Source organism: Pseudophryne corroboree, chromosome 1 (genome assembly GCF_028390025.1).
Source record: "Pseudophryne corroboree isolate aPseCor3 chromosome 1, aPseCor3.hap2, whole genome shotgun sequence".
Taxonomy (NCBI): domain Eukaryota; kingdom Metazoa; phylum Chordata; class Amphibia; order Anura; family Myobatrachidae; genus Pseudophryne; species Pseudophryne corroboree.
The window spans coordinates 302,224,385-302,512,742 of NC_086444.1; the positions used below are offsets into that span (position 1 = coordinate 302,224,385).

The 288,358-nt window shown below is 47.6% G+C and overlaps 1 protein-coding gene and 1 non-coding gene across 3 annotated transcripts; one reads left to right on the forward strand and one right to left on the reverse strand.

Moving 5' to 3' along the window:
- Nucleotides 1-24,459: 24,459 nt before the first annotated feature.
- On the forward strand, nucleotides 24,460-24,613 carry LOC134954851 (5.8S ribosomal RNA). The gene has a single exon (XR_010185877.1). It is a non-coding gene; the product is annotated as a 5.8S ribosomal RNA (ribosomal RNA).
- Nucleotides 24,614-53,254: 28,641 nt separating this feature from the next.
- On the reverse strand, nucleotides 53,255-170,743 carry ATP2A2 (ATPase sarcoplasmic/endoplasmic reticulum Ca2+ transporting 2). 2 transcript variants are annotated; one of them, XR_010252496.1, is made up of 21 exons: nucleotides 170,132-170,743; nucleotides 168,355-168,372; nucleotides 168,185-168,267; nucleotides 162,526-162,630; nucleotides 127,522-127,660; nucleotides 105,291-105,371; nucleotides 104,736-104,821; nucleotides 104,067-104,531; nucleotides 100,246-100,334; nucleotides 98,640-98,742; nucleotides 96,922-97,053; nucleotides 96,599-96,721; nucleotides 95,931-96,149; nucleotides 95,233-95,568; nucleotides 94,685-94,905; nucleotides 94,138-94,340; nucleotides 93,767-93,852; nucleotides 93,431-93,564; nucleotides 86,725-86,842; nucleotides 84,996-86,643; nucleotides 53,255-54,050 (listed from the first exon to the last, which is right to left on the reverse strand). XR_010252496.1 is itself a non-coding variant. In XM_063964419.1 (21 exons), exons 1-21 carry the CDS (start codon nucleotides 170,247-170,249, stop codon nucleotides 54,040-54,042), a joined length of 2,991 nt encoding a protein of 996 aa, XP_063820489.1. In that variant the 5' UTR covers nucleotides 170,250-170,743; the 3' UTR covers nucleotides 53,255-54,039. The 2 variants fall into 2 exon arrangements, 1 of the variants encoding a protein (XP_063820489.1); XM_063964419.1 differs by having other exon boundaries at nucleotides 86,523-86,643.
- Between the last annotated feature and the right edge of the window lie 117,615 nt (nucleotides 170,744-288,358).

The window sequence follows — 288,358 nt, forward strand, 5'->3', positions numbered from 1 at the left end:
CTGGTTCTACATGTGACCTCCCAGATAAGTGCCCTTACATCAGCTTCAAGATCCAATCCTAGATACTTGTTACAAAGCATGTGGTATTGATTGGGAATAGGATATATCAAACTAATAGTTTCAAAGTTTCAAGAGGTTTTTTTTGTAAGCGGGGGTTGTTAGCTCTTTAACAGGGAAGAGGTTAACATACTACTGCATGGGATCTTGCCGATCACAATGCCGACACCGGAATCCCGGTGAGGTAAGTGATTCTCCCTCTATGGGTATCCACGACACACATAGAAGAAGAATATAACCTGCAGCAAGGCGAACACAATGAGCCCATAAGGGCCTTACTATAGCTCGCCCTGCTGCTGGCATACTGGTGGCCAGGATGCTGCTGTAGGTATACTGATGGACCTACGCAGGGTGACAGAGTGACATATACAGGATAACTTACACAATATGACAGGGGTACATACACAGGGATACAGTGTCACACAGGGCTTAAAGTGGTCCTGGAGAGGTGGTGGAAACCGATTTCCCTCACCACTTACCACTCCCTTCCATTGGGTGGAGCCAGGGCAAGGGTTTATGCACACTGCTGGTTGCAAAAAAAATGGGTGTGGCCTCACAAAGAAGGGCATGACCACACAATAGTACCCCCAATTCAAATTATGCCACACAGTACTACAATCCTATTCACAGTACACTGTATGTAGTGCCCCTGATATATATTACACCACATAGTAGTGCCCCTTATTTACATTACAACACACAGTAGTGCCTCTTATTCACATGACATCACTCAGTAGTGTCCCTCATATACAATGTCCACAGTAGTAGTGCTCCTTACACATAATGCCCACAATAATAGTGTCCCTTACATATAATGCCCACAGTAGTGCAACTTACACACATAATGCCCACAGAAGTGCCGCTTATACACATAATGCACACAGTAGTGCCACTTATACACATAATGCACACAGTAGTAGTGCTCCTTACACATAATGCCCACAATAATAGTGTCCCTTACATATAATGCCCACAGTAGTGCAACTTACACACATAATGCCCACAGAAGTGACGCTTATACACATAATGCACACAGTAGTGACACTTATACACATAATGCACACAGTAGTAGTGCCGTTTATGCAAATAATGCCCACAGCAGTGCACCTTATACACATCTTTGCCTCTGTCACTCTAGCAGCTCACTGCCAATGTCTCTCCAGCAGCTCCATGCTCTGTGTCCCTCCAGCCCCCATGACATCACATATGCCGAGCCAGAAAAGGAAGCCACTGGGACCTGAGGCGGGTATGAATGCCAGCGTGTGTGAGTACCAGGAGGGGTGGGCTGCAGGCAGAGAACAATAAAGGCTGACAGGACCTCAGGAAGAGGGAGGTAGCTGCAGCTCATCAGTGACACTAGCGGTGCCTGCATCATCCATTGACAAGGGTGGTGGGTCTGGCTTTTCTGTTGGACTTACTATGCAGGGACATGGAGGAGGTGGTGGAACTAGTTTCACCTGCCATTACAGGTAGTGGAACTCAGTTCCACCCCGTTCCCCCTCACTTTAACCCCTGGTGTCACATATACATGGGATGATAGAGGGACATACACAGAGTGGCCGTGGCACATATACACGGTGTGATAGAGGAGCATACACAGGTTGACAGTGGCACATATACATGGGGTGACAGAGGAGCATACACAGGGTGTCATAGATGCATATACACGGTGACAGAGGGACATACTTAGGGTGTAGTGGCACATATACACAGGGTGACAGAGGGACATATACAGGGAGACATACAAGCATATAATCTTCAGTCAGTGCCGAAAGGGGAGGTGGGTACTCTTTACCTGGGTCCCACTGCCCAATCCACCCCCTTCCCTGTTGTAGACAGCACTTGGAGTGGGGAGAGATAGGAGTGACTGCTGCATCAGCAGCCACTCTTCCCAGCACTATGCTGCTGTGTGCTGCGCTGGGGAGAGAGGCAGCTGCAGAAGCAATCGCAACTCTCTCCCTGCATCACTGCATGATGTTCAGTCGGCAGGATGGTGATCGATCACCTGCCTGCCGCCGGTGCTCGTCTGCCCCCATGCCGTCACTCCCAATGCTGTTGCGTGCAGCTGCACAATACCTAAGATTTTTTCATATTTCCTAATGGTGGTGGCCACACCTCCCTGCATTGGCCACACCCCCTCCCAGTACCTGGGCCTGGCACAGCTGTTGGCGCCCCTGACTGTACATGGGGTGACAGAGGGACATACACAGTGTGACAGTGTTCACAAACTAATAGGCAGATGCCTAGAAAACATTTTTTATGTTTTTATTATATTAAAACATAATTTCTGCAGTGGGAAACACTGGATTCCACAGGGAATAACATCGAGGTGTAGAGTTGGATATTGATCTGAGGCACCAACAGGCTAAAGCTTTGACTGTTCCCAGGATGTATTGCACCGCCTCCTCTATAACCCCGCCTCCAGGCACTGAAGCTCAGTTTGTAAGTTGGTCCCTGCAGTGCAGGTCACTAACAGGTGGGGCTGCGCTAGGCAGCCCTGAAAAGAGCTTTAATAGAAGAATTCAAGGGCCGCAGCACTATATATGTCAGTCTGACATTCTGTGCTGCGGCTCCATCAACTCCCCCAGCAGCTCTGCATACTCCCGCGGCCTGGTTCCCGGGTACTTGCACCGGAGGCGCACCGAACTTCAGGCACACACCACTGACGCTCTCCTGGATCACATGGCTGCACATCAGGGAGGAGGTAAGAGGGGATGCGGTCGAGATGCCGCCGGCCGGAATCCCGGCGGTCGAAATACCGACGCCGGAATCCCGACCGCCACAATCCCGACATATTCTCCCTCCGTGGGTGTCCACGACACCCATAGAGGGAGAATATAATAGTGTGCCGAGCGTAGCGAGGCACCGTGCCCGCAGCGTGGCGAGTGAAGCGAGCCCGCAAGGGGCTGCGTTCCGCTCGCCACCCCTGTCGGGATTGTGTGGTCGGGATTCCGGCGTCGGTATTTCGACCGCCGGGATTCCGACCGGCGGCATTTAGTACTGATCCCGGTAAGAGGGTCCCTGTGGCGTGGACACTGTATTGCACAGGGACCCCACTATATCCACCAGGGCAGGGAGCACAGGTCGGATTTACTAAAATCCATTTACGATAGGCTCCATAGTACCCGGTGGTGAAGTCCAGCAAAGGGAATAAGGCGCTGACCTGTAGCCCCTCCCCCAGCTCCGGGCGCCATCTACTGCTGGTGCTCCTGCCCTGGAGCTGCATCTCTCTCTCCCTCACTCCCTGACAGAGATTTTGGCGCCATCTTCACTACTAGCTGTTCTGATCTCCGGGACTGCTGGGCTAAGTCTCCTCTGTAAAGCCACCTGTCTCATCAGTGCTGTGCATTTACAGAAACTTAAGTATTCTACATGTCATTTTAGACCGTGTTAGTTAAGAACAAGTCTACTGCTAGCTGAATATTTGGTACAAGTATTCTGTGATATACATCCCGTATCTACTGTGCATTGTTATATCTATATTCATACATAGTTATATGTAAATTACTAGTCCAGTGCAGTTTTATTGTTTATATGTAATAACTTCTGCATTGTACATGTGACTGAGTGTGCCTGTAGCTGTTGTGTGGGATTCCATTCTACTATATCACATATTGCTATCACTATACTCTGTACCCTGAGGGGCTAGGTAAAATTTCCCAGGTAACGGTTAATAATAACATGTGGAAAATCAATGAATTCATCATATGTCACACAAAGAATGTGATTTACAATATTGAATGTACCTGTGGATTATCATACATAGGTAGGACCTCGAGACCCCTCAAAGTCCGCATAGGGGAGCATATCAGAAATATCAGAAATGGCATGGAGAATCATGCATTATCTGATTATTTCCGCAGGTGTCATGATTGCTCCCCCACAGCTATAAAACATTTTATTGGGATACAATGGATAAAAGGACATTGGAGGAAGCGAAACACAAATGCACAATTAGCAAGGGCAGAGATGAAGAGAATTTATGGTCTAGGAACCCTAAAACCGGACGGTTTAAATACCGACTTTGAGGTTAAGTGGTGTTAGGGTCTCCTGCCCTGTGCTGCCACGTCGTCATGGCAACCGGGAGACAAGTGCTAGTGGAGTAACCTGAGCGCAGCTGATACTCCGGTTCGGGTCTTTTGCTGTGCAGTGGTTATAGGCTCTGTGCACGGCAGGGGATCCGGTGCTGGTTTTTGTGCTCACAGTCTGTGAGGTCTGAGTGGGGCGTGGACAGCACCTGCTTTATAAGGCCTCTTTTCAGGGTAAGCAGATGCTGCTGAATCTCTGTTGGTTAGTCAGTTCATGAAAGTTAGCCAGTACTGTGTAGCTTTGTATTTGTTTGTTGCTTACTGCAAATAGGCCTGGGGATTTGGTATTACACTCTGCCAATCCAGACCTAGCAGTAAGACTGGAGTCAGTCGTTTAGCTTGCTGGGGTTCTGTTATTACTCTGTGAACTTAGCAAGTTTGCGGCTGTATTCTAACACTTGCCTGTCTAATCCTGTCTCACTGTGCTAGGTGTCAGGGGTCAGTTTAGTGGCAGTAAGCTTAAACCTGTGCACTGCAAGTGAGAATCAGGATTGTGGAGGCTCTCCTTGTGTCTATCATTCCATCTCTGACCAAGGAGTTTACTGCCACACCCGTTGGTAACCCTTTAGGGTTTTGCTGTTGCCCTTAGCAACAGCATTTCGGGTTCTCTACGTATTAAAACACAACATCTTGCTTTTTACATCTGAGCAGTTCTAATACAAGGGAGATACCCAGTTCCTTAGCCTCTGGGCTTCTCTGTTCACTGTGTGTGTATTTTGTTACCCTATCACCTTCTGTGTACGTTATGTCATATTCCCCAGTTTGTCTGTGAGTCCATTTGTTTTGCATAACAGTTCAAACACCAGTACATTCCTGCAGACACTGGAGTGCATAACAGTTCTGACACTAGTACTTTCCTGCAGGCACTGGTGTGCATAACATATTCAGCAGCCTAATACTCCTGTTGAAATTTTGTGGGAATATGGAGCATACCCCTCAAAATACGTTGCAACAGGTGGTCGATCAGGTGCAGGTCCTGACTCGGCAATTTAATGATTTGTCCATTAAAATGCACACCTCCCAGGCTGCTGGCGGAGCTCCCGCAGCAGCAGCACCTGCAGGGGTTAAGGAGCCGAAAGTAAATCTCCCGGATCGTTTTTCTGGAGATCGCTCGCAGTTCTTTTGTTTCAAGGAGAGCTGCAAGCTATACTTCCGGCTTAGGCCTCAGTCTTCTGGGTCGGAGATTCAGCGGGTGGGCATAGTGATTTCCTTGCTACAAGGAGACCCACAGGTCTGGGCATATGGGTTGCAGCCTGACTGTCCGTCGCTTAAAAGTGTTGATGCTTTTTTTACGGCACTGGGCATGTTGTATGATGACCCTGACAAGACGGCCTCAGCCGAGGCTCAGATTTTGATCCTTAAGCAAGGGCGAAGGCCAGTTGAGGTTTACTGTACGGAGTTTCGGAGGTTGGCCCATGATACCCAGTGGAATGACCCAGCCCTGAGACACCAGTACCGAAGAGGTCTTTCTAACCAGATAAAGGACCAACTGGTACAATATCCCTTGCCTGATAGCTTGGATCAGCTCATGCAGTTATCCATCCGGGTGGATAGACGGCTGAGAGAGCGTAGGCTTGAAAGGGAGACTGAGATTTCCTTCCTTCCCAAGGGAACCTCAGACTCTGAGGAATTTTCTGAGGAGCCTATGCAGATTGGGGCTACCCGCCTCTCCTCGCGTGAGAAGACGCGGAGGAGACAGCAGGGGTTGTGTTTGTACTGTGGGAATAAAGGTCATGTGGTAGTATCATGCCCAGAAAAGCCGGAAAACTTCAGGGCCTGAGGGTGATGGGAAATATCCTGTCAGGCCAGAAGTCAGAATTTCCCAAGAAGACTTTTATCATTCCGGTGACCTTGAAGATCCTCGGTCAAACTGTCAAGACTGAGGCCTTTGTGGACAGTGGGGCCGACGGGGTTTTTATGGACCGCCAATTCGCCCTAAAACACTCTGTTCCCTTAGTACCCTTGGCATCGGAAATTGAGATTTGTGGGTTAAACGGGGAACCATTATCCCAAGGTAAAATTACCTCTTGCACTAGCCAGATTTCTTTGTTTATTGGAGCCACACACTCTGAAAAATTGTCCTTTTATGTGACTGTCTGTACTTTTGCCCCATTGGTGTTGGGGTTACCCTGGTTAAGGGCCCACAATCCTCAATTTGACTGGGTCTCTGGGGAGATTCTTAGTTGGGGTACTGATTGTTTCAGGAGTTGCTTGAGCCTTCCAGTCAGGCTCTCGCAGCTAAGTTTGCCAGGATTGCCAGGGTGTTATGCAGATTTTGCGGACGTGTTCTCCAAAAAAGTTGCAGAGGTACTACCTCCCCATCGCCCCTATGACTGTGCCATTGATTTGTTGCCAAATGCTAAGCTTCCCAAGAGCAGGTTGTACTCCCTGTCACGTCCTGAGACTCAGGCTATGGCAGAGTACATTCAGGAGAACTTGGCTAAGGGATTTATCAGACCTTCACAGTCTCCAGTTGGGTCGGGGTTCTTCTTCGTGGGTAAAAAGGACGGTTCGTTGCGACCCTGCATCGACTTCAGGGAATTGAACCGTATCACGATTAAAAACTCATACCCACTGCCTCTCATTTCGGTCTTGTTTGACCAGCTTCGTACTGCCACCATTTTTTCTAAGATTGACCTACGCGGTGCGTACAATCTAATCCGAATAAGAGAGGGGGATGAATGGAAGACTGCCTTTAATACCCACTCAGGGCATTATGAATATTTGGTGATGCCTTTTGGGCTCTGTAATGCCCCGGCAGTCTTCCAGGATTTCATGAATGATGTGCTCAGGGAATATTTGGATAGATTCTTAGTTGTATACTTAGATGACATCCTAATCTTCTCCCAATCCCTGGAGGAACATCGGAAGCATGTACGCTTAGTCCTCCAGAAACTCAGAGACCACCGGCTTGGGGCGAAGCTGGAGAAGTGCGAATTTGAAGTTCAGCAAATCGCATTTCTAGGATATATTATCTCCCCAGAAGGTTTCCAAATGGAGGGTTCCAAGGTACAGGCAGTCCTGGATTGGGTGCAGCCCACTAGTTTGAAGGCGCTTCAGCGTTTCCTGGGCTTTGCGAATTTTTATAGACGATTTATCGCTGGATTTTCGTCTATAGTGGCGCCCTTGGTGGCACTCACTAAGAAAGGGGCGGATGTTGCTCACTGGTCTTGTGAGGCTAAAGCGGCTTTTGCCCGTCTCAAAAGGGCATTTGTTTCGGCCAAGGTGCTGCGACACCCAGATCCAGAGCGTCCTTTTGTGGTGGAGGTGGATGCCTCTGAGATGGGTATTGGGGCAGTGCTTTCTCAGATGGGAGTGTCTGATAATCGCCTTCATCCCTGTGCTTACTTTTCCCGTAAATTTTCACCTGCCGAGATGAATTATGACGTGGGTAACCGGGAATTGTTGGCTATTAAGGATGCACTCGAGGAGTGGAGACACTGGCTTGAGGGGGCTAAGTTTGTGGTCTCAATTCTCACTGACCATAAGAATCTGGCATATTTAGAGTCAGCGAAGCATCTCAATGCCAGGCAGGCACGATGGGCTTTGTTTTTTGCTCGCTTTAATTTTTTGATAACATATCGCCCTGGGTCAAAAAACATCAAGGCTGATGCGCTCTCGCTGAGTTTTGCTCCAATCCAGGAGACCACCGAGGAGCCGTTGCCCATTGTTTCCCCATCATGTATTAAAGTGGGCATTACCCAGGACCTCTTATCATTAGTCCTTAGAGCACAGGAGCAGGCTCCTCCAGACCTTCCGGTAGGTCTTTTGTTTGTGCCTCCTAGGTTAAGACAGCGAGTGTTCCTGGAATTCCATGCCAAGAAGTCGGCAGGTCACCCGGGTATTGCCAGAACTCGGGAGTTGCTATCTAGGGCGGTGTGGTGGCCCTCGGTGGCTAAGGATGTGGATCAGTGGGTTCGGGCATGTGACATCTGTGCCCGAAATAAGACTCCTAGAGGGGTTCCTGTTGGCCCATTACATCCACTCTCTATCCCATCTAAGCCATGGACCCACATTTCAATGGATTTTGTGGTGGACTTGCCCAAATCCTCGGGGATGACAGCCATCTGGGTTGTCGTTGACAGGTTTTCGAAGATGGCGCACTTCGTTCCACTGGTTGGGCTGCCATCAGCCAGACGCCTGTCTGAATTATTTATGCTGCATGTTGTGCGTCTCCACGGGTTGCCACTTGATGTGGTCTCTGACCGCGGATCCCAGTTTGTGGCCAAATTCTGGAGGGCATTTTGTTCCGATCTCCAGATTTCTGTCAGCTTGTCGTCAGGCTACCATCCGCAGTCTAATGGGCAGACTGAAAGGGTGAACCAGTCCTTGGAGCAGTTCCTCAGGTGTTATGTCTCCAAGTGTCAGACTGACTGGGTTGCTCATCTGTCCATGGCGGAGTTTGCCTATAACAACGCGGCTCACTCTGCTACAGGGATCTCTCCCTTCCTTTGTGTGTATGGGCATCATCCTAAGGCCAATTCTTTTGACCCCCTGGACTCCACGCCTGGTGGTTCCTCTGTGGTTTCGGTCCTTAGAGGTATTTGGCGGAAAGTGAAGAAAGCCCTTGTATCTGTGTCATTAGTGACCAAAAGGGTTTTTGATAAGCGGAAAAGACCCTGCAGCTTCAAATTAGGAGACTTCGTCTGGTTGTCTACCAAGAATTTGAAGTTGAGACAGCCATCTCATAAGTTAGGGCCCCGGTTCATCGGCCCTTATAAGATCACCAGGGTTATCAATCCGGTGGCATTTCAGTTAGATCTGCCCCGTTCTTTGGGTATCAATAAAACATTTCATTGTTCCCTTTTAAAACGGGCGATTAGTAATCCTTCTTCCAGTGGAAGACCTTCCCCTCTTCTGATACGTGGCCAGAGGGAGTTTGTTGTTGAAAGGATTCTTGACTCCAAGGTGGTTCGGGGTCGGCTGTCATTTTTGGTGCACTGGAAGGGGTATGGCCCGGAGGAGCGGTCGTGGGTGCGCAGTTGTGATCTTCATGCCCCCAGACTGATACGCTCTTTCTTCTCGCAGTTCCCCGATAAACCCGGTGGTAGGGGTTCTTTGACCCCTCGTCAGAGGGGGGGTACTGTTAGGGTCTCCTGCCCTGTGCTGCCACGTCGTCATGGCAACCGGGAGACAAGTGCTAGTGGAGTAACCTGAGCGCAGCTGATACTCCGGTTCGGGTCTTTTGCTGTGCAGTGGTTATAGGCTCTGTGCACGGCAGGGGATCCGGTGCTGGTTTTTGTGCTCACAGTCTGTGAGGTCTGAGTGGGGCGTGGACAGCACCTGCTTTATAAGGCCTCTTTTCAGGGTAAGCAGATGCTGCTGAATCTCTGTTGGTTAGTCAGTTCATGAAAGTTAGCCAGTACTGTGTAGCTTTGTATTTGTTTGTTGCTTACTGCAAATAGGCCTGGGGATTTGGTATTACACTCTGCCAATCCAGACCTAGCAGTAAGACTGGAGTCAGTCGTTTAGCTTGCTGGGGTTCTGTTATTACTCTGTGAACTTAGCAAGTTTGCGGCTGTATTCTAACACTTGCCTGTCTAATCCTGTCTCACTGTGCTAGGTGTCAGGGGTCAGTTTAGTGGCAGTAAGCTTAAACCTGTGCACTGCAAGTGAGAATCAGGATTGTGGAGGCTCTCCTTGTGTCTATCATTCCATCTCTGACCAAGGAGTTTACTGCCACACCCGTTGGTAACCCTTTAGGGTTTTGCTGTTGCCCTTAGCAACAGCATTTCGGGTTCTCTACGTATTTAAACACAACATCTTGCTTTTTACATCTGAGCAGTTCTAATACAAGGGAGATACCCAGTTCCTTAGCCTCTGGGCTTCTCTGTTCACTGTGTGTGTATTTTGTTACCCTATCACCTTCTGTGTACGTTATGTCATATTCCCCAGTTTGTCTGTGAGTCCATTTGTTTTGCATAACAGTTCAAACACCAGTACATTCCTGCAGACACTGGAGTGCATAACAGTTCTGACACTAGTACTTTCCTGCAGGCACTGGTGTGCATAACAAGTGGTTCCTTTGAATTCCTCCGTTTTCCCCTGTCTTAACCATTTTTCCTCAGATTGCCTCTGCTATTCTATGCACGATCCTTATTTTCGCTAAAGGTGCGGTGATGGGATATAGATATCACTTTAAATATATGAGAGTGTAGATATTCCCCCCTTTATTGTGTCTCTTTAAGATCTGAAGACATTTTAGTAATGTTACTTTGATTCTTTGAGACGGACAGTTGATTCCACAAGACACTTATCACTATGACAACAGGACGCTCAATGAGAGAGGAATCAGAAATGACGGTCCCCGCGCAAAGAGTCACTGGACTTGTAGTTTTTTGCATGTATAGAGACGAATGCGCTGGGACCAATCAAAGCACGGCGGGAGGTTTTTAAACACCTCGAGGAGGACATGTAATCACTCATTCACTAAGGCTTACCTTGAGAAATCCCCGGCGAGGGTAAGAACACGTGGGTGCTACAAGCGGGGGACATGGATGACCGTGGAGGTGGATGCATACGGGACACTTGGAGCTGCAGCCCAGGACTTTTCCCAGTTTTATGCCTATAAGAACTGTCCGTTGCCAATTCTTTTCTACTAACTGGTAATTATTTACCCCATCAGTAGGTCCAGGACACCCCCTGAGATATTATCGTGTATGCTGTTGCTATTTAAGGATCATTCCCTCTATATGCGTGTTTGAGAACTTTTGAATCAGTTCTCATATTTTATTGGTAATTACATTTAATAACCAGTCTATATGGAAGTTCCTTTTGGACTTATCTTTTTTATCTTTTTATGTACCATACACACGTTGTTTTTAATTTGATCATTTTATACTTGCCGATTAAAAAAATTACAATATAAAAAGCGGTATTATACTATGATATTTTATCTTTCTCTCGATCTACATGCCATTTGATTGAGGAAAGAAGATAAGAATTTCATATTTGGATTAAGTATTCATTATATTTCTATGCACTGGTGTATCTGTTTCTCTACTCTTTGCATCACGGTGTAGCTCTTGAAGCTTCACTCCTGAGGGCCAAGGGATTCTCTGAGGCAGTTATTCAAACTATGTTGAAAGCCCGTAAACCGGCTTCTGCACGGATTTATCATAGGGTCTGGAGTTCTTACTTCACCTGGTGTGCTGGTAAGCATTATGATGCATAGCGGGCGTGGCTTAGCTGTCTGTGAGGAAGGACGCATTACCGGTGAGCTCCTGCTGCCTTGCCCTCTCCACCTCTCACCAGGAGGTCTCTGCTCCCTCTCTCAGCTCCCGGCCCTGACACTGCGCCTGGGTGACCCCCGCGCTCTTCTCCCGGCTGCCCGCAGTGCTCCCCGCTGTCTCCCGTGGTCGCGGCCTAGTCCGCCGCTTGTGGCCTTGGCCTTGCCTGAGCTGCGGTGCCCGGCTGCGGGCTCCGGATTGCCACGACTATCGTGGTGACTGTTTTGTGCCCCTGCTGAGTGGCACAGGGTCCTACTGTCCACAATACCTGACCCCTGGCAGGTGTCCCCGCTGGTGTCTTGCTGCTGGAGGCTGCAGCAGCTTAGCTCCCCTTCTACTCTGGAGCAGTGAGTGTGCTGGCAGCCATCTTTGAAATCCTGCTGTACCTGGATCTGACTGCCCTGGACCACACTTCCTGCGCTTAACACCAGGTGAGGGCACCAGTACAATACACTACTGCCTCTAGCGGAGCCAGGTGCCATCTCAGCCTTCACAGCAGAGATTTTTGAGAGTGTTATTACCTGCAGTGGAATACCGGCATACTCCCTTCCTTACTATATGTGTACACTGTGCCCACTCTCATGCCTTTGGCCCTCCTGCTGCAGGAATCCGTCTGGCTGATTGTGTGTACCACACCTGTGTCCTCCGTGAGGCTGCTATCCCCAAGATTCCCTACTCCATCATGCTGTTTATGTAACTCTCCTTCCATGCACCCATGAGACCTCAGCTACTACTTCCTGCCTGATTTGGCCTGGTCTGTATATCTACCATTGATTCTCCAGCTGCTGCCGGCTATTTTCTCTCCTGATTGGCCATCATGCCCGTCAAACGAGGCAAGCTCTCCACACTGGCTCCTCCCATTAGATTTACTGCTCAGAAATCTCCTGATGCGGCACCCGTCAGAAAATCTCCTGCTGCATCTGTTTCCATTGCTGCGTCATCGCCTGCCTCGGACTCTGGTTCCAACCCACTGGCTGATGCTCCGCTAACGGTCCATACGCTACATGTGATGCTCCAAGTGCTCCGGTCCGATATTACATCTGACTTCCAGGCCTCTGTCACGCAACTTCATAGTGAGGTGGCGGACATTGGAGATCGCACCAATCATTTGGAGAATACGATACAGGACCTGGTCTCCTCTCATAATAATCTTCTCACCTCACACAATTCGGTACTAGCCAAGCTTTCAGCAGTTAAAGATAAGCTTGCCAACATGGAAGACAGGTCCAGGAGAAATAACATCAAGATCAGGGGTGTTTCAGAGTCCGTGACTAATGACACACTCCGGGACTTTGCACTGACTTTATTCAAGAAATTGTTGCCTTCTGTGGAGGATCGTGACCTCTTGATTGATCGGATCCATCATCTCCCGAAGCCTTGCCCCGCTCCTGCAAGGTCTCCCCGGGATACTCTTTTACGTCTTCACTTTTTTCATATTAAAGAAGATATTCTTTGAGCTGCTCGTTCGGCGGAAGACTCAGACGTCCTGGATGGATTACAATTGTTCCCAGACTTCTCGATGCACACTATCACCAAACGCAAGTCTTTCCAGAACATTGAGAAAGCACTCCGGGACTCTGACGTACAGTATATCTGGGTGTTCCCGGTCAAACTTCTGGTGCATAAAGATGGCTCCACTCACATCATTTCAACCATTGAAACAGGAGTTAAGCTATTGACGGAATGGAACATTCCAGTTTCCTCTGCTCCGACTCCTCAGAGCCTCTCTATTCAACCTGAATGGTCCAAAATAGGATGAATACAATCCGACATCCCGACATCCACCATGCTGCTCCCTCAGGCTCTCTTGACTGTACTTTGGCCGATGCCAGTTTTGCTTTGCGGTGGATCACCGCTGACTGCTTTACTCTGCCGACCTCATGTACTGATGAGCTGAATGTTATCCTGGACGCTGTCTCTCCCTGACTGGCCACCCTGTGTACTCTGGTCCTCCCTTTTATTGTACGAATTCAGCTGTCTCTGGCCACAAGTATTTCTTGATATTTTATATTTGTTCTCCACTGTATTTCTGTATACTTTATTTAGTTCGACTCATTGCTTGTGTTATGTTAATATACTGTTTTGTTTGGTTTCTTTTTTGCACATGTGCTCTGCTTTGCACAACCAAGATTTTTCTGATTTGCTTTAGATCTGAGACTTTCTGTCTTGTTCTGTGGCCTAGTTTTTGTTTTTGTGTTTGTAGCCACATTATATTACTACGGTATGTTTTGTATATCAATGTGTTACCTGCAATTACATGCTTTATTCTCTGCTAGGTCTCATGGGTGGGGTATGTGTTTGCCCGCCCACACCAATTTACCATGTTGCCGTTTTTTCCCTTACAGCGACTACTGAAACCCGATATTCTGTTTTTTTTTTGTTTTTTTGCCTCCCCTTGGTTTGTTCTCCCTATCCCCGGCCCATCCTGTACCCCTCTCCTGTTCTGTGTGAGAGGTATATCTCAGACATCCTCCCTATCTTCTTGTTTTATATTGCCTAATGGTTAAACAGGTTTTTTTTTTAATGTTTAAGGGCTTAACTCTCCGCATAAGAGACGGCTGGCCCTCTCCACCTTCCATCAACACAGGGCCAATATTGTGGCTTTACAGGAGACTCATTTCTCCACAAAAGCTCCCCCTATTTTCAGAGACCACGGGTACCCCTTGTGCTACACCGCTAATGGCCCCGTCAAGCGTAATGGAATGGCCATATTGTTTCATAAAGATACCCCTTTTACTCCCCATGAGAAAATTGAGGACAAGAATGGTAGATATCTTATCCTCACTGGTCTTGTAGACATTACCCCAGTTACCCTAGTTTCTTTGTACGCACCTAATACTCACCAAGTTCCTTTCCTTCGGAACACATTTGAGGAAATTATAAAGGTTCGTCAGGGTGCCCTTATTTTATTGGGAGACCTTAACTTAGTCATTGACCCTAAAATGGACAGATCCTCTCCTCGCGGTCCTACTCCTTCACCCCGGAACTTAGGGCCCTCATTGGCCTTTAAAAAATTGCTAGCCGAGTTTGACTTGTATGATGCTTGGTGACCGTTCTCCCCCCGAGGTAAAAGATTTCACTTATTATTCCCCATTGCATAATAGCTACTCTAGGATCGAGATAAATTAATCCTTCAGTTTACCAAGAGGGTTGAGATTCTTCCTATCACGTGGTCTGACCACGCCCCGATCCTTTGAGTTTGGGATTCGAAACGTCGCACCCCGTTTACACGCCCTTGGCGACTGCCTATCAACTGTCTGATCCTAAGACTCTGAAGGCTCTTACTGATACTCTTGATATGTACCTACAGACTAATTCTCCAGCCGATACTTCTGTCTTTACGTATTGGTGTGCATTGAAGGCGGTGAGGTAAGGCACCAATTACAGCAGCTTTTTATGCAGCATATGCAATTGGCCCTCACTCGTCTCCGATATAGATTTTACACAGCGGGTAATAAAGCCTCCCGCCTGTTGGCCCGTAAGCTCAGTGTCCAACGAGCTCGCAATTGGATTAAGTGTCTCCTGACCCCTACTGGTTCAAAATGTCTCAACCCTCTTGATATCGCTAATCTGTTTGCCGAGTATTATGCTGGTCTTTATAACTTACATGGTGACCCTTCCACTCCCCAGCCATCGTCAGCGACTATCTCCATGATCCTAGACAGTCTCCACTGCCCCTCCCTAGATAATGACAGCCTGGCATCCCTGAATGCCCCCTGGTCTTTGGAGGAGATACAGACAGTGATTCACCAGTTACCGAAAGGGAAAGCTCCTGGTCCTGATGGTTTTATTAACTCCTTTTATTCTACATTTAGGCCCTCATTCAGAGTTGATCGCTTGCTAGTTGCTTTTAGCAGCAGTGCAAATGCTAAGCCGCCACCCTCTGGGAGTATATCTTAGCTTAGCAGAAGTGCGAATGAAAGGATCGCAGCGCTGCTACAAAAAAAATTGTGCAGTTTCAGAGTAGCTGCGGACCTACTCCTACCTTGCAATCACTTCAGGCTATTTAGTTCCTGTTTTGACGTCACAAACACGCCCTTTGTTAGGCCAGCCACTCCTCCGTTTCCCCAGCCACTCCTGCGTTTTTATCTGGTACGCCTGCGTTTTTTCACACACTCCCCGAAAACGGTCAGTTACCACCCAGAAACACCCACTTCCTGCCAATCACTCAACGATCAGCAGTGCGACTGAAAAGCGTCGCTAAAGCTTGTGTAAAACTGCATCAGCTTTTGTGAAAGTATGTTGCGCATGCGCAGTGCGCACCATACGCATGCGCAGAAGTGCCGATTTTCAGCCTGATCGCTGCGCTGAAAACAACGGCAGCTAGCGATCAACTCGGAATGACCCCCTTAGTGAGGTCCATTCCCCTATTCTTTTGCAGTTTTATTCCGAGGCTTCTAAAACTGGTGCATTTCCAGCAGAAATGGTGGAAGCTCAGATTATTACTATTCCGAAGCCTGGTAAAGACCCCTCTGACTGCAAAAATTATCATCCAATAGCACTCCTTAACACTGGTATAAAAATGTATGACCGCTACGGCAGTAGAGGGGGTCCACACACAGTCACCGATGGACACCGGGAAGGTAAGTATAGAAGAAATGGGTGCAGTGTGTGCGGTGTGGGCCCCCTCTGGACCCAGGAGCCCGTGAGCACCGCACACACTGCACCCATTATAGATACGCCAGTGGTTCTCGACTTAGTTGAATGGGTGTCTTACACCAAATCGCCATTTCTCCTCCTCTCCCTCGACGCTGAAAAGGCATTTGATCGACTCCATTGGGGATACATGTATCAGGTCTTATCCAAGTTTGGATTTCAAGGTGATATATTGCGCTCCATTTCCCCATTTCCACTCTTTATGTTGGGCCGTCAGCCCGCGTCTTTAGCAATGGTTTTCTTTCCTCCCCTTTCCCCATTTCCAATGGAACTAGGCAGGGGTGTCCCCTTTCCCCACTGATTTTTGTATTGGCCATCGAGCCCCTTGCCCAAAAGATTCGCTCATCCTCACAATTCCCTGGGCTTTTTGTGTATGACACGTCACAAATTATGCCTTTTGCTGATGATGTTTTATGGTTTGTAACTAACCCGGAGACCTCGCTGCCTTGCCTTCATGACATTCTCGATTTATACAGCGCTGCCTCCTACTATAAATTGAATGCTACCAAAACAGAAGCCCTTCCTATAAATATTCCCCATGTGAGTCTGCAGTTCCAGAAGACTCGTTTTCCCTTCATTTGGAAAGATACTTCTCTCTCTTATTTGGGTATTCACATTCCTGCTGCTGTTTCTGATGTTCATAAAGTTAACTATGCTCCGCTGTTGACCCAGCTGACATCACTGGCGGCAGCCTGGATGACTCCCGGGGTCTCCTGGTTGGGCCGACTATCGGCATTCAAAATGATGTTATTACCAAAACTGATGTATCTCTTTCGTGCAATTCCTTATGCCATTCCTTATAATTTATTGCAACAAATGCGGAGGTTAATGCTCTCATATATTTGGAAACGTAAGCCCCCTAGAATGGCGTACTCTCGTATGATCCGCACTAAACCGCAAGGGGGTCTCACCCTTCCTGACTTGACTAGGTACCATGAGGCCACCCTATTATCTCAACTATCTGACTGGTTTCTCCCACCTGGCATTAAGCCTTGTGTAGACCTGGAACGTGCTCTCCTTCAAGGCTTTCCTCCCCTCTGGTTGCCCGACAGTTTCGTCCTCAACTCCAATTGTTCCTTCTGTCTGTGACGTCTTAAAGTGTGGGACCTTCGACATCAGTCTAATTTTGAATATTCTCTCCCCACTAGAAATGTCTCTCTCCAAGCACTGACTAAATCCCTGTCCCACCTTCATATCTCCTATTGGGTGCATTTGGGTGTTGTTACTCTGGGAGATCTGCTTTCACCATCCTCCGTTCTCTCCTTTCTTGCCCTCTGCTCCAAATTTAATTTAGGACCCTCAGCGTGGTTTTACTATTTACAACTTAAACACTGGATTGATAGCCTATCTAAAGATACTGCATTACCGGGCCTGCCCTCGGATAATATACTGAGTAGATTGTCCAACCCTTCCTCCCGAGGTGCCATATCATACTGGTACCATTTATTATCTCCCCCTGATTTAAATGAAAAGTCCTCTGTCCACCTTACCTGGGAAAGGGATCTCCATCGGACATTTACCATGAAACAATGGCAGACTATTCATCTCTCCTCCTTCTCCCTCTCCAAATGCACTAACCACACAGATATGCACATTAAACTGCTTAATAGGTTATATCTGACTCCCACCAAATTACACAAAATGTTTCCTGCAACCTCCAAATTTTGCTGGCGTCTCTGCCATGCAGAAGGTACCCTTTACCATATCTTCTGGGATTGCCCAGTTATACAGCCCTTCTGGACAGATGTGTTTTCCCTTATTTATGATGTTTCGACATCCGCTTGACTCCAGACCCTTCTCTCGCTCTTTTGGTTTGGTACCCCATCATTGTCCCTAAATCTGCTCGCTATGTTTTAGGTCATATATTATTATCAGCTAGGGCCACCATTGCGCAGCACTGGAAGTCCTCCTCCGCTCCCCCATTCCAGAAAGTTACGTCCAAAACCCAGTTCCATTTTGAAATAGAGACTAGAGATGTTCCATACTCTACTGCTCCCTCTTCTCCCCTCATGAAATGGCTGCCATGGCACCTGTATGTCTCAGATGGTAAGGGTGCCCGCCCGGCCTACCCTGTGTCACATGGCTCACCTCTTCCCTTCCCTTTGACGGAAATCCCTCTTGATGACCCTGATGCCTAAATCTGGTTTTTTTTTATTTTTGATGTGTGAATAATGTCTGTGGATGACCTGACCTCCTTATCCCCCTGTATTTCCCTTCCTCCCCTTGTCACCCCCTCCCTGTTTTTCCCTTATTTCTCTGACGTCCTAGTGGATGCTGGGAACTCCGTAAGGACCATGGGGAATAGACGGGCTCCGCAGGAGACTGGGCACTCTTAAAAGAAAGATTAGGTACTATATCTGGTGTGCACTGGCTCCTCCCTCTATGCCCCTCCTCCAGACCTCAGTTAGAATCTGTGCCCGGCCAGAGCTGGATGCACCTAGTGGGCTCTCCTGAGCTCACTAGAAAAGAAAGTATTTGTTAGGTTTTTTATTTTCAGTGAGATCTGCTGGCAACAGACTCACTGCTACGAGGGACTGAGGGGAGAGAAGCAAACCTACCTGCTTGCAGCTAGCTTGTGCTTCTAAGGCTACTGGACACCATTAGCTCCAGAGGGATCGAACACAGGGCCAGACCTCGATCGTCCGTTCCCGGAGCCGCGCCGCCGTCCCCCTTGCAGAGCCAGAAGACGGAAGATAAAGATGAAAAACGGCGGCTGAAGACTCCTGTCTTCATTAAGGTAGCGCACAGCACTGCAGCTGTGCGCCATTGCTCCCATAGCACACCACACGCTCCGGTCACTGTTGGGTGCAGGGCGCTGGGGGGGGGGGGGGCACCCTGGGCAGCAATTAGTTTACCTTTTAGCACAAATAGCACATAATACAGTGTATAACACTGTATATGTGCAAAACCCCCCGCCATTAACATCATAAAAAGCGGGAGAAGCCCGCCGCTGAGGGGGCGGGGCTATCTTCCTCAGCACAGCCAGCGCCATTTTCTCTTCACAGCTCCGCTGGAAGGACGCTCCCCAGGCTCTCCCCTGCAGTATACAGTACAACAAGGGTAAAAAAGAGAGGGGGGCACATAAATTTGGGCGCAATTGGTGTAATAAGCAGCTATTGGGAAAAATCACTCAGTATAGTGAAAATCCCTGTGTTATATAGCGCTGTGGTGTGTGCTGGCATACTCTCTCTCTGTCTCCCCAAAGGACTTTGTGGGGTCCTGTCCTCAGTCAGAGCATTCCCTGTGTGTGTGCGGTGTGTCGGTACGGCTGTGTCTACATGTTTGATGTGGAGGGCTACGTGGAGGCGGAGCAGGAGCCGATAAGTGTGATGTCGCCCCCTACGGGGCCGACACCAGAGTGGATGGATATGTGGAAGGTATTAACCGACAGTGTCAACTCTTTACATAAAAGGTTTGATGACGTGACAGCCTTGGGACAGCCGGCATCTCAGCCCGCGCCTGCCCAGGCGTCTCAGAGGCCATCAGGGGCTCAAAAACGCCCGCTAGCTCAGATGGCAGACACAGATGTCGACACGGAGTCTGACTCCAGTGTAGACGAGGATGAGACAAATGCACAGTCCACAAGGGCCATCCGATGCATGATTACGGCAATGAAAAATGTGTTGCACATTTCTGACATTAACCCGGTTACCACTAAAAAGGGTATTATGTTTGGGGAGAAAAAACAGCCAGTGACTTTTCCCCCATCTGATGAATTAAATGAATTGTGTGAAGAAGCGTGGTGTTCCCCTGATAAGAAACTAGTGATTTCTAAGAGGTTACTGATGGCGTACCCTTTCCCGCCAACGGATAGGTTACGCTGGGAGACATCCCCTAGGGTGGACAAGGCGCTCACACGATTATCTAAAAGGGTGGCACTGCCGTCTCAGGATACGGCCGCCCTAAAGGAGCCTGCAGATAGAAAGCAGGAGGCTATCCTGAAGTCTGTATATACACACTCAGGTACTATACTGAGACCTGCTATTGCTTCAGCATGGATGTGTAGTGCTGTGGCAGCATGGTCTGATACCCTGTCAGACAACATTGATACCCTCGACAGGGATGCTATTTTGCTAACCATAGAGCATATAAAGGACGTTGTCTTGTATATGAGAGATGCACAGAGGGACATTTGCCGGCTGGCATCTAGAATTAATGCAATGTCCATTTCTGCCAGGAGAGTATTATGGACTCGGCAGTGGACAGGTGATGCTGATTCTAAAAGGCACATGGAGGTTTTGCCTTATAAGGGTGAGGAATTGTTTGGGGATGGTCTCTCGGACCTCGTATCCACAGCAACAGCTGGGAAGTCGACTTTTTTACCTCAGGTTCCCTCACAGCCTAAGAAAGCACCGTATTATCAAGTACAGTCCTTTCGGCCTCAGAAAGGCAAGCGGGTCAGAGGCGCATCCTTTCTGCCCAGAGGCAGGGGTAGAGGAAAAAAGCTGCACCAGACAGCCAGTTCCCAGGAACAAAAATCCTCCCCTGCTTCCACTAAGTCCACCGCATGACACTGGGGCTCCACAGGTGGAGCCAGGTGCGGTGAGGGCACGTCTCCGAAACTTCAGCGACCAGTGGGTTCGCTCACAGGTGGATCTCTGGGTTCTACAAGTGGTATCTCAGGGATACATGCTGGAGTTCGAGGCGACTCCCCCTCGCCGTTACCTCAAATCAGCCTTGCCAGCGGCTCCCAGGGAAAGGGAGGTAGTGCTGGCGGCTATTCACAAGCTGTACCTTCAGAAGGTGATAATCAAGGTTCCCCTCCTTCACGGGGTTACTATTCCACAATGTTTGTGGTACCGAAACCAGACGGTTCGGTGAGACCCATTCTAAATTTAAAATCCTTGAACACTTATGTAAGGAAGTTCAAGTTCAAAATGGAATCGCTCAGGGCGGTTATTGCAAGCCTGGAAGAGGGGGATTTTATGGTGTCGCTGGACATCAAGGACGCTTATCTGCATGTCCCCATTTACCCACCTCACCAGGAGTACCTCAGATTTGTGGTACAGGACTGTCATTACCAATTCCAGATGTTGCCGTTTGGTCTGTCCACGGCACCGAGGGTATTTACCAAGGTAATGGCCGAAATGATGATACTCCTTCGGAAGAAGGGAGTTATAATTATCCCGTACTTGGACGATCTCATTATAAAGGCGAGGTCCAGAGAGCAGTTGTTAGTCAGCGTAGCACTTTCTCGGGAAGTGTTGCTACAGCACGGCTGGATTCTGAATATCCCAAAGTCGCAGCTGATTCCTGCGATGCGTCTGCTCTTCCTGGGCATGATTCTGGACACAGAACAGAAGAAGGTGTTTCTCCCGGTGGAGAAGGCCCAGGAATTGTCATCTCTGGTCAGGGACCTCCTGAAACCAAAACAGGTGTCGGTGCATCAGTGCACGCGAGTTCTGGGAAAGATGGTGGCTTCTTACGAAGCAATTCCCTTCGGCAGGTTCCATGCAAGGATCTTTCAGTGGGATCTGTTAGACAAATGGTCCGGATCGCATCTTCAGATGCATCGGTTGATCACCCTGTCCCCAAGGGCCAGGGTGTCTCTGCTGTGGTGGCTGCAGAGTGCTCATCTTCTCGAGGGCCGCAGATTCGGCATACAGGACTGGGTCCTGGTGACCACGGACGCAAGCCTCCGAGGATGGGGGGCAGTCACTCAGGGAAGGAACTTCCAAGGACAGTGGTCAAGTCAGGAGACTTCCCTTCACATAAATATTCTGGAACTAAGGGCAATTTACAACGCCCTGAGTCAAGCAGAACCCCTGCTTCAAAACCAACTGGTGCTGATTCAGTCAGACAACATCACGGCGGTCGCCCATGTAAACAGACAGGGCGGCACAAGAAGCAGGATGGCGATGGCAGAAGCCACAAGGATTCTTCGATGGGCGGAGAATCACGTGCTAGCATTGTCAGCAGTGTTCATTCCGGGTGTGGACAACTGGGAAGCAGACTTCCTCAGCAGGCACGACCTCCACCCGGGAGAGTGGGGACTTCATCCAGAAGTCTTCACGCTGATTGTAAATCGTTGGGAACGGCCACAGGTAGACATGATGGCGTCCCGGCTCAACAAAAGGCTAAAAAAATATTGCGCCAGATCAAGGGATCCTCAGGCGATAGCTGTGGACGCACTAGTGACACCGTGGGTGTACCAGTCGGTTTATGTGTTCCCTCCTCTTCCTCTCATACCCAAGGTACTGAGGATTGTAAGAAAGAGAGGAGTAAGAACTATACTCATCGTTCCGGATTGGCCAAGAAGAACATGGTACCCAGAACTACAAGAAATGATCTCAGAGGACCCATGGCCTCTGCCTCTCAGACAGGACCTGTTACAGCAGGGGCCCTGTCTGTTCCAAGACTTACCGCGGCTGCATTTGACGGCATGGCGGTTGAACGCCGGTTCCTAACGGAAAAGGGCATCCCGGATGAAGTGATTCCTACGCTGATAAAGGCTAGGAAAGACGTGACAGCACAACATTATCACCGTATATGGCGAAAATATGTTGCTTGGTGTGAGGCCAGGAAGGCCCCTACAGAGGAATTCCAGCTGGGTCGATTCCTGCACTTCCTACAGTCAGGAGTGACTATGGGCCTAAAATTAGGATCTATAAAGGTCCAGATTTCGGCCCTATCTATTTTCTTTCAAAAAGAACTGGCTTCACTGCCTGAAGTTCAGACGTTTGTTAAGGGAGTGCTGCATATTCAGCCCCCTTTTGTGCCTCCAGTGGCACCTTGGGATCTTAATGTTGTGTTGGATTTCCTGAAATCCCACTGGTTTGAGCCACTTAAGACCGTGGAGCTAAAATATCTCACGTGGAAAGTGGTCATGCTATTGGCCTTAGCTTCGGCTAGGCGTGTGTCAGAATTGGCGGCTTTGTCGTGTAAAAGCCCTTATCTGATCTTCCATATGGACAGGGCAGAATTGAGGACTCGACCCCAATTTCTCCCTAAGGTGGTATCAGCGTTTCATTTGAACCAACCTATTGTGGTGCCTGCGGCTACTAGGGACTTGGAGGACTCCAAGTTACTAGATGTAGTCAGGGCTTTGAAAATCTATGTAGCCAGGACGGCTGGAGTCAGGAAAACTGACTCGCTGTTTATCCTGCATGCGCCCAACAAGCTGGGTGCTCCTGCTTCAAAGCAAACTATTGCGCGCTGGATCTGTAACACGATTCAGCAAGCTCATTCTGCGGCAGGATGGCCGCATCCTAAATCAGTAAAAGCCAATTCCACAAGGAAGGTGGGCTCTTCTTGGGCGGCTGCCCGAGGGGTCTCGGCTTTACAGCTTTGCCGAGCTGCTACTTGGTCGGGTTCAAACACATTTGCTAAGTTCTACAAGTTTGATACCCTGGCTGAGGAGGACCTTGCCTTTGCTCATTCGGTGCTGCAGAGTCATCCGCACTCTCCCGCCTGTTTGGGAGCTTTGGTATAATCCCCATGGTTTTTACGGAGTTCCCAGCATCCACTAGGACGTCAGAGAAAATAAGAATTTACTCACCGGTAATTCTATTTCTCGTAGTCCGTAGTGGATGCTGGGCGCCCGTCCCAAGTGCGGACTCTCTGCAATACATGTATATAGTTATTGCTTAACTAAAGGGTTATTGTTATGAGCCATCTGTTACTGAGGCTCAGTTGTTGTTCATACTGTTAACTGGGTATGGTTATCACAAGTTGTACAATGTGATTGGTGTGGCTGGTATGAGTCTTACCCTGGATTCCAAATCCTTTCCTTGTAGTGTCAGCTCTTCCGGGCACAGTTTCCCTAACTGAGGTCTGGAGGAGGGGCATAGAGGGAGGAGCCAGTGCACACCAGATATAGTACCTAATCTTTCTTTTAAGAGTGCCCAGTCTCCTGCGGAGCCCGTCGATTCCCCATGGTCCTTACGGAGTTCCCAGCATCCACTACGGACTACGAGAAATAGAATTACCGGTGAGTAAATTCTTATTTTTTCTGATTTCTGTACTCTATAATTGTTTTGCTCACGTTCAATAAAAATGTAATGTTGAAAAAAAAAAAAAAAAAAAAAAAGAATGCATATACTTTCAAAACTTCCAGACTTTTGGCCTTTCTGAAACAGGGCCTGGACTTAGGCCTTCGTCTGGCCTCCCTCAAGGTTCATATATCTGCCTTGTCGGTATGGTTTCAAAAGAAAATTACGTCTGTTCCTGACGTTCATACATTCACTCAGGGTGTTTTAAGGATTCAGCCTCCCTATGTCCTTTCTGTGGCTCCATGGGATCTGTCTGTTGTCTTAAATGCCCTACAAGAGTCTCCATTTGAACCTCTTGAGTCTGTGGCTCTTAAATGTCTTACATTTCAGGTCACACAGAGATCTAATAAAGGTGGATCGGGAACAGAATCCAATAGTGTCCAGGGGTGCAGCTGGCCTGACGCGTTTCACTGGGGGAGGGTTCCCAGCTTTTTCATAGACTCTCAGCGGTGGATCACTCGGCTCGCGCGTTGATGAAGAACACAGCTAGCTGCGAGAATTAGTGTGAATTGCAGGACATATTGATCATCGTCACTTTGAACGCACCTTGCGGCCCCCGGTTCCTCCTGGGGCTACGCCTGTCTGAGGGTCGCTGACCTTTGAAAAAGCTGGGAACCCCCCCAGTGAAACATGTCAGGCCAGCTGCACCCCTGGACACTGTTGGATTCTGTTCCCAATCCACCTTTATTAGACCTCTGTGTGACCTGAACCTTTATCATCACGCTACATATACGGATGTATATCTTTTGGGCCATCTCTAATTGAGCTGTAGATCCAGCTACAGGGGACTCCTGCTGCCACAGCAGTGCCATCTGCCAACTATAGGACTCTTTTTCTTCAGCCTGGATAGCATCATACAGCCAGGACCCATTATACCAAGACTATCACCGAACTTTCATCTAAAGGTCACATCTAAGGAACAGGACACAATAACTTCATATCACCATCCTATTATTTCAACCGGTAGGGTGGACACCTTGACAAAGACCCTACCGGTTGAAATGCGTTGGTGTTTACTGCTGCCCAGGACTCGGTGAAGGTACAACTTAATAGAGGAAGCTTCATAATTACCCCTATATGCCATATACTGTGCCTTCCTCTGAAGGTCACGTAGGGTACGCATGCTAATTCTTTTAATTGTAAACGTGTTAAAAATAAACTTGTATAAGTCTGCACTATGATTCCCCATTATTTGTCTTACATGTACCTTAACTGAGGACATCGACAGAGACTTGAAAACGGTGGGGACGACTGACTACAAGTTTTATTATCGTTTGCCATTTCCACTGGTTGGAGGACTCGGGAGGAAACCAGTTAAGAGATTTTTTAAATTTGACTGTTAATTTGACTGGGACATTTTTCTGATTCTCGGATTTCTTACGATTGAGAGAATTTGCTTTTAAATCTTTGAAACTGACTGTTACCATAATTGACCTGATTGGGACATTTTGAACTTGTTCGAATTAAGAGATATCTACAGATGGGCTTTATGCACATAGACATCTAATATAAAGTGTCTTATACCCTCTTTTTCAGTGTGCAGGAACATTTTCTTTGTACAATATGCACTTGGGTTAGAAATTGGTTAGAAAATAGGAAGCAGCGCGTTGTGGTAAATGGATCTTTTTCAAGTTGGACTGAAGTACTAAGTGGTATGCCACAAGGGTCTGTACTTGGACCACTATTGTTCAACATTTTCATGCACCGCAATGCGCAGGTGCATCGAACGTGTACAATGAGCATCGTGGGTTTGCACAGAGTCTAACGAATATTCCAGTTGAACGTCCGATCACATGGCATGAAGTGGGCATTTCTGGGTTTCAATTGACCGTTTTCAGGGAGTGCTTAGAAAAACGCAGGCATGCCTGGAAAAACGCAGGCGTGGCTGGGCGAACGCTGGGCGGGTGTGTGATGTCAAAAGCCGTCCCTCCATCGTTAGAGTAACTACAGGGCTGGTCTTGTTTTGCACAAAATGATTTTGCAGGCGCTCTGCTGCACAAGCGTTCGCACTTCTGCAAAGCAAAAATACACTCCCCAGTGGGCGGCGACAATGCGTTTGCTCGGCTGCTAAAAGTAGCCAGTGAGCGATCAACTCGGAATGACCCCCTATGTAAGGTTATAAATTCGGAGGGAGATGCTGAGTCTCTCTAGAGCGATTTATTCAGACTTGGTAGCAAGAACAAAAATAACACCTATATACTAAATGGGATGGTGCTAGGGTACTCCGTACTTGAAAAAGACTTAGGTGTTCACATAGATAACAAACTTAGCAGCAGTACCCAATGCAGGATCGCAGCAAAAAAGGCAAACAAGGTATTAGCATGCATAAAGAGGGGTATTGATGCAAGGGGTGAGCGTGTTATACTCCCACTATATAAAGCTCTAGTGAGGCCCCATCTGGAATACTGCGCACAATTTTGGGCACCTTATTAAAAAAAAGATATCCTGGAACTAGAAAAGGTTCAGAAATGGGCGACCAAACTAATAAAGGGGATGGAGACGCTGGAATACCAGGAAAGACTTGACATGTTCACAATGGAAAAGAGGAGATTAGGAGGAGACATGATCAATATTTATAAATATTTAAGGAGACAATACACAGAGCTTGCGGGAGATCTGTGTTTGGTAAGATCAACACTTAGGTTAGAGGAGAGGAGATTCCGCACACAGAGGCGAAAAGTTTTTTTCACAGTAAGGACAATACGAGTTTGGAATTCCCTGCCTGAGAGAGTAGTGATGGCAGACTCGGTCAATACTTTTAAGAATGGGCTAGATAAATTCCTAATGGATAAGGATATACAGGGTTATGGTGAATACATCACGTACTATAGTTATAATAAAATGAAGAAATACAACACAACGACCGACATTATCAAACAGATAAAACTAGTCATGAAAATAATACAGAGTAGGAGAACACTAATAGGTTGAACTCGATGGACAAATAGTCTTTTTTAAACCTCATAAACTATGTTTCTATGGAGGCAGTCTGTGAAATTACTGTGGCGGCAGTGGGAGGCAGTGTGTGGAATTACTGTGGCGGCAGTGGGAGGCAGTGTGTGGAATTACTGTGGGGCAGTGTAAAATTACTGTGCGGGCAGTGGGAGGCAGTGTGTGGAATTACTGTGAGGGCAGTGGGAGGCAGCATGTGGAATTACTGGGGGGTAGGGGCAGTGTGAGGAATTACCTGAGGGGTAGGGGGGGGGGGCAGTGTGTGGAATTACTAAGGGGGTGGGGGCAGTGTGCATTTTGTGGAATTACTGAGGGGGACAGTGTGTGGGAAAAATTTGGGGACCAATGTGTTTGATTACTGTGGGTCAAATTTGTATTACTACGGGGGCCACACTGCACATCGCACAACCTTGGTGCATATACTGCTTCTCAGCACTACACAGTCACACACACACACAGTGCTCCCCGCTTACTCCCAGCACTGCACACCGCATGCTCCTGACTACATTTTCCGGAGTCTGCGCTCATCGGGTGAGAATTGCCCATGCACCTATTGTGATCTGTATTACCAGATAGTCATAGATATTTATTAACCCCACTTGTCTGTATCCCACAGCCCAGGAGGGATATGGACAGGTAACTAGGGCAAACACAGCAGTGTGCATGGGATCACTGTCATGTTTGGGATGCTACTGTCTATGGCTTGCTTGTGCAGCCTTTATCTCTTTCCATGTATTGTAGAAAAACCGGTTCCTGTCTGACCTGCCCTCTACATACTATTTACATAACACGTTTAGTTTATATGTACAGTATACCTTGCACACACTATACAGTATATGAACGGATCAGTGGCATATACTGTGCGATATGTGGCGTGCCATATACTATTGTATATAATTACTTATTATCTCTGTCCCTGCTGCCCCAATCAGCCTCAGGTCTGTATGACTGGGTGCATGAGTGCAGCATGTGGGGACTTCTAATACAGTATATACTGTAGCAATAGGTTATTTCCTGATCTCACTGAGCTGATATTTATACTGTACAATTATATTCATTTTCATCTCAGGTTGCAGAACAGTTTCCAATGTTCCCCCATCATGGGGTTAAGTTACATAAATTGCTTTGGTTAAGTGAAGATTTTTAGATTTAACAGCAAAAGGATGCTACATATACAGAAGTGTTCTCTTACAACCTTGCTAAAAGTCATGTTAAACAGCCCTGCTAGTTGTGCATGATCGTGAGTGCATTTACTAATTCCCTGCATCTTTTTGTGCATTTTTCCCCAAAATGTGTTATATTCTCATCAGTATATGACTAGGATGCACAAGCAGACTCTGCTGATTAAAATTATATGCAGCATACCTATATTCTGTGTGCTACTGTGGCTGTATCTGCATACGAAATGCTATGTTACAGTGGTTGACCAAAAATATATAATGCACACTTGTAGGTAACGGGTTTGGTATGGGAGACTGGGAGTCAGGATGCCGGCGATCAGAATACCGACCCTAGTATCCCGACAGGCAGTGGCGTCAAAAGGCGGGTGCGGCCCGCACCCAAGTATGACACCTAGAGGGGGTGACACCAAAATGTTGGCTCCTCTGCAGTGACAGGAGCTTGGTGCTGCAGTGAGAAAGTCTTCAACAGCACAAGGCTCCTGTCATAGAAGAGGAGTCGACAGAGCAAGGAGACTGTCTCTGGGGGTAGCCCAGCATCTCCGGAGATGCTGGGCATGGCCCTGCAGTGACGATTTTTGGGAACACAGTGAGGCCATGCCCTCTATACATGGCCAGGCCCCCTTTGCTACGAGCACGCCCCCAGCGTGCTGGGAGATCAAGGGTGCGCTCCGGGTGTCACTACACCTGGTGACGCCTCTGCCAACAGGTCAGAATCCCGACAGAGGCGCCGCACTAAAGGAACCCTCACATACAAGGCCATCTCTAATTCCACTGCTCCCTACATCTCCAACCTCCTTTCCCTTCATACTCCCTCCCGCCCCCTACGGTCGACTAATGACCGTCGCCTCTCCACCGCCCTGGTCACTGCTTCCCATGCACGAGTTCAGGATTTTGCCCGTGCTGCACCCCTTCAGTGGAACGCACTCCCCGGCTCCATTAGACTCTCCCCAACCTTGCAAAGCTTCAAACGGGCACTAAAAACCCACCTATTCATCAAAGCATACCCTCCCGATGCATAACGCAGTGCTGAAGCCGCGCCTCCACACCCCTGCCTCATGCCGTGAACATCTCAGCTTTGCTTGCATACTGCCATCAGGCTACCTCCCACTTGCCTGCACCTCTTGTCATCTGTCTGTCGCCCCTCTCCACTAGATTGTTAGCTCTTCAGAGCAGGGCCCTCTTTCCTCTTGTTATCTAAGCCCTCGTCTCAACACATTTCACTCGCAGCTCTCCCCTACTCAACGACCATCTTTATCCTGCTAGTAAAGGCTCATCTCCATCTATGGCCACCAGCCTCTAGTAGTACGATGATCACTCCCTCGATACTTACATCTTAGCTGTATTATGTCTTGAGAATGTGTGGTGCTCTGTTACCTGTACTCTATTTCTGTAATTTATTTACTGTAATGCAATATTTTGTCCCCTGTACTGTCCTTTGTACGGCGCTGCGAAACACATGTGGCGCCTTATAAATAAAATGTAATAATAATAATAACAACCCTAATCCTAACCCTCCACAGCATATTTATGTTCAGGATTCCGGCACTGGCATTCTAACAGGTGTTGGGATCCCGAATGCCGGCATGCCAACTAATGCAGCTGGTGTTGCAAAAGTGCCAAATATAAGCTATAAGCCTAGTGCACCCACCTGGATATATATGAATGTGGACATCTTACTGAAGGGCATATTTATTAAAGCGATTTTGTGGGAACTTTCCCCAAGACAGACATTTTTGAGGAATTCCTGCAAACTGTAAGCATTCACTAGATGTAACAAGGAGACCCGAGGCAGATATCACTGATACAGTATCTGCTGCTGACGCTCCATTTTCTCCAAATACCGCACCGTCAAACCCACTGACGCATGTGCCAGCCAACAGTCACACGTGTGCCAAAGCCGATTCAGGAAAAAAGGAACAGTGGTAGTTATCAGTCTGCATCTAGGCATTCACCAAGACAAAGCTTTTTCAGAGCCTGACCAGTTATTGGTAAATATACTCCTGCGTGTTGTTATGTAAGTAAGAGGAATGTTTGTCAGCCATAGTTAGCCTAAAGCAGTGGTTCCCAAACTTTCTTGAGCAACCTTGGAGTATAAGCTTTTTTCATGGCACTCCTAGGATGAAAGAAATTGTATTGATACATTTGGAATGTTTTTTTGTTATTAAGTAAATTGTGCCTACTTGTCATCCTTAGGGTCAGTTACTGTATGTTGTAGTGGACAGTTGTGCCTCTGATTGTCCACGTGTTTTATGATAGGCAAAGGCAGTTCTAGTGGCTGCCAATCACTTTGACCATAAATATTTAAAAATGGTCTTGGACCACCAACCCACACACACACAGTTTGGGAACCACTGGCCTAAAGTATTTTATGATTTAAAAACGTATTCATTGCGGAGGTACGTTGTTGGTATATGAAGTGATATGCCTCACGGATGGTGTAATAGTTAGCATTACTGCCACACAGCACTGAGGTCATGAGTTCGATACCCACCATGATCCTAATTGTGTGGCGTTTGTATATTCTCCCTGTACTTGCTGTACGTGGGTTTCTTCTGGGTACTCCGGTTTCCTACCACAATCCAAAAATATACTGGTAGGTTAATTGGCTACCTACCTTAGCATGAATGTGTGTGGTGTACGTATGGTAGGGAATGTAAATTGTAAGCTCCACTGGGGCAGGGACTGATGTGACTGGCCAAATATTCTCTGTAAAGCGCTGCGGAATATGTGTGTGCTATAAATGACTGGTAATAAATTAGTACTAATTTATTTACATTTCAAAGTTTCAGAAATGCTCAGCAGTGCTTCTTTTATGATATTTAACAACTTTCTAAAGATAGACGTGGAGGTAATAGAAAATATTACAGAAACTATCCCTGTGGTTTTACACTCTAGCCACTGCTGGCCTTAATAATTTATTCAAATTATAGGTCTTGTTAATTGTCTTTTTGGTTTGAATCAGAACTGCAGTAAATCTAAAATTCATTTTGTTTAAAGTTAAAAAGATTATACTGAAGCTAAAATGATAATCTAACATTAGTGTTAGATCTCATTGTCTAAAGCTCTTCTTTCAAGGCATTTGAAGGACACTTATATTGTCAATAAGGAATGTAGGGCAACATATTATAACCCTCAGTAAAAAAAAAATAAGTAACCTGTGTATTGATGGATCCTCATGGTTGCGTTTTGCCAGCTAATTAGCTGGTGGATCTATATTGCCACAGGTATCTACTCACTTCATCAGCCCTGGTGAACCTCAGTGATGTTGAATGACGTAGGTTGTAAAGTTCTTGATTGGAAGTGATAGAACTTCCTGATAGGAGTCTGCACCAGCCACTGGTCATCAGGACCCCTGTCCTTTGAGCCTTCCACCCCCAGTAGGGACCAGTATGTTTTTTAGATCATAGGTTACATAAAGAAAAATAAATTGTGAATGGATTGAAATAGGTGGGTTTCTTTTTCAATTCCTGAGACCTTACATTACCCAGACTTGGGTGTGTTATAGTTCCTACCTCTGTCTGGAGTCATAATTCTACTCATACATGCACAGTAGATGGGAAGCCAATTCTCTCCTCGTGATAATGCATACTGGCAATTCAGATTACTAATATTAAAATATTAATGGGAACTTATTTGATAGAACAGGTCACAGTTGGATTAATTTTTGTGTATACATACGTTGAATATTGCATTATAGGAAAATTATCCTTATTTCGATTGGATAATACATTTGTGCAATTTTTTTTTTTTTTTTTTTAACACATTTTATTGGATGGATCATGAAATAAGTACAATGATAACGTAACAGAACACCCGAACATCTTGGGTGCTTAAAGAGCAGATATAATTACAGTGAATTGTTACAACAACAGAGTAGATCCGATTTTTGTTTTTGGTGTTTTCCCATGTTTAGAGATTCAAGTCAAAGCATAAGAGATGGGAAACTCTCGGCAACGGGGTGGCCTTCCGTCATAGAGAGTCAGCAGAGGAAGATAGTGCTCAGATAGCGAGCAGGAGGGAACCGGAGAGCATAGGAGGCTGGGCACCTCCGGTTGGAGAGAAGAGAGGGGGGAGTAGAGAGAGGGTGGTGGGGTGGAGGGGTGGCCCTCGGGGGCAGGGGGTGAGTGCGGCTTTGGCGTGCTGTGTCAGGTTATAAATGGGGAGGGGGCCTGTTGTAAAGTTAGCCACGGGGACCATACTTTATCGAATCGCTTCGACGTGTTACGAATGACTGCAGTCATGTATTCCATTTTGTGGATATACCATATCCGGGAAATTATCACCGGCATTGGTGAAGGGGTCGGGTTCTTCCAGTCTGTGGCAATTTGGCAAGTCATTGCCGAAACTATATGTCGGAATAGTTTGTTTTGGTGTCTATTGAGGGTGGGAAGAGTCATGGGGAGCAAGAAGTATTGGGGATCGGAGGAGATGGAGGTGTCAAATAGGCGCGAAAGCAAAGTGATGAGTTCACCCCATATTTTATGAATTTTGGGGCAAGCCCACCAAATGTGTAAGAATGAACCAGTGTCCGTACAACCCCTCCAGCATCCATCTGGGGTGCCGGGGAACATAGTATGCAGACGGGCAGGGACATAGTACCATCGGTAGAGTAATTTATAGATATTTTCTTTAATTCTTACACATATGGAGCTGGAAGCCGCATTGTCCCATATATCTACCCAGTCCTCATTGTCTATAGTAAATCCCAGTTCCTTTTCCCATGCTGACTCGTGAGGGGCCCGGGATGTTGTGGGGAGGTCGTCCAGGAGGGCGTATATATCTGATATGAGGCCTTTAGTGTTGGTGCGTTTCTAGCTAATGTATTCGAAGGGGGATAGGTGTCTGTGGAGAAGGGTAGTGGTAATGGTGGAGTGGAAATGTCTAATTTGCAGATAGCGAAAGAAGTCTGATGAGGGGATTACTGTTCTTTCACGGATATCTGTGAATTGTGGGAAAGTAGCTGTGGAGGTGATATCCTTAACATATAGTATACCACTCGAGCGCCAAGATGTATGCGTGGCTCCACTCATGCCTGGCGGAAAGGCTGGGTTGTGAAATAACGGAATTAGCGGGGACGGGTATGGGGCCAAGCTGAACCGTCTGTTTGTCACGTCCCAAGTCGCTAAGGAGCGACTTACTACAGGGTGCGATAAGGCCGCACGGGGACGCCGGTTCCGGTGTAGCCACAATAGAGAGGATAGCGTGGCTAGGCCTGTCTCCTCCGCCTCTATCCCCACCCAGACCTTCCGTGTCCCGCCCTCGTTGCACCATTGTGCACATTGAGCGAGTTGCGCGGCATAATAGTATTTCTTAAAGTCCAGGATACCCAGTCCGCCTCCTCTGGAGGGGCGTTGGAGCAGTTTAAGTCTGACTCAGGGACGTTTATGGTTCCAAATAAAAAGGGAGGATTGGCGTTGTAGGGTCTTGAAGACGTAGGTAGGGACGTAAATCGGGAGGGTCTGAAATAAGTACAGGAGTCGGGGGAGCACGCTCATCTTAACGGAGTTAATTCTGCCTATCCATGATATAAAATAACTGGACCAATCCACCAAGTCCTCCTTAATTGTCTGTAATAAACGGGGATAATTTGCTTGGAAAAGTTGGTGGTGATGGTGGGTCAAGAATACACCAAGGTATTTAATTTTCTTGGTGTGCCAGTTACAGGGGAGGGTAACTTGAAGGTCCTGTTTAAGAGCTGCCGGGATATAAAAGTTGAGGATCTCTGTTTTGTTCACGTTTATTTTATAGCCAGAGAGTTGTGAGTATAAATTGGTCTCGGAAAGAAGAGCGGGGAGAGATTGGGCTGGGTCAGTGAGGGAAATCAGGACGTCGCCAGCATAACGCTATCTTGTGTTCGGAAAGGCCTGTGGATATTCCATGGATAGCACTGTTATTACGGATCCTTGCTGCTAGGGGCTCCATGACTAGTGCGAAGATTAAAGGGGAAAGGGGGCATCCCTGCCTGGTACCATTCGGGATTCCAAAACTGGAGGAGGAGACACCGTTAACCATAACCTGGGCTGACGGGGAACGGTAGAGTGCTTTGATTCCCTCTAGAAAGTTTCCGGAGAATCCCATTTTGTCAAGGACTGCAAAGGCAAAAGACCACGATATGCGGTCGAAGGCCTTCTCCGCGTCGAGAGCCAAAATGAGAGAGGGAAGTTTCCGTTTTTGGATTGAATATATTAGATCTATTGCCCTTCTGGTGTTGTCAGACGCCTGGCGTCCAGGGATGAAGCCAACCTGGTCCGGGTGGACCAGGCCGGGCATCAAGGGACCCAGACGGTTAGCTAGTATTTTCGCGTATATCTTCAAATCAACATTCAGTAATGAGATTGGTCTGTAGTTTAAGCAACTAGTCGGGTCTTTGTCAGGCTTTGGGATTACCACTATGTCTGCCCGGGTCGTCTCCGGTAGGAAGGAGGCTCCCTCGAGGATACCGTTAAATAGGGAGGTCAGGTGTGGTGCCAGTTCCTTCGCGAAGAGTTTATAATATTTGGCTGTGAAACCGTCCGGCCCTGGAGCAGCCGACGAGCGCATAGAACGTATGGCGGCTATTGTCTCCTCCTCCGAGATTCGACTATTAAGGGCTTCCAATTGATTGTCAGATAGGGTTGGGAGGGGGGTGTCAGATAAGTATGAGCGCACTCCCCCAGATCCGTCAGGAGAAAGCAGGGGCGCGTCAGGTAGGTTATAAAGGGAGCTATAAAACAGGCGAAAATCTTCGGCCATCAGTTCAGGGTCATATGTATAGGTTCCCCTTTGTGACGAGTACAATTTATCTATTGCGCCCAGTGCCTGCTTACGACGAAGTTTGTTGGCTAGTAGGGTATCTATTTTATCCATTTTGTCGTAAAACCGTTGTTGCAGTTTCCGAAGAATTAGTGCCGCACGGTTGGATAGGAGGGTGTTTAGTTGTCCCCGGAGGGAGTCTATCTGAGTGAGTAAAGAGGGATCGGGGGATACTTTGTGTTTGGATAGTAAGGTGACTATTTCTGATTCAAGGGAGGCTATCTCCTGTGCGGCTTTTTTCTTAATTGCCGATGATTTTGCTAACAGGGTGCCGCGGATCGTAGCTTTGTGGGCTTCCCAAAGGGTATTAAATGGGATGTCAGGAGACATATTTTCGGTGAAATAGTGTGTGATCGCTAATCTAGTTTCCTCTAGTGCAGAGGGGTGTTGTAGAAGCGAGTCGTTAAGACGCCATTTGTATTTCCTATGAGGCGCTCGGTGTATATCTATGAGGAGGTAGACCCCAGCGTGGTCCGTCCAAGTCAGTGGTGTAATGCCCGTATCCGAGATCAGTGGCACTAGGGCAGAGGAGATGTGGATCATGTCAATCCTGGAGTAGTGTTGATGTGGAGCTGAGAAGTGCGTAAAATCTTTGATGTGGGGGTGTTGGGAACGCCAAGTGTCACAGAGGCCGTGGAGTTTCATGATGGCGGTAAGTGTGCGGGAAGCCCGGGGGAGAGTCGTCATAGAAGCGTGGGGCGGAGGGCTGGATCTATCTAGCAAGGGGTCAATTATGGTATTAAAGTCGCCACCCATGATAATGCTTCCCTGTGCTTCTCGTGATAGGCGTTTGGAGAGAGAATCAAAGAACAGAGATTGGTCTTGATTGGGGGCGTAGACGGAGACCAAAGTGAGAGCCTTAGAACGGAGGGTACCCATTACCATAAGGAACCGTCCATCTGGGTCTATCACTGTCCTGGAATGGATAAACGGGATATTACGATGAACTAAGATGGCCACACCCCGTTTTTTACAGTCTGCTGAGGCAAAATAGGACTGGGAGAACCATTTGCCCATCAGCCGGGTGTGGGGACCGGTGAGGTGTGTTTCCTGTAGGAATGCTATGTCGACTTTCTCGCGTCTGCAAGCACTCAGGAACACGGTACGCTTCCTAGGGGAGTTCAGGCCATTTACATTGACCGAGACATGATTATTTACGTGGAGGAGTATGGCGCGTTGCCGGGTATGGTCCAGCAAGGTACAATTTGTGCCAGGCGAAGGCCACCCCTCCAGGCCAAGCGAGAGAGGGAGCGGGGGGGTCGAGTAGAGGCCACCAGAAAAGAGAGAAAAGGAAGAACATAGAGAAGAAGAAGAAGAAGAAATACCCCAAATGGGGAAACATCCCTGTGTTTGTGGGTCCCATTCAGGGGCCGCACAGGGAAAGCATCGAATATTAACAACAGTAAGGGATTATGGGGGGGTAACTGAGCTACCACGTGAGAGGGTGTGAGTCTCCCGGGCCACAAGGACTGAGGATGGCTATAACCATTTTACATTTATGGCAGACATAATAGAATATAGGACTCTGAGAACTGTGTCCAGACAACAAAAACGCTAACATAAAAACAAAAATAGGGAGGGGGAGGGGAGGGGGGGAGGGAATTTGGAAAGAGGGAAGAGGGGAGAGAGAGAGGAAGAGAGAAGAGAGAAAAAAAAAAAGGGGGGGGGGTTACGGAGAGGGAGGGGGGGGGGGGGGGAAATACCACAGGGGTGTAAACAATCATAACTTGATTATAACAGCATTAACCGAGGATAGTTACGATACTGGTCTTTGAGCTGAGGCAGAATTCTCCACTGCTCTCAATCATTTCGAGTTGTGGAAGCACGGCATCGTCAGTTCATGCACTATGCACGTCGGGGGGGATTTCCCCTGTTCAGGGGGGATCCTTGTCCACATTGCGATGTCGGGTCACCCGCGTCCAATCAGGAAGAGGGGGCTGAGGGTGTGGCGGTTTAGATGATGAGGCCGCCATGTCGTCTTCAGCTGATGTTGGGAGGAGATCTAGCTTTGCCAACAGTTCCTGTCCTTGGGTTAGGGTCTTGACCGAGTGGATAGTGTTATTAACCGAAACGTGTAAATGGAAGGGGAATCCCCATCTGTATCTGATCTGGTGTTGTCGCAGGATCCGGGTGACCGGCTGGAGGTCTCGCCGTTTTTGGATGGTGGAGGGTGCCAGGTCCTGAAAGATCTGCAACTGCGTGCCTTTGAACAGGATCTCCGATGAGTCTCGAACGGAGGACAAAATTTTCTCCTTTGAGCGGAAGTAATGGAAACGGACGATAACATCCCTGGGCGGTTGGGCGAGAGATGGTTTTGCACGGAGTGCTCTATGTGCCCCGTCGCAGAGGCATTCTTCGACCGTAAGGTCCGGTACCAAGTGTGTGAAGAATTCTCTCAAGAATGTTGGTAGCGATGGGCCGAGGACCGATTCTGGAACGCCGCGTATGCGCAGATTATTTCTACGCGAGCGATTTTCTTGGTCCTCTTGTCGCTCCTTGAGGGTCTCCATTTCCTCGTGCAATCTAGCGAGTTCACTGTCAATGCGATGTTGGGAGCGGCAGAGATCGTCTGTCTTTGTTTCCAATGCGTCCGTCCGGTTACCGAGATCTGTAAGGTCCGATTTAAATTCAGCTATAGCGTTCGAGAGTTCCTGCTTGAACGCGGACTGCACTCCCTCCAGTAGGCTCGACATGACCGCCTGTATCTGGGGATCGATACCAGCTTCCGAGAAACACGGGGAGGGGGGGAGGGGGGGGGAGCTTGCGGCCATGGCGGGGTTCTGTGGGCCCTTGGTCTTTGAGCCAAAGAAGTTGGTCGGAGCTTGTGTTGCTTTTTTGTTTTTGGACATAGTGGTATGTATCAAACAAGGAGGATAGGAGTGGGGGTAAAAAAGATAAGGGGAATAAAAATTATTGATGGGAGGACACAGGCGAGAGCCCGTTTAATGAGCAAGTAATCTGGTCAGGTCAGGTCCGATCCTCCAACCGCGGGGCTGGGGTGCCAGAGTGTTATATATGGAGTCCGACCATTTAGCTATGGCACATGTAGTATATTATTATTTTTGCGTTAAATCATCTTGCGAGTCGTCTTAAGGATAGGACTGGGATGTATGGATCCGAATGTCATAACGCTGAGACCGCGTCTTTTCCAGGAGCCAGCTCCGCTGTCGGGGCAGATCGCAGTCCAACCCCCTAATCAGTGGCCCGGTCACTCATGGTTGGTATTAAAGCATTTCCATAGCCGTCGCCGGCTGCGGTGTAAACAGAATCTGGACTCCTGCCGAGGTGAGGAGTGTGTGGTATAGTGCGGCTTTTCTTTACTCTGACTGGGTGCCAGAAAGTAAAATGGTGACTCTGGGTTCCTGTCGTGGGATTTTTAAGGAGCAGGAGTGCGGATAAGAAATAGGTGGTAACAGCAGGTACTCACAATATTCCAGGATGGCTGGGTGCTGAAGGCAATGCAGCCTTTTTTGGCTGTGCTGTAGAGACTTCTATGGTTGTAGGTGTGCACAGCTTTTCCCAGTTAAAGCTCCAGGATTCCAAGATGGCCGCCGCAGCATTTATGGAGCAGCTTCCCTCCTCACTTTCACCCCTTATAGGGCTGCCTGTGGCACAGAAGCTCCCTGAGGGTGTTGTGGGGTGTCCAGCCACGCTTATGGGGAAGATCCGAGGTCACTGGGAGCCCGTTGTGGCCGCGTTTCGCTCCCGGCCGGGTCGTCCCCGAACTCTAGGCCCCGGCTGCAGGGTGCGTGATAGGCCGCGGCGGCCGGAGGTAGCGGGGGGGCCGCAGGCCCGTTTCAACAGTCGCACAGCTCCGCTGGAAGGATCCACAGAGGGGATAAGGCCACTGTAGGCCGTTACCAACATTTCGGAAGGGGGGAGATGTGAATCCCGGGTCCCGCGGACGGCCCCGGAGCCCCGCGACGTACAGAAATTGAGGCCACGGCTTCACGGGAGGGGGAAGGCCGCAATCCGCAAGGGCAGCCAAGGCCACCCTCCGACTCCGCAGCACGTTTCCCCTGGCCGGGTTGATATGAACAGAGGCAGGGGGGGTAAGTGCAGGGGGCACCAGGGCACCAAAAGGGGTGATTTTAGAGCTTATATCGGCCCATTAACAGGAGCCCATAGAGAATGCCTCCTCTCCCATTGCCAGCCAGGCCACGCCCCCAGCCGCAATTTATTTTCTTTTATTCAGAATTACAAATACCATGTGAAACATATTTTTACATTTCAATTTTCTTTTAATCATATTGTTACCAGTATTAATAATTTTTTTTCCTTTTTACACCAACCATACTTTTACAATAAAAATTCCCAAAGCAAATATCGCAGATTATACTTAATGATAATGCCATTTCTTTTAAGTACTCCATGGCAGCCATTACTGTCCCTGGGTTAGTACCCATTCTCAGCATAAAGACAGGAACTGCAAAAATGAGCAGCCAGCCTGGTGCATATGGTCTAGCTCCTCTTTTTCCCCCTGTGACTTTTTTGAGTGTCTCTTCTTATATGCTACTCTGGAAAAACACAACTTGGGGGAGGAATCTTTAGGCCGCCGTGGAGTACTTTAAAGATACTGACTTAGTGATTATAATCTATGTTCTCCTTCACTGTTCCATGACAGAAGAACTCGACTTGCAAAGTAGGCGTTCCAAATATCTAGAGCAGTGGTTCCCAAAGTCAGTATAGATGTATCGTGTGGGTATAATGCTTCCTGCTTTGTCTCTTATACCCCTTTTACACTCGCAGGAAAATCCCGGGATATTGCACGTGAACGCGCATCATCCCGGGATTCTTCTCAGTGTAAATGGGTACATGGACAATTTCCCGGGACGAGCATCCCGGGATTTCATCCCAGGTCAAAAGCAGGGTTGAACCCGGGACCGTCCCGGGAAGCTGTGTAGTGTGAAAGGGTCCGTCCCGGGATTCACTATCCCGGGACTGTTAAAAGGACTTGGATTGGAGCTTTCTTGGGCTCAGAAAAGCTGATGTCATCTTTTCTGAGCCCAAGGCCATTTCTAATGACATCTAATGCATTTGCAGGGATATCCCGGGATCAGTGTAAATGGGGCTGTCCCGGGTCGATCCCAGGTCTTAATGCAGTGTGAAAGGGGTCAGTCCCGGGAATGCATCCCGGGAAGCATCCCGGGAGTGACCCGGGAGTGCGAGTGTAAAAGTGGTATTACTGAGGTGAAGCAGGAGTGCCGAGATGTATTAACATCTCAGATGCCGAAGCGGGGTAGTGAAAACTCTCCCCCCCAGCAATCACTGCCAGACCCCATACAGCGCATCAGCCTAGTGCGCGGTGTCTCACCCCCGGCCAGCTCATTGGACATGTGCGAGATCTCGCTACTTTCGCGTGATCTCCTATGCAGCCCGGAACCGGATGCCGCCACAGCCAAGGACAGAGCTGTCAGTACTGGGGTGTATGGGCAGTGACACCTGCAGCTGTCGAAATCAATAGCTGGAGTAGTTGGAAAGGTCAATGCACTATCTTACAGATAGCAGCGCAGAAGACATACATAGGGAAAAGCGGTATCAGCGCACAAAACATGTGCTGATACCACTTTCCCCCCATAACAGAGGATTATACATCGGGGCCTTGGCCCTTAAGGAGCACTAACAGTTCACGTTTTCCAGGTCACCTACCAGGAGCACTGAGTATCACTAACTGTCACATTTTAAACATCCACAGGTGACCTGGAAAACAGGACTGGTTAGTGCTCCTTGAGGACTGAGGGAGGAATGTATTATAGTGGAATGGGTTATGTCACTGTAGCACTTCCTACTTCACCTCATTACTGAGGCGAAGCATGGAGAGAGAGATAAAGTGGAGAGAGACAGCACCCGAGCCAATCAGCTGTTTGAAGAATGAGTTAGGAGCTGATTGATAAAGTGGAGAGAGAAAAACTACCAGCCAATCTCCAAGGCTTCGTACATCAGCCCCCTTGTCTGCAGAAATGGGGACGTGAAAACTCTCCCCTCTGGCGAGCCCTGTCTGAGCACACAGTGCATCAGCTCATTGCCAATGCACTGTGTCTACCTGCCCGTGCGGTACCTTGGTGTTATGTATTGGCAAAGACATCTGCAGCTGTCGAAATCTATAGCTGCAGGTGTTGGAATGGTCAGTGCAACTGACCGTTCTCACATTGCCCAGCATATCGGCATGCAACCTCATAGGTAGCAGCGCCAACGTAGACAGGGGTGCCCCTGTCATGTACCGCACACCGCTGCAGCCATACCTGGGGGGAGAGGTGGGATCAGCACACATAACATGCGCTAATGCCACTTTTTTCGCCTAACAACCATTAATACATCTACCCCTGAGTGTGGGAACCACTGATCTAGAGTACAGTAATTTGGTAAATGTATGTATCGTGAATCCTGCAGTTTCCCCATAGATATCGTTCACCAATTACTTTTTAGCCCACCATTCTTGTCAAATGTGCCTTAAGAATTTGAGGTGCTTTACACCCCTCCTTGAAAAAGCTGCTAGCTGAACGCAGCGAAACGCGTCAGATGCACAAATACCCACACCAGGAACCTAACAGAGGAGAACCGGACCATCCCCTGACTTGGTCCAGATTTGAACTTTCCAACCGGAGGACTGCAAATAGCAAGCTGTATCAAGGAATTTCATCTACCGTATTGCATGAGGAGCTCACCACTAAAGACTCTGGAGCCTACTTCCCTCTAACGGTAATACAGCAACCTAATTGGACATGCTTAAATCCTGAAATTAATACCTTTTTGGACTATACCACACGGGGGAATTATTTGGAACGGACTCCCATAAAATTCTTTTCCAACAAGTTCCTGGTTGATTGGGTAATCAAAGCTTTATTTTATTGTATGAATATACATTTTTATAATTTTTTCTGATATGCATGCATTTTATGGTGTATCTAATTTTTAAAGTGAACATATTTTTAATATTTCATAATAAATTGTGATTTACTAGATACACTACTAAGATTATTGTTGTTGTACACACATATATATATATATATATATATATATATAGCGCAGCCTCACACCAATCTTTTTTTCGTATATCCTGTGGGAGTGACTTCCCTTCTTTGGAGGCCGCTGCTTGATGAAACATCCCATACCCATAGGCGCCCGAGTACCCCTGGGTAATATATATTTTTTCAAATAAACACTCTGATCCATGTTGAGATGGAGCTACAAATAATTTAATTTAATCTGGGGACGAATCTTCTTTTCTTTTTTTATTAACACTTGCCCGTTTTTTTGAAATTTTTCATAATTATTTTATTTTGAAGCCAGGAGGACATTAGAGCAAAATTTCAAGACCCTACAATATGCTTGTGAGGAAACTTTTATTTTCTGCTTGTAAGACCAGAATTACTTAGAAAGTCAAGGCTTGTCCAGTCTAGATAAAGTCAAATTCAGGCTTACTCGATCTAGATAAAGAAGTGGCCACTGATACAACAGATACGAACAATTGGCATTACCCAATGTTCCTCTATAGCCGTCTCAATAGCAGTTGTGAACCATGCTCTCTTCGGCCACTAGGGTTGAATACCACACCTTTGCCTGCTCAACCCTGCTTTTCTTCAAGGTGCTAGCTATTAGAGGGAAGGAGGTAAACACATTGCCTTGGTTTCCGTTCCACTTGAGAGACAGCATCCATGTCCAATTTTCGGGAAAGTAATTTCATGAGGCAGCTTTGTATTCAGACTTTATCTGTGAACAAGACCCACTACTCTTTTGGCTAAGAAAACCACTGCTATGTTTTTTAGTCTGATACATGAAGTACCGAGAGAGAACATAGGTTTCTTCTCTAACCAAATCAATCTATGTTACCTCACCCATCAGGGCCTTACTTTTGGCACCATCTTGGTGATTCAGGTAGGATCCTACTGCCACATTTTTGGTAAACAGAGGAGTCCCTAAAAATTGATCTTGGAAATGATTGATTGCATTCCATATTCCTGCCATGTCTGGTCGATCTGAAGAGAATAGTCTTGCTTACTGGGGCCACAATCCTTGTGCTATGTGCTGCAGTAGACATGGTCTCCATCATACTGCACTTGGCACGTCATTAGAATCAGATACTGTGGTTGTGATAGAGAGTGACTATTTTCTCAGATGTACCTTTCTCCACCATGACCCTTTGTCAGTCCGCTTTAGCCGTACGTAGGAAACACAGAAGTAGGCTGAATTTTCTTGCATCATTCCTCTGCAAGTTGAATTCTATAGGGTAGAGTGTACACCTATAAACAATAGGTTTATTTCCAAATTTATGACCCAACCCTTGCAGAAACAGTATAATCTGAGGGATCTTGTACAACCTCTCTGTATGTCCCTGCAATCAGGAGATTGTTGGGATATAGCCACACTCGGAGACTCCACAACATTTTCATGTTGGTGGACCAAGATATAATTTCATTTTAGTGCCCCTAAATTGCTGAAGGTTGCTCTCTCAGGGGCAGCTGGATTTGCCAACCATACCACCAACCTGACAGATATGTATGTATATGTATACATATATATATAGCTATGAAGTGAGAGGTGCGAAGGGCAGAGGGCAAGTCCCAGAGGGGCCAGCCCACAGTAAATAGTACATTGACTGGCGCCTCTCAGATTTCTTTTTTTTCTGGGGGGGGGGGGGGGGGGGATAGACAAGCCACCCTTGTTCAGACACCTATGGCCACACTAATGTATTTCATTTCTTTAGTTGGACTACAATGGTCACAAGAATTTTGTGACCTTCCCTGGTGATGTTGCTAGTCAGAACAGCAGACATGTCAACTGGTAATAGGTGCCTGAGATACAAAATCTGAGATTGAATTTGAAGTTTGCAACTGGATTGTGGAAATATTCATCTTTAGATATATAGGGGCATATTCATTAGTATGGGGAGTGTAAAAATTGTGACAAAGGATAAAGTATAGGGATGTAGAAAGTGTGACATTATCAAACTCTGAAAATGCTTTATTGTGTAGAAGACACAATCCTGTGCAGGAGGTAGGGCACAGGAAGCACATGTATCACTGCCTGAATGTTAAGCAGTTTACCAAACTCTCCTTTAGAATAGTGATTTCTAGTTTTGTTGTAAGGGTGCTTAACACCACAAACATGTTGAAAAGAACCAATCATTATCATTGTGGCTTGCAGTCAAATCTCCTGTGGAACCCACAAAAGGTCTTGATATCCCAGAATAATATTGTCTGCCTTACTGATGCCTGGTCAAACTTATAGTTTTCTTAAATTGCTGTTTTGATACAGGCAGTCTCTTTATCTCAGGGTAGTCTGCTAGATTTTCCACCAGTCATTTACTGTATCATATACATGTACCACAGGCAAACTAGCTGGTCTATTATGAGTGTGCATCTGCAGTCCGGGAGCACAGCAAAGAGCTCTTCCAGCCACCACTAGTGTTTCCACCTCTCCCGGGATGCTCCAGGATTTGGTGGCAACCCTCCAGGAGGCTTTCCCCCTCACTCGAATTCCGTGATTCTCCCAGAATAAGGGGGACCTGGGAGCGGAGGCGAGCACAGGCGCAGCCGGCAACACACCACACAGACCTGTCAGTCTTAGCAGAGCTCCGCCTCCACCAGCACACAAACCAGTGCTTGCAGAGGGACTGCTGGGGGCGGCACTGGCGGCACGCATATATGGATGGCTGTGGGTGAGGGGTACAGCTGGCAGTGTCTGCCACACTGAGCGTTGAAAAAGTTATTTCTGAAGGTCACTAACGTGACAGCCAGGGCAGCAGTCCGGATGTAATTGCTGGTGGGCTACCAGCAATTACATCTGCTGCCCTGTCAGGGCCCACATGCAGCGTATTGATCCGCGATCAACAAGTGGAGACAAGAATAGATCAGTTTGCAATCAACATATGAGTCGCAGACAGAATTATTGGAAGGCTGACAACCATCAGGTGAAAAATGAAACCTGCACAGAATCACAAAGCCCCATGCCATGCATAAGCATCACATTTATAAGCAACATGGCTGGGATGGGGACAAAGTTTAGGGTGCAACAGAGCAAGCAACAATTGTCAAGGGAAAAAAGTTATTTTTGAAGCAGGTCACGGATGGTATAGTATGCCTCCATTACTCAAACACCAATGTAGAAAGACCATAAAAAATTCCAAGGTGCGTACGAAACTGTTCTGGACTTTGTCTATATTAAAGTTTTTTTTTTTCAAAGTTTGGTGTATTTCTAATAAAATATATAATTACTAATTTATAAATATGGTACACCATTTTAGTTACATGAACATTGCTTGGTGTGGGGTGGGGGGGGATAGGGATTGGGGGGTGGATCTCAAGGAATTGATGATGCATGTGTTGCCAACCCTAGCCACCACACCCAAGCCTATCTATATCATTATTAATTTTTATTTGTAAAGGCACCACAAAGTGCCCTACAGGGTAAGCATAAAATAGCAACAAGAATTTTGGCAACTGCTCTTATCCAATTAGTAATGTCATCCAGGTACATAACACATAAAACAGTACTGGAATAAGAAATCATAAAACATATTACCAATTATATCAATATCACACCACAGACTGGATTAGACAGCTTTACAGGGGCTGGTGGAGGTGAACTTGCTGAAGGTATTTGTCACAAATTGTGGTCTTAGCTGCCCTTACAGGGTTAAACATACATTCATTCATTGCTGTATCCAAACCTCCCTGCAGACTTTTTACTCAGTGATTACCTTTTATCTGGCTGCTTACCTGGTCAGCCAGACCAATGAGCAGACACCTCTCCCTATGTCAACCTGACTCAGAGAACAGCTCATTGCCTGAACAACACTGTTCCTTCCAGTGTATCCTGTGATGCTTCTCCAGTGACTCTGCTTCTCCATATCCTGCTCCCATGACCTGCATTGGCACCTACTGCTCTTATTCCATCTATCAGCGCATACTGCCAGCATTCAGTGAACTCCACAATACCGCTGAGTTACTATTCTACGCTGCATACAGACTTGCTTCCAGACCTCATCATTAGCACGGCCTGTGTACCTGTGGCTCATTCCATCTGCTGCATACTCACCGCATACCTGAGGCACCCGATGCATAATTTGCGATAAGAGCTGGCATCGGAGAGGAGGAACCCACTGCATCGAGGCCAATAGGATAGCCCCCAGCAATACAATAACCCACAGTCAGTGCCTGCGGGTAATCGGATAAGCCACCCCCCGCATAGGGTTGCAGACCAAGATGTACTGTATGAGCAGTAGTGGGAAAGTTTTGTAGCTTCCAAGGGAAATTGATATACAAATAAGCAATACCAGTACAACTTAAACTGAGATTTAAATGGTAAAGGGGTGTGGTAGAGCAGATCCACAGTAGCTAGGTAGATAGTCATTATGTTAACCCTATATGGTCAACATACACTAGGTCACAAGATATAATATAGACAGCGGGTAAGGTGGACATGAAAATGGTCGACAAAAGAATATAGTCAACAAATGTTTGTGTGTATCATTTTGTATGTATCATGTGACCACAAACAGTGTAAATGTGTGCATTCCCCACAGGTTATTAATCACGATCATAATCCACGTGAATGTTAAATCAAGCAAAAGTTTGGAAACGTTTAAACCCAACCATTTAAACTTGTCGACCATAAATACTGGTCTTTTACTTTCACCTGTTGACTTTTTGACCCTGTCAACCTATTGCTTGTCTACCTAGACACCATCGACCTGTCCATTGAAAGCACAGCCTCGTCATCTGTGCTCAATGATATTCAAATTAGGGGAGAGGCACTATAAAGCGACAGTTTCTAGTATGACGTATAGGAGATATGCATTGTGCACAAATGTAATGTGCTATGGCCAACTTTAAAATGCAGTCACAGCACAGCAGCCAGAGTGGGGAGTGACCAAGTTCACCAGGAGCTTCTGGCACAGTGAGGGCCAGTGGGAGGTCTGCGTGACACAACCAAAAGAGCAGGGTGTGGCAGCTTGCGGGAACGCGATGGCATGGGCCTGGTCCAGAAATGTGCTCTACAGTCAACACTTGTCTCTGCTTTTAATTTTGCTCAATTCTACAGCTAAAAATAGGATTTTGGTACTTACCAGGTAAATCCTTTTCTTTGAATCCATAGGGGGCACTGGAGTACTCTTGGGATATGGACGGCTTAGCAGAAACAAAGGCACTGAATATTTAAATTTAGAACTCTCCACCCCTCCATATCCCAGAGTACCTCAGTGTACGACCTCAGTGTTTTTTACTGAGCGAACAGGAACTATAGAGGTTGACAATGGAGAATTCCTATAACATAACGGACAACAACAAAGTTGACACATAACGTTACTGTCAACTAAACAGTTGACACCATAACCGATAGACCTTTATAATTTGAACCAATCGGTGAAAATGTGTTACCATAAGCTCCTCTGAGCTTAATACAACCCAGGTAAAACTGCTCTAGGTGGGCGTCCAGTGCCCCCTATGAATTCAAAGAAAAGGATTTACCTGGTAAGTACCAAAATCCTATTTTCTTTTTCATCCACTAGGGGTCACTGGAGTACTCTTGGGACGTACCAAAGCTTCCCTCGTGGGCGGGAGAGCTGTTTGACACCTGTAACAGTAGGCGGCCAAAGCTAGATGCTGATGCCGCAAACGTTTCAAAACGTGTAAACGCGCACAAACGTGTGCACTGAAGACTATGTAGCCGCGTCGTAGAAGCTCCACGACCAGCTGGTCATGACATTCCCACAGAACCTGTGGGATGAGCTATTACTGACGTAGGCGACTGTAACTTAGCCTTAAGGTAAGCCTGACTTGTAGTCAGTTTTATCCAACTGGATAATGTCTGCTGAGAAACTGGCTAACCCCAGTTGGCAGCCTCATAGAGAACAAACAACGTATCCGTATTACGAACTGTAGACGTTCGGGACATATAAACGCGTAATGCACGTACCACATTCAGAATTCTAGAATGTGCTGTCAACACAGGAAACACTATTGGTTTATTGATGTGAAAAATAAGAAATCGGAATTCGTCCGAAGTTCCGCTCTGTCATGAGGAAACCCAAATACGGTGGCTTGGAATACAAGGCACCCAAATGTGAAAACAAAACCCTTGCCGAAGCTAAGGCTAGAAGAAAAAACGTTTTCCAAGTGAGAAACTTAATCCCCATTTGTTGTAAGGGTTCAAAATATGAAAACTGTAAGAAATCTGAACCCAGCTTCAAGTCGCATGGCGCTGTAGGTGGGATAAATGGAGGCTGCATTCTGATGACACCTTGTAGAAAGGTGTGTACCGACGCAATAGTCAAACGTCTTTGAAAATAAATTGACCACACAGATACCTGCACCCTTAGTGTAGATAAACGCAGTTCTCCATCCCACCCCGTCTGTAAAAGAACAGAATACGGGTAACTTGAAAGATGATGTCGGAAACTTCCGAGCTTCACACCCACCTATATAGGCACACCAAATCTTGTAATAATGAGCTGCCGTAAGCGGCTTTCTAGCTCGTAACATGGTTGGTATAACCGATACTGTAATGCCCTATGTCTTTTCTTAAGAGGGAGGTCTGAACCACCACCCCGTCAACCGCAGCCACGGTACCTAGGTAAAATAGGGGTAAAAGAACGGTCCCTGTTGTAACAGGTTGGACGTATTATGAGCGGGCAAAGATCGTGTGCGAGTATTCCTTGGAGATTCGAGAAGCAAGCTCTCCGAAACCCATGAGATATCACTAGTATGACTGTGACGAACTGTCTTATGATCCGTTTTAGCAACGGAGAGAGCAGCGGAAAACGGTGGAGCCAGATACACGAGGCTGTATGACCACACGAATGTGAGCCTCCACCGCCACTGCCCTTGTGATCTGTCGTTCTGTACACATACTGAGCGTTTGTAATTGTGGTGAGATGCCATCATGTACACCTAAGGGTAACCCCACCTGTGGATCCACATGTGAAACACCTCTGGATTTAATGCCCAGTTTTCTGGATGAAAATCCCGACGGGTGAGATCATCTGTCTAACAGATGTCCACTCCCGGAATGAACCCCGTCGACAACATCACCTAATGGTGTTCTGGGCAATTGAGGATTCGAGCTACCTCCCGCATTGCCATGCGGCTTCTCGGTCCTCCCTGTTGTTGTGTATGCAACTCCCGTTGCGTTGTCTGACTGCACTTGGACAGACTGAAAGCGAAGCATGTAGTGCATTGTAAATTGCACGGAGTTCCAGGACATTTATAGACAGCAATCTGTCGTGATCCGTTTTAGAACCCGTCGCTGACCTTTTTAACTACAACTCCTCAACCTCTGAGACTCTCGTCCAGAGTATATACACCCTCGCCCCCCTGTGGGAAACGCGAGTGAAACCCGGCGAACTAAAGCGCTTTGAAAACACATCATTGTTCCTAATAGGCGAATACACCAATGTACCGCTAGTGTGCGTGGCTTTTGCACTAATTGTACTAGATGGTACATTTGTTCTTTCTGGTGTAGTAGGTAAATCTCTTTGATTTACCGTATGTATAATCATACCTAGGAATTGAAGTCGTTCAGACGGAATTAGATGCGATTGTTTTTGAACTTGACCTGCCACCGTGGTGTACGTTAGTAGCGCAAGTAAGAGGAACCTCTGATGAGACAGAGTTCTTATGAGCAGATCGTCTAAGTATGGAACGATTATCACCGCCAGGGCTCTGAGATGAGCTATCATCACCAACATCACTTTGGTGAATACCCGAGGCGTTGACAAGAGGCCAAACGGTAGAACCTGAAATGGTTAATGGTTGTGGCGTATTGCAAAACGCAAGAACCTGTGATGCGGTGACCAAACCGGAATGGGTAAATACGCATTGTGAAGATCAAGCGCAATCATGCAATCTTGTGGCTCCAAATCTGCAAATACTAACCGCAGAAAATCCATTTTCAAACTGTAGTAAGTGACTTGCTGATTGAGACTGCGACGGAGCCCTCCGGCTTCGTTACCCCAAACAGAGGGGAATAAGTAACCCTGACTCTGTTGGTGTACCAGGCCTGGAAATAAGAACATCTGAAACCAGCAGAGACTGAATGGCAACCTGCCAAAACGCCTAATTTCGTCCGACAGAGGCAGTCTTGTCTTTTATGTAAATAGCGGATACATCCATGAGTGGATGTCTGGAAACCCGGCCAATGTAACGTGTAAAGGCGCACTTCCACAATTGGAAAATCGAAATGGCCTAAGAGGCCGTCAAGCCACTGGCTTGTTGACTTTAGCACCCTGGCGTTACAAGTCGTGACTGTTTTTGTACCACAGCCTTGAAAAGACTGAAGTTTAAAGGGATTAAACGTCGGACCAAAGTATTTCCGTTTTGATACCGGAGGCGGCAACCTGAATATCAAATTTAGGACAAAACAACTTCTGGCCTTGTTGTGCTGAAACTAGCGACGATGAAAAGCGAGAATCGAGGTAACAGGCGTCAGCAGAAGCTTTACAGAGATACTCTGCAGCTTCTCATTAACAGTGATCGTCATTGTTTCCATACATAGAGCGTCTAGTGACCCAAATGTATCTTGGGTCTTTATAATGTTTGTCACAGACGAATTCACCAATGGCGGATTGTCCCATTTAGATGTGGAAACGGGTAAATAGAGTTAAATGTTAGTCAGATATTCTAAATAATAACTCATTGAAGATCTGTTGTTTATTAAATTCGACGGATTAGATGTTAGAGTCTACTTAGTCTCTGTAAAAATTGAGACACTGACTCACTGGTTATTAGCAATGTATGGTTGTCAAAACCCCGCACTATCTGACTGCTGGTCTAATGTACCCTTCTCGTAGGTATCGCTGTGAGGTTTGACATATAATTGTCAGACTGCATTAAATTATAAGACCAGTTAAATTAACACCCTGGTACCCAAAGGGAAATTGGACCTTTGGAAAGACAGACTCCTTCGTTAGAGCTGGCGGAGTAACTTCCGAGACTCCGATCTTACCGCTCCTGTCGAGCGGAGACAATTTGAATTGCCAATGCTTAACATAGGATCTGGGACTGACCCGGCTTCCGGAGTGGAAACCTACAAACCAACTGAATCTGTGGTAGATTTATGTACAGACCTTGTAGTAAACCTTATATTTAGTCTGTGTTGGAGCCTTACCCCTTATACAGACAGACACCACAATAGCCAAAGGACAGACACTTGCACGACTCAGTAAAATGTGTACTTAAGGTGCGTATATATATATATATATATATATATATATTTATATATATTTATGGCTAAATACAGTTTACATAGGCCCATGTGAAACCTGAACCAAAATTCCCACTAACACCCCTGCGCCTCCGGTGGCGTAAAGATGTAGGGCAGGAATGTTCTGGAATTACCACTGGAAGAAACAGAAAACATGATTAAAATGGCCCCCATGCCATGCTTACACTGAGACTCACAGGAGAAGTTACAATACCTGCTGCCACTGATAATCACAGTCTAGTATACACTGATAATCACAGTCTAGTATACACACATGCAGGTTACAATACAATCACAGGCAGGTCACATTTAATATAAGCTCTGCCTGCAGTTAATTATGTATTAATATCTTCTATAGATATGGCAGCCTGTTAATATTAATATCTTCTATAGATATGGCAGCCAGTTAATATATATATATATATATATATATATATATATATATATATATATAGGCTCAACAGCCTATTACACCGTGATTGCAGCATCTGGCAGCTGCAGCCACGCAGTAATCAGCCAGGTCCCCCACTCCCCCCCCCTTCCCTGTACTCCCTGTAGCGCTGTGTCTCAGCGGGGAGCCGGGAAGCTCATTGCAGGGAGGCGAGGGACCATAGTCCAGAGCAGCAGAGGTCGGCTGGCCGGAGCGCGGCGTCGCTAGGCAAGCTGCGCGGGCTCTGTGAGCACTGCTGACGGAGCGAAGCTGCGGCGGGTCTCCCTCTGTGCGGCGGGTCTCCCTGTGTGAGCACCGCTGACGGTTGTGGCGGGCGGAGCGCCTGGCGGGAGGACGGAGCGCCTGGCAGGAGGACGGAGCGCCTGGCAGGAGGACGGAGCGTGGGGCGTCGGAGCGGCAGACGGGGCACTGGAGCGGCTGGGGCGGCTATCACGGTAGTGAGCGTCGGCTTTACCCACGGACCCCACACAGCGGGGCGGCAGCCTGCGCTGACCGCCCCGTTCCCCAGCATACCTTTTGTAGGAAGGTCTGCGACGCTTTCCGGTCATGGCTGCGACGGGGCTTCTATCTGTAAGCTCCGTCCAGCTCCTCAGGTCATGGCTGCGACAGGGCTTCTATGTGTAAGCTCCGTCCAGCTCCTCAGGTCATGGCTGCGACGGGGCTTCTATGTGTAAGCTCCGTCCAGCTGTTGCAGGAGACAGTGGCTGCCTGTGGCTGTGAGGGTGCTCTTTGTGAGGACCGACACGCCATGCGCTGCCTTGCAGAGGCACCATCCCGGACCCATGTTTTTCCAGAAACTGGGAAGGGATGTGCTAAGTGTAAAAATTAAAAAGTAAAAATGAAAAATTAATAAAATCTTCCACCAAGTGTGGGAAGTCCCCACAAGCCTTGTTATTGCTGTGAGCACGGAAAAAACACTGAGGTCGTACACTGAGGTACTCTGGGATATGGAGGGGTGGAGAGTTCTAAATTTAAATATTCAGTGCCTTTGTTTCTGCTAAGCCGTCCATATCCCAAGAGTACTCCAGTGACCCCTAGTGGATGAAAAAGAAATTAGTTCTGGTGTGTACCACATCCATTACCAATGCTTGTGAACAAAGGCGAAGGGCGATTAGTCCACCACAACACTTACGCTAGCACAAAAATGCATCAAACATTAACCATACCTACCAACTTTAGAGTGGCAGTAAAAGGGACTACTGCACGTCGAAGCAGCGCCCACCAGAGGAAAGGGGCATGGCCAAAGAAAAGGGGGTGTGACAGACAGATGGCGTGGCCTTGCAGCAGTGTCAGGATCGCAAGCCACAGCCCCCGTTTCTCACCACTATGAAGCATGCCTCCAGTCCCCCTGCCTCCGTGAAGACGCTGTGTGTGCATGCGCACAGCGTCTATTCACCACGGGTGGGACAGCAGGACAGTCCCCCAAAAAAACAGGATTGTCCCGCAAAAAAATCGGGACAGTTGGGAGGTATGCATTAACAACTCAATACGGTACATGAACTTGTGGGTACACATTAGCATTGGGATCAGCAACCAGTGCTTACTGATTGCAATGGTAACCAGATGTAATGTATTAGGTGACCAGATTGTTAATGTTAAACATAAGCACTATAGATAAACATATACTGGGAGAAAGAAACAAGTCAGTCAGTCATAGTAGTGTATAGAAGAACAAACTTTTATTTACCTGAAACCATGGTGTCTGTAGGATGCTTATGTCAGCAAAAACTGAACTTATTTACAATTGTCTAAAGGCCAAACATGCGTTTGTAGTAACCGACATTGTTTTCTTGTAACATAAGCATCACAATATATCATATTGCACCAAACGGTCATCTGCTTTAGAATTTAATAAGTTACATTATTACAGTGCAAAAGTACATTTGCACACTTAAAACAAGTTTTTTAAAAAAACCTAAAAGTTCTGAAATGGTGACATGGCGAATTACATTTTAAAACAGTCAACATCTGTACCTTTTGAATGACTTTATAAATAGAACAAGTGCATATTGTACATAGCTGTTTATAAAGGAAATTATATAATACAGACATTTGGCTACTTACAACTGAAAGCATGCACTACGATGATACTGTACATGAACTAATGACATCTTACATGGCAAAACACAAACTTGGCTGCTTAGATTTTTATCCCAGACATTAGAGGGGCCAAATATTACATAGGCTTTAGGGTTTCCCTTAAAACAGCAACAGGACTAACATTTAAATCTATTTCATCTTCGCTGAGCACTGAACAATCAAATCCTCCACGGGATCTTCCAACGCAATTGTTCTGCTGGCGGGTTTTGAGGTTTTTTAGGACTTTTCTGAAGCTAAACATGTCTTTTCTCACCCCCCCTCATTTATTTTGATCACTGCCTCTAAACGCACACATGCACACAACAAAGCAACCTTACATCTTTGCACAATTGTTTAAGGGGATTACTCCAGTTCTGAAAAGGAAAGAAGAAATAGGACATCAGCTGGTGGTAGGATGCACAGGGTTGCAGTAATAATACACAGCACCTGAACAATTCTTGCTCAGCCTAGCCTAAAGCATGATATACACTATTTGTCTAATCTAGACTGTGAAAGGATCGATCATACCAAGAATGTTTGTCATAATAGGCCCAATATACGGGTATCGGACTCAGGGCCGACAGTGGCTAGGTCGACACTAGAAATAGGTCGACACTGCCATTAGGTCGACATGAACAAGGTCGACATGAGTTTTTCAGGTTTTTTGGTGTTGTTTTCTTCGGAAAGTGACAGGGAACCCCAATTAGTGCACCGTGTCCGTTCGCCATGCTTTGGGCAAGGTGCCTCGCTGCGCTCAGCACAGGTTACCGTTCCCAATCATAGTCCACGTGGATTGTAAAGTATGATTTTTTATTTTTTTTTAAAGTACAAATAATGTGAAAAACTCATGTCAACCTTGGTCATGTCAACCTATTTCTAGTGTCGACCAAATAGGGGTTGACCTAGTGGTATCGACCCAGAGTTCAGATACCCAATATACACATTGGGTTACTAGATACATTACAGGTAAAGGGGGCATTTCTCCTTTAAAGGGAGAATAGACTTCTGTTTTGAGAACTGATGACTAATTATCCAAATCCAGGTACAAGAAGAATGTATCATACAACTAGCTATTGTTGGTCCCACCTGTTATATGATCAAAATACAAATTGGGAGAATGTGGGCATTAGGATATTAAGGTGAGATGGGTTTATCAAAGTTCAGAGAGATAAAATTGCGAGAGAAAATACTAGTCAATCAGCTTCTGCCTTACATTTTACAGGTTGCGTTTGCAAAAAGAGTTAGGAGCAGATTGGCTGGTGCTCTCACAATTACAGCTCTTTAAACCTTGAAAAATGTCCCGCCTAAGTACAAAACGTCTTTATATAATAGATCTGCACTTTATCCTTATTAACAGTAATTGCATAAAAAAAATAAAAAAATAACTCAACTAGTACTTTCCTTTGGTAACCTGAGGTCTGCATTTTAACCCTATACATTGCAGGTGTGTCTAGTCACACTACTTTTGCAATATGGACATAAAAGGTCAATTCACGTATCTATACATCTTTCCAGATCGGTTATCAAGCCGAATCTGAAGCCATATGGATTGCTCCATGCTAAAGACAGCAATGTTGTGATGAACATGTGTCAACAGAAAAAATCCATTTGACATTTTACTGTAGCTAAGATGTTAATCAGGCTGAAGGACAACCAAGTCCAGGATTTAGGGAAAACACAATTGCAATCATATAGGCACAACTAGAACCTTTGACACTGGCAATGTAGAGTACCTTATACCCCTTTCAGACATGTGACAAGAGAATGTGCGGGGTCTAGCAGCCAGCAAATTGCCAGGTCTCAGCTCCTGGGTTGTGTCCTTTCACATATGCAGAAATCCTGGGATGATGTGCGTTCACGTGCATAAACCCAGCATTTACCTTCATGTCTGAAAGGGGTATTATTTGGAACTACTCATTGTAATAATTATACTACTGCATCATGATATCCTAAAAATACAATTCTGTATCACAAGGGTTAACATTCAGGTGAATAGTGAATTTAAAAACGGCAAACATTCATTAGTGTGTGGATGAAAAGTGTGTTAATTTTCCCCAGTACCAGTAGAAGAGGTGAAGTGTTAGGAGTGAATAGGTCATTTGTCACACATTTCATCATTAGGTTATAATGTACCAGCTAGGTTTTAGCGACCTGTCAATTAACCTAATTACTGTGATACCTTCAACATGAATAGTGCTAGGTCCGAATAGATCATGTATTGTTTACAGTGATTCTAGCCTAAATAAATTTACAAATTTAAAACAAAAGAAGGCCTCATTTTGATTGGGGGAGAGTAAATTATGGGCGATGTTTTCGCTCCCGTATGTGCAGTTCCATACTGCACTTCTGGTACTGCCAGCTCACAGATTTAGGTTCGTAGCCCCTAAAGGCTGAAAGCAAAAATATGCAAGTCCCTGCTGCCGCTGCAGGCATTTGCGCCCCATGGCAACAGCAACTCGCGCCCTTCACCGCTTCCAGGAATGAGTTAATTGAACTCCATCCAATGTGTTGAATTGGATGGTGAAACACTGGACATAGGTTAGACTAAGTTTCAATTGGCAAGAGTGGCAGGAGAACAGAGGCATGCCTCTGTTGTGAAACAGATGGCATTACTTAATACACAATAAGAAGCCTAATTTAAAAAAAAAGAAAAAGGAATACTTTAAAGCATACTACTTTATTAAACCACAATATGGCAAACACTATATTCAGCATCAGCTCCATGCTGGCATTGTCCTTTCACCAGAGAGGAAATACAATAACTCGTTTCAGTTATGGTATAAACACAGCCATATAAAAAACAGGGGGTACACTAGTGTGGCATATCTTAGGAAATAGTACTAAAGTTCATTTATCTAAATAGGTACAAGCTTACAGCACATAACTGATTCGACATGAGTTTTATTGGTTTATTGCAAAACAGACTAATAAGCAACTGACTAGTTCTGTGTTATTCCAATGAGTATTTGTAACGGAATGCACACGATTTGCAGGCGGACGGGATGCCGGTTGTCAATACACAGACAGCGGCATCCCATCCGCCAGAATGCCGGCTACGTGGCACGCACTTAAAGTCCCATTGCGGGCTCGTGTCGTGGACACCCACGAGTAGAAATAGCCCTGTTGCGCTGGTATTCCGGCTGTCGGGATTTCAGCATCAGTATGCTGAACGCTGGGATCCCGATAGCTGCCATGTTAACCGCAACCCTTTGTAACCACTAGTGCACAGGTTCTCAAACTCGGTCCTCAGGACCCCACACAGTGCATGTTTTGCAGGTCTCCGCACAAAATCGCAAGTGAAATAATTAGCTCCACCTGTGGACCTTTTAAAATGTGTCAGTGAGCAATTAATACACCTGTGCACCTGCTGGGTTACCTGCAAAACATGCAGTGTGTGGGGTCCTGAGGACAGAGTTTGAGAACCTATGCACTAGTGCATAGGTTCTCAAACTCAGTCCTCAAACAGTTCTCGTTTTCCAGGTCTCCTTACAAAATCACATGCGAAATTAGCTCCATCTGTATATTTTTTTAAATGGGTCAGTGAGTGATTGCTACACCTGCTGGGTGATCTGGAAAACATGAGCTGTATGGGGTCCTGGGGACAGAGTTTCAGAACCACTGCACTAGTGAATAAACCCCAGCATGCTCTGGAAGATAAGACTTCAGGAGTATTTCATTTATTTTTAATTATAGCACATCACTTTAAGTGATGTAAACTTTTGTCAGTTTCTAGTGATCTTTAAAAAGTATTTGCATAAAACAAAAAATAGGATTTTAATTACCTACCGGTAAATCCTTTTCTCGTAGTCCGTAGAGAATACTGGGGTTCCATTTCGTACCATGGGGTATAGACAGGTCCACTAGGAGCCATGGGCACTTTAAGAATTTGATAGTGTGGGTTGGCTCCTCCCTCTATGCCCCTCCTACCAGACTCAGTCTAGGAAACTGTGCACGAGGAGACGGGCATACTTTGAGAGAAGAATATAAAGGATCGTGGCGAGATTCCCGAACCAGCACACACAAACAAGAGGAAAGCCATGCTAACCCAAATTTAAACAGAAACAGCAACAGGTGAACCAAGAATACTTAACCAAGTAACAGTGCAGGAAGAAAGAAGCACCGGGCGGGCGCCCAGTATCCTCTACGGACCACGAGAAAAGGATTTACCGGTAGGTAATGAAAATCCTATTTTCTCTTACATCATAGAGGATACTGGGGTTCCATTTAGTACCATGGGGATGTTCCAAAGCTCCCAAACCGGGTGGGAGAGTTCTGAGGTTCCTGCAGAACTTTTTGGCCTCTGAGGACCTTCAGTTGGTCTAAGTATCGAACTCGTAAAACTTAGCAAACGAGTTTGAACCAGACCAAGTAGTTGCTCAGCAGAGCTGTAAAGTTGAGAGACTGTGGGCAGCCACCCAAGAAGAACCCACCGACCTAGTAGAGTGGGCCTGTACAAATTTCGGAATCCGCAATCCTGCCGTAGAATAAGCATGCTGGACAGTGAGCCTGATCCAGCACACAATAGACTGCTTTGAATCAAAATTAAATAGGGGTTCTTGTGAGACAACGCCCCCAGCTTTGACACGCCTCGCCGAAGCCAAGGCCAACAGTGTGACAGTCTGCCACCTAAGATATTTTACGTCAACCTCCTGTAACGGGTCAAACCGTGGGAGGCACAAAGGGAGGTAGGATGTGCAGAACACCTTTCAAGAACGTCTGGATCTCAGGGAGAGAAGCTAATTGTTTTTGAAAGAAAATGGACAAGGCCGAAATCTGGACTTTTATGGAGCCCAGACGTAGGCCCACATCCACGCCTGATTGCAGAAAAAGCAGGAAATGCCCCAGATGAAATTCCACCACAGAATAATTTCTGCTCACACACCACGAGACGAATTTCTTCCAAATACGGTGGTAATGTTTAGACGTTACCCCCTTACTGGCATGGATCATAGTCGGGATGACCCTGTCAGGGATCCCTCCGCAGCTAGAATCCGCCGTTCAACTTCCATGCCGTTAAACGTAGCAAGTTTTGATAGATGAACAGGCCCTGTTGCAGAAGATCCTCGCGAAGAGGTAGAGGCATCACCAGAATGTCTGCGTACCAGGCCCTTCTTGGCCAGTCCGGAGCAATGAGTTTTGCTTGAACCTTTCCCCTTTTTATTCTTTTGAGAATACTTGGGATCAGAGGAAGTGGAGGAAACACGTACACCATCTGATAGACCCATTGAGTCGTCAGAGCATCTACCGCCACTGCCTGTGGGTCTCTCGATCTGGAACAATACCGCTTGAGCTTCTTGTTGAGACGAGAGGCCATCATGTCGATCTGTGGATATCCCCACCGACGTGTCAAACACCTGAACACTTCGGGCGAAGGCCCCACTCTCGCAGGTTCAGGTCGTGTCTGCTGAGGAAGTCTGCTTCCCAGTTGTCTACTCCAGAGATGAAGACAGCTGAAAACGCCACAGCATTTTTTTCTGCCCAGAGGAAAATTCTTGACACCTCTGACATTGCTGCTCTGCTTTTTGTTCCGCTCCCTGTCTGTTTATGTACGTCACTGCCATCACATTGTCCGACTGGACTTGAATGGCCTGATCCTGAAAAGATATGAGGCCTGCAGAAGGGCGTTGTATATGGCCCCGAGTTCCAGAATGTTGATTGGAAGGACGACTTCCTGACTTGACCATCTTCCTTGAAACTGCTCCCCCTGGGTGACTGCTCTCCAACCTCTGAGACTTGCGTCTGTGGTTAGCAGAATCCAATTCTGAATTCCGAACCTCCGACCCTCAACGAGATGAGAAGTCTGTAGCCACCACAGATTGGAGATCCTGGATTTGGCGACAGACTGATCCATGTGAAGATGCGATCCAGACCATTTGTCCAACAGATCGAGCTGGAAGGGTCTTGCGTGAAAACTTCTGTATTGAAGTGCCTCATAAGAGGCCACCATTTTCCCCAGAAGGCAAATGCATAGATGCACCGATATCCGGGTTGGCTTCAGGACATCCCGAACCATCGACTGGATTACCAATGCCTTTTCCGATGGAAGGATCACCTTCTGCAATGCCGTGTCCAGTATCATTCCCATGAATGGAAGCCCCAGTGTTGGCTCTAGGTGAGATTTCGGAAGGTTCAGAATCCACCCATGATCCTAGAGAAGTCTGGTTGAGAGACCAATGCTGTCCAGCAACCTCTCCCTGGACGGCGCCTTTATCAGAAGATCGTCCAGGTACGGAATTATATTCACTCCCTTTACGGAGTAGAAACATCATCTCTGCCATCACTTTGGTGAACACCCTCGTTGCCGTGGAGAGACCAAATAGCAGGGCCTGGAACGGGTAGTGACAGTCCTGCAGTGCAAACCGTAGATAAGGCTGATGAGACGGCCAGATCGGAATGTGAAGGTACGCATCCTTGATGTCCAGAGACACTAAGAATACCCCCTACTCCAGACCTGAGAACACCGCTCTCAGAGACTCCATCTTGAACACTCTTAAGTACAGGTTCATATCGGCCTTACCGAACCGTCCGGATTCAGTACTACAAAGAAGTTGGAGTAGTACACCTTGTTTAGCAGGTGAGGTGGAACTGGAACAATGACTTGAGTAAAGTTATACCCCTTTCACATCGCACAAATAACCCGGTATCGACACGGCATATTGCCGCGTCGAAACGGATCAGTGTGCAATGTGAAAGCATCTTTGCCGAATTAGCGGGTCGCCTGACCCAGTAATTCAACCCGGTTAAAAAGAAGGGTTATTACCGGGTTGAATATCGGGTCAGGTGCAGTGTGAATGGGAGCCGTTTCTATGCGACACGGCTCCCATTCACAGCATAGGGAGAGGCGGCGCAGGAGATGAGCTCATCTCCCAGCGCCGCCTCCACCCCCGCTGCGCCCCCCGCTGTTATGGCAACCGACCCAGTATATTGCCGGGTCGGAAAGCCAGCAGAGGAGAGCAAATGCCGGATCCCACCCGGTAAGGACACGTTTCTCTTACCGGGTAGGATCCGGCATTTGCGATCTGAAAGCAGCATTATACTTGCCTCTTGTGAAACTGGTAAGCCTGATTTGAAGAATCTGAGGTGGGAGCTCTTTGAACTCTAGTCTGTATTCCTGGGAAATAAGATCTATGACCCAGGGATCATGGCCCGAAGTTGACCAGATGTGACTGAAGAATTTTAGTCGGGCTCCCACCTGACAGTCTTCCAGGCATCGCGGTCCACCATCATGCTGAAGGCTTTGAGGAAGCAGAGCCTGAGCTCTATTCCTGGGCACCTGCAGTTGCTGGTTTGCGTGGATTACCTCTTGCTCCTCTGGAGGCCGTAGAAGCACCTCTGGATTTGCCCTCAAACTTGGCCGTCCGAAAGGACTGTAAATTTGAAGCTGAATAAGCTTTCCTGGTTGGGGGAGCTGCGGAAGATAGATATGTAGCCTTACCTGCAGTAGCTTTGGAGATTCATTTGTCTAGTTCGTCTCCAAATAAGGCCTCTCCTGTGAATGGTAGACCTTCCACGCCTTTCCTGGAGTCTGCATCAGCAGTCCACTGGTGTAGCCATAAGCCCCTGCATGCGGACACTGCCATAGCGGTGGAGCGTGCATTAAGCAAGCCTCTCTCTTTTATGGCTTCCACCATAAGGTTCGCAGAGTCCTGTATATGTTGCAGGAGTAAAACAATCTCCACCCTAGATAAGGAATCCAACCCCTCAGTTAGATTACCTGACCATCTAGCACAGGATATAGTGAGTCTCTGGGCAACCCCCACAGCTGTGTACAAGGATTTGAGTGTAGTCTCAATTTTACGATCAGCCGTGTCATTCAGGTAGGCTGCACCGGGGACAGGTAATACAATTTTCCGTGACAACCTGGACACTGAGGCATCCACTATCTGTGGATTTTCCCATTTTTCCCTATCCTCAAGAGGAAAAGAGGAGAGTAACCTTTTAGGGATCTGAAATATCTTATCAGGAGTAACCCACGTTTCTTCAAACAGGGTATTCATTTCCTTTGACACAGGAAAAGTGACTGAGGATTTCTTTTTTTACATTAAAATAAGATTCCTCACACTCCTCTGCCACTTTATCAGGTATTGGCAGAACATCTCTGCTAGCTTCTATAAGAGCCTCTATTCCCTGTGACAGAGCAGCGTCCCCCCCCTCCTTCTGAATCCACCTCCCCCTCCTCCAGGTGTGACTCCTCAGCGTCAGACTGCAGGATATGGGCTAAAGTTTGTTTTTGCAGACAAATGGCAGGGGACTGAGACTCTGGTTTGGGGACTGAGTCTCTATTCATAATCTCAGCCATAGACTGTTTTAAGTATTGCATCTCTTTCTCATGGCGGGACAATATAATAAGAATTTACTTACCGATAATTCTATTTCTCGTAGTCCGTAGTGGATGCTGGGGACTCCGTAAGGACCATGGGGAACAGCGGCTCCGCAGGAGACTGGGCACAAAAGTAAAGCTTTAGAACTACCTGGTGTGCACTGGCTCCTCCCCCTATGACCCTCCTCCAAGCCTCAGTTAGGATACTGTGCCCGGACGAGCGTACACAATAAGGAAGGATTTTGAATCCCGGGTAAGATTCATACCAGCCACACCAAATAACTTGTGATCTAAACCCAGTTAACAGCATGATAACAGAGGAGCCTCTAGAAAAGATGGCACACTACAGCAATAACCCGATTTTTTGGTAACAATAACTATGTACCAGTATTGCAGACAATCCGCACTTGGGATGGGCGCCCAGCATCCACTACGGACTACGAGAAATAGAATTATCGGTAAGTAAATTCTTATTTTCTCTAACGTCCTAAGTGGATGCTGGGGACTCCGTAAGGACCATGGGGATTATACCAAAGCTCCCAAACGGGCGGGAGAGTGCGGATGACTCTGCAGCACCAAATGAGAGAACTCCCGGTCCTCCTCAGCCAGGGTATCAAATTTGTAGAATTTTACAAACGTATTTGCTCCTGACCAAGTAGCTGCTCGGCAAAGTTGTAAAGCCGAGACCCCTCGGGCAGCCGCCCAAGATGAGCCCACCTTCCTTGTGGAATGGGCTTTTACAGATTTTGGCTGTGGCAGGCCTGTCACAGAATGTGCAAGCTGAATTGTACTACAAATCCAATGAGCAATAGTCTGCTTAGAAGCAGGAGCACCCAGCTTGTTGGGTGCATACAGAATAAACAACGAGTCAGATTTTCTGACTCCAGCCGTCCTGGAAACCTATATTTCCAGGGCTCTGACAACGTCTAGCAACTTGGAGTCCTCCAAGTCCCTAGTAGCCGCAGGCACCACAATAGGTTGATTCAGGTGAAACGCTGAAAACCACCTTAGGGAGAAACTGAGGACAAGTCCTCAATTCCGCCCTGTCCGAATGGAAAATCAGATGAGGGCTTTTACAGGATAAAGCCGCCAATTCTGACACGCACCTGGCCCAGGCCAGGGCCAACAGCATGACCACTTTCCATGTGAGATATTTTAACTCCACATATTTAAGTGGTTCAAACCAATGTGACTTTTGGAACCCAAAAACTACATTTAGATCCCAAGGTGCCACTGGAGGCACAAAAGGAGGCTGTATATACAGTACCCCTTTCACAAACGTCTGAACTTCAGGAACTGAAGCTAGTTCTTTTTGGAAGAAAATTGACAGGGCCGAAATTTGAACCTTAATGGACCCCCATTTCAGGCCCATAGACACTCCTGTTTGCAGGAAATGTAGGAATCGACCTAGTTGAAAATTCCTCCGTCGGGGCCTTACTGGCCTCGCACCACGCAACATATTTTCGCCAAATGCGGTGATAATGTTTTGCGGTTATATCTTTCCTGGCTTTGATCAGGATAGGGATGACTTCATCCGGAATGCCTTTTTCCTTCAGGATCCGGCGTTCAACCGCCCTGCCGTTAAACGCAGCCGCGGTAAGTCTTAGAACAGACAGGGTCCTTGCTGGAGCAGGTCCCTTCTTAGAGGTAGAGGCCACGGATCCTCCGTGAGCATCTCTTGAAGTTCCGGTTACCAAGTCCTTCTTGGCCAATCCGGAGCCACGAATATAGTGCTTACTCCTCTCCATCTTATAATTCTCAGTACCTTGGTTATGAGAGGCAGAGGAGGGAACACATACACTGACTGGTACACCCACTGTGTTACCAGAGCGTCTACAGCTATTGCCTGAGGGTCCCTTGACCTGGCGCAATACTTGTCGAGTTTTATAAACATGTGGAAGACTTCTGGGTGAAGTCCCCACTCTCCCGGGTGGAGGTCGTGTCTGCTGAGGAAGTCTGCTTCCCAGTTGTCCACTCCCGGAATGAATACTGCTGACAGTGCTATCACATGATTTTCCGCCCAGCGAAGAATCCTTGCAGCTTCTGCCATTGCCCTTCTGCTTCTTGTGTCACCCTGTCTGTTTACGTGGGTGACTGCCGTGATGTTGTCCGAATGGATCAACTCCGGGTGACCTTGAAGCAGAGGTCTTGCTGAGCTTAGAGCATTGTAAATGGCCCTTAGCTTAAGGATATTTATGTGAAGTGATGTCTCCAGGCTTGACCATAAGCTCTGGAAATTCCTTCCCTGTGTGACTGCTCCCCAGCCTCGCAGGCTGGCATCCGTGGTCACCAGGACCCAGTCCTGAATGTGCGGCCCTCTAGAAGATGAGCACTCTGCAACCACCACAGGAGAGACACCCTTGTGCTTGGTGACAGGGTTATCCGCTGATGCATCTGAAGATGCGACCCAGACCATTTGTCCAGCAGGTCCCACTGGAAAGTTCTTGCGTGGAATCTGCCGCATGGGATTGCTTCATAGGAAGCCACCATTTTTCCCAGAACCATCTCATTGATGTACTGAGACTTGGCTCGGTTATAGGAGGTTCCCGACTAGCTCGGATAACTCCCTGACTTTCTCCTCCGGGAGAAACACCTTTTTCTGAACTGTGTCCAGGATCATCCCTAAGAACAGAAGACGAGTCGTCGGAATCAGCTGCGATTTTGGAATATTGAGAATCCAATCGTGCTGCCGCAACACTACCTGAGATAGTGCTACACCGACCTCCAACTGTTCCCTGGATCTTACCCTTATCAGGGAATCGTCCAAGTAAGGGATAACTAAAATTCCCTTCCTTCGAAGGAGTATCATCATTTCGGCCATTACCTTGGTAAAGACCCGGGGTGCCGTGGACCATCCATACGGCAGCGTCTGAAACTGATAGTGACAGTTCTGTACCATAAACCTGAGGTACCCTTGGTGAGAAGGGTAAATTGGGACATGAAGGTAAGCATCCTTGATGTCCCGAGACATCATGTAGTCTTCTTCCAGGTTCGCAATCACTGCTCTGAGTGACTCAATCTTGAATTTGAACCTCTGTATGTAAGTGTTCAAAGATTTTAGATTTAGAATCGGTCTCACCGAGCCGTCCGGCTTCGGTACCACAACAGTGTGGAATAATACCCCGTTCCCTGTTGCAGGAGGGGTACCTTGATTATCACCTGCTGGGAATACAGCTTGTGAATGGCTTCCAAAACTGTCTCCCTGTCAGAAGGAGACATCGGTAAAGCTGACTTTAGGAAACGGCGAGGGGGAGACGTCTCGAATTCCAATTTGTACCCCTGAGATATCACCTGAAGGATCCAGGGGTCTACTTGCGAGTGAGCCCACTGCGCGCTGAAATTCATTGAGACGGGCCCCCACCGTGCCTGATTCTGCTTGTAAAGCCCCAGCGTCATACTGAGGGCTTGGCAGAGGCGGGAGAGGGTTTCTGTTCCTGGGAACTGGCTGATTTCTGCAGCCTTTTTCCTCTCCCTCTGTCACGGGGCAGAAATGAGGAACCTTTTGCCCGCTTGCCCACGAAAAGACTGCGCCTGATAATACGGCGTCTTCTCATGTTGAGAGGCGACCTGGGGTACAAACGTGGATTTCCCAGCTGTTGCCGTGGCCACCAGGTCTGAAAGACCGACCCCAAATAACTCCTCCCCTTAATAAGGCAATACTTCCAAATGCCGTTTGGAATCCGCATCACCTGACCACTGTCGTGTCCATAACCCTCTACTGGTAGAAATGGACAACGCACTTAGACTTGATGCCAGTCGGCAAATATTCCGCTGTGCATCACGCATATATAGAAATGCATCTTTTAAATGCTCTATAGGCAATAATATACTGTCCCTATCTAGGGTATCAATATTTTCAGTCAGGGAATCCGACCACGCCAACCCAGCACTGCACATCCAGGCTGAGGCGATTGCTGGTCGCAGTATAACACCAGTATGTGTGTAAATACCTTTTAGGATGCCCTCCTGCTTTCTATCAGCAGGATCCTTAAGGGCGGCCATCTCAGGAGAGGGTAGAGCCCTTGTTCTTACAAGCGTGTGAGCGCTTTATCCACCCTAGGGGGTGTTTCCCAACGCACCCTAACCTCTGGCGGGAAAGGATATAATGCAATAACATTTTAGAAATTATCAGTTGTTATCGGGGGAAAACCACGCATCATCAAACACCTCATTTAATTTCTCAGATTCAGGAAAACTACAGGTAGTTTTTCCTCACCGAACATAATACCCCTTTTTGGTGGTACTCGTATTATCAGAAATGTGTAAAACATTTTTCATTGCCTCAATCATGTAACGTGTGGCCCTACTGGAAGTCACATTTGTCTCTTCACAGTCGACACTGGAGTCAGTATCCGTGTCGGCGTCTATATCTGCCATCTGAGGTAACGGGCGCTTTAGAGCCCCTGACGGCCTATGAGACGTCTGGACAGGCACAAGCTGAGTAGCCGGCTGTCCCATGTCAACCACTGTCTTTTATACAGAGCTGACACTGTTACGTAATTCCTTCCAACAGTTCATCCACTCAGGTGTCGACCCCCTAGGGGGTGACATCACTATTACAGGCAATCTGCTCCGTCTCCACATCATTTTTCTCCTCATACATGTCGACACAAACGTACCGACATACAGCACACACACAGGGAATGCTCTGATAGAGGACAGGACCCCACTAGCCCTTTGGGGAGACAGAGGGAGAGTTTGCCAGCACACACCAGAGCGATATATATATATATATATATATATATATATATACACACAGGGATAACCTTATATAAGTGTTTTTCCCCTTATAGCTGCTGTATCTTTAATACTGCGCGTAATTAGTGCCCCCCCTCTCTTTTTTAACCCTTTCTGTAGTGTAGTGACTGTAGGGGAGAGCCAGGGAGCTTCCCTCCAACGGAGCTGTGAGGGAAAATGGCGCCAGTGTGCTGAGGAGATAAGGCCGCCGATAAGGGGGCGGAGCCTATCTCCCATTTTTCTATGTATTCTGGCAGGGGTTAAATTCATCCATATAGCCCAGGAGCTATATGTGATGCATTTTTTGCCATCCAAGGTGTTTTTATTGCGTCTCAGGGCGCCCCCCCCCCCCCCCCCCCCAGCGCCCTGCACCCTCAGTGACCGGAGTGTGAAGTGTGCTGAGAGCAATGGCGCACAGCTGCAGTGCTGTGCGCTACCTTGTTGAAGACAGGACGTCTTCAGCCGCCGATTTTCCGGACCTCTTCTGTCTTCTGGCTCTATAAGGGGGCCGGCGGCGCGGCTCTGGGACCCATCCATGGCTGGGCCTGTGATCGTCCCTCTGGAGCTAATGTCCAGTAGCCTAAGAAGCCCAATCCACTCTGCACGCAGGTGAGTTCGCTTCTTCTCCCCTTAGTCCCTCGATGCAGTGAGCCTGTTGCCAGCAGGTCTCACTGAAAATAAAAAACCTAAAACTAAACTTTTCACTAAGCAGCTCAGGAGAGCCACCTAGTGTGCACCCTTCTCGTTCGGGCACAAAAATCTAACAGGCTTGGAGGAGGGTCATAGGGGGAGGAGCCAGTGCACACCAGGTAGTTCTAAAGCTTTACTTTTGTGCCCAGTCTCCTGCGGAGCCGCTGTTCCCCATGGTCCTTACGGAGTCCCCAGCATCCACTTAGGACGTTAGAGAAATTAGATATATTGGAAATCTTTGTTTTTATAGAATCCAGCCACGCTGGTTCAACCCCGCTAGTGAGACGGTACACTACACTGAGTACATAGTAGTGAGCTCCCTGGGGAAGAGGAACACTGCCTACATGAAACACTCTTTGCCTGACATATTGTAAATGTGACAGCACACACACAGGGAAGGTTAAAAGCACAATTAGCCCACAAAGAGCCCTTCCAGGGAGACACAGAGCTTGGAGCCAGCACACCGCACCCTTATTGCTAATGCCAAGCTTAGCCAGGTCGCAGACTAAGTACCCAGATTGGGGACCTAGTACACTAATAATTGCTCCCCCCTTGCTATGACACCCTGGTACCGCTGAGGCAATCTGGCGTCACACCGGAGGTGCTGCGTGTCCCTGTCAGTGTCTGTGTCCACTGCAGAGGGAAAATGGGGCTGGTGAGCTGCTGACAGTGCCGTAACTAGGCATTTTAGCGCTGTGTGCAAGAAACGGCATTGGCGCCCCCACCCCTTATGTAAAATATGGGCAGTGCGCGCCGAAGACGTGTGCAAAAAAATTAGGGCGTGGCCACAAAATAATACCGATTCATACTACGATGCACAGTAGTCTCCATTATTCAAATTACACCGCACAGTAGCACCACTACACCAGGTAGAGCCCCTTTTAGACATTACGGCAGACAGCGTCCCCCTTTTCACACATTACGGGAGACAGCGTCCCCTTTTTACACATTACAATAACATAGTCCCCTTTTTTACACATTACAGTAACAGAGTCCTCCTTTTTACACATTAAGCAGGCAGAGGTGATTTTGTGTGTGCGTGTGTGTCTCTGTCTACTCGCCTGGGGGGAGGCCACGATCCACCATCCACAGAATGCTCCTCGGGTCCGGCAGCTGCAGCCACGCTACGGAGTCCTCAGCAGAAGACAGCCGACACAAGCAGGGCTCAGGGATGGGTGGGTGGGGGAGCGGCGACGCTCCGCAACCCTTACCAGCGGGAGACAGCTGCCAGCGCGACTCAGCCACAGAGTGGGGGCATGGTGGCTGCGGCACACCACCCTGTCCCTTGCAGACACAGCAGGACTTAGAGATGGCGGCAGCGGTACAGGGGGAAGGTGTACTGCCAGATAGTGCCTACAACAGCACTCAAACTCCTTTTGGAGGCGGGACACAAGCGGTGGCGGCGGCAGGACTTCAAGTGGTAGTGAGTGACTGCCTGGCAAAAATGCCTGTGCGGGGAGGGGGGGTGGGGGGTGGGGGGGTGGGGGGGAGGAGTGCTACTGATGGTGCACCTTTAGTGCATTTGTGCTGTGGGCAAGGCACCGATCGGCACACACCTAGTTACGGCACTGCCGTCTGCAGACCCACCTGGCTATTTGCAGAAACAGGGTTCCGATAACGGGGAAAAAAATAAATAAAATAAAAATCATCTGTCCATGGGGGGTTTCTGCCTCTCAAAGTAGCGCACTATAGTCCCATTACACCGCACAGTAGGGCGCGTTAGTCCCATTACACCGCACAGTAGGGCGCGTTAGTCCCATTACACCGCACAGTAGGGCGCGTTAGTCCCATTACACCGCACAGTAGGGCGCGTTAGTCCCATTACACCGCACAGTAGTGTCCGTTAGTCCCATTACACCGCACAGTAGTGTCCGTTAGTCACATTACACAGCACAGTAGGATGCGTTACTCACATTACACCACACAGTAGCGCGTGTTACTCACATTACATCACACAGTAGCACGAGTTAGTCACATTACACAGTACAGTGTTACCTGTTCCACACATTACACCAGGAAGAGAGCGAGTGTGTGCAAAGCAACTATTACACCACTCACATACCTACATCCCACCTGCACTGACACTCAGCTGCCAGCCTCTGTTCCTCGGAACTGTCCCTCTCCACACAGTACTGGAGGTGCGGTGGGGTGGGGGGGGGGGGGGTAGTGCACTCCTCATTGCTGCAGCTTCAGGCATGGATGCGGGGCAAGAGGGTGAGCAGAGGTACGGCTGGAGAGGGAGACCAGAGGCAGGGGAGCCTGCGGACACTCCATACTGCAGGCATGGAGGCAGGACATTAGCGAGTGGACGGGGCTTCGTTTGCCCACTCACTGTGACAAGAGGAGCAGCGGCCAGTGAGGGGGACCAAGAACGGGACAGAGCCTGCAGACGGGAAGGGGGGGGGGGGGGGGGAAGAGATATCGGGGAGTGCACTCCTCAATGCAGCAGTTTCAGGCATGGATGCAGGCAATGAGGGAGTAAGTGGGTGGGGCTTTGTTCACCCACTCAGCAGAGGTACGACTGGAGACGGGGACCAGAGAGGCAGGGGAGCGTGCGGACACTCCATAATGCAGGCATGGAGGCAGGACATGAGTGGGCGGGGCTTAGTTTGCCAACTCACTGTGACAAGCGGAGCAGCGGCCAGTGAGAGGGACCAGGAAGGGGACAGAGCCTGCAGACGCTAGATGCGGGGCATGAGGAAGTGAGTGGGTGGGGCTTTGGCTGCCCACTCACTGGGACAAACGGAGCGGCGGCAGGATAGGGGGGACAATGGGGGGGGGCGGAGCCTGCGGACGGCCATCTGCAGCGTTGCCCGGTGTAATGTAGTTAATAACTATGTGAGGTGCATGAATGAGCTGGATGCACCTCACCTCGGGCAGCGCTGCAGCCAGCGGCAGTGTTGTTGAAGCTGCCTTAAATGATAGTATCCTCCCTGCGGGTGTTACCGGCGGGTCCTGCGCCCACAGTGCAAATGCGCTGTGTGCTAGGCACCGCTAGCACACACCTAGTTACGGCCCTGGCTTCTGGATCCTCTCATAGTGAAGCCCCGCCCCTTCAATGGCACACGGTCTTCCCACTTTTTTATACTGGCTGAGGTAAGTTTTGTGCTTTAACTGGAGCAGAACAGTTTTAAGGCCGTTTGCCAGTTTGGGTACAGTGTACTGAGACGCAGTTATGTACCGAGTCTCCGTACCCTCATGCCGCCATAATGGCCGGCGACTCGCTAGTCGGGACGCCGGCTTAGTACTCACCACTCTTCTTTCTTCTGCCTCTGTTAGGGGTAGCGGCGTGCTGCAGAAATGTACGCTCGCTGTGGTGGGGCTTGCGAATAGTTCCCTCAGGAGCTCGTGTCCTGTCAGCGGGGAATGGGACCATTAACCCTTCAAGAGGTTCAGCCGTCATCCCCCCCTCTAAGTCCCACGAGGCAGGCAGGCTGGTGCCATCCAGACCTGCCTGAAAATAACAAACAGAAAAATAAATGCAGAAAACGCTTCAGGAGCTTCCATAAGCATGGCCGGCTCCTCCGGGCACATTTTCTAAACTTAGTCTGGTAAGAGGGGCATAGAGGGAGGAGCCAGCCGACACTATCAAATTCTTAAAGTGCCCATGACGCCTAGTGGACACATCTATACCCAATGATACTAAATAGAACCCCAGTATCCTCTAGGACGTAAGAGAAAAGCATCTAATTTTGCCTTCGTAGTACAAGTGGGGATTTATATTATTCTGTTTCAATGTAGTTTTGCTGCCTAGGCTGTTACAGTAAGTCATCTCTATATTGCAAGCAAATAACCATTGTATTCTAATATTAGCAAGTCCGCTTTGGACAGCATACACATGCTGCAGGGAATTTCTGGCAACATATAAAATGTACTGCACTATATATATATATATTCATAAAAAAGTAATTTCTCCATGTGTTGCTTTATTTGCACCTCAGACATTCAATAGGACGGCATAGGACTGTGCAACATTTCCCAAGGTCTTTTATTGTTGTTAAAATAGATTTCCGTTGCAACACTTCATACATTGGGGCAGATGTATTAACCTGGAGAAGGCATAAGGAAGTGATAAACCAGTGATATGTGCAAGGTGATAAAGGGACCAGCCAATCAAATCCTTACTGTTAATTTGCATATTGGAGCGGATTGGCTGGTGCCTTTATCACCTTGCACATATCACTGGTTAATCATTTCCTTATGCCTTCTCCAGGTTAATACATCTACCCCATTATTTCCAGGGAATGCTGGGCCATCTGCTGCTGTGAATGTGAGGAAAGTAGTACAGCCACAAACACAGCGAGTGATTGTACATACAGAGTGTTCAAAGGGTTTCATGAACCCTTGTTTTCTGAGCATTCACACCCCAAACACACGGACATCAGTGAGGAGTTGTTAGGCGGGATGCAATATCTGTAGTCCCCATCCAATTACAGATCATATTGTGCCTGATAAAATACTACACACACACACTACGTAGACATAATGGACTGGACACTGCCAACAAATAGAGCAATGAGATTTTACGGACATCAGTAAGTCTAGCACACGCAGCATTACGGCAGATGATCTTCTGTGCCCAAGTTCCTGGATAAAAGCAGGCAGTATGTTTTGCCATTCTGCCTTAAGTGACAGTGACCAAATGCAACACCGAAGACTGTCAAGGCACCTGTCACTATGTCACTACAATTCATCCCAGAGGTTCTCAATTGGGTTGAGATCTGGACTCTGAGCTGGCCAGTGCATCAAGGTTACCTAATTTTCTGTATACCAGGCCGGCGTCACCCTGGAAATATGACATTGCACAATCTACAAGAACCCCTTTTCAAACTCCGTTAGCTCTTTCCAGCAAGCCATTTCATTAGCAAATGATCTAATCAATGCCCCTCAACCCGTTTTATACCTTCACAAACATGTGTTTGCTGCAGTGGTGTACCATTTTACTTGTGCGGTATGGTGTGTGTAGTGGTGGAGGGAGAGGGGGGGGGGAGATGGGGTTATGTCCAATCACTTATCTACATAGTGTATAGTCTTTAGAAATAAATTTTTTTTTAAATAAATAAAGCTTGAAAAGCTCCAACACAAGGCAAGGTATTTTGAGTATTATTTCTGCTTAAATGTGGATAATTTGGTAATATACTATGAAAGATTGATGATATGCAATGGAAAAAAACCCCAGTCATATGAGATGCTGCTGGCAGCGTGGATGTTCCAGGCTGCACAGTTAAACAGCTTGGTCACTAGGAATGCTTCGTGCTGTATCCATTTATGGACACAGTAGGCTTGAACCTCTTTCTAACAAAAATGCTTGTGGTCTCTCTGCTAAAAGGTAGCTCTATTTAGCAGCTATGACAGAAAACATTAATTAAACAACAAAACTGTAGTTAGAAGCTCCACAACAGCTCTAACATTACACAACTAAAAGGTCTAAAATTAAAGTACTCCTTAGAACAGAACACCTATCTTTTAGCAGGTAGTGCAACAGCATTCTGCACATTTCTCATTTGGCCTGGTGCTACTTTTGCATCTTCAAATTTATCTAGACTGACAAAATACCATTTCAAAGAACTAAAGCCGGACACAAGCAATGCTATAGCAGTGCATGACAAATGACATGATCTCTTCAGATTTGGTCACACAGCCAAACTGGAAAAGTCCTTCGCCCAGTGGTCCTGGGTCAGATAAGCACCCTGGCTATATTCATGGGCAGAATGGCAGGAATCAAGTCTAATTTAACAGGTTTGAAGTTTTGTGAGTGGAGAACCAAATGTACCATAAACAAAAAAACACAAAAAAAGACAAACTTCCTCCCCCACATGCAGAGGAGTGTGGGGCAGGGGAAACCGATAATCAGTTCCCCCTGCTGCAGCTAATCGCTGCGCAATGTGCTGGGAGAGAAAATAGGATTTTAATTACCTACCGGTAAATCCTATTCTCGTAGTCCGTAGAGAATGCTGGGGTCCACATTAGTACCATGGGGTATAGACAGGTCCACTAGGAGCCACTTGCACTTTAAGAGTTTGAGAGTGTGGGCGGGCTCCTCCCTCTATGCCCCTCCTTCCAGACTCCGTTTAGAAACTGTGCCCGAGGAGGCGGACAACTTAGAGAGAAGGATATTACACAGATAGTGGCGAGATTCACACCAACTCACACATACAAAGCAAACCAAGCTAACCAGCTTGAAAAATCAGCAATGCCTGAACAATATTACTTAACCAAATAACAAAACAGTACTTAACCAAGAACTAAGCAGAACTGAACTAAGTAACAACTGCAGGATCACGAAGCACTGGGCGGGTGCCAAGCATCCTCTACGAACTACGAGAAAAGGATTTACCGGTAGGTAATGAAAATCCTATTTTCTCTTATGTCCTAGAGGATGCTGGGGTCCAGATTAGTACCATGGGGATGTACCAAAGCTCCCAGAACGGGAGGGAGAGCGCGGAGGCAGAACCGATTGACCAAACTTCAGGTCCTCAGAGGCCAAAAGTATCGAACCTGTAGAACTTAGCAAATGTGTTCGACCCAGACCAAGTAGCCGCTCGGCAAAGCTGTAAAGCCAAGACACCCCGGGCAGCCGCCCAGGAAGAACCCACCTTACGAGTCGAGTGGACCTTAACAGACGGAGGACATGGCAATCCTGCCGTAGAATATGCATGCTGGATAGTGCACCTGATCCAGCGAGAGATCGTCTGCTTAGAAGCAGGACACCCAAGTTTCTTGGGATCATACAGGAGAAACAGAGTCCGATTTTCTGTGACGAGCAGTCCTCTTCACAGATTTTCAGAGCCCTTACAACATCCAAGGACTTATGAAACTGAGGAGGCAGTATCAACTGGCGCCACAATAGGTTGGTTGATATGAAATGCCGAAACAACCTTCGGAAGGAACTGCTGATGTGTCCGGAGCTCAGCTCTATCTTCATGGAAGATCAAGTAGGGGCTCTTACAAGACAAAACCCCCACCTCCGGCACACGTCAAGCAGAAGCTAAGGCTAACAAAGTGACAGCCTTCCACGTGAGAAACTTAAGCTCAACCTCCGGTAGAATTTCGAACCAATCCGATTAGAGAAACTAACACCACGTTAAGATCCCAGGGCGCCGTAGGCAGCACAAAGGGAGGCTGGATGTGCAGAACCCTTATCAAGAAAGTCTGAACCTCAGGGAGGGAAGCCAATTGTTTCTGGAAGAAAACGGATAGGGCCGAAACATGGACCTTTACGGATCCCAACCTCAGGCCCATATCCACACCTGCTTGCATGGAGAGGAGAAACCATCCCAGTTGAAACTGCACTATAGGAAGCTTCTTGGACTCACACCAAGATACATATTTTTTCCAAATACGATGGTAATGTTCAGACGTTACTCCTTTCCTAGCCTGTAACACGGTGGGAATAACCTTGTTCGGAATGCCCTTCCGAGCTAATATCCGGCGTTCAACCTCCATGCAGTCAAACGTAGTCGTGGTAAGTTTTGATAAGCGAACGGCCCCTGCTGCAGCATGTCCTCCTGAAGAGGAAGAGGCCTCGGCTCTTACAGCAGTAGGTACGAAAAGTTCAGCGTACCAAGCCCTTCTTGGCCAGTCCGGAGCAATGAGGATTGCCTGAACTCTTGTTCTCCTTATGAGTTTTAGAACGCTTGGAATGAGTGGAAGTGGAGGAAACACATACACCGACTGAAACACCCATGGAGTCACTAGGGCGTCCACCGCCACGGCTTGCGGGTCCCTCGACCTGGAACAATACCTCCAAAGCTTCTTGTTGAGATGAGAGGCCATCATGTCTATTTGAGGTACACCGCAAAGATCCGTTACCACCTGCGTATGGAGTCCCCACTCTCCAGGATGGAGATCGTGTCTGCCGAGGAAGTCCGCTTCCCAGTTATCTACTCCCGGAATGAAGATTGCAGACAGTGCCACCGCGTGCTTTTCTGCCCAGAGGATGATTGTTACCTCTGACATTGCAGCCCTGCTCTTCGTTCCGCCCCGTCGGTTTATGTAGGCCACCATTACATTGTCCGAATGCACTTGAATAGCTCGATCTCACAGAAGATGAGCCACTTGGAGAACACCGTTGTAGACGGCTCTTCGTTCCAGAAGGTTTATTTGAAGACTTGATTCCAGGCTTGACCACCTTCCTTGGAAGGTTTCCCCTGACTGACTGCGCCCCAGCCCCGGAGACTTGCATCCGTGGTAAGGACCCAGTCCTAAATCTCGTACCTGCGGCCCTTCAGAAGGTGAGGCATTTACAGCCACCAGAGGAGTGAAATCCTGGCTTTCGGTGACAGACGTATCCTCTGGTGCATGTGTAGGCGAGAACCCGACCATTTGTCTAGGAGATCCAGTTAGAAGGCCCGAGCATGAAACCTTCCATACTGTAGAGCCTCGTAGGAGGCAACCATCTTCCCCAGAAGGTGAATGCACTGATGAACCGATACCCGGGCTGGCTTCAGGACATCCCGGACCATTGTTTGAATCACCGACGCTTTCTCCTCCGGCAGAAACACCCTCTGCACTTCCGTGTCGAGGATCATCCCCAGAAAAGACAATCTCCTTGTCGGTTCCAAATGTGACTTTGGAAGGTTAAGGATCCAACCGTGTTCCCGGAGCAGATGAGTCGTGAGAACAATGGATTGCAACGCCATCTCCTGGGCCGATGCATTTATCAGCAGATCGTCCAGATATGGGATTATGTTCACCCCCTGTCTGCAGAGGAGGAGAACCATCATCTCGGCCATCACCTTGGTGAACACCCTCGGTGCTGTGGAGAGGCCGAATGGCAGTGCCTGAAATGGATAGTGACTGTCTAACAGTGCAAATCTGAGATAAGCCTGGTGTGGCGCCCAAATCGGAATGTGGAGGTACGCATCCTTGATATCCAGGGATGCCAGGAATTCTCCCTCCTCTAGACCTGAAATCACTGCTCTGAGAGATTCCATTTGAATTTGAACACCCTCAGGTAAGGGTTCAACGATTTCAAGTGCAAAATTGGTCTAAACGAACCATCCGGTTTCGGTACCATGAAAAGGTTTGAATAACCCTTGATTTGCATATGAGGTGGAACTGGGACAATGACCTGTGACTTTTCCAATTTTAGGATGGCCTCCCGTAGGATAGCCCTGTCTGTCAGCAAAGCTGGCAAGCCCGATTTGAAATGGAGTTTCTGAAACTCCAGTCTGTACCCCTGGGACACAATATCCTGTACCCCGGTCTCCAGGCCGGACGACACCCAGACATGTCTGAAACGGCCGAGTCTCACACAGACCAGCCCATCCTCCAGGCTGTACGGTCCACCGTCATGCTGAGGATTTTGAGGACCCAGAAGCAGGTTTCTGATCCTGGGAGCCTGCGGGTGCAGGCTTTTTGGATTTTGCACGACCACCTCTAATGAAAGTGTTAGGAGGCTTGGACTTTATTGCCTTAGCGGTCCAAAAGGACTGCGACACACTGAAGAAAATGTTTTTTTCGTAGAAGGTGTAGCAGAGGGAAGGAAATGTGACTTACCCACGGTTGCCATGGAAATCCATGCATCCCCAAAAAGAGCCTGACCTGTGTAGGGTAGGTTCTTCACACTTCTCCTGGATTCCGCGTCTGCAGACCATTGGCGTAGCCAAAGTCCCCTGCGAGCTGAGACAGACATGGAAGATATCCGTGCAGTCAGCGTCCCCAGGCCCTTCATGGATTCCACCAAGAACCCCCTGCAGAATCCTGTATGTTACGAAGAAACAATTTAATGTCACTTGTATCCATTGTATCCAAATCCTCTAGTAATATGCCTGACCACTTTACTATGGCTTTAGAAATCCATCAACAGGCAATAGTGGGCCTTAACGCCACTCCTGAAGCAGTGTATATGGATTTGAGCGTAGTGTCAATCTTACGATCAGCCGGTTCTTTTAATGCGGTAGATCCAGGAACAGGTAAAACCACCTTTTTTGACAGTCTGGAGATAGATGCGTCAACTATGGGTGGGTTTTTTCATTTTTTCCTATCCTCCTCAGGGAAGGGAAAAGCAAACAGAACCCTTCTTGAAATCTGGAATTTTTTTCTCCGGGTTTTCCCAGGATTTTTCAAATATAGCGTTTAATTCTTTTGACGCAGGGAAGGTTAGCGAGGCTCTTATTGTCCGTGAAGTAAGATTCCTCAGGTGGTGTGTAATTAATGTTTAACACATCTCTAATGGCCTCAATCATGAGTTGCACCCCCTTTGCAAGGGATGCCGCCCCCCTCAGCACGTCCCCATCACCTTCTGCTATATCAGTCAGTATCTTGCATAATGTGGACAAGTGCACGTTTCTGTGGGAACATACTAGGGGATTTTGCAGGATTAGGAACAGAACCTGACCAAACTGCCATAGAATTCTTCAACACCTGAGTTTCAGTCTCAGTATGAGCTACCCTGGTAGAGATCTGAGAGATCATCCCCTTAATAGATGACAACCACTCAGGCTCATTAATTGGGATCTGAGACAAAACATTACAACCCTGTATACATGGAATGGATCCCTCCTGAGAGGAAACATCCTCTGCAGCATATGACACAGTGTCCCTAGACATGGCTATGTGAGACAACAAACACCCACACAGGGAAATGTCAGACACAGTGTACCCCCCCAAAGTATGCTACAGAGAGACACAGAGATTGGAGCCTTCTCACACACAGCGATTACTGAGGTAGATATAGTACAACTACCTAGTGCTTACCGTGTACCTTAATAGACTACACAGTACATACACAGCCTCCCCCACCTTCTACAACCCCCTGGTACTGCACAGGATAGCTGGAGATGCTTGGAGGGACAGCTCTCCTGTCAGCGTCACTGTAGAGGATCTGCAGGCAGGAAAATGGCGCTGAACGCTGCTGGGTCCGCTCTGAGGAGCTCCGCCCCCTGAACATGGCACCGCTTCCCACTCTTCAATTCTTTATACTGGCCTGAGGATTTCCATTGGCAGTGTAATCGAGGTCCCTGACAGACTTGCCGACTAGTGTAGGGCATCGGCGCTGGCTCAGGGTGCCCCTCACAGCACCGCACTATGTACCGCTGGGCCTCCGAAGCGCAGCTAATACTGCGCTCCCACCTTGTTGCCGCCATCTTCACAACAGCTACCCGCTTGTTGAGGTGGCCGGTGACTCACCGGAATTCTTCTGGCTCTGTTAGGGGGTGGTGGCATACTACGGGAGTGAGCGGTCGCCTGGGGCGGCTAACGATCATCACCCTCAGGAGCTAATGTCCTGTCAGCGGAGATAGTGGCTCAAACCCCCTCAGGGCAGACACTACTACTACCCCCCCCCCCCCCCCCCCCAAAGTCCCACGAAGCAGGGAGGCTGTTTTCAGCAGCCTCCCTGTGCCTAACTTGACTCTTAGAAAAATAATAAAACTAAAGCACTCCAGAAGCTCCCCTAGCTGTGACCGGCTCCTCCGGGCACATTTTCTAAACCAAGTGTGGTAGGAGGGGCATAGAGGGAGGAGTCAGCCCACACTCTCAAACTCTTAAAGTGCTAGTGGCTCCTAGTGGACCTGTTTATACCCCATGGTACTAATGTGGACCCCAGCATCCTCTAGGACGTAAGAGAAACAAAGTTGTTCCCCTCCCCTGCACGCCGCTTCCTGGAGCATACTGACTGTATGAGATTCTGGGGCGCGACTCCATGAGTGATGTCGCCGGACATAGACATTTGCATCACTCCGGGGAGCCAGGAGACCTGGTCTACACGTGCAGAAGGGATCTCCTCTTCTGCATAATGGGGAGCACAGCAGGCAGCACGTCACATGTTATGCAGCCTGGCCAGGTAACGTACACCTGACACTGGGCACATCACATGCAACAGTGCCAAACAAGCAGTTAAAAATACTTATCAGCAAATCAGGAATTAACATGGTTAACTTCCCAGACAAACCACTAATCATCGATGGCCTCCGGAACAACAGAACGGCGGCGCCAGCAGTGCCAGGAAATCGCCTCAGATGTACTGTGGCCTTAAAGCTTCCATACTATTTAGCACACTGAGAAGTGCAACAGTCACAGGAAGAAAAGCTACATAGTTACCTCTTTAACAGGGCTGGGTATGTGTGACTGGCAGTTAGGAGACTGCCAGTCACCATACAGACTCCGGGATCCTGGTGGGGGGATTGAGCGCAATGAAGCCACTTGCGGGCTCTGCAGCGATTTTTCCCACTATGGGTGTCTTGGACATGAACAAGTGGGAATAGGCCCTGTTAATCGGCATACAGACTGTTGGGATTGTTGAGGGCGGGATCCCGGCGTCTTTATTGCACGCGGCGGTCACACAACTACATCCCTTCTAACAGGTGACAACTTCAGAGAACGCATTTAGGATGGTTAAAAAGGTTTTTGAAATGAAAGCAAAATCTTCCAATGCAGACCTTCACTTACCACCAACAGCAAAACTGTCTACTGATCAAAGTCTGTAACGCTGTCCATTAATGTAGCTTAAAAGGGGTCTGTTTGGCAAACTGCATTTATCCTGTCAGTGTGTTTACATATTGGAGCATAACCTATATACAGCCCAGTGTCCAATGAAATCAGATTTTTCTTGTTTTAAAAAAAATAAATAAAAATCCAGAGTTTTGGTTAAAATAATGGCAAATCAAACATAAGGAAGCCATGTGTGAAAGAGTAGTCTGCCAATCAGTGTACATCATGTGACCAGCAGGTTACCACCTCTACAGAAAGGCAGACTCATTGTCTGGAGCAGTCAGGTTTGTTATAACTCCAGGCCCAGATGAAAACAGCTGCAAAGATCTCCAAAACTACAGTGCTGCTTATTTATCTGTAAACAGTAGTCCGTAGTATTCAACAAGTGATTCTCAGAGAGAACACTTAAGAAAATAAGCCAGGGAACCAGTCTACAAGGGAAGCCAGACTATCCCATGCCAACCTGCACTTTCCTGTTCCAGCAACCTTTCACTGTGGAGTGTCAGTCCGTGGGGAGACAGCCCGGCAGTGGTTCAGGCGCACTCTGATGTGCTGCAAGACAACATACTGCTGAACTGTGAGAGTCTTGCAAGATAAATACAAAGTTCAATCTTATCAGGCAAAGCTGAACAATGCAGCAGCTAGTTATGGTTGCCTGGACAGCTGGGATGCCATGTCACATGCACATGGGGAGGGGGTCTTTTTATTGTTTTGTTTCCTAAATGGTTTGCCTTAAGTTTGGACCCTGGATCATAACAGTTTGAGAAATGAAACAAGCCTAACCATAAAACAAAAAAACAAAACAAAAAGACCTAAATATGGACATTATTGTTCGTGCTATTTGGAGAAATCACTCTTTAAAAATAAATAAAAAAATAAATACATAAATAAAAAGAAAAAATGCAACATTCATATGAGCGAAACATGACCTCTGGAACAATGCACCTAGAGGGTCATTCCGAGTTGATCGCTCGCTGATGCTTTTCGCAGCACAGCGATCAGGTGGAAAAAAAACGGCATTTCTGCGCATGTGTCTACCCCGCAATGCGGACGCGCAACATACAGGTACAAAAGCTCTTTGTGGTTGTGCTCAGGTTGTAGCAAAGTTTTCCTTCGCACTGGCAGCCGCAAGAAGATCGACAGGAAGGGGGCATTTCTGGGTGTCAACTGACAGTTTTCAGGGAGTGTTTGCAAAACGCAGGCGTGGCTGAAAAAAAACGCAGGCGTGGCTGAAAAAAAACGCAGGCGTGGCTGGGCGGGTGTAGGACGTCAAATCCGTACAGAAATAGGCTGAAGTGATCGCAAGCGCTGAGTAGGTTCAGAACCTACTCTGAAACTGCACAAACTGGTTTTGCAGAGCTCGGCTGCACATGCGTTCGCACTTCTGCTAAGCTAAAATACACTCCCCAGTGGGCGGCAGCACAGCATTTACACGGCTGCTAAAACTAGCTAGCGAGCAACTCAGAATGATCCCCCTAATTCGAAGTCAGAAGCAAGTGGGTTTGTGAATGATCTCATGGACTGCACATACACCAAAGAAATCAGTGATTGTGTCAGTAGATGGACTACACTTTCTGTGAAATGGGCATTTCTGGGTGGTAGCATGCAAGGGCACAGAACAGTTCTGTTTCATTGGCTCCCAGGCAGTCCGTTATATTGAAGTACACAGAGGAGTGTATGTCTGTTTCAGATTGATCTTCAGCACCCAGCATGGTATGGGTGCAAGTCCAGATACTATAAGGGAAAATTTCTAAGATGCCGCTTTGATTCGAGATGGCATTATTGGCCAAAAATACAACTTGAAATTTACTAAACACAAACCTTGGCAGTGTTGGGACGATTCATATTGAGATTCACTGCTGTCCACACAAATACGAATCAATACACCATCGGACAAACACGGGTGTTTTCACATACACCTCATACAACACGGGAACTAATTAAATAAGGATTTTTATCCTCAATCACTGCCGACAATAGCCAAACACTGCAAGAAAAGCATGGAATTCGTACAGATAATAGAAATTTCAAATAGGCCTGCTTTTGGCTGGTGTGTTTGGCGAATCATACATGGATCAGTGATATCTGTGCATGCTTCTCTGTGTAAATGTGTGTGTAATAGTAAAAAAGACTAACTGCATGAGGTCCCCCACCCTAAGCATAACCAGCCCCAGGCTCTTTGAGCCGGTTCTGGTTGATAAAATATCGGGAAAAATTTGCATAGGGGTTCCCAGTATTTTAATAACCAGCACTGGGCTCTTGGACCGGTCCCGGTTCCAAAAATGTAGGCGGAAAAAAATAATAAAAATAAATAAAATAAAAAAGGGATGTAGGGGGTCCCTGTTTTTTTTTTTTTTTTTTTTGATACCAGCACCAGGCTTCACTAGCTAGCTAGGCAATGTCACCGTCGAGGGACACATTTATATAGTGTGAGACCTCAATTAACCCTGCGGTAGATCACAGGTTCCCACCATAGACAATGGAGATTCTTTATTCCCATTATTGCCTATGCGTTCCGCTTGATTGGCAGGCCGGGAGCATACAGCCAATCAGGAGCGCGCTATTTTCACGGTGTGTAGAACTACAGATACCAGTGGCCCTTTAATGCCCTGCATGCTGGTACTTGTAGTTCTCCAAGTACTAGCATGCGTGGGGAGGCTTGCTGGGACTTGTAGTTCAACAGCAAAAGACAATATTTAATTCTATTTTCTACACAAAAGCTATGAAGTCACCACCCACAGCCCAGGGGTGGCAGACATGGCCCTGGAGTGCCTGGAACTCCAGCCAGGGGTGACTAGTTGTGTGTGTGTGTGTGTGTGTGTTGGGGGGGGGGGGGGGGGGGGGGTGTAAAGGCAGAGCCGCAGGGACCTATATAAATGTGTCCCCCGGCTGTGGCATTACCTTGCCTGGCTAGTTGAGCCCGGCGCTGGTTTCAAAAATACCAGGGGATACCCCACTTCCTCCCCTCCCCATATTTTTGGAACCGGAACTGGTCCAAGAGCCTGTTGCTTGTTTTTTTAAAATATACTGGGAACCCCTACATAAATTTTTTCCTGTATTTTAACAACTAGCACTAGCTCAAAGATCCCAGAGCTGGTTATGCTTAGGAGGGAGGACCCCACACATTTTTTTTTTTTTAAAATACTTAAAAATCAGGTGCACAATGACACCGTGCACGGATCTCTCCGATGCGGCCGGGCTTCATTGTGTCATGTCTGGCAGTGTTCTACTAAACTCCCTGTAAAACACTGCCAGACAATACAAATGACAGACATCGGGAGACTCGAATTGAAAAAACATGGTAGTTTACTAAAATTACAGTGGGTTTTTTTTCTCAAAAAGCTGCAATCTGCTTGATCTCGGCAGAACACACAAATCTTAGTAAATTTACCCCTTTGACCGCTGCAGATGGAAACACAGTGGGGAGGATAGCCTACATAGTGACACATTATCAGAATAGATAGGCGACCTCATTAGCAAAGGAAGAAAGTAGGCAGACTTAAGGTGCATACACACTGGGCGTTTTTGCCCAGCGTGTATGCACAGTAATGATGGCTGACATCGCTGGGCTGAAAAGCGCTCAGTGCATACACACTGAACGCTTTTCCCCTCTGCCCAGCGATGTCAGTGGGAGTGAACGGCTTTCCATAGCAGGACGCTATGGAAAGCCGTTCATCTACTGGTAATACCAGCAGATGACCGGTGGCCGCCGGCGACGAAGCGGGAGCGTGCATAGGCGCTCATCGCCGGGGTATACACACTGGGCGGCTTTGAGCTGAAAGCAGCTCAACACACCAAAAGTGAGCTGCTTTCAGCTCAAACTCGCCCAGTGTGTATGGGCCTTTAGAATAAGGCCCAATGTCTGCTGGACAGATGAAACCAAAGGGGAGGTTTGGGATCTTAAATCCAGAATGCCATGCTTAAACTCACCAAGTTTAAGACCAAATACCTTAAACTCACACAGACAAGTACGGTGGTGGAAGGGTAACTGATAGGGCCCATATATTCAACAACTGAAACTGACAGATATAACAGAACAAGGATTTTTGTTTCATGTTCAAACATTTGGTTTAGATTTGCCAGTGTGCTTCGGGTTAAGGTGTGGCATTCCCAAGAACAGATTGTCAGCTCCACTGAGGTGCTACGCATAAATTAATACACTGAAATATACCTCTGCAAACCGATGTCTTAGGTCTAAGAACTAATTTCTTAAATACAACATAACACTGAAATGGAAACAGAAAACACATCTGCTGGGGGGGGGGGGGGGGGGGGGGGGAAAGGGTTCTACAGGTTACTGAATATTTTGGGTGTACTTTTCCAGACATGGCTTCATTGTGTTGGCTTTTTTGATTGAAAAAAATAAACGTAAAATGAGATATCAGAGGAGATTACATGTATCAAAATTGGCAAGGACTAGAGGACTGTAAATAATGAGCTATATGTTAAAACAACTGAAGGAGCTTTTTTCAACGTAAAATGTCCAAACACTAATAAATTTTATTGAGAGCCACCTAGCGTCCTGCCATATTTGAGGATGCTAGATGGCTGTATCGCATCATGGCCGATAGCCAGCCACCTCTTCTACATCAACTCGCAGACGTCATTGGGTATGAACCTAAAGAGCTTATGGAGATTTACATTACTTACTTGGAAAACCGAAATATCAGATTCCCACAAGGCATAGGAGGCTGTTTGTAGATAGGGTACTTTGAAGCAGGGACCACAGAACATGCAAGCATGTGTTATATACCTTCTACTAGCATGTATATATAAAGCACAAAGTATATAGCAAAAGCTTACTGCTTTTAAAACAGACTCCAGGGCTAATCCTGCACAACCCCAAAACAAAACGCCACAACAGACCAATTAGATTTCCATGACAGAATTTTCATTCTGGTGAGTGGATCTCTGTTCTCTAGATTGTTTTTACAGCTTGCAAAATGATTGCAAGTACTGTATAGAGACAAACAATACCATAAATCTGGTAAATAGAATATAAATGTAGAACAGACTCCATGCAAAGTAATGGCAAAACTTAACCACTTTATTCTTTTGCAATAATACAGACTGTAATTTCTTGCAGCATTACATGAACTGGCTACGATGGAGTGTTTCAAAGGCAATGAATACTCACTTTAGTTGATGAGTGTTGGAAGGCATTTGGAGAAAAACACCACAATTAGGACGGTTAATGACCTAAACATTGGAGGCTGAGGGAAGTCATCCTGAAAACATGCTCTAACAGTTAAATGATGGTCATTAGTGTCACTTTAAAATAAAAATAGATCTATACATTATGTTCATTTGGTCATGTGCTATTTACAGGTTTTACAAAAAAAAAAGGTAAAAAAAATAAGAGACAAATAGCTATACAGTTAATTCCCCAACTCTGCTTAATACAGATTGGCGGAAGAACTCGCAGTAACAGATGAATGGTTGTGTGCCAACATCTGTGAAATATCATCCAGCTTCATCTTTGTAGTGCTTTCCCCCCCCCCCGCTTTTTTTATTTTTTATTTTTTTAAACACGTGCACACACAACATTTTAACAAAAAAAATATGGAGAGAAGGAGAGAAATAAGGAACTTGGGTGATAAAGCAGTTGTAAGACCAGACATTGATTTCTCTGTCCATGAAAAAAGGTTTTATTTTTGACTAGGTTGTGAAGTATAACCCACAAAATGGGCAACACTGGGGAGGAGAAAAGAAGGAGGGATAGGGGTGAAAGGAAAAAAAAAAAAAAGTCTGCTACAATAAAATACATTAGACCGTTAAATAAATAACCTTAAAATCTATGGGAGTAGAAACACAATTTTAACTTATGGGGGTGATCTGCACTAGCAACAATAGGCATACCTCTTACAGAGAATGGTGTAAAACAGAAAACAAAAATGAAATGAGAGACTAAAAAACAAAAAATACTGACTGAGGTAGCAATTATCTGCTTAGTGCAGAAAAAAAATGGCTTATGGGATATATAGTTCGAAAAACAAAACAAAAACACACTAGACAGCTTTATGATATCAAATCAAATCCAAAATGACCATGCAGAAACAGATCATGCGTTATAGTTTTAGGCAATTAATCACGCTATCCCTAAATCTGCTAATTTTCTGCAAATAATGTCCGTTGGATCAAATGATAGTTCCTTTTTGCTTCCCTGTGTAGGTTTATTTTTCTTTAAACGAGAATAATATTATGAAACAGAACACTGTACATGCTTTATTCCCCCATCTACAAAAAATAATTGCATAAAATAGTGTTATCTGTACATGTCAATGAACACTAAGGGTACATAAAAAAAAAAAAAAAAAAAATTTGGATGCCTCTTATCCATACTGGCTTACAGAAGCGTGGGTGGAGGAGGGGGGAGCAAAATAAGACCTAGCAGGAGAACAAACATGCCTTCACCAGCGCTACGTTCATGTGAAAATTCAGCAGATATAGACAGTTGCGTTAAACAATAATTAAAAAAAAAAAATGGTTAAGTTTCCACTCTGTAAAAATGTCAGTCAAGACCAAAACATCTCAGTAATGTTAGTGTCTGTGCTGTAAAGCCAGATAATCAAAGGAAAACTAATGAACACAAACGGCCAAGAAATCCCCTCAGTGCATGCGGCAAAAGTGCACGGTTTGGCGGCAGGCTTTTCACACTCTTTACCAGGTTCCAAGTAGTTACGGGCAATATATTTAAGTGTCTCATCCAGAAGTATAACCGGTAGAGAAAACTTCAGCACCATCAACCACTGAATCAAGTTCAAGGGAGTGATCTGGAAGATGAGCTATAGAGAAGGATTAAGCAGTTAAAACATTGTAACAAATTATGTAATACCCAAGTTATTGCCAGAAGGAACAGAACGTACCGGTAATGGTTCCACATAAAGAATTAAGAAATGAAGAGACATGGATAAGCATATAGAACCTAGAAGCCACACATTTTCCCAAGGAGGCATTCTCAGTAGTGACTGGTTTTCAGACAAGCTACAAGGGGAGACAAGAAAACATGGTATAAAATAAAACGCATTCAATACAGTGCATATTCACGCCTGAAGCATAGTACTCAGTCTGTATTCAGCACGTTATGCTACAGTGGCCGACATTACATTAATCTATCCCATTTGTAACCTAATTATTTGAATTCTTATTTGGAAAGGATAGATTTTAAAAGTAAAATGTAGAACTAGTCGCATAGCAGTTTTCAACCAGTAACTGTAGGCAGCCTGTAGTGCACAGGACTTGTTACGCTAGTTGGCATGACAGAGTTCACTACTGCATAACCACACTCATCACCATTCTCTTTTACACTGTCTTCAAAGTATACTTCTATTTGCAACCACTAATACTTATGCATCTTAAATAAAAAGGCAGGCCCTCAAAGCATTTCTGCCTGACTACTACGCTATCCTGGAATAAAAAAAAAAAAAGACAACCTAGCCGAGCAAGTACACCAGTAAGAGCTCAGCTTATCTATAAATTTATTGCATCTGTTGCCCAAATATGCTTTTAGAGGAACTTTTTGAATATTGTTGGTTTTTACAAAGATGTTCATATACTGTGGGTCACTTCCTCAAAGACAAAAAAAAAGGGAGGGGTGTTGGGATTAAGAAAGAAATGCAAGATTTCAATACATTAGTTCATGATCGCAACAAACTGCTTTAGTAATGCACTTCAGAAGAGGAAACCTAAAAGGTGCATATACACTGGGCGTTTTTGCCCAGTGTATATGCACAGCGATGATGTGAACATCGCTGGCAGGAAAATAGCTCAGTGCATACATACTAAGCAATGTTCACGGCACCCAAACAATGAACTTTACACATTTCTTCTCGTAGTCCGTAGTGGATGCTGGGAACTCCGTAAGGACCATGGGAATAGACGGGCTCCGCAGGAGACTGGGCACTCTAAAGAAAAGATTAGGTACTATCTGGTGTGCACTGGCTCCTCCCTCTATGCCCCTCCTCTAGACCTCAGTTAGGGAAACTGTGCCCGGACGAGCTGACATTACAAGGAAAGGAAATTTGAATCCAGGGTAAGACTCATACCAGCCACACCAATCACACCGTACAACTTGTGATAACCTTACCCAGTTAACAGTATGAACAACAACTGAGCCTCACTCAACGGATGGCTCATAACAATAACCCTTATTTAAGCAATAACTATATACACGTATTGCAGAAAGTCCGCACTTGGGACGGGCGCCCAGCATCCACTACGGACTACGAGAAATAGAATTACCGGTCAGTAAATTCTTATTTTCTCTGACATCCTAGTGGATGCTGGGAACTCCGTAAGGACCATGGGGATTATACCAAAGCTCCCAAACGGGCGGGAGAGTGCGGATGACTCTGCAGCACCGAATGAGCAAACACAAGGTCCTCCTCAGCCAGGGTATCAAACTTGTAGAACTTTGCAAACATGTTTGAACCCGACCAAGTAGCCGCTCGGCAAAGCTGTAAAGCCGAGACCTCTCGGGCAGCCGCCCAAGAAGAGCCCACCTTCCTTGTGGAATGGGCTTTTACTGATTTTGGATGCGGCAATCCAGCCGCAGAATGGAGCTAGCTGAATCGTGCTACAGATCCAGCGCGCAATAGTTTGCTTTGAAGCAGGAGCACCAAGCTTGTTGGGTGCATGCAGGATAAACAGCGAGTCAGTCTTCCTGACTCCAGCCGTTCTGGAAACATATTTTCAAAGCCCTGACTACGTCCAGTAACTTGGAGTCCTCCAAGTCCCGAGTAGCCGCAGGCACCACAATAGGTTGGCTCAAATGAAACGATGATACCACCTTTGGGAGAAATTGGGGACGAGTCCTCAATTCTGCCCTGTCCATATGGAAGATCAGATATGGGCTTTTACATGACAAAGCCGCCAATTCCGACACACGCCTAGCCGATGCTAAGGCCAACAGCATGACCACTTTCCACGTGAGATACTTTAGTTCCACGGTCCTAAGTGGCTCAAACCAGTGGGATTTCAGGAAATCCAACACAACGTTAAGATCCCAGGGTGCCACTGGTGGCACAAAAGGGGGCTGAATATGCAGCACTCCCTTAACAAACGTCTGAACCTCAGGCAGTGAAGCCAGTTCTTTTTGAAAGAAAATGGATAGGGCCGAAATCTGGACCTTTATGGACTCCAATTTTAGGCCCATAGTCACCACTGACTGTAGGAAGTGCAGGAAATGACACAGCTGGAATTTCTCTGTAGGGGCCTTCCTGGCCTCACACCAAGCAACATATTTTCGCCATATACGGTGATAATGCTTTGCTGTCACGTCTTTCCTAGCCTTTATCAGCGTAGGAATAACTTCATACGGAATGCCTTTTTCAGCTAGGATCCGGCGTTCAACCGCCATGCCGTCAAACGCAGCCGCGGTAAGTCTTGGAACAGACAGGGCCCTTGTTGCAGCAGGTCCTGTCTGAGAGGCAGAGGCCATGGGTCCTCTGTGCGCATTTCTTGCAGTTCCGGGTAACAAGTCCTTCTTGGCCAATCCGGAACAATGAGTATTGTTCTTATTCCTCTCTTTCTTACTATTCTCAGTACCTTGGGTATGAGAGGAAGAGGAGGAAACACATATACCGACTGGTACACCCACGGTGTCACTAGGGCGTCCACAGCTATCGCCTGAGGGTCCCTTGACCTGGCGCAATATCTTTTTAGCTTTTTGTTGAGGCGGGACGCCATCATGTCCACCTGTGGCAGTTCCCATCGCTTTGCGATCTGTGTGAAGACTTCTTGATGAAGTCCCCACTCTCCCGGGTGGAGGTCTTGTCTGCTGAGGAAGTCTGCTTCCCAGTTGTCCACTCCCGGAATGAACACTGCTGACAGTGCTTGCACGTGATTCTCCGCCCACCGAAGAATCTTTGTGGCTTCCGCCATTGCCATCCTGCTTCTTATGCCGCCCTGGCGGTTTACATGGGCGACCGCCGTGATGTTGTCTGACTGAATCAGCACTGGCCGGTTTCGAAGCAGGGGCTCTGCTTGACTCAGGGCGTTGTAAATGGCCCTTAGTTCCAGTATATTTATGTGTAGAGAAGTATCCAGACTTGACCACAGCCCTTGGAAGTTTCTTCCCTGAGTGACTGCCCCCCCATCCTCGGAGGCTTGCATCCGTGGTCACCAGGACCCAGTCCTGTATGCCGAACCTGCGGCCCTCGAGAAGGTGAGCACTCTGCAGCCACCACAGAAGAGACACCCTGGCCCTTGGGGACAGGGTGATCAGCCGATGCATCTGAAGATGCGATCCGGACCACTTGTCCAACAGATCCCACTGAAAGATCCTCGCATGGAACCTGCTGAAGGGAATGGCTTCGTATGAAGCCACCACCTTTCCCAGGACTCGCGTGCAGTGATGCACCGATACCTGTTCTGGTTTCAGGAGGTCCCTGACCAGAGATGCTAATTGCTGGGCCTTCTCCACTGTGTCCAGAATCCTGCCCAGGAAAAGCAGACGCGTCGTAGGAATCAGCTGCGACTTTGGAACATTCAGAATCCAGCCGTGCTGTTGCAACACTTCCTGAGAGAGTGCTACGCTGATCAACAACTGCTCCCTGGACCTCGCCTTTATGAGGAGATCGTCCAAGTACGGGATAATTATAACTCCCTTCTGCCGAAGGAGTATCATCATTTCGGCCATTACCTTGGTAAATATTCTCGGTGCCGTGGACAGGCCAAACGGCAACGTCTGGAACTGGTAATGACAGTCCTGTACCACAAACCTGAGGTACTCCTGGTGAGGTGGGTAAATGGTGACATGCAAGTAAGCATCTTTGATGTCCAGCGACACCATAAAATCCCCCTCTTCCAGGCTTGCAATAACCGCTCTGAGCGATTCCATTTTGAACTTGAATTTCTTTATATAAGTGTTCAAGGATTTTAAATTCAGAATGGGTCTCACCGAACCGTCCGGTTTCAGTACCACAAACATTGTGGAATAGTAACCCCTTCCCTGTTGAAGGAGGGGGACCCTGATAATCACTTGCTGGAGGTACAGCTTGTGAATTGCCGCCAGTACTACCTCCCTTTCCATGGGGGAAGCTGGCAAGGCTGATTTGAGGTAACGGCGGGGGGGGGGGGGGGGGGGGGGGGGGGGAGTCGCTTCGAATTCCAGCTTGTGTCCCTGAGATACAATTTGTATAGCCCAGAGATCCACCTGTGAGCGAACCCACTGGTTGCTGAAGTTTCGGAGACGCGCCCCCACCGCACCTGGTTCCGCCTGTGGAGCCCCAACGTCATGCGGTGGACTTAGTGGAAGCAGGGGAGGACTTTTGTTCCTGGGAACTGGCTGCATGGTGCAGCTTCTTACCTCTACCCCTGCCTCTGGCAAGAAAGGATGCGCCCCTGACCCTCTTGCCTTTTTGGGAACGAAAGGACTGCATTTGATAATCCGGTGCTTTCTTAGGCTGTGAGGAAACCTGAGGCAAGAAAGTCGACTTTGCAGCTGTCGCTGTAGACACGAGGTCCGACAGACCGTCCACAAACAATTCCTCACCCTTATAAGGCAAAACCTCCATGTGTTTTTTAGAATCAGCATCTCCTGTCCATTGCCGAGTCCATAAGACCCTCCTAGCAGAAATGGACATTGCATTAATTCTAGAGCCCAGCAGGCAAATGTCCCTCTGAGCATCCCGCATATATAAGACGACGTCTTTTATATGGCCCAGGGTTAGCAAAACAGTATCTCTGTCGAGGGAATCTATGTCGTCTGACAGATTATCTGTCCACGCTGCTACAGCACAACACATCCAGGCTGAAGCAATAGCAGGTCTCAGTAGAGTACCAGAGTGTGTATACACTGACTTCAGGATAGCTTCCTGCTTTCTATCCGCAGGCTCCTTTAGGGCGGCCGTATCCTGAGACGGCAGGACCACCTTTTTAGATAAGCGTGTCAGCGCCTTGTCCACCCTAGGGGATGTTTCCCAACGTAACCTGTCCGTTGGCGGGAAAGGATACGCCATCAGTAACCTCTTAGAAATCACTAGTTTCTTATCGGGGGAACCCCACGCTTCCTCACACAATTCATTTAATTCATCAGATGGGGGAAAAGTCACTGGCTGCTTTTTCTCCCCAAACATATAAACCCTTTTGGTATTAACAGGGTTAATCTCAGAAATGTGTAATACATCTTTCATTGCAATAATCATGTATCGGATGGCCTTGGTCATTTTAGACTGTAAATGTGCCTCATCATCGTCGACACTGGAGTCGGTCTCCGTGTCGACATCTGTGTCAACCATCTGAGATAGAGGGCGTTTATGAGCCCCTGATGGTTTCTGAGTCGCCTGGGCAGGCGCGGGCTGAGACCCCGGCTGTCCCAAGGCTGCAGCGTCAAACCTTTTATGTAAGGAGTTTACATTGTCATTTAAGACCTTCCACATATCCATCCAATCAGGTGTCGGCCCCGACACCACACTTATCTGCCCTTGCTCCGCCTCCACGTAACCTTCCTCATCCCACATGTCGACACAGCCGTACCGACACACAGCACACACACAGGGAATGCTCTGACTGAGGACAGGACCCCACAAAGTCCTTTGGGGAGACAGAGAGAGAGTATGCCAGCACACACCACAGCGCTATATAACACAGGGATTCTCACTGATAATAAGTGATTTACCCAATAGCTGCTTTTTAGGTCTTATTTGCGCCTAAATTTATGTGCCCCCCTTCTCTTTTTAACCCGTCTTGTACCTGGATACTGCAGGGGAGAGCCTGGGGAGCTGCTTCCAGCGGAGCTGTGAAGAGAAAATGGCTCTGGTGTGCTGAGGAAGAAGGCCCCGCCCCCTCAGCGGCGGGCTTCTGTCCCGATTTCTGTGTTAAAAAATGGCGGGGTTTTTTACATATATACAGTGCCAGACTGTATATATGTATTTTTATGCCAAAAGGCATCAATTGCAGCCCAGGCCCCCCCCCCCCCCCCCCCCCAGCACCCTACAGTGACCGGAGTGTGCAAGTGTGCTGGGAGCAATGGCGCACAGCTGCGGTGCTGTGCGCTACCTTAATGAAGACAGGAGTCTTCAGCCGCCGATTTCGTCGTCTTCAGTTCTTCTGGCTCTGCGAGGGGGACGGCGGCGCGGCTCCGGGAACGGACGATCGAGGACAGGTGCCTGTGTTCAAACCCTCTGGAGCTAATGGTGTCCAGTAGCCTAAGAAGCACAAGCTAGCTGCAAGCAGGTAGGTTTGCTTCTCTCCCCTTAGTCCCACGTAGCAGTGAGTCTGTTGCCAGCAGAAGCTCACTGAAAATAAAAAACCTAATAAATACTTTCTTTACTAGTAAGCTCAGGAGATCCCACTAGGAGCACCCAGCTCTGGCTGGGCACAGATTCTAACGGAGGTCTGGAGGAGGGGCATAGAGGGAGGAGCCAGTGTACACCAACTAGTACCTAATCTTTTCTTTAGAGTGCCCAGTCTCCTGCGGAGCCCGTCTATTCCCATGGTCCTTACGGAGTTCCCAGCATCCACTAGGACGTCAGAGAAAGGAACCTGTAATTCTAAAAAGGTTATTTTCCAATTCAAAACTACCAACACCAAAACATGCTGCACATGATCATATGAAAAGTAAAGAATTACCTGTTTAAAGCATTGCACATTTCTATAGTGACCAGAACAGACAGCGCCATGGTCATTGGATAAGGAGATTCAAAGACTTCACATGGCACATTTTCAAACTCTGGGTTTTCATCATTGCATTGAAGAAAATGACTCTAAAATGAGAAATTATTGTTTTAAAAGGATTGTTAAATGCTACAAGAACATTTCTACATTATAGTTTACATTATTCCTTATTTCACATATGCAAGTTTTTTTTCATAATGTTTATATGCTAAACTGGAGTGCATCATCAGGCAACATAATCCATTATAATACATACACTGTAAATTAAGAGGAAAAAAAATGTGGATATACCAATTGATAGAAAGTAATTCTTGGTCCACCTTCAGCTGCAATGAACCACCAGGCTGCTGCACCAACTGTAGCTGCACCAACATAACCTGTAAAATAAATAGAGTAAACACAATATGTACACAGTTTTTGTCGTCATACCAGGTCATTAACTACACCTGCAACCAATATATGGATAGCACACCATGAAGTTAGATTTGTGCATTCTGCTATAAGGTTACCAAAAAACAAACCCCAATTTGTCTGGAGTCCTAATGTATTAAATCCCATCGTTAAAATGGCACAAAAGATGCCAGCTCTTTAATAATCAATTAGCAGAGTCTGACAAATTTATTCTGTGCTAGGAGATTAAAATAAATAAAAATCACACTCACATCCAATTGTTAGGTAACGAAAGAATAGCCAGCCACTGATCAGCGGTTCCTTGGGATTGCGTGGAGGCTTGCTCATGATGTCCAGATCTGGCGGATTGAAGCCCAAGGCAGTGGCAGGAAGACCGTCAGTCACTAGATTAACCCACAGCAGTTGAACCGGTATTAATGCCTCAGGGAACCCCAGGGCAGCAGTCAAGAAAATACTATTAGCGGGGAAGGAAATACATTCTGTCATTACACAAATTACATACATATAAAGCACAGGGCTTAGAGAGGGCTATGGATCTTTAAAACAAGAATACCTAAAAGGCAATATTGTGGACAGCTAAACTTATCATTGGAGTACCCATGCTATACACAGAAACAAGAAGGCTTGATATACATATCTAAACATCTAGATTGTAAGCAGGGCCTTCCTACCTCTGTGTGTTTTTGCCCAGTTTTGTTCTATTACTTTTGTTCTAACTGTAAAGCGTAACGGAATATGCTGTGCTATATAAGAAACGGTTAATTAATAATCTGTGGCATTGATGTTCTCAATACATACCAAACCACTTCTCCAACATTAGAGGAGATCAGGTAACGAATGAACTGCTTCATGTTGTTGTAGATGGCGCGCCCTTCTTCCACAGCAGCTACAATTGTAGAGAAGTTATCATCGGCCAGGACCATTTCAGAAGCTGTTTTCGCCACAGCAGTTCCAGATCCCATAGCGATCCCAATCTCAGCTTTTTTAAGTGCAGGAGCATCATTTACACCATCACCAGTCTAAAGAGGTGGAAAGAAAAAAAAAAATTAATTGTTATTAAGTTAGTGGTGCTCGAAAAATGCGAGAGAAGTAGCTATGAGTTCTGCAGTGAGGAGCTGGATAAAAGAAATAGGCCATGAAAGCAAAACATTAATAACCTGCTAGAAGGACATAATGCTTGCAATCGAATGGTTTATAAACAGATACTTGATCTCTTAGTAAAGATCAATACACATTACCATCATCACTCAATATGTATTTCACAGAAATAAAGTACATCAGTTTTAATTGCAGTTCAAGTAGAATAAATTTTGGGCCATTTTCAAGTCATTTTCTCAGTAGCTTACCATGGCTGTGATCTCGTCAAAAGACTGCAGAAATTCAACAATTTTTGACTTATGTGAAGGCTCCACCCGAGCAAAGCAGCGTGCATTCATACAAGCATCCCTCTGTGCAGCTAGGGACAGCTCGTCGAACTCGCGCCCAGTGAAAGCTTTTTCTGAAACGTCTTCATCTTCACGGAAGATGCCAACGCGTCGGCAAATTGCCACTGCAGTTCCTTTATTATCTCCGGTAATCATGATCACTCTGATGCCAGCCTGCCTACACATTTTTACCGAGTCAGCCACTTCTGTTCTTGGAGGGTCCAGCATGCCAACACAGCCAACAAACGTTAGATTGGTCTAAACGTGAAGACATGTGATAGTCAGAGCATTACACTATACTAACACATGAATAAGTATCAACATGTAAACACATTTAATTAAGAATGTAGAGTCTTTCATTAGCTGGGATATTAAAATGCAATTTCTTATAGCCAGTTGGGTGCTTTAACCTTTCATACTGAAGATCTGCATGTTCGCCCACCGTGTCTACAGTTACATTTCTTAAATTTAATCATTTCATAGTATGTACAGTAGTACAAAAAACCCCCCACACCTCTGAAGGGGTGACAGCAGCCAACATATACAAATGCTGTGTTTCACGCAGTCTATGGTTAACAGGACCTCTCAGAGAGATATTATAAGGGTGTCTTAAATATTACCTCATAGGTGATGAAATTGGAAGACTCCACAAGATTCATGTCCTCTTTCCGTAGTGGGTTATCATGGGTTGCCAGCGCCAGGCAGCGCAGAGTATCTCTGCCTGAGCCCCACTCTCTAATAACACTCAAAATCTTTTGTTTAATTCCTGGAGTCAAAGGCACTTTTGCGCTTCCAACACGAATATGGGTACAACGTTCTATCAAGCCTTCAGGAGCACCCTATGGAAGAAAAAATAAAATAAAAAAAGTTTCCCTACACTCTATACATAAAGATATTTCTCCATTGTGAACTAATGGATGACAGGAGAAAGATTAAGAGCGATAATTGTTTTGTGCCCCCGACTTATCTGCCCTGATCTCGCCAATAAAGGTTGGGTTTAGTCACATAATGCAGTTAAACCTATCCAGAGTGCTGGGTGTGATCACGAAAAGTGCCATTTGGGCGTCCAAACGGGTCACTTTGGACGCATTTTAGGTTGCCACCACCAGGGGGTGAAAACTGAAATGCAGACGTCAGCAGCCTTTCATTGGGTGCCGTCGGCGGGCGGGACAATAGAATTCAACCCTAAGTATGTTAGTAGGTGAGACTATTTGTCATGTTCAAGTGCCCAATACAGACGCTATCCTAGAACTTTTATCTGAAAGTAATGAGTGGAGTATGAATTTACCTTTACAAACATTTTATTCATGTTGGTACGACTTGGCTTATTTGGTGTACAGTAAACAGACATGGATTTTCTATCTCTCGAAAACTCCAAGGTGAATTCCTTCTTCATTAGTTGTTTTATAACCTGGAAATAAAACATTGTTCTGTTATAGTACAGCTGCAACAGAGGAATTTCCTTATTTCATATAAAGCTTAAGACAGCAAGTGCAATAGAATCCCTGTCAGACCCTAAAACAGTACATGCTCTTCTCAGACCCTCCTGATATTTTGCCAACATTGCGGGGTGATCATATCATACATTAAAAAAAATAAAGTAGAACTAACCGAATTGCAGGCATTAGCACGTTCTATTCTAGATAGTCCCTTAAGATCCGTGTCAAATACATTTATTTTTTCAACCAGGCAGGTAAGAGCAGTCTCCGTAGCTTCTCCAACCTTCTCATAAACTCCCTTTGCCTAAAATGAGAGAAAGTAATATCAGACATGGATTATTATTTTTTTTTAAATCAGGTAATCTTATTGAAGGGTTTTACATTTTAGCAGAAAAGGAAGACAAACCGTAAACAAATGAATGTTAGGTGTATATATATATATTTTGTAAGGCTCAGAATTGACTAGGCCACACCAACATCCAGGGGCTATAAAATTTGGTAAAATTAAACATGCATAATAGATACAAAAACAGAGTAGAGGCGTTAAAGCAACATGAAAAGTAAGCATGTGGAATCAATTATAGACTGTAGACTGGCAGAGGGATTCTTGTGTAAACCAAACATAGAATTGCACCAACTATCCCAGATCTTATGATATTTGATTAGAGCACCTACGGTGGGTTTACAGGTATCTTTCATTATTAAAGCAAAAACACCAGGACAAGCCCAAAGCAGAAGCCAAGACCGAGAGTGAAATGCCACACCGCTAGTATCAGAGCGGACTTCCATATGGACTTCCGATACATGGGTACAGTATAGTCTATTTTAGTCATAATAATGAATCTACTGATACCTTACACAGGGACGAACATCCTTAATGAAACCTAGGATATGTCCCCAGTACTCATCAGTACAGGGACCTACACCCACTTTCCATCTTAATTTCCATGTAAGGAGAACATCTGGCAGATAGCGGGTATTGAGGTCAGAATATACACAAGAAACTAGTTTCTGAGAGCCCAGATGGAGGAGCATGATCTAAAAAGGGGAATGGGAAAGGGGCATGTGTCCACTTCCAAACTCAGCATTCACGGCGTGATGTGGATGAGAACTCAGGCCATGTTAGGGTGGCCGTAGTCTCCTTGTAGTTGTGCAAAATACCATCTACATACAGTTGTCCCACAAATAACTAAATGTCAGTACTTGGCATGCTGAGCTCAGGATAGGCACTGTTAAACCAAAGAGGGGAATCACGATCAATAGCCCGGCTGTCAGAATACTTCAGACATGACTTATAATAAATCTGTGCTCACATTATGTCAACATATGCTTTCCATAGGGTCTGTATTGTAAAGCAACACACTTAAAGGGGCTACCCTATTAGCCCAGATACCGGCGACCTGATCCCACGATGTTGGCACTTATCAAGTATTTTCATTTGCGTGCCTGATTAATCCCTGATAAACAGCCCTTCATACCCACAATATCACATGGTTCTGGGAACTAATCACGGCACATTTTTCAGACAAAGAAGATGGGCTGTAAGAGGATAGCCCAATACTCACCATCAGGCTAAAATCAGACTGTTTATGATTCGTCCAAAAATGATCGGGATAATAGGTCATTGAATAATTCTAAAACCATTACCTATTAACTCAAGTTTACATTAACTGACTGCACTTATTCAGTGCTACATTCAGCTTTATGGTAGGTTATTTCTATTGGACAAAACCAAAACTTACCATTAATTCTTCATATTAATATTCAAAGCTTCAGCCATAAACATTGTTCTACGTACACAGTATGTAATCAGAACTGCACCTTTTTTCCCCCCCCTTTAATTCAATTTAGTGTGTAATCTATGAATATAGCTATGGCAGTCTCACAAACCTCATTAAAATCCAAAGAAGAATCATTGCAAAGGGCACATATTGAAGCAAGCTCTACCAGTCCATCGTATTGGTGGCATTTCACAACCTTACCATCTTTCAACCTTAGAAGAATGAATGAAAAAAAAAAAAAAAAAAAATAGAAAAAAAGGGAAAAAAAATAAAAACAAAAATACAAAGTCAGTACATTCATATTAAAAGCTAAGAAAATATTATTATAATTTTTTTTTTTTTTTTTTTTTTTTTTTTTTTAAGTACTGCTTTTGCTTCTCCGTGCTGTGGGAAAGCGTATTGCGTCACACCCTTGGTTCTAGTTTGGTGTAAATTGCTCAAAATTAGAAAATGCGTATTTTTGCATACGTGAAGCGTTATCCGTATTGAGACATGCAGAATATTCTACAACTAGATGCAAGCAGTTATAGTACCAAGGCTGAATACTAGCACACATCAGCAACAACCTCCTGTGGTCACTAACATGATTGAGTGCTACCATAAACCCCCTAGTCTCCTATGAATGCTCTAACTCAGAGCGTCTCAGTCCTCAGAAACCCACACAGGTCACATTTCCATGTCACCTAGCTGGTCACAGGTGTGTCACCAACTGTCACATTTCACAGATCCACAGGTGACCTGGAAAACAGATCTGTGCGGTGTCCTGAGGACAGAGTAACTGTAAAGTGTTTCTCCAACACATTCCACTGATAAATAATCAATCTCTGGCTCCAGTTGTCAGACGCTGGTATATACTGGCTTGCAAGATATGAAAGTTACCTGAAAGTATGTCCAGTATATAAGAAACTGACAGGGCAACTGTATTCAGATTCAGCTGGGTTATTACACAAACCTTTATAACAAGTTAAACAGAGCAGAGTCTGAGAACAAAAGGCCACCAAAATACAGCAGGCCAGAGAGATTGTATATACTATATATTGAAAACAAAAGAAATCTCTGCCACACCTGTAGGTAATATTTTGAGAAGGTTCAGCACCTAGTGAAGACAACGATACTGCAGGGAGAGACACATACTGCCATTTGTACAAAAACATGTTAAAATATTCTAAGCTAACCTCTAACTACATGTGGCATTTCTTCTAGGCCCTACACACTTAAAGATCTGACTGAACGATATGAACGTTCAAGTTCATTAATGACAGAGAACTCGTTCATATTGTTCAGTGTGTAGGCACCAACGATAAACGATGCGCGGCACCGCGCTCGTTCATCGTTGGTGCCACGTCGCTTATACATGCCAATATGGACAATCTCGTCCATATTAGCATGCAGGGCTATGGGGCCGGGTGACGGGGGGAGTGAAGAAACTTCACCCCACCCTCGCCGGGGCACCCCCCGGTCGTAGAGCACTTCGGCGGCACATCGCCGGGTGTGTAGGGCCCATTAGCCAACGTCAGAAAAACAGATAATACAATGTATCTAACATTCATTACTGCCAGGCTGTTGCTTAATAGAGAGTAAATGACATATACAGAAGCACAGAGAAACTAGATATTTACAGACTAAGTACAACTGAAGAGGATAACAAGAAAGCATATTGAAACACGCAACCAATATGAAAAGAAATTAAGATAAATATATGTAAAGAAACTTACACTTCTCCTATAGGTGCATATGTAGAGCCAGTTACAGAAAACTCATTCAAAAAGCAATTATCGCCTTCAACTCTATCAATAATAAACATCTGTAGAAGAGAGAAGAGCACACAATCAGTAGAGTTCATCTTTAGAAATTAAGTTTCCTTTTTAGAACATAATGAAACAATTCCTCAAAAGTGGTTTACACTACTTTGGTGAGGGACCACTTCATTCCATCTATGGTTCTGCAATGCTTCCAAAGAAGCGATACTGCAAAGCTGAAGGATCAGCAGAGTTTTCACTATATGCAAATGCTTGGACCCTGCTAAATACAGTGAATGGTGGGGTTCTTCGTACCATTAATTGAAAAGGTCATAGAAATTCACATTTAAAAAAAAAAAAATCCCTTGAAACATTTTCAACAATTCATGTTGCAAGGTTCCAATCAAGAAATAAAAGCTCTGCTCTTTGGGGGCAACTCAATTCAGAGACAGATTGGAGAGCTGGGATAGGCACACAGATATTTAATTAGCCACCTGCAACTAGAGGATTACTGCTTGCACTCTCCCGAGCTGCAAGCACAAATCCAACTAATATAGTTGCAGGCTTACCGTATGAGCCAACAGTAGCGTGCCGGGCACTTAAGTCGGAAAATGACCTTTAATGACTAAACCCCTGGCTATAGGTGCAGAAATTGCATCTCCCAACTTAACTGCCAGATGTGACGCGGACCACTGAATAGTTCATTCCCAGTGCTATTCAGCACTGCACCAAACTGAATTGCCCAGCTTTATTCTTTGCGCTAAACAAAATGGACGCCAACTCTAAGGGCGAGATTCAAATATATTTTAAGCCAGCAGCTACTAGATAGCGCCCAACGGAGCTATTCAAATTGTAGCTCCGTTCTGGTGTGATCGGATGACTGTCTACATTTCAGTTTGCACCTACTGGGGGGGTGGAGAGCTGAAATAGGTGAAAAAGTGACCAGCACTTTTCCTGATTACGCCCATTAGTTTAGTCGGGTTTTTGCTTTACACGGCTGAACTCAACACTAACAGGCGCTATAGTGGACATCAATTGAATATCGACCCCTCCGATTACCCATAACTTTAGACAGGAGTTCAGGGGCGATAACATCCCCCTAATAGTACAACCCATTTCTTTCTACTAGCCTTTAAAAACACTACTGAAGTGTCCAATTCACCCAAGCGTCAATACATCATTTCATTTGGTGGTGGACAGAAACCTGGCAACCAGATATTTGATCTGGTGCACCCTCTGCTCTGAGGGTAGCAAAGCCTTAGGATGATCGCTTTTATGCAGAACGTGATCTTAAAACGTAAATAAATTAGTGTTTGTTTTTTTAGAACCTGCAGGCATTACGATCTTGCTCGCAAACCTCTTCCGCAATAATTACAGTGTGGATTTTCCCCCCAAAATCAAAAGTCCCTCGCACATAGCTGTGACTTCTGCCTATAAGAAGTATGGTAAGTTTAAATAAAGAGTTAAATCCCATAAGAAAATCATTGAAGGATCAAGTCCATAGGATGAGTTTGTGACTTTCATGGTCAGTCACTAAACAGATGTATCCACTTACATCTAGCCTTCCTGCACGTTAAACAGCCCTACCAGCCACACCATACAGTGGAGTTACTCTGTAGCGCCGAGTGTCTTTATGTGCAATTAAAATTTGAGTGAGTCTTATTCGCAAAATGATGCAAAGAGGATGCACAAGTAGCTTATGCTGATTAAAATGATATGCGGCATGCCTATATTCTGTGTGCGACCACATCTGTATCTGCATATGAAATAGTAGTTACAGTGTTTTCCTGGAAAACACTAACGTACCGTTTTGTATGTAGTTACAGCTGCAGAACACAGAGTATAGATAGGAATGCCACTTATTTTGATTAGCAGTCTGCTTGTGCGCCCTATTCGCAAAGCGATACGAATAACACATTTTCGGAAAGGGAAAAAAAAAAAAAAAAAGCCCAACGCTAACAGAGTTGCACGGGACCTAACAGCTCACTCACGCCAGCCATCATCCGCTACGTGGTAATTGAGGCAAAATGTATGAGAACACATCTAACCAAAGCCCTGTGCACGGGTGTAGTACTGCTGACCGGCGGTCAGGAGTCCGCCGGTCAGCTTACAGACGCCGGGATCCCGGCAGCATACCGATGCCGGGATTCCGGCGGGGAGGGGCGAGTGCAGCAAGCCCCTTGCGGGCTCGGTGGCGATCTGCGGTCGCCACGAGTTCTATTCCCACTCTATGGGTGTCGTGGACACCCACGAGTGGAAATAGTCTCTGTTGGTCGGCATGCCGACCATCGGGATAGTGAGCCGTCGGGCTGGTGGAGGAGGTCATGTGACTGTCGGTCTGCTGACCGGCGGTCACATGAATACCACCCCTGTGCACATCGTACTCCAATTTGCATTGGGATCAGAAGATGGAAAGAGCACTTGTAACAGAAAGGTAAGTGATTAATAGTGCCGGTATGTGCAAGGATCTGCCACAGACAATAAATGTGCCTGCAGCTTCGAGGAAGTGCAAGTTATTTCTGAGAAAGTCAGTTCTGTTTTGACATCTTCAATCTTTTGAAACAGGCCACATCCACTAATCTCACAGCAGTCATTATGGCTCTGCATGTGTGCCAGAACTTGGCAATTATAGCACAGGCTGTAATCCTTCATCTGCATCACTCATACCAGAAGCATTTTAAAGGGAGTTCAAATATTCCGTATTTCCCAAAAAGGTTCCATTTCTACTTTAACAATAACATAGGCAACAGAACAGGCTTCATAATTCTTCTGGTTTGCGTCGTTATTTGAAGACACAATAGAACCCTGTGACTACAGTAGTTATGTAACGACACTGCAACTAGTCTCCTCTAGAATACTGATCAGGATGCGCTCTCCTGTGAGCAGAGCCGTTACTGTGCTACTTAGCAAGGATTAGGTCAGCAATCTGACATCAAATTATTCATGTCTAAATAAGCACAGCAGAAAGTCTAAAAGGTTTTTTAAGATTGGAAATTTTGGTCTGTCACTAGAACACAGCACTTTACACAAACACTAAATACATACACATCTGAAAATGCATGTATTTCTTTTCTATGACACTGTTCAATAAAGGTTTGCTTGCAGTCAAAAAACAAAAAAAAAACAATAAAAACTGTTATATATATTTATTTTATTTCTCCCCACGACAGCTGAATCTCCTCTATTTAGGATGCGCTGATGGATGGAACCATAAATTATCTACACATCACTGACTTACTCAATGCACCACAGGCTCGACTGACTACAACAAGAAGTCTGTATTTAATATTTTGCCAGAAAAAAAACAAAACGCTCACAGTGTCAAGGTGACACTGATAATGAAGTGAAAATTATGTCGTCATGCACTAGTCACAGGATGATGAGCAGCTCATTTAGTTATTGGGCGTAATGCCAACTAGATGGTACTGTGCAATACCTGGTCATCGCTGGTTTAGCTGAAGGGCTGGGGAAGCTAAAATCTATACACACACTGCTGAGAAGGGCAGGAGTGGGGGAGGCGCATCCAAGCTCAACATTAAATCCGTGCATAAATAGTAATAATGCATTGGGCCATATTAAATGGAGTATATGGGAAATAAGGGCTACCAGCACTCTCCATATGCAGAAAAATAAGGGACATTACATGGACGGTTCTACAGGTAAATCCACAAACCGACAGGCTTCATATAGGAGAAAGAAGTATTCTGTAACCTCACCACAACCCATACACCGCTATACTTCCTGACGTGCCGGTGTGTGCTAGAATCTCACTGTTAAGAATAAGGCCAGTTGCTTACCCTACAAACAGACATCTGGTTAGTGGTTAGAGTGCCAGTCTTGTCCGAGCAGATAACCGAAGTACAACCCAACGTTTCCACTGATGGCAAGCTCCTGACAATTGCATTTTTCTTGGCCATTCTTCTAGTGCCTAGAGCCAAACACGTGGTGATTACAGCCGGCAGACCCTCTGGAATAGCAGCCACAGCAAGGGCGACAGCAATTTTGAAGTAGTAAATGGCTCCTCTTATCCAAGAGCCTCCATGGACAGGATCATTAAAGTGGCCGATATTGATGATCCAAACAGCAATACAAATTAAGGAGATGACTTTGGAAAGCTGTTCCCCAAACTCATCCAATTTCTGCTGCAAAGGAGTCCTCTCCTGCTCAGTGGCTACCATCTCATCACGAATCTTCCCGATCTCCGTGTTGACACCAGTTGCCACCACTACCCCTATAGCTTTACCAGCAGCAATGTTTGTACCCTGAAGGAAAAAAAACCATAAGAAACGTCATAATGCATGGCAGTGTAAAACGTATTCATTCAGTGGCGGCTAAGTGTATGTGCCCAGATATGGAAGATTCAGCAAAGTGCTCAAAAACAGAACCACTTCATATCGCAATGGCTTAATTAAATATTTTTAGTAAATGTAAGTGAACCTCAAAATGTAAGTGACAAGTGTACTTACAGAAAAAAGCATGTTCTTTTTGTCCTGATTCACAGCTCGTGGATCGGGGACGGGGTCAGTATGCTTGATGACAGATACAGACTCTCCTATAAAATAAACCACACATTGTATATATATAGTAAAACAATTAATTCTTTCCCCCCCCCCCCCCCCCCCCAAGTATAATGAAAGCAAAAGAAAGTAACTACGTATCATATGAGAAAAGATAAAAGGGAAAAAAATTGCATGGTTACAAATATCCAATCTCTTCATTTCTAGTCATGTCTGCAACCTTGTTATCAAATGCCATTACCGTTAATAAGATCAAGTGAGAGTTTCATATTAGAAATGCTCTAAATACGGTTTGAGAGATTCATTTGAGACGGACATTGGAAAACAAAAGCAGCCACTTCGGATAGCTCTCTTGTCTGGGACATCCTGCTTATACACGTGTGTATAGCTGCAGCACCTATCTAGTCAGCCTCAATAGCTGCCATGTTAAGGTCACCACCTTCCAAGTTTTTTTTTTTTTATACATACATACATACATACATACATACATACATACATACATACCAGTGAGTATTGATTGGTCTACTCTTAGAGTTGTAGATTTGATAGAAGTTAGCCTTATATCTGCTGGCACTTTGTCACCAACTAAAAATAAAAAGTAACCAGTGTTAGAACACAATCATTATTACAGACTCAAGTAAGATGCAGCTTTTTTTTGGTTCAGAATACTGTAAACCCAAACAAGAGCAATATAAAAAATTTTTAATACAGATACTGTGTGCGCGTCAAAAAATGGGTGTGGCCAAATGCCACATGGGGCGTGGTCAATGAAATGGGGGCGTGATACACATGGGGGGAGGGGCAGATAATAAGATTTTACTCACCGGTAAATCTATTTCTCGTAGTCCGTAGTGGATGCTGGGAACTCTGTAAGGACCATGGGGAATAGACGGGCTCCGCAGGAGACTGGGCACTCTAAAAGAAAGATTAGGTACTATCTGGTGTGCACTGGCTCCTCCCACTATGACCCTCCTCCAGACCTCAGTTAGGATACTGTGCCCGGAAGAGCTGACACAATAAGGAAGTATTTTGAATCCCGGGTAAGACTCACACCAGCCACACCGTATAACTCGTGATACTACACCCAGTTAACAGTATGAAATATAACTGAGCCTCTCAACAGATGGCTCAACAATAACCCTTAGTTAGGCAATAACTACATACAAGTATTGCAGACAATCCGCACTTGGGATGGGCGCCCAGCATCCACTACGGACTACGAGAAATAGATTTACCGGTGAGTAAAATCTTATTTTCTCTGACGTCCTAGTGGATGCTGGGAACTCCGTAAGGACCATGGGGATTATACCAAAGCTCCCAAACGGGCGGGAGAGTGCGGATGACTCTGCAGCACCGAATGAGAGAACTCAAGGTCCTCCTCAGCCAGGGTATCAATTTTGTAGAATTTAGCAAACGTGTTTGCCCCTGACCAAGTTGCAGCTCGGCAAAATTGTAAAGCCGAGACCCCCTCGGGCAGCCGCCCAAGATGAGCCCACTTTCCTCGTGGAATGGGCTTTTACCGATTTAGGATGCGGCAATCCAGCCGCAGAATGCTCCAGCTGAATTGTGCTACAAATTCAGCGAGCAATAGTCTGCTTAGAAGCAGAAGCACCTATTTTGTTGGGTGCCTACAGGATAAAAAGCGAGTCAGTTTTCCTGACTCCAGCCGTCCTGGAAATATAAATTTTTAAGGCCCTGACTACGTCCAGTAACTTGGAATCTTCCAAGTCCCTAGTAGCCGCAGGCACTACAATAGGTTGGTTCAAGTGAAAAGCTGATGATACCACCTTAGGGAGAAACTGGGGACGAGTCCTCAATTGTGCCCTATCCATATGGAAAATCAGATAAGGGCTTTTACATGACAAAGCCGCCAATTCTGACACACGCCTGGCCGAAGCCAAGGTCAATAACATGACCACTTTCCACGTGAGATTTCAAATCCACAGTTTTAAGTGGCTCAAACCAATGTGATTTTAAGAAACTCAACACCACTTTGAGATCCCAAGGTGCCACAGGAGGCACAAAAGGGGGCTGAATATGTAGCACTCCCTTTACAAATGTCTGAACTCCAGGCAGTGAAGCCAGTTCTTTCTGGAAAAAAATCGACAGAGCCGAAATCTGGACCTTAATGGAACCCAATTTTAGGCCCATAGTCACCCCTGACTGTAGGAAGTGCAGAAAACGACCCAGCTGAAATTCCTCTGTTGGGGCCTTCCTGGCCTCACACCACGCAACATATTTTCGCCAAATACGGTGATAATGGTTTGCGGTTACTTCTTTCCTGGCTTTTATCAGCGTAGGAATGACTTCTTCCGGAATGCCCTTTTCCTTTAGGATCTGGAATTCAACCGCCATGCCGTCAAACGCAGCCACGGTAAGTCTTGGAACAGACAGGGCCCCTGCTGTAGCAGATCCTGTCTGAGCGGTAGAGGCCATGGGTCCTCTGATATCATTTCTTGAAGTTCTGGGTACCAAGCTCTTCTTGGCCCATCCGGAACCACGAGTATCGTTCTTACTCCTCGTTTTCTTATTATTCTCAGTACCTTTGGTATGAGAGGCAGAGGAGGGAATACATAAACCGACTGGTACACCCACGGTGTCACTAGAGCGTCCACAGCTATTGCCTGAGGGTCCCTTGACCTGGCGCAATATCTAGTTTTTTGTTTAGGCGGGACGCCATCATGTCCACCTGTGGCCTTTCCCAACGGTTTACCAACAGTTGGAAGACTTCTGGATGAAGTCCCCACTCTCCCGGGTGTAGGTCGTGTCTGCTGAGGAAGTCTGCTTCCCAGTTGTCCACTCCCGGAATGAACACTGCTGACAGTGCTAAGACGTGATTTTCCGCCCACCGGAGAATCCTTGTGGCTTCTGCCATCACCATCTTGCTTCTTGTGCCGCCCTGTCGGTTTAAATGGGCGACTGCCGTGATGTTGTCTGATTGGATCAGTACCGGCTGGTTTTGAAGCAGAGGCCTTGCCAGACTTAGGGCATTGTAAATGGCCCTCAGTTCCAGAATATTTATGTGTAGGGACGACTCCTGACTTGACCAAAGTCCTTGGAAATTTCTTCCCTGTGTGACTGCCCCCCAGCCTCGAAGGCTGGCATCCGTGGTTACCAGGACCCAGTCCTGTATGCCGAATCTGCGGCCCTCTTGAAGATGAGCACTCTGCAGCCACCACAGTAGAGATAACCCTGTCTCCAAGGACCAGGGTATCAGCCGATGCATCTGAAGATGCGATCCCGACCACTTGTCCAAGAGGTCCCACTGAAAGGTTCTTGCATGGAACCTGCCGTATGGAATTTTGCTTCGTAAGAAGCTACCATTTTTCCCAGGACTCGTGTGCAGTGATGCACAGATACCTGTTTTGGTTTCAGGAGGTCTCTGACTAGAGATGACAGCTCCATGGCTTTCTCCTGCAGGAGAAACACTTTTCTGTTCTGTGTCCAGAACCATCCCCAGGAACAGTAGGCGTGTGGTAGGAACCAGCTGTGACTTTGGAATGTATAGAACCCATCCGTGCTGTTGTAGCACTTCCCGAGATAGTGCTACTCCGACCAACAACTGCTCCTTGGACCTCGCCTTTATAAGGAGATCGTCCAAGTACGGGATAATTAAAACTCCCTTTTTTCGGAGTATCATCATTTCTGCCATTACCTTGGTAAAGACCCTCGGTGCCGTGGACAGTCCAAACGGCAGTGTTTGGAATTGGTAATGGCAATCCTGTACCACAAATCTGAGGTACTCCTGGTGAGGATGGTAAATGGGGACATGTAGGTAAGCATCCTTGATGTCCAGGGATACCATGTAATCCCCCTCCTCCAGACTTGCAATAACCGCCCTGAGCGATTCCATCTTGAACTTGAATTTTTTTATGTATGTGTTCAAGGATTTCAAATTTAAAATGGGTCTCACCGAACCGTCCGGTTTCGGTACCACAAACAGTGTGGAATAGTAACCCCGTCCTTGTTGAAGTAGGGGCACCTTGACTATCACCTGCTGGGAATACAGCTTGTGAATTGCCTCTAGCACAGCCTCCCTGCCTGAGGGAGTTGTCGGCAAGGCAGATTTGAGGAAACGGCGGGGGAGAGACGCCTCGAATTCCAGCTTGTACCCCTGAGATACTACTTGAAGGATCCAGGGATCCACCTGTGAGCGAGCCCACTGATCGCTGAAATTTTTGAGGCGGCCCCCCACCGTACCTGGCTACGCCTGTGGAGCCCCCGCGTCATGCGGTGGACTCAGAGGAAGCGGGGGAAGAATTTTGATTCTGGGAACTGGCTGACTGGTGCAGCTTTTTCCCTCTTCCCTCGTCTCTGTGCAGAAAGGAAGCGCCTTTGACCCGCTTGCTTTTCTGAAGCCGAAAGGACTGTACCTGATAATACAGTGCTTTCTTAGGCTGTGAGGAAACCAGGAGGTAAAAATTTTTCTTCCCAGCTGTTGCTGTGGATACGAGGTCCCAGAGACCATCCCCAAACAATTCCTCACCCTTATAAGGCTCTATGTGCCTTTTAAAGTCAGCATCACCTGTCCAGTGTCGGGTCTCTAATACCCTCCTGACAGAATGGACATTGCATTAATTCTGGATGCCAGCCGGCAAAATATCCCTCTGTGCATCCCTCATATATAAGACGACGTCTTATGTTCGCAAAATAGTATCCCTGTTTGACAGGGTTACAGACCACGCTGCAGCAGCACTATCTGCAGGTCTCAGTCTAGTACCTGATTGTGTAAATACAGACTTCAGGATAGCCTCCTGCTTTTTATCAGCAGGTACCTTCAAAGTGGCCGTATCCTAAGACGGCAGTGCCACCTTTTTTGACAAACGTGTGAGCGCCTTATCCACCCTAGGGGATATCTCCCAACATGACCTATCCTCTGGCGGGAAAGGGTACGCCATCAGTAACTTTTTAGAAATTACCAGTTTATCGGGGGAACCCACGCTTTTTCACACTTCATTCACTCATTTGATGGGGGAACAAAACACTGCCTGCTTTTTCTCCCCAAACATAAAACCCTTTTTTAGTGGTACTTGGGTTAATGTCAGAAATGTGTAACACATTTTTTATTGCCGGGATCATGTAACGGATGTTCCTAGTGGATTGTGTATATGTCTCAACCTCGTCGACACTGGAGTCAGACTCCGTGTCGACATCTGTGTCTGCCATCTGAGGGAGCGGGCGTTTTTGAGCCCCTGATGGCCTTTGAGACGCCTGGGCAGGCGCGGGCTGAGAAGCCGGCTGTCCCATAGCTGTTACGTCATCCAGCCTTTTATGTAAGGAGTTGACACGGTCGGTTTATACCTTCCACCTATCCATCCACTCTGGTGTCGGCCCCACAGGGGGCGACATCACATTTATCGGCATCTGCTCTGCCATCACATAAGCCTCCTAATCAAACGTGTCGACACATCCGTACCGACACACCGCACACACACACACACACACACACACACACACACACACACACACACACAGGGAATGCTCTGACTGAGGACAGGACCCCACACAGCCCTTTGGGGAGACAGAGTATGCCAGCACACACCAGAGCGCTATATAATTTTGGGATTAACACTATATTGAGTGAATTTTTCCCAATAGCTGCTTGTATATACAATATTGCGCCTAAATTTTGTGCCCCCCCCTCTCTTTTTAACCCTTTGAGCCTGAAAACTACAGGGGAGAGCCTGGGGAGCTGTCTTCCAGCTGCACTGTGAAGAGAAAATGGCGCCAGTGTGCTGAGGGAGAAGCCCCGCCCCTTTTTCAACTGACTTTCTCCCGCTTTTTCTGGAATACTGGCAGGGGTAATTTTACATCTATATAGCCTCTAGGACTATATATGATGTAGATTTGCCAGCCAAGGTGTCATATTGCCCTCAGGGCGCCCCCCCCCAGCGCCCTGCACCCTCAGTGACCGGAGTGTGAAGTGTGCATGAGGAGCAATGGCGCACAGCTGCAGTGCTGTGCGCTACCTTGGTGAAGACCGAAGTCTTCTGCCGCCGATTTTCCGGACCTCTTCTTGCTTCTGGCTCTGTAAGGGGGGACGGCGGCGCGGCTCCGGGAACGAACACCAAGGCCAGTTCCATGCGGTCGATCCCTCTGGAGCTAATGGTGTCCAGTAGCCTAAGAAGCCCAAGCTAGCTGGAAGCAGGTAGGTTCGCTTCTTCTCCCCTTAGTCCCTCGATGCAGTGAGCCTGTTGCCAGCAGGTCTCACTGTAAAATAAAAAACCTAAAATAAACCTTTCTTTCTAGGAGCTCAGGAGAGCCCCTAGTGTGCATCCAGCTCGGCTGGGCACAGAAATCTAACTGAGGTCTGGAGGAGGGTCATAGTGGGAGGAGCCAGTGCACACCAGATAGTACCTAATCTTTCTTTTAGAGTGCCCAGTCTCCTGCGGAGCCCGTCTATTCCCCATGGTCCTTACGGAGTTCCCAGCATCCACTAGGACGTCAGAGAAACACTATGCCCCCCCAGGGGCAGATACACTATGCCCCCCAGGGGCAGATACACTATGCCCCCGCAGGGGCAGATATACCTCCAGTGCCAGATACACATGTTCCCACAGTGCCAGATAATAGGATTTTGGTACTTACCAGGTAAATCCTTTTCTTTGAATCCATAGGGGGCACTGGAGTACTCTTGGGATATGGACGGCTTCCGCAGGAAACAGGGCACTGAATATTTAAATTTAGAACTCTCCACCCCTCCATATCCCAGAGTACCTCAGTGTTTTTTACTGAGCCGAACAGGAACTATAGAGAGGTTGACAATGGAGAATTACATATAACATAACGGACAACAACAAAGTTGACACATAACGTTACTGACAACTAAACAGTTGACACCATAACCGATAGAACTTTATAATTTGAACCAGTCGGTGAAAATAAGATTTTACTTACCGATAAATCTATTTCTCGTAGTCCGTAGTGGATGCTGGGAACTCCGTAAGGACCATGGGGAATAGCGGCTCCGCAGGAGACTGGGCACATCTAAAGAAAGCTTTAGGACTAGCTGGTGTGCACTGGCTCCTCCCCCTATGACCCTCCTCCAAGCCTCAGTTAGGATACTGTGCCCGGACGAGCGTACATAATAAGGAAGGATATTGAATCCCGGGTAAGACTCATACCAGCCACACCAATCACACCGTACAACTCGTGATCTGAACCCAGTTAACAGTATGATAACAACGAAGGAGCCTCTGAAAAGATGGCTCACAACAACAATAACCCGATTTAGTTAACAATAACTATGTACAAGTATTGCAGACAATCCGCACTTGGGATGGGCGCCCAGCATCCACTACGGACTACGAGAAATAGATTTATCGGTAAGTAAAATCTTATTTTCTCTGACGTCCTAGTGGATGCTGGGAACTCCGTAAGGACCATGGGGATTATACCAAAGCTCCCAAACGGGCGGGAGAGTGCGGATGACTCTGCAGCACCGAATGAGAGAACTCCAGGTCCTCCTCAGCCAGGGTATCAAATTTGTAGAATTTAGCAAACGTGTTTGCCCCTGACCAAGTAGCTGCTCGGCAAAGTTGTAAAGCCGAGACCCCTCGGGCAGCCGCCCAAGATGAGCCCACTTTCCTTGTGGAATGGGCTTTCACAGATTTTGGCTGTGGCAGGCCTGCCACAGAATGTGCAAGCTGAATTGTACTACAAATCCAACGAGCAATAGTCTGCTTAGAAGCAGGAGCACCCAGCTTGTTGGGTGCATACAGGATAAACAGCGAGTCAGATTTTCTGACTCCAGCCGTCCTGGAAACATATATTTTCAGGGCCCTGACAACGTCAAGTAACTTGGAGTCCTCCAAGTCCCTAGTAGCCGCAGGCACCACAATAGGTTGGTTCATGTGAAAAGCAGAAACCACCTTAGGGAGAAATTGAGGACGAGTCCTCAATTCTGCCCTGTCAGAATGAAAAATTAAGTAAGGGCTTTTATATGATAAAAGCCGCCAATTCTGACACACGCCTGGTTGAAGCCAGGGCTAACAGCATCGTCACCTTCCATGTGAGATGATATTTTAAGTCCACAGTGGTGAGTGGTTCAACCAATGTGACTTAAGGAACCTCAAAACAACATTGAGATCCCAAGGTGCCACTGGAGGCACAAAAGGAGGTTGTATATGCAGTACCCCTTTTACAAACGTCTGAACTTCAGGTACTGAAGCCAGTTCTTTCTGGAAGAAAATCGACAGGGCCGAAATTTGAACCTTAATGGACCCTAATTTTAGGCCCATAGACAGTCCTGTCTGCAGGAAATGGAGGAAACGACCTAGTTGAAATTCCTCTGTAGGGGCCTTCTTGGCCTCACATCACGCAACATATTTTCGCCAAATGCGGTGATAATGTTTTGCGCTTACATCCTTCCTGGCTTTGACCAGGGTAGGGATGACTTCATCTGGAATGCCTTTTTCCTTCAGGATCCGGCGTTCAACCGCCATGCCGTCAAACGCAGCCGCGGTAAGTCTTGGAACAGACAAGGCCCCTGCTGGAGCAGGTCCTTTCTTAGAGGTAGAGGCCACGGGTCTTCCGTGAGCATCTCTTGAAGTTCCGGGTACCAAGTCCTTCTTGGCCAATCCGGAACCACGAGTATCGTTCTTACTCCTCTCCTTCTTATGATTCTCAGTACTTTTGGTATGAGAGGCAGAGGAGGGAACACATACACTGACTGGTACACCCACGGTGTCACCAGAGCGTCCACCGCTATTGCCTGAGGGTCCCTTGACCTTGCGCAATATCTGTCCAGTTTCTTGTTAAGACGGGACGCCATCATGTCCACCTTTGGTTTTTCCCAACGGTTTACAATCAGTTGGAAGACATCTGGGTGAAGTCCCCACTCCCCCGGGTGGAGGTCGTGTCTGCTGAGGAAGTCTGCTTCCCAGTTGTCCACTCCCGGAATGAACACTGCTGACAGTGCTATCACATGATTTTCCGCCCAGCAGAGAATCCTTGCAGCTTCTGCCATTGCCCTCCTGCTTCTTGTGCCGCCCTGTCTGTTTACGTGGGCGACAGCCGTGATGTTGTCCGACTGGATCAATACCGGTTGACCCTGAAGCAGAGGCTTTGCTTGACTTAGGGCATTGTAAATGGCCCTTAGTTCCAGGATATTTTTTGTCTCCAGGCTTGACCATAAGCTCTGGATATTTCTTCCCTGTGTGACTGCTCCCCAGCCTCGCAGGCTGGCATCCGTGGTCACCAGGACCCGGTCCTGAATGCCGAATCTGCGGCCCTCTAGAAGATGAGCACTCTGCAACCACCACAGGAGGGACACCCTTGTCCTTGGTGACAGGGTTATCCGCTGATGCATCTGAAGATGCGACCCGGACCTTTGTCCAGTAGGTTCCACTGGAAAGTTCTTGTGTGGAATCTGCCGAATGGGATTGCTTCGTAGGAAGCCACCATTTTTACCCAGAACCCTTGTGCATTGATGCACTGAGACTTGGTTCGGTTTTAGGAGGTTCCTGACTAGCTCGGATAACTCCCTGGCTTTCTCCTCCGGGAGAAACACCTTCTTTCTGGACTGTGTCCAGGATCATCCCTAGGAACAGAAGACAAGTCGTCGGAACCAGCTGCGATTTTGGAATATTGAGAATCCACTCGTGCTGCCGCAACACTAACTGAGATAGTGCTACACCGACCTACAACTGTTCTCTGGATCTTACCCTTATCAGGGAATCGTCCAAGTAAAGGATAACTAAAATTCCCTTCCTTCGAAGGAATATCATCATTTCGGTCATTACTTCAGTAAAGACCCGGGGTGCCGTGGACCATCCCTACGGCAGCGTCTGAACTGATAGTGACAGTTCTGTACCATAACCTGAGATACCTTTGGTGAGAAGGGTAAATTTTGACATGAAGGTAAGCATCCTTGATGTCCCGAGACATCATGTAGTCCCCTTCTTCCAGGTTTGCAATCACTGCTCTGAGTGACTCAATTTTGAATTTGAACCTCTGTATGTAAGTGTTCAAAGATTTTAGATTTTAAAATCGGTCTCACCGAGCCGTCTGGCTTCGGTACCACAATAGTGTGGAATAATACCCCGTTCCCTGTTGCAGGAGGGGTACCTTAATTATCACCTGCTGGGAATACAGCTTGTGAATGGCTTCCAAAACTGCCTCCCTGACAGCGGGAGACGTCGGTAAAACAGACTTTTTGGAAACGGCGAGGGGAATACGTCTCGAATTCCAATTTGTACCCCTGAAATATTACCTGAAGGATCCAGGGGTCTACTTGCGAGTGAGCCCACTGCGCACTGAAATTCACTGAGAACGGGCCCCCACCGTGCCTGAACTTGTAAAGCCCTAGCGTCATACTGAGGGCTTGGCAGCGGCGGAAAAGGGTTTCTGTTCCTGGGAACTGGCTGATCTCTGCAGCCATTTTCCTCTCCCTCTGTCACGAGCAGAAAAGAGGAACCCTTTTGTCCGCTTGCCAACCAGGACTGCGCCTGATAATACGGCGTCTTATTTTGAGAGGCGACCTAGGTTACATCCCCTTTTTTAAGGCAATACTTCCAAATGCCGTTTGGAATCCCTGACCACTTTACTGGTAGAATACAAAGCACTTATACTTGATGCCAGTCGGCAAATATTCCGCTGTGCATCATGCATATATAGAAAAGCATCTTTTAATTGCTCTATAGGCAATAATATACTGTCCTTTTCTAGGATATCAATATTTCCAGTCAGGGAATCCGACCACGCCACCCAGCACTGCACATCCAGGCTGAGGCGATTGCTGGTCACAGTATAACACCAGTATGTGTGTAAATACATTTTAGGATACCCTCCTGCTTTTTATCAGCAGGATCCTTAAGGGCGGCCATCTCAAGAGAGGGTAGAGCCCTTGTTCTTACAATCGTGTGAGCGCCTTATCCCCTGTAGGGGGTGTTTCCCAATGCACCCTAACCTCTGGCGGGAAAGGATATAATGCCAATAACATTTTAGAAATTATCAGTTGTTATCGGAGGAAAACCCACGCATCATCACACACACACACCTCATTTTATTTTTCAGATTCAGGAAAACTATAGGAAGTTTTTCCTCACCAAACATAATACCCCTTTTTTGGTGGTATTCATATTATCAGAAAAGTGTAAACATTTTCCATTGCCTCAATCATGCAATGTGTGGCCCTATTGGAAATCACGGTTGTCTCTTCACGTCGACACAGGAGCCAGTATCCGTGTCGGCGTCTGTAACAGGCGCTTTAGAGCCCCTGTATGAGACATCTGGACATGCACAAGCTGAGTAGCCGGCTGTTTCATGTCAACCACTGTCTTTTATACAAAGCTGACACTGTCACGCAATTTCAACAGTACATCCACTCAGGTGTCGACCCCCTAGGGGGTGACCACACTATTACAGACACTCTACTCCGTCTCCACATCATTTTTCTCCTCATACATGTCGACACAAAAGTACCGACACACAGCACACACACAGGGAATGCTCTGATAGAGGACAGGACCCACTAGCCCTTTGGGGAGACAGAGGGAGAGTTTGCCAGCACACACCAGAGCGCTATATATATATATATATATATATATATATATATATATATATATATATATATATATACACACACACACATACATACATACATACACACATACATACACACACACATACATACAGGGATAACCTTATATAAGTGTTTTTCCCTTTATAGCTGCTGTATTGTTTATACTGCGCCTAATTTGTGCCCCCCTCTCTTTTTTAACCCCTTTCTGTAGTGTAGTGACTGCAGGGGAGAGCCAGGGAGCTTCCCTCCAACTGAGCTGTGAGGGAAAATGGCGCCAGTGTGCTGAGGAGATAGGCTCCGCCCCTTTCTCGGCGTCCTTATCCGTTTTTCTATATGTTTTGGCAGGGGTTAAATGCATCCATATAGCCCAGGAGTTATATGTGATGCATTTATTTTAGCCATATAAGGTTTTATCGATTTATTGCGTCTCAGGGCGCTGCCCCCCCAGCGCCCTGCACCCTCAGTGACCGGAGTGTGAAGTGTGCTGAGAGCAATGGCGCACAGCTGCGGTGCTGTGCGCTACCTTATCTGAAGACAGGATCGTCTTCTGCCGCCGATTTCACCGGACCTCTTCGCTCTTCTGGCTCTGTAAGGGGGCCGGCGGCGCGGCTCCGGGACCCATCCAGGCTGAACCTGTGATCGTCCCTCTGGAGCTAATGTCTGGTAGCCTAAGAAACCCGATCCACTCTGCACGCAGGTGAGTCCGTTTCTTCTCCCCTTAGTCCCACGATGCAGTGAGCCTGTTGCCAGCAGGTCTCACTGAAAATAATAAACCTAAACTAAAACTTTCACAAAGAGCTCAGGAGAGCCCCTAGTGTGCACCCTTCTCGTCGGGCACAGAAATCTAACCGAGGCTTGGAGGAGGGTCATAGGGGGAGGAGCCAGTGCACACCAGCTAGTCCTAAAGCTTTCTTTAGATGTGCCCAGTCTCCTGCGGAGCCGCTATTCCCCATGGTCCTTACGGAGTTCCCAGCATCCACTAGGACGTCAGAGAAAATGTGTTACCATAAGATCCCCTGAGCTTACCACAATCAGGTAAAACTGCTCTGGGTGGGCATCCAGTGCCCCCTATGGATTCAAAGAAAAGGATTTACCTGGTAAGTACCAAAATCCTATTTTCTTTTTTATCCACTAGGGGTCACTGGAGTACTCTTGGGACGTACCAAAGTTTCCCGTGTGGGCGGGAGAGCTGTTTGGCACCTGTAACACTATGCGGCCAAAGCTAGATGCCGATGCCGCCAACATATCAAACTTGTAACAGCGCACAACCGTGTGCACTGATGACCATGTAGCCGCACGGCAAAGCTGCGTCGTAAAAACTCCACGACCAGATGCCCATGAAGCTCCCACAGAACATGTTGAATGAGCTGTTAGTGATGTAGGCGGCTGTAACCTAGCATGAAGGTAAGCCTGACGTATAGTCAGTTTTATCCATCTGGACAAGGTCTGCTTAGAAGCTGGCCAACCTATCTTGGCAGCATCATAGAGAACAAACAACGTATCAGTCTTTCGAACTGTAGACGTTCGGGATACATAAACGCGGAATGCGCGTACTACATCTAGAGTTCCAGAATGTCCGGTTAACACAGGAACTACTATTGGTTGATTTATGTGAAAAGATGACACTACCCTTTGGTAAGAAAGCGGGATTCGGTCGAAGTTCCGCTCTGTCATCATGAAACACCAAATACGGTGGCTTGCGTGACAAGACACCCAAATCTGAAACATGCCTTGCCGTAGCTAAGGCCAGTAGAAAAATCATTTTCCAAGTAATATCCACTTTCAAAATGTGAAGACTGTAATAAATCTAAAACCAGATTCAAGTCCCATGGCGCTGTAGGTGGAATGAATGGAGGCTGTACTCTGAGGACACCTTGCAGAAAAGTGTGTACCGACGGCAATAGAACCAATCATCTTTGAAAATAAAGTAACAGCGCAGATACCGGCACCTTTAGTGTAGATAAACGCAGTCCTCCATCTAACCCCGTCTGTAGACATAACAAAAGACGGGATAACTTGAAAGATGATGTCGGAAACTTCAGAGTTTCACACCAACCAATATAGGCACGCCAAATTCTGTAATAATGAGCTGCCGTAACTGGCTTCCTAGCTCGTAACAAGGTTGGTATAACCGATTCTGGAATGCCCTCTCTCCTTACGAGTGCGTTCTCAATAGCCACCCTGTCAAACGCAGCCGCGCTAAATGTAACAAGTCCGGACGTAGTGGGAGCGGCCAAGGATAGTCTGCGAGTAGTCCGCGGAGATCCGAGAACCAAGCTCTCCGAGGCCAATGAGGCGCCACTAGTATGACTGTGATGGACTCTCTTTTGATCCGTTTTAGCAACAGAGGGAGCAGCGGAAACGGTGGAAACAGATACACGAGGCTGTACAGCCACGCGATCGTGAGAGCATCCACCGCCACTGCCTTTGGATCTCTCGTTCTGGACACATACTGGGGCATTTGGTGATTGTGGCGAGATGCCATCAGGTCCACTTGAGGGTAACCCCACCTCTGGACCAACATGTGAAACACTTCTGGATTAAATGCCCATTCTCATGGATGAAAATCCCGACGGCTGAGATAATCCGTGTCCCAGTTTTCCACTCCCAGAATGAACACTGCCGACAATATCACCTGGTGGTATTCTGGCCAATTGAGGATTCGAGCTACTTCCCGCATTGCCATGCGGCTTCTCGTTCCACCTTGTTTGTTGATGTATGCGACTGCCGTCGCGTTGTCTGACTGCACTTGGACAGTCTGAGAGCGAAGCATGTGTACTGCTTGTCGTCGTGCATTGTAAATTGCGCGGAGTTCCTGGACATTTATAGACCGCAATCTTTCGTGATCTTCCCAGAGACCCTGGCGCTGACAATTTTGAATTACAGCTCCCCAACCTCTGAGACTCGCGTTCGCCGTTAGAATTATCCAATTCCCGCCGCCGCCTGCGGTTAAATTGTGTACCTTGAGCCACCAGAGTAGAGACACCCTTGGCGACAACCTCACCCTGTGGTGAATCTGCAGATGCGAGGCCGACCACTGTGCGAGCACATGCTGTTGAAATGGACGTGAGTGAAATCTTCCGAACCAAAGCGCTTCGAAAGCCGCCACCATTGTTCCTAATAGGCGAATACACAAATGTACCGAGACTGTGCGTGGCTTGAGCACTAATTGTACCAGATGGCAAATCTGTACTTTCTGTTGTGGTAGGTAAATTCTTTGATTTACCGTATCGAGAATCATACCTAGGAATTGAAGTCGTTGAGACGGAATAAGATGTGAATTCTTGAAGTTGACACTCCAACCGTGGTGAACCAGTACATTGTACGTTAGCAGCGCATGTTGGAGGAGCACCTGTTGAGACGGAGCTTTTATGAGCAGATCGTCTAAGTACGGAACGATTGTCACTCCCAGGGATCTGAGATGAGCTATCATCACAGACATCACTTTGGTGAATACCCGAGGCGCTGACGAGAGGCCAAACGGTAGAGCCTTAAACTGTTAATAGTTGTGGCGTATTGCAAAACGCAAGAACCTCTGATGAGGTGACCAAATCGGAATGTGTAAGTACGCATCCTTGAGATCTAGCGCAATCATGCAATCTTGTGGCTCCAAATCTGCAATTACGGACCGCAGAAATTCCATCTTTAATCTGTAGTAAGTGACTTACTGATTGAGACTGTGACGGAGCCATCCGGCTTCGGTACCACAAACAGACTGGAATAATAACCCTGACCTTGTTGGTGTACCAGGCCTGGAATTAAAACTGCTGAATCCAGCAGAGACTGAATGGCAATTTGCCAAAACGCCTTCTTGTCATCCGACAGAGGCCGTCCTGTCTTGAAAAAGCGCAGTGGCGGGAGACAGCTTTCTTTTAACACTAAATTGCGGATACATCCATCAGTGGATGTCTGGAATCCCGGAAAATATAACGTCTGAAGGCGCACTCCCACAATTGGAAATCCGAGATGGCCTGGGAGCCCGTCAAGCCACTGGCTTGTCGGTGACTTTAGCTCCCTGCCGTTACAAGGCGTGACTGTTTCTCTACCACAGCCTTGAAATGACTGAAGTCTAAAGGATTTGAACGCCGGACCAGAGTATTTCCGTCTCGGTACCGGTGGAGGCAATGACAGGAAACTAGACTCTCCTCCCCTCCCCCCCCCCTCTCCCCCTCTTGGCCTGAGAAATGCATTTGTCCAATTTAGGACCAAACAACTTCTGGCCACCGTATTCTTTTGACCTCTGACTCCGCTTGCCAAGAACGCAGCCAGAGTACTTGTCGTGCTGTAACTAGCGACGATGAAAAGCGAGAAGCGAGTTGACAGCCGACAGCAGAAGCTGTACATAGATACTAAGCAGCTTCTCAGATTTGATTAACGATAAGTATAACGTGATCATCATGTTCTGTTATCCATACAAATAGCGCCTTAGTGACCCAAATGCCCTTCTATCTTACGTCTGAAGGGTCTTTATAAGGTTTGACACAGACGAATCCACCAATGGCGGATTCTCCAATGTAGAGGTCACTGTGTGGAAACGGGTAAGTAGACTTAAATCTGTGAGGTATAGAACCGGTTATTCGGTTCTTTCGTGTTTCTACTAACATCTTATTAAGATATTCCTAAATAAGAACCCCATTGGAGATCTCTGTCGTTTAGTAAATACGACTTATTATATGTTAGAGGCTCCTTAGTCTCTGTAAACTTCAGAGACTGACGCACTGGTCATTATCAATGTCTGGGCTGTCAAAAGCTGCACTGACTGCTGGTCTAATTTGCCCTCCTCACCCTTATTTAGCGCCGTGAGGTTTGGCATAGAGTTGTCAGACTGCAACATAGCAGAAACGGTTAAATTATAAGACCAATTAAATTAATACCTTGTACCCAAAGTGAAGTTGGACCTTTGCAAAGGCTGAGACTCCTCCGTTAGAACTGGCGGTCTCACCCGAGACTCCGATCTTGCCGCTCGTGTCGAGCGGCGGCCAATTCTAATTGCAACCCAGCCATTACATTTACGTAACATAGGATCTGGGAATGAAACCGGGTTCCGGAGTGGAAACCTACAAAACATACTGTACATGTGGTAGATTCATGTACAGACATTGCAGTAAAACTTTTTTAGTCTTTGCTGGTGCCGTACTCATTATGCCGACAGACAACACAATAGACAAAGACAGACACTTGCACGACTCAGTAAAATTGTTACTTATACATACATACATACATATACAGAAAGTCCACACTCACTGCTCCAATTTGCAACCTGGGCGGTGCTCCATAAGAGATTCACAAGAAATCCAAAAATATATCCGAAAAAAGATACAGGCACTCACCACTTCCTTGATGATGAAAACTTTATTGGTGTGTCTCACATAGAGACAGTTAACAGCATGTCAGCAAAAGGTGTCGACGTTTCGGCTCCATCTGAGCCTTTTTCAAGACTAACAAGATTACAGCAGGTTCTCACCCAGCAGCTTCCGGCGGCGCTAGTGTGAGCGCTGAGCTGCGGCGGTTCTCCCACTCTTAGCGCTGGTACTTTAATGTACGTACAGCAAGGACGGAGCGGCTGGGGCGGGCGGGCTGTATTAGCGGCTGGGTACTTTAATGTACGTACAGCAAGGACGGAGCGGCTGGGGCGGGCGGGCTGTATTAGCGGCTGGGGCGGGCGGCGGTGATGAACACGGACCCCACACAGCGGGGCGGCAGCACGCGCTGACCGCCCCGTCCCCCCCAGCAGAGGGCTGCGACGGGGCTTCTTTCTGTAAGCTCCGTCCAGCTCTTGCAGCAGTCAGTGAGCTGCGTGTGGCTGTGAGGGTGCTCTTTGTGAGGACCGACACGCCATGCGCTGCTCCGTGCAGCGGCACTATCCCAGACCCATGTTTTTAGTAGAAACTGGGAAGGGATGTGCTGAAGTAGTATAAAAAAGTAAAAATTAAAATCAAAAAATATTCAAAGAAAAGTGTGGGAACCCACACAAGCCTCTGTTAGTGCATGAGCACAGAAAAAACACTGAGGTACTCTGGGATATGGAGGGGTGGAGAGTTCTAAATTTAAATATTCAGTGCCCTGTTTCCTGCGGAAGCAGTCTATATCCCAAGAGTACTCCAGTGACCCCTAGTGGATGAAAAAGAAATACCTCCAGTGCCAGATACACATGTCCCCCAGTGTCCGATATGCTCCCAGTGCCAGATATACATGCCCCCCCCGCTCACTGACGCTGATGTGAGGGGAGGAGAGCGTAGCCTGCGCCATTCCTTTCCCTCAGTCTCCGGCGGGTGCGGGTGCCTTAGTTCAATTCAGCACCGATCCGTGAGCCAATCAGAGCTCGCGGTGCGAGCTCCGATTGGGTCACGGGCGGCGCTGAATTGAACGAAGACACCCGCCGGAGACGGAGGGGAAGGCGAGGCGCAGGTTGCGCTCTCCTCCCCTCACATCAGCGGCGGGGAGCAGCAGCGGGGAGGGAGAGACAAGGAGCGGCCGCCCATCGGTGTGGGTACGGCGTACCCACGGCTAAATTCTTAAGGGTATGCTGTACCCACCCGTACACTTGCACCGCTGCACACGACCAATACAGAACAAATCAAAAACAAAATTAGCTTAGAAAAATTGCTGGGAAAAAGAAAATAGATTTTGGTTGCAGAAGGCTTGGATGTTTGCCAGCTGGACCATCATGTACTGAAGCCTACCACAATTTTGCATAATCTAAACTCATAGGACTGTTAAATAGTATCTATGAAGTTTCTATAGATACTATGCAGTCAGACAATATTCCATTTACTTGCTGGAATCATTAGTCTGACAATCCAAACCCCACAAATAATTACAACGTGAAAGTCTTGTCCTGTGCCAATAATAATGCTGAACTGCTAACAGAAGACCATCATGGAAAAGCTTTCTAGTAGTATAGTAAATTCAAATAAGGCTATGCCGTGGTCACTAACCCACTAAAACCCAAGGGTACAGGAGCACTGTAATGAGTAGCAGTTTACAGTGACAGACTCTCCTGACAACCGAGAAACTAAACAAGAAATTAAAATTCTAATTTTAAAAGGTGCATACACACAGAGCGCTTTCCCCCCCTGCCCAGCGATGTCAGCAGGGGTGAACGGCTTTCCATAGTAGGACGCTATGGAAAGCTGCTCACCCCGCCGTTCATGAAGCGGAAGCGCGGATCAGCGCTCATCGCCGGGCCATACACACTGGGCGGTTTTGAGCTGAAAGCAGCGCAACACACCAAAAGTGAGCTGCTTTCAGCTCAAAATCACCCAGTGTGTATGGGCCTTTAATCTTAACTTTTGTTTACAGCATGTACATCTCACGTAAATTTTAAATGTCGGCATTTAGTGATCTTATCACTGTATGCAGGTAGGAGAGGACACCACAATAAAACTTCACTTCTCTATACTGCAGGGACCAACGTGTGCGAGCAAGTCCCTAGTGAGAGCCCTTATGCAATTACAAGTAATAGCTTGTTTTGAGGTTTACGTCTTTAAACACCTGCAGGAAATATTCCTAGGTTAAATAAAACGCCTATGGAGGCACCTATAATGTAATGGCTTTTCTGTATCACTATTCAGGGTGAAAAGCAGTTAATTGTGCTTTACTAGCATCACATTTGCAGTGGTTCAACAATGAATAAAACCAAAATGCACACTTAGAAACTGGTAGGCTTACATTTATGGCTGCAACACTAAATGTGTGTACTGCATAGGATACAATAACATACAAATGCGAAATCTATACATAATGAGTAGCAAATGACCAAACTTGGACTGTTGCTAGAACAAACACCATCACCAATAAGGGCCTTATTAAGAGATGGCAGTAAGCCCGATTCTTACACAGTTGAGCGATTATCGGCCAACTGCCCACGTGTATAAGTCACACTGCACATGTGCCACAATGGTCTTACTGCGGCAGTCGCAGGGAGGATTTATCGTAAAATGATTGACAGTCAGGGACAGTTTGGGGGCAGTTACAGGGAGTGGTGGGAAAAATGCAGACATAGGGGGATATTCAATTGAAGTCTGATCCATTCCGACATTCATTTGTCAGAATGGATCCGACCTGTGCTATTCAATGCCATCTCAGACGGGGAGAGCGGGGGTCTCACTTGCTGGAGCCGGGTGGACGCTGCTGTGAGCGGCAGCTGTGACACATCCTCTGGCTACGCTGCTGTAGCGCTGCTCACCCCCGTCCCTGCTTCCGCATCTCAATTTGACTTTTTCTAAAGTCAAATTGAGATGGTCGAAAAGGGGGCCAAAACCGTTTGACAGAAGCACGAGGTTCGGCAGCTATTCCGCCGATCCACGTGCTTTTCGACAAGTCGAATTCCTCGACTTGTCGAATAATTTGGGGTTAGAGTGAATAGGTCTGAACCCCTTCAGACCTAAAACAAAGTCAAAAACTGCCGTCTTTTTGACAGACGGCAGCTTTCGACTTCAAATGAATATACCCCATAGTCTCATGTCTCAGCCTGTCAACTACTATCCCACAAGCAACTGCAAAGGCTCCGGCATCTTGCGCGACCATCGAGCACTCAGAAGTTTGATAATAGACCGATCTGCATAAAGTCTTTGAACGGGTCTCTCAGAGTTTGAATGAATGAATGAATGAATGAATGAATGAATGAATGTATATACATATACAGGCAGCAGCAACATTTGCATATTTAGGCATAGCTGCTGCGCACAAACTTGCAGCTGCAAATGCATTTGGGTACATCTATGAATCAGGCCCTTAGCTAGAGTACATGATTAGGATATGGCTTAAAAATGGTCACTTCAGTCAAAGCAAACAGAGTGCCATGAAATGATATCAAGGCTATAAAGGAAGAAACCTCAAGAAAAGGGGGTAAGCTAGAAGTTTGGTGGTACCCTTGTAAATGTACACAGTCTTCTGGTTTATCTTTCCAGCCACCTCAGCACTTTCTGCTCGGCTAGAAAGGGAACCTTAAGGTTACTTTCTCCCTTGAATACAGCTTTGGGAGACCTAGAATAGAGACACGTCTGCTGCAGGAGTACCTCCCCTGAATGCTGTCCATGTATCACTCACATACAAAGTTAAAAAAAAACTTACGAATAAATGACCCAGTGGTCAGGGAATGAATTTCAGCAGAGTTAAAATCAGAAGCAACCTGCTATACAGTTAAACCAATGTTCCATGCAGCATTCTTTTATACATTTCAAATATAGCCACTGTGCAGATGCTACTATGATACGGACACTAGAATAAATGTCTCTTTATGAAGGCATCCTAGCATTCTGGGAGGGAATATTTTTTCCAGTGAACTGTAGTATGGACTGGAGCTTGTGGTAAATACGCTAGAGGTTTTTGAAAGGTTCAGTAGCCAGTTTGTTTTTTTGAATGGTTTTAAACCACAAAAATAATGCTACAAAACACTAATCCCACTTATCAAACCCTCTACAGCACCAGGTAAGCAGTTTACAGATGTGTCCTCTTACATCCTTGCTGCATTCACGCTAAACAGCCCTACAAGTCGCCCCATGCTGTGGCGGGACTCTGTAGCACAGAGTGTCTTCTGCCACAGAAATGAGGCTTAGATGCAATGTAATACAATAGGACACACAAGCAGCTTCTGCCGATTAATATAAGATGCGGCATGCCTATATTGTGTGTGTAAAAGCATCTCTATCTGCATCCAAAATGTCATGTTAGTGTTTTCCAGGAAAACACTAACATAGCATTTCTAATGCAAATACAGTCACACACACAAAATATAAGCATGCCGCATACCATATTAATTAGCAGAAGCTGCTAGTGTGTCCTATTGCATTACATTGCATCTAAGACGTATTTTTGCGGCAAGACACGCTTGGTACTAGAGTTACACGGCATTCAAGCGCTGTGTGTAATGCAACTTGTGGCGCAAAGTTGTATGAGTACACTTCTGTATGCTCTACTAGACAAACCATTTTTTTTTTACTGACCAAGCCAGATATGTTACACAGGCTATATGTACAATAATACACATACAGACGACTTCAAGGGTGGTCAGTCAGTCAGTCATAAGGCTACCTTATGCGTATTTGCACGTTGTGACAGGTAACACTTGACAGACAAACCTACTAACCACCACCGTGGAAACAAAATGAAATACAACCGAATATTGCAGAGATGGGAGTTTGCATTTGCATTTCCAAAAGCCAGTTACTATTTGTTGCCAAGGGTGCTCAGGACCGCAAAGTAAAACATTTATAAAACCTCATTATAAAAAGGAACATGACACTAAGAGCTTTCAGCAATGGACATCATAAAACAGATCTATGACAGACAGCCATTTTCACTACTGTCACAGAAGGCAAACTGATTTCCACATACAAATGTCACTGGCATATGGCCTAGAATTCCATCTGGAGATATGCATCCCTGTGTGAAGTACTCCATTTCCCTACATGGACATCTCTCGACAAATTCTATGGCAAAGCCCATACAATACTAAACATAAAAAAAAGGTATTAGGAACGTGCTCTACATTTATCACCTACTCAACACGAGCGCTGTAGACCTTCAATAAACTGCAGTGATGTCTGGTCTTAATAGCAATCTGACATTTATAGACATGAAAGCTTAGAACTTGAATAGTAAGCTGCTCAGTTTATTAATGGAAAATGTACACAGATAACACATCACCAATTCTTACATGTACATATTAAAGGAGTATGGGGTAAAACCACATGAAAACGAATACATACTTCAGTGATATGTTAAGGCCTTTTCCACTCATTTCTTTCAATAAAATGTATTATACAGCCAGCATGCATCAACATGGGAATTCCGTTGTTTTTAGTGCGCACTGCGACCAAGGGAGCAATTCAATGGTTGTTCTGTTGGTGCAAATACCACAGGTACCCATCATTTCTTTTCGTCCAGTCTTTTCCACAATAGTTTACACGGGTTTATCGGCTTTACGTAGATAAACCCGGTCTACTTGGCGCGATCAGAGCAAAAAAAAAAAAAAGAAGTGGACCTGGGACAAATAAAATATCACCCCATCTAAAGTTATAGGTCATCAGGCGTGATGGGGTGCACTACAACTGAATGCCCCCCACAGAATGCAATGGTGGGATACGTTTATCCTGTTCTGAACATGCTTTTTAGAATTAGTTTTACTTCTGTTAGCCAACGATAAGCATGTGAAATAGTGTCCTCAACTAAACAATGATTGGAAGGGAGACATGAATAAAAACTCACCAGCAACTTCAACAATGTCACCAGGGAGAATATCCCTCGCCTTTATCCTCTGGACACTCTTTCTGTCCTGTCGATACACTTTGCCCATTTCAGGTTCATACTCCTTGAGTGCCTCAATGGCATTTTCAGCATTTCTTTCCTGGTTAAAAATTAGAGAGCCTTATAACTGAACTCCTATAAAAGGTATAGGTAGATTTACACATACAATTATTTTATTTCACATTTTTAATCAAAACAAAATCAGGGATATTGAAATGAAAAAGAAAAATCACATCTGATTAGCATTCTATGGAAACTAACCACAACGGTAGGGATGTCTGACACCTTAATGCCAGTTTCCTCATATCTGGGTTACATGTAACCAACTGAAACAAAACGAATACCTCAATAGAAATAGATCCTATAAGTAGTAGGTTGTTCATTGCAGACCATTACCAGTTAAAAATGATCAAATAAAAGTTCTATTCAAATAGCATTAGTGCACTATACAGCATGCAAGTTATGATAAGCATGGAAGCATTTCTATACTTTATAGTATGCAAGATAATGAACATACAGTAAACATGGAAATTACAGAATGCACACAGTCTGTGCAGAGGTTCATTCTTACCATTTTTAGATCCGAATCTAAAAAATAAATTGTATCTGGTCTCTAGGTCGACCACTATTAGTCAACAGTAACTAGGTTGACAGGGTCTCTAGGTCGACATGAGTTTCACATTTTTCTATTTTTTTTTTTTTTAAAACTTTCATACTTTACGATCCATATGGACTACGACTGGGAATGGTAACCTGTGAGGAGCGCAGCGGAGCGAGGCACCTTGCCCGAAGCAAGGCAAGCAAACACAGTGCACTAATTGGAGTTCCCGGTCATTGTACGGCGAAAACTACACCAACATTTTTTAAAAAAACTCAGGTCGACCTTTTGACCTAGAATCCCTGTTGACCTAGTTACTGTCGACCTAAGTGTGGTCAACCTTCAATACTACACCCTCCAAAAATGTGGGTAAAAATGCATTCTACACTTATACAAAATGATTGCCCATGTATAGGAGGACTTAGTGACCAAAACAAGACTGATAGGAGTTAATTTTTTTTAAACTAAAAATGTTGAATACAAGTGTAATCATTATGATTAACCAATATAGCCTACTAAATAATAAATGTGGCAGGACAGTTTAAGATAACCACTTGTACTTCAGGCAATGATATGGATCCTAGAATACAACAGGTCATATAACACAATCAGGTTTAGTGGTGAATATATTTTTACTGTGGACGCAGCTATTCAATTTTGTGCCGTTGGGTGCGAGTGCAGTGGACTCCAATCACTTATCGCGGATGTCGCATCCAAAATGCAGGGCATAAGCCATGTAAAGCGGCTTCTCTCATCTGAAGAGACAGTCAAGGTGCGTGGCGGTTAAGGTTTCCAAAAGACCTTCTGCTCACACCTCAGGAGAGTGAAGGCAGAAATCTGCTAACAGTGATGGGCACCCATAACACAAACCATTGAATAGCTCCCATCAATTCAGATGGGAGCTGTGGCCACAATAAAGCAACTTAAATTCCACCAATCCCAATGTTGCACATGTCCAACCGCATCAAGGCCATTCTTTGCAAATTAATAAGGAACCTTTTGTGCAAGCCGAATAAAAATCACAGCGCAAAAGCAGGCAGATATTCTGATCAAACACAATGAGTTTGCTCCATGCTAAGTTTCCAGGCATGCAAAGTCACTGTAGGCCAATATTATCCAGCAATATTTGTCTCCATACACACTAGAGACCTATTATTGGAATTCACTAGTTTGGTAGACATAACTATTTGTAAATTAATTTTGAATGTTCATTCACAACAAAGCTGTGTTTTTTCTTAACTGCACCATTGTGTTCATTATGCACTAAGAAATTATAATTCTCTCCCACAATGCACGTAGTGTTAAGACAAGCTTGGCATGTGAATACAAAGAGCTACTATTTCCCTCCCTTCACCGTCTGGGAGATGACCTGCTTTAACTTGTCCTGTAGGTAAAGATATAAAAGGTTTTCAACCAGGATACCTGGCTGCCTGCTGTAGGAAGTCAACACTAATTTAGGACGGCCTCAAAACATTACCCAAGGTACAGCACAACTAAAAGCAAACCGTCAGGTCTGACTGCTTAAACCGCTTCCTGAAGTCCTGCGAGTGCAGCTGCCCTTTCTGTTACTACCAATATCCTGGATGGCACCCAGACAAGTGGAATAATTACCTTTTGTGTGCCGGTCACCCACAGAAGTCACATATACACATAATAGGATTTTATATATCTACCGGTAAATCCTTTTCTCATAGTCCATAATGGATATTGGGGGAAACTAGTACGATAGGGTATAGACGGGGTCCAAATTTCTTCAACTGGGTGTGCTAGCTCCTCCCCTCTATGCCCCCTCCCACAGGTAGTTATAGGTAAAAACGTGCCCGAAGGAGAAAGGACATATATGAGAGAAGGAACATGATAAAGGGTGGTGAGATTTACACACCACAAAACAACCATCAATGGCTGGTGGTAACAACAAGAACAACAACACAGGTAACTATAGAACAAGAACCTGCAGAAAAGTCAACGCACTGAGGCGGGCGGCCAATATCCCTGATTGACTACAAGAAAAGGGATTTACCAGTATGTGTGATATTGGGGGAAACTAGTACGATGGGGACGTCCCAACGCTTCCGGAATGGGCGGAGACTTCTGCAGCACCGCCTGCCCAACTGGGTATCCTCTTTGGTCGGGGTATCAAACTTGTAGAACTTCACAAAGGTGTTCTTCCACCGACCAGGTAGCAGCTCGGCATAGCTGCAAGGCCGAGATTCCACAGGCAGCTGCCCAGGAAGAGCCCACTGATCTTGTAGAGTGGTCCTTCAGAGACTTTAGGTAAGGCTGCCGACACATAGGCCTGTTGGATAGTAAGCCTAATCCAACGAGGAATGGACTGCTTTGAAGCAGGGCAATCCTTTTTCTGCGCATCATCGAGCACGAACAAGGAATCTGTTTTTTCTGACCCGAGCTGTGCGCTTGACATAGATCTTCATAGCACGCACAGCATCTAAAGTAGGGGTGGGCAAAATACGGCCCGCGGGCCGGATGCGGCCCGCAAACCGATCCTGCCCGGCCCACTGCCTCCCACCAGCGAGCAATGACAATCGGCCCGGCCGGCTGAGCTGCTTGTCATTGCTCTGCACTGCAGTACCTCCAAGCTGCCAGCGGCGCCTCTCTCCCCTGCTGCTGCGTTGTAGTAGCCTCCTCCAGAGTCCCCAGTGACAACGGCTGTGTTCAGCCGAGAAGGGGGCGGGGCTACGTGCCGATGAAGGGGCAGGGCTACACGGGACCTCAGGGGGCGGGGCTACACGGGACAAGAGCCAGACTGCTGCAGATCCATCCTTCCTGCCACTGCCAGCCAGATCAGTAAGTTAATGGGAAAAGTGAAAGAAAGTGTGTGTGTGTGGGCAGTGGCGTCAGACTGTTTTTAGGTTTGGGGAAGAGATCTTTAGCTCTCGCTGTACCAACCCCTCCCGTGTTCTGTCACCATGTCACCCCCCCCCCCCCCCCGTGTTCTGTCACTGTCACCCCCCCCCCCGTGTTCTGTCACTGTCACCCCCCCCCGTGTTCTGTCACTGTCACACCCCCCCCCCCGTGTTCTGTCACTGGGTCACACCCCCCGTGTTCTGTCACTGTGTCACACCCCCCGTGTTCTGTCACTGTGTCACACCCCCCGTGTTCTGTCACTGTGTCACACCCCCCGTGTTCTGTCACTGTGTCACACCCACCGTGTTCTGTCACTGTGTCACACCCACCGTGTTCTGTCACTGTGTCACACCCCCCGTGTTCTGTCACTGTGTCACACCCCCCGTGTTCTGTCACTGTGTCACACCCCCCGTGTTCTGTCACTGTGTCACCTCCCCGTGTTCTGTCACTGTCAACCCCACCATGTCACACCCCCCGTGTTCTGTCACTGTCACCCCCACCGTGTTCTGTCACCCCCCCTCCCCGTGTTCTTTCACGGTGTCACACCCCCCCATGTTCTGTCACCGTGTCACACATCCGTGTTCTGTCACTGTCACCCCCACCGTGTTCTGTCACTGTGTCACATCCCCCATGTTCTGTCACTGTCACCCCCCTCCCCGTGTTCTGTCACCGTGTCACCCCCACCATGTTCTGTCACTGTCACCCCCCTCCCCGTGTTCTTTCACTGTGTCACCCCCCCGTGTTCTGTCACCGTGTCACACATCCGTGTTCTGTCACCCCCCCCCTCCCAGTATTCTGTCACTGTGCCACCCCCGTTCTGTCACCGTGTCACACACCCGTGTTCTGTCACAGTGTCACACCCCCCATGTTCTGTCACTGTGTCACACCCCCCGTGTTCTGTCACCCCCACCGTGTTCCGTCACTGTGTCACACCCCCCGTGTTCTGTCACTGTGTCACCCCCACCGTGTTCTTTCACCGTGTCACCCCCACCGTGTTCTGTCACCCCCACCGTGTTCTGTCACCGTGTCACACCTTTCCCCAGGGGCCATAAGACACTGGATGATTTGCTTGCTGCACAATAATTATCCTAAATAAAATGTTAATGTGTAAAAAGGCTCTCTACCTGCCGTAATGTGTGTAAAAGGGGCTCTACCTGGTGTAATGTGTGTAAGTGGCGCTGTGTGGCACAATTTGAATAATGGAGACTATTGTGCAGCCTAATATGAATCTGTATAATTTTTGGCCCACATTCCTTCCATATGAAGCCACGTCCCTATATTTTTGGCAAGTGGGGCGAGCTGCTATTTTGTATGTGGCCCTCGGATACTGACAGGAAATGTCAAGTGGCCCCTCAGCTGAAATAATTGCCCACCCCTGATCTAAAGCCTCCGGAGGAGAAGCGTCGGAACCACAACAGCTTGATTCAGATTAAAACGCGGAGACAACCTTCGGCATGTACTGCTAACTAGTCCGTAGCTCCGCTCTGTCCTCATAAAAGACCACGTACGGACTTCTACATGATAAAGGCCTCCAAATCTGAGACACGTCGAACAGAAGCCAGGGCCAGTAAAATCACAGTCTTCCACGTGAGGTACTTGTCTTCCACCGTCATCGGAAAGTTCAGACCAAGAGGACTGTAGAAATGCCAACATTACATCCAAATCCCAGGGTGCCGTAGGCGGCACAAAAGGAGGTTGTATGTGGTGTACTCCTTCCAAGAAGGTCCGAACTTCTGGCAACACAGCCAATTTCTTCTGGAAGAAAATGGAGTGGGATGAACTATGGACCTTAATAGAACCCAGACGCAAGCCCTTATCCACACCGGCATACAGGAAACGTCTCAAGTGAAACTATGCAGGCGGATACTTTCGTTCCTCGCACCAAGATACATATCTCCTACAGATATGATGGTAGTGTTTTGACGTCACAGGTTTCCTGGCCTGAACCATGGTAGCAATAACCTTCTTGGAAATGCCCTTGTGAGCTAGGATGTTCCGCTCAACCTCAATGCCATCAAACAAAGATGCCGTAAGTCCGGGTAGACAAACAGTCCTTGCAGAAGATGATCTTAGTGGTAGAGGCCAAGGGTCTTCGACGGACATGTCCAGAAGATCCGCGTACCACGCCCTCCGAGGCCAATCCGGGCAATCAGAATTGCCTGAACACCCTGATTTCCGATTCGCTGTAGCACCCTTGGGAGCAATGGAATCAGCGGAAACGGGTAGACCAGACGGTACGGCCAAGGCGACGCCAGTGCATCCACTGTCCTCGCCTGAGGGTCCCTGGTGCGTGAGCAATACCAGGGAAGTTTCTTGTTGAGACGAGAAGCCATCATATCTGTTTGTGCGCAACCACACCGGTCAATGATCTGCTGGAACACCAGATGGTGGAGCCCCCACTCCCCCGGATGGAGATTGTGACGACTCAGGAAGTCCGCCTCCCAGTTGGCCACACCCGGAATGAAGATTGCCAACATTGCTCTTGCATTTCTTTCCGCCCAGAGGAGTATCCATGACCCCTCTGGCATGCAGGCTCTGTTTTTTTTGTCCCTCCTTGTCGATTGATATACGCCACTGCCGTGGCATTGTCTGACTGTACCTGGATTGCATGATCCTTGAGCAGAGGAGAGGCTTGAAGCAGAGCATTGTAGATCGCCCAAAGTTCCAGAATGTTGATCGGAAGGAGGCCCCGTGGGCTGACCACCGGCCCTAGAACTGTGCCCCCTGGGTGACCGCTCCCCGAAGACTGGCATCCGTCGTGACGAGGGTCCAATCCTGAAACTCCGGCCTTCCAAGAGATTGGATACTGTAGCCACCACTGGAGGGAAATCATGGCCTGAGGTGACAGCTGAATCATCTGGTGCATCTGGAGATGTGATCCGGACCACTTGCTCAGGAGATCCAAATGAAACGTACTGGCATGGAACCTCCCATACTGGATCGCCTCATATGAGGCAACCATCTTTCCTAACAATCTTATACAAAGATGTACGGACACTCAAGTAGGTCGGAGCACCATGCGGACCATTTCCTGAAGAGTTTCGCCTTGTCCTCTGGTAGAAACACCTTCTGGGCGACAGTATCCAGCTACATCCCCAGGAACAGGAGCCTCTGAGTCAGCTTCAGGTGGGACTTTTGTAAATTGAGGATCCATCCATGGTCTGACAGAAGATGGATGGTGCAATTTATATGAAGCAATAAAAGCTCCCTGGATCTTGCCTTTATCAGAAGATCGTCCAGTTAAGTGACCACATTGACCCACTGGACCCGGAGTTCAAACATCATCTCCACCATCACCTTCGTGAATACCCTCAGGGCTGTAGACAGGCTGAAGAGTAGAGCCTGGAACTGGAAGTAATTATCCAGCAGGGCAAACCGCAGGTACGCCCGATGAGGCGGCCAAATCGGAATATGGAGATAGGAGTCTTTGATATCCAAGGAAACCACAAATTCCTGATCCTCCAGGCCTGCAATCACTGCTTACAGGGATTCCATTTTGAACTTGAACACCCTCCAATAAGGATTGAAGGATTTCAGATTCAAAATGGGTCTGACCGAACAGTCCGGCTTCGGCACCACAAGCAGGTTTGAGCAAAAACCTTGCCGTGCTGCAGTAGTGGTACTGGAACAATGATGTGGGACTGGACCAACTTTCGGATAGCCAGTTGCAATGTAACTTGCTGTGACAGGACGATACCGTACGGAAGCACTCGCAGCTTCCGCGTCCCGTTGACTGCGCACAGAATGGAAGGTCAAGCCGCACGAGGCCTGACCACATAGGGGATTCCCGCTTACCGTCAGTAACCGCCTGTTACTGACTCCACCCACTGCGCTGTGGGCGGGTTCTCGCTGCCACCACCAAACTCCTAACCTGCCGTGGCGTTTGGAACCACGGTTCTGCTCTGTATGTGCCGACGCACTGCTTTACCACACCTGTGTGGTGTCGACGAATCCCCACTAGCCACTTGCTAGGCCTCTACCGGTAGCTGGCGGAAGGCGGAGCTTGGAGACGTCAGGTGCTTCCCTGGACAGCCGGAGAACGGGGCTAGGTTTGGCCTAACCCTGTTGGTCACAAGATGAAGCAGTCTTCTTGAGGCAAAGGTGTTTATTGCTCAAATAACCTTTAAAAAGGCTCCTCCCTATTGCTAGGGGCAACAGCATACAATCAAGATCTTTTCAGCAGAAGAAGATGTTACAATACACAATCCTATGGGCCAACTGCCCTTCTTTTATCCCTCTCCAAGACCCCTTACCACAGGGGGTAAGCCCGCCCTGTGGTGTACAACCAATCAATGTTTACCCATGAGCTGTGCATGCTCTGGTCTCATGCACACCTAACATTGTTCCCTATGGACAGTGGGGAGTGGTCGGTCTCCTGTGACTCTCCCATCTGGGAGAGCAGGATACTCCCACGGTGCCGTTCAGTCTGGCTGGGGGGAAGTTTTCCCTCCTAAATCTGACTTCCAGAAACCTGCCCGGGACCCCTCTCACTGCCTGCAGCCTGGATTTGGGCTCCAGAGCTGGGCAGCCTGGCTCCCCGGTCCAGGTTTCCTGGCCACTACGGCTGATCTCCATGGAGCTCCAAGAAACCACTCAGCTTGTTTCATAGCTAAGCTGCTTCTCTTTCTCCCTGTGCCCATTGGAACTGTGAGGCTGGATGGGAAAGCATTCCGTTTTTAGGGAAAAGGTCTGGGAGAATCCATCAGCCTGCACAGCTATGGATTCCCCCCTCCTGGGACACACAATCAAGTAAGTGCATTTTACCTTTACATACATTACATTTAAATACACTCTGAGCCTGCACAGGCTCCACATACCTAGGCACTGCATGTTTTACACAATGTCCTAACTACTGTGCCTTCCCTAGCCCTGCAGCCTGGCTGCTAGGGCTCTCCCTCTGTGCTGGAGGTATGGGGCTGGCTTCCCCCATCCTCCAGCCTGCCTTCCTGCCTATGGGGTTCCAGGGAGCTGGCTCTCCCTGTCCCCCCAGTGTGGCACTACTTTTGTGGCCCCGCCGCACGCAGCGGCGCACCCCCCTGTACCGAAGTCCGGCGGCCCGGGACACTTGTCCCGGCCGCCGTGACCCTGGCTCGTTTCAGCGCTGAGGCGCCGGGAGCGTAGCTCCCGGACCCCAGCGCTCACCATCCTGCTGGGCAGCCTACCTTCACCCACGCCGCTAGGGAGCCGGCTAGCCCGGTCCCCCATGAGCGGCGCCTGTCTGGTAGCCTCGCTGCAGCGTCCGGCGGGGAGCCGAGCTGCAGCGCACCCCCCTCGCCGGCTAGCAGCCCGGGACGTCCGTCCCGGCTGCTGCGGCTGGCCACCCGTGCTGGGCTGAGGCGCTGGGAGCAGAGCTCCCGGCCCCCAGCGGCGGCTCTCACATAGAGCACTGCAGCGGGAGCCGAGCTCCCAGCCGCAGCGCTCACCCTTCTCCCCGGCGCGCACACTCCAGTGCGCCCGGGGCTACACTGACCGCTGCCGGGAGCGGAGCTCCCGGACTCCGGCGGTCAGCGGCTGCCTCCTCTCCCCCGGCGCGCACACTCTGCTGAGCGCGCCGGGGGCTGTCCTCCCTGCCGTGGTCTCCGGAGAGGTCCGGGACCACGGCACAACCATAAAATACATTTTTTATATTAATAAAACACGGCGCCTAGCGCCCACAATACATTTTTAAATCTGGCGCCAAGCGCCCATTGTCTTTAAGAAATGGCGCCGGGCACTAGGGATTAACCCCTTCAGTGCCAAGGCGGCCATTTGCCTCGTGGCTGGGGCTCTCCGGCCACACTCCTCCTCCTTCCCCCCCCCCCCCCCCCATTCAAGCGGGTCAACCAGGGACCCATGTCCCAACGATTTGGGTCCTGGTTCCGCAGTCCTTAATGGGGTTACCGGGAGTTCTTTGGGGGTTCAGGCTCCTCCTGCTGTGACAGTCCGTCTGCGTTGCTATGAGCCTTGCCTTGCTTGTGGATAATATGGAAGTCATAAACCTGAAGAGCAAGGCTCCACCGCAACAGTCTGCCGTTTTCCCCCGTGGTGTGTTGGAGCCACCGTAATGGATTGTGGTCCGTTACCACCGTAAAATGGCGGCCATACAAATAGGGCTGAAGCTTCTTCACAGCCCAAACAATAGCCAAACACTCCTTTTCAATTGTGGCATACCCCACCTCCCGCGGTAGCAGCTTTCTGCTCAAATAGGCCACAGGGTGCTCCTGTCCATCCGGCCCCTCCTGGCTCAGTACTGCCCCGAGTCCGTACTGTGACGCATCAGTTTGTACAACAAAGTTTTTACTATAGTCCGGCGCCATCAGTACTGGGGCTTGTACTAGAGCAGTTTTCAACGACTGGAATGCCAACTCACATGCGGTCGTCCAGTCAACTATCTTGGGGAGTTTCTTCTTAGTCAGATCAGTCAGGGGTTTGGCCACAGAACTAAAGTCAGGGACAAAACGTCTGTAGTATCCTGCGATCCCTAAGAAAGCCAGGACCTGTCTCTGGGTTGTGGGCCGGGGCCAGTCGCGGATCGCCTCCACCTTCGCTGGTTCAGGCTTCACCTTACCTCCCCCCACACGGTGCCCCAGGTACTGTACCTCTGTCATCCCCATTTGGCACTTGTCTGCCCTGATGGTCAGACCTGCCCACCGAATCCTCTCTAACACCAACCCCACCTGGCCCAGGTGCTCTTCCCAGGTTCGGCTGAAGACAGCAATGTCATCCAAGTAGGCCTGGGCGAACTCTCGGAACCCCTTCAGTAGGTCATCGACCACACTCTGGAAGGTGGCTGGCGCATTCTTCATCCCAAGTGGCATCGTTTTGAACTCAAACAAGCCAAAGGAGGTGATGAAAGCGGACCGTTCCTGAGCCTCGGGAGTCATTGGTATCTGCCAATACCCCTTGCTCAGGTCGAACGTAGAGATGTACTTCGCCCCAGCCAGCTCGTCTAACAGTGCGTCAATGCGGGGTAGGGGATAGGCGTCGGATTTGGTTACTTCGTTCAACCGGCGGTAGTCTACGCAGAACCTGGTTGTCCGGTCCTTCTTGGGAACCAGTACAACGGAGGCGGCCCAGGGACTGTTGGAGCGCGTGATTACGCCTAGCGCTAACATCTCCTGCACCTCTTGGTAGATACTCGCCTGTGCCTCTGGCGAGACCCGATACGCGGCTTGCCGAATTGGCCTATGCTCACCAGTGTCTACATGATGGGCACGTAGGGAAGTCAGGCCGGGCTTCCTGCTGAACTGGGCCTCAAAGGACTGCAGCACGGACTCCAGCTGCTCCCTCTTGTGGTTACCAAGCTCACTGCTCCAGCTAACTTCCTCTACACCACCCTCACCCTTGGCATCCGCGAGGTGGTCAGGAATGGGATCTTTTCCTGGTTCCTCCATCGGCAGGCAGCACACAGCGGCTACCGACTCCACACGCTCGTGGTATGCCTTCAACATGTTTATATGGTAGGTACGCTGCCTCCTACCATCGCTGTCAAATGACACCACGTAGGTGATGTCGCTTAGGCGTTTTGCGACCGTGTATGGTCCCGCCCAGGCAGCCTGGAGCTTGTTCTGACGTGTGGGCACCAGAACCAGCACCTTCTGCCCTACTCCAAAGACCCGAGCACGCGCGCCCTGGTCATACCAAGTCTTCTGCTTGGTCTGTGCTTCCGCAAGATTCGCTTGCGCTAGCCCCATGAGATTCTCTAACCGATCTCTGAGCTTCAACACATACTCCACCACGGACTCATCCTGGTGGATCAGCTCCCCCTCCCAAGACTCCCGGAACAGGTCAAGAGGTCCACGGACTCTGCGGCCATATAGTAACTCGAAGGGTGAGAATCCGGTTGACTCCTGGGGCACTTCCCGATATGCAAACAGGAGGTGCGGCAGGTATCGCTCCCAGTCTCCTCCCTCCGAAGTCACAAATGCCCGTAGCATCTGCTTCAGAGTGCCATTGAATCTCTCGCAAAGTCCGTTAGTCTGGGGATGATAGGGGGCAGTGCGGAGTTGGCGCACTCCGCACTTCGCCCAGAGACACTGGACCAGATCACTCATGAACTGCGTCCCTTGATCGGTTAGGACCTCACTGGGAAACCCTACTCTACTAAATATGCCTAGCAGAGCGTCCGCTACCTTTTCCGCAGTGATGGCGGACAGAGCCACAGCCTCTGGATACCGGGTAGCATAATCCACCACGGTGAGGATGTAACTCTTCCCCGATCTACTGGGCACAGGTAGGGGACCGACTATGTCCACGGCCACTCGTTGGAAAGGTTCCCCGACTATTGGCAAAGACCTCAGGGGAGCCCGAGCACTGGGGCGACCAAGCCGTTGGCACACATCACAGGACTTACAGTAGGTCCGGACGTCATCCGACACTCCGGGCCAAAAAAAGTTCTGCGTCAGGCGCCTCAGTGTTCGGTCCCTCCCCTGGTGTCCCGCCAAAGGAATTTCATGGGCAACTGACATCAGTTGCTCCCGAAAGCTCCTGGGAACCACCAGTTGAACTTGCTCCCGCACTGGCCTATCCCCTTCTACCTTTGCTACCCGGTACAGTAACCGTTTCCACCAGGTCACGCTCCCTGCCCCCATCCCAGCAAGGCCGCGGCCAGCTTGGCGCCTCATACCTTCCAGGGATGGGTCAGAGAGCTGAGCTTCCCTAAACTCCTGCCTGCGACCCTCACTTTCTCCTAAGTTTGGACACTCTACAGGGGGAATATTGGGATCAGTCAAGTTGGGGTTAGTCATGGTAGGGTCGGTGTAGTCACTCATACTCACCGCCGGAGTTGGCAAACCACTAGGGACAGGAGCATCACTGGGCACCCGCACAGGATTCAACAAACTGGAACAGACATCCTCTGCGTTGCTAGGGGACGTAGGCCCACCAGAGGCAAGGGGCGGATGTGCTGATCTGGCCGCTGTGGTCTTTTCCTCTGGGATGGCTGACGCTGTGGTTGGCGGTTGTTCAGCCGCTGGGGTCTTTTCCTCTGGGCTGGGCGGTGCTGGCAGAGACGATGAAGACTGTAGTCTGGCCGCTTGACTCCGGGTGATGGCGTTCGCGAAGGCAGTAACGATCCCTCCACCGAGATCATTCCCCAAGACGACATCAGTTGGGAGGCCATCCATTACGGCAACATCTCTTAGCTCTTGTCCAGCTCCCCAGTCGAGGTAGACTCTGGCCATGGGCACTTCTCGCTCTAGCCCATCGGCCACTGTAACTTTTGCAGTGCAACCCTGCAGTACGGCAGCAGGGTCGACCAGGTGGGGGCTTACAACGGTTATGGAGGCCCCAGAGTCTCTTAAGCCTTCGCCCTGCAGGGAGCCCACTTGGACCGGCTGCAGGTGTCGCCACATATTTGGTGGGGGCTTCTTAGCCATACAGGTGACTCTTTCCGTGGAGTCCACCTGTTTCGTGCCACACTCCATCGGACTGACTGGAGGGGGTACAGTCTCTGGAAGCTCATCTTCACGGGTTAAGCAAGCAATCCGGGCTCCAGCACTCGGATTTGGGGCACGAGTCTGGGGTGCTTGGGATGCAGGACAGTTCATCCTCAGATGTCCGATCTTCCCACAGCCATAGCACTTTTTGTCCAGGCGTGGCTCCGATGGCCTCTGATTACTGGCAGGGGCACTGCGGGGCGGTTGCTGGCCAAAAGCACCCGGGTTGGAAGATGCTTGCTTTGGGGGGCGATGAGCTGAAGAGGGGTGTCCCCCTGGTGGTACAGTCTTTTGGGGCTGGCTGCTGGTTGGGCGCTTCTGCCCCTGCGGCCGAATTGCCACATATTTGTCTGCTAACTGGGCAGCCATCTTTAAGCTGGGTGGCTCCCGATCTAGCACCCACTCCTTCACTTCTGGGGCGCACCTGCGGTAGAACTGCTCCCTGCAGATCAGGTCGATCAGTGCGTCCCACGTAGTGGCTTCCGAATCCTTCACCCACTTCACCACGTACTGCCGCAGCTGGGTGGCGAACTGCTCATGGGTGCTGCTAGGATTCTTGGGCAAGTCTCTGAATTTCTTCCTGTAAGACTCGGGAGTGATGAAGAATCGCTGGAGGAGGGCCTTCGCGACTTCGTCGTAGTTCCCACAGTCCTCCGTCGCCACTCCTCGATAGGCCTCCAAGGCCTCTCCATGCAGAGTGGGCACAAGGTGCCTCACCCACTCCGACTTGGGTAGATCGTGTAGTTTGCAAGTCCTTTCAAAAACTTGTAAATGTCCATCAATGTCCCCATCACTGTCTGCAAACTTGGTAAACTGAACTCGTCCTGATCTGTGCACAACAGCTGACAACGGCTCCCGGGGTACCACGGCCTGTGATGCCCGCTCCGCATGCCACATCCGAATGACAAGCATGCGTTCTTGCTCCGTGGCCCTTTCCCCCAATTCCGCTAGCCGATCTGCTAGGGTATCCGGGTCGCCCCCCCTGGGACGTTGGGATCCTGGCCCTGCTAGGGATTGCTGGGAAACATGGCTGTTGTGAGAGAGGGCGGGGCTTGTGGGTCTCACCGGTCCTGTGCGAAGGTCCCCTGTTGGGTCGTCCTCTGCGATGCTGACGCCGTCAGTGTTTTCCACCTCCACCTGAGACTCCTCCCAGCTCTTGAGCGCCGCCTGCATGACGCTCTTGGACGCGTTGAAAGGGATATCCACACCCTTCTCCTGGCATACGATCTCCAGATCATCCTTGGACATTCCGCTGAATTCCGCCATCTTGTGCGTTCTCCTGCGCTGCAGTTACTCCTCTCCTGAGTAACTCGGCTTCTCCAATCGGGTGATGAAAAGCCGCCTGGGATTATCCCACCACTATGCCACCAATTTCTGTGACAGGACGATACCGTACGGAAGCACTCGCAGCTTCCGCGTCCCGTTGACTGCGCACAGAATGGAAGGTCAAGCCGCACGAGGCCTGACCACATAGGGGATTCCCGCTTACCGTCAGTAACCGCCTGTTACTGACTCCACCCACTGCGCTGTGGGCGGGTTCTCGCTGCCACCACCAAACTCCTAACCTGCCGTGGCGTTTGGAACCACGGTTCTGCTCTGTATGTGCCGACGCACTGCTTTACCACACCTGTGTGGTGTCGACGAATCCCCACTAGCCACTTGCTAGGCCTCTACCGGTAGCTGGCGGAAGGCGGAGCTTGGAGACGTCAGGTGCTTCCCTGGACAGCCGGAGAACGGGGCTAGGTTTGGCCTAACCCTGTTGGTCACAAGATGAAGCAGTCTTCTTGAGGCAAAGGTGTTTATTGCTCAAATAACCTTTAAAAAGGCTCCTCCCTATTGCTAGGGGCAACAGCATACAATCAAGATCTTTTCAGCAGAAGAAGATGTTACAATACACAATCCTATGGGCCAACTGCCCTTCTTTTATCCCTCTCCAAGACCCCTTACCACAGGGGGTAAGCCCGCCCTGTGGTGTACAACCAATCAATGTTTACCCATGAGCTGTGCATGCTCTGGTCTCATGCACACCTAACATTGTTCCCTATGGACAGTGGGGAGTGGTCGGTCTCCTGTGACTCTCCCATCTGGGAGAGCAGGATACTCCCACGGTGCCGTTCAGTCTGGCTGGGGGGAAGTTTTCCCTCCTAAATCTGACTTCCAGAAACCTGCCCGGGACCCCTCTCACTGCCTGCAGCCTGGATTTGGGCTCCAGAGCTGGGCAGCCTGGCTCCCCGGTCCAGGTTTCCTGGCCACTACGGCTGATCTCCATGGAGCTCCAAGAAACCACTCAGCTTGTTTCATAGCTAAGCTGCTTCTCTTTCTCCCTGTGCCCATTGGAACTGTGAGGCTGGATGGGAAAGCATTCCGTTTTTAGGGAAAAGGTCTGGGAGAATCCATCAGCCTGCACAGCTATGGATTCCCCCCTCCTGGGACACACAATCAAGTAAGTGCATTTTACCTTTACATACATTACATTTAAATACACTCTGAGCCTGCACAGGCTCCACATACCTAGGCACTGCATGTTTTACACAATGTCCTAACTACTGTGCCTTCCCTAGCCCTGCAGCCTGGCTGCTAGGGCTCTCCCTCTGTGCTGGAGGTATGGGGCTGGCGTCCCCCATCCTCCAGCCTGCCTTCCTGCCTCTGGGGTTCCAGGGAGCTGGCTCTCCCTGTCCCCCCAGTGTGGCACTACTTTTGTGGCCCCGCCGCACGCAGCGGCGCACCCCCCTGTACCGAAGTCCGGCGGCCCGGGACACTTGTCCCGGCCGCCGTGACCCTGGCTCGTTTCAGCGCTGAGGCGCCAGGAGCGTAGCTCCCGGACCCCAGCGCTCACCATCCTGCTGGGCAGCCTACCTTCACCCACACCGCTAGGGAGCCGGCTAGCCCGGTCCCCCATGAGCGGCGCCTGTCTGGTAGCCTCGCTGCAGCGTCCGGCGGGGAGCCGAGCTGCAGCGCACCCCCCTCGCCGGCTAGCAGCCCGGGACGTCCGTCCCGGCTGCTGCGGCTGGCCACCCGTGCTGGGCTGAGGCGCTGGGAGCAGAGCTCCCGGCCCCCAGCGGCGGCTCTCACATAGAGCACTGCAGCGGGAGCCGAGCTCCCAGCCGCAGCGCTCACCCTTCTCCCCGGCGCGCACACTCCAGTGCGCCCGGGGCTACACTGACCGCTGCCGGGAGCGGAGCTCCCGGACTCCGGCGGTCAGCGGCTGCCTCCTCTCCCCCGGCGCGCACACTCTGCTGAGCGCGCCGGGGGCTGTCCTCCCTGCCGTGGTCTCCGGAGAGGTCCGGGACCACGGCACAACCATAAAATACATTTTTTATATTAATAAAACACGGCGCCTAGCGCCCACAATACATTTTTAAATCTGGCGCCAAGCGCCCATTGTCTTTAACAAATGGCGCCGGGCACTAGGGATTAACCCCTTCAGTGCCAAGGCGGCCATTTGCCTCGTGGCTGGGGCTCTCCGGCCACACTTGCATATCCTCCAAAGCTGGATTTGAAAAATCGTCGGGGATGGGGGCCTTAGTGAAAGTAGAACCGGTGGACTGTTCCCGAGAATTGGCACTTGCAGGTTTTCTGGACTTACTTTTGGTGCCTCTAGCCGCTTGGAGGCACCAGTGGCCTTTGATTGAAATGTGCGAGACTGAAAGGACTGGACAGATGGCCCCGAATAGGAGCGTCTCGCCAGAGGGGAGAAACGTGGATTTCCCAGCCGTAACTTTGGAAATCCAGGTTTCCAGTTCAGTCCCAAAAAGCCATTCCCCACAAAAGGGGAGGGATTACACATTAAGTTTGGATTCTGCGTCCGCACTCCACGGACGCAACCACAAGGCCCTGCGCGCCGACACTGCCATGACAGACGTCCAAGCATTCATGTTCCCCATATACTTGAGGGATTCACACGGGTAGTGTCCTGAATGTGTTTCAGGAGGGTTACCATAGTAACTAAGGGCATATCTGCCGAGAGGCCCTCCGGAATTTGAGTGGCCCAAGAATAAATAGCATGGGTCATACAGCAACCCGCAATGTCCGGTCTTTGTGAAAGGCCAGCTGCAGTGTACATAGATTTTAGGGTAGTCTCTATCTTCCGATCCCCAGGACCCTTCATGGTAAAGGAGCCCATGGCAGGCAGCACCGCCTTCTTAGACAAGCGAGAGACTGTGACATCCACCCCAGGGTGTTCCTCCCAAAATGTTCTACCTTCAGGAGTAAATGGGAAACTGTACAAAAACCTTTTTGGACACTTGGAATTTTTTGTATGGATTTTTCCAGGCCTGTATGAGAAAGTCATCTAACTCTGGAGAATCAGGAAAAGTGACATTGGGCTTGTTTTGGACAAAGAAAAACGACTGCTGTGACACAGCGTCCTCTAGAGGGAGCTTTAACACATCCCTTATAGCCAAATCAAAGGTTCAATACCCGGAGTAGGAGCGGGATCCAGGTCATCCCCTTCATCTTGTATATCATCATCTGTATCAGATAGCAGAGCAGGTAAACCACGCTTCTGTGGACCTGCAAGAGAGAAGGGGGGGCTGTGCATCTGCCCTAGCAGCTAAATCTGCAACAGCTTGTTGTAGTAGCCAAGTCTTCTTCACATTAGCAGTGAGCTGGGAAGACATATTTGACATCATAGTTTTAAGAGACCCTAACCAGTGGGGCTCTGGACCCTCTCCCCTAGCCCTTTCACCGATTTGTGAAGATTGACTGCATTGTTCACAGGAAACAGAATCAGTATATAATGGAGAATCTGGTGTGACATACACTGCACAGCTTGTGTTTACCCATATTTCACAGTAAGCATAATAACATACACAAAGACAGTTATAATGCAGGCCTGCCCTACTGTATGTGAGGAGACACAGATAGTGAGAGGACACACCAGCACACCCCGAGCTGCACAGCCCCAGTGAGGCTGTCAGTGTTTAGTGTGTTTTTAGAAAGCTAACAATTTTTGTCCTAAAGAGGATCAGGATAGTGTACACAAGCTGCTCTCCGCCTTTGCTACCCCCCTTAACAGTTTTCCAGCGTGTCTTCTGAGGTAGGAAGTGCTGTAGATGGCTACAGTAAGCAGAGGAAGGCACCAAAACGCCTCAGGTCCTGCTCTGAGTTAGCTCCACCCCCTCTAATGGCCCCAGAGCTATAATGAATATTCATAATGGAAAAGTCTCCTACATAGCTTAAAACATCACACAAGTGCTAGTCTAGCTCTTTGGTGGATCTTATTACACATACATATTAAGGCCCATACACACTGGGGTCAATTCAATTCGATGACTAGTTGCCAATTCCACTAGTTTACTTAAGTTTTGTCGACAATTGGAATGCCCACTAATTCAATTCTCGCCAATGTGACTGTTTAGTCGGTGATGTATATACAATTCCTGCCAATTTGTTCTCCCTATAGGTTATAATGGTCAGACCAATTCAATGAACTCGCGGGTGGGGGAGAGAGAGTTCGAATTCCCGACAATTTTAGACTTAAACTCTCCCTTTTTTCTCTCATCCCCCAAGGGGTGAGAGTTTACAATTTTTTGTTTTGAATTTAATACTAAGCTATTAGAAATGCTGTAAATAGGTCTAATTTTTCAATCCAACACATTTATATTCCCACTGGCTAGTTTAGCAAGTGGTTTGTCCCTCTCTCTTCTTAGTTGTTTCAACTAACATATCTTGCTGCAGTAGAGGATTTCATCTGAAGGAGGACAGCACGCACCTGACTGGAGTTTTAAGAGGACGCCGATCAACTCTTATCGTACAGTACATAATTACACAACTAGGACAGCAATGTGTTTTGTGCCGCAGCGCAAACAACATTGCAGCGGGGCAGTTATGTCAGAGAATGCTGGTTCTCCCTACAAAAAAGCAGGTTTAAGTTGCGAGAACCGCCATTCTCTGATTTACGGAGCGCTAAATTGATTAGCTGCGGGAGACCCCTACTGACACTATTCAATCCGTGCTGAAACTGAATTTATCCCTTCGAAAAACATTTTACTTAATTTAATATTATTTTCAGAATTTTTAAATAAAAAACTTTTGGACTTCTGGTGCCGTGAAAAAAATTCTGATACTCAGGTGGTGATACAAAAAAAGTTTGGAAAACCACTGCACTACACTAATAAAATAAAAAAACACTTTACTACAGCTGCTACTCTACACTGCTCACCTTGCACACACTACAGTACTGCTGCTAATCTCTACTCCCGGCCCCACCTACAGCCCCATACACACAGGGAGATTTCCCCAGAGATGTGTGCTGAGTGAGGAGGGGGGGGGGGGGGGGGGGGGGATCGCTCATGTCACCCAGTGGTAAAATGAGTGATGTGCACCAGCGATAGTGAAGCGCGGGGCCGCGCATTGCTATCGCTGTGGGGGTACACACGGAGATATCCGTGCTTAACTTCTGACTAGATTGCTTAGAGTTTAAGCACTGATCTGTGTGTACCCCCCATACCTCTCACCCAATACACTACTTCACTCCCTTCCCTGCATAATCCATCACTACCCTGCACCCCCCTCCCCGCACACACTATCTTGCACCCCCATCCCCACAAACACTATACTACAGCCACTACCCTGCACCCCACACCTAGTACACTAGGCCGGACAATCGGTTGATCGGCAGTTCATGCTACCATAATAGTAACCTACTCTTAAGGGGGGGTACTCAAGGAACGATATTCTAAGCAATCTGACTAGATTGCTTAGAATATTAGCATGATCGCTCCGTGTGTAGCCCCCTCAGCGATAGCGATGCGCGGCCCCGCACATCGCTATCGCTGCTGCTAGATTGGCCTGCATGCAGGCCAATCTAGAAGGTCGCTCACTTCACCCGCTGGGTGAAGTGAGCGGCCCCCCCGTCTGCCCCCACACAGATCGCGCGGTGCTGAGCGGTTCGCTCAGCACACATCTCTCCTGCATCGGCCCGTCTATATGGCCCTTTAGTGTACATAGACCCACGAGTATTTACTATATGAGAACATAAGACATTTGCACAGGAGCAATTCCCAAAGTGAAAAGGGCAAACACATGTGCATGGACAAATGTACTGCAGGTCAGTATTTCTGTAACTTTGGAAGTAATTTGGAGTTGGGTACATACCCACTTGCATAGTGAAAATAAGATTTTACTTACCGATAAATCTATTTCTCATAGTCCGTAGTGGATGCTGGGACTCCGTAAGGACCATGGGGATTAGCGGCTCCGCAGGAGACAGGGCACAAAATAAAAGCTTAAGGATCAGGTGGTGTGCACTGGCTCCTCCCCCTATGACCCTCCTCCAAGCCTCATTTAGGATACTGTGCCCGGACGAGCGTACATAATAAGGAAGGATCTTGAATCCCGGGTAAGACTCATACCAGCCCCACCAATCACACCGTACAACTCGTGATCTGAACCCAGTATGATAAATGCAAAGGAGCCTCTGAAAAGATGGCTCAAACAATAACCCGAATTTTTGTAACAATAACTATATACAAGTATTGCAGACAATCCGCACTAGGGATGGGCGCCCAGCATCCACTACGGACTACGAGAAATAGATTTATCGGTAAGTAAAATCTTATTTTCTCTGACGTCCTAGTGGATGCTGGGACTCCGTAAGGACCATGGGGATTATACCAAAGCTCCCAAACGGGCGGGAGAGTGTGGATGACTCTGCAGCACCGAATGAGAGAACTCAGGTCCTCCTCAGCCAGGGTATCAAATTTGTAGAATTTAGCAAACGTGTTTGCCCCTGACCAAGTAGCTGCTCGGCAAAGTTGTAAAGCCGAGACCCCTCGGGCAGCCGCCCAAGATGAGCCCACTTTCCTTGTGGAATGGGCTTTTACTGATTTTGGCTGTGGCAATCCTGCCACGGAATGTGCAAGCTGAATTGTACTACAAATCCAACGAGCAATCGTCTGCTTTGAAGCAGGAGCACCCAGCTTGTTGGGTGCATACAGGATAAACAGCGAGTCAGTTTTCCTGACTCCAGCCGTCCTGGAAACATTTTCAGGGCCCTGACAACGTCTAGCAACTTGGAGTCCTCCAAGTCCCTAGTAGCCGCAGGCACCACAATAGGTTGGTTCCTGTGAAATGCAGAAACCACCTTAGGTAGAAATTGAGGACGAGTCCTCAATTCCGCCCTGTCAGAATGAAAAATTAAGTAAGGGCTTTTATATGATAAAGCCGCCAATTCTGACACACGCCTGGCTGAAGCCAAGGCTAACAGCATCGACACCTTCCATGTGAGATATTTTAAGTCCACAGTGGAAAGTGGTTCAAACCAATGTGATTTTAGAAAACTCAATACAACATTGAGATCCCAAGGTGCCACTGGAGGCACAAAAGGAGGCTGTATGTGCAGCACCCCTTTCACAAATGTCTGAACTTCAGGTACTGAAGCCAGTTCTTTCTGGAAGAAAATCGACAAGGCCGAAATTTGAACCTTAATGGACCCTAATTTTAGGCCCATAGACAGTCCTGTTTGCCGGAAATGCAGGAAACGACCCAGTTGAAATTCCTCTGTAGGGGCCTTCTTGGCCTCACACCACGCAACATATTTACGCCAAATGCGGTGATAATGTTTTGCGGTTACTTCCTTCCTGGCTTTGACCAGAGTAGGGATGACTTCTTCTGGAATGCCCTTTTCCTTTAGGATCCGGCGTTCAACCGCCATGCCGTCAAACGCAGCCGCGGTAAGTCTTGGAACAGACAAGGCCCCTGCAGTAGCAGGTCCTTTCTTAGAGGTAGAGGCCACGGTTCGTCCGTGAGCATCTCTTGAAGTTCCGGGTACCAAGTCCTTCTTGGCCAATCCGGAACCACGAGTATAGTTCTTACTCCTCTCCTTCTTATGATTCTCAGTACTTTTGGTATGAGAGGCAGAGGAGGGAACACATACACTGACTGGTACACCCACGGCGTTACCAGAGCGTCCACTGCTATTGCCTGAGGGTCCCTTGACCTGGCGCAATATCTGTCCAGTTTTTTGTTTAGACGTGACGCCATCATGTCCACCTTTGGTTTTTCCCAACGGTTTACAATCAGGTGGAAGACTTCTGGGTGAAGTCCCCACTCTCCCGGGTGAAGGTCGTGTCTGCTGAGGAAGTCTGCTTCCCAGTTGTCCACTCCCGGAATGAATACTGCTGACAGTGCTATCACATGATTTTCCGCCCAGCGAAGAATCCTTGCAGCTTCTGCCATTGCCCTCCTGCTTCTCGTGCCGCCCTGTCTGTTTACGTGGGCGACTGACGTGATGTTGTCCGATTGGATCAACACCGCCTGACCCTGAAGCAGAGGTTTTGCTTGACTTAGGGCATTGTAAATGGCCCTTAGTTCCAGAATGTTTATATGAAGAGACGTTTCCAAGCTTGACCACAGGCCCTGGAAATTCCTTCCCTGTGTGACTGCTCCCCAGCCTCTCAGGCTGGCATCCGTGGTTACCAGGATCCAATCCTGAATGCCAAATCTGCGGCCCTCTAGTAGATGAGCACTCTGCAGCCACCACAGGAGAGACACCCTTGTCCTTGGTGACAGGGTTATCCGCTGATGCATCTGCAGATGCGATCCGGACCATTTGTCCAGTAGATCCCACTGAAATGTTCTTGCATGGAATCTTCCGAATGGAATCGCTTCGTAAGAAGCCACCATTTTCCCCAGGACCCTCGTGCACTGATGCACTGAGACCTGTCCTGGTTTTAGGAGGTTCCCGACTAGCTCGGATAACTCCCTGGCCTTCTCCTCCGGGAGAAACACCTTCTTCTGGACTGTGTCCAGAATCATTCCTAGAAACCGTAGACGTGTCGTTGGAATCAGCTGCGATTTTGGAATATTTAGAATCCACCCGTGCTGACGTAACACTACCTGAGATAGTGCTACTCCGACTTCTAACTGTTCCCTGGATCTTGCCCTTATCAGGAGATCGTCCAAGTAAGGGATAATTAAAATGCCTTTTCTTCGTAGAAGAATCATCATTTCGGCCATTACCTTGGTAAAGACCCGAGGTGCCGTGGACAATCCAAACGGCAGCGTCTGAAACTGATAATGACAGTTTTGTACTACAAACCTGAGGTACCCTTGGTGAGAAGGGTATATCGGGACGTGGAGATAAGCATCTTTGATGTCCAGAGACACCATATAGTCCCCTTCTTCCAGGTTTGCTATCACTGCTCTGAGTGACTCCATCTTGAATTTGAACCTTTTTATGTAAGTGTTCAAGGATTTCAGATTTAAAATTGGTCTCACCGAGCCGTCCGGCTTCGGTACCACAAACAGCGTGGAATAATACCCCTTTCCTTGTTGCAGGAGGGGTACCTTGATTATCACCTGCTGGGAATACAGCTTGTGAATGGCTTCCAAAACTGCCTCCCTGTCGGAGGGAGACTTTGGTAAAGCAGACTTCAGGAACCGACGAGGGGGAAACGCCTCGAATTCCAGTTTGTACCCCTGCGATACTACCTGTAGAATCCAGGGATCCACTTGCGAGTGAGCCCACTGCGCGTTGAAATTCTTGAGACGGGCCCCCACCATATCTGAGTCTGCTTGTAAAGCCCTAGCGTCATGCTGAAGACTTGGCAGAAGCAGGGGAGGGCTTCTGCTCCTGTGAAGCGGCTGCATGGTGCAGTCTTTTTCCTCTTCCTCTGCCCCGGGGCAGAAAAGAATGGCCTTTTGCTCGCTTGTACTTATGGGAACGAAAGGACTGAGTTTGAAAAGACGGTGTCTTTTTCTGCTGATGTGGAGTGCCCTGGGGTAAAAAGGTGGATTTTCCAGCCGTTGCCGTGGCCACCAGGTCCGATAGACCAGCCCCAAATAACTCCTCCCCTTTATACGGCAAAACTTCCATGTGCCGTTTGGAATCCGCATCCCCTGACCACTGTCGCGTCCATAACGCTCTTCTGGCAGAGATGGACATAGCACTTACTCTTGATGCCAGGGTGCAAATATCCCTCTGTGCATCACGCATATATAGTAATGCATCCTTTAAATGTTCTATAGTTAACAAAATATTGTCCCTATCCAGGGTATCAATATTCTCGGTCAGGGAATCCGACCATGCGACTCCAGCACTGCACATCCAGGCTGAGGCGATTGCTGGTCGCAGTATAACACCAGTATGTGTGTATATACTTTTTAGGATATTTTCCAGCCTTCTATCAGCTGGTTCTTTGAGGGTAGCCGTATCAGGAGACGGTAACGCTACTTGTTTTGATAAACGTGTGAGCGCCTTATCCACCCTAGGGGGTGTTTCCCAACGCGCCCTAACCTCTGGCGGGAAAGGATATAATGCTAATAATTTTTTAGAAATTAGCTGTTTTTTATCGGGGGAAACCCACGCTTTTTCACACACCTCATTTATTTCCTCCGACTCAGGAAAAAATATTGGTAGTTTTTTCTCACCCCACATAATACCCTTCTTTGTGGTACTTGTAGTGTCAGAAAGGTTCAATGCCTCTTTCATTGCCGTGATCATGTAACGTGTGGCCCTACTGGACATTACGTTTGTCTCGTCACCGTCGACACTAGACTCAGTATCTGTGTCAGGGTCTGTGTCGACCCACTGAGGTAACGGGCGTTTTAGCGCCCCTGACGGTGTCTGAGACGCCTGGACAGGCACTAATCGATTTGCCGGCTGTCTCATATCGTCAACAGTTTTTTGCAAATTGCTGACATTATCACTTAATTGTTTAAATACAATCATCCAGTCAGGTGTCGACTCCCTAGGGGGTGACATCACCAACACAGGCAACTGCTCCGCCTCCACATAATTTTCCTCCTCATACATGTCGACACACGCGTACCGACACACAGCACACACACCGGGAATGCTCTGATAGAGGACAGGACCCCACTTAGCCCTTTGGAGAGACAGAGGGAGAGTCTGCCAGCACACACCCAGCGCGCTATATATATATATATATATATATATATATATATATATATATATATATATATATATATATATATATATATATATATATACATACATACATACATACATACATACATACATACAGGGATAACCTTATATAAGTGTTACTCCCTTATAGCTGCTGTTAATATATTTATTTGCTGCCAAACGTGCCCCCCCCTTCTCTTTTTTACCCTGATTCTGAAGCAGGACAGCAGGGGAGAGTCAGGGAGCCGTCCTTCCAGCGGAGCTGTGAGGGAAAATGGCGCTTGTGTGCTGAGGAGATAGGCTCCGCCCCTTCACGACGTCCTTATCTCCCGCTTTTTTGTGTAAAATGGCAGGGGATTAAAATACATCCATATAGCCCAGGAGCTATATGTGATGTATTCTGTTTTGCCACCTAAGGTATTCTGTTATATTGCGTCTCAGGGCGCTCCCCCCCCAGCGCCCTGCACCCTCAGTGACCGGAGTGTGAAGTGTGCTGAGAGCAATGGCGCACAGCTGCGGTGCTGTGCGCTACCTTAGTTTGAAGACAGGATGTCTTCTGCCGCCGATTTCACCGGACCTCTTCGTCTCTTCTGGCTCTGTAAGGGGGACGGCGGCGCGTCTCCGGTGACCCATCCAGGCTGAACCTGTGATCGTCCCTCTGGAGCTAGTGTCCAGTAGCCTAAGAAACCCGATCCACTCTGCACTCAGGTGAGTCCGTTTCTTCTCCCCTTAGTCCCACGATGCAGTGAGCCTGTTGCCAGCAGGACTCACTGAAAATAAAAAAAACCTAACTAAACTTTTATTCTAAGCAGCTCAGGAGAGCCACCTAGATTGCACCCTTCTCGGCCGGGCACAAAAATCTAACTGAGGCTTGGAGGAGGGTCATAGGGGGAGGAGCCAGTGCACACCACCTGATCCTTAAGCTTTTATTTTGTGCCCTGTCTCCTGCGGAGCCGCTAATCCCCATGGTCCTTACGGAGTCCCAGCATCCACTAGGACGTCAGAGAAATATCCATATTTGACCTGTGCATGCCTACCTCTCAACCACCACTCGGGTATGGAATGGCTGACCGGTGGTAAGCATACCGGCAGCGGAATCCCGGCGGCGGGGGGGGGGGGGGGGGGGGGGGGGGGGGTTCAGAATAATGGCAATACTTAAAAACGACCTAACAAAGCTGGAATGTTTCCAAATGAGGTGCTTACGAAATATACTTCAAGAAAAACGAATGGACCGGAGAAAGTAAAACATTCGAAAACTATGCAAAGACCAACCCACAGTTGAATCCTATATTAAAAGACAGCATTTAAAGTGGTTTGGACATGTCTGCAGAATGGAGCCTAAAAGAATACCATACCAGTGCCTAAATACTGTAACACATTCCGGAGGAATGGAAGATAGTAAGTGATACGCTAAAGAAAACATGGCTAAAGTCGATTGCCCAAGATCTTCAACCATTACACTTCCATATTGATGATGCCAAGCAAGCTGGCCTAAACCAATCACAGTAACGTGTAATTATTAGAGATTCCCTGCCATTGGCTGTCACAGTGCCAGCAAGCTTAGCCTACTGGTGCCAACGACAATTAAGTCACATTATAAAGCGATGATTGATGTTTTTCCACAGAACAATACACTGCTTCCCACTGCTGCTACCATTCCTTTCATGTCAGTACCAAAATGGTTGTGGCTTCTACTCCAAAGTCTTGCCTTAACATTGCATTCCTGGGAGTAAAAGAAGGGAAAATAAGTCTCCTCCCTGTCCCTTCCCCCGACTTGCATATTTAAGTCAGACTAATTACAATATCCCTCCCTGAAGTGAATTGCAGACTAAAAAAAAAAAAACAAAAAAAAAAAACCCCCAAATTCCTGACAATTGAATTCCCGGGAGTTTGCAAATTCCCGACAATTAGATTTTTTTTTTTTTTTATTCAATACTTTTTTTATTAGTTTTCTGTTTAACATTAAACATAGTACAAAAAAAAAGAAAAAGAAAAAAAAACAACACAACCCACATTGGATCCCCAGCCCAGGGAATGCGTAGATTCCCCTGTCCATTAGGGACCAATTATCATAGTTATCATAGGAAACCGGTGCAGGCCTAAATTCCGAAACATAAGTTGTAAGTTAGAATCAATATTGCATGCTAACAAGGCGCGTATAGATCAATGAAAGCTGTACACAGATATCTATGGCAGCGCAACATATATTTGAGCTAATTTCATAGCTAAAGCAATGGCATGGGAACGGGAATGGCTGACCGTGGGCGCAGGGGATAACAGAGAAAAAAAGAGACAGTGTACCCAATGCAGATCAAAAGTCACACACCCATTCTAATCCCCCGCAGCATATCTAGACGCCCCGAGTTCCAGAGAGCGGGGACTCAAGCCATCGACCCCACAAGTCCTGATATTTTTTCTCCGCTTTTCTAGCTAGGTATACATATTTCTCGTGAGAGGCCGTATCATTTACAAGGGAGACCCAGGATCGCAGTGTGGGTGCATCCTTGTCTAGCCAAAGCCTGGCGATACACACCTTGGCCAGGCCACACAAATTAATTACATATCGTTTGGCAGGGGGGTCCAGGGCATCCTCCTCCACAGCAGATAACACACATGTCGTCGGGGAGCATACAGACGAGGGAATACCCGTTGACACCAGGGCATCAATAACACCTGACCAGAATACGGCAACCTTGGGGCATAGCCAGATAATGTGCCAAAAGTCCGCATCCAGACTATCGCACTTAGGACATCCAGAGGAGTGGGTACCCCCTATATGTCGCAAGCGCACCGGCGTCATATATACTCTGTGTATTATAAACAGTTGAATTTGCTGATATCTAGTGGTGGTAGTGGATAATCGTGGGGAACACAGAGCACCCTCCCAGATCTCATCAGAGATTGCACCCAAGTCAGATTCCCACTTGTTCCTGAGAATGGACAACGGGTGAGAGTAGTGAGAGCGGAGCATGCTTGCATAAATGTTGGACACCAGATGTCCGCTTCCCAGGGACCGCAGGAGAGACTTGACCGGGGAGTCGGCAATCATTGGAGGTGATTCGGGAAATTGTGCGTTAAGCGCATGTCTCAGCTGCAGGTAGCGGTAGAAGTGAGAAGAGGGTATATTGTAATCCTGTTGAAGCTGCAGGAAGGACCTCAGTATACCATCGTTATATACGTGGCCCAGGGACGTCACAGCCCACCTCCCCCACACCGCCCCAGTCCGCAGCGAGGCCAACTCTGGGAAGCCGAGGGCATTGTCCAGAGGAGTATCCGGGTCAATACCCTGGCCCAATAGGATAACATGTACCTGTTTCCATATGAGGACGGCCTGTCTTATTATAGGGATCTTGGACAAGTTAGGGTTCCCACAAAGAAGCATCTGTAATGGAGATCCGGCAGGGTATATCTGGAAAAGCAATTGGGACTGCAAAGTGAGAGCATCCGGGGCGTTCACCCACTCCCATATATGTGCCAACTGCGCGGCATAGTAGTAAAATCGAAATATAGGGAGAGCTAAGCCTCCCAACACTTTCGGCCTAGACAGAACGTCTAGTCTCAGCCTCGCTCTCCTGCTGGCCCATATTAAAGAAGAAAGCAAACTGTCAATCTGTCGAAATGTCTTCAGGTTAATATATATAGGGGATTGCTGGAGAACATAAAGGAGTTTGGGCAAGTATACCATCTTTACCAAATTGACCCTGCCAGTAACAGTCAGGGGCAGAGACCCCCAAACCCTAACCTTCGAGCGGAGATACCCCATCAGCGGCCTGACATTAAGGGAAACATAGGTACAAGGGTTATTCGATACCCATACCCCCAGGTATTTGAAGGAGTCTACCCATTTAAGGGGGGTTTGAATCACCGGGGCCTCAGAAACCGGGCCGCTAAGTGGAGTGATGGTGGATTTATCCCAGTTAATTTTGAGCCCGGAGAAACGTCCATAGTCAGTTATCAAATCAAGGAGTTTAGGTAAGGAGGAAACAGAATCGTCCACAAAGAGCAACAGGTCATCAGCGTATAACGCTATCCTGTCTTCCCTGGCGCCAACCCTAATACCCACAATATCCTGAGTTGCCCTAATCAAACATGCCAGTGGCTCAATAGCGATAGCAAACAGAGTCGGGGACAGAGGGCAGCCCTGCCTCGTTCCCCTGGATAGGGGGAAGGAGTCCGAAACAAACCCGTTCACCGAGACTCTGGCCATGGGCTGAAAATATAACAATTTAACATAATTGATAAAGTTGGGGCCCACACCAAACCTACTCATAGCCTCCCAGAGGAAGGCCCACTCCACCGAATCAAAGGCCTTTGCGGCATCTAAGGAGGCTATAACGGCAGAGCAGTCCTCCTCCCGAGAAGCCTGAAAATGAGTAAACAGGCGCCTCAAATTCACAGCAGTGGACTTGCCAGGCATGAAGCCCGTTTGGTCAGGGTGAATAATTTGGGAGACGACCCGGCCAAGTCTGGAAGCCAGAACCTTGGCCAGGATTTTAATATCCGTGGGCAACAGGGAAATAGGACGGTAGGATTCAACCTTCCTGGGGTCTTTATCCGGCTTGGGAATCACTATAATCAAAGCCTCCGCCATAGACGGGGGAAGCGCACTTTGGGCAAGAATTTCGCTGAACAACTCAAGCAACTGAGGGGCAAAGAATTTTATATATTTCTTATACAGTTCCGACGGGATGCCATCAAGGCCAGGGGCCTTACCATCGGGGGAGGCAGAGATCGCAGTCTCAATCTCCTCCACCGACAAAGGGGCATCTAGAAGGGCCCTGGCCTCACTGGAGATGGAAGGCAAGTGGACCCCATCCAAGTAGTCACATAGCTCTAGTGGGGAACAGGTCAACTGAGAACTATATAATGCCTGATAATAAGAGACAAAATTCCGCCACGATCTGGGGGGTGCGGTCCAGCACCGACCCAGCTGAATCCAAAATCTCCACCACAGTACGAGAGGAACGGTCACCCCTTGCAAGATTGGCCAAATAAGAACCTGGTCTATCCCCCGTAGCATACTGGACATGCGAGGAGAAGAGAAGTCTGTGCTGGGTTTTCCCCCACAGATAGTCATTCCATTCACCCTGCGCATGAAGCCACACCAATTTAGAAGCATCCAAGCCATCTCGCGCATACGTCACTTCTGAAGCGGCCACCCGAGCCTCCAATTCAGACTCGTGTTTTCTATAGGAGGATTTAAGACTCCCTACCCGTTTGATCAATGTACCTCTCAAGAAAGCCTTGAAAGTGTCCCACAGCAGAGACACATCCGTGGTGTCATCATGCATAACAAAAAATTCTGACCAGCTAGCCTCCAAATCGGATCCCTCACCCACATGCGTCAGCCAAAAGGGATTAAATTTCCACACTGCTTGGCCTCGCTGACAGTTTAAGTCGATATGTAACGATATAGGGGAGTGATCCGAGATACCCCTAGTCTCATACTTGACAGTCTGCACTTTGGGCAAAAGTTCCCGGGACAGAAGAGCCAAATCTATCCTAGAGAAGGAAGAGTGAGAGCGTGAAAAACACGAGTATTGCCTCAAATCAGGATTTTTCAATCTCCAGGGGTCTATCAGACCCAACTCTGACACAGTGTCTGCAAACGGGGAGTGCCCAGGCCGCGGGTTGGAGGACGCCCTAGACAACCTATCCAGCTCGTGATTTAAAACATTGTTAAAGTCCCCCATACAGATAACTGGTATATCAGGGGAAGCAGCCATAAAGACAGACGCCTTTTTAAGGACATCGTGCGAATATGGAGGGGGTACATACACAGCCAGCAATAACAAGGGGACGGAGTTAATTCTGCACTTGAGAAATACATATCTACCCCATTGATCCGTTTGCACAGAATCAAGCACAAAGGGAACAGATTTCCTAATTAGAATCGACACTCCCCGGGACGCTGCAGTATGCATAGAATGGTAAGCCCATCCCACCCAAGATTTTTTAAGGGACATAATCTTAGTACCCAGTAGGTGGGTTTCCATCAAGCAAATTATATCAGACGCATAAGATTTAATCTGTCTAAGGATCAAGGAGCGCTTAATCTGGTCATTGATCCCCCGCACATTCCACGACAGAAACTTAACCGACGCCATAACAGGGCATTGTTGTGATTTTGCATAGCACCCGCGGCCAGCCACCGCCAGTGAATACCAAAGAGGATACGCCTGCAGTCAGCTGCAACATAAACATAGCAAAAATAAGCACATTGCACAGCAAAAAATGAAAACACCTCAATGTTAACAATCTAAAATAACCCCCATCTCCACCCCGTATACCACCTAAAACTAGCAGCATACCTGATTCCCTAACAGAACAGAACACCCTAAGTACTAACAATCCCAACTAAGGCAGAGAGCCCGGTAACATACGCCAATACCAATTAAGGTCAAATTCCTATATCCACTAAGGGGGCCAAGAATTTAATGACCATAAGACAGGAGAATCTCCCAGCTAAACTCAAAACAAAACCAATCCCCCCCTAGACCAATACCCCCACCCCAACTGAGTAACCGTTTACCCCTTTAAAGACTATATGGCAGGGCAAACACCGAGTTTCTAAGGCCCAAAATCAGCGTAAAGGCAGCATCTACCAATCACCCGTCTCCACAGAGCTACCCCCTCCCAATAAAGGCCCGTAAGGGCCGCAGATAGCCCCTCCGTAAATCACATAGCAGCACATCACAAAAAGTAGTATATTGACTTAGCTGAGAAATCAGAGACAGGAGTGCAATCAGCAGCCATCGCTCCCCTATTTGAAAAGCGTCCATCTAGCCAAACTGACATCATGCAGGGAATCATAAGGAACATAACCACAAACAACTATACATCCCTCCCAAGACAATATAACAATAACATATCAAGCATAAACGAAGCAGTATACTTGCAAGTAGGGAAATCAAACACATAAGTTCAATCAGCAGCTAGCGCTCGCCGCGCCGGAAAGCGTCCGTCCAGCCACATTGATGCTTCACGAGGGGTCGTGAAGAATTTTGTTTCCCCATCCGAGACCACCCGCAGTTTAGACGGAAAGAGCATGGCATAGGGGATATTCAATTCTCGCAGCCTGCGTTTCACAGGGACAAACTGAGCTCTATCCTTCTGGACATCGACAGCAAAATCCGGAAAGACTGAAACTGGGGAACCTTTCCACGTAAGGGGGCCCTTGGTGCGGGCCAGTCTCAGAATCACGTCTCTATCCCGGTAATGGAGGAGTTTGGCAATAAACGTACGGGGAGGTGCCCCTGGAGGTAATGGGCGCATCGGGACCCTATGGGCGCGTTCCACTGCGAAGTGTGAAGTGAACTCCTCCGCTCCAAATACATCCAACGTTCAAGAAATTTTTCAGGGGAGGCACCCTCTTCTTTCTCCGGGAGTCCGACGAAACGGACATTGTTCCGCCGCAACCTCCCCTTCATATCCGTCATCTTTCTATGTACATCCAGCATCTGAGACTCCAGAGCAGAAGTGCGTCTACCAAGAGGCGTAACCGTGTCTTCCAGCGTGGAGGTGCGCGTCTCAACCTCACCGACCCTCTCTCGCACCCGTTGAAGGTCCTGGTGTATAATGGATAAATCCGACTGGACCTGACCGATCCTGTCGGCCAAGAGGGCTTCACTGGCCGTGACCGCATCCAGCACCTTTTGCAGAGCAGCATCGGTGGCATCCGCAGATGAGGAGCCAGCTGACGGAGAAGGCGGCGCAGAGGTCGGCTGCATCTCCCCACTCTGTTGGGACCGCGTCGGCGGATTTCTGACATACTTCTCCAACTTCGCCGCGGCAGACTGATGCGGTTTGACCATTATAACCGAGCGGGCGGCAGGAGGCAAGAAGTATATTAAATAGTATATCAAGAACTGTCCAGGGACGGCCAATAATGACTGAATGTAGTATATCAGAATTATCCAGTCGCTGCTTGCGGGTAAGTACAGTATACCAAAACTGATCAGTGACCGTGTAGAATATCAGGAACCTCTGTTAGCACAGAAGAAATAATTGCAGCAGGATAAAGAAATCTTTCCTCCCCTCCCAGCATAGGAGGGACAATAAGTTGAAATGGAGTGTGTGCTAGGAAGCTGAGGTTGACCAGCGTATCACAGGATCTGCAGGGGTTAATATCACTGCTCCTTATCCTAATGGAGCAGAGTTCAGCAAGGCAGCAGTAGTATGGGGAGGGCACAGGTACTTATAGAATCCAGCCGTGCCGTGCACCTCCTCCCCAGCGGCATAGCACAGTGCAGGAGCCGGAGGTACGGGCTGGGGCCGCCGGAGCGAGCAGGGAGAGCGGCGGCGGGTCACGTGGTGATGCGGCGGCTGGGGGAGCGCTCGTCGGCCGGAGCACGAGAGGAGAGGCGCCCGCCACAGCGTCCCCAGCAACAACAGAGGGGAAGCCGCGGACCTGGTGAGCAGCGCTCAGGACGGGAGCCGGATGCAGGTCTCGGTGCGGGCAGCAGGATGGTGGCGTCCCACGTGCAGTAGCAGGCCCAGGGTCCCCGCACACTATATTCACTCCACTGCAGCGGATAGCTTGCTGACGAGTCTCAGAGCGGCCCAGGGGCACCCCCACATTATAGTGCTGGTATTGGGGCGGATTGCAGGCCCAGGGGGGGGGGGACACAGGATGTTGGGCAGGATATAATAGCTGGAGAGACACACAGTCTGTGTGCTACTCCATGTCCGTCGAAGCCACGCCCCCCCGACAATTAGATTTAAGTCAGACTAATTACAATATCCCTCTCTGAATTGAATTGCCGACTAAAAAACACATTCCTGACAATCAAATTCCCGTGATGCATGGGAGTTTGTAAAGTCAGGAATTTGAAGACAAACTCTCACTGAATTGAATTGACCCCACTGGGCGATTTTGAGCTGAAAGCAGCTCACTTTTGGTGTTCTGAGCTGCTTTCAGCTCAAAGACGCCCTGTGTGTATGAGCAAGCGATGAGCGCTGATGCGCGCTCCCGCTTCGTCGCTGCCGCCCACCGTTCATCTACTGGTATTACCAGTCGAACGGCGGGGTAAGCGGCACTCCATAGCGTCCTGCTATGGAAAGCCGCTCACCCCCGCTGACATCGCTGGGCAGGGGGGAAAAGCGCTCAGTGTGTATGCACTGACCAATTTTCAGACCAGCGATGATCGCTGTTCATACACGCTGGGCAAAAACGCCCAGTGTGTATGGACCTTTAGATTAATCTAACAGAATGGAAAGAAAGGCCAGTGTAAGCAGAACATTAAAGGATTTTGCAACAGGGCTTATTGCAAAACTAGAACTTATGCAACAGGAAGTTGCAACACTTGCTGCTAGGTATATGACAAACTGTAAAGGGGTGGTAAATAGACATCACTGCATGTTACATGGGACACATTCTGGAACAGCCGGCAAAATAAACACATTCTTTACATGAAACAATGCTTTACTAAGCACATGTCTCTTACTCTATAAATACATTATGGCGCACACAACCAGGCATAGGAAGATTAAGCAGATACATGCTTTTTATGGCGGTCATTTGAGACTATGCTTAACCATCGGTTCAGTTAATAACAAACTATTATAGGCAAAGTTTCTTATTGCCACTTTTTTTTTTTTTTAATAACTTCCTATGTCTAAACATTGTGTGTCTTAAGTCCGATTGTTTTATGCTTAAATAGACAATCTTGGAATACTTTATGACCAAGTATATTTAACCCTTTCTTACGGTTTGATACTTTACAAAATACTATTCTGAAGATAGAAGGTCCAGTTTTAGGCACAAGAATCATTGTTCACTTGCACAAAGCACTGGAACTAGGATATCCCCTTAGGGACAGGCAAGTAAGGGACAAAGCAGAGACCACCTGACTCCAGTCACATGTAGTAACCTTTTGTGCTCTGCAAGCCTCCTGTCAGCAGGCAAATGCACATACTGCCATAGGGTGAGAGAATAAGGACGGGGATGAGCCATCTGTTGTAGCTAGAACAAATATCCCAGCAAGTTTCAGGTGAATAAGAAACTTGCATTGTTAGGAATCTCAGCAGCAACAAGGACTGATTACCAAAATGGTAATTATATGTAATTAAAATGAAAAGTTTTGCCTTATTGAAACCTGAAAACTACATCCTGAAACAAACATGTGGCACAACATGTCCATGTAACTATGACTGCAAGAGACGTGCTTTGGAAAGTAATACAAGTCAGTGCCATACCACAAACATTTTCTTACCTGCCACACCCCCACAATCGCGTTTGCTACCAATATAAGTAAAATTACAAAAGGTTCTACAAAGGCTGTGATTGTTTCTTCACCTTCTTCAAACCATGCCAATACCTGAAATAAACAAAAAGGTAGAACACAAATTACTATATATTTTTTTTGTTTTATACATAAATGAAGCCAAGAGCTGAATGTCCTCTTAAGCATTAATACTGTGGAAACTGCTGGCACGTTAGACCTTAGCACATTCACACCAGCCCCAGTTCTGTACCTTACGGCTGCATCTTGCACAACTGAAGTCTAAAATTAGCATGAGACAGTCATTTACATTAGTCCGATACACAAAGCAGATCTTTACATAAAACTATTAAGATTTTAATCAAGTTGAACCTGACTCTTAGAATGCTGGATAGGGTGCCAAATTCCCAATGTAAAATTTTCATTAAAAAAAACCCAATTGGTTATAAAATGTTCTTATCTTCAAGCAAGATTGTAACCAAGTTCTTAAAGTACATTAATCTAGGCCAGGGGTGTCAAACACAAGGCCCGCGGGCCAAATCCGGCCCGCCAGACCTCGTATGATGGCCCGCGGTGCCGCCGCCAGCCTTGCAGCCTCCCCTGCACGGAGTAAATTCATTTTAAAAATGGCTCAAGTTAAAAAAAAAAAAAAAAATTTTACTTACCTTCCGGGACCTGGCCCGATTTCTTCCTGCCCCGCACTGCTCCCTGGGTGTCGGACGTGACATCATCACGTGACGTCCGCCCGACATCTCCAGGGATCAGAGGAGCGCGCGGACGCCGCGGAGAGGAGCAAGAAGAAAGAAGTAAAAGAAAGAAAGAAGTAAAAGGTAAGTAAAGTAAATGGAGGGGGCAGATGGCTGGGCACTATAAGAGGGGGCACATGGCTGGGCACTATAAAAGGGGGCACATGGCTGGGCACTATAAAAGGGGGCACATGGCTGGGCACTATAAAAGGGGGCACATGGCTGGGCACTATAAAAGGGGGCACATGGCTGGGCACTATAAAAGGGGGCACATGGCTGGGCACTATAAAAGGGGGCACATGGCTGGGCACTATAAAAGGGGGCACATGGCTGGGCACTATAAAAGGGGGCACATAATTGAATGCAGTGACATTAATTTATGATAATAAAGAGTGGACACATAGACCTACAGATACAACCGGCCCTTTGATGGGGACCAAACTGCTGATGCGGCCCCCGATGAATTTGAGTTTGACACCCCTGATCTAGGCTATAAAACAATGTTTAACTAAAGCGAATGTTACCAGAAAAAAAAAAAACAATAAATAAAAATGTATCCAGAGCGGTGTTTATGGAAATTGAACAAGCCACAAATGAATGTCAACCCAACACAGTCTGAACACATTGGTCTACATCAGAGGTTCTCAAACGCGGTCCTCAAGGCACCCCAAACGGTCCAGGTATTATCCATACATGGCTAAAGCAAATTGACTGAGGTGCTAATTAAGTCACCTGTGACCAAGCATGGATAAACTTAAAACCTGGACTGTTAGGGTGCCTTGAGGACTGCGTTTGAGAACCTCAGGTCTACATGATATGACAACAGGGGGCGCACTAAATAGAAATTACTAATAAAATTTATTCCAGCCACACGTGTGGGTTATCCTTCTGAAGCATATATAAAAACAGCAGGTAAATTAATTTTTCTTGTCTGCTACTTTAAATTTATAAAACTGGAGGGTCCATGTGATACTCTATAAATGTCTACCCAGCATTTGTGATTGGATGAAAACCCACAGCCTGGCAGGCCCTGCCTGCTTGGGATTTACAATCAATGGCACTCATTTGTTAGCTTATTCTGTTGTGCATGCCAAATATTCAGATGGGGTGGGGGTTTGGACACACACAAAGCAAATGTTACTGTTCTAGTTTATATTCAGTTAACAATAGATTATCAATGTCATATGGGAGGTTTAGATTGAGCATATTGATACAAACACTAAATATTTTTCCTCGTTTTAAACAAAAATACATTTTTATAGATCAAAAGGGATGGATTAAGTAAGGTTTTAACCCACTTTAGATGGCGAGAGACATTATTTCTACAGGTAACCAAGAATAACCAGTGGTATTGCCCAAATCAACCTGGAGAAATGGCAGAATGATGGGATGTTATAAAAGCAACACCAGTGACACATTTATAGTTGTACAATTAAAACACTGTTAGGCCCATGTAGAAGAATATGAAAACATGTATATTTTATTTTTTATTGGTCTCCCCCCCCCCCCCCCCCCCCTCTCAATTGCTGTCTTGCCCCCACTTTATAGTACCAAATGTTTTACACTTTATTCTTACAAGTTGGGTTTCTCAGAAGCTACTCTTATGGTAACAGAAACTGGCTTTCAGCCATGCATAGATAACACTCTGCTTTGCGCTGCATGGCTAACATAGTTTTGTCAACTGAAACTAGAGTTGCTGATCCCCACTGTAAATCTGTCTTCACATAGCTTTCCCAAATGGTTCATGGAACAAGAACTCCAAGCGTTACAGAAAGGATCAGTGCGTTACATCAACATAAGCTACATTTATATGGTTTAAAGAGGTCAACATACTAATTAATGTCTGGCCATAATGGCTTTCCAGCGTGTATGTAGACTGCCAGTAAAGGAGACTCAAGGTTCTTTTTAAAAATAAAACCATTTGACACACCGGAGTTTCATAAGCTAGGCCTACCAACAACGTTTACATATAATGAAAGGCTATTGTATTGCTTTGCTTTTTTCTGGTGCCCCCATCAAATGCGAAACTTGAGGCCCATACACATGGTGAGATTCGAGCTATGCCCGATTCTCACTATGCGACAGGGGCTAGATCGGGACATAGTCAGTATCGCAAGCACATAATGAGTGCGCTTGCGATACTGACTATGTGCGATTTTGACTAAGTGTCAATTTTGACAATCTCTTCTATAGAGATAGACTGCGCAGGCAAGTCAATTTTGACTATCTATTCTTGCGATGCCGACCGCGTGGGACCGCGCATCGGCATCGAATCAGGATCACAAGGTGACTTTCACTTTGCGATCTGCACTAACTTTTCTTACAATTTTGACTATATGGTCAAAATTGTAAGAAAAAAATCTCACCGTGTGTACACACCATTACACCTAGGACTCCTAACCATTGTAAGTGAATATCAGAAACAGCTATGGTTTTTACAATCATTCCTTTGTAAAACACCACAACACAATGCAACAGTAGAGTCATAAGAATACCTTCTTCAAACTGTTTCTACGCATCACTACATACTCCTCTCTAATCCTTAACAAATCCTGAAATTTGATCTAATCTCATGTGACAAATATGTAACAATGTTTTGCTTACTGTTGAATAAATGACAAAGTAAGTACTACTGCCATATATGTAAAGGTGGCAATTTGATCCAGGTTCTAAGACATAATTTGGTTGGGTATGAAATGCCGGCAGTCAGATGAGCGACCACATCATCCAGACGGTGAGAATCATGATACCAGATGGTGGTATGTATTTTACCCCTCTTTCCTAACCCTCCGGGGTGTCTGATAGGGCTAACTACCCCCTAACCTTAGCCACCACACCAATAAGAACCTTCGGTATGTAGCCAGGTCAATGTCCCAGCACCGGTCTCCTAAGGGGTGTCAAGATAATGGTGTCATAACAGCCAGCACCCCGACCGCCGGTATGCCAAATGCATCACCACTGAAACATCAGGAAATGCTACCATCTCTATAAAAAGTAACATTTTTTGCAATTTGGCCTGGATACTCAGGTTTACGTCAAAGTCAGGTCAAGTATGGAAAGAGACCCAAGTCAAGTTGTACAATATCAAGGCTCAACTCCATGGGGTCGATTCAATTTGGCAACTTATGAACAGCGACGGGAATTAGCTCCCGACGCTATTCAATTCAGCTCCACTTAGGTCGGCGATGGCCCATTCTTGCCGACTAAACAGGTTGAATTGTCGGGAGAACGAGCATTCTCCGACTTAACTCCCCGGCGCGAGGCTGGTTCCCGACAGAATCAGCCTCGCGCCAGCCGCGAGGCAGCACTTTTGTCGGGTTTCTTCTCTCATTCCCCGGGGATGAGAGAAGAATTCCCGACAATTGCGGGTAACTAGCAGCTGAATTGAATAGCGTCGGGAGCCAATTCCCAGCGCTATTCATAAGTTGCCAAATTGAATCGACCCCCATGTTTGGTGCCAACCAAGCCATAGCACATCACTTCAAGGAGGGGTAATGATTAGGGGTGTTTTGCAGCCAAAGGACCTGTATACATCAATCATTGAATCCAACATGAAACAGTTTTTATTCCAGAGAACAAGTGGAGTCTCTCATATCCAAAATGTTTGAGACCAGAAGTATTTTTGATTTAGGTTTCCGTATTTTGGAATTTTTGCTGACCATATTGAGATGTTAGGGGTGGGACCAAAGTATAAACACAAAGCATTTATGTTTCATATACACAGCCAAAAGTTAATTGTTCACAATATTTGTAACATTTTTGGGCGTTAAACAAAGTTTGTTTACATTGCACCATCAGAAAACAAAAATGTCACTGTTGCGCTCAAAAAAAAAAAAAAAAAAAATCTGTATTTTGGATATGGAAGACTCAACCTATATTCTTAAGTATAGTAGTATTCCGGAGAAATGTACAACTGAATGGCCAGGTCAAAGGAAGACCTCACACTCAATTCGATGCCGAGCTGGGACTTTATTAAAGGCATTCGATTATGTACAAAACATCAACAAAATGAGACAACCATTACTACTTATTGCTATCACTCCTAAAGATGACACTACAAGCTTCTGAATCATGGGGTGTACTTTTTTCCTTTTTTAATACATAGCTTTCTTATAAAAAAATGTAATGAATAAATGAAATTATAATTGAGGATTATTGGTCATATGATAAGAATAAGTTTAGGACTGTGAGAATTAGATTCTGATATATAAAGATACAGTTATGAAATATCAAAAGAAAGAATAGCAAGTGAGTGATTTACTACAACTGGGAAATAACAGAACGCATGTGTTAGGGAATTTAAGGTTTGTACTACCACAAAATAACAAAGGGGCCTACGTCTTAAGCCGTGGACAGAGATAAAGTGGATGGAGAGAAAGTACTAATCATCTCCTAACTGCCATGTTACAGGCTGGGTTTGAAAAAGGAGTTAAGAGCCGATTGGCTGGTACTTTATCTCTCTCCAAAGCTTAGAACATATATCCCATTGTCTTGTGAGAGATGTAAAATGATATATAACCCAGCAAAAAAAATAATAAAAAAAAATAAAAATTAGCAAAACTATTTTAAAGGTTATAAAATAAACTCACTGGGAGCGATTCAACTGCTTTTTGGGCGTCAGCAATTAATGGGAACCTGACTGTGCAATTCAATTGATTTGGGCACCTATCACTTATCATGCTTGTTGTGCACAAAAGCACCGGATTTAGTGCCATAAAGCTGCTAAACTACTGGTTAGTTGTTAGGGTGCCCAAAGAATTCTCACACATTTCTGCTCGCCACCACAAAACATCTAGAACATTCTAGACTCAAGTTGCCTAAAAATTTGTCTAGTCATGCAAGCACACCCACACATCTGGTTTTCATGCGTCTCTTATTCCCTTGTAAACTACCTAAATACTTACAAAGGATATACAGGCAGCTAGCAGCAATATTCTAACTAATAAGTCTTCAAACTGTTCAAACACCAACTCCAATAATGTTTTCCCTGTGGAGAGAGAAAGATGAGCATTTGTCACACTGACTTAGACAAGCAAATGTAAAATCTAATTTATAATACATATAGTAAGCCTACCTTCTTCTGCTGGTAGTTCTGTTCAAGTGGTTGTTCAGAGAGCACAGGGGTATAAAAGAAAGGGAAATATTAATAGCAGGTTCACATCAGACACAGCAGTCCTGTAAATTGCCTAACCAGTGTCACTCCTTTACCAGGTGACTATTAAGCAAATTCATATGCATGAACAGAACTTTCCTGACTAAAACGTCTCAGGTTGTCATTTTTTTTTAAATAAATGAATTGCGTGCTATTATATAAAGCTATACAGGAATCAAATCAAGCCAAATTGTATTTATTTACATTTTTCAACGTGGCTATTGCTATCAACTATACAAGCCAGTCATGCAATCTACTGAACAAGGCCCTAATCACATTAGTATAAAGCTGGGTACACGCATAAAGATTTAGTGGTCACATCTGTCTGGTGGGAACTAAAATCTGTTATTATATGGCAGCAAATGACAATTGCTGCCATACAATAAAAGATTTAATAATATGCTTTCACATCGCCAATATGTCCTGGGTTATAGCTGGGTTGATCCAGGTCGAGATGAGGTGCAGTGTGAAAGCATCACATTTCACTGGTCAACTGATCCAGCATTTCAACCGGAAATAAAGCAGGGTTATACACGGGTACAACCCTGGTTGAAGTGCTGTGTGAACAGGTGCAGAGTTGATGCAATCCGGGACCCATCCACGTTATAGGCAAGCTGGCGTTTGGAGATTCTCTCATCTCCAAGCATCACCGGTGGCACATGACCGTTGACGCAGGTGACCCGACAATAAGCGCAGTCTGGAAGTGGCCAAAGCACCATGTTGTACCTATGTACAAAGTACCAGCTCCAGCAATGTGAAAGGGGTTTAATTGTACCCAATAGGTTATGCTAGTTTTCCAAGATTTGGAAGCAATTGGTGTATTGTCATTGGCTCCCATACAATCACAGATTTTTGTTCCCACCAGACAGATGAGACAGCCAAGTCTTTAGGTTTATACCAAGCTTCATATTCCACAGCCGTCACTGCACCTGCAGTCTCTGCAACATGATAGGACATCTTGAAGGGCCTATACACACATATATGCTGGGCAAATAAGCAAAATGTGTGCGCTTTTGCCAATACAATGAATTGTGCTTGGGACGCACACATGAAAGCGTGATAAATAGATTGTCACATTCTAAGATATCAAAAGTGGCATTAAAAATTATGGAAAAAAAGGTGAGAAATAGCCACGAACAGCCATTAATTAGGTTTTTATGCATTAGTAACCAGCAGTTGAATGAACCCTCAAACGCAGGAACTGCAGCATTGTATGACCTGGGCAAATGTAAATGAACTGCATGTAAAACCTAAAGCCATACTGCCACCATAATACAGTGTAATGACTTGCCGCAGCAAACCACCATCACTGATGAGTGCAGAGTACATCCACAGATGACAGATCACACTAATGTATGGGACATTCTGGGAAAAAAACAAATGTAATAAAATGTAAGCACCAGCCTTTACACAAGCCAAGGCTGCATGTGGGCACCGAGCGAGAGCCACAGTGCGGGCAGGGCAGCGGCGAGACCGGCCCCGGGATGACAGGAGCACACACACGAGGTTGCACCCAGGCAGCCATCTTCTGTGCGCTCCCATCCTCCTCAGTGAGATGCCGGTGAGACAAGGGATAGGCCCTTACAGGAAGTGAGCGCACTGCTGCATGCACTGCTGTGCCGCTCTCCCACCTCTCAGGGGCGCCGCTCCGTGCCCGGCGCTACCGGCATCACCCTCGCCGGCCGGCCGGCTTACATACCATTGGGCCCCCATCTCTCCTTCTGCTTCTTGACCTGCTCCAAGCCCAGTCCCGTGCTCTCATTGACGCTGAAGTGCGCCAGCACCTCCTCCACCGTCTTGGTGTGCGCGTTCTCCATGGCCGCTGCTCCGTCCCCCGCTCCTCTCAGCCCCCACCGCGGTGTTCTCTAGCGATCAGCTGCGTCCTCACAGCGCTCTGCCCATACGAGCCTCCCAGCCCCGGGTACGGTGTCTGAAATCCGCGGAGGTGCCCGGCTGGGATGAGTGCCGGCGGCCGGCTGAGAGCTGCCGGCGCCTGGGGCTGTGTGTCCGCGTTCAGACCGGTCCGCAGTGGCTGCAGTAAGATCACCTCCGCATCCAGGCAGCAGCTCGGCGGGGAACCGGGGTCAGTGTGTGCAGAAAGGGTCCGAGCACTGCCTCCTAGCGATCTCCGGACTTGGTTCCCTTAGTGTTACCTGCGGCCTCCCCTCGTCTATTCTCCCAGTGATGAGGCCCTGCCTATCCGTGCGCAGCTCCTGCTGCTCTAGCTGCTTCTACTGGCAGCGGTACAGAGCCGCTATAGCATGTTTTTCCGAGGCTGCTCCGAGATCACGATCGCGGCATGTGGACGACTCTGATTGGTCAGGGTTAGCGTCATGAAACCCCGCCTCTTTTTCTCCTGTAGGATCCCGGATTACGATGACGTCGCGCGACCTGCACTCTACTGAGGATGTTCCAGGGGGCGGGGCGGGGCGGGGCGGGGCCGCGCGGTGCTGCTGCGGCTGCCGCCGCCGCCGCCTGCTCTCCTCGCACTGACCACTGCAGCCGCTTCCTTCTACGTACAGTTGGGCTATTTCCCTGAGACTGATACATATGAATTGCACAAGTATTTGAAACCAGTTGAAATACAGATTTGTAGTCAACCAGCCACAGAACCTGTGTAATTCATTTATGTCCATGATTAAAGGGATATTGTAGCAGCCCTACTTGTACAGTCTGCTAAGGTTCTCTTCTGCCTGGTCAGACCGAAATCTTATCTACAGTACCTGAATCGTGATTCAGCAGGATGGAACATTCTATCCTTCTATTCTGGTTCCATCAATGGTTCCCACACACTTCATTTAGGAGAAAAGTGTCATCCTGCTGCAATTAATTTTATGTAAATGGGTTTATGCATCCACCTCCTGCATACTGGTGCATAGACGTGTTTACATCATATGGCACGCCAACTAGAAAATTAGGAAGCGTCTACGTTTTGTGGAATTGTTGGTATGGCTGGATGACCTTTAAAATTGTCACTTCCAGGTCCTGCCTATTATAAATTTAGGGTCACTCTGCTCAGTACCTGTCACCTTTATACAACAAAACATTAAACTTTTCCATAAAGACAGCACATAACTAAATACTGTATGTTTAGATTATGTTCTACAGCTATATAGGATCTTACACCTTTTCTCTGACGTCCTAGTGGATGCTGGGTACTCCGTAAGGACCATGGGGAATAGACAGGCTCCGCAGGAGACTGGGCACTCTTTAAAGAAAGATTAGGTACTACATCTGGTGTGCACTGGCTCCTCCCTCTATGCCCCTCCTCCAGACCTCAGTTAGAATCTGTGCCGGCCAGAGCTGGGTGCTCCTAGTGGGCTCTCCTGAGCTTACTAGAAAGAAAGTATTAGGTTTTTTATTTTCAGTGAGATCTGCTGGCAACAGACTCACTGCTACGTGGGACTGAGGGGAGAGAAGCGAACCTACCTGCTTGCAGCTTGCTTGTGCTTCTTAGGCTACTGGACACCATTAGCTCCAGAGGGATCGAACACAGGCCCAGTCCTCGGTCGTCCGGTCCCGGAGCCGCGCCGCCGTCCCCCTTGCAGAGCCAGAAGAACCGAAGAGAAGTTGAAAATCGGCGGCTGAAGACTCCGGTCTTCATTAAGGTAGCGCACAGCACTGCAGCTGTGCGCCATTGCTCCCTCTGCACACCACACACTCCGGTCACTGATGGGTGCAGGGCGCTGGGGGGGGGGGGGCGCCCTGGGCAGCAATTAGAGTACCTTACATGTCTAAATAGTACATAATACAGCTAATAAACTGTATATGTGCATAATCCCCCGCCATAAAGCATATAAAAAAGCGGGAGAAGTCCGCCGAGAAAGGGGCGGGGCTATCTTCCTCAGCAAACGGGCGCCATTTTCTCTTCACAGCTCCGCTGGAAGGACGCTCCCCAGGCTCTCCCCTGCAGTTTCCAGGCTTCAAGGGTAAAAAAGAGAGGGGGGGGGGGGGGGGGCACTAAATTTAGGCGCATACTGTGTATCATAAGCTGCTATAGGGAAAAATCACTCACTTTAGTGTAAATCCCTGGTTATATAGCGCTGTGGTGTGTGCTGGCATACTCTCTCTCTGTCTCCCCGAAGGACTTTGTGGGGTCCTGTCCTCAGTCAGAGCATTCCCTGTGTGTGTGTGCGGTGTGTCGGTACGGCTGTGTCGACATGTTTGATGAGGACGCTTACGTGGAGGCGGAGCAGGAGCCGATAAGTGTGATGTCGCCCCCTGCGGGGCCGACACCAGAGTGGATGGATATGTGGAAGGTATTAACCGACAGTGTCAACTCCTTGCATAAAAGGTTTGATGACGTAACAGCTTTGGGACAGCCGGCATCTCAGCCCGCGCCTGCCCAAGCGTCTCAGAGGCCATCAGGAGCTCAAAAACGCCCGCTACCTCAGATGGCAGACACAGATGTCGACACGGAGTCTGATTCCAGTGTAGACGAGGATGAGACAAATGTACAATCCACAAGGGCCATCCGATGCATGATTACGGCAATGAAAAATGTGTTACACATTTCTGACATTAACCCGGTTACCACAAAAAAGGGTATTATGTTTGGGGAGAAAAAGCAGCCAGTGACTTTTCCCCCATCTGATGAGTTAAATGAATTGTGTGAAGAAGCGTGGGATTCCCCAGATAAGAAACTAGTAATTTCTAAGCGGTTACTAATGGCGTACCCTTTCCCGCCAACGGATAGGTTACGCTGGGAGACATCCCCTAAGGTGGACAAGGCGCTCACACGCTTATCAAAAAAGGTGGCACTGCCTTCTCAGGTTACGGCCGCCTTAAAGGAGCCTGCAGATAGAAAGCAGGAGGCTATCCTGAAGTCTGTGTATACACACTCAGGTACTATACTGAGACCTGCTATTGCTTCAGCATGGATGTGTAGTGCTGCAGCAGCGTGGTCTGATTCCCTGTCTGATAACATTGATTCCCTGGACAGGGACACTATATTGCTAACCATAGAGCATATTGAAGACGTAGTCTTATATATGAGAGATGCACAGAGGGACATTTGCCGGCTGACATCTAGAATTAATGCGATGTCCATTTCTGCCCGGAGAGTATTATGGACTCGGCAGTGGACAGGTGATGCTGACTCTAAAAGGCACATGGAAATTTTGACTTATAAGGGTGAGGAATTGTTTGGGGACGGTCTTTCGGACCTCGTATCCACAGCAACAGCTGGGAAGTCGACTTTTTTACCTCAGGTTCCCTCACAGCCTAAGAAAGCACCGTATTATCAAGTACAGTCCTTTCGGCCTCAGAAAGGCAAGCGGGTTAGAGGCGCGTCCTTTCTGCCCAGAGGCAGGGGTAGAGGGAAAAAGCTGCACCATACAGCCAGTTCCCAAGAACAAAAATCCTCCCCTGCTTCCACTAAGTCCACCGCATGACGCTGGGGCTCCACATGTGGAGCCAGGTGCGGTGGGGGCCCGTCTCCGGAACTTCAGCGACCAGTGGGTTCGCTCACAGGTGGATCTCTGGGTTCTACAAGTGGTATCTCAGGGATACAAGCTGGAGTTCGAGACGTCTCCCCCTCGCCGTTACCTCAAATCAGCCTTGCCAGCTACTCCCCAGGACAGGGAGGTAGTACTGGTGGCAATTCACAAGCTGTACCTCCAGCAGATGATAATCAAAGTTCCCCTCCTTCAACAGGGACGGGGTTACTATTCCACAATGTTTGTGGTACCGAAACCAGACGGTTCGGTGAGACCCATTCTAAATTTGAAATCCTTGAACACTTATATAAGGAAGTTCAAGTTCAAAATGGAATCGCTCAGGGCGGTTATTGCAAGCCTGGAAGAGGGGGATTACATGGTATCACTGGACATCAAGGATGCTTACCTACATGTCCCCATTTACCCACCTCACCAGGTGTACCTCCGTTTTGTGGTACAGGACTGCCATTACCAATTCCAGACGTTGCCGTTTGGTCTGTCCACGGCACCGAGGGTATTTACCAAAGTAATGGCCGAAATGATGATACTCCTTCGAAAGAAGGGAGTTATAATTATCCCGTACTTGGACGATATCCTTATAAAGGCGAGGTCCAGGGAGCAGTTGTTGGTCGGAGTAGCACTATCTCAGGAAGTGCTACAACAGCACGGCTGGATTCTGAATATCCCAAAGTCGCAGCTGGTTCCTACGACGCGTCTGCTGTTCCTGGGTATGATTCTGGACACAGAACAGAAGAAGGTTTTTCTCCCGGAGGAGAAGGCCAAGGAGTTGTCATCTCTGGTCAGAGACCTCCTGAAACCAAAACAGGTGTCGGTGCATCACTGCACGCGAGTCCTGGGAAAGATGGTAGCTTCTTACGAAGCAATTCCATTCGGCAGGTTCCATGCCAGAATTTTTCAGTGGGATCTGTTAGACAAGTGGTCCGGATCGCATCTTCAGGTGCATCGGCTGATCACCCTGTCCCCGAGGGCCAGGGTGTCTCTGCTGTGGTGGCTGCAGAGTGCTCATCTTCTCGAGGGCCGCAGATTCGGCATACAGGACTGGGTCCTGGTGACCACGGATGCAAGCCTCCGAGGTTGGGGACAGTCACTCAGGGAAGAAACTTCCAAGGACAATGGTCGAGTCAGGAGGCTTCCCTACACATAAATATTCTGGAACTAAGGGCCATTTACAATGCCCTAAGTCAGGCAAAACCCCTGCTTCAAAACCAGCCGGTGCTGATTCAGTCAGACAACATCAAGGCGGTCGCCCATGTAAACCGACAGGGCGGCACAAGAAGCAGGATGGCGATGGCAGAAGCCACAAGGATTCTCCGATGGGCGGAAAATCACGTGATAGCACTGTCAGCAGTGTTCATTCCGGGAGTGGACAACTGGGAAGCAGACTTCCTCAGCAGACACGACCTCCACCCGGGAGAGTGGGGACTTCATCCAGAAGTCTTCCAGCTGATTGTAAATCGTTGGGAAAGGCCACAGGTGGACATGATGGCGTCCCGCCTCAACAAAAAGCTAAAAAGATATTGCGCCAGGTCAAGGGACCCTCAGGCGATAGCTGTGGACGCTCTAGTGACACCGTGGGTGTACCAGTCGGTTTATGTGTTCCCTCCTCTTCCTCTCATACCAAAGGTTCTGAGGATAATAAGAAAGAGAGGAGTAAGAACCATACTCATCGTTCCGGATTGGCCAAGAAGGACTTGGTACCCGGAACTACAAGAAATTATCTCAGAGGAACCTTGGCCTCTGCCTCTCAGACAGGACCTGCTACAGCAGGGGCCCTGTCTGTTCCAAGACTTACCGCGGCTGCGTTTGACGGCATGGCGGTTGAACGCCAGATCCTGATGGAAAAGGGCATTCCGGTTGAAGTCATTCCTACGCTGATAAAAGCTAGGAAGGATGTGACAGCAAAACATTATCACCGCATATGGCGAAAATATGTTGCTTGGTGTGAGGCTATGAAGGCCCCAACAGAAGAATTTCAGCTGGGTCGATTTCTGCACTTCCTACAGTCAGGAGTGACTATGGGCCTAAAATTGGGATCCATTAAAGTTCAGATTTCGGCCCTGTCTATTTTCTTTCAAAAAGAACTGGCTTCACTGCCTGAATTTCAGACGTTTGTTAAGGGAGTGCTGCATATTCAGCCCCCTTTTGTGCCTCCAGTGGCACCTTGGGATCTCAACGTTGTGTTGGATTTCCTAAAATCACATTGGTTTGAGCCACTTCAGACCGTGGAGTTGAAATATCTCACGTGGAAAGTGGTCATGCTTTTGGCCTTGGCTTCGGCTAGGCGTGTGTCAGAATTGGCGGCTTTGTCCTGTAAAAACCCCTATCTGATCTTCCATATGGACAGGGCAGAATTGAGGACTCGTCCCCAATTTCTCCCTAAGGTGGTATCAGCGTTTCATTTGAACCAACCTATTGTGGTGCCTGCGGCTACTCGGGACTTGGAGGCTTCCAAGTTGCTGGATGTAGTCCGGGCCCTGAAAATCTATGTTTCCAGGACGGCTAGAGTCAGAAAAACTGACTCGCTGTTTATCCTGCATGCACCCAACAAGCTGGGTGCTCCTGCTTCTAACCAGACTATTGCTCGCTGGATCTGTAGCACGATTCAACTTGCACATTCTGCGGCTGGACTGCCGCATCCTAAATCAGTCAAAGCCCATTCCACGAGGAAGGTGGGCTCTTCTTGGGCGGCTGCCCGAGGGGTCTCGGCTTTACAACTTTGCCGAGCTGCTACCTGGTCGGGATCAAACACGTTTGCAAAATTCTACAAGTTTGATACCCTGGCTGAGGAGGACCTTGAGTTTGCTCATTCGGTGCTGCAGAGTCATCCGCACTCTCCCGCCCGTTTGGGAGCTTTGGTATAATCCCCATGGTCCTTACGGAGTACCCAGCATCCACTAGGACGTCAGAGAAAATAAGATTTTACTCACCGGTAAATCTATTTCTCGTAGTCCGTAGTGGATGCTGGGAGCCCGTCCCAAGTGCGGACTTCTGCAATACTTGTATATAGTTATTGCTTAACTATAGGGTTATTGTTCTGAGCCATCTGTTTAATGAGGCTCAGCTGTTGTTCATACTGTTAACTGGGTATAATTATCACAAGTTGTACGGTGTGATTGGTGTGGCTGGTATGAGTCTTACCCTGGATTCCAAATCCTTTCCTAGTAATGTCAGCTCTTCCGGGCACAGTTTCCCTAACTGAGGTCTGGAGGAGGGGCATAGAGGGAGGAGCCAGTGCACACCAGATGTAGTACCTAATCTTTCTTTAAAGAGTGCCCAGTCTCCTGCGGAGCCCGTCTATTCCCCATGGTCCTTACGGAGTACCCAGCATCCACTACGGACTACGAGAAATAGATTTACCGGTGAGTAAAATCTTATTTTTACATTCTAGTCTGAATTTAGGGGGTCATTCCGAGTTGTTCGCTCGTTATTTTTTTGTCGCAACGGAGCGATTAGTCGCTAATGCACATGCACAATGTCCGCAGTGCGACTGTGCCAAGTAAATTTGCTATGAAGTTAGGTATTTTACTCACGGCATTACAAGGTTTTTTCTACGTTCTGGTGATCGTTATGTGATTGACAGGAAGTGGGTGTTTCTGGGCGGAAACTGGCCGTTTTATGGGTGTGTGCGAAAAAACGCTACAGTTTTTTGGAAAAACGCGGGAGTGGCTGGAGAAACGGAGGAGTGTCTGGGCGAACGCTGGGTGTGTTTGTGACGTCAAACCAGGAACGAAACTGACTGAACTGATCGCAGATGCCGAGTAAGTGAGGAGCTACTCAGAAACTGCTAAGAAGTGTCTATTCGCAATTCTGCTAATCTTTCGTTCGCAATTTTGATAAGCTAAGATTCACTCCCAGTAGGCAGCGGCTTAGCGTGTGCAAAGCTGCTAAAAGCAGCTTGCGAGCGAACAACTCGGAATGACCCCCTTAGTAATCTTGGACCTTATTCAGCTTCAGTTGCAGTTTTGCTAAAATAGAAAACTGCAACTGGCTGCGATCACATACTGGGGGCTGACCAGCATGTCAATGACCGCCAGCAATGTGACCGCAATGCAATTGTGCCAAGCTGCAAAGGCAGGTGCAAGGCAGCCATTTTCTGGGTTGCGGCAGCCGCATGTGATGTCACGCGGCAACCCCAAACCCACTCTCGTTTGCCACCCCCACAATGCCACGTCACCACCCCCACAATGCCGGGTGCAGTATGTTATGCCGGCGGTCGGGCTCCCGGCGACCAGCATACCGGCACCAGAATCCCGACCGCCGGCATACTGACAACTGGGCGAGCGCAACTGAGCCCCTTACGGGCTCACTGCGCTCGCCACACTGTGGGCACGGTGGTGCGCTACGTGCGCCACGCTTTCTTTTCTCCCTCCAGGGGGGTCATGGACCCCCAAGAGGGAGAAGAACTGTCGGTATGCCGGCGGTCGGGATTCCGGCGCCGGTATGCTGGTCGTCGGGAGCCCGACAGCCGGCAAAGTGAAGACCACCCTACAATGCCATGTCATCACCCGTACCATCCAGCGAACACGTCTGGCAGGTCGTGCGCATGCACGCTGCTGGGAGATGTGATCAGATATCAGTAAAGATTGCTACTGAATAAGCCCTCCTTATGCGTAGCTGTGAGTATTAATGTTCTTACTGGCAGGAGGATGCTCGCTTATAGTCTCCTTACTGGCAGGAGCAGCTCACTGTCTCCTTACTGGCAGGAGGATGCTCACTGTCTCCTTACTGGCAGGAGGATGCTCGCTGTCTCCTTACTGGCAGGAAGATGCTCACTGTCTCCTTACTGGCAGGAAGATGCTCGCTGTCTCCTTACTGGCAGGAGGATGCTCGCTGTCTCCTTACTGGCAGGAGGATGCTCGCTGTCTCCTTGCCGGCAGGAGGATGTTCGCTGTCTGGCTGTCTCCTTAATGGCAAAAGGATGCTCGCTGTCTCCTTACCGGCAGGAGGATGCTCGCTGTCTCCTTACCGGCAGGATGATGCTCGCTGTCTCCTTACCGGCAGGAGGATGCTCGCTGTCTCCTTAACGGCAGGAGGATGCTCGCTGTCTCCTTAACGGCAGGAGGATGCTCGCTGTCTCCTTACTGGCAGGAGGATGCTCGCTTACTGGCAGGAGGATGCTCGCTTACTGGCAGGAGGATGCTCACTGTCTACTTACTGGCAGGAGGATGCTCGCTGTCTCCTTACCGGTAGGAGAATGTTCGCTGTCTGGCTGCTCCTTACTGGCAGGAGGATGCTCACTGTTTCCTTACTGGCAGGAGGATGCTCGCTGCCTCCTTACTGGGAGGAGGATGTTTGCTGTCTCCTTACTGGCAGGAGGATGCTCATGGTCTCCTTACTGGCAGGAGGATGCTCGCTGTCTCCTTACTGGCAGGAGGATGTTTGCTGTCTCCTTACTGGCAGGAGGATGTTCGTTGTCTCGCTGTCTGCTAACTGGCAGGAGGATGCTCGCTGTCTCCTTACTGGCAGGAGGATATTCGTTGTCTTGCTGTCTGCTTACTGGCAGGAGGATGCTCACTGTCTCCTTACTGGCAGAAGGATGCTCGCTGTCTCCTTACTGGCAGGAAGATGCTTGCTGTCTCCTTACTGGCCGGAAGATGCTTGCTGTCTCCTTACTGGCAGGAGGATGCTCCCTGTCTCTTTACTGGCAGGAGGATGCTCGCTGTCTCCTTACTGGTAGGAGGATGTTCGCTGTCTCGTTGTCTCCTTACTGGCAGGAGGATGCTCGCTGTCTCCTTACTGGCAGGAAGATGCTCGCTGTCTCCTTACTGGCAGGAAGATGCTCGCAGTCTCCGTACTGGCTGGAAGATGCTCGCTGTCTCCTTTCTGGCAGGAAGATGCTCGCTATCTCCTTACTGGCAGGAGGATGCTCCCTGTCTCCTTACTGGCAGGAGGATGCTCCCTGTCGCCTTACTGGCAGGAGGATGCTCCCTGTCTCCTTTCTGGCAGGAAGATGCTCGCTGTCTCCTTACTGGCAGGAGGATGCTCGCTGTCTCCTTACTGGCAGGAGGATGCTCGCTGTCTCCTTACTGGCAGGAGGATGCTCGCTGTCTCCTTACTGGCAGGAAGATGCTCATTGTCTCCTTACTGGCAGGAAGATGCTCGCTGTCTCCTTACTGGCAGGAGGATGCTCGCTGCCTCCTTACTGGGAGGAGGATGCGTAGCTGTGAGTATTAATGTTCTTACTGGCAGGAGGATGCTCGCTTATAGTCTCCTTACTGGCAGGAGCAGCTCACTGTTTTCTTACTGGCAGGAGGATGCTCACTGTATCCTTACTGGCAGGAGGATGCTCGCTGTCTCCTTACTGGCAGGAGGATGCTCGCTGTCTCCTTACTGGCAGGAGGATGCTCGCTGTCTCCTTGCCGGCAGGAGGATGTTCGCTGTCTGGCTGTCTCCTTACTGGCAGGAGGATGCTCGCTGTCTCCTTACCGGCAGGAGGATGCTCGCTGTCTCCTTACCGGCAGGAGGATGCTCGCTGTCTCCTTACCGGCAGGAGGATGCTCGCTGTCTCCTTACCGGCAGGAGGATGCTCGCTGTCTCCTTACTGGCAGGAGGATGCTCGCTGTCTCCTTACTGGCAGGAGGATGCTCGCTTACTGGCAGGAGGATGCTCACTGTCTACTTACTGGCAGGAGGATGCTCGCTGTCTCCTTACCGGTAGGAGAATGTTCGCTGTCTGGCTGCTCCTTACTGGTAGGAGGATGCTCACTGTTTCCTTACTGGCAGGAGGATGCTCACTGTCTCCTTACTGGCAGGAGGATGCTCGCTGCCTCCTTACTGGCAGGAGGATGCTCGCTGCCTCCTTACTGGGAGGAGGATGTTTGCTGTCTCCTTACTGGCAGGAGGATGCTCATGGTCTCCTTACTGGCAGGAGGATGTTTGCTGTCTCCTTACTGGCAGGAGGATGTTCATTGTCTCGCTGTCTGCTTACTGGCAGGAGGATGCTCGCTGTCTCCTTACTGGCAGGAGGATATTCGTTGTCTCGCTGTCTGCTTACTGGCAGGAGGATGCTCACTGTCTCCTTACTGGCAGAAGGATGCTCGCTGTCTCCTTACTGGCAGGAAGATGCTTGCTGTCTCCTTACTAGCCGGAAGATGCTTGCTGTCTCCTTACTGGCAGGAGAATGCTCGCTCTCTCCTTACTAGCAGGAGGATGCTCCCTGTCTCCTTACTGGCAGGAGGATGCTCGCTGTCTCCTTACTGGTAGGAGGATGTTCGCTGCCTCGTTGTCTCCTTACTGGCAGGAGGATGCTCGCTGTCTCCTTACTGGCAGGAAGATGCTCGCCGTCTCTTTACTGGCAGGAAGATGCTCGCCGTCTCCTTACTGGCAGGAAGATGCTCGCTGTCTCCGTGCTGGCAGGAAGATGCTCGCTGTCTCCTTTCTGGCAGGAAGATGCTCGCTATCTCCTTACTGGCAGGAGGATGCTCCCTGTCTGCTTACTGGCAGTAGGATGCTCCCTGTCGCCTTACTGGCAGGAGGATGCTCCCTGTCTCCTTACTGGCAGGAGGATGCTCGCTGTCTCCTTACTGGCAGGAGGATGCTCGCTGTCTCCTTACTGGCAGGAGGATGCTCGCTGTCTCCTTACTGGCAGGAGGATGCTCGCTGTCTCCTTACTGGCAGGAGGATGCTCGCTGTCTCCTTACTGGCTGGAGGATGCTCGCTGTCTCCTTAGTGGCAGGAAGATGCTCGCTGTCTCCTTACTGGCAGGAAGATGCTCGCTGTCTCCTTACTGGCAGGAGGATGCTCACTGTCTCCTTACTGGCAGGAGGATGCTTGCTGTCTCCTTACTGGCAGAGGATGCTCGCTGTCTCCTTACTGGCAGGGGGATGTTCGCTGTCTCGCTGTCTCCTTACTGGCAGGAAGATGCTCGCTGTCTCCTTACAGGCAGGAAGATGCTCGCTGTTTCCTTACTGGCAGTAGGATGCTCGCTGTCTCCTTACTGGCAGGAGGATGCTCGCTGTCTCCTTACTGGCAGGAGGATGCTTGCTGTCTCCTTACTGGCAGGAGGATGCTCGCTGTCTCCTTACTGGCAGGAAGATGCTCGCTGTCTCCTTACTGGCAGGAGGATGCTCGCTGTCTCCTTACTGCCAGTAAGGATGCTCACTGTCTCCTTACTGGCAGGAGGATGCTCGCTGTCTCCTTACTGGCAGGAGGATGCTTGCTGTCTCCTTACTGACAGGAGGATGTTCACTGTCTGGCTGTCTCCTTACTAGCAGGAGGATGCTCACTGTCTCCTTACTGGCAGGAAGATGCTCGCTGTCTCCTTACTAGCAGGAGGATGCTCGCTGTCTCCTTACTAGCAGGAGGATGCTCGCTGTCTCCTTACTGACAGGAGGTTGCTCGCTGTCTCCTTACTGGCAGGAAGATGCTCGCTGTCTCCTTACTGGCAGGAGGATGCTCGCTGTCTCCTTACTGCCAGTAAGGATGCTCGCTGTCTCCTTACTGGCAGGAGGATGTTCGCTGTCTCCTTACTGGCAGGAGGATGCTCTCTGTCTCCTTACTGGCAGGAGGATGCTCGATATCTCCTTACTGGCAGGAGGATGTTCGCTGCCTGTCTCCTTACTGGCAGGAGGATGCTCGCTGTCTCCTTACTGGCAGGAGGATGCTCGCTGTCTCCTTACTGGCAGGAGGATGTTCGCTGATTCCTTACTGGCAGAAGGATGTTCGCTGTCTCGCTGTCTCCTTACTGGCAGGAAGATGCTCGCTGTCTCCATACTGGCAGGAGGATGTTCACTGTCTCGCTGTATCCTTACTGGCAGGAAGATGCTCGCTGTCTCCTTACTGGCAGGAAGATGCTCGCTGTCTCCTTTCTGGCAGGAAGATGCTCGCTGTCTCCTTACTGGCAGGAAGATGCTCATTGTCTCCTTTCTGGCAGGAAGATGCTCGCTGTCTCCTTTCTGGCAGGAGGATGCTCGCTGTCTCATTGTCTCCTTACTGGCAGAGGATGCTCGCTGTCTCTTTACTGGCAGGAAGATGCTCGCTGTGTCCTTACTGGCAGAAGGATGTTGGCTTTCTAGCTGTCTCCTTACTGGCAGGAGAATGCTCGCTGTCTCCTAACTGGCAGGAGGATGTTCGCTGTCTCGTTGTCTCCTAACTGGCAGGAGGATGCTCCCGGTCTCCTTACTGGCAGGAGGATGTTCACTGTCTCGCTGTATCCTTACTGGCAGGAAGATGCTCGCTGTCTCCTTACTGGCAGGAAGATGCTCGCTGTCTCCTTTCTGGCAGGAAGATGCTCGCTGTCTCCTTACTGGCAGGAAGATGCTCGCTGTCTCCGTTCTGGCAGAAAGATGCTCGCTGTCTCCTTTCTGGCAGGAAGATGCTCGCTGTCTCCTTTCTGGCAGAAAGATGCTCGCTGTCTCCTTACTGGCAGGAGGATGCTTGTTGTCTCCTTACTGGCAGGAGGATGCTCGCTGTCTCGTTACTGGCAGGAGGATGTTCACTGTATCGCTGTATCCTTACTGGCAGGAAGATGCTCGCTGTCTCCTTACTGGCAGGAAGATGCTCGCTGTCTCCTTACTGGCAGGAAGATGCTTGCTGTCTCCTTTCTGGCAGGAAGATGCTCGCTGTCTTCTTTCTGGCAGAAAGATGCTCGCTGTCTCCTTACTGGCAGGAGGATGCTTGTTGTCTCCTTACTGGCAGGAGGATACTCGCTGTCTCCTTACTGGCAGGAGGATGTTCACTTACAGTCTCCTTACTGGCAGGAGGATGCTCGCTTACAGTCTCCTTACTGGCAGGAGGATGCTCGCTGTCTCCTTACTGGCAGGAGGATGCTCGCTGTCTCCTTACTGGCAGGAGGATGCTCGCTGTCTCCTTACTGGCAGGAAGATGCTCACTGTCTCCTTACTGGCAGGAAGATGCTCGCTGTCTCCTTACTGGCAGGAGGATGCTCGCTGTCTCCTTACTGGCAGGAGGATGCTTGCTGTCTCCTTACTGGCAGGAGGATGCTTGCTGTCTCCTTACTGGCAGAGGATGCTCGCTGTCTCCTTACTGGCAGGAGGATGTTCGCTGTCTCGCTGTGTTTTTACTGGCAGGAAGATGCTCGCTGTCTCCTTACTGGCAGGAAGATGCTCGCTGTCTCCTTACTGGCAGGAGGATGCTCGCTGTCTCCTTACTGGAAGGAGGATGCTCGCTGTCTCCTTACTGGCAGGAGGATGCTCGCTGTCTCCTTACTGGCAGGAAGATGCTCGCTGTCTCCTTACTGGCAGGAGGATGCTCGCTGTCTCCTTACTGCCAGTAAGGATGCTCACTGTCTCCTTACTGGCAGGAGGATGCTCGCTGTCTCCTTACTGGCAGAAGGATGCTTGCTGTCTCCTTACTGACAGGAGGATGTTCACTGTCTGGCTGTCTCCTTACTAGCAGGAGGATGCTCGCTGTCTCCTTACTGACAGGAGGATGCTCGCTGTCTCCTTACTGGCAGGAGGATGCTCGCTGTCTCCTTACTGGCAGGAGGATGCTCGCTGTCTCCTTACTGCCAGTAAGGATGCTCACTGTCTCCTTACTGGCAGGAGGATGCTCGCTGTCTCCTTATTGGCAGGAAGATGCTCACTGTCTCCTTACTGGCAGGAAGATGCTCGCTGTCTCCTTACTGGCAGGAGGATGCTCGCTGTCTCCTTACTGGCAGGAGGATGCTCGCTGTCTCCTTGCCGGCAGGAGGATGTTCGCTGTCTGGCTGTCTCCTTAATGGCAGAAGGATGCTCGCTGTCTCCTTACCGGCAGGAGGATGCTCGCTGTCTCCTTACCGGCAGGATGATGCTCGCTGTCTCCTTACCGGCAGGAGGATGCTCGCTGTCTCCTTAACGGCAGGAGGATGCTCGCTGTCTCCTTAACGGCAGGAGGATGCTCGCTGTCTCCTTACTGGCAGGAGGATGCTCGCTTAATGGCAGGAGGATGCTCACTGTCTACTTACTGGCAGGAGGATGCTCGCTGTCTCCTTACCGGTAGGAGAATGTTCGCTGTCTGGCTGCTCCTTACTGGCAGGAGGATGCTCACTGTTTCCTTACTGGCAGGAGGATGCTCGCTGCCTCCTTACTGGGAGGAGGATGTTTGCTGTCTCCTTACTGGCAGGAGGATGCTCATGGTCTCCTTACTGGCAGGAGGATGCTCGTTGTCTCCTTACTGGCAGGAGGATGTTTGCTGTCTCCTTACTGGCAGGAGGATGTTTGTTGTCTCGCTGTCTGCTAACTGGCAGGAGGATGCTCGCTGTCTCCTTACTGGCAGGAGGATATTCATTGTCTTGCTGTCTGCTTACTGGCAGGAGGATGCTCACTGTCTCCTTACTGGCAGAAGGATGCTCGCTGTCTCCTTACTAGCAGGAAGATGCTTGCTGTCTCCTTACTGGCCGGAAGATGCTTGCTGTCTCCTTACTGGCAGGAGGATGCTCCCTGTCTCCTTACTGGCAGGAGGATGCTCGCTGTCTCCTTACTGGTAGGAGGATGTTCGCTGTCTCGTTGTCTCCTTACTGGCAGGAGGATGCTCGCTGTCTCCTTACTGGCAGGAAGATGCTCGCTGTCTCCTTACTGGCAGGAAGATGCTCGCCGTCTCCGTACTGGCAGGAAGATGCTCGCTGTCTCCTTTCTGGCAGGAAGATGCTCGCTATCTCCTTACTGGCAGGAGGATGCTCCCTGTCTCCTTACTGGCAGGAGGATGCTCCCTGTCGCCTTACTGGCAGGAGGATGCTCCCTGTCTCCTTTCTGGCAGGAAGATGCTCGCTGTCTCCTTACTGGCAGGAGGATGCTCGCTGTCTCCTTACTGGCAGGAGGATGCTCGCTGTCTCCTTACTGGCAGGAGGATGCTCGCTGTCTCCTTACTGGCAGGAAGATGCTCACTGTCTCCTTACTGGCAGGAAGATGCTCGCTGTCTCCTTACTGGCAGGAGGATGCTCGCTGCATCCTTACTGGGAGGAGGATGCGTAGCTGTGAGTATTAATGTTCTTACTGGCAGGAGGATGCTCGCTTATAGTCTCCTTACTGGCAGGAGCAGCTCACTGTCTCCTTACTGGCAGGAGGATGCTCACTGTATCCTTACTGGCAGGAGGATGCTCGCTGTCTCCTTACTGGCAGGAGGATGCTCGCTGTCTCCTTACTGGCAGGAGGATGCTCGCTGTCTCCTTGCCGGCAGGAGGATGTTCGCTGTCTGGCTGTCTCCTTACTGGCAGGAGGATGCTCGCTGTCTCCTTACCGGCAGGAGGATGCTCGCTGTCTCCTTACCGGCAGGAGGATGCTCGCTGACTCCTTACCGGCAGGAGGATGCTCGCTGTCTCCTTACCGGCAGGAGGATGCTCGCTGTCTCCTTACTGGCAGGAGGATGCTCGCTGTCTCCTTACTGGCAGGAGGATGCTCGCTTACTGGCAGGAGGATGCTCACTGTCTACTTACTGGCAGGAGGATGCTCGCTGTCTCCTTACCGGTAGGAGAATGTTCGCTGTCTGGCTGCTCCTTACTGGTAGGAGGATGCTCACTGTTTCCTTACTGGCAGGAGGATGCTCACTGTGTTAGGCGCCGGGGTCCGCTCGGCCGTGCGGCCCGGCGCCTAGCAACCAGGGACGCCGTGCGCGTTCAGCCGCTCTGACCTTAGCAACGGGGACGCCACGTTCAGCCGCGTTCCCCGTTGCTGGGTCTATTCTCATTACCCTGATTATGTGCTGGCCGTGCAGCATGCAAGCTGCACGGCATTTCTATTTGATTGTCCTGTCTGGATCCTGATTGGAGGGTGCCTGAATAAAGGCACCCTCAGGACTTCTTACAGACGCCGGTGATAGCTTCCTGTTTGCCTGTGTCTGCTGCAGAGAGTTCCCAGTCCCGGTCTTTTCGGTTGTTCCTGTCCTCAGAGATCCTGTACTCGGAAGTTACCATCTGTTCCTGGAGTCTGACCGAGCACCTTTAACATCTGGTGGTGTTCGTGAGTCGCGGCGCAGCCGTGTGTTGCGGCTTGTCCGCTTCTGTTTATTATTTTGTTTAATTGTGTTCTGGAGCTTTGCGGAGGATTCCGCTTCCACAGATCCACTCTGGTGTCCGGCGGTGCCGGATAGGAGTGTCGGATCAGTGGATCCTTGGTTGTCCTTTTTCCTGGCGGCTAGTCCGCACATACCTTTTGATTTAGTTAGTTAGCTTGTAACCCCTGGCCTGGTTGCTTAGTCAGAGGGCCCCTTGTTATCACCCTGTCTCGGACTTCCCCTTGTCTCCCATTAAGACCTGCGGGGGCATCGGGGTTGGGCAGACATAATCCGCCCTTCGAACGCGGCTGCCATGGGCTCAAGCAACCATAGTCTCGCAGGGGATTTCTGATAACACGGGCGAGACAACGGAGTTAGGGCGCCAGGGGTTACTAGGCTATCCAGCTCCCACAACCAGCTTATTTTCCTGTACTCAGATCCCTGCCATAAGATCTCCTCCGGTCTGGAGTACAGGAATCATAACATTATCACCGGCCTACAAAAGAAAAGATTTAACTTACAGTAAATTTTTTCACTTTTTAGTTGGGAGATTTTTGTCGGCCTTATGAATCCCACCGGTGTTGGGCCAAACCCTGGCCAGCTTCTTGTTAGTCAGATTCAGGAACTTACTCAGATGGTTCAGGATCTGTCCCTCCGGGTGAGGTCACAGGAAGATCTGTTACGGACTTCCCCGAGGGTCATCCCTGAACCAAAAATGCATCTGCCTGACCGTTTTTCTGGGGATAGAAAACAGTTTTTTAATTTTAAAGAATCTTGCAAACTGTATTTTCGTTTAAGACCAGTTACCTCAGGTACAGAGGCTCAGCGGGTTGGGATTATTATTTCTCTACTTCAGGGGGATCCTCAGACCTGGGCTTTTGGTTTAAAAACAGACGATCCGGCCTTATCGTCTGTAGACGCCTTTTTAAAATCTTTAGGGCTATTGTATGACGACCCTGATAGAGAGGCGTCCGCAGAAAGTCAGTTGCGTGCTCTTAGACAGGGTAGGAATCCCGCAGAGAATTATTGTACGGAGTTTCGCCGTTGGTCGAACGACTGTGGCTGGAATGACCCAGCCCTGCGCAGTCAGTTTCGCCTCGGCTTATCGGAATCTATAAAAGACAGTCTCCTCCAGTATCCCGCTCCTGAGACCCTCGATAACCTCATGGAGCTATCTATTAAAATAGATCGTCGGCTCAGAGAGCGGAGGGCTGAAAAAGGGGCATCTGTCGGGTCCTCTCCCTGGGTTCCTTCCATTCCTGTAGACATAGAGGAGCCTATGCAGATTGGTCTCTCCAAATTGTCTCCGGAAGAAAGAACCAGGAGGCAAAATTATGGTCTGTGTTTATACTGCGGAGGTAAGGGACATTTTGCCCGTAGTTGTCCAAACAAGTTGGGAAACTTCCTGACCAAGTGAATTGTGAGGGGGTTCACTTTGGTCTGCAGCTCATCTCCTCAAATAATTCACTGTTGGTTCCTGCTAAAGTTTCCTATGGCAGCCTCTGTTCCTCGGTCTCTGCTTTTGTGGACAGTGGAGCTGCAGGAAACTTTATGGATTTAACATGGGCCAAGGCCTTAGGTATTCCTCAGCTAACCTTAGGTAGGTGTATCACCATGCATGGTTTAGATGGGAGTCCTTTATCCAATGGGGTTATTTCTCTATGTACACCTCCTGTTTTGCTCTCGGTGGGAGCTCTGCATTCTGAAAAAATTGAGTTTTTCCTTACCCATTGTCCAGCAGTTCCTGTGGTTCTGGGTCATCCTTGGCTGGCCTTTCATAATCCCGTCATTGATTGGCAGTCTGGGGAGATCCTACAATGGGGTACCATCTGTGATAAAGAATGTATTACGCTTCCTATCCGAGTAGCTGCCGCCAGTTCCGCACATATTCCTGGGGAATACCAGGATTTTGTTGATGTGTTTTCCAAGGGCAATGCGGATATTTTGCCTCCCCATAGGCCTTATGATTGTGCCATTGAGTTAATTCCTGGTGCCACGTTGCCTAAAGGAAGGTTATATGCATTGTCTGGTCCTGAAACTGTGGCCATGAATGAGTATGTGAAAGAAAGCCTTGGGAAAGGGTTTATCAGGCCATCTAAATCCCCTTTAAGTGCAGGTTTCTTCTTCGTAGAGAAGAAGGATGGTTCACTCAGACCCTGCATTGACTTTAGAGCTTTGAATAAAATCTCAGTAAAGAATACTTACCCTCTGCCGCTGATCTCTGTCCTCTTTGATCAGCTACGTTCGGCTGTTATTTTTTCTAAGATTGATCTTAGAGGAGCATATAACCTCATCAGAATCAGGTCAGGGGATGAGTGGAAAACGGCATTTAGTACTCAGTCGGGCCACTATGAGTATCTGGTCATGCCATTCGGCCTATCTAACGCTCCGGCAGTTTTCCAGGATCTCATTAATGATGTGCTCCGTGAGTTTCTGGGAAGATTCGTCGTGGTCTATTTAGACGATATTTTGATATATTCTGACTCCGTGGAACAACATGTTACCCAGGTGCGTCAGGTGCTAAAGAGATTACGTGAAAATCACTTATATGCCAAGCTGGAGAAGTGTGAATTTCATGTCACGGAAGTATCCTTTTTAGGGTACATTATTTCCCCTCGGGGATTCCGAATGGAACCAAAAAAGCTCCAAGCCATCCTTAGTTGGGCGCAACCCACCAATTTAAAAGCAATTCAGCGCTTTTTAGGGTTTGCAAACTACTATAGAAGATTTATTCACTCTTTCTCTGACCTAGTTGCTCCCATTGTGGCACTTACTAAGAAGGGAGCAGATCCTACCAATTGGTCATGTGAAGCGGAGTTATCTTTTCAGGCCTTAAAACAAGCCTTTGTCTCAGCCCCTGTCCTTAGACATCCCAACCCAGAATTACCTTTCATTATTGAGGTGGATGCCTCGGAGGTTGGAGTAGGGGCTATCCTTTCTCAGAAGGATCCAGATTCCCTTGAGTTACATCCTTGTGCCTTTATGTCCAGGAAATTCTCATCTGCAGAATCCAACTACGATGTTGGTAACCGGGAATTGCTGGCTATTAAATGGGCTTTCGAGGAGTGGAGACATTGGCTTGAAGGAGCTACCCACACCATTTCAGTTTTGACTGATCACAAAAATCTTCAATACATTGAATCGGCTAAACGACTGAATGCCCGACAGGCTCGTTGGGCTTTATTTTTTACTCGTTTCAAATTCATTATCACCTTCAGACCAGGTTCCAAGAATACCAAGGCAGATGCCCTGTCACGCAGTTTCCTTCCGGTTCAAGACAACAGTCCTGTTACTCCCATACTTCCGCCTTCAGTCATTCAGGCAGGTCTCACACAGGATGTATTTTCCCAATTAAAGCTGCTTCAACATCAAGCTCCGGGAAATACTCCTGCTAGTCGTCTTTTTGTTCCTGAGTTTTTGAGAGCAACTGTTTTGGCGGAATTTCATGATAGCAAAGTTGCAGGGCATCCGGGAATCGCTAAGACTTTGGAATTAGTATCCCGCTCAGTATGGTGGCCTGGTCTTTCCAAAGACATTAAAGAGTTTGTTTTTTCGTGTCAGGTCTGTGCACAGCATAAAGTTCCCCGTTCTTTGCCTATTGGTCAACTTATGCCCTTGAAAGTTCCTCTTAGGCCATGGTCGCATATCTCCATGGATTTTGTGGTGGATCTCCCTCTGTCAGCCGGATGCCGAGTCATATGGGTGGTAGTGGACCGTTTTAGCAAGATGGCCCATTTTATTGCTCTTCCCCGATTGCCATCTGCCCAGGGATTGGCAGTCTTGTTCCTCCGTCATGTTTTCAGACTCCATGGGTTACCCACTGATATTGTTTCTGACAGGGGTCCACAATTCATTGCGCAATTTTGGAAGTCTTTTTGTGCTTCATTAAAGATGAAATTATCATTAACCTCCGGCTATCATCCACAATCCAATGGACAGACTGAGCGAGTTAACCAATCTCTAAAACAATATTTGCGTTTGTACTCGGCCAAACTCCAAAATGACTGGTCTGAGTTTCTTCCATTGGCGGAGTTTGCTTATAATAATGCCTGTCATTCCTCCACCAATGTGTCTCCATTTTTTGCAGTTTTTGGTTTCCACCCCAGAGCTAATTCATTTTTTCAACATTCCTCTGTCTCCTCTCTGGCCCTGACCTCTCATCTTAAACTTATTTGGAAAAAAGTGCACCTGGCTCTCAGAAAAGCAGCTTTCCGGGAAAAAAAAATTTCTGACAGGCTCCGGCGGCCGTGCACTTTTAAAGTAGGAGACAGGGTGTGGTTGTCGACTCGCAACATCAAACTTCGACAAACCTCAGCCAGATTGGGTCCTAGATATATTGGACCATTTCTCATTATCAAAAAAGTCAATCCAGTTGCTTTCCGGTTACGTTTACCAAAAACTTTACGGATCGGAAATACCTTCCATTGCTCATTGCTTAAACCATATGTTTCGTCCAGCAGATTTCCTCGTAAAAAATCTCAGGGGAGATCACCAGTTAATGTACAGGGTCAGCAAGAGTTCTTGGTTGAGAAGGTTCTCGATTCCAAGTTGTCCCGGGGTCGGCTTTATTTTTTGGTGCATTGGAGAGGTTATGGGCCAGAGGAAAGGTCGTGGGTCCTGGATGAAGACCTTCATGCCCCAAAGCTCAAAAGGGCATTTTTTCGTGAATTTCCTCGGAAACCTGGCTTTAGGGGTTCCTTGACCCCTCCTCAAGGGGGGGGTACTGTTAGGCGCCGGGGTCCGCTCGGCCGTGCGGCCCGGCGCCTAGCAACCAGGGACGCCGTGCGCGTTCAGCCGCCGGCTCCCTGGCAACGCTAAGACGCCGGGCGCACGGAGCCGCTCTGACCTTAGCAACGGGGACGCCACGTTCAGCCGCGTTCCCCGTTGCTGGGTCTATTCTCATTACCCTGATTATGTGCTGGCCGTGCAGCATGCAAGCTGCACGGCATTTCTATTTGATTGTCCTGTCTGGATCCTGATTGGAGGGTGCCTGAATAAAGGCACCCTCAGGACTTCTTACAGACGCCGGTGATAGCTTCCTGTTTGCCTGTGTCTGCTGCAGAGAGTTCCCAGTCCCGGTCTTTTCGGTTGTTCCTGTCCTCAGAGATCCTGTACTCGGAAGTTACCATCTGTTCCTGGAGTCTGACCGAGCACCTTTAACATCTGGTGGTGTTCGTGAGTCGCGGCGCAGCCGTGTGTTGCGGCTTGTCCGCTTCTGTTTATTATTTTGTTTAATTGTGTTCTGGAGCTTTGCGGAGGATTCCGCTTCCACAGATCCACTCTGGTGTCCGGCGGTGCCGGATAGGAGTGTCGGATCAGTGGATCCTTGGTTGTCCTTTTTCCTGGCGGCTAGTCCGCACATACCTTTTGATTTAGTTAGTTAGCTTGTAACCCCTGGCCTGGTTGCTTAGTCAGAGGGCCCCTTGTTATCACCCTGTCTCGGACTTCCCCTTGTCTCCCATTAAGACCTGCGGGGGCATCGGGGTTGGGCAGACATAATCCGCCCTTCGAACGCGGCTGCCATGGGCTCAAGCAACCATAGTCTCGCAGGGGATTTCTGATAACACGGGCGAGACAACGGAGTTAGGGCGCCAGGGGTTACTAGGCTATCCAGCTCCCACAACCAGCTTATTTTCCTGTACTCAGATCCCTGCCATAAGATCTCCTCCGGTCTGGAGTACAGGAATCATAACACACTGTCTCCTTACTGGCAGGAGGATGCTCGCTGCCTCCTTACTGGCAGGAGGATGCTCGCTGCCTCCTTACTGGGAGGAGGATGTTTGCTGTCTCCTTACTGGCAGGAGGATGTTTGCTGTCTCCTTACTGGCAGGAGGATGTTCGTTGTCTCGCTGTCTGCTTACTGGCAGGAGGATGCTCGCTGTCTCCTTACTGGCAGGAGGATATTCGTTGTCTCGCTGTCTGCTTACTGGCAGGAGGATGCTCACTGTCTCCTTACTGGCAGAAGGATGCTCGCTGTCTCCTTACTGGCAGGAAGATGCTTGCTGTCTCCTTACTAGCCGGAAGATGCTTGCTGTCTCCTTACTGGCAGGAGAATGCTCGCTCTCTCCTTACTGGCAGGAGGATGCTCCCTGTCTCCTTACTGGCAGGAGGATGCTCGCTGTCTCCTTACTGGTAGGAGGATGTTCGCTGCCTCGTTGTCTCCTTACTGGCAGGAGGATGCTCGCTGTCTCCTTACTGGCAGGAAGATGCTCGCCGTCTCTTTACTGGCAGGAAGATGCTCGCCGTTTCCTTACTGGCAGGAAGATGCTCGCTGTCTCCGTACTGGCAGGAAGATGCTCGCTGTCTCCTTTCTGGCAGGAAGATGCTCGCTATCTCCTTACTGGCAGGAGGATGCTCCCTGTCTGCTTACTGGCAGGAGGATGCTCCCTGTCGCCTTACTGGCAGGAGGATGCTCCCTGTCTCCTTACTGGCAGGAGGATGCTCGCTGTCTCCTTACTGGCAGGAGGATGCTCGCTGTCTCCTTACTGGCAGGAGGATGCTCGCTGTCTCCTTACTGGCAGGAGGATGCTCGCTGTCTCCTTACTGGCAGGAGGATGCTCGCTGTCTCCTTACTGGCAGGAAGATGCTCGCTGTCTCCTTACTGGCAGGAAGATGCTCGCTGTCTCCTTACTGGCAGGAGAATGCTCACTGTCTCCTTACTGGCAGGAGGATGCTTGCTGTCTCCTTAGTGGCAGAGGATGCTCGCTGTCTCCTTACTGGCAGGGGGATGTTCGCTGTCTCGCTGTCTCCTTACTGGCAGGAAGATGCTCGCTGTCTCCTTACAGGCAGGAAGATGCTCGCTGTTTCCTTACTGGCAGGAGGATGCTCGCTGTCTCCTTACTGGAAGGAGGATGCTCGCTGTCTCCTTACTGGCAGGAGGATGCTTGCTGTCTCCTTACTGGCAGGAGGATGCTCGCTGTCTCCTTACTGGCAGGAAGATGCTCGCTGTCTCCTTACTGGCAGGAGGATGCTCGCTGTCTCCTTACTGCCAGTAAGGATGCTCACTGTCTCCTTACTGGCAGGAGGATGCTCGCTGTCTCCTTACTGGCAGGAGGATGCTTGCTGTCTCCTTACTGACAGGAGGATGTTCACTGTCTGGCTGTCTCCTTACTAGCAGGAGGATGCTCACTGTCTCCTTACTGGCAGGAAGATGCTCGCTGTCTCCTTACTAGCAGGAGGATGCTCGCTGTCTCCTTACTGACAGGAGGATGCTCGCTGTCTCCTTACTGGCAGGAAGATGCTCGCTGTCTCCTTACTGGCAGGAGGATGCTCGCTGTCTCCTTACTGCCAGTAAGGATGCTCGCTGTCTCCTTACTGGCAGGAGGATGTTTGCTGTCTCCTTACTGGCAGGAGGATGCTCTCTGTCTCCTTACTGGCAGGAGGATGCTCGATATCTCCTTACTGGCAGGAGGATGTTCGCTGCCTGTCTCCTTACTGGCAGGAGGATGCTCGCTGTCTCCTTACTGGCAGGAGGATGCTCGCTGTCTCCTTACTGGCAGGAGGATGTTCGCTGATTCCTTACTGGCAGAAGGATGTTCGCTTTCTCGCTGTCTCCTTACTGGCAGGAGAATGCTTGCTGTCTCCTTACTGGCAGGAGGATGCTCACTGTCTCGCTGTCTCCTTACTGGCAGGAAGATGCTCGCTGTCTCCATACTGGCAGGAGGATGTTCACTGTCTCGCTGTATCCTTACTGGCAGGAAGATGCTCGCTGTCTCCTTACTGGCAGGAAGATGCTCGCTGTCTCCTTTCTGGCAGGAAGATGCTCGCTGTCTCCTTACTGGCAGGAAGATGCTCATTGTCTCCTTTCTGGCAGGAAGATGCTCGCTGTCTCCTTTCTGGCAGGAGTATGCTCGCTGTATCATTGTCTCCTTACTGGCAGAGGATGCTCGCTGTCTCTTTACTGGCAGGAAGATGCTCGCTGTGTCCTTACTGGCAGAAGGATGTTGGCTTTCTAGCTGTCTCCTTACTGGCAGGAGAATGCTCGCTGTCTCCTAACTGGCAGGAGGATGTTCGCTGTCTCGTTGTCTCCTAACTGGCAGGAGGATGCTCCCGGTCTCCTTACTGGCAGGAGGATGTTCACTGTCTCGCTGTATCCTTACTGGCAGGAAGATGCTCGCTGTCTCCTTACTGGCAGGAAGATGCTCGCTGTCTCCTTTCTGGCAGGAAGATGCTCGCTGTCTCCTTACTGGCAGGAAGATGCTCGCTGTCTCCGTTCTGGCAGAAAGATGCTCGCTGTCTCCTTTCTGGCAGGAAGATGCTCGCTGTCTCCTTTCTGGCAGAAAGATGCTTGCTGTCTCCTTACTGGCAGGAGGATGCTTGTTGTCTCCTTACTGGCAGGAGGATGCTCGCTGTCTCGTTACTGGCAGGAGGATGTTCACTGTATCGCTGTATCCTTACTGGCAGGAAGATGCTCGCTGTCTCCTTACTGGCAGGAAGATGCTCGCTGTCTCCTTACTGGCAGGAAGATGCTTGCTGTCTCCTTTCTGGCAGGAAGATGCTCGCTGTCTCCTTTCTGGCAGAAAGATGCTCGCTGTCTCCTTACTGGCAGGAGGATGCTTGTTGTCTCCTTACTGGCAGGAGGATACTCGCTGTCTCCTTACTGGCAGGAGGATGTTCACTTACAGTCTCCTTATTGGCAGGAGGATGCTCGCTTACAGTCTCCTTACTGGCAGGAGGATGCTCGCTGTCTCCTTACTGGCAGGAGGATGCTCGCTGTCTCCTTACTGGCAGGAAGATGCTCACTGTCTCCTTACTGGCAGGAAGATGCTCGATGTCTCCTTAGTGGCAGGAGGATGCTCGCTGTCTCCTTACTGGCAGGAGGATGCTTGCTGTCTCCTTACTGGCAGGAGGATGCTTGCTGTCTCCTTACTGGCAGAGGATGCTCGCTGTCTCCTTACTGGCAGGGGGATGTTCGCTGTCTCGCTGTGTTTTTACTGGCAGGAAGATGCTCGCTGTCTCCTTACTGGCAGGAAGATGCTCGCTGTCTCCTTACTGGCAGGAGGATGCTCGCTGTCTCCTTACTGGAAGGAGGATGCTCGCTGTCTCCTTACTGGCAGGAGGATGCTCGCTGTCTCCTTACTGGCAGGAGGATGCTCGCTGTCTCCTTACTGGCAGGAGGATGCTCGCTGTCTCCTTACTGCCAGTAAGGATGCTCACTGTCTCCTTACTGGCAGGAGGATGCACGCTGTCTCCTTACTGGCAGGAGGATGCTTGCTGTCTCCTTACTGACAGGAGGATGGTCACTGTCTGGCTGTCTCCTTACTAGCAGGAGGATGCTCGCTGTCTCCTTACTGACAGGAGGATGCTCGCTGTCTCCTTACTGGCAGGAGGATGCTCGCTGTCTCCTTACTGGCAGGAGGATGCTCGCTGTCTCCTTACTGCCAGTAAGGATGCTCGCTGTCTCCTTACTGGCAGGAGGATGTTCGCTGTCTCCTTACTGGCAGGAGGATGCTCTCTGTCTCCTTACTGGCAGGAGGATGCTCGATATCTCCTTACTGGCAGGAGGATGTTCGCTGCCTGTCTCCTTACTGGCAGGAGGATGCTCGCTGTCTCCTTACTGGCAGGAGGATGCTCGCTGATTCCTTACTGGCAGAAGGATGTTCGCTTTCTCGCTATCTCCTTACTGGCAGGATAATGCTTGCTGTCTCCTTACTGGCATGAGGATGCTCACTGTCTCGCTGTCTCCTTACTGGCAGGAAGATGCTCGCTGTCTCCATACTGGCAGGAAGATGTTCGCTGTCTCCTTTCTGGCAGGAAGATGCTCGCTGTCTCCTTTCTGGCAGGAGGATGCTCGCTGTCTCGTTGTCTCCTTACTGGCAGAGGATGCTCCTGTCTCTTTACTGGCAGGAAGATGCTCGCTGTGTCCTTACTGGCAGAAGGATGTTCGCTTTCTAGCTGTCTCCTTATTGGCAGGAGAATGCTCGCTGTCTCCTAACTGGCAGGAGGATGTTCGCTGTCTCGTTGTCTCCTAACTGGCAGGAGGATGCTCGCTGTCTCGCTGTATCCTTACTGGCAGGAGGATGTTTACTGTCTCGCTGTATCCTTACTGGCAGGAAGATGCTCGCTGTCTCCTTACTGGCAGGAAGATGCTTGCTGTCTCCTTTCTGGCAGGAAGATGCTCGCTGTCTCCTTTCTGGCAGGAAGATGCTCGCTGTCTCCGTTCTGGCAGAAGATGCTCGCTGTCTCCTTTCTGGCAGAAAGATGTTCGCTGTCTCCTTTCTGGCAGGAGGATGCTTGTTGTCTCCTTACTGGCAGGAGGATGCTCGCTGTCTCCTTACTGGCAGGAGGATGTTCACTGTCTCGCTGTAGCCTTACTGGCAGGAAGATGCTCGCTGTCTCCTTACTGGCAGGAAGATGCTCGCTGTCTCCGTTCTGGCAGGAAGATGCTCGCTGTCTCCGTTCTGGCAGGAAGATGCTCGCTGTCTCCGTTCTGGCAGGAAGATGTTGTCACGATCCGGGTATCTGGACGCCATTTCTTACCCATCAGATGCCTCCTAAGGCTGGCTCAGCGCTCCAGGACCGGATCCCATCTGTTATCCTAATGTTCACATTCCTGCATCCTCTCCTGTCTCTCTGAGACGCTGTCACAGTAACGCCATATTACATCTGGCATGGCGTCTCCCGCGGCCTCCGCCGCCGTCCCTGAGCTTTTGCATGCAGAGTGTCAGAGTGGCGATTACGTCAGCCGCGGCCTCCGCTGTGTCCGCGTGGTTGGATGTGCACTTGTCAGCCTGGCGTCTCCTGTCTCCGGTGGCCGGCGCCGCCATTACTGTTTTCATTACCACATGGATTACAAACCAAACTTCCCTCCAAGTGTCTGCATGGGCGCAGCCATCTTGGATTCTGTCAGCTGATCATTTCCACCAATCTGTTGTCAGTATTGTTAATCTGCATAATTGCCTAGCCAATCCCTTCCTTGCTGCAGGTATAAGTAATCTGTGCCTGAGCAAGGAAGGCGTCAGTGCTTTGGTTGTCAAACCTAGTTCCAGTTTGTCTCTCTCCTGTGATTGTCTTCCAGGTTCCAGCTCCTGTCTCCAGACTTCTGCTATAGAGACCCGCACCAGCATTCCATCTGCGGTGTAGCCTGACTCTCCGATCCATTCTGGACTCACCTGTTTCCAGCTTCAACAATCACCTGCTTCCAGCCCAGCTTCCAGCAGTGTACAGCTTCTCTTAAAGGGCCGGTGTACCAGCATTCCATCTGCGGTGTAGCCTGACTCTCCGATCCATTCTGGACTCACCTGTTTCCAGCTACAACAATCACCTGCTTCCAGCCCAGCTACCAGCAGTGTACAGCTTCTCTTAAAGGGCCGGTGTCCTTTCTGCAGTTTACCTCTCTCCACCGGTATTATTATTTCTCCGTTCTCAAATTCTACATTTCATCCATATTGCATCGCTCTCAAGCCTCATTTATTATTTAACTGGTTCCAGCCAGTATCCACTCTGTGCCAACACCTGTCTGGTTCTAACCAGTACCCACAGCAGCATTTTATCTTCAGCAGTCCAGCTTTCCCTGGAACACCAGCTGGTACGACCCTGGGCTTTCTGCATTGCTACAGTTGAGCCTGGTAAGGACTTTCCAACTTGCAGATAATAAGAACTGTCTCATACCACCAGAGCTCTGTGGCCCCTGCCACCCTGTAGTACCCAGGAACTGTATTATTATTTCTCTGCTGATTTTTATGTTTCTTTACTGCTACTGTGATGCATGGAGTTTGTCATAAATAAACATCATTGACTTTTATTCCTGGTTGTCGTGGTCACGCCTTCGGGCAATTCTTCTATATGTCTAGGGGTCTGATACAACCTGCCAGGTTCCATTACACCTCAGCCCCTACAACTGAGGCTGCCTCCCGTCAGCTCAGGCCCTCAGTTGTGACAGTAAGCACTGACCTAATGAATCCAGCCGGAGACCAGGATCAAGCGGCTAGGCCAATGCAAGAACTGGCAGCCCGACTTGAACATCAGGAGGCTGCACAGGGCCACATCATCCGCTGTCTCCAGGATCTCTCTACTCGGCTGGATGGGATTCAGACAACCCTCCGTGGATCAGACGCGTCCGGTGCGTCAACCACAGTGACTCCAACTATAACCCCACCCACCTTACCCGTTTCTGCTCCACGTCTTCATCTTCCAATGCCAGCAAAATTTGATGGATCTCCAAGATTCTGCAGGGGATTTCTCAACCAGTGTGAGATTCAGTTTGAGCTACAACCTGGCAATTTTCCCAGTGACCGTACAAAAATTGCCTACATCATCTCTCTTCTCAGTGGCTCAGCCCTTGACTGGGCATCACCGTTATGGGAGAGGTCCGACACCCTGCTATCTTCTTACACTGCATTCGTGTCAACATTCAGGCGCATCTTCGACGAACCAGGCCGGGTAACTTCAGCTTCGTCTGAGATTCTCCGTTTACGCCAGGGATCACGTACTGTAGGACAATATCTTATACAGTTCCAGATCCTGGCATCCGAACTGGCATGGAACGACGAAGCCCTGTATGCTGCATTCTGGCATGGTTTATCCGAGCGTATTAAAGATGAGTTAGCTACCAGAGACTTACCCTCCAAGTTAGATGAGCTAATCTCACTTTGTACGAAAGTTGACTTACGGTTCAGAGAGAGAGCAACTGAGCGTGGAAGATCATCTGCTCCAAAATCTTCTGCTCCTCCTCCTCGCCAACTGTCACCATCTAAAGATGAGCTCATGCAAATTGGTCGTTCCCGTTTAACTCCTGCTGAGCGCCGAAGACGTCTCTCCGAGTCTCTCTGTCTTTATTGTGCAGCTCCGTCTCACACCATTAATGCCTGTCCCAAACGTCCGGGACTCCAGACCCTAGCTCGCCAAGGAGAGGGCCGGCTAGGAGTAATGATCTCCTCTCCATCTCCTCAAGATTGTAATCTCCCAGTCTCGCTTCAAGTTGCTCAACGTTATCAGAACGTCATTGCCCTCCTGGATTCCGGAGCAGCTGGGAACTTTATTACCGAAGCCTATGTTAAACGGTGGTCCCTACCCACCGAGAGACTTCCTTCCTCCTTTTCCTTAACTGCCGTGGATGGCAGTAAAATTTTTGATACAGTTATTGCTCTAAGGACTCTACCAGTTCGTCTGAGAGTGGGAGTTCTTCATTCTGAACTTATTTCACTTTTAGTGATTCCAAGAGCCACACATCCTGTGGTCCTGGGCCTTCCATGGCTCCGTCTTCACAATCCTACAATTGATTGGACGACTACGCAAATCCTGGCATGGGGTTCCTCCTGTGCTGAGACATGTTTGTTTAAAGTGTTGCCTGTCTGTTCTTCCTCCCCCAGGTCGTCTGATGTTCCACCTCCTCCATATCAAGATTTCACGGATGTGTTCAGTAAAGCTTCTGCTGATATCCTTCCTCCTCATAGAGAATGGGACTGCCCGATTGATCTCGTTCCAGGGAAGGTTCCACCTCGAGGCCGAACTTATCCGTTGTCTCTGCCCGAGACGCATTCTATGGAGGAATACATTAAAGAGAACCTAGCAAAGGGGTTCATTCGACCTTCTTCTTCTCCAGCCGGCGCAGGCTTCTTTTTTGTAAAAAAGAAGGATGGTGGTCTGCGGCCGTGCATCGACTACAGAGGTTTGAACGACATTACCATCAAGAACCGCTATCCTTTACCCCTGATTACTGAGCTCTTTGACAGAGTTAGCGGAGCTACCATCTTTACAAAGCTGGACTTGAGAGGTGCATACAATCTCATCCGGATCCGTGAGGGTGACGAGTGGAAGACCGCATTTAACACCCGTGACGGACATTATGAGTACCTCGTCATGCCCTTCGGATTGAGCAATGCTCCAGCTGTCTTCCAGCATTTCGTCAATGAGATCTTCAGAGACATTCTATACCGTCATGTCGTGGTCTATCTAGATGATATCCTCATTTTTGCCAACAATTTAGAGGAACATCGTTTTTGGGTAAAGGAGGTTCTGTCCCGTCTCCGTGTCAATCATCTCTATTGCAAATTAGAGAAATGCGTCTTTGAAGTCAAGTCCATTCCGTTTCTAGGGTACATTGTGTCCGGTTCCGGACTAGAGATGGATCCTGAGAAACTACAAGCAATCCAGAATTGGCCGGTACCCTTAACCCTCAAAGGGGTCCAGAGGTTCTTAGGGTTCGCCAATTATTACCGAAAGTTTATACGAGACTTTTCCACCATTGTGGCGCCTATTACTGCTTTCACCAAGAAGGGTGCTAACCCGTCCAAGTGGTCTGAAGAAGCCATGCAAGCTTTTCATCTTTTAAAACAGAGGTTCATCTCTGCGCCTGTCCTGAAACAGCCTGACATCGACTCTCCTTTCATCTTAGAGGTGGATGCCTCCTCCGTTGGAGTAGGAGCGGTGTTATCTCAGAGGGCTAAAGATGACCATTTACATCCTTGCAGTTTCTTCTCACGGAAGTTCTCCCCAGCGGAGCGCAACTATGCCATTGGCGACCAGGAGTTGCTAGCCATCAAGCTCGCTCTAGAGGAGTGGAGATATCTGTTGGAGGGAGCTTCTCATTCAATCACCATCCTTACAGACCGCAAGAACCTTCTATATCTGAAAGGCGCACAATGTCTCAACCCTCGTCAGGCCAGATGGGCACTTTTCTTTTCCAGGTTCGACTTTAAACTCCAGTTCTGTCCGGGCTCTCAGAATCGCAAGGCCGATGCCCTTTCCCGCTCATGGGAGCAAGAAAATGAGTCAGAGTCTTCAGACAAGCATCCTATTATAAATCCGTTGGCATTCTCCACGGTAGGGATGGACTCTACGCCCCCATCAGGGAAAAGTTTTGTGAAGCCGACACTAAGGAAGAAGCTCATGCATTGGGCCCATGCTTCCCGCTTTGCCGGACATACAGGTATCCAAAAAACCCTGGAGTTTATCTCTAGGTCCTATTGGTGGCCAACTCTGAAAAAGGACGTTTTGGAGTTTATTGCATCTTGCCCAAAGTGTGCTCAACATAAAGTATCCCGCCAGTCGCCTGCGGGGCAACTGGTTCCACTATCTGTTCCCCGTCGACCATGGACCCATTTGTCGATGGATTTTATTACAGATTTGCCCATGTGCAACAAGTTTAATACCATCTGGGTGGTAGTTGACCGGTTCACCAAGATGGCACACTTCATTCCTCTCACCGGTCTTCCGTCAGCTTCCAAGTTGGCTCAAGTGTTCATACAAGAGATCTTTCGACTCCACGGTCTTCCAGAAGAAATTATCTCAGATCGAGGAGTTCAATTCACAGCCAAATTCTGGCGAAGTTTATGTCAAGTCCTCCAAGTCAAGCTAAAGTTTTCCACGGCTTACCATCCTCAGACCAATGGTCAAACTGAGAGGGTGAATCAGGACTTGGAGTCCTTCCTCCGCATCTATGTGTCCTCCTCTCAAGATGACTGGGTTCAATTACTTCCATGGGCCGAGTTCTGTCATAACAACCAGTATCATTCTTCATCTTCTTCAACACCATTCTTCACCAACTTTGGATTCCACCCTAAAGTCCCTGAGTTCCAACCGCTTCCAGCAACTTCTGTTCCCGCAGTGGATATCACCTTGCATCAGTTTGCCAATATCTGGAAGAGCGTACGATCAGCTCTGCTCAAGGCATCGTTCAGGTACAAGAAGTTTGCGGATAAGAAGCGTCGAGCAGTTCCTGCTCTCAAGGTGGGTGATCGGGTATGGTTATCCACGAAGAATTTGAGGTTAAGAGTTCCCAGTATGAAGTTTGCACCTCGCTACATCGGTCCTTTTAAAATTGATCAAGTCATCAATCCTGTTGCTTACAGACTCCAGTTGCCTCCCTTCTTAAAGATACCCAGGACATTCCATGTTTCCCTGTTGAAACCGCTAATCTTGAATCGGTTTCATTCCTCACTTCCTCCAACTCCGAAAGTCCAAACTCAACGAGGCGTTGAGTATGAAGTAGCCAAGATCCTGGACTCACGTCACCGTTACGGTCAACTTCAGTATCTTATTGACTGGAAGGGTTATGGCCCTGAGGAACGTTCATGGACCAATGCTTCTGATGTCCATGCTCCTGCCTTGGTCCGGAGATTCCATTCCAAGTTTCCTCAAAAGCCAAAGAAGTGTCCTGGGGCCACTCCTAAAGGGGGGCTGCTGTCACGATCCGGGTATCTGGACGCCATTTCTTACCCATCAGATGCCTCCTAAGGCTGGCTCAGCGCTCCAGGACCGGATCCCATCTGTTATCCTAATGTTCACATTCCTGCATCCTCTCCTGTCTCTCTGAGACGCTGTCACAGTAACGCCATATTACATCTGGCATGGCGTCTCCCGCGGCCTCCGCCGCCGTCCCTGAGCTTCTGCATGCAGAGTGTCAGAGTGGCGATTACGTCAGCCGCGGCCTCCGCTGTGTCCGCGTGGTTGGATGTGCACTTGTCAGCCTGGCGTCTCCTGTCTCCGGTGGCCGGCGCCGCCATTACTGTTTTCATTACCACATGGATTACAAACCAAACTTCCCTCCAAGTGTCTGCATGGGCGCAGCCATCTTGGATTCTGTCAGCTGATCATTTCCACCAATCTGTTGTCAGTATTGTTAATCTGCATAATTGCCTAGCCAATCCCTTCCTTGCTGCAGGTATAAGTAATCTGTGCCTGAGCAAGGAAGGCGTCAGTGCTTTGGTTGTCAAACCTAGTTCCAGTTTGTCTCTCTCCTGTGATTGTCTTCCAGGTTCCAGCTCCTGTCTCCAGACTTCTGCTATAGAGACCCGCACCAGCATTCCATCTGCGGTGTAGCCTGACTCTCCGATCCATTCTGGACTCACCTGTTTCCAGCTTCAACAATCACCTGCTTCCAGCCCAGCTTCCAGCAGTGTACAGCTTCTCTTAAAGGGCCGGTGTACCAGCATTCCATCTGCGGTGTAGCCTGACTCTCCGATCCATTCTGGACTCACCTGTTTCCAGCTACAACAATCACCTGCTTCCAGCCCAGCTTCCAGCAGTGTACAGCTTCTCTTAAAGGGCCGGTGTCCTTTCTGCAGTTTACCTCTCTCCACCGGTATTATTATTTCTCCGTTCTCAAATTCTACATTTCATCCATATTGCATCGCTCTCAAGCCTCATTTATTATTTAACTGGTTCCAGCCAGTATCCACTCTGTGCCAACACCTGTCTGGTTCTAACCAGTACCCACAGCAGCATTTTATCTTCAGCAGTCCAGCTTTCCTGGGAACACCAGCTGGTACGACCCTGGGCTTTCTGCATTGCTACAGTTGAGCCTGGTAAGGACTTTCCAACTTGCAGATAATAAGAACTGTCTCATACCACCAGAGCTCTGTGGCCCCTGCCACCCTGTAGTACCCAGGAACTGTATTATTATTTCTCTGCTGATTTTTATGTTTCTTTACTGCTACTGTGATGCATGGAGTTTGTCATAAATAAACATCATTGACTTTTATTCCTGGTTGTCGTGGTCACGCCTTCGGGCAATTCTTCTATATGTCTAGGGGTCTGATACAACCTGCCAGGTTCCATTACACCTCAGCCCCTACAACTGAGGCTGCCTCCCGTCAGCTCAGGTCCTCAGTTGTGACAGATGTTCACTGTCTCCGTTCTGGCAGGAAGATGCTCGCTGTCTCCTTTCTGGCAGAAAGATGCTCGCTGTCTCCTTACTGGCAGTAGGATGCTTGTTGTCTCCTTACTGGCAGGAGGATGCTCGCTGTCTCCTTACTGGCAGGAGGATGTTCACTGTCTCCTTACTGGCAGGAGCATGCTCGCTGTCTCCTTACTGGCGGGAAGCTGCTCTCTGTCTCCTTACTGGCAGGAAGATGCTCGCTGTCTGCTTACTGGCAGGAGAATGCTCGCTGTCTCCTTACTGGCAGGAGGATGCTCGCTGTCTCCTTACTGGCAGGAGGATGTTCACTGTCTCGTTATTTCCTTACTGGCAGGAGGGTGCTCGCTGTCTCCTTACTGGCAGGAGGATGTTCGCTGTCTCGTTGTTTCCTTACTGGCAGGAGGATGCTCGCTGTCTCCTTACTGGCAGGAGCATGCTCGCTGTCTCCTTACTGGCAGTAAGGATGCTCACTGTCACCTTACTGGCAGGAGGATGCTCGCTGTCTCCTTACTGGCAGGAGGATGTTCGCTGTCTCCTTACTGGCAGGAGAATGCTCTCTGTCTCCTTACTGGCAGGAGGATGCTCGATATCTCCTTACTGGCAGGAGGATGTTCGCTGCCTGTCTCCTTACTGGCAGGAGGATGCTCGCTGTCTCCTTACTGGCAGGAGGATGCTCGCTGTCTCCTTACTGGCAGGAGGATGCTCGCTGATTCCTTACTGGCAGAAGGATTCTCGCTATCTCCTTACTGGCAGGAGAATGCTTGCTGTCTCCTTACTGGAAGGAGGATGCTCACTGTCTCGCTGTCTCCTTACTGGCAGGAAGATGCTCGCTGTCTCCATACTGGCAGGAAGATGCTCGCTGTCTCCTTTCTGGCAGGAAGAAGCTCGCTGTCTCCTTTCTGGCAGGAGGATGCTCGCTGTCTCGTTGTCTCCTTACTGGCAGAGGATGCTCGCTGTCTCTTTACTGGCAGGAATATGCTCGCTGTGTCCTTACTGGCAGAAGGATGTTCGCTTTCTAGCTGTCTCCTTATTGGCAGGAGAATGCTCGCTGTCTCCTAACTGGCAGGAGGATGTTCGCTGTCTCGTTGTCTCCTAACTGGCAGGAGGATGCTCGCTGTCTCGTTACTGGCAGGAGGATGTTCACTGTCTCGCTGTATCCTTACTGGCAGGAAGATGCTCGCTGTCTCCTTACTGGCAGGAAGATGCTTGCTGTCTCCTTTCTGGCAGGAAGATGCTCGCTGTCTCCTTTCTGGCAGGAAGATGCTCGCTGTCTCCTTACTGGCAGGAAGATGCTCGCTGTCTCCTTACTGGCAGGAAGATGCTCACTGTCTCCTTACTGGCAGGAAGATGCTCGCTGTCTCCGTTCTGGCAGGAAGATGCTCGCTGTCTCCTTTCTGGCAGGAAGATGCTCGCTGTCTCCTTTCTGGCAGAAAGATGTTCGCTGTTTTCTTACTGGCAGGAGGATGCTTGTTGTCTCCTTACTGGCAGGAGGATGCTCGCTGTCTCCTTCCTGGCAGGAGGATGTTCACTGTCTCGCTGTAGTCTTACTGGCAGGAAGATGCTCGCTGTCTCCTTACTGGCAGGAAGATGCTCGCTGTCTCCGTTCTGGCAGGAAGATGCTCACTGTCTCCGTTCTGGCAGGAAGATGCTCGCTGTCTCCTTTCTGGCAGAAAGATGCTCGCTGTCTCCTTACTGGCAGGAGGATGCTTGTTGTGTCCTTACTGGCAGGAGGATGCTCGCTGTCTCCTTACTGGCAGGAGGATGTTCACTGTCTCCTTACTGGCAGGAGCATGCTCGCTGTCTCCTTACTGGCAGGAAGCTGCTCGCTGTCTCCCTACTGGCAGGAAGATGCTCGCTGTCTGCTTACTGGCAGGAGGATGCTCGCTGTCTCCTTACTGGCAGGAGGATGTTCACTGTCTCGTTATTTCCTTACTGGCAGGAGGGTGCTCGCTGTCTCCTTACTTGCAGGAGGATGTTCGATGTCTCGTTGTTTCCTTACTGGCAGGAGGATGCTCGCTGTCTCCTTACTGGCAGGAGCATGCTCGCTGTCTCCTTACTGACAGGAAGCTGCTCGCTGTCTCCTTACTAGCAGGAAGCTGCTCACTGTCTGCTTACTGGCAGGAGGATGCTCGCTGTCTCCTTACTGGCAGGAGGATGCTTGCTGTCTCCTTACTGGCAGGAGGATGCTTGCTGTCTCCTTACTTGAAGGAGGATGTTCACTGTCTCGTTGTTTCCTTACTGGCAGGAGATTGCTCACTGTCTCCTTACTGGCAGGAGGCTGTTCGCTGTCTCGCTGTCTCCTTACTGGCAGGACGATGCTTGCGGTCTCCTTACTGGCAGGAAGATGCTCGCTGTCTCCTTTCTGGCAGGAAGATGCTCGCTGTCTCCTTACTGGCAGGAGGATGCTCGCTGTCTCCTTACTGGCAGGAGGATGCTCGCTGTCTCCTTACTGGCAGGAAGATGCTCGCTGTCTCCTTACTGGCAGGAGGTAGCTCGCTGTCTCCTTACTGGCAGGAGGATGCTTGCTGTCTCCTTACTGGCAGGAGGATGCTCGCTGTCTCCTTACTGGCAGGAGGATGATAGCTGTCTCCTTACTGGCAGGAGGATGCTTGCTGCGTCCTTACTGGCAGAAGGATGTTCGCTTTCTCGCTGTCTCCTTACTGGCAGGAGGATGTTCACTGTCTCACTGTATCCTTACTGGCAGGAAGATGCTCGCTGTCTCCTTACTGGCAGGAAGATGCTCGCTGTCTCCTTTCTGGCAGGAGGATGCTCACTGTCTCCTTACTACCAGTAAGGATGCTCACTGTCTCCTTACTGGCAGGAGGATGCTCGCTGTCTCCTTACTGGCAGGAGGATGCTTGCTGTCTCCTTACTGACAGGAGGATGTTCACTGTCTGGCTGTCTCCTTACTAGCAGGAGGATGCTCGCTGTCTCCTTACTGACAGGAGGATGCTCGCTGTCTCCTTACTGGCAGGAAGATGCTCGCTGTCTCCTTACTGGCAGGAGGATGCTCGCTGTCTCCTTACTGGCAGGAGGATGTTCGCTGTCTCCTTACTGGCCGGAGGATGCTCTCTGTCTCCTTACTGGCAGGAGGATGCTCCATATCTCCTTACTGGCAGGAGGATGTTCGCTGCCTGTCTCCTTACTGGCAGGAGGATGCTCGCTGTCTCCTTACTGGCAGGAGGATGCTCGCTGTCTCCTTACTGGTTGGAGGATGCTCGCTGATTCCTTACTGGCAGAAGGACGTTTGCTTTCTCGCTATCTCCTTACTGGCAGGAGAATGCTTGCTGTCTCCTTACTGGCAGGAGGATGCTCACTGTCTCGCTGTCTCCTTACTGGCAGGAAGATGCTCGCTGTCTCCATACTGGCAGGAAGATGCTCGCTGTCTCCTTTCTGGCAGGAAGATGCTCGCTGTCTCCTTTCTGGCAAGAGGATGCTCGCTGTCTCGTTGTCTCCTTACTGGCAGAGGATGCTCGGTGTCTCTTTACTGGCAGGAAGATGCTCGCTGTGTCCTTACTGGCAGAAGGATGTTTGCTTTCTAGCTGTCTCCTTATTGGCAGGAGAATGCTCGCTGTCTCCTAACTGGCAGGAGGATGTTCGCTGTCTCGTTGTCTCCTAACTGGCAGGAGGATGCTCGCTGTCTCCTTACTGGCAGGAGGATGTTCACTGTCTCGCTGTATCCTTACTGGCAGGAAGATGCTTGCTGTCTCCTTTCTGGCAGGAAGATGCTTGCTGTCTCCTTTCTGGCAGGAAGATGCTCGCTGTCTCCTTACTGGCAGGAAGATGCTCGCTGTCTCCTTACTGGCAGGAAGATGCTCGCTGTCTCCGTTCTGGCAGGAAGATGCTCGCTGTCTCCTTTCTGGCAGAAAGATGTTCGCTGTCTCCTTACTGGCAGAAGGATGCTTGTTGTCTCCTTACTGGCAGGAGGATGCTCGCTGTCTCCTTACTGGCAGGAGGATGTTCACTGTCTCGCTGTAGCCTTACTGGCAGGAAGATGCTCGCTGTCTCCTTACTGGCAGGAAGATGCTCGCTGTCTCCGTTCTGGCAGGAAGATGCTCGCTGTCTCCTTTCTGGCAGGAAGATGCTCGCTGTCTCCTTTCTGGCAGGAAGATGCTCGCTGTCTCCTTTCTGGAAGAAAGATGCTCGCTGTCTCCTTACTGGCAGGAGGATGCTTGTTGTCTCCTTACTGGCAGGAGGATGCTCGCTGTCTCCTTACTGGCAGGAGGATGTTCACTGTCTCCTTACTGGCAGGAGCATGCTCGCTGTCTCCTTACTGGCAGGAAGCTGCTCGCTGTCTCCTTACTGGCAGGAAGATGCTCGCTGTCTGCTTACTGGCAGGAGGATGCTCGCTGTCTCCTTACTGGCAGGAGGATGCTCGCTGTCTCCTTACTGGCAGGAGGATGTTCAGTGTCTCGTTATTTCCTTACTGGCAGGAGGGTGCTCGCTGTCTCCTTACTGGCAGGAGGATGTTCGCTGTCTCGTTGTTTCCTTACTGGCAGGAGGATGCTCGCTGTCTCCTTACTGGCAGGAGCATGCTCGCTGTCTCCTTACTGGCAGGAAGCTGCTTGCTGTCTCCTTACTGGCAGGAAGCTGCTCGCTGTCTCCTTACTGGCAGGAGGATGCTCGCTGTCTGCTTACTGGCAGGAGGATGCTCGCTGTCTCCTTACTGGCAGGAGGATGCTTGCTGTCTCCTTACTGGCAGGAGGATGCTTGCTGTCTCCTTACTTGAAGGAGGATGTTCACTGTTTCGTTGTTTCCTTACTGGCAGGAGATTGCTCGCTGTCTCCTTACTGGCAGGAGGCTGTTCGCTGTCTCGCTGTCTCCTTACTGGCAGGAAGATGCTCGCTGTCTCCTTACTGGCAGGAAGATGCTCGCTGTCTCCTTTCTGGCAGGAAGATGCTCGCTGTCTCCTTTCTGGCAGGAAGATGCTCGCTGTCTCCTTACTGGCAGGAGGATGCTCGCTGTCTCCTTACTGGCAGGAGGATGCTCGCTGTCTCCTTACTGTCAGAAAGATGCTCGCTGTCTCCTTACTGGCAGGAGGATGCTCACTGTCTCCTTACTGGCAGGAGGATGCTTGCTGTCTCCTTACTGGCAGGAGGATGCTCGCTGTCTCCTTACTGGCAGGAGGATGCTTGCTGCGTCCTTACTGGCAGAAGGATGTTCGCTTTCTCACTGTCTCCTTACTGGCAGGAGGATGTTCACTGTCTCACTGTATCCTTACTGGCAGGAAGATGCTCGCTGTCTCCTTACTGGCAGGAAGATGCTCGCTGTCTCCTTTCTGGCAGGAAGATGCTCGCTGTCTCCTTTCTGGCAGGAAGATGCTTGCTGTCTCCTTTCTGGCAGGAGGATGCTCGCTGTCTCCTTACTGGCAGGAGGATGCTCGCTGTCTCCTTACTGGCAGGAGCATGCTCGCTGTCTCCTTACTGGCAGGAAGCTGCTCGCTGTCTCCTTACTGGCAGGAAGATGCTCGCTGTCTCCTTACTGGCAGGAGGATGCTCCCTGTCTCCTTACTGGCAGAAGGATGCTTGCTGTTTCCTTACTGGCAGGAGGATGCTTGCTGTCTCCTTACTGGCAGGAGGATGTTCACTGTCTCGTTGTTTCTTTACTGGCAGGAGGATGCTCGCTGTCTCCTTAATGGCAGGAGGATGTTCGCTGTCTCCTTACTGGCAGGAAGATGCTCGCTGTCTCCTTACTGGCAGGAGGATGCTTGCTGTCTCCTTACTGGCAGGAGGATGCTTGCTGTCTCCTTACTTGAAGGAGGATGTTCACTGTTTCGTTGTTTCCTTACTGGCAGGAGATTGCTCGCTGTCTCCTTACTGGCAGGAGGCTGTTCGCTGTCTCGCTGTCTCCTTACTGGCAGGAAGATGCTCGCTGTCTCCTTACTGGCAGGAAGATGCTCGCTGTCTCCTTTCTGGCAGGAAGATGCTCGCTGTCTCCTTTCTGGCAGGAAGATGCTCGCTGTCTCCTTACTGGCAGGAGGATGCTCGCTGTCTCCTTACTGGCAGGAGGATGCTCGCTGTCTCCTTACTGTCAGAAAGATGCTCGCTGTCTCCTTACTGGCAGGAGGATGCTCGCTGTCTCCTTACTGGCAGGAGGATGCTTGCTGTCTCCTTACTGGCAGGAGGATGCTCGCTGTCTCCTTACTGGCAGGAGGATGCTTGCTGCGTCCTTACTGGCAGAAGGATGTTCGCTTTCTCACTGTCTCCTTACTGGCAGGAGGATGTTCACTGTCTCACTGTATCCTTACTGGCAGGAAGATGCTCGCTGTCTCCTTACTGGCAGGAAGATGCTCGCTGTCTCCTTTCTGGCAGGAAGATGCTCGCTGTCTCCTTTCTGGCAGGAAGATGCTTGCTGTCTCCTTTCTGGCAGGAGGATGCTCGCTGTCTCCTTACTGGCAGGAGGATGCTCGCTGTCTCCTTACTGGCAGGAGCATGCTCGCTGTCTCCTTTCTGGCAGGAAGCTGCTCGCTGTCTCCTTACTGGCAGGAAGATGCTCGCTATCTCCTTACTGGCAGGAGGATGCTCCCTGTCTCCTTACTGGCAGGAGGATGCTTGCTGTTTCCTTACTGGCAGGAGGATGCTTGCTGTCTCCTTACTGGCAGGAGGATGTTCACTGTCTCGTTGTTTCTTTACTGGCAGGAGGATGCTCGCTGTCTCCTTAATGGCAGGAGGATGTTCGCTGTCTCCTTACTGGCAGGAAGATGCTCGCTGTCTCCTAACTGGCAGGAAGATGCTCGCTGTCTCCTTACTGGCAGGAGGATGCTCACTTACTCCTTACTGGCAGGAGGATGCTCGCTGTCTCCTTACTGTCAGGAAGATGCTCGCTGTCTCCTTACTGGCAGGAGGATGCTCGCTGTCTCCTTACTGGCAGGAGGATGCTTGCTGTCTCCTTACTGGCAGGAGGATGTTCACTGTCTCGTTTTCTTACTGGCAGGAGGATGCTCGCTGTCTCCTTACTGGCAGGAGCATGCTCGCTGTCTCCTTACTGGCAGGAAGCTGCTCACTGTCTCCTTACTGGCAGGAAGATGCTCGCTGTCTCCTTACTGGCAGGAGGATGCTTGCTGTCTCCTTACTGGCAGGAGGATGCTTGCTGTCTCCTTACTGGCAGGAGGATGCTCGCTGTCTCCTTACTGGCAGGAGGATGCTCGCTGTCTCCTTACTGGCAGGAGGATGCTCGCTGTCTTCTTACTGGCAGGAGAATGCTCGCTGTCTCCTTATTGGCAGGAGGATGCTCGCTGTCTTCTTACTGGCAGGAGGATGCTCGCTGTCTACTTACTGGCATTAGGATGCTCACTGTCTTCTTACACTGCAATTTAGATTTCAGTTTAAACACACCCCACCCAAATCTAACTCTCTCTGCACATGCTCAGCGGTGACGTCACTTTAGGTCAACCGCAGGGCAGAAAGTTCCCACCATTGGTTACAATGGTGCGCATAGGCGCTACATTGTAACACTGCCGTGTGCCGCCTGTCACTCAGTACAGGAGCACACAGCCGATCAGGAGAGTGCTACAACGTGGCGCTCCCTAATTGGCTGAAGAAACCCACTTAGACAGAAGTCAGAGTGGGTTTCTGGCATTCGGGGAAAGGAGTCCCATGTGAAAACATGGGGCCCCTTTCAGTTCGTGGCTCGGGTATCCGTTTTGTTATTTTATTCAAGTACCTGGATTACAAATGGTTGCCCCGAGGACCCTGGGACCCTGGATCTGGTGAGTAGAATTTATTCAACAGGTACCCCTTGGATTCTACTGGAGAAGAGGACCGACCTGCGTGTGAACATAAGGTAAGTATGTATGTATGTATGTTTGTGTGCATGTATGTAATAAATCTTTACTTTCAAGGTGTGTGTGTATTGTCTTTTTTTGGGTATTTTTTTAGTAGTAGTACTACAGGTACCAGCGGGCCCGTTTTTCCGTCGCATGCTGGTACTTGTGGTTCTCCAAGTACCAGCATGCGGGGAAGGCTTGCTGGGCCTTGTAGTACTGCTACTAAAAACAATATTCATAACTTACAACAAAGGCTATCAGCCCCCCATCCGCAGCCCATTGGATGGGGGGGGACAGCCTCGGGCTTCACCCCTGGCCCTTGGGTGGCTGGAGGGGGGGGACCCCTTGATTGAAGGGGTTCCCACTCCTCCAGGGTACCCCGGCCAGGGGTGACTAGTTGGGTATTTAATGCCACGGCCGCAGGGCGCTGTATAAAAGTGACCCCCGGCTGTGGCATTATCTGTCCAGCTAGTGGAGCCCGGTGCTGGTTTCAAAAATACGGGGGACCCCTACGCTTTTTGTCCCCCGTATTTTTGGAACCAGGACCAGGCTCAGAGCCCGGTGCTGGTTGCTTAAATATGGGGGAACCCCTGTCAATTTTTCCCCCATATTTCTGCAACCAGGATCGGCTCAAAGAGCCCGAGGCTGGTTATGCTTAGGAGGGGGGACCCCACGCAATTTTTTTGGAGAAAATAATCACTTTCCCACCCCTTCCCACTGATATACATGCACGGATCTCATGGATCGCTGCATGCCTATACAATCACGGTAAAAAAAAGCAGGTCTGTTTTTTTAAAGCACTTTTTTACGAGTTGTAATTTTTCACGGCAGTGTTTGGTTTTTTTTTGCTTTGCACTTCTTAGTAAATTACCGAGATTCATAGTTAAACAGCCGCGTTTTGACCGATGGTGTATTCATTTGTATTTTTTTTGTTGGACTTCCAAAAAATTACGAATGCCCTCATCACTGCCGTGATTATTGCTTAGTAAATTACCGAGATGACACTTTGATGAAAAAACGGCATCTCGGTCAAAATCGGGACCTTAGTAAATATACCCCACTGTGTGCTTATAATACTAAGTCTTCTAGAGGCAAATGTGGTAAGGAGGCTGGGACTCCTATACAATTTACATGCAGATCTTGTTCGGTTAGCTTTTCCCTTCATGATCCTGTACAGAACAGTCTGTGTGTGAAGGGCTATATATCCCACAACACCAGACAGTCCCACCAGTACCTGTCCAGGAACCACCTTGGGTTTCTTCCTTATCTTAGGTTATGACACAGCTAGTTGATCATCTGTTATATCCTACTCTGCGTCCTGCAATGGGGTTTCCTCAGCAATTACAACTGGCTTTAAGTAGCCCCCCTATCCATTCTCCCTAGATGGATGCTTTTTCCCACTCTGTTCAGAGTTTGGCTCAAACATCTGTCACTTTTCAGAAAATGTTACAAGGCGACAGACCGTTACCCGCCAAAGCACATAGATGTGCTGTAACTTCATCGCAGTCTGCGCAGGCTTCAGATTCTGAGGTATCATCTGATCAGGAGGCAGTTGATAAAAATGTCTCAGATACCAAGTCTTCCTCTGTTTGCAACGACCATCACTCTGATGTGGATGTTCCCACTTTAGTGCGTGCAATGAAAGCCATCCTTCACATACAGGAGGAGGAGCCAGCTTCTAAGCCTAATGCCCCAGTATTGAAACAACAAAAAGTCATTAAAGCAGCATTCCCTCTATCGGATCAGCTTACCGAACTCATGCATGAGGTTGGATTATGCCCAACATGCGGTTCCAGCTACCTAAAAGGCTTACGTCCTTTTACCCCCTTCCGGTAGAGCAATGTACTAAGTGGGAGGCTCCCCCTTCAGTGGATGCTCAGGTGACTCGCCTGGTTAGAAACTATGCGTTGCCCATTCCCACTGCGTTCTCCCTCAAGGATGCCACTGACAGCAAAATAGAAACTTTCCTTAAGTCTGTTTACTGGCATGTAGATACCATTACACGCCCAGCTATGGCTTCGGCCTGGGTTACTAAAGCTATTGAGGGCTGGGCGGATTCGCTTGAAGGCAGCCTTCAATGCTAGCAGAGTACAACTTTCCCAAATCTCCCATATTAGGGAAGCACCTTCTTACCTTGGAGAAGCAGCTTTAGATACAGGAGTACTTGCTTCAAAAGTATCTGTGACCTCCGTGACATCTTGAAAAGTTTTTTGGCTCCACTGTGAAGTGCAGACTCTGATTCCAAGAAGACGCTTGAATCTATACCCTTTACAGGTGACATAATCTTTGGCGCTGAATTGGACAAAATTGTAGCCACTGTGGTTGCCTCTAAAATTGCTTTTCTGCATTTAGTTCCTTTCATCCCCTGGGAAAGGCTAAAGGTCAGTCCTTTCCCAAGCAGTCCAGCTCCTTTAAGTCCAGCAAACCACTCTCAAATCAGTCCTGGGCTACCAGACGTCCAGCTGCAAAGTCGGACGACAAACCCTCTGCCTGACAGGGCGGGCCTGATCATGGGGGATCCCAGGGTGGGCGGATGACTTCTTCAGGTTGCAGAACCCAGGCGTCACACTACCACAGACATCTGGGTATGAGACATCGTCTTCCATGGGTACGTTCTCACCTTCCAGAGCCGTCCTCCTCAATATTTTTTTTGTACAGGTCCAGCAGATCCCATCAAGGCCTTGGCTCTGCAACAGGCCGTTTAATCTCTTCTGCAATCCAGAGTCATAATGCCAGTCCCTCTGGATCAACAACGGACAGGCTTTTACTTTACACTATTTCTGGTCCAAAAGTCAAATGGTTTTCTTTCAACCCATACTCAACCTCAAGGCTCTCAACAAGTTTTTACGGTGCCCAGGTTTCACATGGAAACCCTCTGTTCCATTGTCCTTGCATTGAAGCCTGGAGACTTTATGGCCACCTTGGATATTCAGGATGCATACCTGTATGTGCTTATTACTTCCAAGGTCCAGCGAATTTTCCTGCCAGCGGACAAGACAACGGCACTTTACACTCACCTGTGCAGGTTCCTTTGACATCAGTGAGTGTCCATCCACTCACCCATGCAGGTCTTGGGGTCCATGGTCCCCACCTTTGACATGGTGGAGTGTGCCCAATTCCACTCCAGACCTCTTCAACACCTGCTCCTGTTCCATTGGAACAGGCAGCATCATCTTTTCAGAATTGAAAAGATTGTACTATCCTCAGTGATCCAGCTCTCCTTCTTGTGATGGCTGCAGACGTCCCACTTGGACAATGGTCATCATCCCTTTTGGATACCTGATTGGGTACTCCCCACCATGGATGCCAGCCTCCGTGGGTGGAGAGCAGCGACCAGTCAACGGTCCTTTCAGGAACGTTGGCCCATCCAAGAAAGTTGCAGGCCCATCAACATACTAGAGCTCCAGGCAGTGTACACAGCACTCAGTCTGGTGCAAGACCTTCTCCACGGCCGATCTGTTCAAGTCCAATCTGACAACGCGGCCATGGTAGCCTACCTCAGCCATCAGGGAGGCACGCAAAGTCTGGCTGCCATGAGGGCAGTGCCAAATATTCACACTTGGGCGGAATGTCATCTTCAGCAGTATTTATCCCAGAAGTCCTCAACTGGGAAGTTGATTTACTAAGCCAACAGGATGGCCACTCCGGTGAGTGGGCTCTACATCCGGAGGTCTTTCAGGAAAAGTGGGACCTACCGGACATGGATCTCATGGCCTCATGACACACCTACAAAGTGCCTATATACGGATCAGGGATCCTGCTGACACCTTCGTGGACGCTCTGGTGGTACAATGGCACTTCAATCTGGCATACATCTTCCCTCCAGTCTCAAGCCTTCCGAGAGTCCTTCGCAAGTTCAAGCAGGAAGAAAGCACTGTGCTTCTCATAGCCCCGGACTGGTCATGGTGTCATTGGTTTGTAGGCCTTCAAGGTCTCTCAATAGACACTGCCGTTCGGTTTCCTCTATGGCCAGATCTGCTGGTCTGTGTCTACACTTAGAGCTGGCTCGTCTGCCTTTGAAGGACATTCTGCTTAAGAGCTAATGGCTTCTCATGCTCCGCTGTTCAGACAATGCTTAAGGCTTGTAATCATGCCTCTGTCTGGATTTACTACAGGATTTGGCACATTTATTTTGCTCCTGTGTGCACGTGCCTGTGCACCCCCACCTCATTGCCTATTTTCCCTCCATAATGTGTAAGTGGCATTACTGTGGGCATTATGTGTAAAGGGCACTACTACTGTGGCCATTATATGTATAAGGGGTACTACTACTGTGGCTATTATATGTATAAGGGCCATTGCTACTGTGGGCTTTATGTGTGTAAGGGACATTACTACTGTTGGCATTATGGGGGTCATTGTGACTCGTTCGCACGCAGCGGTTGTTTGCTGCGGTGCGAACGGGTTGGAAATGTACATGCATGGCATGCGCATGTGCATTGCGCATGTGCATCATTGCCTGGCAACGATCATCACCAGGCAACAACGCCGCCAGCAAGAAATGTGATCGCAGCGGCGATCGCAAGAAGACGGACAGGCGGGAGGCGTGCCGGGGTGGATACTCACCGTTTTCCAGGCATGGTGAGTCCAACGCAGGCGTGTCGAGGCGTTTGGAGGGCGGATGTCCGACATCAGGACCGGGACCTTCATCGCTGGATCCGTCACACTGGGTGAGTAACTGCAGCCCTGGTCTTGTTTTTCTTGAAACATTTTTAGCATAGCAGGGCTGCACAAGCGTTCGCAGCCCTGCTATGCTATAATACACTCCCCCATAGGCAGCATCAGGTTTATCGCATGAGCAGCAAAAAGTTGCTTACACTATGTGTGTAAGGGGCACTACTACTGTGGTCATTATGTGTATAAGGGCACTATTACTGTGGGCATTATGTGTAAAAGGCACTACTGTGGCCATTATTATCTATAAGGGGCACTACTACTGTGGCTATTATATGTATAAGGGCCTTTACTAGATTGTTAGCTCTTCAGAGCAGGGCCCTCTTTCCTCTTGTTATCTAAGCCCTCGTCTCAACACATTTCACTCACAGCTCTCCCCTACTCAATGACCATCTTTATCCTGCTAGTAAAGGCTCATCTCCATCTATGGCCACCAGCCTCTAGTAGTACGATGATCACTCCATCAATACTTACATCTTAGCTGTATTATGTCTTGAGAACGTGTGGTGCTCTGTTACCTGTACTCTATTTCTGTTATTTATTTACTGTAATGCTATGTTTTGTCTCCCTGTACTGTCCTTTGTACTGCGCTGCAAAACACATGTGGCGCCTTATAAATAAAATGTAATAATAATAATAATAATGATAATTACTACTGTGGGCTTTCTGTGTGTAAGGGACATTACTACTGTGGTCATTATGTGTGTAAAGGGCACTACTACTGTGGACATTATGTTTAAGGGGCACCACTACTGTAGGCATTATGTGTATAAGGGGCACCACTACTGTAGGAATTGTGTGTGTAAGGGGCACCACTACTGAGGCACTTATGTGTATAAAGGGCACCACTATTGTGGGCATTATGTGTGTAAGGCGCACCACTACTGTGGGCACTGTGTATAACGGGCACTACTACTGTGGCCATTATGTGTATAAGGGGCACTATTACTGTAGGCACTGTGTATAAGGGGAACTACTGTAGGCATTGAGTATAAAGAGCACTTCTGTGTGGCGTAACATGTATAAGGGCAATACTGTACAGCGTAACATGTATAAGGGGTACTGCTGTGTAACGTAAAGTGAATAAGGGGCACTACTGTGTGCCGTAGTGTGAATAAAGGACACTGTGGGGTATATTTACTAAGGTCCCGATTTTGACCGAGATGGTGTTTTTTCTTCAAAGTGTTATCTCGGGAATTTACTAAACTCAAATCACGGCAATGATGAGGGCATTCGTATTTTTTTGGAAGTCCAAGAAAAAAAATACGAATGAATACACCATCGGTCAAATACGCCTGTAATTTGGTAGAACTCGGTCATTTACTAAAAAGTGTAATTCACAAACACTGCCGACAATAGCCAAACACTGCCGTGAAAAAATACCAATCGTGAAAAAGTGCTAAAATAAAACAGACCTGCTTTTTTTTACCGTGTTCTGATAGGCATGCACGGATCCATGAGATCCGTACATGTTTATCAGTGGGAAGGGTTGGGAAAGTGTTACATTTGCCCAAAAAAAATGCGTAGGGTCCCCCCTCCTAAGCAAAACCAGCCCCGGGCTCATTGAGCCGGTCCTGGTTGAAAAAATATGGGGAAAAAATTGACCGGGGTTCCCCCATATTTAATCAACCAGCACCGGGCTCTGCGCCTGGTCCTGGTTCCAAAAATACGGGGGACAAAAAGCGTAGGGGTCCCCCGTATTTCTGAAACCAGCACCGGGCTCCACTAGCCAGATACATAATGCCACAGCCGGGGGACACTTTTATATTGGTCCCTGGCATTACATACCCAACTAGTCACCCCTGGCCGGGGTACCCTGGAGGAGTGGGGGCCCCTTCAATCAAGGGGTCCCCCCCCTCCAGCCACCCAAGGGCCAGGGGTGAAGCCCGAGGCTGTCCCCCCCATCCAAGGGCGGCGGATGGTGGGCTGATAGCCTTTTTGCCAAAATTTGAATATTGTTTTTAGTAGCAGTACTACAAGTCCCAGCAAGCCTCCCCCACAAGCTGGTACTTGGAGAACCACAAGTACCAGCATGCGGTGGAAAACCGGGCCCGCTGGTACCTGTAGTAGTACTACTACTAAAAAAATACCCCAATAAAAACAGAAGACACACACCTTGAAAGTAAAAGTTTAATTCATACATCCACACCTCCAAACATACATACTTACCTATGTTCACACGAGGGTCGGTTCTCTTCTCCATGTAGAATCCATGGGGTACCTGTTGGAAAAATTATACTCACATAATCCAGTGTAGATCGGTCCTCTTCTGTTCTATTTGTAATCCACGTACTTTGCAAAATAAAAAAACGGACACCCGACCACGCACTGAAAGGGGCCCCATGTTTTCACATGGGACCCCTTTCCCCGACTGCCAGGAAACCCCCTTACTTCTGTCTAAGAGGGTTCCTTCTGCCAATCAGGGAGCGCCACGTCGTGGCACCCTCCTGATTGGCTGTGTGCTCCTGTAGTGTATGTCAGGCAGCACACGGCAGTGATACAATGTAGCGCCTATGCGCTCCATTGTAACCAATGGTGGGAACTTTGTGGTCAGCGGTTGACCGAAAGTAACCTCACCGCTGACCACAAAGTTCCCACCATTGGTTACAATGGAGCGCATAGGCGCTACATTGTATCACTGCCGTGTGCTGCCTGACATACACTACAGGAGCACACAGCCAATCAGGAGGGTGCCACGACGTGGCGCTCCCCGATTGGCAGAAGGAACCCTCTTAGACAGAAGTAAGGGGGGGTTCCTGGCAGTCGGGGAAAGGGGTCCCATGTGAAAACATGGGGCCCCTTTCAGTGCGTGGTCGGGTGTCCGTTTTTTATTTTGCAAAGTACGTGGATTACAAATAGAACAGAAGAGGACCGATCTACACTGGATTATGTGAGTATAATTTTTCCAACAGGTACCCCATGGATTCTACATGGAGAAGAGGACCGACCCTCGTGTGAACATAGGTAAGTATGTATGTTTGGAGGTGTGGATGTATGAATTAAACTTTTACTTTCAAGGTGTGTGTCTTCTGTTTTTATTGGGGTATTTTTTTTTAGTAGTAGTACTACAGGTACCAGCGGGCCCGGTTTTCCACCGCATGCTGGTACTTGTGGTTCTCCAAGTACCAGCTTGCGGGGAGGCTTGCTGGGACTTGTAGTACTGCTACTAAAAACAATATTCAAATTTTGTCAAAAAGGCTATCAGCCCCCCATCCGCCGCCCTTGGATGGGGGGGACAGCCTCGGGTTCACCCCTGGCCCTTGGGTGGCTGGAGGGGGGGACCCCTTGATTGAAGGGGCCCCCACTCCTCCAGGGTACCCCGGCCAGGGGTGACTAGTTGGGTATGTAATGCCAGGGCCGCAGGGACCAATATAAAAGTGTCCCCCGGCTGTGGCATTATGTATCTGGCTAGTGGAGCCCGGTGCTGGTTTCAGAAATACGGGGGACCCCTACGCTTTTTGTCCCCCGTATTTTTGGAACCAGGACCAGGCGCAGAGCCCGGTGCTGGTTGATTAAATATGGGGGAACCCCGGTCAATTTTTTCCCCATATTTTTTCAACCAGGACCGGCTCAATGAGCCCGAGGCTGGTTTTGCTTAGGAGGGGGGACCCAACGCATTTTTATTTTAAATTTTAACAATGTTTTATTTTTTACGAAAGGTGCACAATGAAGCCCAGCACGGATCTCACAGATCAGGCCGAGATTCATTGTGTTAAAGTCGGCAGTGTTTTACAATTCACTCACGTAAAACACTGCCAAAAATACGAATGACATCGACATCGGTAAATATGAAAATGCAGAATACGACAGCTTAGTAAATTAGTCGTAATAAATTCAAAAAGTTGCAATTTTACACTTTCGATGTCATTCGTGATTGAACTTTAACCTCATTCGGAAAAATACGAATTTTAGTAAATATACCCCTATATGGTGTAAGGGTCAGTCCATGTGGAATGGTCCAGTCCTGGTTGCTTGACCATTTTTAATATTTTTTCTTTTTTGTGTGTGAAGACCCCTGTAAGTTAGTAGTCAGATACTACCATTACTTTATTTTATTTACCTTCATATGAAGATGGCAGAAATGTTTGTATCATGGCATATTAAATTTTTCACTGTTGCAGATATTTGGGGTAAATGCAATATCTCAGCTCAGAAAAGTCATATAAAGCTCGGTTAAAAAAAATCATTATTTTCAGCACATTTCAAGCTACATTTATTGTCATATAACTATTTCCCTACCTCATTTCCTTATGACTTAAATTTAAGGCCAAAGAAAGTTATTTGTCAGATTTGAAAAAAAGACAATTTTTTGGGGATTGTATATGAACAAAATTTCAGAGCTATAATTCTTTCGGGGAATAGTTATATACTCATAGATTTGCCAAACTAATTTTAAGTTATCTATCTTGTCTACGTTTTTTTTATTAGAGCACTTTGAAATTGCTAGTTTTTACGTTTTTCACCTAAATTGACCACTTATAATTCTGGTGGGGGACCTGATAAATTTTTTTAATTCACAGCATACACAGTACTCTATGAGGGGTAACTGTGAAACAAATTTGGAGTTTGATATTCCATGTGGAACAAAGCTACACTAAGAGCAAATGTCAATATAAATATCAAAACATGGAATATAAAAAAATGGGAAAAATGGAATATCAACTCCAAGTTACCCCTCTTAAAGTACTGTGTATGCTTTGAATTTGAAATTCCTATCAGGTCCCCCACCAGGCATATTAGAGGTCAATTTAGGTGAAAAACTGAAAAAGTAGCAATTTTAAGTGCTCTAATAAAAAAAGAAGACAAGCTGAATAACTCAAAATTTGTTTGACAAATCTTTGAGTGTATAACTATTCCCCCAACAAATTACAGCTCTGAAATGTTATTCCTTTCCACTGAAATACAATACAAAAAATTGTCTTTTTTTAAAAATCTGACAATTGACTTTGGCCTTAAATTTCAGTCATAAGGAAGTGAGGTAGGGAAATAGTTATATGACAAAAATTCTAGCTTGAATGGTGCTGAAAATAATGTTTTTTTATCCCAGCTTTCTATGGGGTAAATTAACTAAGATGGGAGTTCTATTTAAGATGTGATGTTACCCATAGCAACCAATCAGATTCTACTTCTCATTTATCTAGCACCTTCTAGAAGATAATACCTGGAATCTGATTGGTTGCTATGGGCAACATCCCATCTTAAATAGAACTCCCATCTTAGTAAATTTACCCCCATGACTTTTGTGTGCTGAGATTTTGCATTTACCCCAAACGTTCGCAACAATGAAAAAGTCATACGCCATGATACAAAAATGGCCACCATCTTCATATGAAGGTAAATAGAAATAAAGTAATGGTGGTTTCTGACTTCTAATTTACAGGGGTCATCACACAGAAAAACATTTTTTTTTGTAAAAATGGTCAAGCAAACAATCAATTTAATTCTGTACCATTTGATATGGATTGACCCGTAATATGAATCAGGGGCACTGCGTGTAGTGTAATGTGAACAAGATTGTGTCACTGTGTCGTGTAATTTGAAATGTGGGTACTATTGTGTGGTCACGCGCCTTCCTTGTGAGACCACACCTCTTTTTGCGGTGCATGCTATCCCTTTGTAAAGTATAGAAGGGAGGGTGCAAATTTATAGTGTGCAGGAGGGGTGCCGACCACCTTAGCATTGGCCCTGTTCACGAAGGACACCATTAAAAGTAGTTGAGTATGGTTTGGTCGGTTTGGATCTTGTCTTATGTTGACCCACATGGCATTGGGCGGTTTGGCATTTATGATACTTGGGGCCTAATTCAGAGCTGATGACAGATGTGCGAAAAAAAACGCACATCTATCAAAATCTCTGACATGCAGGAGGATGCCCCGCACGCCAGCCCCCCCCCCCCCCCCTGCAGACTTGCGAAAGCATTGCACAGTGCCGAGTAGATCTCTGCTAACGCAGCTTAGCTGTGAAGGCAGGCGGCTACCCGCCATGTTTTTATCCGCAGTGGCTGCGTGTGACATCACGCAGCCGCCACAGCCCGCCCCTCAAATGGTCAGGACATGCCTACGTTGTCCGGACTGCACCCCGAAAACGCAGCCGCAATGCTGTCGACATGCCCCACGATCGCTTCTGCCTGTCAATCAGTCAGAGGCGATCGCACCAGTGAGATACCTTCGCATCTCACGTGTGCGCACTCGTAGTGCGGCTGCTGTGCGTGCGCATACGGCACAGGGCATCAGCATGCGAACGCTGCCGCTGCAGCGACCAGGTCTGAATTAGGCCCTTGATTGGGTGGTAGCTGGTATGGCATTTATGACACAGTGGTGGGCACAATTTTACACTGATGTTTTTGTAACAATATTAAGTAGTTCATAGCTGTACATTGCTAAAAAGCTTTTACTAGACTGCATTATTTATGTTAATTTCCTCAAACTGCATGAAAGGTACAGTACACTTTAATGTTATCATTTTAATTTCTCTCCTACAATACTGCTTGATTAAACCTTATTTATGTCTTAAATAATTCATGAGTGTGAGGGCACATCAGGACTTTTTTTTTTTACCTGTGTCACTATTTAACTAAATGTTTTTATTACATTGGATGAATCGTGGCTTAAAAAGTGCTTTCCTGTGTAAAGTGCAGGGGCAGGTTGGATGAAGAGGGGGTGATAAGGCATTGAAAGAACAGGGATTACCACCTGTTTAGTTCACAAGTAGGCAAGTATGTGCGTGTGCAGCTAATTGATCATGTGGGTTCTATAATGTTTCTATAATGGGTGCAGCACCTGGTCCGGGGTGGCCCACACCACACACACTGCACCCATAGAGTATACTTACCCCTCCGGAGTTCTGCGGTAATTTACGCATGCGCACTGGAGATGTCCCTGGGAACAATGCGCAGGTGCCATGTTCCCGGAGATCTACGCATGCGCAGTAGACTCTGGCACTTTGCCAGAGTCTACTAGCTGCCAGAGAGAAGGGGGCCCGCAACAGAAGCTGCGCGCTGGTTCCTTCCTCTCTTAAAACGCCTGATTCTGTGCATGTGTTTTAGCACTGAAAGTCAGTGATTTCATCATCAATCATTCTGTGATGCTACAAGTACCAGCTTTGATTTTTACAACAGATGGAATGTATGTTTGCCATTTATTTCTTGTAGAACTACAAGTCTTAGTGTCAGGGCCGGTGCAAGGTCTCGCTGCACCCTAGGCCAATCTTCAGCCTAGTGCCCCCTAACCTGCAAACCCCCACCACTACCTCTTGGAGAGGATATGCAGGTGGCCACTAGGTGGGCTGGGGTGATTTGCATCATTATACATATACAGAGAAAAGTGACAACGCTCAAGGACTTTTAAAAGTTTTTGTGACTTTGCTCACAATATACTTTCACTTAAAAAGTCCTTGAGTGCCATCTATTCTTTATATACTCTATAATACTGTATATGGGGTCTGGTGGGGATGTTTAATTAGGGTTGGCTAAGGGATGCCACCGGCCAGAAAACCGAAAGCAGCATACGGACTACCATAATACCGAAATTTGAATGAAATTAATTAACTTTACCCCTTAGTCAAACCCTCCCTCCCCCCAGCCTAATCCTAACCCTCACCGTCATACTAACATTCAGGATGCTGGCTGTCGGGATTCTGAATGCAATATCCCATCCGCCGGTATACCACCTACATCCCTTTAATTGTATGTGTATACGTACATATATTTGTAGGCTCCTTATTGTGTTCAATCCCACCATTTGCAAGTTCATTACTAACCCACATACAGAGATATCCTTCAGTTTTTTGCTAGATGAATTCAGTGGTGCCCCCCAGTGGCTGGCGCCCCTAGGCAGCCGCCTAACGCTGCCTAATGGTAGAGCTGGCCCTGCCCAGTGTTGTTTTAAGTGATCCAGTTGATACTTTTTTTTTCCATTGCTTCCAAATATATGGCTTCCAAGAAGTGTCAAAACTATCATGGGTGCAGGTCGGAGGTGCAACTGCTACGGGGCCCGAGCATCTTCCATGGCCCGCTGCTCCCCATGCAACCAGTCATGGGCTCCCTGCACCCAGTCATGGGCTGCCTCCATGACCCACCGCTCCTCGTTCACCCCCGCATATGGTGAGAAAGGTCGCCGCCGACAGCAAAACCCCACCCCACCCCTCCGCCAGAGGCTGCAGCCATGCAGAGAATGGAGAAGGGGGTGCGGGGGCCCTACCTGGCCGGCTCCGAGTCCCAGCTGCAGAGCAGTCACCAGTGCCACAATTCGCGGTTATTTTGGGGACAGGGCCTGATGCTGTAAAGTACCTGCCCCCATCAGAGACCTCTGCTGTATTATGTAATGTATTACGTAGTGTACAGGTAATGTATCTACTGCACATTCCCCCTCCCTCTCTCCCTGACACACTCTCTCCCTCTCTCTCTCTCTCTTGCTCCTCTCTCTCACACCTTGATACACTGTCACTCTCTTTCTCTGACACTGTCTCTCACTCTTTCCCTGATACTCACTCTCTCTTCCTGATACTCTCTCTTTCCATGACACATTCTATTCCTCCCTGACACTGTCTCTCCCTCCCTGACACTGTCTCTCTCTCTATCTCTGACACTGTCTCTCCATCTCCCTGATACTGTCTCTCTCTCTCTCATCCTGACATTGTCACTCTCTCCCTCCAACATTGTATCTCCCTCTCTCTCCCTGACACTGCCCCTCTCTTCCTGACACTGTTTCTCTCTCTCTAACATTGTCTCCCTCTCCCCCTCTCTCTTTCTCCTTGATACTCTCTCTTCCTGACACTGTGTCTCTGTCCCTGGCACTCTCTATCTCCCTCACTGTCACTGTATCTCCCTCTCCCTGACACTGCTTCTCATTCTCTCTCTCTCTCTGACACTATCTCCCATTTTTCTCCCTGACACTCTCACTTTTGCTCACTCCCCTCCCTCTCTCTCTCTCTTTCTCTTCCTGCTCCCCTTTCTCTCTCTCTCTCTCTCTCTCTCTCTGACACACTCTCTCCTTCCCTTATGCCCTCTATCTCCCCCCTCTCATCCCTTTCTCCCTCTTTCTACAACACCCAACACCCTCTCTCTCACTCCTTTTTCTCTCATTCCCTTTTTCCATTAAACACTCTCTCTCTCTCTCTCTCTCTCTCTCTCTCTCTCTCTCCCTCTCTCTTCCCCTCTTTCTTGCTCCTCTCTCTCTCTTTCACCTCTCTCTCTCTCTCTCTCTCTCTCTCTCTCTCTCTCTCTCTCTCCAGTAAGGAAGAATGGACAGAATAGGGTGTTTTCCTGAGTTCTGCATTATCTGCTGATATCAGTAATACACGCCCATCTGGGAACAGTGAATGTCATCTACTGTTCTGATGTCATCTGCTGTTCCACATATTTCTTTTCCATGTTGGCTGAAAACATTCTTTTTATATATTCACAGTGCAAAATATACTTTTAAAATAAAGTACAAAGCATTAGTTATCTTAAACCCATAAAAACAATTTGCCAGGGTGGCATTTGTAACATGCGTTGTGATATATTCCTAAGTTTGTGGTCTGATTAAGTAGCAGGACAGGGGGTTCCCAAATCTCCCGCTATTGTTTATGGTCCCAGACATTACCATACCTCCCAACTGTCCCGCATTCTGCGGGACAGTCTAGTTTTCCTGGGACTGTCCACCTGCGGCCGTCAGTGTCCTGCGGCAGGGGGGAGTTGGGGGGAACGCAGGAGATGTGCTGGGCATGCCCCCATAGCGAAGCGATAAGGGGAATCTGCCCACTTTCATGAAACTCTGCCTCTTTTCATGAAGTTCCGCCTCATTTGGAAGCAGGGGCCCTGGGCTACAAAGTTGGGAGATATGCATTACCCCAAGAAAGCTATGTGTCAGGATTTGGGAAGAAGCACTGCAGGTAAGAGAAAGAGGAGATATAAATAAAGGATAATAATAATAATAATACAGGCTGATAGCACTGACGTCTGTGGTCATGAAAACATTTGAGCGTCTGGTTTTAGAAAACTGTGACTGGCCCCCAACTGGACCCCCTACAGTTCGCCTATCGATTGAATCGGTGTGTCGAGGATGCAGTCAACCTGGGCCTGCACTACATTCTACAGCACCTAGACATTCCCGGTACATCCGCGAGCGTCCTGTTTGTTGATTTCAGGTTGGCCTTCAATGCAATCGTCCCCAGCATCCTCCACCCCAAATTACTTCGCCTAGGGGTCCCAGAAGCTACCTGTTCCTGGATAGTAGACTTCCTTACAGATAGGACACAGGTGATGAAAGCGGGGGAATTCACCTCTCAAATGCAGTCCATTAGTACAGAGGCACCTCAGGGCTGTGTCCTCTCACCCCTGCTCTTCTCCCTGTACACAAATGACTGCACCTCAGATGCGCAATCAGTAAAGATCATCAAATACGCAGATAACACCACCATCATCGGCCTCATCAAGGATGGGAACGAATCGGCATATAGACGGGAAGTAGACTGGTTGGCCCAGTGGTGCATCCACAACAACCAGATGATAGTGGACTTCAGGAAGAAGGCAGCTAGTGCACCTCTGCTAACGATTGATGACAGTGTGGTATCGCTAGTGGACTCCAAGTTTCTAGGGACCATAATCTCCGTGACCTTAAATGGGGGTCCAACGCTGCTGCCACTGTTGGGAAAGCGCAGCAGACGGTTGTTCTTCCTCAGGCAACTAAGGAAGTTCAACATCCCACAGAAGCTTCTGCTCCTCTTCTACTCCGCGATTGTGGAGTCAGTACTGTGCTCCTCGATACTGGTATGGTACAGCTATGCCAGTGTGAGAGGTGCGGCTGCGGTGTGGTGGTGCCTGCTGCCGTGCAGGTGTAAAGTCGGTACTCACCAGGCGCCGCTCTCTCTCACCTTCAGGTACCGGAACCTTCAACGGACCTGGCAATCTTCAATCGGATCCGGACACGGCGATTCCCTCTCGGAGCTGACCGACGACCGAGCTGAGGAGAGAATAGTTTACCTTAAAGGGGGTATCGACCCTTCTTCCACTGGAACAGGGGATACCCCAGGGGTGACCGCGACCTTCACCGGTTGGGTGAAAGGTCATCACCGGCACAAAGCCTCAGCCACCCAGATTTCACACACTCGCGCTCTCGCACGTAGTGTGATGAAAAGGATTCTCACGTCCGTGAGCAATCCCAATTCCGGCGCTCGGGGACAGACAAGGGACAAACGCACACAGATGTTACTCACCGTCAGTTTCGCACTGCGAACATCTTCTTCTCTTACAGGTCCCTGTAAGGAGGTAAACAAACAAGCAAACAGCCGTGCAGGGCCTATCTCTAACCTAGTGTCACACCCTATACTAACTACAACGGCAGAGCCCTCGAACTAGCTCTGTGGGTGTGGTGCAACAAAACTAAACACACTTAACGAGCTCACACTTTGCCCCGCACAGTAACATACATCACGATACACAATGCAAGCGACGGTACGGTCCCTTTAGTTACCCGACTCAGAACACCCAGTAGTGGGGGCCGCACAGCTCACCCACCTACCGTACTCTCTTCTTGGGGGCTCAGGCTGAGCGGGCCTGCCTACCTAACACCTCAGGGTGGCCTGGGCCTAGTGCCCAGTGCCACCTTTATTCACCTCGGGGGTCTTATTCACTGGGCCTAGCGCCCCCTAGCTGCACACAGGCCGGAGGCCTGACTTCACCCACGGGCCTAGCGCCCGCCTAACTTGTTGCCCGTTGGGTGACCTGGGCCTTGTGCCCAGGGTCACCTTAATATTCCCTAATTGGCCAAAATACACTAGGGCCTAACGCCCTCTAATGCCCCGCAGGCCTATTGCCTGATATGCCCCCGGGCCTAACGCCCGCCTAACTGTGCCGCTTTGTGGTGGCTTGGGCCTAATGCCCAAACCACCTACTCCAATGGTGACCCCCAAACCCCTATCTGCGCAACAGGCCTAGTGCCTGAATTGTGCCCCGGGCCTAGTGCCCGTCCCTGGTGGTCGAGGGAGGAAAAGGGGAGGGGGTGAATGTTGCCTCACCGAGGCCTCACCTGCTCCAGGGAACTCCAGCGTCCTCTTCTGCCGCTGACCCGTCCTGGCCAGCGGCGTCGCCTCCGCTGCTCCGCTTCCAGCCGCCGCTGGACATCTTCCTTCAGGAGCCCGACCGCTTTCCTCTTCTTCGCGCTCTTCCGCGCGCACGCTGTCTTCGGCTCCCGCCCGGCGTATCTTCTCCTCGCACTCCTGCGCGCCGTCCTGTCTTCAGGCTCCCGCCCGGCATCAGACGTCAGACACCGGGGGCGGGGCCTATGACGCGGCGAGCGCCGATTGGCTCGCCGCGTCCCTCTCTGATTGGCTGCCGCTCCGGGAGCCGCGATTGGCTCCCGGAGGGCGCCAACATTTAAGCTACCCCGCAGCCTCCGGTCCGGTGCAGGGAAGAGGGTAACCCCTGCACCGGACACCCGCCGCTCCTGCCCACGGACAAACGCTGGGGGCAGACCAACTGCCCCAGCGCTGCCCCGCACACACTTCCGCAGGGGACACAGATCCCCTGCGTGCTGCTGATGGGATGTGTCTCGGGGGACCGGACACATGTCCACATTTCCCCCCCCTTTTTCCTTTGTAGTCCCTACAAAGATCTCCACGCCGTCCATTGTCCGCGGGTCAGGGAATTCCGAGGTCCCTCCGGCGAGGTTGTGTTCAAGGGTCCAGCCCGGACAGGCTGTGACCCCACATCCTTCCACCTCCAGCTCCGGGTTCCTCTTCTTCATTCCTCCTGACCTCCATCGGTGGATCCTCTGGGGAAGTGGCATCTCCCCACGGTCGCTCAACGTGGGCCACCAAGGGGAATCTTCCTCCACGGGGACAGCAGTCCCCCACTCTTGGCCTTCCAGATCATCTGGGACATCGTCCCTGTCTTCAGGGCGTGGTACCGACCACCACCCAACAGCGGAATCCTCCGGGGCATCCATTTCCTCCCGGGCAACAGCCATCATATGTCGAATTTCCTCGTGGGGCATCTCCAAAGGTCCTGTGTCTTCCTCTGGAACGGGTCCTCCCACGGCATCACGATCCTGTCCCCGTACGTCCGTCCATTTCGGCACTCCCGGCAGGTACTCTTGCTCCAGGACTACCTCCTCCTCTTCACGGAGGGCATTCAACTGGGAGCATGACTCCACCCGATCCTGCCAGTCACTCTCGTCGGCGCTTCCGATGCCAGAGTCGTCCTCCATCTGTTCTGGGAGGGATTCGTCGGCGGACAGCTCACCGTAGTCAGAGTCCTCCTCCGATATCTGGACTGGGGTATTATTTTCCTCCTCAGCGTACTTAGTCTCTTCCGCTGGTACCTCTGCTTCCTCAGCGTACTCCTTCGCTTCCGCTGGATTCTTTACTTCCTCAGCGTACTCCTTCGTTTCCGCTGGCATTTCTTGGTACCCAGGACACTCCTGTTCCGCACGTCCTGGTCGTGGACGGTTCCATCGCGGGGAGATTCCGGACGTCTCAGTCACTGTGTCTTCACGCTTTTCTTCGCAGCGTGGTCTCTTCACCTCCCAGTCGTCCACCTCCGCCTTATGCGGGAAAGGATTCTGCCTTACTGGGGTCACTTTCTTGGGACAGAGTAGGTCCGCGGCATCTTCCCAGGGGCACTCACTGGCCGCATGTCCTGGTCGCCGACACTTCCAACAAGGGAGGGCCACTGCCACCTTCTCCAAGACGGGTTCCTGGTCCACCTCCTTCACTGGGGAATCTTCACCCGTTGGTTCCGGCTCAGAGGAAATGGACACCTGCGAACTAACTTCAAGCAAGGCCTTCCGCTCCATTTCCCTGGTTTCCTCCTCCCATCTCTGGCCGCGACCATCCGCAATCATCCGGACTTCATTCCACGGACAATCGGGAAGCGCATGTCCTCTCGCCTCGCAGAGCGCACACACAGGCTCTGCAGCCACCCGGTCCCAAAGTTGCTGACGAGACTCCGTCATCTGCTTCACCGTGGCCTCGTAGTCCGTCCTGTCTTCCGTCCATGGACATTCCAGGAGCCGATGTCGGGGATCTCCACAGCTTCCACACCGGGGATCAACCTCGTCTTCGCTCAACTCTTCGTCCCAGGGACAACTGTTGTGCTCATGCCCGTAGTTTCCGCAGAGCAAACACCAGGACTCCTTCTTCACTTGGCCCTGCTGACGTCTTCGGTCCGCTTCCTGGACCACCTTCTTTGGGGACGTCTCTCGCCATGTACACTCGTCGGCAAAGTGCCCTGTTTGCCGACATCTCTTGCAGGGCGTCACAGCGGCCTTCTTGCGTCCCTTCTCCTGGCGCTCTTCCTTTCCACGCTGGACCGACCGCTGCACCATCTTCAGGAGGTCTGCCCCGGACACCGTCACCCAGTCGCTCTGGTCCGCACGCGTCCGTGGGTGAGTCTGTTCCGGAGCCATCCGCAGGGAGGTCTTCTTGGTGGCGTTCCACATCGTGTCCGTGATCCGGTCTCTCTGATCCTGCCGACTACGCCAAGAGTGAGAGGTGCAGCTGCGGTGTGGTGGTGCCTGCTGCCGTGCAGGTGTAAAGTCGGTACTCACCAGGCGCCGCTCTCTCTCACCTTCAGGTACCGGAACCTTCAACGGACCTGGCAATCTTCAATCGGATCCGGACACGGCGATTCCCTCTCGGAGCTGACCGACGACCGAGCTGAGGAGAGAATAGTTTACCTTAAAGGGGGTATCGACCCTTCTTCCACTGGAACAGGGGATACCCCAGGGGTGACCGCGACCTTCACCGGTTGGGTGAAAGGTCATCACCGGCACAAAGCCTCAGCCACCCAGATTTCACACACTCGCGCTCTCGCACGTAGTGTGATGAAAAGGATTCTCACGTCCGTGAGCAATCCCAATTCCGGCGCTCGGGGACAGACAAGGGACAAACGCACACAGATGTTACTCACCGTCAGTTTCGCACTGCGAACGTCTTCTTCTCTTACAGGTCCCTGTAAGGAGGTAAACAAACAAGCAAACAGCCGTGCAGGGCCTAACTCTAACCTAGTGTCACACCCTATACTAACTACAACGGCAGAGCCCTCGAACTAGCTCTGTGGGTGTGGTGCAACAAAACTAAACACACTTAACGAGCTCACACTTTGCCCCGCACGGTAACATACATCACGATACACAATGCATGCGACGGTACGGTCCCTTTAGTTACCCGACTCAGAACACCCAGTAGTGGGGGCCGCACAGCTCACCCACCTACCGTACTCTCTTCTTGGGGGCTCAGGCTGAGCGGGCCTGCCTACCTAACACCTCAGGGTGGCCTGGGCCTAGTGCCCAGTGCCACCTTTATTCACCTCGGGGGTCTTATTCACTGGGCCTAGCGCCCCCTAGCTGCACACAGGCCAGAGGCCTGACTTCACCCACGGGCCTAGCGCCCGCCTAACTTGTTGCCCGTTGGGTGACCTGGGCCTTGTGCCCAGGGTCACCTTAATATTCCCTAATTGGCCAAAATACACTAGGGCCTAACGCCCTCTAATGCCCCGCAGGCCTATTGCCTGATATGCCCCCGGGCCTAACGCCCGCCTAACTGTGCCGCTTTGTGGTGGCTTGGGCCTAATGCCCAAACCACCTACTCCAATGGTGACCCCCAAACCCCTATCTGCGCATTAGGCCTAGTGCCTGAATTGTGCCCCGGGTCTAGTGCCCGTCCCTGGTGGTCGAGGGAGGAAAAGGGGAGGGGGTGAATGTTGCCTCACCGAGGCCTCACCTGCTCCAGGGAACTCCAGCGTCCTCTTCTGCCGCTGACCCGTCCTGGCCAGCGGCGTCGCCTCCGCTGCTCCGCTTCCAGCCGCCGCTGGACATCTTCCTTCAGGAGCCCGACCGCTTTCCTCTTCTTCGCGCTCTTCCGCGCGCGCGCTGTCTTCGGCTCCCGCCCGGCGTATCTTCTCCTCGCGCTCCTGCGCGCCGTCCTGTCTTCAGGCTCCCGCCCGGCGTCAGACGTCAGACGCCGGGGGCGGGGCCTATGACACGGCGAGCGCCGGTTGGCTCGCCGCGTCCCTCTCTGATTGGCTGCCGCTCCGGGAGCCGCGATCGGCTCCCGGAGGGCGCCAACATTTAAGCTACCCCGCAGCCTCCGGTCCGGTGCAGGGAAGAGGGTAACCCCTGCACCGGACACCCGCCGCTCCTGCCCACGGACAAACGCTGGGGGCAGACCAACTGCCCCAGCGCTGCCCCGCACACACTTCCGCAGGGGACACAGATCCCCTGCGTGCTGCTGATGGGATGTGTCTCGGGGGACCGGACACATCTCCACACCAGCGCAAGGGACAGATGCAGGCTTCAAAAGGTGGTCAGAACCACAGAGAAGATCACCGGGGCCGACCTTCCCTCAGTCCAGGACCTGTACCTATCCAGAGCTAAAAAGCGGGCAACGAAGATAGTAAAGGACCAGCTACACCCCGGCCACAGCATGTTTAACTTGCTTCCTTCAGGCAGGCGTTACAGTGCTGTCCCCACCAGGTCCACCAGAAGCCTCAAAAGTTTTTTCCCCAAGTGGTCCGCCTGCTGAACTCCTGAACATTGACTGACTAGACATACATGTAACTAACTTGTGTCCCTACGGTATACCTATCTGTATGACTTTACTCCTGCTTATCTGTTATCTTGTTTAGCAAACCGAAGACAAATTCCTAGTATACGCAAGTTTACCTGGCCAATAAAGCTGATTCTGATTCAAAGTTGCAAGAACAATATAAATAAAGCGTATTCAGATGGTTTATATGATGTTTGACTATGGTCCATTGGCCATAGGCTAATGCTTGTACAAAGATAATGTGAATCAGCTCCTTAGTCTGATCTGTAAAAGAAGTACATGAATGGAAACATCAGTTCAAAGTTTATTCTGCACACCTAGCGGCTGTATCTGTGTCTGCATCTTTTGCTGGTCACATGTCTGTGATTTTTTGCAAATGCCGCTATGAGCCCTATCCTGGTGTTAAAAATACAGCTTAGTGCTTATTTTGAGGCAAACATCGGTCGCACCATTGAATCTTGCACCAGCCCCGATTCATCCTGATCAGGTGGGTTTCATCCCGGCAATCAGACCCCCGACAACACCAGGAGGACTATTGACCTAATTCACTCCATCCATGATGGCAAAATTGTCTAATTAGGTCACTAGATGCTGAAAAGGCTTTTGACCCAATCTCCTGGTTGGTCATTTATAGGGTTCGTGGGTTGATGGATTTCTTGGGCAAATTCCTCCAATGTATCTCTGCTCTATATCGCTCCCTCTTGGCCACCATCTCTGCGAATGGTCTGACCTCCGTTCACTGGACCCTATCCAGTAAGGATTGCAAATTCTGCTTTTTAGACCCCTTTTGCTCGCATGCTGGGGGCTGCCCATCGCAGGGCAAGGCCGCCCAACATGCTACCCGCCACCTCCTCCCTACAACCATGCTGAAATTGCAGTTGCACTGCAATTTCAGCATGAACACAAAGTAAGGAAGCCTCCTGCCGGCGCAGCCTGGCTGGGACGGCAGAAGGGCTGCCGCCATCTTTTTGATCGGAGTAGCTGCGTGTGATGTCACAAAGCCGCCAGATCACGCCCGCGCCACACCACCCGTTCGACTGCTGCCGCCCCCATTCCTCTCGCGCCGCCCCCGCAATGCTCCGTCTCGGAAACGGAGCGTTGTCACCCCCCTCTGATTCACAGGCAGAGGCGTTCGCAATTACTGTGGGGCAACCGCAGTAAATGCGGTCACATGCACAGGACAGGCCCAGCGCATGCGCCTGCATCATCGTTTTTTTGCGGTTGGATCGTCAATTGTGATTCAACCTGAATAGGGTCCACAATCTTCAGTTGTACACATCTGGGATGTCTCCTCTATCTACTTATTTTTGCTTTCTTTATTGAACCTAATGTTGACAGAATTCGGGCTAAGGGAGTCATTCCGGGTTGATCGTAGCCCTGCAAAATTTTGCAGGGCTACGATCATGACAATAGACAATAGGCACAGCAGCGATTCTTTTGCACTTTAGGAGTAGCTTTAGCGTGCTGGCCGAAAGCTACTCGTCGCTCCCCGGCCCGCAGCGGCTGCGTGTGACGTCACGCAGCCGCTGTGGCCTGCCCCCCGCGTGGTCTGGCAAATGCCTGCGTTGGCCGGACCGCGCCCACGAAACGGCAGACAAACCCCGCCATTAAGCCCCCACCCGCCCAGCGACCACCTCTGCCTGTCAGTCAGGCAGAGGCGATCGTAGCTCATTACAAGTCGCTGAAATAGTTGCTGGTCGTGCGCCCTCAGAGCGACTGCGCAGTGTGCGTAGATACGGCTCTGGTCACTTCTCTAGTGTCACAGCTGTAGTTGGTTGTGAACTCGGACTAGACAGTATTAGTGGATAGAGGTCTAAAGTTCTTGGGCAGAAACTGGGTGGTCTAATGTGGTTCTCTCTCGTATGGTGAGGTAACTAGACTGAGATACAGACAGGACAGTACAAGCTCCACAGATTGGATGCTAGGATGCGAAGCAGTACCAACTACACAGGGTTCTTGGGATGCGGAGCAGTATCAGCTACACAGGATTGCTGGGATGCGGCAGTACTGACTACAAATTATTGCTGGGATGTGGAGCACTACCAGCTACACAGGATTGCTGGGATGTGGAGCAGTACCAGCTATACAGGAATGCTGGGTTACGACCAGCTACTTAGACTTAGATGCTGGGATGTGGCACAGTACCAGCTATGCAGGAATGCTGGGTTACGACCAGCTACTTAGACGCTAGGATGCGGACCAGTAACCAGCTATACAGGAATGCTGGGCTATGACCAGCTACTTAGACTTAGATGCTGAGATGCAAAGCAGTACCAGCTATCCAGACTTAGATGTGGCAGCTAACACTGGGATGGCACCAGCGATAGAGGAATAACTGCTGCGGCTTTACACTGGGATGGCAGCAGCGATACAGTAATGGATATTGCAGCTGACACTGGGATGGCACCAGCGAAACAGGAACAACTACTGATAGTCTCTAGATGAATGCAGTCAGGAAGATACAAAGCATTTTACTACAGCTCTGGATACAACAAAGCACTGACAACCAGGAAGTGCCTTTACAGGAGCTTTATACCCCTGGGTCTCTGATGATTGGTCAGAGGAGTCATCTGACTGCTGACTGACTCCCGATTGGTTGGTTTTGGAGGGAACTCAAACAACAATAATCAGATGGCCACTGCATTCTCTCCGTGGCCACCTGTCAATTGTTTTGCATTGTCTTTCTGATGCCATGTGCTGTGCTGTACCAGCATAATATTAAAAAGAAAATTTAAAAAATTAAACTTACAGCAGCCCCATGCTGGGTGCAGATTCTTTGTCAGAAAATTGCCTCCCAATGTGAATGGCACAGCAACATGTCTGCGACACACCCATAATACTCCTATAATATGGGCCATATCCATGTGCCTGCTGTTCCACCTCCCTATAACGCCCAAGAATGCACAATACATTTTCAAGATATTTTTGAGATGTACTTGTTTTATGCTTCTCAATCACAGCTGTGACTCTGGTGGTCATTCAGAGTTGTTCGCTAGCTGTTTTCGGTCGCTGCGCAGCGTTCAGGCAAAAAAATGGCAATTCTGCGTATGCGGCGCAATGCACACGCACGACGTACTTTCACAACAGCCGATGCAGTTTCACACAAGGTCTAGCGACGCTTTTCAATCGCACTGTGGGCCGCAGAGTGATTGACAGGAAGTGGGTGTTTCTGGGAGGTAACTGACTGTTTTCTGGGAGTGTGTGTAAAAACGCAGGCGTGTCAGATACAAACGCAGGCTTGCCGGGGGAAACGCAGGCGTGGCTGGCTGAACGCAGGGCGTGTTCGTGGCATCAAAACAGGAACTAAACAGTCTGAAGTGATCGCAAGCTAGGAGTAGGTCTCGAGCTGCTCAGAAACGGCACAATCTTTTGTAGCAGCGCTGCGATCCTTTTGTTCGCACTTCTGCTAAGCTAAGATACACTCCCAGAAGGCGGCGGCTTAGCGTTTGCACGGCTGCTAAAAGCAGCTAGCGAGCGAACAACTCGGAATGAGGGCCTCTGTCCGCACGGACTATGGGGGTCATTCCGAGTTGTTCGCTCGTTATTTTTTTCTCGCAACGGAGCGATTAGTCGCTAATGCGCATGCGCAATGTCCGCAGTGCGACTGCGCCAAGTAAATTTGCTATGCAGTTAGGTATTTTACTCACGGCATTACGAGGTTTTTTCTTCGTTCTGGTGATCGTAATGTGATTGACTGGAAGTGGGTGTTTCTGGGCGAAAACTGGCCGTTTTATGGGAGTGTGTGTAAAAACGCTACCGTTTCTGGGAAAAACGCGGGAGTGGATGGAGAAACGGAGGAGTGTCTGGGCGAACGCTGGGTGTGTTTGTGACGTCAAACCAGGAACGACAAGCAGTGAACTGATCGCACTGGAAGAGTAAGTCTCGAGCTACTCAGAAACTGCACAGAGAAGTCTTTTCGCAATTTTGAGAACCTTTCGTTCGCAATTTTGATAAGCTAAGATTCACTCCCAGTAGGCGTCGGCTTAGCGTGTGCAAAGCTGCTAAAAGCAGCTTGCGAGCGAACAACTCGGAATGAGGGCCAATGGACGGATACGCAGTGTGACTTTAGGAGAGATGTGCTAAGCAATGAAAAGAGTGGATAAGTGAGCCAGTGGAGAAGTTGCCCATGGCAACCAATCAGCATTGAAGTAACATTTATCATTTGCATAATATAATATTATACTGTACAGAGCAGCTGATTGGTTGCCATGGGCAACTTCTCCACTGCTTACTTCTCCACTCTTTTCACTGCTTAGTACATCTTCCCCTCAGGCGCATGAGCAGCAGAAAAACAGCTCAACTGCGTCCGACATTGGCAGTGCAGTTGACTCAGCCCTATAAACTGTGTTCAATAGTTTTACACAGATCTGCTTTTACAATAGTATAAGGATAAGGAGTCACCACTTAGTCAGGGCACCGCAGTTAAGTAATGCTGACCAGAAATGACCTTTGCACTTTCCTGAAAGTATGCAGAGTACTGATTAGAACTGAGGGAAAGGCAATTCAACTATATAACAGGACTGGGGAAAGACTTGTGTCATAGTATTGTTTCTTATAATACAAAGGGTCAGATGTACTAATTATCGGTCTTCAGACCCGATAATAACAATTTATTATTGCTATCATTTGCGCCAATAAGAATTTGTATATTGCTTACATTTACTATTTGTCACATGCAGGGACAGGGGTTCCTGCAATGTGTAAAAAGTGAAATGATCACAAATGTGATCATTTCACGTCTCCTTTGGGCAGTGGCAGAACTAGTGAGTGGTTGGCCCAGATACAAAAATATGCTTTGGTCCCCCCACCATCACTATGTAAAAAAATAAAAATAAAAAAAATTGTGGATACAGGAGATTGTAAATTTCTTTTCTCTTGCATTTATTACACTACACGATTCAAAAGTCGCAGTACACCCTTTTGTTTCAAAAACTGTGCAGGAAAGGGGAAAACTGAATACTCCAGTAAGGTATGGGTGAGGTGGGCTATCTTTTAGGGTATGTACCGAACATGGGCGCCATCTTGAAATCGTCCATCTTGAATCTAAGTCAGTATTTTCAAATGGAAAGGGGGTCGTGTAATATGTCAAACAACATCAGAATTTGCTGAATCACCCTGTATATGTGACAAATACAGTGTCGTAAATGCAACACAAATAAAATTTGTAATCTCCTGAGATGACAACGAGCACAAACTCATTCCTCATCACAGCTTACTACCCACTCTAAGCTCAGACTGACCCAATCACAGCTCTTTTCTCACCTTCCCCTCACAGTACACTGCCCCGCCACAGCTCACGTACCCCACACAATGCAACACTGACTGATCCCCTAACAGCACCCCTCCCAAGGGGCAAACAGGTATTTTTAATGGGTGGTTTCTGCATACATGTACACACACACACTAACCCACTCCACAGAGATTCTTGGACTGGAGACTGCCCCTCCTCCCACACAGCCTCTCGGACTGCAGACTGCCAGCCACCCCCACGCACACAGACACTGGGCGGTATTGAATTCTTATCACCCCCTTCCACACCCATTCTGTTTCTGCGGACGGGCGTGGTTTCATCATTTCAGCCTGCTACCCCCGGAGTAGCGAGGTGCTCTAACCCTTTACACATCTACACCTGATTACTATGGGCTCGATATGCGCGATAACGGGGATCACTCTAGAAAGGAGATTGGGCGTGATATATCATTTGAATACCACCCACTGACTGCAGACTGCCCCTTCCCCACACAAACACTTTCAGACTGCAGCAGACTGTTTCCCCCCCACCACACTCACACACACATACTTAATGCTCACTCACATAGGCTACACAGTTTCCAGCTTTAATTACAGTGTTACTCACAGTAGCTGAGAGACTACAGTTGCCACTGTAGTGTACTAGGCAGAGGAGGAGTTGGAGAGAAGAGTACACGGTCACTTGGCACTCTCCAATGACACGGGAGGAGCTGCTGCAATTGCAGTGGCAAACGCAGGATTTTCATGGGGGGTTTCTATACATGTATATAATGCACGAATATATATTTTCTATCCGACAGGTCATTACGTGTAGCACTGCATTTGTTGTCTATGCTATAGTGTGTCCGTGTGGTCTGTACAAGGGCCCTCATTCCGAGTCGTTCGCTCGGTAATTTTCTTCGCATCGCAGTGAAATTCCGCTTAGTACGCATGCGCAATATTCGCACTGCGACTGCGCCAAGTAATTTTACAATGAAGATAGTATTTTTACTCACGGCTTTTTCTTCGCTCTGGCGAACGTAGTGTGATTGACAGGAAATGGGTGTTACTGGGCGGAAACACGGCGTTTTCGGGGCGTGTGGATAAAAACGCTACCGTTTCCGGAAAAAACGCAGGAGTGGCCGGAGAAACGGGGGAGTGTCTGGGCGAACGCTGGGTGTGTTTATGACGTCAAACCAGGAACGACAAGCACTGAACTGAACGCAGATGCCGAGTAAGTCTGAAGCTACTCTGAAACTGCTAAGTAGTTTGTAATCGCAATATTGCGAATACATCGGTCGCAATTTTAAGAAGCTAAGATACACTCCCAGTAGGCGTAGGCTTAGCGTGAGCAACTCTGCTAAATTCGCCTTGCGAGCGATCAACTCGGAATGAGGGCCAATATTGGGCAGACCACACCTAAATTTAGTGAACGGATGGCAGCCCATCGTTCAGCCATCAAACTCACTTTAGAAGGTAAACCTGTGGATCAGCCGGTGGCCCGGCACTTTAAAATGGCGGGTCACAGTTTGAGCTCCTTGAAGTATTTTGATATTGACCATGTACCATTATCCTTAAGGGGAGGTGATAGGGCCAGGGTCTTGTTGGAAAAGGAGACACGGTGGATTCTGAGGTTGGATACGTTTTGGCCTAGAGGCCTGAACGATAAAATTAATTGGAACGTCTTTAGTTAGGTGCCCTGTGTCCCATCAATCTCTCTGTTTATCCTGTAATGTTCATTATTACTAATTTAACTTAGTAAGTTACTAGTGTTCTAGATCTTATTAATGAACCCCTGAGCGAGAGGTTGTAGGATTCTGCATGTTCCCCACATCTCTATGCAGTGGCGGATCCGGGGGGGGGGGGGGGGGGGGCACTCAGGCCCGTACCCCCCCTGTCATTTTTGGCCTCCGTCCCCCGTCCCCTCCCGTCGCCGCACAGGGAGATGACGGGCGCCCGCTGAGATTGTGTTACCAGTGGGCGCCCGTCTCCCTGCACAGCGGCAGCCGGAGGCAGGAGCTCAGTACTGAGCTCCAGCTTCCGGCGCTGTCACTGTGCGGCGTGCGCTATGGGAGAGACGTCAGTCATGACGTCTCTCTCATAGTGCGGAGGAGCGGATGCCAAGAGGAGGACTGCAGCTGTCTGGAAGCGGGAACGGAGCTCGGTAAGTATGATGGTTTTTTCTTCCTTAGTGCAGCGGGAGCATCTACTGGGGGCAAACTACGGGGGGACATTACTACTGGCGGCATCAACAAGGGGCATTACTACTGGGGGGGGCATTATTACTGGGGGCATCTACTGGGGGCATTACTACTGGGGGGTCATCGGGGGCATTACTACTGGGGGCAGCCAATTTTACTGGGGGCCATCTACTGGGGCATTATTACTGGGGGGCATCTACTGGGGGCATTACTACTGGGGGGTCATCTATTGGGGGCAAACTCCTAGGGGGCATTACTACTGGGGGCAAACTACTGGAGGACATTATTACTGGGGTGCATCTACTGGGGGCAAACTACTGGGGGACATTATTACTGGGGGGCATCTACTGGGGGCAAACTATTGGGGGACATTATTACTGGGGGCTAACTACTGGGGGCATACTACAGGAGGGCATTACTACTGGCGGCGTAACTACAGGGGCATTACTACTGGCAGCTTAACTACAGGGGCATTACTACTTGGGGGCTAAACTACAGGGGGGCCAAAATACTGGGGGCATAACTACAGGGGCCAAACTACAGGGCCAAACTACTGGGGGCATTACTACTGGGGGCTAAACTACAAGGGGGGCATAACTACAGGGGCTAAACTACAATGGGGCAAACTACAGGGGGGCATTACTACTGGTGGCTAAACTACAAGCAGGCAAACTACTGGGGGCATTACCACTGGGAGGCTAAACTAAAGGGGGCGGGGGTAAACTGCTGGGGTCATAACTGCAGGGGCATTACCACTGGGGGCATAACTACTAGGGCACTAAATGACTGGGGGCATTACTACAGGCAACATTACTACTGGGGGTAATACGGGCATTGCATAAGGGGCACCACTACTATGGGGTCTATATAAGGGGCACTACCAGTACAGTGGACATTGCATAATGAGCGCTACAACTGTGGGCATTGTATTAGAAGCGCCACCTCACATGCACCGAAGCCGCACGCAAATGTACTTGCCCCTTCCATGGTGCCCCCTCTATCAATTTCTTCTGGATCCGCCCCTGTCTCTATGGATCGAGGAATATAGGTTTTTTTCCCTGTGCCAGGGTCCTGTTATAGAATCACACTGTCAGTATTGTAACTTATGTACCTCTTTTGTATTGTGTTTTATGTGTAAGCTGCATTGTGGTTTTGTTTTTACAGGAGTGCATCCCAATCCGCCCCCCGCACGTCATCTGACTAAGGAGGAAGCTCAGCCGGCACCCAGTGACACGCAGCACGGACGTGGTGAACTGCAAGCAGCGGGTCACCACGGCAACGCATGACGCGATTACCGGAAGTGACCCGGCGGCTTCAGATCCGGAAGCAAGGACGCGGCGATGAGCGCTCCTGTGGGTATTTAGGTGGGTAAGTGTTCTATGTGTGTTTGTCCAGCTCTTTGTATTTTTGCCTTAGGAAGGGGCTCCGGCCCTGAAACAGCTGTTGCTCTAATACATTGCATCGTGTCAGTACAAATTACCTCCAGTGCCGTTCTTATGTTTGGATTGTATATACTGTATATACTGGAAGCCGGCACTCCTGATTTCTTTATGGTCACTCTGCACCAGTGCACAGCTAATACTGAACTCCTACCAGAGGTCATTTAAAACATGTATGCATCGAGGCGGCACTCTTATACCGCATTCAGACCGCAAATGCCGGATCCTACCCGGTAAGACAAACGTGTACTTACCGGGTGGGATCTGGCATTTGCGCTCCGCTGCTGGCTTTCCGACCCGGCAATATACCGGGTCGGTTGCCATAGCAGCGGAGGGAGCAGCAGCAGCAGGGGCGGGGGTGGAGGCGGCGCCGGGAGATGAGCTCATCTCCTGCGCCGCCTCTCCCTATGCTGTGAATGGGAACCGTGTCGCATCGACACGGCTCCCATTCACACCGCACCTGACCCGGTAATCAACCCGGGTAAAACCCTTCTTTTTTACCGGGTTGAATTACCGGGTCAGGCGACCCGCTAAATCGTCAAAGAACCTTTCACATCGCACACTGACCCGGTTCGACACGGCAATATGCCGTGTCGATACCGGGTTATTTGTGCGATGTGAAAGGGGTATAAGAGACTTGCAATAAAAAGACTCTCAGTCCTGTTGCAATTAACGTTTCAGAACTCTTAAGGTGCATACACACGGTGCAATATGCACTAATTTTCTTACGATTTTGACTATATAGTCAAAATCGAAACGAAAGTTAGTGCATATCACACCGTGTGTACACAGCTTGCGATGCCAATGCGCGGTTCCGCGGGATCGGCATCGCAAGAAAAAATAGACTGTGCAGGCAGCCCAACATTGATATATATATATATATATATATATATATATATATATATATATATATATAGTACTGGTACGAACCGTCACTCCGTGCTGGAAAAATGACTTCCTGGTGCCTTCAGTGAGAGTAGTGAATAGCAAACGAGGGGACTGCGGCACTCAAATTTAAATAGAAGTTTTTTACTGAAGCATGTAAAAGGGTTACAAAATTCCTATACAGGGCCGACGTTTCGGTGCTGCAAGCACCGTTTTCAAGGCAAGCATGAAATACTAAATGAAGATAGCTAACAAGACAGACAAACATGGATTTCTTACCTAAATAGGAGAACAGCCATCACGCCGCTGAAGGGCCGGGGCCGGCGTCTGCTTCCGCCGCCGCAGCTGCGTCTGCGTCACTTCCGGTGACGTCAGCCGGCTTCCGCTCTGGTCACCATGGCGACGCGTCCCGTAGTCATGGCAACGCGTCTGAATGCCTGGTCGCCTGTGTGGAGCCGCTGACTGATCTCCCCGGCCCTCCATACGGCGATCTGCCAATAGACACATAGGAGGGGGTCACAGTGTGTGAATAACACGTATAAACAATGGGCATTAGCATGTATAGACAGAAAACATGTGCTGTCGCCTAATGCGCTAGTCTTATATATAACTTGAACAATTTTAAATAAATACCTCATCTAGCAAAATATACCAAAAGAGATGAAGAAAGAACAGAAGAAGGGAGAGAAAGGGAAGAAACACACAATGTGGCCAAGTTATTACAGCACCATAGCACCCAACACGCAGGTGCAACAGATAGAGGAATGTCACTGCTGAACCAAATGTTACAGTCCTCTATAACAGGGAATGGTGAAAACTTCAATTTGCAACATGTTTGGTTAATGTCCTCCAAAGACGTTCCAATTAAGACGTTCATTCATTCCATTGGGGGATACCGTGTTGAGAACATGGATCCACCTACTTTCACTATTTAGTAGCTGCCCGTCACGGTCCCCCCCTCGTATTGAGGTGGGGATATGGTCGATAAGAATATGTTTCAACTGGGCCAATGAATGTCCCTCTGCAAGAAAATGGCGAGCCACCGGTTGGTCAGCCACCTTAGATTTAAGTGCTTTATTGATTGATGAACGGTGTAGAGCCATACGTTCTCGGACGGTACGAGTAGTCTTCCCCACGTAGTACATGTTACAGGGACAGATGATGATGTACACCACGTGCGTGGATAAACAGGATAATGTGTATTTGATCTTGAAGCTCCGATCCATATGTGGGTGTTTAAATGAGCTACCGGTGATCATGTGGGTGCAAGTGGTGCACCTAGGGCACTTGTAGCAACCTGCTGGTTTTGTCATAAAATGGGGTTGCACTTGAGTTTGCTTGAAGCCCGTGATGTTCGTGTGGACCACCATATCTCTGATATTTTTGCCCCTTGTAAAACATGGCATGGGACGTTTTTGTCTGAAACATGTTGTTTCTTTATCCGTCGCTACTATGGGCCACAAGGCCCGGCTTGCCCTTTGAACGACTTGGCTAGAAGTGGTGAAGGCCATTTTCCACGGAATGACCGCTTCATTGGTGCGTACCTTAGGGCGTAATAACTCGTTACGACTCATAGCCAGCACTTCGTCCTTTTGTTTTTTCAAAAGGTTCAAGCTGTAGCCTCTAGATAAGAACCTGTCAATCGTGGCATCAATACCTTTGACTGCAGTAGCAGAATCGTCCGCATTTCTTGCAACCCTCATCATCTGTGATTTGGGCAAACCTTTGTATGAGGGATTTGGGATGATGACTTGATGCAAGCAATAAAGTGTTCCTGTCAGTTGGCTTGGAGTATACCTCAGTGTGTAACTGGCCAGATTCAAGCGTCACTAATACATCCAAATAATGAATGGCGGAGCGGCTATGTTGATGGGTGACCTTTATGGTAGAGTCGAGGTGGTTGATGTCCTCGATCATGTTGCCCAGCAGCTCCTCACTCCCCGTCCAAATGATGGACAAATCATCGATATAGCGCATGTAGGTTATGATATGTCGCTTGTACTCATTATTGAAAAACATCTGGGATTCTTCTTGAAACATAAATATGTTTGCATAGCTGGTTGCCACGTGACTTCCCATAGCACAACCGGACAGTTGTCTATAGAAGTGTCCGTTGTAGATGAAGTAGTTACGGGTCAAGGTTAATTCCAACAGCTGCATGAACAGATCAATATCTAAGTCATCGATCTGTTGAGATTCGTAAAATGACTTGGATGCCGCAAGGCCCTGGATGTGTGGAATAGATGTATATAAGCTGTTAATGTCCAGTGTACACAGTATACTACCCACAGGGATGTTGCCAATTGCTGATAGTTGTTGTAGAAAGTCGGTTGTGTCCTTGATGAGAGTTGGTTGGCTAATGACATGAGGTTGCAAGATGCAGTCTAAGTACATGGAAATAGGATGATACAGTGAGTTGCGTGCCGAGATGATCGGACGGCCGGGTGGATGAATTGGGTTCTTGTGAATTTTTGGAACTGTATACAGAACAGGGCTAGTTGGAAAAGGTTGTTGTAATGCTTTAAAGAGTTTGGGTTCCAAAATGCCCCGCAGATGTGCTGCCTTTAAGATGTCCTGTAGTTCCGTCTGGTATTGGATCGTAGGGTCACCTGCCAATAGTTGATACACCTCCCGATCAGCAAGTTGTCTTTCAATCTCAGCCATGTAGTCGTCTAAATTCTGAATAACGATGGCGCCCCCCTTATCGGCGGGGCGCACAATGATGTCACGATACTCAGACAGGTTACGTAAGGCCTGATGTTCTTGCCGGCTCAGATTGTAATGTAATTTTAGTTGTGCCTGAACGAATTTCTGGACGGAATCATCCATTAGTCGCGTGAAGGTTTTGATGGAGCTGTTGGAGGATGCTGGATCAAATGTGGAGGTGCTGCGTTTTGACAAAAACACCTGTTGGGGTGTATTCTGTTGTAGGGGTTCAGAGTTCTGAAAGAATTCTTGTAGTCTTAGTTTTCTTGAGAATTGATGCAGTTCGATATTCCAATTAAGGTCGTTATGCCTATTGGTAGGGACAAAAGATAGTCCTTTATTTAGGACTCGCTCCTCGATATCAGTGAGTGCTCTAGAAGACAAGTTGTAAATTATTTTTTCTTGGTCTATTGAAAGCTGTTTTCGCCTTTGCCTCTCGTTTTGGCCCCCGCGACGGGTGGCTTGGTACTTGAATTTGATTCCGGCTGAAGTTTGGTGCTTGTGGCTAAAGGGCGTGATGGCTGTTCTCCTATTTAGGTAAGAAATCCATGTTTGTCTGTCTTGTTAGCTATCTTCATTTAGTATTTCATGCCTGCCTTGAAAACGGTGCTTGCAGCACCGAAACGTCGGCCCTGTATAGGCATTTTGTAACCCTTTTACATGCTTCAGTAAAAAACTTCTATTTAATTTTGAGTCCCGCAGTCCCCTCGTTTGAGATATATATATACACATATACAGACAAATGCCCGGCACTCCACCTTGTGGATAACATCGACCTTGGTGCCCTCCAAAAGCAATGTATAGATAGTTGGAATAGGCGGCACTCACAGGAATTTTCATAGAAGAAAATAATCAGACCAAGCAGTCTATTATATCAACGTTTCAATTTAGTAAATAAATATCCTGACGAAAATTTATTTACTAAATTGAAACGTTGATATAATAGACTGCTTGGTCTGATTATTTTCTTCTATGAAAATTCCTGTGAGTGCTGCCTATTCCAACTATATATATATATATATATATATACGTACACACACATATACATATACACACACACACACACACACACACACACACACACACACACACACACACACACACATACAAACAGCATACTATCAAACATACACACAGCATACATACACATACCTCCCAACATGACCTGCTCCTGGACTTCCCTCTCGGTCCTCAGGACCCCACACGGTGCATGTTTTGCAAGTCTTCTCACAGAATCACAAGTGACATAATTAGCTCCACATGTGTACCTTTTAAAATGTGTCAGTGAGAAATTAATACACCTGTGCACTTGCTGGGTTACCTGCAAAACATGCACTGTGTGGGCAGTGCATGGGTGTCTGGCGCCCACCTGCAAACTATAAATTTGCGCCCTCCCTCCTATACTTTGCAATGGGACAGCACGCGCCAATGGCGCGCGTTGCAAATATAGGGATGTGTGCTCACAAGGAAGGTGATAGAGTGGGACGTACACAGGGTGACAGAAGGGCATACACAGGGTGACAGTGGTACATATACATTGGGTGACAGAGGGACATACACGGGGTGACAGTGGCACATATACATGGGGTGACAGGGACATACACAGGGTGACAGAGGGACAAACACATGGTGACAGTGAGACATATACACACGGTGACAGAGGGGAGTGCAAAGGGTGACAGGTACATATACATGGGGTGACAGGAACATACACAAGGTGACAGAGGGACATATACAGGGTGATATACACAGGGTGACAGTGGTACATATTCACAAGTTGATAGAGGGGGGCATACACAGGGTGACAGTGGCATATATACACGGGATGACAGAAGGATATACAAAGGGTGACGGTGTCATATATACACGGGGTGACAGGGACATACCCAGGGTGACAGAGGGGCATACACAGGGTGACAGTGGCAAATATACACAGGGTGACAGAGGGGCATACACAGGGTTACAGTTGCACATATACATGGGGTGACAGACATACACAGGGTGACAGGGACATACACAGGGTGAAAGTGGCACATACACGGGGTGACAGAGACATACACAGGGTTACAGGGACATACACAGGGTTACAGGGACATACACACGGTGACAGTGGCACATATACACAGGGTGACAGTGGGTAATGCACTCGGGGTGACAAAGCTTGTTCCCCCTGTGCCAAACCCTGCTCCATGTAATCTGATTTTGCAACTGCCTGCCCCCATATTATTTTTGCCCCCACCCCCTCTCACCCCATTAGCCACTGAGGTGGCCAGCTGCCACCGCTGTCTCCCTGGCTGCTGTATTCCTGGATCCGACAGGCAGGGCCACAATGCACCCCCAATTCACGTTATTGGCCCAATTGTGCCCGCAATTAATATTATATGCCACACCGCACCCCCAAGTCACATTATCTACCCCATTGTACCCCCCTTCACGTGTCACACAGTGCCATAATTCCCATTACATGATGCACAGTGTCCCCAAATCACATTATATATTGCACAGTGCCCCCAATTTACATGATATGCCCCATAGTGACTACAATTCACATGATTGGCCCCATTGTGTCCCCAATACACATTCTATTCACCAATGCATCCCCAAAATCACATAATACTCCCCACTGTGCCCACAGCTTAAAGGAATACAGAAGCTTCATTCTTACATGTTCTTCACCCTTTTTATCTTCTTTCATACTTTTCTTTCAGCCAGGAACTGAATAGCTGCAGAGGGATAGGTGCCGGGCAGACAGTACTCTATATTAATCAATCCGCTGGGCAGCTAGGGCCAGTCAGCAGTCTAACAGCATGCCCAGGTCAGTGCACGGAGAGTGGCAACCTCCCCCCCTCGCCATCCCCTAGGGCATGGTGTGCTTAACACCGGCGTGCGCCGTGCAGCGCAAACTTATTAGGGGGAAGTTACTGAGACCTTGCTGAGCATGCGCATCTCAGCTTTTTCCGTCTCCTCCTGTTGCTGGCACCGCGGTGCTGACTAAAGTGACCGCGGCGCAGCCATAGAAGTTTGTCACAAAGCTTTTTCACTAGCGGGTGGTGGCGGGAATGTACCGGGGGCCCTCGGAAGCATGGGGCCCGGTACACGAGTACCAGTAGTAGCCTCCTGTCACCGGGTCAACAAGTGCAACTGGGTGGAGCGGAGACTGAAGGACGCGCTTCACTCACGGTTCACGCTGGCTCCTGGCGCCGCTGCCTGTCACACAGGCGCAGGCTGCGGTAGACGGCAGCAAGAGTGGACAGACAGCAGCAGGGTAGCAGAGCAGGGAGAGCGCCTCTCCTGGCCAGCGCCTCCCTGCATTGCATACCCTTGCTGAGCGGCTAGCGCCGGCACTGTGTGTGGGGTCCTGAGGACCGAGTTTGAGAACCACTGATATAGCATATACAGTACATACACACAGAATACATATATACATACTGTATACAACACACACACACACACACACACACACACTCCACTGATGCCTTGCACCTCGTTCGGCTCTCAAGAACTGCCTGCAGCCTGAGAGGAGCTAAGCTGCATGATTCCACTGCAGCTCCCTCTACAGGCAGCCAGCGGCTCCCTGTCAATGTTAGGACGCAGCTACAGTACCGCAGCGGCATCGCAGATACTGCCTGCTCGTGAGTAAAAATAATAAATAAAATGCTCAGCAGCGCTGACAGTTCAGAGGCCAGGGGGAGGGGGGGGGGGGGTTCTAGGTACTCAGAAACCCCCCTGCGTGCGTGTATGAATTGGACATGTGCAACAGCTCCCCCGCAGTTATATTCTATTATACTCCACATAAAGAGCTCTAGCAGACAGTCTCTTTATTTTGATTCATGAGGGGATCCCCTCCCATGTTGTCAGAATCCGTTTGGATCTCCCATTGTGAGAACATGTTAGCAGGGACTGATGTTCATGGTATAATAGCAAGTTTATTATGCACTGTACAACTGTAAACAATAAATATAAACCAGGAGTAACTAGAGAACTCAAAAAGAAAGGGAAAACTGAGGGAACATAGGATACCAGGAGACTGTGGATCATCAGGACACTGAGGAGAGGACAGACTTTCAGGAGACTGGTCAGAAATATATGATGATCCTAACCGAACTTTGACTAGAGACTTGGATGGCACTTTTTGGATTTGGTCCTTCCTGGAAGTCCTGGGGGACTGGGCTGTACCCAAATCATGAGCCAACAAGTTAGCCAACAAGTTAGTAGTAGGATTAGAACCCAGGACTACAGCAGTGCCTACGTGCCTAGACGCCCCCATTTCACGGGCCTGTGTTGTGAAAAGCAAGGGTGCTAGATTCCTCTTCTGAGATTGGCATAATGCTCAGAGCCCCCTCCTGGGGCTGGACTAAGGCAGACGCCCCCATTTCACGGGGCTGGACTAAGGCAGACGCCCCCACTTCACGGGGCTGGGCTGAGGCAGACGCCCCCACTTCACGGGGCTGGGCTGAGGCAAGAGCCCCCTCTTCACGGGGCTGGGCTGAGGCAAGAGCCCCCTCTTCACGGGGCTGGGCTGAGGCAAGAGCCCCCTCTTCACGGGGCTGGGCTGAGGCAAGAGCCCCCTCTTCACGGGGCTGGGCAGCGCTCTGAAGACTCTCTGGCTGGGCAGCGCTCTGAAGACTCTCTGGCTGGGCAGCGCTCTGAAGACTCTCTGGCTGGGCAGCGCTCTGAAGACTCTCTGGCTGGGCAGCGCTCTGAAGACTCTCTGGCTGGGCAGCGCTCTGAAGACTCTCTGACTGGGCAGCGCTCTGAAGACTCTCTGGCTGGGCAGCGCTCTGAAGACTCTCTGGCTGGGCAGCACTCTGTAGACTCTCTGGCGCTGGACCCTCGGAACCCCTTCCTGGGGCTGGACCCTCAGAACCCCTTCCTGGGGCTGGACACTCTGATGAACCCCCTCCTGGGGCTGGACACTCTGATGAACCCCCTCCTGGGGCTGGACACTCTGATGAACCCCCTCCTGGGGCTGGACACTCTGATGAACCCCAGGAACACTCTGATGAACCCCCTCCTGGGGCTGGACACTCTGATGAACCCCCTCCTGGGGCTGGACACTCTGAAGAACTCCCTCCTGGGGCTGGACACTCTGAAGAACCCCCTCCTGGGGCTGGACACTCTGATGAACCCCCTCCTGGGGCTGGACGCTCTGAAGAACCCCCTCCTGGGGCTGGACGCTCTGAAGAACCCCCTCCTGGGGCTGGACGCTCTGAAGAACCCCCTCCTGGGGCTGGACGCTCTGAACCCCTCACTGGGGCTGGACGCTCTGTACCCCTCACTGGGGTTGGACGCTCTGAACCCCTCACTGGCGCTGGACATTCTGAAGAACCCCCTCCTGGGGCTGGATACTCTGAAGTACCCCCTCCTGGGGCTGGATACTCTGAAGAACCCCCTCCTGGGGCTGGATACTCTGAAGAACCCCCTCCTGGGGCGACAGGCTTGGAAACTCCTCCTGAGGCAACAGACTCGGAAACTTTAAGTGGAAGACCAGTTTTGTGACAGATGGTATTTAAAGATTGGAGATGCACTCTGCCCCCATTCCTTGGTTTTCGAATGGGACAAGTTAGAATAAAATGTCCTTGACCCCCACAATACAGGCAAAGTTTATTGTCTCTACGATACTGGCGTTCTGTTTCTGAGAGGCTAGGTCGAGGGAAACTTTGGAACCTGCCTCTTGTCTGTGGAGGAGAGGTGCCCCTAGCATGCCTAGTCCATGGGTCAGAAGAAAACCCCTTTTCTGGAGCTATTTTACTGGGGTCCACCAGTCTCCCCAGGAATTCAGGTAGAATGCATTGAATACTGGATACTAAAGTCTGTAGCTGGTCTAACTTTCCCTTTAAAATCCCCAGTTGTAAGAAATCTAAAGAAGGTGATATCCTGGGAGCTGAGGGGTTAACGAGCTGTGAGAAAACTCCCTCAGGCAGACTGCAATTATCTCCCCTGCTGTTTGTTTTGGGCCAGTTCATACTGTCAGAATCCGTTTGGATCTCCCATTGTGAGAACATGTTAGCAGGGACTGATGTTCATGGTATAATAGCAAGTTTATTAAGCACTGTACAACTGTAAACAATAAATATAAACCAGGAGTAACTAGAGAACTCAAAAAGAAAGGGACAACTGAGGGAACATAGGATACCAGGAGACTGTGAATACACGGGATGCCAGGATTGTACTATGGTAGCAGCAAGGATAGCAACAAGCTAAGGAAATACAGGTTACCTGAGTACTGGGAGAATGCAGGCCAGCTACTCAGTTCCTTAACAATGGGCTGAGAGAATACAGGTTACCTGAGTACTGGGAGAATGCAGGCCAGCTACTCAGTTCCTTAACAATGGGCTGAGAGAATACAGGTTACCTGAGTACTGGGAGAATGCAGGCCAGCTACTCAGTTCTTTAACCATAGGCTGAGAGAATACAGATTACCTGAGTACTGGGAGAATGCAGGCCAGCTACTCAGTTCTTTAACCATAGGCTGAGAGAATACAGGTTACCTGAGTACTGGGAGAATGCAGGCCAGCTACTCAGTTCTTTAACAACAAGCTGAAGGAATACAGGTTACCTGAGTACTGGGAGAATGCAGGCCAGCTACTCAGTTCTTTAACAACAAGCTGAAGGAATACAGGTTATCTGAGTACTGGGAGAATGCAGGCCAGCTACTCAGTTCTTTAACCATAGGCTGAGAGAATACAGATTACCTGAGTACTGGGAGAATGCAGGCCAGCTACTCAGTTCTTTAACCATAGGCTGAGAGAATACAGATTACCTGAGTACTGGGAGAATGCAGGCCAGCTACTCAGTTCTTTAACCATAGGCTGAGAGAATACGGATTACCTGAGTACTGGGAGAATGCAGGCCAGCTACTCAGTTCTTTAACCATAGGCTGAGAGAGTACAGATTACCTGAGTACTGGGAGAATGCAGGCCAGCTACTCAGTTCTTTAACCATAGGCTGAGAGAATACAGGTTACCTGAGTACTGGGAGAATGCAGGCCAGCTACTCAGTTCTTTAACAACAAGCTGAAGGAATACAGGTTACCTGAGTACTGGGAGAATGCAGGACAGCTACTCAGTTCTTTAACAACAAGCTGAAGGAATACAGGTTACCTGAGTACTGGGAGAATGCAGGCCAGCTACTCAGTTCTTTAACAACAAGCTGAAGGAATACAGGTTACCTGAGTACTGGAAGAATGCCGGTCAGCTGCTCAGTAGTCCATTAACTATGAGCTGAGATATTGCAGCCTCAAAGATAGACTTGATGAACTGGCACAGGAGTGCTTGTGAACAGAGGATAAATAGCAGCTTCCCAGGTGCAAACCACAGCTGCACATAACTAGATAATCAATGCTGCCAGGTCACAGAGTGGGAACTGCTAGACAGACCAGGAGGCAGAGAGTGACACCTAGAGGCAGAAAGGATATATGGCACGGATCATGACACATGTCCAGTGCAGCTATTCATCAGTGGAGGAGCTGAGACAGCAGCTCCTCCTCCCCTTCCAGTCTCCTTGCCAGCACTAGCCTGGGCTGAAAGAGAGAGGAGGGTGACCCTCCTCCCCCGCCATTGGCGTAACTCAGCAGCACCACTAAACCTAGGGGGAGGAGCCGCTCGAGAGGAGAGTGGCACCTCCTCCTGCTTCAGCTGGTACCAGAATACTACACAGCCACAGTGGCTGTTTGTTCAGGCTGCGGCAGCAGCACGATAGTGTTTGCACAGACTGGGCCGGTGGCAGCGGGCGCATCCGGCCAGTCATTGCAAGCATAATGGCGTTTATTAATGCCGTATGCTTGATGAAAATGAGGACAGAGGACAGATCTCCCAGTAAGAGCTGTCTTTTTGCGACAGGACTTCAAGGAGTCCTTCCGTGCATGCGTTGCACTGCGGGGGATGCTGGGAGGGATCCGATTGGATCCCTCTCAGTGGGAAACATGAAAAGAAACCCATAGGCTTCTACAGTAACACCATCTATAGATGGTGTTGTCCACCGCATCTAAGCTCCGGAATGTATCACATTCTGGAGCTTGGTGCATTTGTGGTAAGCCGCCAAATCTCAGAAAACTGAAGTTTTAGCAGTGCTGCATCCTGCCCAATGTGTTTTTTTGATCCCTCAACGTCACAAAACATGCCTTTACCATACCCTCCAACTGTACCTTTTTGGTCGGTACAGTCAGGGGCGGATTGGGATCGAACACCAGCCCAGGAAATTTATGGAAGCAGCCCTAATAAGTGCGGTGTCTGTTGAGGAGGAGGAGCCTGTCAAGAGGGCGGGGTCACTCCTCAGAGGTCCTGATTCTGAGATAGACACAGTTGGGGCCTCCTTTGCTTTACGTTATGCTAATCTTTACCTGTGACTGTGTCATTCATTCCAAGTTGATCGCTTTTAGCAGCCATGCAAACGCATTGACGCCACCCACGGGGAGTGTATTTTCGTTTTGCAAGTGTGCGATCGCATGTGCATCCGAGCGACACGAACACATTTTGTGCAAAACAAGACCAGCCCTGTAGTTACTTATCCTGTGCGATGATTCTAGCAACAAAGGTCACGGAATTGATCTCAGATACCCGCCCTGCAAACACCTGGACACGCCTGCATTATCCCAAACACTCCCAGAAAACGGTCAGTTGCCACCCACAAACGCCCTCTTCCTGTCAATCTCCTTGCGATCAGCTGTGAGAATGATGCTCTTTGTACCGTACAACGCGTGTGCGCATTGCGGCACATACGCATGCGCAGTTTTGCCGTTTTTTTACCTGATCGCAGCGCTGCGAAAATCGGCAGCGAGCGATCAACTCGGAATGACCCCCTTTATGCATATGCTGCTACAATACCCTTCCCTGATGCACATCTGAATATACAAGGACGGATATGCCCACTTTCAGTGTCTACTGACACTGCAGTCATGCCTTTAATCTACTTCTGATTTTTATTGATTTTTCATTCTACAAACCCCTTTTTTTAACCTTATATGTTTCAAAGTACAGGGAGGAGGAGGAGCACACACTACATACAGCACAGTACAGTGGGGGTCATTCCGAGTTGATTGCTCGCTAGCTAGTTTTAGCAGCCGTGCAAATGCTATGCCGCTGCCAACTGGGGAGTGTATTTTAGCTTAGCAGAAGTGTGAACGCATGTGCAGGCGAGCTCTGCAAAAAGAGTTTGTGCAGTTTCAGAGTAGCTCTGAACCTACTCAGTGCTTGCGATCACTTCAGCCTATTCGTGTCCGAATTTGACGTCACACACCCACCCAGCAAACGCCCAGCCACGCCTGCGTGTTTTCAGACACGCCTGCGATTTTGCAAACACTCCCTGAAAACGGTCAGTTGACACCCAGAAACGCCCCCTTCCTGTCAATCTTCTTGCGGCCATCAGTGCGACTGAAAACTTTGCTAGAACCTGTGCAAAACAACAAATGGCTTTGTACCCGTTTGTCGCGCGTGTGCATTGCGGTGCATATGCAGAAATGCCGATTTTTAGCCTGATCACTGCGCTGCGAACAACGGCAGCTAGCAATCAACTCGGAATGACCCCAGGGAGGGAGCACACACAAGTAGTGAAACACAGACACAGTGGACCAGCACAGCAGAATCTGTCCCAGTGGCCAATCCGCCCCTGATTACATACATAGCCACCATATTACCTACATAGCCACCACATTATTACATGAATAGCGCCACATTATACAAATAGCACTGCATTACACGTATATCACCACATTACACGTATAGCACTGCATTACGGGGATTATTCCGAGTTGATCGCTCGCTAGCAGTTTTTAGCAGCCATGCAAATGCTATGCCGCCGCCCACTGGGAGTGTATTTCAGCGTAGCAGAAGTGTGAACGGTTGTATCACAGAGCGCCTGCAAATATTTTTTGTGTAGTTTCAGAGTAGCCCAAAACCTACTCAGCGCTTGCGATCACTTCAGACTATTCAGTTCCGGATTTGACGTCACACACCCGCCCAGCGTTTGGCCAGAGACGCCTGCGTTTTCCCTGACATGCCTGCGTTTTTCCAAACACTCCCTGAAAACGGTCAGTTGCCACCCAGAAACGCTCACTTCATGTCAATCACTCTGCGGCAACCAGTGCGACTGAAATGCATCGCTAGAGCCTGTGCAAAACTGCATCGTTCGTTGTGCCCATACATCGCGTGTGCGCATTGCGCCGCATACGCATGCGCTGAATTGCTGATTTTTAGCCTGATCACTGCGCTGCGAACAAATGCAGCTAGCGATCAACTCGGAATGACCCCCCTACATGTATAGCACTACACGTATAGCACAGCATTGCACAAATACAGTAGCACCACATAACACGAATAGCACAACATTACAGGTATAGTACCGCACTACACGTATAGCACCGCATTATACGACTAGCACCACATTACATACATAGCCACCGCATTACGGGGGTAATTCCAAGTTGATCACAGCAGGACATTTTTTAGCAATTGGGCAAATCCATGTGCACTGCAGGGGGGGGGGGGGCAGATATAACATTTGCAGAGACAGTTCGATTTGGGTGGGTTATTTTGTTTCTGTGCAGGGTAAATACTGGCTGCTTTATTTTTACACTGCAAATTAGATTGCAGATTGAACACACCCCACCCAAATCTAACTCTCTCTGCACATGTTAAATCTGCCTCCCCTGCAGTGCACATGGTTTTGCCCAACTGCTATCAAAATTCCTGCTGCGATCAACTTGGAATTACCCCCTACATACGTACTAGACACCGCATAAATAGGCCCATCGTCATGGACAGACATTGGGCAGCTATAGGGCTCAAGGACGTTGAATTAGAGATTGTCCCAGGGCTGGCTGTGAGTGCTGCCTGGTCAGCTGGTATCCTGAGAACAAGGTACATCCTGCTCCTGTCCAGTCCCCAAACCATACACTGTGACCGGGGATGCCCTAACCCTTACACTAACATGATAATGCAAATAATGTATTTAAAAATAATCTCTCTGCCGGGTCCCCTTCAGTGCTCAGTCGCCGCTCTGGCCAGTTCAGTGAGAGTGCGGGAGCTGGGGTGGCAGCGGGTGTAGTGAACCCGGCTCCGACCATCGCTTTGCTGCTGCTCCCAGGCCGGGCTCATTGAAGAGACCTTTGGCTGGAGTCAGGGAGAGGATGCTGCTGGGCTGGTTAACTTTCTCAAGGTCCCCCATTGGTAGAACAGCATCACCACTTTTCACGGCTAGCGGCACCTGGAAGTGCCCGCTAGCCTATCTTCCGGATTGCATTCCAATGAACCACAAGTACTGAAAGCAGTGTGAGCCAGCCCAGCCTGAGTGTGAATCGGCCTGGCTGAGGGGGATATGGGACCGGCCCATCGAAATCTGTCATGGTGTCCTGGTGGGCCAATCTGCCCCTGGTAGCTGCACTCCCTGCATCTATGGTAGCTACACCCTTGTATATAACACATGTAACTGTGACAGGGAAGATGGCCCCTCTCAGCTGTGGGTCCCAAAGCAGCTGCGCCTATGGTAGCTACACCCTGCATATAACACATGTAATTGTAACAGGGAAGGTTGCCCCTCTCAGCTCTGCATAGCAGCTGCACTCCTCGCACCTATGGTAGCTACACCCTTGAATATAACACGTGTAACTGTGACAGGGAAGGTGGCCTCTCTCAGCACTGGGTCCCATAGCAGCTGCACTCCCTGCATCTATGGTAGCTACACCCTGTATATAACACATGTAACTGTGACAGGGAAGGTGGCCTCTCTCAGCACTGGGTCCCATAGCATCTGCACTCCCTGCACCTATGGTAGCTACACCATGCTTGCCTACCTGACCCTCTCCATGAGGGAGAAAATGCTCTGTTCCTGGACTTTCCTGGTAATGTATGATGTCATCACCTGTGGTGAGCTAGTTAATTGATAAGAAAGGTGTTTCACCACAGGTGATGGCAATCATACATTACCAGGAATGTCCAGGAACAGAGCATTTTCTCCCTCATGGAGAGGGTCAGGTAGGCAAGTATGAGCTACACCCTGTATATAACACATGTATCTGTGACAGGGAAGGTGGCCTCTCTCAGCACTGGGTCCCATAGAAGCTGCACTCCCTGCATCTATTGGTAGCTACACCCTGTATATAACACATGTAACTGTGACAGGGAAGGTGGCCTCTCTCAGCTCTGGGCCCCATAGCAGCTGCACTCCTCGCACCTATGGTAGCTACACCCTGTATATAACACATGTAACTGTGACAGGGAAGGTGGCCTCTCTCAGCTCTGGGCCCCATAGCAGCTGCACTTCCCGCACCTATGGTATCAGGATGCTGACCGCTGGGATCCCAACCGCTGGTTACACGATCCCAGCGCATGATAGAACATATGGTACTTGCCTATTCTCCCGCAATGTCTTGGAGACTCCAGGATAGCAGGCACCAAGGTGTAGGCATATCTTCAGTAATGCCTCAGTTTCACATACCGATGCCCACTTCCCGTGTGAAGTGACCAGTCCAGGCGAGCTGATGACGCTATTCCTGCTGAATCCCATCATCATGGCCCCTTCCCCCGCTTTACAATGATGTAATCGTGGCTTTATATACTGTGCCTTGATGATGCGATTCTGCTGTCATGCCCCAGCACTGCCCACATGGTTGCGCCATACCCCTCCCAACTGGCAGCCAAGAACTTGGTAAGTGTGTGATATCTGGTCCCTGTAGCTCACCAGCAAAAAAGTATCTATTTTTTAACCATTTTTTAACCATTTCATCACCCCCACATCCACTGCATACAAGCAGTACATACATACATGTACTAAGCCTTGGAGAGAGATAGAGAAGACACACGGGCAATGACTGCCCCGTTACATCGGGCGCTAATTAATTAATTAAAGAGAACACCTGATATATAATGGTTAATATAATAGCAGCTCCTACAGGGCAACTGGATGCCAAAGACAAAAATGTATACTTAATGTTCCATAAAAAACATTTAAGGAGCGCTAATATCCAATAAAAACTTTTTATTATTAGATATAGTGGAAAACCACTTATGATGATTAGTTTATAAGTTAAAAACATAAGCAGTGCATATACATGTATAAGAAATCACATTCACAGTAAAAATAGCTTTAAGTTCACTGCAGTTGGCCTTTATGCCAATTATTAGATATTTCAGTCCACAGTCATAGATAAGGCTGGTGGCATCCGTACTGATACAGGGGTAAGTAAATTGACTCCACAAGATAATTAGGATTTACTAGTGGATTTATGCAAAGGGGTTGTTATATTTGTAGTATGCTGTTGCTCACCCCTGGCATTAGGATCCGGTTTCTCACTTGTAATTGTAAACGCTGATTCCCGTCAATAGCAAGTAGTGGAGGTGGTTCTCAGCAGCCGACAGCGTCTGTAACGGGTTACCCGGCAAGGGAATACCCGAGATGAGGCGGCACCTCAGCAGAACGGGGCTTTTCCAAGCACAGCAACAAGAGTTGAGCAGGAATGGATCCAATAAACGTGATGGAAAGAGACCATACTAATCCCTTAGTAACAGTAACGGATGATCCGTGGAAGTCTCCAGCAGTGGGCAAGCAGTTTAGAATGACCCTCTACGCGTTTCTCCGCCCACGATATCGGCGGTTTCCTCAGGAAGTGTGTATTCCCATTTTGGCAGGTGTGGATGTATTTAAGTAGGTATCAGCCAACCAGCTTTAGAGTCTGTTTATTCACACCTGGAGATTGTAATTGGGTTTCACACTATATTTGGTCATTTGCACAGGTTGAATTAATTAGTTTTGTTCAGGTGTAGACATTATATAGATTTCAGATAATATAAAGGGATATATATACAAACTAGAGCAACAAGAATAGAGATAATACAAATACGAATAGGTATGAACATTATATTGTCGCTGTCGGCAAAGGGTGTCGAAAAATGTGTATAGGTGGTCTAATGAATATATATATATATATATATATATGATTAGCTAAGTGTAAAATAAGCTTAGCACTCCCACATTATAGGTTGTAATGAATTTCATATGGGGGATCAAAGTACATTGACTCATTAATAATTTTAGTACATCATGATTGAATTTTGCTTTTTTACTTTATAATAATCAACATTATTTTCGTCACCCTTATAACGAAAAACGACTAATAGTGTGGATATGGCATCCCAGAGTTCAGGCATATAAGAAACTCAAACAATTCTCATGGCTGCAATGGCCCAGTGGATAGAGAAATGGGCTACGGTCAAGAGGCCACCGGTTCAAGACCGAAGCCAGAGTTGATACCCTTACATTTAATTTTTTTATTTTTTATTTTTTATTATTATTATTACATATTTATATATATAAGGTAGATATCTATTGTGAAAGGCGGGGAAGAATTATTATGCCGACTTCTATTGATAGGGTAGAAAACGGCTCAAATTAAAACCAAGGACGCACAGACTATGGAGAATGGTCATCTATAAAGAGAAGAGACATATTGTTCATAAACAGCAACAGTTTACAGCTCGTGCCTTATTGTACACCATCATTTGGGCAGAAAAGAATTATTATGCCAACTTCTGTTGATAAGGTAAAAAACGGCTCAATTTAAAACCAGAGCCGCACAAACTAAATAGAAGGTCGTCTATAAAGAAGAGAAGCATGTTGTTCATAAATAGCAGCAGTTTACAGCTCGTGCCCTATTATAGGCTATCATTTAGCATAATTAGGAATCGGAAGTAAGGCTATAAGGATAATGCTGAAAACAATGTTGGTAATGATAACAGTATAATATTAAATATAGAAGAAAATCAATAGACAAGACATTTCATTGGAGAGGAAGATCGTATCTATCCTGATAGGGAAGAGTAAGTTAAATTATAGGGAACTAGAGCCAACCCACATAGTAGATGTGTGGGTATCGAAGGAAGGGAACATCTATAGCTAGTATGTGTATGGGCCCCAGAGGCATCAGATACATCCATATCATCACATGAATATCTAAGCCTATGTGTTCACACACATATATCTAGACCCATAGTGCTCCACAGGGAAGATAGACTCAGATACCATTAAGTTCAATATTTTCATTAAGGCCCATAGGATGTAAAGTTTCTAGATTATAAATCCAGTAAGCTTCTCTATTGCAGAGGTGATTGTATCTATCACCGCCTCGTGGGTTTTTTTTTTATATGTTCTATCCCCTGTAGGGACAAAACCCTGCAGTCTCCATCATGAAGGGAGTTGACGTGTCGTGGTACACTATGTTTCATTGATTTATTAAGGACTAGTCTTCTGTGTTCTAAGAACCTAGTGTTTAATTGTCTGATGGTTCTCCCCACATATTGTACCCCACAATTGCAGGTAATAAGATATATCACAAATGTCGTTTGACAAGTGATTCGACCCACAATGTTAAAAATCTTCCCAGTTTTGGATGAAGAAAATTGATTGCTCTCACTGATAAATCTGCAAGTCATACATCTGGATCTTTCGCATCTTTGGCATCCCGTTCTCAGTTTCCCATGTCCAAATGTGGAAGTGGACATCAGCGATCTGGCCCCTGATTTCGAGATGCCAGAGCAAGGGCCCAGGGGATTATTTGATCCAACAAAGTGACTGGGGGACAGAAAATTTTGTAGGTTCCTATTTTTCTTAAAGATAATCTTTATTTCTTCTTCTAGATGGCCTGCCAAGATTTTATCCATTTTTAATATAGGAAGGATTTTATTAAGAATTTTCCTTATCAAGTGCGAAGCACTATTGTATTTTGAAACAAAAATAGGTTCACTGTCTCCAAACTCTAGAGGGGAGGGGGTATCGATAGTTTTAATTTTTAGTAAATCTTCTCTGTTTCTTTGTTGTGTTTCAGTAAGAGCTCTATCTAGGACCTCTTGGGGGTAACCTTGATCTAGAAATGACTGAGTTAATTCAATACTCTGTGTTAGATAGTCAATTTCATTCGAACAGTTTCTTTTGAGTCTCAAATATTGGCTCTTAGGAATATTCGTTACCCATGGGCGATGATGGCAGCTTGAATAATTTAGGAGGGAGCTACAGTCAACTTTTTTCTTGAAAGTTTTTGTTAAAATTTTTTCTGAGATTGGGTCAGTATGAAGCGCAATATCCAGGAAATTGATATCAGTGTGATGAATAGTGCTAGTGAAGGACAGGCCAAAGGTATTGGTGTTTAAGTGATCAATAAATGAAGTGACTGAGTGATAATCGCCTTCCCAAATAATAAAAAGATCGTCTATGTATCTTCCATAGAGCACCAGGTTCGCCCCAAAGGGACCACCCCAAATGTATTGATCTTCGAGGTGACCCATGTAGAGATTGGCAAAACTAGGGGCGAACCTGGTGCCCATGGCGGTACCGTGAACCTGTAAATAATAATCACCATTAAACGTGAAATAGTTACGTGTTAATATGAAGTGAATAGCCTCTAAAATGAATTGATTGAGATTACTGGATATAGAAGAGCCAAGATCTAGATAGTGTTTAATGGTTTTAATACCACTATCGTGAGGGATATTAGTATAAAGTGATTCAACATCACACGTGACCAGGAGATAATTCTTCTGCCACTTGATGTTCTTGATAAGGTGTAAAAAATGGGTGGTGTCCCTGATATATGATTTTAAATCTTTAACAAAGGGTTGTAAGTGAGTGTCTACTCTACCCCATTTGGAAGAACAGGAACAGATTCAGCCCCCTAGAGCCAAGGTCACCAAAAAGAGGAAGGGACTCCATTTTAGAGGATGTAGAGGAGGAAGACACGAATCCCACAAAAAATCCAAAACAAAAGTGAGAAATAAGGGGATCTTTAACCTCTCCTCCAGAAAATTATCTGAGAGTGAAAAGGCTGTATTAGCTAAAGGGCTTAAATTTGCTCCCACAAAAGGCCCCCAATTATTTGACCTCTATATTGAGCTAAATAGGTTTACACGTGACCTCTGTAGAAAGAGATATTTTTTAAATAAAACCTTGAAGGAAAAGGGGATCCTGGGAACTCCAATTATATTGGACTCTAGTGACCAACCCTCTCTAGATATATTACTAAGCTTACAATCCGAGGGAAACCAAATACAGACAATTCCAGTTTATGACATAAAAAAGACAGAAAAGGTTTTTCGGAACAAAAGTGAATTCTATCCCACACATTATAAAAGTGGCTTCATAGAATCGTTCTATGTTACCACCCTTCAAGATCTGAGAAATCTTTGTGGGGAGGGAGGTAAAGATAGAGCTAGAAAGTTCAAAAACAGGAGATCGAAATTTAGGGACAATCTACATACCAATGAGAGACAGACTCTCAAGACTCTTCAGAAAGATAAGTCTATAATAATCAAGGCAGCTGATAAAGGGGGTGGGACAGTCATTCAGGATGTCTCAGATTACCTGCAAGAAGCTTACCGTCAACTCTTGAATAATAAATTTTACTCAAAACTATCTGGTGATCCCACCATGAGGTTTATGGGGGAACTCAAGGCGATACTTTTGGAGGCCGTTGAATGTGGCGCAATATCCAGGACTGAGTATCATTATTTGTTCAATCCACATCCAGTCACTCCCACTTATTATCACCTCCCCAAAATACACAAATCACTTACCTCACCTCCTGGGCGTCCTATTATTACCTCTAATTTATCAGCATTTGTAGACACTCATTTACAACCCTTTGTTAAAGATTTAAAATCATATATCAGGGACACCACCCATTTTTTACACCTTATCAAGAACATCAAGTGGCAGAAGAATTATCTCCTGGTCACGTGTGATGTTGAATCACTTTATACTAATATCCCTCACGATAGTGGTATTAAAACCATTAAACACTATCTAGATCTTGGCTCTTCTATATCCAGTAATCTCAATCAATTCATTTTAGAGGCTATTCACTTCATATTAACACGTAACTATTTCACGTTTAATGGTGATTATTATTTACAGGTTCACGGTACCGCCATGGGCACCAGGTTCGCCCCTAGTTTTGCCAATCTCTACATGGGTCACCTCGAAGATCAATACATTTGGGGTGGTCCCTTTGGGGCGAACCTGGTGCTCTATGGAAGATACATAGACGATCTTTTTATTATTTGGGAAGGGGATTATCACTCAGTCACTTCATTTATTGATCACTTAAACACCAATACCTTTGGCCTGTCCTTCACTAGCACTATTCATCACACTGATATCAATTTACTGGATATTGCGCTTCATACTGACCCAATCTCGGAAATTTTTTTAACAAAAACTTTCAAGAAAAAAGTTGACTGTAGCTCCCTCCTAAATTATTCAAGCTGCCATCATCGCCCATGGGTAACGAATATTCCTAAGAGCCAATATTTGAGACTCAAAAGAAACTGTTCGAATGAAATTGACTATCTAACACAGAGTATTGAATTAACTCAGTCATTTCTAGATCAAGGTTACCCCCAAGAGGTCCTAGATAGAGCTCTTACTGAAACACAACAAAGAAACAGAGAAGATTTACTAAAAATTAAAACTATCGATACCCCCTCCCCTCTAGAGTTTGGAGACAGTGAACCTATTTTTGTTTCAAAATACAATAGTGCTTCGCACTTGATAAGGAAAATTCTAAATAAAAACCTTCCTATATTAAAAATGGATAAAATCTTGGCAGGCCATCTAGAAGAAGAAATAAAGATTATCTTTAAGAAAAATAGGAACCTACAAAATTTTCTGTCCCCCAGTCACTTTGTTGGATCAAATAATCCCCTGGGCCCTTGCTCTGGCATCTCGAAATCAGGGGCCAGATCGCTGATGTCCACTTCCACATTTGGACATGGGAAACTGAGAACGGGATGCCAAAGATGCGAAAGATCCAGATGTATGACTTGCAGATTTATCAGTGAGAGCAATCAATTTTCTTCATCCAAAACTGGGAAGATTTTTAACATTGTGGGTCGAATCACTTGTCAAACGACATTTGTGATATATCTTATTACCTGCAATTGTGGGGTACAATATGTGGGGAGAACCATCAGACAATTAAACACTAGGTTCTTAGAACACAGAAGACTAGTCCTTAATAAATCAATGAAACATAGTGTACCACGACACGTCAACTCCCTTCATGATGGAGACTGCAGGGTTTTGTCCCTACAGGGGATAGAACATATAAAAAAAAAAACCCCACGAGGCGGTGATAGATACAATCACCTCTGCAATAGAGAAGCTTACTGGATTTATAATCTAGAAACTTTACATCCTATGGGCCTTAATGAAAATATTGAACTTAATGGTATCTGAGTCTATCTTCCCTGTGGAGCACTATGGGTCTAGATATATGTGTGTGAACACATAGGCTTAGATATTCATGTGATGATATGGATGTATCTGATGCCTCTGGGGCCCATACACATACTAGCTATAGATGTTCCCTTCCTTCGATACCCACACATCTACTATGTGGGTTGGCTCTAGTTCCCTATAATTTAACTTACTCTTCCCTATCAGGATAGATACGATCTTCCTCTCCAATGAAATGTCTTGTCTATTGATTTTCTTCTATATTTAATATTATACTGTTATCATTACCAACATTGTTTTCAGCATTATCCTTATAGCCTTACTTCCGATTCCTAATTATGCTAAATGATAGCCTATAATAGGGCACGAGCTGTAAACTGCTGCTATTTATGAACAACATGCTTCTCTTCTTTATAGACGACCTTCTATTTAGTTTGTGCAGCTCTGGTTTTAAATTGAGCCGTTTTTTACCTTATCAACAGAAGTTGGCATAATAATTCTTTTCTGCCCAAATGATGGTGTACAATAAGGCACGAGCTGTAAACTGTTGCTGTTTATGAACAATATGTCTCTTCTCTTTATAGATGACCATTCTCCATAGTCTGTGCGTCCTTGGTTTTAATTTGAGCCGTTTTCTACCCTATCAATAGAAGTCGGCATAATAATTCTTCCCCGCCTTTCACAATAGATATCTACCTTATATATATAAATATGTAATAATAATAATTAAAAATTAAAAAATAAAATGTAAGGGTATCAACTCTGGCTTCGGTCTTGAACCGGTGGCCTCTTGACCGTAGCCCATTTCTCTATCCACTGGGCCATTGCAGCCATGAGAATTGTTTGAGTTTCTTATATGCCTGAACTCTGGGATGCCATATCCACACTATTAGTCGTTTTTCGTTATAAGGGTGACGAAAATAATGTTGATTATTATAAAGTAAAAAAGCAAAATTCAATCATGATGTACTAAAATTATTAATGAGTCAATGTACTTTGATCCCCCATATGAAATTCATTACAACCTATAATGTGGGAGTGCTAAGCTTATTTTACACTTAGCTAATCATATATATATATATATATATATATATATATATTCATTAGACCACCTATACACATTTTTCGACACCCTTTGCCGACAGCGACAATATAATGTTCATACCTATTCGTATTTGTATTATCTCTATTCTTGTTGCTCTAGTTTGTATATATATCCCTTTATATTATCTGAAATCTATATAATGTCTACACCTGAACAAAACTAATTAATTCAACCTGTGCAAATGACCAAATATAGTGTGAAACCCAATTACAATCTCCAGGTGTGAATAAACAGACTCTAAAGCTGGTTGGCTGATACCTACTTAAATACATCCACACCTGCCAAAATGGGAATACACACTTCCTGAGGAAACCGCCGATATCGTGGGCGGAGAAACGCATAGAGGGTCATTCTAAACTGCTTGTCCACTGCTGGAGACTTCCACGGATCATCCGTTACTGTTACTAAGGGATTAGTACGGTCTCTTTCCATCACGTTTATTGGATCCATTCCTGATCAACTCTTGTTGCTGTGCTTGGAAAAGCCCCGTTCTGCTGAGGTGCCACCTCATCTCGGGTATTCCCTTGCCGGGTAACCCGTTACAGACGCTGTCGGCTGCTGAGAACCACCTCCGCTACTTGCTATTGACGGGAATCAGCGTTTACAATTACAAGTGAGAAACCGGATCCTAATGCCAGGGGTGAGCAACAGCATACTACAAATATAACAACCCCTTTGCATAAATCCACTAGTAAATCCTAATTATCTTGTGGAGTCAATTTACTTACCTGTATCAGTACGGATGCCACCAGCCTTATCTATGACTGTGGACTGAAATATCTAATAATTGGCATAAAGGCCAACTGCAGTGAACTTAAAGCTATTTTTACTGTGAATGTGATTTCTTATACATGTATATGCACTGCTTATGTTTTTAACTTATAAACTAATCATCATAAGTGGTTTTCCACTATCTCTAATAATAAAAAGTTTTTATTGGATATTAGCGCTCCTTAAATGTTTTTTTATAGAACATTAAGTATACACTTGGAGAGAGATAAAATGGATGGAGATAAAGTACCAGCCAATCAGCTCCTGTCATTTTTCAAACCCAGCCTATAATATGACAGTTAGCAGCTTATTGGCTGGTACTTATCTCCAGCCACTTTATCTCTCTCCAAAGCTTAGTAAATAGATTCCAGTATTTGTAACGAGCCCCAGTGCTTTAGCCTACCAAACACCCACCACCACCACCAATTTTGTAACTAAACACTGTAAAGCATGAGAGGACATGGGCTGTTATCCGATATCTCCACTGTACAGCTGGCCACACGCAGGCCCATCCCGCCTCTGGAGCTGCGGCCCAGGATTAATCATCAATTTGACCTCACACCTGGATGGCCAAACCTGACATGGACCTGTAAAACAGCCCCATGGGGTTTCTGGAGGATCTATGGGGCCAATTCAGACCTGATCGCTCGCTCGCTGTTTTTTGCAGTCCTGCATTCACATAGTCGCCGCCCACCGGGGAGTGTATTTTAGCTGCGCAAGTGTGCGATCGCATGTGCAGCCGAGCGGTACAAAAAGATTTTGTGCAGTTTCCGAGTAGCCCAGGACTTACTCAGCCGCTGCGATCACTTCAACCTGTCTGAGACCGGAATTCACGTCAGACACCCGCCCTGCAAACGCTTGGGAACGCCTGCGTTTTTCCAACCACTCCCAGAAAATGGTCAGTTGACACCCGCAAACGCCTTCTTCCTGTCAATCTCCTTGCGATCGCCCATCGCGAATCGATTCTTTGCACAAACCCATTGCAGAGCAACGAACCACTTTGTACCTGTGCGTCGTGCCTGCACATTGCGGTGCATACGCATGCGCAGTTCTGACCTGATCGCAGCGCTGCAAAAAATGCTAGCGAGCAATCAGGTCTGAATTAGGCCCTATAAACACTGTGTTATGTGCACATTAAGTGGTATAAATAAAAATGTATGGAACATGAGTAATTAACATGAATTAAAAACAAATAATCACATTATAATGAAGTCTAGTAAACATGACACGATGGGAGTTGTAGTGCACCAAGGTCCTCCTAGACAGATCCGCACATGACATTCCACCATGCACTAGGCTCAGGCACCAAACATCCCTGGAACTTGTTATAAAATGTAGCCAAGTATGACAGTCACATATCAAAGTAAACTCTAAGGGGTATATTTACTAAGATTCGTAATGTTCAGAATTTGGTTGAAGTTTAAACACAACTGACATCGGTAGTGTTAATTTGCAACTTTTTATTTTTTACGACTCATTTACTAAGCTTTCGTATTTTGTGTTTTCGTATTTTTCGATGTCGGTGTCATTCGTATATTTTTATATGTGAACGCGGACGAATCTTGTATTTGCGGTTGTATTTTGGTGTTTTTTTACAGATTCGTAAATTATTTTTTCACGGCAGTGTTTTTGTCCCTTCCCGGCCGCATTATTTTCTAACTTTCGTTTTCGTCACTCGTCCGTGATTGGTTGTGTTTGTCATGGAGGAGTGTCTGTGCTTATTAGTATAAAAACGCCCCCAACCAGCCGCACCTCGTGGGTTTAGCTAGTGGAGAGGTGAGAGGAAGTTGGTGTTTTGAAGTTGGTGATTTGTTGGTCAGTTTTGGAGGTTTCTTGCGATTGTTGAGTGCTGTATTGTGTGTGTAAGTAGTCTTGTGATAATTGTTGTGTAGTCTCTTTAAAGTTTGTGTCATTTTTAGTGTTTGTGCATTTTAGTTTCAGTCTATTGTCATTGTTTGTTTGTGAGTGTGTGTGTGTGTGTGTGTGTGTGTGTGTGTGTGTGTGTGTGTGTGTGTGTGTGTGGTTGGTGTGTTGTGTGTAGTGGTAGTGGAGGAGTGTGGTTTTTTTTATTAGTGTTATTTGTTGTTTGTCATTATTATGTCCCAGTCAGAGGTGATTGAGAGGGAGGAGGTGACTGAGAGGGAGGAGGTGAGTGAGGTAGAGGAGGTGAGTGAGGTGGAGGAGGTGAGTGAGGTGGAGGAGGTGAGTGAGGGGGAGGAGGTTAGTGAGGTGGAGGAGGGTGAGGTTGCTGCTGTGGCCTCGAGTGATAGTGACAGTGATGGTGGTGTTGCTCCGCAGCCACGCACCACTACCAAGACGGGCAGAAATGTTACATTTAGCTATGCGGAAAATATGGCTTTGGTGCATGAGTTGATGCGCCATCATCGCCAGCTGTTTGGGCGTGATGCGGCCAAGGTGCCTTCGCGCAGGAAAACTGTTCTGTGGGGGGGGAAGGTAGTAGCGGCAGTAAACAGTGAGGGTGTGGTGAAGAGGACCGAGGACACGTGTCGGAAGAGATTCTACGACATCAAGCGCCGTGTCAAGGCAAAGATGGCAAAGGAGGCTAAGTCAGCCAGGCAAACAGGGGGTGGCCATCCCTTTATAGCGTCTTATCGGGAGTGGGAGGAACCTGTGTGGACCCTTATTCCGCATGAAGTTGTTGGTGCGACTAATGTGCGGGATTCGGATCGTCCTAAGCATGATGGTGAGTTGTTGTTTTTTAAATTTGTTATATCTGCATATGTGTTTATGCCTAATTAGTATTTTTTAAATGATATTGTATTGTTAATATATTTTTATGTTATAAATTGATTAGTTATTTGTGGGTTTTTTAATGATTTTGTGTTTGTATAGTGAGGTGTTAGGTAGTAATGGTTTTGTGTATATAATTATTTTGCTTGGTCCATTTTGTAAGTTGTAAATTCTTGCATAGATGGCTTTATTTGTAAAGGAACATTAGTTACGTGTGAGTCACGTGTTGTTTAGAATGTAATTTTGTTTGTTTTTTTATTTGTTTAATGTATGTTGTATTTTACTTGTCTTTGTGGGCAATATGTTAGTGTATTGTATGTTTACTTTATATTCACTTTGCATTTTTTTTGGGTATTTAAAATTTAAAAGACATATTTTCAGATTAATGTAATACTCAAAAATATATGGTAATACATGGGTGTATATTCAGCTGTTGGCCATGGAAAATTAGACTACTTGGCTATGTTTTTGTCTTTGGAAATGGAACCTCATTAGCCTTTTCACAAACAATGAAGCAACCCATTTTTAAATAATTTATTGGGAGAAAGTGTACTCATAATGGTAATCATATGGACACATCACTAAATGTTGCTGCTTACAAAAGTACACACTGTAATTAAAGGTCATAAACACCAACATATCATTTTTACAGTACGAAAGCAAGCCACCACTTCCAGAACACAAGCAACACTGTCAAAAGCTGTGGATGCTGGCGATACAGGTAACGCAAAATTGACACCAGTTAATGTGCCCAACACAAAATTTACAAACAATCTAATGTTTGCATTAATCCATAGGAACTTCAACATCGCATCACAGTCCACAAAGACGTCCTTCACAGGGGTCTGGCAGCCACACGAGCAGGCCTACCAAGAGACGTCTTCCTAATGTCGCACCAACACCAGCATTAAGCACACCCCCACGTCGTATTTCAACTGTGTTGCCTCAGCCACCAGAACACAGTTTGGAGAGTACTCAATCACCGGAACCACATTCCCCTCAGCTGTCTGGTGAGTAAACACAAAACAAAAATTACAAATAACATATTTACACACTGTTTTTGCACACAAAATACACATCAGCAAAAAAAAAAAAAAAAAAAAATCCTAGTACTTATCCACAGCAGCAAGCACATGGCTTTCAAAATAAAAATTACCCAATCTCCACTATAAAAGTTGCGCAAATTTAGAGTGTTCTCTTGCGCCTTACAGTAGTATTGTGTTGTCATTATTTATTTGAATAGGAAAAAATTGTGCTTCAGGTAGATTCACACCCTTTCACAATGGTGATAGAATTCATATTGTCATTTACTGTTTGATATTTTAATGCAAGTAAGATATGGCGGATGACAAATCACTTTTTTTCATGGGGTAAAATCTGTACCTCTGTGTGTTTGTTTCGTAAGTGTGGTCTTTGTCAAACATGTGTCCACTTTTGTTTTGATGTAAATTTTTTCTTCATAGAAACCTACATAATTGGCCTTTTTGATTGTGTATACGAGTCTTGGTGAACATCCTAATTTTTTTTTGAAAAATGTTTGACAAACAAGTCTAGAAAGTTAAACTAAATAATAAAACCAACATAATTTAAAAAGATTCTCAAATGTTGTCCCCTTAAACCCCATACAGAACCAGACATCATGCCTCCGGAAGCCCAGCAGGAATCTGAACAACAGGAAACATACACCCTCCATCTGCAAGAAATAGACGTTAACCAACCTACCACGCCTCAGGAAAGTACCCCGCCACCCCAAATGTCACCACACCCACAACTGAGACAAACAAGCCCCCCCCCCCCCCCCCGCAACAACCTGACCCATCATTTTGGGTAACATGGAACCAACAACAGGCACAGAATATTGATTGCCTACGCACACACACCCAATACCTAGCCAGTCTGCCCCATCATCTATCGAGACTGTCTAGAAACACAAGCAGGCTCAATGTCCAGCTATGCAGAGTCGCAAACAGTATGGAGCAGATGAGAGCAGATAACAACCAACTTATTGTTACTTTTCAGCGCATAATGGATGAGCAACACCGCCATCAACAAGCCCTCATTCAGTTAATTAAAAATAATCAAATTATATCAGAAACCATGTCCCGCATCATAGGCAACAACACAACAGCCACAACACAACTTACCACAACCCTGGCTAACCTCAGTCAAAATATAAATTTGTTGGCACAACACCAACAAGGTTCCAGCTCAGGGACCAACACACCTACACAGACCCCAATTTCATCACCAGTTCGAAGATCAAGCCGAACCCGCTCCACTGTCCAAACCAAACCCACGTCAACCACCAAAGAACAGCCTAAGAAATAACCAACCCTGCAGCTGGAGACACATTGTTCACAGTCCTAGGCCTACAAAATAGTAGAGATGAGCGCCTGAAATTTTTCGGGTTTTGTGTTTTGGTTTTGGGTTCGGTTCCGCGGCCGTGTTTTGGGTTCGACCGCGTTTTGGCAAAACCTCACCGAATTTTTTTTGTCGGATTCGGGTGTGTTTTGGATTCGGGTGTTTTTTTCAAAAAACACTAAAAAACAGCTTAAATCATAGAATTTGGGGGTCATTTTGATCCCAAAGTATTATTAACCTCAAAAACCATAATTTACACTCATTTTCAGTCTATTCTGAATACCTCACACCTCACAATATTATTTTTAGTCCTAAAATTTGCACCGAGGTCGCTGTGTGAGTAAGATAAGCGACCCTAGTGGCCGACACAAACACCGGGCCCATCTAGGAGTGGCACTGCAGTGTCACGCAGGATGTCCCTTCCAAAAAACCCTCCCCAAACAGCACATGACGCAAAGAAAAAAAGAGGCGCAATGAGGTAGCTGTGTGAGTAAGATTAGCGACCCTAGTGGCCGACACAAACACCGGGCCCATCTAGGAGTGGCATTTTTGTTCTCCATATTTTAATAGGCACAACTAAAAGGCACCTCAGGTAAACAATGGAGATGGATGGATTGGATACTAGTATACAATTATGGACGGGCTGCCGAGTGCCGACACAGAGGTAGCCACAGCCGTGAACTACCGCACTGTACTGTGTCTGCTGCTAATATATAGACTGGTTGATAAAGAGATAGTATACTCGTAACTAGTATGTATGTATAAAGAAAGAAAAAAAAACCACGGTTAGGTGGTATATACAATTATGGACGGGCTGCCGAGTGCCGACACAGAGGTAGCCACAGCCGTGAACTACCGCACTGTACTGTGTCTGCTGCTAATATATAGACTGGTTGATAAAGAGATAGTATACTCGTAACTAGTATGTATGTATAAAGAAAGAAAAAAAAACCACGGTTAGGTGGTATATACAATTATGGACGGGCTGCCGAGTGCCGACACAGAGGTAGCCACAGCCGTGAACTACCGCACTGTACTGTGTCTGCTGCTAATATATAGACTGGTTGATAAAGAGATAGTATACTCGTAACTAGTATGTATGTATAAAGAAAGAAAAAAAAACCACGGTTAGGTGGTATATACAATTATGGACGGGCTGCCGAGTGCCGACACAGAGGTAGCCACAGCCGTGAACTACCGCACTGTACTGTGTCTGCTGCTAATATAGACTGGTTGATAAAGAGATAGTATACTCGTAACTAGTATGTATGTATAAAGAAAGAAAAAAAAACCACGGTTAGGTGGTATATACAATTATGGACGGGCTGCCGAGTGCCGACACAGAGGTAGCCACAGCCGTGAACTACCGCACTGTACTGTGTCTGCTGCTAATATATAGACTGGTTGATAAAGAGATAGTATACTCGTAACTAGTATGTATGTATAAAGAAAGAAAAAAAAACCACGGTTAGGTGGTATATACAATTATGGACGGGCTGCCGAGTGCCGACACAGAGGTAGCCACAGCCGTGAACTACCGCACTGTACTGTGTCTGCTGCTAATATAGACTGGTTGATAAAGAGATAGTATACTACTAATATTATATACTGGTGGTCAGGTCACTGGTCACTAGTCACACTGGCAGTGGCACTCCTGCAGCAAAAGTGTGCACTGTTTAATTTTAATATAATATTATGTACTCCTGGCTCCTGCTATAACCTATAACTGGCACTGCAGTAGTGCTCCCCAGTCTCCCCCACAATTATAAGCTGTGTGAGCTGAGCAGTCAGACAGATATATAATATATATATAGATGATGCAGCACACTGGCCTGAGCCTGAGCAGTGCACACAGATATGGTATGTGACTGAGTCACTGTGTGCTGTGTATCGCTTTTTTCAGGCAGAGAACGGATTATAAATAAAAGTGGTGGTCACTGGTCACTATCAGCAAAACTCTGCACTGTACACTACTGAGTACTCCTAATGCTCCCCAAAATTAGTAAATCAAGTGTCTCTCTAATCTATTCTAATTCTAAACGGAGAGGACGCCAGCCACGTCCTCTCCCTATCAATCTCAATGCACGTGTGAAAATGGCGGCGACGCGCGGCTCCTTATATAGAATCCGAGTCTCGCGATAGAATCCGAGCCTCGCGAGAATCCGACAGCGTCATGATGACGTTCGGGCGCGCTCGGGTTAACCGAGCAAGGCGGGAAGATCTGAGTCGCTCGGACCCGTGAAAAAAAACATGAAGTTCTGGCGGGTTCGGATTCAGAGAAACCGAACCCGCTCATCTCTACAAAATAGCACTTATTTGAAATGAAAACACAAGTTGTACAGTAATAAATGTGAGAAATGATTGATGTGCAATGTGTTATGTGAAAAAAACTGTCAGTGTAACAGGATAATTCATTGAGGTATCACACACATGTGTTGGGACTATTCTAGCATCATTACTAACATAGAAAAAACTATGCGCTCAGGTGAACAGCACTGCACTGGGTTGTCAGCAGCCTCTTGAAGAAGGGAATTGCCAATCCCTTAAAACGAAAACTATAAAACAAATAACAAGTGGCGCTAGACAACTAGAGTATAATAAAACATTTATTTTCTAAAATGCATGTAGAAATTACAACAACCTCCCGGGGGTAGTAAATCTTAAAACATCACAATGTCTGAATAAGCACTAAATAGGTCTAATAAGTAGCATATAATTAGTATATCATTAACACCTGGAAGTTGAACAGCCTTTTATGGATTAGATATGTGCACACTGATAATGCTAATTGATGAAACGAAAGTCACTAGCACCTGTATTATAATAACCAGTTGCAAAAAACATAAGTTCATAAAAATGGGTAGCTGTTGCAGAAAAGAAACAGATATATGTTAATAGCTGTATGCACACAGTTACCACTGGGCAGGAGCTCCTTCAATCTCTGCTCCCTGGTGTTGTCCCACTGTCCGGATGGAGACACTCGCCAGAACCTCAGTGGGCAATCTGAAAGCCGCGCCGTGCGGGGTGTATAGAAGCGCTGTCCTAGCCCAGTCCACACCGGCTCCGGTACCTCCGTACTTTGCAAACGGGGGCTAGTAGCTGGTAAATCCGGAGTTAAGTAAAGATAGCGTTCCTGGTGTGTGTGACCCACAATGAGCCTCTCCTCTATTGGGCGGGCGTCCGACAGGGGCTCCGTTCGCCGGTCTGCGCCGGACTTGGGGAGGCGGCACTCGTAGCTTCCACCGTTCAGCTTAGAGTATGCGGTCTGGCTGCAAAGGTGAAAAGATGCAGTGCAGGTGTCTCCAACCGCAGTAGGGGACAGTTGATCTAAGTGAGCAAGGTAGATCGCTGTTTAGGTGTAAAGCTTCCCGTAGCTTTGGGGTATAAATCCTTGTAGTAGGAAGCCTGTATCCTTAACGCGTTTCAACGCCAGCAGGGCGTCTTTTTCGAAAGGCAGGTATACCTGGGAGTAGGGGTGGTCTGATCTTATACCTATTCCACAGGTGGAGTTGATTATCAGTAATTACATGCAACTGTTTTAGAGCATCAGATTTAAACAAACTCCTATCGTTTTAAAATAGGCATACATCTTTATTATAGACATCACTGTATTAGTTCTACACTGCAATGAGCGATAATATAAAATACATTGTATATGATAATAAAAATGAATAATAATTAATAATAAAACTTAAATAAAATATAATATCTATTTAATATGAGACTGGGAATATCTATAGCAATCATAGAGGATATCTTATAACAATATTTTATCTTCATATTAATTTGCATAACCATAAATATATGTATTCAAATTGGTAATATTTAGTATTTATACATACAGCTCTAGTTGAGTTAGATGTTATTTATGTAGATACCTCATACTTAGAGTCTCTACTAGCAACAAGATACAGATATTAATATCTATAAGAGGGATATATTACTTCAAGTATCCTCCTATAGTAATTTGTTAAGTTGCCATAGAAGGAAATATGTTGAACAAGGGATAAGAAATAAGGTAATTAATAAGAGAGAGACACCAGAAAAAATATTTTAAAGAACATATAAGGCCAAAAAAGGTTAATAGTATATCTTTTTGGCTAAAGGTCGTTTAATACAAATACTAATAAATTATAATGTGTGGTAATAATAATAATAATAGTAGTAATAGTGAGAAGTAGTACAGGAAGCAAAAAAATTTTTCTATACCTAATTTTGATAATTGAAATAGTTTTAGTAAATATCACTAGCTCAAAAATAAAAAACAAAAGGGGGAGAGAGACTGACCGAAATGAGACTATAAACAAAAACTGTACCCACTCTCTAGTAATAAAAGTGTTACTAGAGGCTACGCTAAAATTTCAGATGAACTCCAGATCTATGGTTTCATTAAGACCCTGAGGGTTCAGTGTCTGAAGTTTCAAAATCCATGCAGCCTCCTGTCTACATAGAATTCTAAAGCGATCACCACCTCTGCTGGTTGCTGGGATGTGTTCCAGCCCAACAAGCAGGAGCCCAGTGGGATCGCCTCCATGGCACTCAGAAAAATGTCGGGGAACACTATGATTCATGTTCTTATTCAAAATGTTCCGTCTGTGTTCCATAAATCTGAGTTTCAAGGGACGTATTGTTCGACCTACGTAATATATGTGACAGGGACATATCAATAGATAAATCACATATTGGGTGCTACAGTTTATAAAGGTGTTAATAATGTACTCTTTCTTAGAGACACTAGACACCACGCTTTTGGTTTTGTTCTGAACAAACGAACAGGTGGTGCATCTCTTATGGTTACATCTATGGAAGCCTATAACCTCCGGTCCAATAAGAGTTCTTTGTGTTTTTTTCATGGATCGATCTATGTGTCCTTTAAAGAGACTGGGAGCCAGAATGTTACGCAGATTTTTAGCTTTCTTAAAAACAATCGCTGGTTTTTCATCTAAATGTTCTCTAAGGACAGGATCAGTAAATAATAATCTATAGTTTTTATTAATTATGCCTTTAATTTTACTGGCCGCCACATTAAATTTAGATTTAAATACTAAGCTATATTTATCTTTGTTCTTTTTTATTATATCCCTTTTATTTTTGTTTTTATTTTTATCTTTATTCTCAAACCCATATCTAGCTCCATTAATAGCTTCCAGGTCACTACCACTTATAAGACCACACTCCTGTGCATTCGCATGATTTTCATCCTTAGAATCAAGCAAATCTTTTCTCACAAGTTTAGAGACATAAACCAAAGCCTCATCTAATACTGCTTGTGGGTAATCACAGCTCTTGAAGGTGTCCACGAGAGCTGTAACTTGTTGATGATATTTCTTGTCTGAAGTACAGTTTCTCCTAATTCTATGTACCTGACTTTTTGGTACGTTTCTAAGCCAGTTTTTGTTGTGATTGCTAGAATATGGAATATAATTACATACATCTACCGATTTTTTAAAAGGTGATACTATGACGGTATCCTCTACCACCTCCACTGTTACATCTAAAAAATTAATCTGTGAAGGATGGTGAGTGCATGTGAAGGTTAAACCATAAGTGTTATTATTTATATACCTAACAAACTCAGTGACTGAAACAACATCCCCTTTCCAAACAAAAAACAGGTCGTCGATATAGCGGCCATAGAGGACCAGGTTCGCAGTGTGGACACCACCCCAGATGTATGCGTCCTCAAAGTCCCCCATATAAATATTGGCGAAACTGGGTGCGAACCTGGTCCCCATCGCTGTACCAAGGACCTGTAGGTAGTGACAGTGATCAAACAAAAAATAATTGTGAGATAAAATAAAATCAATTGCAGAAAGAATAAATTGTCGTTTCCCCTCTGAGATACCCATATCTTCACCTAGACTTTTTGCCACACATTCTATCCCTTTTATATGTGGGATGTTGGTGTATAAAGCTTGAACGTCACATGTGACGAATAGAAAGTCGGAACTCCATTTTAGACCTTCCACCATTTTTATAAACTCAGTGGTGTCTCTGATATGGGATCTCAGAGAGGAAGCACGTGGTTGTAAAAAGTGATCAACAAAATAAGATAAATTAGATGTGAGGCTCTCAATTCCCGAAATAATAGGTCGACCCGGGGGTTCGTGTAGTGTCTTGTGAACTTTTGGGAGGTGATAATAAATGGGAGTGATTGGGTGGAGGGGGTAGAGGAATTCAAACTCGTCATGTGTAATAATATCATTAGCACATGCCAGTGTTAGCATGTCTTTAAGTTGCTTTTGATAGTCAAGAGTTGGGTCTTGCCTTAAAACTCTATAAAAAGTGGTATCAGTAAGTTGTCTAATTGCCTCTCTTACATAATCTTCAGTATTCTGCACTACAACTCCTCCTCCCTTATCTGCTGGTTTAATAGTAAGAGCTTGATTTTCAGAAAGTCTCTTAAGGGCTTTTCTTTCATCGGGCCTCAAATTGTACAGACAAGGATGAATTCTGTGATCGCATAAACTACGAAGTTCCTCCAAAGTGGTATGATAAAAGGTATCTATAGCACTGGTTTTATGTTGAGTAGGAAAAAATTGTGATTTTTTTCTTAAAGATCCCTCTGTTAACATCAAATAATGATATTTCAGGTTGCTGTTTTAAATTCTATGGGGATATATTTTCAAGCAGAAGTTCATTAAGCATATTCAGTCCAGACATATCATCCTGGTCCAATATGGTGGCAGAATTATCTTGGTATGTAGAATTGTTTTGTCTATCAACCACCGCAAAAAATCTTTTTCTACATAGTCCTCTAACAAAACGATTGAGCTCGATGAAGAGCTCAAAGAAATTGGGGAGTGTAGTAGGTGCAAAATTCATCCCCTTTGAGAGAATTCTCTCCTCAGTATTAGTTAAAGTAACAGAAGAGAGATTGAAAATACCGACAGATTTTACCGGAACCTTTGATTTTTGTTTCCCCTTCCCTCCTCTTCGACCTCTTGGTCGATATCTCTTCCTCTTTTTGGTGTGCGTGTCAGGGGGTCGTATCGATTTTGTGTGAAATATCTGTTCCCTCTGACATTTACTTCCATCCTGTCTCTCCTTCCCCTGTCTAAAAAATGACGTCGCTCTTGAGGAGAATCTCCTCTCGTGGCTCCTAGAGGGGATTCTTGCTGCCATCTAGTTTTTTTCTGTGGTATATTCGTCCACCCAGGTGATGTTCTTACGTTAGAAGAATGTTTATTATTCTCCAGCGTATCCCGGGGTTTATATTGAGTCTGCTTGTACTGAGGCTTACTCTTTTGAAAATTATCACTATGGTTAGATATTTGTTGCCTCTCCGATCTAGATTCCTCTCTTATTCTATTCTTAGTATGATAGTTTTTAATAGTATTTGTACTATAATCTCTTAAATCACGTGAGAATTTCTTCTCCTTTCTTTCTATTATTTCTTTCTCATAAGCTTCTAGCCTCTTATTCATTACTGTTTCCCTCTCTTTATAATAATCCTCATCTTTATATTTCTGGAGTATATCTTGTGTTTGTTTAATCTCATCCTCAATTTCGGTCAATTTGTTTCCCCTGTAATCAATTATTAATTGCATTAGTGCAAATGAGCATTTATCAAGAATTTTTTCCCATTGTTCTAATAAATCAGGGTCATTATTAAAAGATGAGCTCTTGAAAATCCGCAGACCACGGGGTATTTTATTATGTTCCAAATATTTGGACAAAGACGTTTTATCCCACCAGTGTCTTGATTCAGATTTTAACAAATCCTCTAGTCTGTTAGCATTTTTCAAGAACTCATCATGTGGCATTCCCTCAGTACTACAATTCCCAGTCTCATATTGTTTAAGGACTTCCTGTCTCCGTTGAATTCTATCTGTATAAAAATTCATGTTGCAGTGCTAATAACCTAAGCCGCAATAGTAAGGCAAGATACACAGAAAAAAATAGAAAAAACTATGCGCTCAGGTGAACAGCACTGCACTGGGTTGTCAGCAGCCTCTTGAAGAAGGGAATTGCCAATCCCTTAAAACGAAAACTATAAAACAAATAACAAGTGGCGCTAGACAACCAGAGTATAATAAAACATTTATTTTCTAAAATGCATGTAGAAATTACAACAACCTCCCGGGGGTAGTAAATCTTAAAACATCACAATGTCTGAATAAGCACTAAATAGGTCTAATAAGTAGCATATAATTAGTATATCATTAACACCTGGAAGTTGAACAGCCTTTTATGGATTAGATATGTGCACACTGATAATGCTAATTGATGAAACGAAAGTCACTAGCACCTGTATTATAATAACCAGTTGCAAAAAACATAAGTTCATAAAAATGGGTAGCTGTTGCAGAAAAGAAACAGATATATGTTAATAGCTGTATGCACACAGTTACCACTGGGCAGGAGCTCCTTCAATCTCTGCTCCCTGGTGTTGTCCCACTGTCCGGATGGAGACACTCGCCAGAACCTCAGTGGGCAATCTGAAAGCCGCGCCGTGCGGGGTGTATAGAAGCGCTGTCCTAGCCCAGTCCACACCGGCTCCGGTACCTCCGTACTTTGCAAACGGGGGCTAGTAGCTGGTAAATCCGGAGTTAAGTAAAGATAGCGTTCCTGGTGTGTGTGACCCACAATGAGCCTCTCCTCTATTGGGCGGGCGTCCGACAGGGGCTCCGTTCGCCGGTCTGTGCCGGACTTGGGGAGGCGGCACTCGTAGCTTCCACCGTTCAGCTTAGAGTATGCGGTCTGGCTGCAAAGGTGAAAAGATGCAGTGCAGGTGTCTCCAACCGCAGTAGTGGACAGTTGATCTAAGTGAGCAAGGTAGATCGCTGTTTAGGTGTAAAGCTTCCCGTAGCTTTGGGGTATAAATCCTTGTAGTAGGAAGCCTGTATCCTTAACGCGTTTCAACGCCAGCAGGGCGTCTTTTTCGAAAGGCAGGTATACCTGGGAGTAGGGGTGGTCTGATCTTATACCTATTCCACAGGTGGAGTTGATTATCAGTAATTACATGCAACTGTTTTAGAGCATCAGATTAAAACAAACTCCTATCGTTTTAAAATAGGCATACATCTTTATTATAGACATCACTGTATTAGTTCTACACTGCAATGAGCGATAATATAAAATACATTGTATATGATAATAAAAATGAATAATAATTAATAATAAAACTTAAATAAAATATAATATCTATTTAATATGAGACTGGGAATATCTATAGCAATCATAGAGGATATCTTATAACAATATTTTATCTTCATATTAATTTGCATAACCATAAATATATGTATTCAAATTGGTAATATTTAGTATTTATACATACAGCTCTAGTTGAGTTAGATGTTATTTATGTAGATACCTCATACTTAGAGTCTCTACTAGCAACAAGATACAGATATTAATATCTATAAGAGGGATATATTACTTCAAGTATCCTCCTATAGTAATTTGTTAAGTTGCCATAGAAGGAAATATGTTGAACAAGGGATAAGAAATAAGGTAATTAATAAGAGAGAGACACCAGAAAAAATATTTTAAAGAACATATAAGGCCAAAAAAGGTTAATAGTATATCTTTTTGGCTAAAGGTCGTTTAATACAAATACTAATAAATTATAATGTGTGGTAATAATAATAATAATAGTAGTAATAGTGAGAAGTAGTACAGGAAGCAAAAAAAATTTTCTATACCTAATTTTGATAATTGAAATAGTTTTAGTAAATATCACTAGCTCAAAAATAAAAAACAAAAGGGGGGAGAGAGACTGACCGAAATGAGACTATAAACAAAAACTGTACCCACTCTCTAGTAATATAAGTGTTACTAGAGGCTACGCTAAAATTTCAGATGAACTCCAGATCTATGGTTTCATTAAGACCCTGAGGGTTCAGTGTCTGAAGTTTCAAAATCCATGCAGCCTCCTGTCTACATAGAATTCTAAAGCGATCACCACCTCTGCTGGTTGCTGGGATGTGTTCCAGCCCAACAAGCAGGAGCCCAGTGGGATCGCCTCCATGGCACTCAGAAAAATGTCGGGGAACACTATGATTCATGTTCTTATTCAAAATGTTCCGTCTGTGTTCCATAAATCTGAGTTTCAAGGGACGTATTGTTCGACCTACGTAATATATGTGACAGGGACATATCAATAGATAAATCACATATTGGGTGCTACAGTTTATAAAGGTGTTAATAATGTACTCTTTCTTAGAGACACTAGACACCACGCTTTTGGTTTTGTTCTGAACAAACGAACAGGTGGTGCATCTCTTATGGTTACATCTATGGAAGCCTATAACCTCCGGTCCAATAAGAGTTCTTTGTGTTTTTTTCATGGATCGATCTATGTGTCCTTTAAAGAGACTGGGAGCCAGAATGTTACGCAGATTTTTAGCTTTCTTAAAAACAATCGCTGGTTTTTCATCTAAATGTTCTCTAAGGACAGGATCAGTAAATAATAATCTATAGTTTTTATTAATTATGCCTTTAATTTTACTGGCCGCCACATTAAATTTAGATTTAAATACTAAGCTATATTTATCTTTGTTCTTTTTTATTATATCCCTTTTATTTTTGTTTTTATTTTTATCTTTATTCTCAAACCCATATCTAGCTCCATTAATAGCTTCCAGGTCACTACCACTTATAAGACCACACTCCTGTGCATTCGCATGATTTTCATCCTTAGAATCAAGCAAATCTTTTCTCACAAGTTTAGAGGCATAAACCAAAGCCTCATCTAATACTGCTTGTGGGTAATCACAGCTCTTGAAGGTGTCCACGAGAGCTGTAACTTGTTGATGATATTTCTTGTCTGAAGTACAGTTTCTCCTAATTCTATGTACCTGACTTTTTGGTACGTTTCTAAGCCAGTTTTTGTTGTGATTGCTAGAATATGGAATATAATTACATACATCTACCGATTTTTTAAAAGGTGATACTATGACGGTATCCTCTACCACCTCCACTGTTACATCTAAAAAATTAATCTGTGAAGGATGGTGAGTGCATGTGAAGGTTAAACCATAAGTATTATTATTTATATACCTAACAAACTCAGTGACTGAAACAACATCCCCTTTCCAAACAAAAAACAGGTCGTCGATATAGCGGCCATAGAGGACCAGGTTCGCAGTGTGGACACCACCCCAGATGTATGCGTCCTCAAAGTCCCCCATATAAATATTGGCGAAACTGGGTGCGAACCTGGTCCCCATCGCTGTACCAAGGACCTGTAGGTAGTGACAGTGATCAAACAAAAAATAATTGTGAGATAAAATAAAATCAATTGCAGAAAGAATAAATTGTCGTTTCCCCTCTGAGATACCCATATCTTCACCTAGACTTTTTGCCACACATTCTATCCCTTTTATATGTGGGATGTTGGTGTATAAAGCTTGAACGTCACATGTGACGAATAGAAAGTCGGAACTCCATTTTAGACCTTCCACCATTTTTATAAACTCAGTGGTGTCTCTGATATGGGATCTCAGAGAGGAAGCACGTGGTTGTAAAAAGTGATCAACAAAATAAGATAAATTAGATGTGAGGCTCTCAATTCCCGAAATAATAGGTCGACCCGGGGGTTCGTGTAGTGTCTTGTGAACTTTTGGGAGGTGATAATAAATGGGAGTGATTGGGTGGAGGGGGTAGAGGAATTCAAACTCGTCATGTGTAATAATATCATTAGCACATGCCAGTGTTAGCATGTCTTTAAGTTGCTTTTGATAGTCAAGAGTTGGGTCTTGCCTTAAAACTCTATAAAAAGTGGTATCAGTAAGTTGTCTAATTGCCTCTCTTACATAATCTTCAGTATTCTGCACTACAACTCCTCCTCCCTTATCTGCTGGTTTAATAGTAAGAGCTTGATTTTCAGAAAGTCTCTTAAGGGCTTTTCTTTCATCGGGCCTCAAATTGTACAGACAAGGATGAATTCTGTGATCGCATAAACTACGAAGTTCCTCCAAAGTGGTATGATAAAAGGTATCTATAGCACTGGTTTTATGTTGAGTAGGAAAAAATTGTGATTTTTTCTTAAAGATCCCTCTGTTAACATCAAATAATGATATTTCAGGTTGCTGTTTTAAATTCTCAGGGGATATATTTTCAAGCAGAAGTTCATTAAGCATATTCAGTCCAGACATATCATCCTGGTCCAATATGGTGGCAGAATTATCTTGGTATGTAGAATTGTTTTGTCTATCAACCACCGCAAAAAATCTTTTTCTACATAGTCCTCTAACAAAACGATTGAGCTCGATGAAGAGCTCAAAGAAATTGGGGAGTGTAGTAGGTGCAAAATTCATCCCCTTTGAGAGAATTCTCTCCTCAGTATTAGTTAAAGTAACAGAAGAGAGATTGAAAATACCGACAGATTTTACCGGAACCTTTGATTTTTGTTTCCCCTTCCCTCCTCTTCGACCTCTTGGTCGATATCTCTTCCTCTTTTTGGTGTGCGTGTCAGGGGGTCGTATCGATTTTGTGTGAAATATCTGTTCCCTCTGACATTTACTTCCATCCTGTCTCTCCTTCCCCTGTCTAAAAAATGACGTCGCTCTTGAGGAGAATCTCCTCTCGTGGCTCCTAGAGGGGATTCTTGCTGCCATCTAGTTTTTTTCTGTGGTATTTTCGTCCACCCAGGTGATGTTCTTACGTTAGAAGAATGTTTATTATTCTCCAGCGTATCCCGGGGTTTATATTGAGTCTGCTTGTACTGAGGCTTACTCTTTTGAAAATTATCACTATGGTTAGATATTTGTTGCCTCTCCGATCTAGATTCCTCTCTTATTCTATTCTTAGTATGATAGTTTTTAATAGTATTTGTACTATAATCTCTTAAATCACGTGAGAATTTCTTCTCCTTTCTTTCTATTATTTCTTTCTCATAAGCTTCTAGCCTCTTATTCATTACTGTTTCCCTCTCTTTATAATAATCCTCATCTTTATATTTCTGGAGTATATCTTGTGTTTGTTTAATCTCATCCTCAATTTCGGTCAATTTGTTTCCCCTGTAATCAATTATTAATTGCATTAGTGCAAATGAGCATTTATCAAGAATTTTTTCCCATTGTTCTAATAAATCAGGGTCATTATTAAAAGATGAGCTCTTGAAAATCCGCAGACCACGGGGTATTTTATTATGTTCCAAATATTTGGACAAAGACGTTTTATCCCACCAGTGTCTTGATTCAGATTTTAACAAATCCTCTAGTCTGTTAGCATTTTTCAAGAACTCGTCATGTGGCATTCCCTCAGTACTACAATTCCCAGTCTCATATTGTTTAAGGACTTCCTGTCTCCGTTGAATTCTATCTGTATAAAAATTCATGTTGCAGTGCTAATAACCTAAGCCGCAATAGTAAGGCAAGATACACAGAAAAAAATAGAAAAAACTATGCGCTCAGGTGAACGGCACTGCACTGGGTTGTCAGCAGCCTCTTGAAGAAGGGAATTGCCAATCCCTTAAAACGAAAACTATAAAACAAATGTTTCAGTCACTGAGTTTGTTAGGTATATAAATAATAACACTTATGGTTTAACCTTCACATGCACTCACCATCCTTCACAGATTAATTTTTTAGATGTAACAGTGGAGGTGGTAGAGGATACCGTCATAGTATCACCTTTTAAAAAATCGGTAGATGTATGTAATTATATTCCATATTCTAGCAATCACAACAAAAACTGGCTTAGAAACGTACCAAAAAGTCAGGTACATAGAATTAGGAGAAACTGTACTTCAGACAAGAAATATCATCAACAAGTTACAGCTCTCGTGGACACCTTCAAGAGCTGTGATTACCCACAAGCAGTATTAGATGAGGCTTTGGTTTATGCCTCTAAACTTGTGAGAAAAGATTTGCTTGATTCTAAGGATGAAAATCATGCGAATGCACAGGAGTGTGGTCTTATAAGTGGTAGTGACCTGGAAGCTATTAATGGAGCTAGATATGGGTTTGAGAATAAAGATAAAAATAAAAACAAAAATAAAAGGGATATAATAAAAAAGAACAAAGATTAATATAGCTTAGTATTTAAATCTAAATTTAATGTGGCGGCCAGTAAAATTAAAGGCATAATTAATAAAAACTATAGATTATTATTTACTGATCCTGTCCTTAGAGAACATTTAGATGAAAAACCAGCGATTGTTTTTAAGAAAGCTAAAAATCTGCGTAACATTCTGGCTCCCAGTCTCTTTAAAGGACACATAGATCGATCCATGAAAAAAACACAAAGAACTCTTATTGGACCGGAGGTTATAGGCTTCCATAGATGTAACCATAAGAGATGCACCACCTGTTCGTTTGTTCAGAACAAAACCAAAAGCGTGGTGTCTAGTGTCTCTAAGAAAGAGTACATTATTAACACCTTTATAAACTGTAGCACCCAATATGTGATTTATCTATTGATATGTCCCTGTCACATATATTACGTAGGTCGAACAATACGTCCCTTGAAACTCAGATTTATGGAACACAGACGGAACATTTTGAATAAGAACATGAATCATAGTGTTCCCCGACATTTTTCTGAGTGCCATGGAGGCGATCCCACTGGGCTCCTGCTTGTTGGGCTGGAACACATCCCAGCAACCAGCAGAGGTGGTGATCGCTTTAGAATTCTATGTAGACAGGAGGCTGCATGGATTTTGAAACTTCAGACACTGAACCCTCAGGGTCTTAATGAAACCATAGATCTGGAGTTCATCTGAAATTTTAGCGTAGCCTCTAGTAACACTTTTATTACTAGAGAGTGGGTACAGTTTTTGTTTATAGTCTCATTTCAGTCAGTCTCTCTCCCCCCTTTTGTTTTTTATTTTTGAGCTAGTGATATTTACTAAAACTATTTCAATTATCAAAATTAGGTATAGAAAATTTTTTTTGCTTCCTGTACTACTTCTCACTATTACTATTATTATTATTATTATTACCACACATTATAATTTATTAGTATTTGTATTAAACGACCTTTAGCCAAAAAGATATACTATTAACCTTTTTTGGCCTTATATGTTCTTTAAAATATTTTTTCTGGTGTCTCTCTCTTATTAATTACCTTATTTCTTATCCCTTGTTCAACATATTTCCTTCTATGGCAACTTAACAAATTACTATAGGAGGATACTTGAAGTAATATATCCCTCTTATAGATATTAATATCTGTATCTTGTTGCTAGTAGAGACTCTAAGTATGAGGTATCTACATAAATAACATCTAACTCAACTAGAGCTGTATGTATAAATTAGAGATGAGCGCCTGAAATTTTTCGGGTTTTGTGTTTTGGTTTTGGGTTCGGTTCCGCGGCCGTGTTTTGGGTTCGAACGCGTTTTGGCAAAACCTCACCGAATTTTTTTTGTCGGATTCGGGTGTGTTTTGGATTCGGGTGTTTTTTTCAAAAAACACTAAAAAACAGCTTAAATCATAGAATTTGGGGGTCATTTTGATCCCAAAGTATTATTAACCTCAAAAACCATAATTTACACTCATTTTCAGTCTATTCTGAATACCTCACACCTCACAATATTATTTTTAGTCCTAAAATTTGCACCGAGGTCGCTGTGTGAGTAAGATAAGCGACCCTAGTGGCCGACACAAACACCGGGCCCATCTAGGAGTGGCACTGCAGTGTCACGCAGGATGTCCCTTCCAAAAAACCCTCCCCAAACAGCACATGACGCAAAGAAAAAAAGAGGCGCAATGAGGTAGCTGTGTGAGTAAGATTAGCGACCCTAGTGGCCGACACAAACACCGGGCCCATCTAGGAGTGGCACTGCAGTGTCACGCAGGATGGCCCTTCCAAAAAACCCTCCCCAAACAGCACATGACGCAAAGAAAAAAAGAGGCGCAATGAGGTAGCTGTGTGAGTAAGATTAGCGACCCTAGTGGCCGACACAAACACCGGGCCCATCTAGGAGTGGCACTGCAGTGTCACGCAGGATGTCCCTTCCAAAAAACCCTCCCCAAACAGCACATGACGCAAAGAAAAAAAGAGGCGCAATGAGGTAGCTGTGTGAGTAAGATTAGCGACCCTAGTGGCCGACACAAACACCGGGCCCATCTAGGAGTGGCACTGCAGTGTCACGCAGGATGTCCCTTCCAAAAAACCCTCCCCAAACAGCACATGACGCAAAGAAAAAAAGAGGCGCAATGAGGTAGCTGACTGTGTGAGTAAGATTAGCGACCCTAGTGGCCGACACAAACACCGGGCCCATTTAGGAGTGGCACTGCAGTGTCACGCAGGATGTCCCTTCCAAAAAACCCTCCCCAATCAGCACATGATGCAAAGAAAAAGAAAAGAAAAAAGAGGTGCAAGATGGAATTGTCCTTGGGCCCTCCCACCCACCCTTATGTTGTATAAACAAAACAGGACA

Excerpts from the sequence above, each read along its gene's own strand:
- ATP2A2 (XM_063964419.1), bottom strand. The coding sequence starts at position 170,249 with ATGGAGAACGCGCACACCAAGACGGTGGAGGAGGTGCTGGCGCACTTC. Across the intron at positions 98,743-100,245 it reads TATGCACCTATAGGAGAAGT|GTTGAAAGATGGTAAGGTTG; the intron begins GTAAGTTTCTTT and ends CATTCTTCTAAG. Across the intron at positions 93,853-94,137 it reads TCGTTACCTAACAATTGGAT|GTTATGTTGGTGCAGCTACA; the intron begins GTGAGTGTGATT and ends TTTATTTTACAG.